The following is a 288358-nucleotide window of genomic DNA, read 5'->3' as shown; positions in this document are numbered from 1 at the left end:
GCACTTGTGGCTTGGTTGGCAGCTTGGTCAGCTGAGTGGTGCTTCTTCTAAATTCAGTTTTCCGTGGTCCTTTACCTTCAGTATGGCCACTTCTTCAGCAGGAGTAGGGCAGCCACCAACTTCTTAATAGCCGTGCTATGCTTAACTGGCGTGCCAGTCGCTGTGTGAAATCTTCTTGTCTTCCTTCAGACATTTTGCATGCCACTGAGAAGGCTGTCAATTCGGCGTCTTGAGCAGATGTGGGTGAGGAAAGTGGAGATGCTTGACGTACCTGATCTTCTGTAACAACAGCAAATCCAGTATGGTACCTTTCCTCTTTATCCGCAAACAGAGTGGAGTCAGGATCTGGCAAAGCTACTGCATGCCCTGTTGAGAGGTGTCTTGTTTCTTCTTTCATCTGTTCAAAGCAACCATGAGGAGCAGTAGAAGAGGTATCCTCACCTATTTCTGTGTGAGATTGGGGGTATTTGTCTTTCTATTTACAGTTCTCTTGCTGACCCCCCTCTGTAGAGAGCTGATATCGATTTTTAGTGTTTCATGTTTTTTTGTTCTAATGAGTCAGGTTCCTTTCATGAGATTTCTGGGGACTTAGTGAAGAATACATGAGGGACAGCCACCTCCCAGTGATGATACAGGTGTCTTACTTCCATGGGTATCTGGGTCAGGACCACACTATTTCCTTGAGAGTGCCCAAAACAGGTCTTTCATGATGAAGTGTACCTCCACCAGTCTGAATAATTTTTCGTAGTGTGGTATTCCCCCCTGGGAAGTGGCGGAAGAGTGGCCGGAGCAACTTTTCTTCAAAATATAATGTTGTCAGGTAGAGGCAGAGTTGTCTGTGGGTGGAAATTTCTTAGAGAAGTAAGGTGCTTTGGCTGGATACAGTAGAGAACAGAATTAATATCATGTGGAGCAGGAATTATTAGGACCGGCACTAGAGGTGCCACACCACTGGGGGCTGCCATATTGGATGTGGGTACAACTTGAGCAAGTTGAGGCAGGGTAGGCATGATCTGGGTAGGGGGTGTGGCAAAGGAAGGTACATGGGAAGTGGCAAGTGGCTGAATAGGGCGGAGTTGCATGGTAAGGGTAGGAAAATGGCCAGGCCATTTGGGCAGATGCCAGGGCGGGGCACGGGTAGGGCGGAGGAGATGGGTAGGGATTAAGAAGAGAGGAAGCATATAAAGGATATAGATATGGTGGTGGGGAGATGGAGGAATGAGTAGCGGATGGAGCGAGAGGGGGAGAAGGTGGAGTAGGAAGGACAGAAGAAGTAGGAAGAGAAGGTGGAGTAGGAAGGACGGGAGGAGTAGGAGGAGGAGAAGGTGGAGTAGGGAGGAGAAGGAGGAGGAGAAGGTGGAGTAGAGGGTGGAGTAGGAGGAGGAGAAGGTGGAGTAGAGGGAGGAGTAGGAGGAGGAGAAGAGGACAAAGTGGAATAGGGAGGAGTAGGAGAAGGAGAAGGTGGAGTAGAGGGAGGAGAAGGTGGAGTAGGAGGAGGAGAAGAGGAGAAGGTGGAGGAGAAGGTGGAGTAGAGGGAGGAGGAGGAGAAGAGGAGAAGGTGGAGTAGGAGGAGGAGAAGAGGAGAAGGTGGAGCAGAAGGAGGAGAAGGTGGAGTAGGGGGGAGTGTAGATGAAGGGGAGGGATCGGTGGAAGGAGTAAGCGGGGGTGGGCAGGTAAGGGAGCAGACAGGTGATGTAGCAGTGGAGGTGGGCAGGGTTGTGGATGGGTTTGAAGGGAGGAAGAGCAGACGGGAGAAATGGGTTGGAGGGGGAGGGTGGTAAAGGAGAGGATGAGGGTGACGAGATCTATAGGATGGATGGGGGGGGGAAGAATAAGGATACATCAGAATTCAAGAATAGGTAGAAATGAGGAGGCAGGTAGGATTCTCTTCCGCTATGGAGGCTGCAAATAGCCCATGTACAACAACTATTAACTGACCCTATGCTTTCCCTAGAGAAAAATAATAAAAGGCTAACATGCTCCTCTGTCTGAACAGGCCTCGAACGCTTCACTCCGTGGGTGTCCCGCAGTGGCTAACCCACTACTTCTCCCACACCAGACTTGTGCCCGTGGAGACAGACGCTATCCCTGACTCTCCGTTCTTTATTTTATTTATTTATTTCTAATATCTCAAAATATAATTCTTACATACATCACAAATATACATTATCACAATTTTATGTCTCGCAAAAGGGATAAAACTTATTCTACTCTTCACTGATAATGTATTAAAACATACAAAATAGACAAATAACATTGTCTTCTGCGAAATAAATGAAAAAGATAATGGAGATTTTGTTAAGCTTTATAAACAGCTATACATTAATTCACCTTTCTTGTTTTCCAGTTTCTGGCTGTTAATGACAATGTACAATGTAATAGAGCAGCAGTAAATGCTAGCAGAATGCTTGGTTGTATAGGGAGAGGTATTAGCAGTAGAAAGAGGGAAGTGCTCATGCCATTGTACAGAACACTGGTGGGACCTCACTTGGAGTACTGTACACAGTACTGGAGACCATATCCTCAGAAGGATATGGATACCTTAGAGAGAGTTCAAAGAAGGGCTACTAAACTGGTTCATGGATTGTAGGATAAAACTTACCAGGAAAGGTTAAAGGATCTTAACATGTATAGCTTGGTGGAAAGACGAGACAGGGGAAATATGATAAAAGCATTTAAATACACAAAGGGAATCAACACAGTAAAAGCGGAGACTATATTTAAAAGAAGCAAAAAAAACTACCACAACAAGAGGACATAGTCTTAAATTAGAGGGACAAAGGTTTAAAAATAATATCAGGAAGTATTACTTTACTGAGAGGGTAGTGGATGCATGGAATAGCCTTCCAGCTGAAGTGGTAGAGGTTAACACAGTAAAGGAGTTTAAGCATGCGTGGGATAGGCATAAGGCTATCCTAACTATAAGATAATGCCAGGGACTAATGAAAGTATTTAGAATACTGGGCAGACTAGATGGGCCGAATGGTTCTTATCTGCTGTCACATTCTATGTTTCCATGTAATGCACTTGCTGCTAGTAACAGATCTGGAATCAATACATTATAATGCCCAAAGTCTCGACTTATATGCATATGCAATAATAAAATATCTGGGCTTACGTCAAAAATTATGTTAGTCAGTCTTTAATCTTGGAGGCAAACATTATCCAATAAAGACAGATTGGAACACATTCCCACCTTATCCATTTGTTAATAGTTAGGCTTATAATGTTTTCTGGTTCCTTTTCAATTAGATCAAAAATTTTGAGACCAATCTTTAATTGTATTACCATTTGTTCAAGAAATTTTTGTTTATTAGAAATATTAGTAAATATTCTTTAAGAACCCTTTTTCAAGCATATTATCAATTTTTGTACACAAAGTTAAAACACATTTGTTACTTACACGTGAATCGATATATATCTACATATATATCTACATATTAACCATCACTTGTCACAGACACTTTTCTGATAAAGGGAAACAAATAGCAGGATTATTTTAGTAATTGTAACTTTCCTGTTCATAATATGTGGGATTCAAGGAAAACAACATGTCTTCAGATAGGATGAGCATGATAGGAGTAGGTCTTATGATCCAGGCAGCCATGACAGAGGCAGGGCAGGAAGTGACATGATATAAAGGCGGAAATGACTTCACTGATATGGTAAGGGCAGAAGTGACATCAGTGGTATGGTAATAAGGTGGAGGTCACGGACTGGCTGTGCCAACCTCTTTTTGTACTAGGCTGACGTATTTTCTTTTAGGGCGTTTCAACATTACACTATATTATAGCTTAATAAAATAAATCAGAGAAGCAACATTCTGTTCAGCAAAATGAAATACCAAACTATGGACAGACTTGACGGATTAAATAAGACAGTTGTGAATATTATACATCTAACAGCCCGTAAAGCTGTCTCTATACTTTGAAATAACATGATGCAAAATAAACTCACGGAATGCAACCGATCTTCCCCATCATTAATTCCATTTCTAATTCTTATCGGTAGCTATGAATAACTTTCACTGAAGAGACAAATCTGAATCGCAAGCATGTCTCCCCTCCCTCCTCCCCCCTCGCGTCTCACAGAAGGCAAGGAGGGAGGGGCGGGGGAAGAGGGGGAGAGGAACAAGAGAGAGAGACTGCAAGCATGAATCTCTTTAACCATGTCAGCGCTGGAAGGACAGTTACGTTACAGTTATTGCAAAAGCAGAGAGACACAAAAAAACACAACATTTACCTATACTATAGCAGAAAGTAATATGCCATGTACACATTAGAGTAATCATATAAACAGTAAGAAACAGCCAATCGCTCCTGATCCAGTCAGGTCAATCACAATATAATAATAATCTCAGTGAAACTCAATACAAAACCCCAACCCTCTACTAGGGTGGTCCTCTACCATCTAGAGGCTAACACAAAATACAAAAACCCCACAGCATTTAAGATTGGGGTAGGGTGGGGACCAGGGATGGTGACCGTGGTCAGCTACATTTCGGTCATTACTGACGGGATGATGGGAGTGGTCACCTCCTGGACGCCATGACAGGGCTCTGGCTGGGAGAGCCTTCCAGTAACACAATTATTATGATATACATACATTCTTAACCCTTTGTGATCAATTTCTTCCTCAACCCAACCTTCCTGCTGAATAGCTCTTGCTACTCTGTACCAGGCTTCTGCTGTACGAAGCAAATCGTTATCTGTAAGCTTGCCTTTCTTCTCTGTCAGTAATCTGTGCCAGCTCTCTGGCTGTAATCTACCACATGAAGGTACAGCAATTCTACACACTTTAGCAATCTTTTCAACTCCCTTAACCATCTCTTCACCCTCTCTGTCTTCAACTAGATCACACACTAACCAGCCCTTACTGGGCTTATCTAATCCCTGTCCCATTCCCCCTATAAAAGGCGTCCCAGATATAGAGGAAGGAAAATGAAACAGAGGGTCTACAATGCTCGACTGCCACGTGAGGGTGGGTCCCCACGTGCGTCTTCCCAAAACGTAGACTAGTCACTTATTCCGCCTACCCGAGGTAGCCATGGATTGGAGCGAGGTGAGAAGTGTGTGACCAATCACTTCTCTCACAAGAGAAATAAGAGGGGAAAGTGTAAATAACACAGGAAGTAGAGTAAAAGTAAAAAGTGAAAGTAGAGACAGACACAGGAGTTTGAATGACTCCCAATTAAGACAACAATTCAATTGAAATACAGTGCATGCATCACAGTTCAAATAAATTAAACAGTAATCTTTTTCCTTTACTCATGTGGCCAAAGCCACCTCCCTCAACCTCGTAGTGTCCCTGCTCGGAGAATGACTTTCGTAAGTCTCACTACCAGCGGCCACGGAAAACGGCTAACACCGGCCCGAGATCCGTATGCCTCCCCCGTTACAGCGGTCCGATAAACGTGACCACCACTTCCCTCACTCCCGTAGCGCCCCTACGGACCCACCCGTAAGTCTCACTACCACGTGGTGATGGAGACAGCAATGCCTGCCCGAATCCACGCACCACAAATAAAATTGGAATGCCACCAGCCTCAGCGCTCGAGGCTGGAGGATACCACCTCTCTGCAAGCAGAGCAATGTGCACAATGAGGCTAGCTAGGCTATCAAAGTGACACCATGGGGAATCCCCAGGAAACAGTGAGTCTACACCCTTCCACAGACTCCCCCACCTCTTTTTCCTTACTGCTGCAGCTACCCAGCACCTAAAAGAGGTAAACAGGCAAAAGAAGACCCCCAGGAAAACTTCCACAGGTCCACCCCCCTTTTTCCCTACAGCCACAGCCACGTGGCTCCTAAAAGGGGTAAACAGGCAACAAAGGACCCCCAGGAAAACTTCCACAGGTCCACCCCCCTTTATCCCAAAAGGGGTAAACAGGCAAACACTCAACCCGGGCACTTAAGCTAAAGACAGACCAATACAAACACACCCAGGCAACAGAGTCAAAATGCAGGTAAAGTACTAACAAATAAGGTATAGGTTCTCTGGGCAAGATATTACCTGTCTTTGATGTCCTCTTGGCAGCCAATCACAGACACTGGGACAGATAAATCACAGGGAAAAGGAATATACCGGGGCTAGGTCAAGTGCTGCAGCAGACTCTACCGTGTATTCAGAGGTGATCAATCTCCTTCCTTCCCCCAGGATTCATCCACCCAGGTCTTCTTGGACGACTGCCAGATAGGTCATAACCCAGAGCCCCACGTTGGGCGCCAAATTGATATAGATTATTTTAAGCAAACAAATATGTTTGAATGACTATCTGTTCCTGTCCAAATCTGAGATGATTAAATTGCGTATACGCAGAAGTAAATTCACACTGACACATGGAGTTCAGGTTAAAAGAACTTCGAGAAAATTTAATGGCATCTGGTTAAAAAGCGGGTATGCAGACCCTTTTAAAGGCAATATTACATCATCATAGAATATCAAGATAACAACAAATAAACATTATTAATTGGTCTATGTGTTAAGTGGTAAGTTAAATGCCCTCCCATCTATATTATTAATTGGTCTTTGTGTTAAGTGGTCAGTTAGGCATCCTCCCATCATGGGATGTCGTCATCTTTGACAGGGATTGGACATAAGATTCAAGCGCTATTGTTGTTTAGCACGAGGCTCGCTCGATGGGAGAGGGGATCTGGCAGCCAGCCATTTTGAGTAGTTAGTGCTGTTAGATTCGAGGTCAGGTTCAAGGCTTTTTTAGTGAATGGACATTTCATTAGTACAGTTTCTCGTGATCTAACTAGGGCATACAATGTTTCATATTACAGGAACTTGATAACTCCGGTGTTACTCATATTCTTCTAGAAAATACATTCTCTTTCTAATATTCTAAATGTTGTTAGGAAAATCTGTCATATAATGAAGTTAGATGGAGTTAATGGAGAAATTTAATACAGGTTTTAATAATTCTACAACAGCTGTGTGAAACAAATATCATATACAAACACAAAGATAAAGCACCGCGCTTACAGCAGCAGTAGCTTAGTATCCAACAGCTTAAAATACATAGTAAAAACAAAGAGAACGTTACCTGCGCTCTGGCCTAAATCCCCATGTGCATTTAAACAAAATGGAGGCTCTTTAGTATTATTCCAATGGCCATTTGAATATATCAGCATATCTAATGGCTAGTGTAGGAATCACCTATTGAGGCTTGCCTTGACGTGGCAGGTGAGCTTATATCTTCAAATGGCCATTGGAATAAAACTAAAGAGCCTCCATTTTGTTTAAATGTACATGGGGATTTAGGCCAGAGCGCAGGTAACGTTCTCTTTGTTTTACTATGTATTTTAAGCTGTTGGATACTAAGCTACTGCTGCTATAAGCGCGCTGTTTATCTTTTTGTTTACTCTATGGATATATCCTTTGGCTTGCCAAGACAAGCTTTACTTCTTAAGATCTGGTGCTGCTTCTGAGATCTGTAACTGCTCTGACTAATGCCAAAAGTACTACTTTGATGTGCACCAGAAGAGATGTAAATAAATGCTAAAGTTCAAGACCATGTTTATCCCCCTAAGGACACATGACATGTGTGACATGTCATGATTCCCTTTTATTCCAGAAGTTTGGTCCTTAAGGGGTTAAGAGAACACTGTATTCACTATAACAACTTCATCTAGATGAATTTGATATAGTGCCTACAGTTGTCCCCCCTCCCTAGTGCCCCCAAATCTAAATGTTTTAGTAATTAGAATGATTCACGCACTGCTTCCAAGCCCTCTTCGTATGAGAGCCAGGACTGTGCTTCATGGTTCTCATTCACTAACATACTGTGAAATAACCTGTGTATGTGCAGTGCCATCGCAGTCTTCCATAGAAAATCATTGCAAGCTCACTGCAATGTGCCTACTGTCCCCAGTGCTCCTCTATGAGGCTTCCAGGACGACATCATGCTCGGAGGAGGCTGTGGCAAGGAAGCTGCGGCAGCAGTGTGAGAAACTCAAAGCTGTAAAGAAGTTGAATAAATATATATATATATTTTTTGCTTAAAATCGTTTGTTTGTTTTTTGCAAGTTGGGGATGCACTAAAACTAAATGAACATGATTGCTGTAGTGTTATAAATACAGATATGTATTCCCAATGCTACAGTGTTTCTTTAAAACATATAACATAACAACCAAAGCACAGCGTGATCTAGTTGAATATGAGGGTGATACAGTTGAAGTTTATAGTTAAATAAGTGGTGTATAGGAGGCTAACATATTTACTACATGTGATTTAATCTCTTAGTGACCCTTTACCCTGCTTAATGAAAATCTCACCTTGGCAGTGCGAGTGTTAAATATGTGACAGCTGGCTAGTGATTGCATGCCAGCTTCAAGATTAAATAGACAAAAAAACAAAAAAGCCTATGGGGTCAATATGATCCCAGTATTATACAGAATTCTTTTTTTTTTTTTTTTTTTACATTCTTTTTTTTTGTAGTGCTTGATAGTCAACTACATGGTATGTCTCGATTGTTGCACTTTTGAAAATAGTAAACTAGACAGATTTGAAAAGCGATTATCATGCTATGCAAACACGTTTGGGTTTGAGAAACAAGACAGGCAAATCATGAATCAGACTAGAATGTCATGTGAAAAAACAAAAAGGAAAACCTCTGGGACTTAGCTCCTCGTCACAGTTAATCATAGACTTAAATTAAAATAAACATAAATAGTATTGCAAGAACGGTGCTAGCAACAGCAAGGGCATATAGAGCAGAAAATGCAAGGTGGTGAAATAAGCACTTTAATAGAATAGACTTTTTGCCAGGGCAGGAAGGTCCATGTCAGCCAATGCCCTGGATTGGAACTGCAGGATATTCACTGCTTAGTGAGGCAAGATGGGAGCACTAAGGGCATCCCCACAGCCCAGGACCTGAAGGAAGACCAGCATTCTCGTACCACGGACTTGGGTGTATATATAGTCCAAGTCTTTCCCTATTGGGAGCTCCTAATGGTCTGCAGATGCTGACAGAGGCAAGTTTTCCATTGGTGTGGTCGAACTTCCCAGGTAGGCCGACTTTGGAAGGTAGTCATGCCTCTGAAGATACGTCACACAGGGATGGCACATGCACCTCACTCCCCTCCTGTCGCTTCCCCTCCTGATTGTGGAGCCAGCATGCATTCTTCTAATTGTGCCCAAAAGCACTCAAACAGCATATCCAGTTGCTTCAAGATTTGGTTGACTGTGCCATGTTGGGTCTTCTCAGGCTGGTGTGGCTCATTTCCACATGGAGAGAGCACATCCGCCATCTTCAGGGGTTCAGTCACTAACACAACTCGTTCAGTGTCAAGAGTCTGATGGCTGCGCGAGTTTCTGGTGCAAGCCAGAGAGGGCCGGGATATTCAGATTCTGCACAGCCCGCAAAAGCACTAGGAGAGCACCTGCCTCTCCTCTGCTCTTTCAAGAATAGGCCACAGAGCCTCGATTCAGACAATCCGGTGGTAGGGGAGCTCACAAGTGGTATCCCCAATGTCCCCTGAACAAGAGAATCACTTTACTGCGGTCAGATTAATTTCAGATAAGGTGAGTTCATGTCTGTTAAAAAGACTAATGAATGGGCAGCTATTTCTATATATATACCCTTCTTTGCCTCCACCCATGGGAATCAGATGGGGGCTTTAATTTAAAGAACATGAGATGGACTGCCCCTGTTTGCCTACCTGTGGGAGTTATAACTAAAATGAAGAGGACATGTCCATCTGGTATTCACTCGTGATCAGTGGGTGGTGGCTCTAAATAATACAATGGAAATACCTTATCCCCCACCCCCAGTTTTCACCTGTTTGTAGTGGGTAAGGGATCTAATATTGATATTAGAGAGGGCATAGTGCTCCTCCAGGCCCCCACCCAGGGGCCATAGGTGTGGGATCAAAGTAAATATAGAAGTGTAGTGGACATGCAGTTGTCTATCCCCCACCAAAAAATGATGTCAATCCCTCCCCCTGGGTGACTAGTGCTGTCAAACTCCTAGTGAACCCTCACTCCAATTAAAAAACCTGCCTAGCCCCTCACTCTAATAATAGTGATGGGTGACCAATAAAACGTATTTTAAAAATATCATACATACCATAAGATGTCTTCTTTTTTTTTCTTCAGACCGGAAAAAAGGTTTTTTTAAAAAATAAGTCATGCAAGCTCACGAGTGCCTCGGGTAAGCATGAGTTCACAAGGCTGGGAAGGCACATAGAAGGGATTCCCACACGATGTAAGTTCAGTCAGAGAGCTCTGATTGTGTGTCTTACGAGCCAACCAATTGAATAAGCTGAGTTCTCTAAATGAGCTTGCGTAGCTTGGAAAATCAAGTTCATTGTGAGCAAAGCATTAATGGGGCTCATCAGGTTTTTCTAATTGCATCATGTTTTTATGCGATCCAGTGTTTATTTTTAATTTGTAAAGGTACTATGGGAAAATGTGTATTTTAATTTGGCCTTCTAGGGACTGAAGAAAAGAAGATGGAAAAGAAAGAAGACATCTAATGATAATGTTGATTTTTTTATACAGTTGTTTTTTGTTTTTTGCCATACCAATCACTATTAATAGGGTGAGGGCATAAGTAGTTTTTATCTTTAACTGAGATGTTGTGAATAGGGGCTGTGTGGGAGGGAGTAGACACAATTTTTGGGGGGTTGAACAATGGCATGTACAAATCCTTCTTTATTTAGAGCCACCACACTCTGCCCAGATGTGAGGGCTCGGGGTCTCTAGTTCCCCGCATGTTATCAATATTAAATCCCACTTCTCATGGATAAGGGCTAGTTGGGATTTATTACAGCCCCATCCATTGGCCACGTCCCCCCACATTATTGTTTAATTGGAGCCCCACTGTAGGGGTACGAGTGGGATGAAAAATGATCTGCCCACTCCATATTCTTTAAACGGAAGACCCCACTCGATGTCAGTGGGTGGTGGCACTGGGGGGGCTGTATGTTATATGCAATAACTGCCCAGATACTAGTCTGCAATTACAGTGAACAGCCACTATTTAGCAGACATGTACCACTCATGGCATAGAGTAAGTATAAAACCTCCTGTACTAATGTACATAATGACTACCACAGGCAGTTTTTAACTATTTGCTTCCTGGCTGCTAGGGACACTAGTGGGTAAACAGTTAACCACAGAATCCCAAAGAAATCAGCCATGGTGCTTTTCAGCTGCTTCAGGATTGATCCATGTGGCATTTATTTGTCAGAATCGCTGACCTGCCCAAATTCATGGAAAACTATTCTCCAAGTCCAGTGTCAATGTATTTCTGCTAATGTGAATCAGTGAGTTTCAGTGTATGTATATTAATGTATCTGCATTGATGATCACATAATAATGTGTCTATAACAGCAAGCAAGTTTGTGCCTGTGTAATGATGTGCATCTTTGTATGAATGTTAATTTGTGTCTATGGATGCTTACTGGTATTTGCTTTACAATTATACAAAGAGAATATTTAAAGGTAAAGAAAGCCCTGCTGAAAGAAGGTTGCAATCTATGTGGATAATTTTATGTCTATTTGTGAAAGACTATGAGGGTGGATGCGGCGCCTTGCAATTTTTTTCTTGCCCACTGCCTGCAAATATTAAGGTGTGTATCACCTTCATTACATCATTTACCCTGATTCAGTCATTCTTGATCTTTTACTAATTCATTAACAGCTTCCTTGCCCTTAATCTGACATCATGATTGCAGTGTGTCTGCAGTTCACAGCACTAAGTCATAGTCACTTGGCAGAACTACCACCAGTGCAGCCGGTAAGGGATTATGAGTCAGCAGGGTCCCGCTCAGGTGCTGTGGCCCTTTAACAACCATTCCCCTTTAATATGGGAAGCCTGAGAGAAAATTAGTGAACATATCATTCCTCCCAGCTAACAGAAACATGGAGCCATGAAGTAGAGAGGAGGAGAAGGCAGTGAGGAGGGAAGTGGACCAGGAGAGCCAGCCCCTAACTCCCAACAGCCTCATCCTCCAAACTGGAACCCAGGGAGGCCACCCTCCTGCACCCAAAAGGTAGGAAACTTGAGGATGATTATAAAATGTACATTTTGAGCAGTATGTGTGTCTTTGCTTGTCAGTGTGTGTTTGTGTGTCAGTGTGTGTGTCTGTATGTGTATCTGTATGTGTATTTATCAATGTTTTGTTAATATGCGTATCTGTGTGTCTGTGTATATGTATGTGTGCCACATGTGTCAGTGTGCATCTGTATGTGTGTCAGTGTATAAATGTGTGTGTGTGTGTGTGTGTATCATTGTGTATCTGTGTGTATGTGTATCTGTGTATCTGTATGCATGTCTATGTATGTGTGTGGATCTGTATGTTTGTCAGTGTGTGGATCTGCATGTGTATCTGTATGTGTATTTATCTATGTGTTTTCAATATGCGTATCTGTGTATCTGTGTGTCTGTTTATCTGTATGTGTGCCACATGTGTCAGTGTATATATATGTGTGTCAGTGTGTAAATGTGTGTGTGTGTATCTGTGTGTATGTGTATATCTGTATGTTGTCAGTATGTGTATCTGTGTATCTGCATGTGTGTCAGTGTGTGTATCTGTGTACAAATATGAAGAAACAAGTCCTGCGATCAAACTCCCATTATTCCTGGGCGGCAGCAACGACCATCAGTCAAAATACATATAGCAACGACATCAGTAAAAATACATATAGTAAAAACAAAAGAAAAAAGTTACCTGCGCTCTTTCCACATCCCTATGTATTTTTAAACAAATTGAGGTTTTTAGTTACCTCCAATGGCCATGAGAGGGTATGCCCACCTGCAATGTCAAGGCAGACCTCTTAGGTGGGTCCTAACTCTAACCATTCATTTGGCTTCATTGAGCTTCTGGCAAATATATCTCTAATGAGACAGTAAGGGATATTTTTATATACATCCAAACATGCTTATTAACCCTTAATAGGGAACACATGGGATGGGCAGAAGCATTATAACCTAGCTGTGTGATACAAAAGTGAATACAAATACAAAGAAACAAGTCCTGCGCTCAAACCCCCATTACTCCTGGGTGGCAGCAACGACCATAGTACACATCAGCCAAAATACATATAGTAAAAACCGAAGAAAAAAGTTACCTGCGCTCTTTCCACATCCCTATGTATTTTTAAACAAATGGAGGTTTTTAGTTACCTCCAATGACAATGAGAGGGTATGCCCACCTGCCACGTCAAGACAGACCTCTGGTCCTAACTCTAACCATTAGGTGGGTCCTAACTCTAACCATTAGGTGGGTCCTAACTCTAACCATTCAACTTTTAGGTGATTCACTATGTGTATCTGTGTGCCTGTGTATCTGCATGGTGTCAGTATATGTATCTGCATGTGTTTAAGTGTGTCTCTGTATCTGCGTGTGTCTTTCTATTTGTATTTGTGTCAGGGTGTGTATCTTGTGTCTATCTATCTGTATGTGTGGTAGTGTGCATCTGGGTGTCTGTATTACACTGCACTACATACAAACACCCCTACATTCACACAAACATACTTCATACACAAACACGATTACATTTACACATACAAACACTGCTTAATGTTAAATACAAGCCTGCAAGAATGAGAAAATGGTCATAATACAAACAAATTGCAAAATTAATGGAATCTATAAATAGTATTTAATGCAGATCTTTGCACAGTCCAATGTTTTGAATTTGCAAATGAAGAACCTTGATTACTCCATATTTCACTACCAGACAAATAACCGTGCTGCCTTTTTCTCCTTATTAATTTTCCTTATTGTACAAGATTTTTTTATCTCAATGTCTGAACTGTTGCTTGATGTAGAAACACCTTATTTAAACAAGCTGTTATTTCCTTGTTACCATGGTAATGTCACACTTTACGTCTTCCTTGTCAGTATGGTTATTTTGGAATTTGTCCTCATTTTGTATCTTGTCTTCAGGTACATTATTAGTTTACGCTTCCTGCTGCGACAGGCTTGTGCTAAATATGCAAGTAACATAATCAAATGACATATGCTTGTATTAATAGCAGGACATCAGTAAGCCAATTCTGAAACTATTAAAAATGCATAACATTATAATGCATGATTGGAATTGAGTAAGTATTAGTTGAAGTTAATAAATTGATATTCTTAATCAGTTAATGGCCTTCAATTCCACATGCACTGTGTTTGTTTCAAAACATGAGAAACGTGCTGGGGAGAGGGACAATTCTTATGTCAGTAAAAGGAGGGGACAGAACTAATGACATCAATCTCCTACAAGCAGGACCCCAAACTACAGCTAGAATAAAGTTGTAGTAAGTGTGTGTGTTTCTATGTCTATGGGTGTGTGTCAGTTTGTATGTTTGAGTGTCTATAAGTGCATGTGTGTGTTTCATATTCATCATGGGCTAGAATGCATTAGTTAATAAATATATGCACATGCATATGCATTCCATATATGCATTCCTCAGCTGAGCTATATAGTATGTAATATGTAATTTTGAACTGTGAGTTAGTGGAAAGTTATGTCACCTAGGGTTTAAGGATGTCTCCAGAACACTTGAAAGTTTTTTATCATCTTTATCTATGCACTTACATAAAGTATTACAACATATTTATCAGTGAAGGTTATAAAAGATAACAAATGTATGCAGACTTAGAATGTACTCAGATATCAATATTGCTGGCCCAAGTGATAAATATTATTATATTTATATAGCTCCAGGGGCGGACTGAGCACTTGGGAAAATCAGTCATGGACCGAAGGCCCGAGGCTCTTGGGGCCTGCCTTCCTGCCTGCCGTATTGCCATAGCTCAGCTGAGGAGCTCAACAAGCTCCCTAGCCAGTCTGCACTCAGTGAGGGGCCCACACGATCTTCTGCGGGCACCTGTTACTAAATAAGTTCACCCCTTGTTCGGCCGTGTTGTAACAGCCAGCAGAGAGCTTTGTAGCACACTGAGAGACATCCAAGGGGCCTTATCAAAGACCCACCAGGCTGCCTCTCACTGCCTGTCTTGTGTGGCTCTTTGTGGTGAAAAAAAAAATGGCAGAGGCTCTTGGAGCAGAACCTCTGCCGTGAGATGAGCACTGCACTCAGGCTGCCTGTAACTGATCCGGATAGCACAGTGCGGAGCCACTCTATCAGTGTTAAAGGCAGTCTGCCTGCTATCCCATGGCCGACCAGGGAAGGAGCTCTTTAAGACTCCTGTGCATACCCCATGTGTCACGTAATCCTTAAAATTCCCCACGTACAACTTATTATCCGTAACATTATCTGTTCCTATACGCTGATACCACTTGTCACCACTATGACTATTCAACGGCCACACTCCAAGAGAGAAGGGGTGTGTTTGGGTTTGTGTGTGTGTGTATGTGTATATATATGTGTGTATGTGTGTATATATATATATATATGTATCCTTGACATGTTCATGTATTTTTGTGGAAAAAAAATAGAAAAAAAAATAGAAAAATGTCAGAGTGCTAATAATTGTTCTAAATTTGGTGTAATAGGTGTTCTTTTCAAAAAAATTTAGTTTAATAATGATTAACTATAATTTAGTTGTGTCAATAGACTCTGTTGTGGGAACCAGAGCATAGCATTTATAATTTTAGCTGCAAGTCAAAAAATGTTAAGTCAGTGTGCTCATTATTGTACTAATAATTCTTTGTAAACTAGCACTTTACAATAAATGTTGCACTGTATTTTCTGAGAAATATATATGCATACGAGCTTATCATTTTTTTGTGGGGGGTGGTGGATCTTGGGTGAGTTTCCACACTTTTTTCCCCAGGACTTGACCCTTGAACACAAGTACTTCTTTGCAATGCGTTTGACTTTTGGGGATAAAAGAAGTCCAAAATGATTTGATATATTTGCCGACACGTTATGTTGACTACTCCTCAACATTGCCGAATGTCCATCAGTCTTACATTATCTGGACGACTTTCTCACCATAGAATTACCTCAGTCCACTCCCATCAGTATTTATAAAACCATAGCTCTATTCTCAGCTATAGGGGTTCCACTGTCTCGGGAAACGGGAGATGACTAATCTAACTTTCCTGGGAATTCACCCAGACACAATCTCGTTACAAGCCAGTTTAGCTATGGAGAAGGTACAGCAAATAAGAAAATCGGTGGAAGTTTTTCTGGCTAAGGGCACGTGTACCGAACAATCCTTACTGGGCACGCTGAACTTCGCCGTGAGAATTATTCCACAGGGCTGTGCTTTTATTTCCAGATTACTGTGCCTTCTTCAACTTCTCAATACTGACAAGATTATGGTGACCCTAGACACCCGCCAAGGCAGACCTACACATGCAGCTTAATTTCCTATCACAAAGCGATGTTTCTTCCACCCTTCTCTGAATCTTCCCCATTCATATGGACCAATGCTGCAGCTCACGCAGGGTCCACAGCAATCTTTGGTGACTCCTGGTTAAGATATTCTTGGCCGGTCAAGACCCATGGTCTACCCACATTCCACACTACATCTGCTCTGTTTTAAATGTACCCTATAGTGGCAGCTGCCAAAGCATGGGGGCACCTATGGCAAGGGAAAGCAGTAAAATGCTTCTCTGATAATAAAGCAGCATGTTACATTATAAATAAGGGCAGATCCTCATCACTTACCATCATGAGACTAATTAGACGACTGACATGGTTAGCGGCTACGCTACAATTTCACATTACTTGTCTACATATCCCAGGACACTACAATACAGCTGCTAACGCGTTGTCTCGTTCTAATTTGCAGGTTTTCTTCAGGGCCCATCCAACAGTAAACATCAATCTGGTCAGCACTAGAGTTGAGCGGACACCATGATGTCCGGGTTCGGCGGGTTGGGTCGAACTTTGAAAAAAAGTCCAGGTTCAGGCTCGAACATGACCCCGAACCCGAACTGCATTGAAGTCAATGGGGACCCAAACTTTTGGGCACAAAAATGGCTCTAAAAACTCATGGAAAGGACTAGAGGGCTGCAAAAGGAAGTAAAATGGGGGTAAGAGTAGGACAAGTGCCCTGCAAATAAATGTGGATAGGGAAATCACTTAAAAATAACATAAAATACATAAAATAAGCAGCCGCTTAGTAGATTCCCACGGTATTAGGGAGCAATCTACCAAAAGGCTAACTATACCGCGAGTAGGGGTGTGTAAATGGGGACCCAAACTTTTGGGCACAAAAATGGCTCTAAAAACTCATGGAGAGGACTAGAGGGCTGCAAAAGGAAGTAAAATGGGGGTAAGAGTAGGACAAGTGCCCTGCAAATAAATGTGGATAGGGAAATCACTTAAAAATAACATAAAATGCATAAAATAAGCAGCCGCTTAGTAGATTCCCCCAATGCTGCAGCTCATGCAGGGTCCACAGCAATCTTTGGTGACTCCTGGTTAAGATATTCTTGGCCGGTCAAGACCCATGGTCTACCCACATTCCACACTACATCTGCTCTGTTTTAAATGTACCCTATAGTGGCAGCTGCCAAAGCATGGGGGCACCTATGGCAAGGGAAAACTCGCGGTATAGTTAGCCTTTTGGTAGATTGCTCCCTAATACCGTGGGAATCTACTAAGCGGCTGCTTATTTTATGCATTTTATGTTATTTTTAAGTGATTTCCCTTTTGGTTAGCCTTTTGGTAGATTGCTCCCTAATACCGTGGGAATCTACTAAGTGGCTGCTCACTGTAAAAAACAAACAAAAAAAACCCTATTACCTACTGTCCTCCCCCCCCCCGGCCCCTACCCCTGAGTGGTGGGTGGGGGCCATTAACTAAGAATGTGGGGGGGTACTGTCCTCCCCCCTGGACCCCACCCCTGAGGGCCATAAATAAAAATTGGGGGGGTGACCTAATGTCCTCCTCCCCTACCCCCACCCTTGAGCGGTGGGTGGGGGCCATACAGGAAAATCCCCCCCAGGTGAGCAGGGGTCCCCAAACCCCTAGTCACCCTCCTCCCCCAAAGAAATGACCCCTACCTACTATCCTCATCCTAAAAAAATGAGGGGGGACCCTTGTCTAAATACCTTTTAAAAAAATAGACTTACCATTTGATGTCTTCTTTCTTCTAAAATTTTAATTTTTCAGCCCTAAAAAGGCCAAATAAAAATCCATAATAACCGACGCACTTTAAAAAAAAAAAAAAGGAGCGCAACAAATAATAATCCTTCTTCACCCGTGGAGGGCTCCGCGCAGACTGAGCTCTGCAGGGCGGGGAAAGGCTTATAAAGCCTCTACATTTACCTGTCACAGCACTCTGATTGGTTGGCTTGAAATCCACGAATCAGAGTGCTCTGTGTCATTTTACAGAGTGGGAAAGTTCTTTGGAATTTTCCCACGCTGTGTAATTTGACTCATAACACTCTGATTAGTTACTTAATCCACCAATCAGAGTGCTCTGTGTCATTTTACACAGCGTGAGAAAATTCCAAATAACTTTCCCACGCTGTGTAAAATGACACAGAGTACTCTGATTGGCTGGATTTCAAGCTAACCAATCAGAGTGCTCTGTGTCATTTTACACAGCATGGGAAAATTCCAAAGAATTGATTTATGGGACATATCTAACTAGGAGATGCATATAAAGTGTCCTCAAATGTTGTATTTATGGTTCTCATATACCGATATTGGGAAAAGTTTAGGGGAAGTATTTTAGGGGGTCATGTTGGATCTATGTTATGGCCTCTACATGTTTTAATAAAGATTTGTTAAATCTCCAGCACCATTTATTTTAGCATATTAGTGGAGAACGAAATTGGATGGCCACAGATGAATGATCGGACCAAGAGGTGCTATTGTTTTCCTTCTTGCAAAGGACAGTCAGCTCATCCTGTCTGGTGAAAATTTAGTCTAAATGTGTGTATGTCTTGTGGACTGAAGAATAAAAAGTATATTCCCACTGACTCTAATGAAGCGAACGCCCAAACCAGATTCAATGGAGAGAGAGAGATTGCTTAATACTATTAATACTTAATAGTTTAGTCGCAGAGACAGTGCCCAATTTGGGTTAAGGGTCCAGAATGAGGCCTAAGGGTATGTTGAAATCCCCCAAGCAAAATGGTGCCTGTGATGTATTTCTCTAGCAGTCTAAGAGTCTTTTTAAAAAAAAAAAAAAAGCATGTTGCAGTTTGTTGGTAGCATACAATAATGCAAAACTGTGGAAGTGGTCTGAGATTTTACTCATAATGAATGAAAATAACGCAGCCTAAAGGGTCTCTCTTAATCTCTTTCAATAAGAAGTGTACATCCCAGTTGACTTCTGGGTGATTATCAAAAAAAAGGAGAGCGCTCAGTGCATAATTGTACATTGTAAAGTGTGCAGAATCAAGGGGGACGAGGGTAAGTCACACCCTCTCAGAAGTGTGCTTCTTGAAATATAGCTACTGAAATTCGACGTCTATGCTAAAATCTTTGCAATTGGGTTAATTGGGTTTTGTTAAGCCTTGTGTATTATACAGCATGGGGTGATGGTTAATCAGTGCTTGTAAGCCATCCACCAAATTAAAATGTGAAAAAAAGCCTGTGGCATGACCCTCATATTACTACCAGGAAACCACTTTTATTTTAAATGGGGGGTTGCAAGGGGTTTGGGGATCCCTAGCCACCTGGTGTGGGACACTTATGGACAGTTTTGGGGGTGGTCAAGAGCATGCCCATCCCCCTAATTGTATATTTAATTATGGCCTCCACCACAGCCGATGGGTTTGGGCTGCAAGGCAGTAAGTCCACCCTTAATTGTATAAATATAGCCTCCCACACACAATCTATGGATCAATTTATATTCTCTGTACTCACATGTGGATGACAGATCCAATTTAACCGTGAACCCTGTGAAGAAATTACCCTTTTATTCGGTATTTCTTCATGTTTCCCTTCTATTTCTTCATGTTTCCATTCGGTAGATGAAACTACCGAACAAAGACCACCCCCCTGGCTCATTTAACTTCAAAACCGGCATCAATTAAACCCTCTATGTGAGCGGCCAGCGTTCGTACTACCGAACGCCACGTGGCTGAGAAATCCGCGGCCATCTTTTTTCATACGAACAAAGGCAGCGGGACTTGGTCGTCGTGTGTCTGGAACTAAAATCGGACACTCGACTTCCCGAACACCGGTCTCAAACACACGAACGCTGCAACTATATCTACCGATTAGCTAGAAGAGCGCTATTCGGTACGGTTGTGCATACGAATGAGGGGAACAAGGGCTGCTAGGAGCCAGGGGAATCCATTCGGTACTTTTGTTCATTTTTCTCCTTTTTCTAAAGTGACCGGCAAAACCACCCAAACTTGTTGAACTATTTTGGGCAGCCCACCCACGGTGAACCGGTCACTATGGACTTCCATGGTTTTTGAGAACCCCTGAACCGATCTGGGTGAAATTTGAATATGTTGGTCACCCAGATCGGCGCTATCAGGGGACATATTATTTGTGGGGATACTCCATGTATAAAGGGGTGTTCCAGATATTGGGGAAAACAGTGATTTTTCTGCCTGGAGATAATCAAGTTATTACTTTATCAGACTTGATTATCTCCAGGGCTAGGGGAGGGAATTATATGTTTGTGCTGGGTGTGCTTTATGTTTTTACTATACGGGATTGGTTACATGTTGTCCCTCCCTGTGGGATGTCCCCTTGCATGGGGACTTGCACAAAAGCCTGTGTGTGTTAATTAAAGGGAGTTCATCTTGTACCCTGCTTCTTGACTTCGGCTGTTATTTGGAATTCGTATGCTTTACTAAGGGAATTATCTTGTGAAGCTATTGCTATTTCATATGGATTTCGTCTATTGCAACTACCGAACGGAGAGCTATATATACTAGGCTCTGGCGGTTCGGGAGGAAACTACCGAAGGAGGTTTAAATACACTTGGTTTCCTTACAAACCCCTTGTAGAGGAGATGCGTCAAATGACACTTAAACTTTATCTCTCAGGTCTGAGTATGATTTTTGTACTATATTTAAAAAACTTGGCACAGTCTTGTGACAGTAGAAATTTAGACAAACTGACACCAAAGTAAGCATATTCATTAAAAGCTCACACACTTAATTTTATTATTATTTTGATTAGATATCGAAATTGGAAGGATTGTGTGGCTTGCTTAAGTCATGAACATATATATATCAACAGAATAGAATAATATTTGATAGATAATGTGAGATGTTATCGTGAAACAATTCAAATTAATTGATTGTATTGCCTGCCAGATATCTTTCAATTAGCATCCTTCCTGATTCTTTCACATTAGTTGACTCAGAGGTCACTGTTTTCAGGTGGTCATAACCCCCATACGTTTACAAAAGGAGAAAACGTACAGAAAATTGAATTGTCTTTTATGTTTCCTGCAAAATGTAATTGGTATCTTGCTCAGCTTTATTTTGAATTCCTATTATTCTGGTCTGATGACATTTGGTTTAATTATCATACAGCTAAAACCTCCTTGTTTACCACCTTTGAGAAACAGGCATGTAAGGAACATGCTTGATATATTTTTGGAAGTTATATTTTTGAATGTCTACATGAACTTGGCTTGACTCTTATACTCATATGATGTATGAACTATCTGCCCTTATTTATTGATTTATCTGATGTTTTTTTCTTTTACACTATTTTAAACTCTTGTAGCTCCAGACAATGGTGGATTTGGAGGGTGGTGGGGGGCAGGGAAATCACTTCTCCTTCACTTATGTCTGGACGGCAGCAGGGAAGGGGAATGTCCACACCACCAAGTGTCTACAGCAATCTTTTATGTACAATGATCAGCCACAACATTAAAACCACTGACAGGTAAAGTGCATAACATAATATATCTTTAAAATGGCACCTGTCAAGGGGTGGGATATTTTAGGCAGCAAGTGAACAGTCAGTTCTTGAATTCCATGTGTTGGAAGCAGGAATAAATGGGCAAGCAAAAAGATGTGAGTGACAAGGGCCAAATAGTGATTGCTATGTGATTGGGTCACTATCTCCAAAATGTCAAGTTTAGTGCTATGCTCCAAGTATGTACCTACCTAATATGGTGCAAGGAATGACAACTGTGAATTGGTATCAGGGTTATTGTCTGCCAAGGCTCATTAATGCATGTGGGAAGCAAAGGTTAGTCCGTCTGGTCCAATCACACAGAAGAGCTATGGTAGCTCAGATTGCTGATACACGTAATGCTGGCTATAATAGAAAGGTGTCAGAACACACAGTGTATGGCAGTTTGCTGCATATGTGGCTGGGCAGCTGCAGACCTGTCAGAGGTATTCATGTGGATGCTACTTTGACACAAATCCCTTACCTAGAGATTGTTGCAAACCACATACACCTTTATGGCAATGGTGTTCCCTAATGTCAGTGTCATTTTTTCAGCAGGGTAATACACCAAGCCACACTGCAACAATTGTTTTAGAATGGTTTGAAGAACATGACAAAGAGTTCAAAGTGTTGCTGTAGCGGTACTTACCCTTTCCAGGGGCCGGCCGGGGTCCTCTGTTCGAGCCGCGCGCGGTCCTGCTGCTGCAAGAGCCGCGCACGGCTCGTCCGACGGCTGGGACAGGAGGGCGAGCAGTGACCGCGAGAAGCGGTCACGTGTCCCGCCTGACTCTAAGAGCGTGCCGCGGGTCTCGGGCGCGCTCTTAAAGGGACAGTGGGAGCCTAAATTGGAAAAGGCCTCCCATTGGTCCCTGTCATACCACACTCCCCATACATTTACCTTTTGGGGGCGTGGATATGACAGGGGCCAATCAAAATAGGTGTTTAGTTATTTATACTCACCTTTTTCCCTTAGTTCCTTGCCCTATCGTGGTTTCTGTTTCAGTTCCCTTTACATAGTTACATAGTTACATAGTTGAAAAGAGACTTGCGTCCATCAAGTTCAGCCTTCCTCACATATGTTTTTTGCTATTGATCCAAAAGAAGGCAAAAAAAACAGTTTGAAGCACTTCCAATTTTGCAACAAGCTAGGAAAAAAAATCCTTCTTGACCCCAGAATGGCAGTCAGATTTATCCTTGGATCAAGCAGTTATTACCCTACATTGAAAGATTATATCCTTGAATATTCTGTTTTTGCAAGTATGCATCTAGTAGCTGTTTGAACATCTGTATGGACTCTGATAAAACCACTTCTTCAGGCAGAGAATTCCACATCCTGATTGTTCTTACAGTAAAAAAACCTTTCCCTTGCCTTAGACGAAATCTTCTTTCTTCTAGTCTAAACGCATGACCTCGTGTCCTATGTAAAGTCCGGTTTGTGAATAGATTTTCACACAATGGTTTGTATTGGCCTCGAATATATTTGTATAATGTTATCATATCCCCTCTCAGGCAACGTTTTTCTAAACTAAATAGGTTTAAATTTGTTAACCTTTCTTCATAGCTGATATGTTCCATTCCTTTTATTCATTTTGTAGCCTGCCTCTGCACTTTTTCTAGTGCCATAATATCCTTCTTTAGAACAGGTTCCCAAAATTTCACAGCATATTCAATGTGTGGTCTTACCATTGATTTATAAAGAGGCAAAATGATATTCTCGTCCCGAGAATGAATGCCCTTTTTCATGCATGACAATACCCTACTGGCCTTGGCCACTGCTGATTGACATTGCACATTGTTGCATAGTTTGTTGTCTATAACAATTCCCAAGTCCTTTTCGTGTGTTGTTATCCCTAATTCGCTTCCATTAAGGGTATACGTTGCTTGTGTATTCTTTACGCCGAAGTGCATAACTTTGCATTTTTCAACATTAAATTTCATCTGCCATTTGAGTGCCCAGTCCTCCAGTCAGGGCCGGCGCGTCCATAAGGCGGCACAGGCGGCCGCCTTAGGGCGCCAGAGATGGGGGGGTGCAAAAATCTGAATCTCCTGCCTCTGGCTGGAGACTCGGATTTGTAATCTCACCTCTCTCCCTACAGCCAGCACACAGGAGCAGGGCAGTGAAGTCAGCCGTCCTCCTCTGATGATGTCAGAAGGGGGCGGGACTTCTCCTGCTCCCAGACTCCCCAGCGGTCCTGACTGCAGCTCCAGCCTCCAGTACAGCCCGTCCCAGCCAACCAGCAGTTGTAAGGTTCTCCCTCCCTGGCCCAAGGTAAGCTTCTGGGAGGGGAATGGGTTGGGGAAGAACTTTAAGCATTTTAATTTTAATTTTTTTAAATCAAAACTTTTTTTTTCAGCCCCTTTCTACAGCCCCTGCCCCCACCATACTCCCCCTGCCCCCACCATACTCCCACTGCCCCCACCGTAAGGCCCCTGCCCACAGCATATGGCCCCTGCCCCCACCATACGGCCCCTGCCCCCGCCATACTCCCCCTGCCCCGCCATACTCCCCCTGCCCCACCATACTATCCCTGCCCCACCATACTATCCCTGCCCCCTTTACAGCCCCTCTATAGCCCCTGCCACCCACCATAGTGCCCCTGCCCCCTCTACTGCCTCATTTGCCCCACTACAGCACTTCTATTTCCCTCTATAGCTCCTGCCCCCACCATACTGCCCCCTTTACAGCCCCTGCCCCACTATACTACCCCTGCCCCCACTATAGCCCTCCAGCCCCCACTACAGTCCCCCTGCCCCACCATACTCCCCCTGCCCCCACCATACTGCCCCTGCCCCCACCATACTTCCCCTGCCCCACCATACTTCCCCTGCCCCCACCATACTTCCCCTGCCCCCACCATACTTCCCCTGCCCCCACCATACTTCCCCTGCCCCACCATACTGCCCCTGCCCCCACCATACTTCCCCTGCCCCCACCATACTTCCCCTGCCCCCACCATACTTCCCCTGCCCCCACCATACTGCCCCTGCCCCACCATACTCCCCCTGCCCCACCATACTCCCCCTGCCCCACCATACTCCCCCTGCCCCCACCATACTCCCCCTGCCCCCACCATACTCCCCCTGCCCCACCATACTCCCCTGCCACCTCTATAGCCCCTGCCCCAACATACTGCCCCTGCCCCCTCTACAGCCCCTGCCCCTCCAAACTTCCCCACCATACTACCCCTGCCCCCTTTACAGACCCTCAATAGCCCCTGCCCCACCATAGTACCCCTGCCCCCTCTACTGCCCCATGTGCCCCTCTACGGCACTTCTATTTCCCTCTTTAGCCCCTGCCCCACCATACTGCCCCCTTTACAGCCCCTCTATAGCCCCCACCCCTCTATGTCCCTCTATAGCCCCTGCCCCACCATACTGCCCCTGCCCCTGCCCCCTCTACAGCCCCTCTATGCCCCTGCCCCACTATACTGCCCCTGCCCCCTCTATAGCCCCTGCCCCCTCTACAGCCCCTCTACAGCCTCTGCCCCACCATACTACCCCTGCCCCTTAACAGCCCCTCTATAGCCCCTGCCCCACCATACTACCCCTGCCCCTTAACAGCCCCTCTATAGCCTCTGTCCCCACTCTACTGCCCCATGTGCCCCTCTCCAGCACTTCTATTTCCCTCTATAGACCCTGCCCCACCATACTGCCCATGTCCCCTCTACATCCCTCTATAGCCCCTGCCCCACCATACTGACCCTGTCCTCCTCTACTGCCCCCTGTGCCACTCTACAGCACCTCTATTTCCCTCTATTTCCCTCCATAACCCCTGCCCCACCATACTGCCCCTCTACAGCTTCTCTATTTCCCTCTACAGACCCTCTTTCCCTCTAAAGCCTCTGCCCCACCATACTGCCCATGCGCCCCCTATACAGCCCATGCCCCCCTCTACAGCCCCTGTCCCCACTATACTGCCCATGCCCCCCTCTATTGCTTTTGTGCCCCCCTCTTTATCCTGTGTGCCTCCTCTATTTCCCTCTACTGCCTCTGCCCCCCTTTCACACGCCTCTACTGCCCCTGTCTCCCCCCTCTACTTCCTCTACCCACCTCAACAGTCCCTGTCCCCCCCCTCTACTTTCCATTTACCCCCTACCATACTGTCCCTGTGAAACCACTTTATTGCCTCAGTGTCCCTCGTTACAGCCTGTGCCCCCACCATACTGCCCCTGTGTCCCCCTCTACTGCCCCTGTTTCCCACCATACTGCCCGTTTCCAACCACATTGCCCCTTTGCTCCTTTGCTCCCACCACAGCCCCTATACTCCCTTCTACAGCCTCTAACTCCCTTACTTCACATCCCTTCCACTCCCTTTTACACCCCATAACTTCAGTACAGCCCCTCTCCCCCAATTGCTGCCCATATCCCCCACACTACAGCCCCTGTTCCCACTTGCAGCCATCAACCTACTTCAGTCCCTAACCCCCTACTACAGCCCCAATTCCCCACTACATTTCCTAAGCCGCCAATTACAGCCCCTAACTCTCAACTACAGCCCCTGTCCCCCTACTACAGCCCCTAACTCCTCAATTAGAGCCCCTATTACCCCACTAAAACTCACTACCACCCCCCCCCCCAAGATTAGGTTCTGGATCTGCCCTGCTCTGTATACCTGTCTGCATGTCTCTGTATGACTGTCTGTCTGTGTATGAAAGTGTATGTATGTCTGTGTCTGTATGTCTCTATATGACTGTGTCCGTGTGTTTCTGAATGTCACTGTATGCCTGTGTCTGTATGTCTCTGTATGACCGTATCCATATGTCTCTGTATGCCTTGTTCTGTATATCTTTGTGTGACTGTCTGTGTATATATGTCCCTGCATGCCTGTGTAAGTATGTCTCTGCATGCCTGTATGTATCTGTATGCCTTGTTCTGTATGTCTCTGTATGCCTGCATCTTGATGTCTCTGTATGTCTGTGTTTGTATAAATGTGTCTTTATTTATCTATATGCCAGTGTCTGCATGTCTCTGCGTGTGTGTCTGTATGACTGTATGTCTGTGTACCTGTATGTGTTGATTGTATGACTGTGTGCCTGTATGGCTGTGTTTGTTTGATTGTGTGCCTGCATATTTCTGTGACTCTGTGCCTGTATGTGTGTGTAGCTATATGTCTATATGGCTTGGGAGGGAAAAGTTACACAAAGGAGCCTGAGGGGAAGAGGGACACACAAAAAACAGGCTGAGGGGAGAGACCGGCAGAAAAGGGCTGTGGGAAAGAAAGACACACAAAGGGGCTGGGGGGGAAAGGAGATACACATGGGGGTTGTAAGAGACATACAAGGGGGTGTAAGACACACTAAAGGGGGGTACAATACACTACATGGGGATTTCAAAAGGCTGGATATGAGACACCGCTAAAGATACATCTTATTCGTGTGTGTGTGTGTGTGGGGGGGGGGGGGGGGGGGCAAAATTCATCTTCACCTGTGTAGCCAAAAATCCTTGCACCGGCCCTGCCTCCAGTCTATCTAAATCCCTCTGCAGCAAAGTAATATCTTGCTCACATTGAATTATTTTACAAAGCTTTGTGTCATCTGCAAACACTGAAACATGACTTTCAATGCTGTCTTCAAGATCATTTATAAACATGTTAAATAGATGGGGTCCCAGAACAGACCCCTGAGGTACACCACTTGCCACCTCTGTCCAGCTTGAAAATTTACCATTAACGACAACTCTTTGTACTGTTTTTAAGCCAATGTTCTACCCAAGAACAAGCATTTTCATCTAGGCCGATTTACTTGAGTTTGAACACTAATCTTCTGTGTGGAACTGTATCAAATGCCTTGGCAAAATCCAAATAGATCACATCCACTGCAACACCCTGATCTATACTTCTACTTACTTCTTCGTAGAATGCAATCAAGTTAGTTTGACAAGACCTGTGCTTCATAAAAGCGCTTGTTGTGTTCAGTTGTGTTCCTTCGTACTTGACCTTGGCTTTGTTTTCTGATTACGTTATCTCTTTATCCTTATCTGTTCTGTTTGCCGGCTTGCTGTTTTCTGTGTACCAGACCCCGGCTAGTCCTAGTTTACGCTGTCTCTTTGTGCCCTTGACCTCGGATCGTTCCTGACTCTGTACTTCTCCTATATACGTCGAGTCCGGCCCTCTAAGGTCCGGTAGACGTATCTCCCCTCTGTGTTGTCTTCTGTTTAGCTGAATCCTGCGTGTTGGGGTATATTTTCGTTACATTACGATAGGGCCATGGACCCCACAGATTTAGCTCAGCAGATGGCATCCCATGAGGCTAGATTTGTAGAGCAGGATCACCGTATGGATCAGATAGCCCAGGCTCTCCAGATGCTCTTATCTAGAACTATTCCAGCAACCACACCTAACCCTCCTACACCTCTTCTTCCTACGGTATCTGCTTTGCCTAATACTTCGGCCCATTTAACACCTCCTCCTAGGTATGGAGGGGACTCTAAGGCATGCAGAGGTTTCATTAATCAAATAGAATTCCACTTTGAGATGTATCCACGTTCCTTTCCCACAGAAAGGTCTAAGGTGGGGTTCCTTATGCACCAACTTACCGATAAAGCACTTGAGTGGGCAAATCCTATTTGGGAGGCTAATTTACCTATGGTGCATGATTTCAACAGTTTTCTTACGCTTTTCGTAGAACTTTTGACACAACGAAAAGGTCAAAAAATGCCGCAAGAGCATTAATGAGAATTAAACAGGGTTCTAGGTCTGTGGCTGACTATGCTATTCAGTTTCGTACCCTTGCTTCACAGGTAGATTGGACCAACAATCTGTTAACTACTGCATTCATGGAAGGTTTATCTGACACTATATTGGATGAGGTAGCAGCTAAGGAGCTTCCTATTGCATTAGAGGACCTTATTGACTACCTCATTGATATAGATAATAGGATTTGTGACAGGCTATATACTAAGAACAGGAATAGACGTTTGGTTACACCTATTAACCCCAGAGTTGATAAACCTGAGGGTGTTAATGTATCTGAGGAGGAACCCATGCAATTAGGGGTTGCCAAACTCTCTGATACTGAAAAATTACATTGGAGAAGGGACGGACTCTGCCTATACTGTGGTAGGAGAGACCATATGGTAAAGGAATGTCCTTTGCTTCCAGAAAACTCTCGCACCTAAGACCTTATAGTGGACTGGCCTTGGGTGTGATATCTAAGTCTCCTAAATTGCCTCCTAACCGTTTGCTTCTCCCTGTTTCTTTACATATGGGAGAGAGTTGTATAGCTGAGCACATATACACACTGGTTGACTCCGGGGCAGCTGAAAATTTCATAGACTCTGGTTTTGTTAAGAAAAACAACATTCCCATCAGAGAGAAGGAGATAGGCCATAGATGGTAGACCATTAAGTTCTCCAGTTGTTACTCATGAAACTGTACCGTTACACATGTATACAGGGGTTTAACACTTTGAAACCATTCGGTTCCAGGTCATCACCTCTCCTTCTTCACACCTCGTGTTAGGGTACCCATGGTTTCGTGCTCACAATCCCATTTTCGACTGGGAGTCAGGGCAAATAAAATCATGGAGCGAAGCCTGCCACTAGTCTTGTACTATTGAAGTCACCCCTTTGAATTCTATTAATGTTCCTACTACTCCTCCTTTGTCTATGGTTATACCCCCTCAGTACTTATTTCTCAAGACTGTCTTCGATAAAAGGGAGGCTGACAAATTACCGCCTCACAGACCCTACGATTGTGCTATCGATTTATTGCCTGGCACTATACCTCCAAAGGGCAGGGTGTACCCTTTATCTGTTCAAGAAAACCGTGTCATGGAAGAGTATATTAAGGAATCACTAGAAAAGTGGTTTATTAGGAGATCCTCTTCTCCGGCTGGAGCGGGGTTCTTCTTTGTATCGAAGAAAGAAGGTGATTTAAGATCGTGTATCGATTATAGAGGTCTAAATAAAATCACTATAAAAATGCATACCCTATTCCTTTAATCACGGAATTATTCGACAGGCTCAAACATGCTACTGTATTCACTAAATTGGATCTTAGAGGTGCATACAATTTAATACGTATTAAGAAAGACCACGAATGGAAGACGGCATTCAACACTAGATCTGGCCATTACGAGTATACTGTTATGCCATTCGGTCTATGTAATGCCCCAGCAGTATTTCAAGAATTTATTAATGACGTCTTAAGAGACTTTATTCACACATTTGTAATTGTGTACTTGGATGACATATTAATATATTCTACAGTTTTACACACTCATCACAGACATGTTACAACAGTTCTGAAGACCCTTCTTGCTAATGGTCTTTATTGTAAACTGGAAAAATGTCTATTTGACCAATCCGAAGTCCAGTTTTTGGGGTATTTGATTTCCGCTAAAGGTTTTCGTATGGATCCCCAGAAGCTTTCTGCATGTCATAGAATGGCCTCTACCACAAGGTTTGAAAGCCATTCAGCGTTTTCTTGGTTTCTCTAACTATTATAGACTCTTTATTAAAGGTATTTCTTCTATTGTAGCGCCTATCGCCCGTATGACAAAAAAAGATCGCAATACTCGTGTCTGGTCTCCCGAGGCACTTCAGGCTTTTGAATTTCTTAAGACTACGTCCACCTCTGCACCTATTTTACAGCATCCTGTCCCCTCACTGCCCTATATTCTTGAAGTGGATGCTTCTGATATCGGGGTAGGTGCTGTCTTATCCCAAAGAGAGTCGCCTGATAAGCCATTGCATCCTTGTGGCTTCTTTTCCAAATAAATGTCCAAAGCAGAAAATAATTATGATGTGGGTAATCGCGAACTCCTTGCTATTATTTTAGCACTTAAAGAATGGAGACATTTGTTAGAAGGAACTAAGGATCCTATCCTCATATTTACGGATCACAAGAACCTATCCTACCTTAGTGAGGCTAAAAGACTGTCTTCTAGGCAGGCTAGGTGGTCACTGTTTTTTCTCATTTCAATTATATTATCACCTATAGGCCAGGTGATCGCAACACTAAAGCAGATGCTCTATCCAGACAGTTCGAAACTGCTGACAAACAGGAGATTGATGTTACTCCCGTCATTCCCCCAGACAGGATAATAGCTACTACTATTTTGTCTATTTCCTCGTCCCTCTTGCAGGCCATACAAGTGAAACAAAGCATGGCCCCTAGCGAGAGGCCTACTGATAAACTATTCATTGATGTTCCCAAAAGACGGGAGATTCTGTCGTTGTATCATGACACTAAGACTGCCTGACATCCTGGTATTTCCAAAACGGTGTCAGCTGTTTCTCTGTATTTCTGGTGGGATTCCTTATGCAAGGATGTCACCGACTATATAGGTGCTTGTACTACTTGTGCCTGTATGAAATCTTCTAGTAGAGTTCCCTGTGGGCTGTTGCATCCGTTACCCGTTCCCGAGAGACCTTGGTCTAACCTGTCCATGGATTTTATTGTTGAATTACCCCCTTCGAATGGTAACACAGTTATCCTAATGATAGTAGATCGGTTTTACAAGATGGCCCACTTTGTGTCTCTTCGCAAGCTGCCCACGTCTAGGGAACTGGCACTTATCTTCGCTAGAGAGGTGTTTCGGTTGCATGGCATTCCCGTATCTATTGTGTCCGATAGGGGTAGCCAATTTATTTCCAGGTTCTGGAAAGCCTTTTGTTCGGAAATGGGTATTACTCTCTCATTTTCTTCCACATACCACCCCCAGTCTAATGGAGCTGCTGAATGTGCCAATCAATCTCTGGAGCAGTACCTTCGTTGTTTCGTATCCCACCATCAGAACAATTGGTCTGGCCTTCTTCATTGGGCTGAGTTTGCTCGGAATAACGCTACTCATGATTCTTCCGGCAAAAGTCCTTTTTACGTTGTCTATGGCCAGCATTCCGTTGTTCTTCCGGCTGCTTTCTCCTCACAGGGCATGCAAGTTCTGGATGAGCATTTGGCTGGTGTGCGTAATACTTAGGAGCAGGTTCAGCGTTCTTTGGTGGATTCCGCTGCTCGCCAGAAGGTGCAGGCTGACAAGCATCACAGGGCGGCTCCTTCTTATGTCGTGGGGGACAGGGTTTTGCTTTTCACGCAAAATATTTGCCTCCGGGTGCCTTCTATGAAATTGGCTCCCCGCTTTATTGGTCCTTATCGTGTTTTGCATAAGGTTAATCCTGTTTCATATGCCTTGGGTCTTCCTAAGAATCTGCGTATTCCCAATGACTTTGACACTTCGTTGTTGAAGCCTTACGTACGCAACCGCTATACCCGGCATACCCCTCCTCCCCCTCCTGTCTCTGTGGAGGGTCATGAGGAGTTTGAAGTTTCTGCCATTCTTGACTCTCGTTTCCTTAGAGGTTGACTTCAATACCTGGTGCATTGGAAGGGCTATGGGCCTGAGGAGCACAGTTGGATTTCCACTGATGCTGTTCACGCTCTTCGCCTTGTGCGTTCCTTCCATTCTCGTTTTCTTGCCAGGCCTGGCCCTCCCCGCCCGGAGGGCGTGTCCTCAGGGGGGGTACTGTAGCGGTACTTACCCTTTCCAGGGGCCGGCTGGGGTCCTCTGTTCGAGCCGCGCGCGGTCCTGCTGCTGCACGAGCCACGCGCGGCTCATCCGACGGCTGGAACAGGAGAGTGGGCAGTGACCGCGAGAAGCGGTCATGTGTCCCGCCTGACTCTAAGAGCGCCGCGGGTCTCGGGCGCGCTCTTAAAGGGACAGTGGGAGCCTAAATTGGAAAAGGCCGCCCATTGGTCCCTGTCATACAACACTCCCCATACACTTACCTTTTGGGGGCGTGGATATGACAGGGGCCAATCAAAATAGGTGTTTAGTTATTTATACTCACCTTTTTCCCTTAGTTCCTTGCCCTATCGTAGTTTCTGTTTCAGTTCCCTTTAGCGCTTGTTGTGTTCAGTTGTGTTCCTTTGTACTTGACCTTGGCTTTGTTTTCTGACTCTGATAAAATACTTCCATCGACAGTGCACACTGCACGCTCGCAACAGACATATTGAGATTTTTCCTTCCCTTGTCCCCTTTCCCCTTCCAATTTGAGTTTTGCCTTCCTCTCTAGCACTTCTGTAGTGCTCTTTTTTAATGCTCATCCCACCCTGTGTCCCAATTTCCTTCCTACTCTCAACCTTCCGCCCCTCGCTGGCTCAGATTGCATGCATGCTCTCTGAGCTAGTGAAATGAACCAATCTCTATGAGAACCCTGGTATTGGACTGTGCAAGGCACATTGATGATGTCAGGTGGAGGAGTGAAAGGCAGCACTGTGAGCTTTACCTGGAGCTGGATTCCAAGTATGGAAAAAAACCTTTTGCCAGGTTTTTAGCACAATGTAGGTGGTAAGTAACCCTTTAAGGAAGAGTCTTTCTTATTTTAGCATTATAGTGTCACTATTAGTGATGTCCCGAACGGTTCACTGGCGAATAGTTCCTGGCAAACATAGCGTGTTCGCGTTCGCCACGGACGGCGAACATATGCGATGTTCGGTCCGCCCCCTATTTTTTTTTTGTGGTCTTTCAGCCAAATTTACTAATACTAAGTAAAAATTACTTAGTATTAGTAAATTGTGCCCCTACTCGCAATACCGCGAGTAGGGGCATGTCTATTAAACAGTGAGCAGCCTGTGGCTGCTCACTGTTAAAAAAAAAAAAAAAAGGGTCCCCCTCCCTGAGCGGGTAGGGGCCCTAAAGTAAAAAAAAGGGGGAGAACTTATTGTCCTCCCCCTGGCCCCCACCCCTGAATGGTGGGTGGGGGCCCTAAATACCAATAGGGGAGGACCTATTGTCCTCCCCCCGGCCTCCACCCCTGAGCGGTGGGTGGGGGCCCTAAATTACCAATGGGGGACCTATTGTCCCCCCCCTTGCAACCACCCCTGAGCGGCGGGTGGGGGCCCTAAATACCAATGGGGGGACCTATTGTCCTCCACCCCGGCCCCCACCCCTGAGCGCCCCCCTCATTATTTTTAGGGTGAGGGGATGGGTAGGGGGACCATTTTTTTGGTGGGGGTGGGGGTGACTAGGGGTTTGGGGACCCCTAGTCACCTGGGGGTGGGACATTTTTTTTAGGGCCCCCACCTGCCGCTCAGGGGTGGGGGCTGGGGGGAGGACATTAGGTCCCCCCCCTATTGGTATTCAGGGCCCCCACCCACCGCTCATGGGTGGGGGCCGGGGGGAGGACATTAGGTGTTCCCCCATTGGTATTTAGGGCACCCACCCGCCGCTCAGGGGTGGGGGCTGGGGGGAGGACATTAGGTTCCCCCCTATTGGTATTTAGGGCCCCCACCCGCCACTCAGGGTGGGGGCCGGGGGGAAGGGCAATAGGTCTGCCCCCCTATTGGTATTTAGGGCCCCCACCCGACGCTCAGGGGTGGGGGCCAGGGGGGAGGACAATAGGTTCCCCCTATTGGTATTTAGGGCCCCCACCCGACGCTCAGGGGTGGGGGCTGGGGGAAGGACAATAGGTCCCCCCTATTGGTATTTAGGGCCCCCACCTGCCGCTCATGGGTGGGGGCCGGGGGGGAGGACATTAGGTCCCCCCCTATTGGTATTTAGGGCCCCCACCCGCCGCTCAGGGGTTGGGGCCGGGGAGGAGGACAATAGTTCCCCTCCCCCTTATTCTTGTTTAGGGCCCCCACCGCTCAGGTGGGTGGGGGCCCATCACTATTGTGGCCAGAAAGAGTCCCTGTGGGTTTTAAAATTCGCCTGCCTATTGAAGTCTATGGTGGTTCGCCGGTTTCGCCCGTTCGCGAACATTTGCGGAAGTTCGCGTTCGCCGTTCGTGAACGGCAAATTTCATGTTCGCGACGTCACTATGCATTTCAAGGTACTTTTTGATGAAGTCCTTTGTTGTTAGAGGAGTTGGACACTCTGTGATATTGTAGTTTATAGCCTAATTTCTTCTAGGATCAAGGCATTCCATGGCATTGCAAGAGTGGTGGGTATAATTTGTCAGAAAAATTAGTTTAGGCCAAACTTTTCAGGACAGCCAATTTTTAGCCATTTAGTCATCTGAAATTCATTAACAAAAAAGATTCAGGAAAACAAATCACACAAATTAAAATGGCGTGAAAATGTGCCTATCAAATACGGACATAATATAAATAAAATGTATATGTTAATTAGTGTAGTATTAAATATTTACATATACATATAACATATACAAATATTGTGTATATGTGTACATATTTAGCAATACACTGATTGGGTGTATTTCCCACCACTTGGTTCACAGATCAACAGATCAAATAGGAGCAGCAGGATCTATATTTATAAATTAATATTATTTATATGTAACATGCAAATACATACTGTAAATATAGATTCAAAATTCTGTACTGTTTCTTAATTGTTTTACTTCTATTGGTTACTTCTCACTTGATTTTGAATAAATTCAACATTTAGTGACTGTCCCCTAGTCATTAATCATGTTTTTTTCTCGTCTGTCTTTTTTGGAAATAGCCCACAGTAGGCTGTAGTGGTTATGGTACTTGGAGTCTTCTTTTTTACACTTCATCCAGCATCTCTATGAGCAAATTGAAGATAGATTAGTTACCTTATTAAATGTCCCATTAGAGTAGAATTTTAGAGTAGAATTTTGTTTGACTTAGGAACATAAAATTGGTTAACAGTAGCCATGATAAGACTTGAAATAAAAATAGTTTAATATCTTGGGAAAATGAATATATTGTAAAGAACACACAGTACATCCAGTGCCTTCTAATAAGCAAAGTAGGTTGGTTAATATGTTGTAAAATTAGCTGTTGCAGTCTCCCGAGAAAAGTCTAAAGGTGAATGAATACATGGGATGAAAATATTCTGTGAATCATAATCTTGATATGATTTATTAAAAAATATATATTATTTCTTCTTAAGTGGAAATCAAAGAACATGCATATTCAAGAGTGAAAAAACCCAGTTTATTTATTCTTTTAGTTTGTTGGTTGGATATTTGTTAGAACCTTAACAGCATGAGCCCCTACTATAAGCACAAATAAATTATATGTTTTATTGTGAAGAATTGGTTGGATAAATAATAATAACAATATTAATAATAATAGAAAAGTTAACAACAAAATAAACTGTAATTATGCAGTAGGAAAAAGATAATGGAATCATGTCCAGACTATGGATATTATTTCTGTAATTTGAAAAAAGAAATAACATAGACAATTAATCTTGTAAATTGATAGAGAAAAGCGCTCGCTACAGAAAGAGAAGATTGGTGGGCAGCAGTAAATCTGTGAGAATTCCCCAAATCTCACTAACAGTACAAATAGTGGCAAACAGGGTGATGAACCGCGCCCCAAGAAAATGCAATGGTACAGAAATTGGCGTTTATATAAAAGGAGATATATTAACAGCAATATTTATTTGGTCTATATACGCAGGAATAAGATTCTGTAACACTTGGTTGAGCTACTAAGAGCTCTGCTGTCATTCATCTGGACGGTACAATCCCCATCTATTGATATAAGTAGTTATATTATGTTGTTCTTGCCGTCCAATATACAGTTGCAAGAAAAAGTATGTGAACCCTTTGGAATGATATGGATTTCTGCACAAATTGGTCATAAAATGTGATCTGATCATCATCTAAGTCACAACAATAGACAACCACAGTCTGCTTAAACTAATAACACACAAAGAATGAAATCTTGCCATGTTTTTATTGAACACACAATGTAAACATTCACAGTGCAGGTGGAAAAAGTGTGAACTCCTAGACTAAAGACATCTCCAAGAGCTAATTGGAGTGAGATGTCAGCCAACTGGAGTCCAATCAATGAGATGAGATTGGAGTTGTTGGTTACAGCTGCCCTGCCCTATAGAAAACACACACCAGTTCTGGGTTTGCTTTTCACAAGAAGCATTGCCTGATGTGAATGATACCTCGCACAAAAGAGCTCTCAGAAGACCTACAATTAAGAATTGTTGACTTGCATAAAGCTGGAAAGGGTTATAAAAGTATCGCCAAAAGCCTTGCTTTTCATCAGTCCACAGTAAGACAAATTGTCTATAAATGGAGAAAGTTCAGCACTGCTGCTACTCTCCCTAGGAGTGGCCGTCCTGTAAAGATGACTGCAAGAGAACAGCGCAGACTGCTCAATGAGGTGAAGAAGAATCCTAGAGTGTCAGCTAAAGGCTTACAAAAGTCACTGGCAAATGCTAACATCCCTGTTAGCGAATCTACAATACGTAAAACACTAAACAAGAATGGATTTCATGGGAGGATACCACAGAGGAAGCCACTGCTGTCCAAACAAAACATTGCTGCACGTGGATGTTCCACAGCAGTACTGGCAAAATATTCTGTGGACAGATGAAACCAAAGTTGAGTTGTTTGGAAGAAACACTATGTGTGGCAAAAAAGAGGCACAGCACACCAACATCAAAACCTCATCCCAACTGTGAAGTATGGTGGTGGGGGCATCATGGTTTGGGGCTGCTTTGCTGCGTCAGGGCCTGGATGGATTGCTATCATCAGAGGAAAAACGAATTCCCAAGTTTATCAAGACATTATGCAGGAGAACTTAAGGCCATCTGTCTACCTGCCGAAGCTCAACAGAAGATGGGTGTTGCAACAGGACAATGACCCAAAGCATAGAAGTAAATCAACAACAGAATGGCTTAAACAGAAGAAAATACGCCTTCTGAAGTGGCCCAGTCAGAGTCCTGAGCTCAACCCGATTGCCCGATGCTGTGGCATGACCTCAAGAAAGCGATTCACACCAGACATCCCAAGAATATTGCTGAACTGAAATAGTTCTGTAAAGAGGAATGGTCAAGAATTACTCCTGACCGTTGTGCACGTCTGATCTGCAACTACAGAAATGTTTGGTTGAAGTTATTGCTGCCAAAGGAGGTTCAACCAGTTATTAAATCCAAGGGTTCACATACTTTTTCCACCTGCACTGTGAATGTTTACATGGTGTGTTTAATAAAAACATGGCAAGATTTAATTCTTTGTGTGTTATTAGTTTAATCAGACTGTGATTGTCTATTGTTGTGACTTAGATGATGATCAGATCACATTTTATGACCAATTTGTTCAGAAATCCATATAATTCCAAAGGGTTCACATACTTTTTCTTGCAACTGTATATGGGAAAACACAATGGAGAGAGATCTTATGGTGTAGTACATACGTACACAAAGTGAAAAGTAAAAATGTGGTATCCTACTTGCAATCTCCAGAGCAATGTCCTGCTCTGGTGTGAAGAGCGCTGGTGGTATAATCCCCACCTAGGATATGCAGGATACACCAGGAGAAATTATGACAGGAATATAATGGATAAAATAAATAAATGGAAATATACCTTTAAAATCATAAATACTTTATTTTAAATAGAAGATATATATATATATATATATATATATATATATATATATATATATATATATATATATATATATATATATATATATATATATATATGTGTAAAAAGCAAAAAGGAATACATTCTTCCAGTATCAACACTTAATGCATTTCACCCGGCTGGGCTTCCTCAGAAGTGACACTTATATCCATAGACAGGGATTGCACCGTCCAGACGAATAACAGCAGAGCTTTTATTTACTAAAGTGAGAATTGAAAATGAAAATCGAATTTAAGGCCAGAGTAGCTGACATGGGAGTAGAACCGATTTAGAGAATGTTTTCCAGCTTGCCTTTCATGAATTTGAAATTCTCTTTGAATTTTCACTAGCAAATAACCCTGTATAACCCTGAAACATAATTTTATGGCAAGACAGGAGGCTTCATATTTGCTTATCTTTCTTTACTGAAACTCCCAGCAGCAAAGAAACAGTCAATAGCAGTGTAAAAAGTTTAACCAATCAGAGAGCATCACAGCAATATAAACTGTCATCAGGCTCCTCCCAATTCCTCTTGCTTTGCTGCTTAGCCTCCCAGGTGAGTCTATTCTAATTATACTCCTATCTATGCTCTATTTTAGACGATTATATATATGTGTATATTGCTTTAATATTATATATATTGATTTATTTACTCATTCAAGTATTTTCCTACAACTGTTTCTGTGCTTTTAACTCTCTCTACTTAGGTGACATGGGCTGACACCCCAGTCAACCTACAAACTCAGTTACCTCTCATATTTTTCTACTATACTTTTCCCTTGCGCTGTCTGTTTTATTGACACAGCTTTTCCCCGCAGCGCCCGGCATTTTGCCGGTCCGCTCTCCGCTCTGTTTGCCTCACACACTTCGTGTGTTGCATTGCGTCTCCATAGAGACGCGTCCCGCCTTTTTTCTTGCCGCGGCCATTTCTATTAGTTTTTCCCGGGCTTCCTCTCAGCGCCATCTTGTGGAAAACCTATGCGCGGCGGTTCACTCGCATTTCGGCTCCCACTGCAGAACGCGACCCAGCTGTTCGGTAAGTACTTTTATCTCTTAAAGCCCCAGACCTTTTATTTTAAACATTAAAGATACATACTCAAAATTTTTCCATTTTTCTTGACAGTTTTTTTTTTTCAACTTAAAAAATCCTTGCTTGATACTGAGGGTGACCCCCTCAAGCCTTTATTCAGAGGGTGACCCCCTCTAGCCTTTCCTTCAAGGGTGACCCCTTTGCTGCCTCTATACAGGGTAATCCCTATATGATAACACAGGCACATACCTGTTATTAGATTTTGGACACTTCATTGTCCTTCTCTCTCTGGGTGAACCCCACTGATAAATTGTGGATGAACCCCACTGTTACAAGGAATTACTCTCTAAGTCCACCGCCTCATTCTAATTAGTTTGTCTGCACACCAAAAATAATAATAAAAAAAAAACGGCGACCATTACCCAACTCTCAGACTCCGAAGATTCTCATGCTTCAGAGCATGAAGGGGCCCCTCGCAAACGCCCTTGGAAGGGCGATAGCGCCACCGCCGCTAAAGGCAAAGCGCCTGCTAAACACCCTAAAGTGCCCTATTCAAAACCCAAACATGATTTTGACGCATTTGAGGGTTCTACCTCTAACTATAACCTCCAAGTATTAGACGAATACTACGCAGAACACTCTGATACTGAGGCTCCGCCTCATAAGACATTCCGAGACCTTTACCCATCCGATTCTGCAACTAATGACCCCCTCATACCTCTAGAGGAACTCCAATCGGAGTCTGATCCCACGGATACCTTATTTGACACCTCTGGACGCCCTTTATTTGACCCCAGGTGCTTTAGGCACCCTAGATCGGCCGAATGGACGCCCCCAGACCACATTGCCAAATATTGTAGAATGTGGCTCCGTCGGCCTTTAGAAAAAGAGGTGAGAGCCAAATTAAGGGCAGAATGCCCACGCCCCACTATCCCAGACAAGGTGGCCAATACACCAGAATTCGACCCCTTCCTTGTGACCTTTCTAACCAAGTCAGGGAAAGACCCCCGTAAGGGTCTAGAACAGGGTCTTAAAACTACTCAAGACAAGTTGATGGATGTGGCGGGCCCGCTCATACAAATCTTCATTATTGCAGACGAGGCTTTATCAGGTGGCACATTTGACGCACATATGGTGCGAGAGTGGGCACAAAGGGCCTTATGCCTTTTAGGCAATGCCAATGTGGCAATATCAACTGAGCGGCGGAAAGACGTCCTTTATAAAATTGATGCCAAACTTGCCGAATTAGGCACTAAAGAACTTGGTCCAGAGGCTCAAGGCATGTTATTTGGAGACAAGTTCATAAAAGAACTAAGTAAGCACGTGCCTGACAAAGGCACAATCCTCCATTCGCAAGGTATTTCGCTCTCAGCGTTTTTCCGGAAGAGCTGGTCGCTATAGAGGCCGAGCGACTGGCAGAGACGCCTTCACAGGCTACAGGCCTCGACCTTCAGACACCTGGAACTCGGGCAATACCCGATTCCAACACAGGCAATTTTTTCCCTCTCGCGGAGCAATCCGAGGACGTGGATCCGCTTCCCTGCGCGGTCGCTCTGCTACAGGTAATGGACCTTCCTTATTCTCTTATTCCTATTGCAGGCCGGTTAACCCTTTTTTCCCAACAGTGGTCTCAACTCACTCAGGATCCTTGGATCCTTCAAACGGTGTCCGGGTTCCACCTGGACTTTTCAGTCGAACCAATACAAAATTCTCTTCCTACCCCAATCAAAATGTCTTTGTTAGACGAGTCGACTCTACAGAGCGAACTCAATGATCTATTCACCAAAGGTGCGATCGAACGAGTTGTTGGCCCACAGGTCTTCGTAAGCAACATGTTTCTTGTAAAGAAAAAATCAGGAGGTCTACGACCGGTCATCAACCTGAGAGATCTGAACAATTTCCTCATATACCGTCACTTCAAAATGGAGGGGATCCATTTATTGAGAGACCTACTCTCCGAGGGAGATTGGTTCTCTCGCTTCGATCTAAAGGATGCATATCTCACGGTGCCGGTAACACCAGCACACCGCTGCCTTCTTCAGTTTCGTTGGGAACAAGCACTATGGCAGTTCACCTGCCTCCCCTTCGGCCTATCTTCCGCACCCTGGTGCTTTACCAAACTAATGAAACCAGTGATGGCCTTACTGCGCTCCCAAGGAATTCGCTCCATAATCTATCTGGACGATATCCTTCTCATGGCACAGGACCAAGAGACCCTCCACCTTCATACAAACATGACCTTAGCCCGCACCATCGGCTTGCTCTCCGCCTCAATACAGGCTATATTCCCTGCCCCACTGCACTACCGGGCACTGCAACGACTAAAGACCCAATACTTACACCAGTTGACGTCCTACGACCAACAGATCACACTCACAGACGAGGTCCGGCTCGAACTCCATTGGTAGCTACAACATATGGACGCCTGGAATGGAAGAGCCATTTTCGGATCCCAATCAGACTTCATCCTGGAATCAGATGCAAGTTTGCTCGGATGGGGCGCAACCTGCTCGGAAACCTCTACAGGAGGACTCTGGTCCCACTCAGAACGTGCACTTCACATCAACTGCCTCGAACTGATTGCAGGCTCATTTGCAATCCGCAGTTTCGCCAAAGATGTCTACAACTGTTCCGTTGTGCTGAAGATGGACAACGTGTCCGCAGTCCGTTACGTGAATCATCTAGGAGGTTCCAAATCAAAGATGCTCTCAGATCTGAGATCAAGGAATTATATCCGTTCTGCCTAGACAGGAATATCTCCCTGCGAGCGGAATATCTTCCAGGATCAGACAACCTCGTCGCAGACTGGTTCTCCCGCCACTGGAGGGACTCCAGCGATTGGCAACTGAATCCACAAATATTTCACCATCTCCAGATTTGCCGGGGATCATTCAACCTGGACCTCTTTGCATCTCGCCTCAACAGGCAGACGGACGCTTTTTACAGCTGGTTGCCAGACCCAGCGTGCCTTGCAGTCGATGCCTTCCTACAGAAGTGGCCGATGTCAGGGGCATATGCGTTCCCTCCATTCTCCATGATTCCACGCACGCTACAACATCTCAAAACTCAGGGTGTCAAGATAACACTAGTGACCCCACTATGGCGGGCCCAACCATGGTACCCTTACCTCCTGGAAATGTCAGTGGACTTTCCCCTGCTGCTACCCTGCACCTACGACCTCCTCAGAGACCCGACAGGCAACTTTCACCCATTGGCGATCCAGGATCATCTCCAACTAGTGGCTTGGACCGTTTCAGGGGATCGTGGAATGTCTCAGGCCTTTCGACAACTGCTCAGGGACTCCTTTGGGATTCATGGGCCCCGGGAACCAGACGCTCTTACATCTCTGCATGGCGCCTATGGAGTTGCTGGTGCTTGGAAAGGAACCTTGATCCCTTTTCAACACCTATAATTAATATTATCAACTTCCTGTCGTCTCTATTCGACCAGGGTAAATCCTACCGGACCATTAACGTGTTTCGGTCTGCTATTTCTGCAGCGCACGTTCCTATAGAAGGCTCTACAGTGGGCAAACACCCGTCTGTCTGTAGACTCTTGCGGGGCATCCGCATCGCTAGACCCCCGATTCCCAAATATAATCAATTCTGGGACGTGGCCATCATGCTCACGTTCTTGGAAGCTTGGCCGGACAACGAAGCGCTCTCCCTACGCCAATTGTCAGCCAAATTAGCTCTTCTCCTTTGCTTGGTCTCCTTCCGAAGAGTTTCCGACATCAGGGCTTTCGACTTTCACGCCCTCGATTTCACACCAGAGGGGGTACACTTTCATATCACTAGACGCACCAAGACCAACTCATCTACTTCAAGCTATCCTTACTTCTCGGAGAAACCCCTCCTATGCGTAGCCCGGTGCATAAGACACTATATCGCTCGCACTACCCCTCTCAGAGCACCTACCGGGCCCCTCCTGGTATCCTATGTACGACCTCACAAACCAGTCTCGTGCCCTACCATTGCACGCTGGATTAAATGGCTCCTAGCCCTGGCTGGCATCGATGCATCTTTCGGAGCTCACTCGGTTAGAGGCGCAGCCGCCTCCTCAGCACTCATAGCTGGAGGTTCCTTAGCGGAAATTCTATCCTCCGCTGATTGGTCTAGAGAATCCACCTTCCGTACTTTTTATTTTAGACATTCTCCACACGTTTCTCTGTCCTTGCTATCTGTGCGTTAAAATAGCAAATATGAAGCCTCCTGTCTTGCCATAAAATTCGGGATTATTCTAGCTCCGAGTGACCGAATAATCTAAATTTTATTAAAGACAGGAGGCGAATATTTTCCCACCCTGGATTCTTTTTCCCACCCTTCTAGGTAAGTATCCTGTACTATCTCCTATTTCTAACTATGTCTTACATCCTCTCTTTCGCTAGTCTATGCTCATTAGGTCGTTATTATTATAACCCGTTTTCTATTATAATTTAGTTCATTAAATTCTAGATGGTCACTTACTGTTCATACCACTCAGTTATTATCATAGTTAGAGCTTGCACTAAATTGGAAGTCAGTTCACTGCATTTATTTGGTTTTCTTTTGCCAAAGAGACCATACTTTCACAATGTTTCTTCTTCCTCCTAGTGTGAAGATCACTTGCCTTCTGCCTCGATTCTACCTGCGGGTTGATCACTACCTTCATCCTAAAGGATACCTTCACCGTTACCTGTTCATCGTTTTTTAATGACTCTACTTTTACATGGTTGACTCTACGACTGTTCGGCTACATCAAGAAAGAGGAATTGGGAGGAGCCTGATGACAGTTTATATTGCTGTGATGCTCTCTGATTGGTTAAACTTTTTACACTGCTGTTAACTGTTTCTTTGCTGCTGGGAGTTTCAGTAAAGAAAGATAAGCAAATATTCGCCTCCTGTCTTTAATAAAATTTAGATTATTCGGTCACTAGGAGCTAGAATAATCCCGAATTTTCGGTAGATTAGACTTTAGTTAACTAGCCCCATGTGAGAATACATATAGTTACTACAGTGATTTCAACACAATTTTATTCCAAACAATATAACAAAAGGGTAGATCATTCTATTGTTCATAATTGCCTAATATAGCTATCAACAGGTCCATGGTAAAAATACAAAGATATTTAAATAAGAACACTCAATGTAATCTATTAACAAAAAATTCCCCATCCAGTCTGCTTATTACTGATAATTTGCTTACAAGACGTACTTGGAAATGAGAGCAAGTTGAATGTACCTCCCCTGGTTAAATACTTTGTTATTATTATTATTATTGTGCATTTTCTATAAACCTTTAAATCTTTTACGTTCCTGCTCAACAACACACCGTAAACAATGATTATTTTGCCTAAAATTTTTCGGAAAACTGAAATATCCAAGGATATCTATTTATACAGCTGCAGCTTGCTATTCTTGGTTTTCCAGAAAGACATGGACTCTGCCCACATATTTAATTTGTCATTGATCTATAGTATAGCAGGAATAACACAGCTGGATTCTCCACATGTTATGCTTGAAATTTGTAGAAGTATCAACATATATTGGCATTGCTCGCTTCTCATTAATTCTTTTTTTAATTGTTCCATGTGGTTTTCTCTGTGTGTTATTCTTGTGGAATTTGTTATTGTTCCAGATCAAGGCATCAACTACAGGGAAACCCAGGTGGGAGCATGGTCACATTTATAATGTTATTACTATATTTCGTGCTTGTTACTCATATACAATATATTGTTTTCTGTGGCATTGTTCCTATATCCAATTTAGAGAGCACTGTGTCTGTAATCCCTACATGAAGTATGTGGCCACGTTTTTAAAGGGACACTATAGTCACCAGAACATCTACAGCTTAACATAGTTGTTCTGTTGTCTATAGTATGTCCCTGCAAACATTTTAATGTAAACACTACTTTTCTGAGGACAATCACTCAGACCGCCTTTAGAAGTGCTTCCTGGGTCAGTGCTGCACAGTGTGTAGCACTTGCATTCAGCATTCCCACACTCTGAATGGAGGCGCTAGATGTTCCTCATAGAGATACTTTGATTCAATGCATCTAAATGAGGAGATATGGATTGGTGCAGCGCAACGTTTTGCCGTCCATGAGCAATAGCCTCCCAATGCTTTACTACAGGAAAACCGATGATCTCAGGAGTGGGAGTGTGGGCGGCACCAGCTGCTATGGGACATGCGTGGCATTGGAAATAAGGTAAGTACAATTCCTTTTTCATGGGGAGGCAAGGGACCTAACTGATTTAGAGTCAGGAATAAGTTTGTATCCCTGACACTATAGTGTTCCTTTAAATTGAGCCCCACTTATTTAGTGACTCACAGCACAGAGGTTATTGTTACACTCAATCCTGAATTTCTTTTATCTGCTGATTAATTTACCTCTCTTCTGTGTACTCCCATGTAATGTAAATATTTAGAACTGTCCTTTCTACTGGACAGTGTGTGAATCCGTTCATAGCTTACAATGTATTTTCATTGTGTCATCCGCATGACCATCACAGAACGGCTGCCTAGTGATCCATTGCACGTTTACTTTACAAACTTATCTCTAACTTTTATCTTGATATTTTCACTCACCTTCTTTTTAGATGCACTGTGATTGGGGGTGGGAGGGGTTATTTTGTTATTTATTAAATAAAATATGGTATTGTAAGATGGCACATACCAATTCTAATTACATTAAATCGATAGGATTTAGATATTATTTAAAATGTATTTAGATTTAAAATATGGTATTTTATGGCATGTAATTAATTTTTAGATCACAACCTTTGCGTACTGAACAATGTAAGAACTCTGTGAAATAATCATTTAATTTGGAATGTATCCATTTCATTATTTTGTAGAACAACTATAACACAGTGTACAAGTGACTTTTACACATGATTTAAGTTAATATTTTATTAACTTGTTTATTGTTCCACACTGCTGAGTAATTATCAGATATCACATAGTGTGTGCTTTGTGGCAGTAGATTCCCCAGTTTTAACTTTTTAACCCTATTTCTTCATGCAGTTTATTTCATTTTGCAACATTTTGAACTGTGGGTACACTTCCAGGAAGTAAAGACCCTAAGGAACCAGGCATGGCCTATGCAGCAACAAGGACATGTGAGTGGGAGAGGAGTGTATACAAAGGAATGTGGTAAAGTGGTTTGGGATGTGGGTGGAGTAGTTTGGGTAGATGGATGGGCTAGTATAAATAGGTTGCCATCTTACAGTACAGCAGTCATCTTAATTATCAGTTGGGAATAGCTTGGTAATTGCTGGTTGTTGCGCTCACCCTGGGGGACTACAATTGGGCCTGTCACCAGCGGTTGCAGAAGTCCATTGGTTCGGTACCCAGGGGATGCCGTGGGAGCAGCTGTTGTCCGAAGTGGTCCATTTATCCGGCCTGCTCGGTGTTCCTGATGTCATTTTAATACATGCTGGGGGAAAGGATCTTGGAACAGTTCTAGTGTGGGAGCTGGGGGAGAAGATCCAGAAGGATATGGGGAGCTCTGGCTCCATTTTCCGAGGGTGTTTTTAATATGGTTCGAGGTGCTCTCTCAGAATTTCTGGTGGAAGGGCTAGGGATCCCAGGGCTTTGGAATGGGGCAGAACTAAGCTCAATAAGAGGGTCTCACATTTTGTGAAGGGAATGGGGGAGCTAACGGTGCATCATCACATCTTTGAGCATAATGCTTCTATTTATTTTCGTAATGATGGTGTCCACCTGACGGATGTTGGGCTGGATTTATTTAATTTAGCTTTGCAGGAGGCTTTGGAGGAGGCCATGGTTGTGGTGTTGGGGAGGCCCCGCTGATTTAAGGGGTAAACCAGCGGGTCTTGTGGTGGTATATGGCCCTTGTCAACAGGGAGTTGGACCATCTATTTATGTAATTATGTATATAGTGTTTTATGTTATAACGTTGACATTTAAATATTTATATATTTAGATTTTAATAAAGCTGTGGACTAGTTAAATCCCAAGCAAGTCTGGTGTGTTTTCATTGGAGCAAAGGCTGGGGGTTTGTCAAGGGGTCAGGTTTATACCCATACACAGTTACCCTCTACTTACGCACATGGAAATAGTATATATATGAAATGTCAGTTTTTAAAAAGGCATCTAAATAAGCTGTAGACATATTGCCCAAATGCAGACTAAGGTGTTAGTTAAACGGTGGAGCTCGCAAAATGAAAACATTATCAGCTTAAGGAAACATTACCCCATGCTGTTTACAAGCTCTGCTCGCTGTGACTTCTGTGTGAAACTCACCATTTGGAATCTATAGCTGTGTACAACACAATGTATTTATTTTGCTTTTTTATATGTGTTATAAAACAGGACTTTCTCATGTTTTTCATGACTGAGTCAATTTAATATTAATTAAGACACTGGAAGATAAACATACGGTAGCAATAAATTGGACAATAGTATTTTAACTCAATCTTCAGAGATAAAGCTGATGGTCAACAAACTCCCCGTTTCTCCACATTGCAATATGTCTCAGAGCAATCTGATTGGTTGTTTAATAAGCCAACTAATCACACTGTTCTGTCAGCCAAGTCTCAAGTGAAGTGTCTGCTTTAGCAGACATGCCCACACCTGCCGTTGAACTTCTGATTTGTAGCAGCACCTAAAGACTTTATAGACAATGGGTGTCCATTTAACAGGACTACATTTATACTCATCAATGGCAAGCTGGCAAGCAGAATTTTTGTTCTCTGATAATAAAACAGGACCAATAATTACATGATAATTGTACTAGGGGATGCTTTGGTCTAAACATCTCAATAAGAAGGTTCCCAATTTTACCTGCCCTATTAACAAAAATGACCAAAACACTCACCACCGTGTATAACACCAGTGAGAAATAAATATTGGGGTGTCAGGGAATCATCATTTTTTGAATGAGACACTCTAAGCATGCCAATGATTATTAGACTTGTGCACAGCAGGAAAATTCAGCTCAGCTTAATAATTTTTTTGAAAATTAAAAAAACTTTTTGGGCAAGCCAATGTTCAGCAATGTTCTGGTTTGGTTCTCCAGAACTTTGGTTGCATTATGGCGCTTAAAACAAAATTTAGGTAAGCCAATTTATTTTTTAACCTATCAGTGATTGCTATTGAGAGAGCGGTTAAAATGGAAGCAGCAGGGATGAACTGATATTTCTTATTGACTAAACATGTCTGCTAAACAGCGATCAGCCAGTACACTCGCACATCCTCCATGCTCCCACCCGTGAACATTGGGAGGGGACTTCAATTTAAAGAACTGGGATGAACAGATCACCGGTGAGGATATAATTTGAAAAATATGTGGAGACATAGAGCCTTTGTCCCCCATGGTGGCTCTCTAGTTAAAATATTGTTGTCAAAAATATTGTGATAAATGCTTTGTCACTTCAATTTATTATTTTAAATTATGATAAACTTTGAAAATACATAATTGTCATCTGTTCAAGTACAAGATATATATTGTCACCCAATCACGATTATTAATGTGATGGGCAGTTATCAGATTTTATTTTATTGGGGGGTTGCTAGGGTTTGGGGACCTCTAACCACCAGTGGTAGTGGACATATTTTTTGGCGGGATGGACAATGTCATGTCCACAGTATATATAATTAGAGGAGAGGGGGTGGGGGTTTTGGGCTCATTAGATCCCTAATTTATCAATATTAAAGCTGGAGAGACCCTAATTTCCCCCAGTTGCCACATTAGAGTCTCCACCAGCCACCCATGGGTGGACCTGGCATGACATTAGTTTATTCCCAGTTTACTAATTAGAGTCCCACACGCTGACCATTGGTAGGTTCCAGAGGGGACACTAAGTTCCCCATTCATTTTAATTACAATCCCCATCTGATTGTCACAGGTGGGGGCACTAGGGGAACACTATGTCTTCCCCACATTATTCTTTAAATAGAGGTCCACTATGGGCACTATATCTAATCTGCTTTATATGTTTTGTTGACAGCCCCATCATGGATGCACATGGGGAGGACACGGGTACTGTGTGGGATGGAAAAACAATGGACATACATTACTAATGAATGATTATCTCATAATGATTTGTTATCAATATGATTTGTTTTACTATCAACTAAAGTTACTTTGTTAAATTTTGTTCAACAATACAGACACTGTTATGTGCAGCTGTGGTCATCAATTCAGCCCCTACCTGATGATTATATGCTGGAGAAAAATATATTAATATATTATATATATATATACATAGAACTTAATACAGTACATATTACATAGTACAAGATAGTAACAGTTATATTATTATGCTAGCAGGTATTGTGAACAAAACAAATGAAATGTCTGTGTATTTACAGACAAAGTATTGGCAGCGACTTCAAGGACACCAGCAACCTTTGATAAACACAGTGTCCCTTGCACTAGAAAAATAGTTTTGTATTTTACTCTCAGTAATACTTTTCAAATCACAGTACTACTACGGAGTGTCGAAAACATTACATCAGAAAATATGCAGTTATCTCATTCAGTTCGGATTTAACTTCAAGGTTACTCTACTAGTGAAACACTTGTTAATAGAAAATTGCTACAAAATTGTAACTAGGGTTATTCTATTGCTGTATATGATTTCACAAGAAAGTTCAGCTTATTCAGCAATTCTCTTGAGGTTTTGAAAATAAGTCAGTTTCTTCTTCTTAATATCCCATGGTACACCTCTGACAGAAGGCGGACCTTATTCACAATCATTGCCACAGTACGGAGATTGCAATTTTCACTTGAGAACACAGACCACAGATGCTGGCATGATGTATTTTATTTTCATCTGCATGTTAGTTTGTTTGAAACCGAGTTTTGGATGCCATCCTATCTGTCAGTGCCTGGACAGGATTTTCATCTGCCAGGAAAATGAAGTGGTCCAAATCCCAAAAGACATGCCAAACAACTCTACTGAATTGTAAGTCTTCCGAAATAGATTGTGCTTTTATTTACACAGATAACGTTGCATAAAGTATGATGTCCTGGACTGCATTACACTTTTCTTCATAAATGGGACATTGATCCTAACAGCATTCTGATAAGAAGTTTATGTTATGCTACATTAGAAACATCTATCTGTTTGTCTGTCCGTCCGTCCGTCCGTCGGTGTGTTATCTTTATTATTTGAAAAAGATGCATTTGAAATGTTCTAAATAATGACAAAAATATTGTGAGAAATATTTATTCACTTCAATTAATTATTTCAAATTATAATAAACTTTGAAAGGTATTTGGTATCTGTTCAAGCACAAGACTTCTCAAACAGAATAAAAATAACTGTACGTTGCATAAACAACATTTACGATAATCACAACAAAGTCACAAGTATTTTGTTTAGTTTATTGTATTGCGAACGTTAGGAGGAAGTTGCAGTTAACCGATTCAAAAGTTTTAATCTTTTTTGCATTTTAACTGTGTGAAGACAGTTCTGCGATGAAGATTATTATTATTTTTAACAGAGAAAGGGGTCATAGAAGTTCTGTGTTTCTTTTTTTCTTCTTTTTTTTTTTTGTTTACCATGGGAAGATATAACATTGTTGATAATGCAGCCTAGCTTTTCTAATTGATTGGTGGGAATAAAAAGGATACATTTGTTACCTTTCAAGATCCTCAGACTAATCGCTTGCCATTTGGGAATTTACATCTGGGTTCTGAGTTCTGAAAAAAAGAATCTCAAAACAGAAATAAATAGTTTGGCTAAAATTTCTAATAAATAATTGAGGACACAGGAAAATAATATATACACGTGGCTATGTAAAATCACAACACAATCACTAACATATCTTTTTTTTTTTTTTTTTTTACGTATTAATTCTTCTATTTGCTTATCCAGTGCTAACTGTTTTAACATACATCTTTTATTTGAATTAGAAACTCACTGGGGAAGTTGTCAATCATTACTTTTAGAGTGTTAACCTTCTTTTGTGGTAACTATCTATATATTGAATGCACTATAAAATAAATATTATGTAAATACATATATATATATATAAATATAAATTAAGTGATTAAATCACCATCACTTCGCACCATGTAATGAAAAGATATGAAAGGAATAAGGGGGTTAAGACGCCAAAAAAGGTGGGATAAGAACTTACAAGCATGAATAGAATGACAAACGGGATACAATATGCAAAAAGATAAAATAAGAACAAAAAGGCAGAAAGATACACAAAAGGAGCCAAAGAATGGGCAAGATTGGCAAAAGGGTCTTCTTTATAGACACACAGGTGTAGACAAAAATCCTTGCACCTGTTCATATTTTGTAGCAAATGAAATGGCCTAGCCATTTTCATTTGGTAACATTGACACATTAATTTGTGGTTTGAACCAAGCCCACCAATGGTTTTAATACAAAAACAATTTTATTTCTTAAGATATATACTTATTAAGAAAGTGCAATTGTGCAAAATAGAAGTACAAAAAAATACCACCAAATGTACAGAACTCCATGCATGACAATAAAGTGCTTAAGACCTAAAATGCTTATTCCAAAACAAGGTTTACTGACCTAGAGTTTGGAGACCAAAACAACCGCAATGTTTCGGTCCTTGACCTTTTTCAAGGGGGGACCTGTTTTCTCTGCATAACCCTGCAACGTGCATCTTCCATAAATGAAAGTGAGGCCTATATTAGAAATTGGAAAAGGGCGTTTGTATTCTTGCGAATGACTAAATTACCAAAAATTTGTATTTTTAGTAATTTCGTCCAAAAAGAATACAAAGCTGCCATTGAGAAAATGGCAGAATGGCTCACAGAGTGAATTTATTTGGTCATTATAGCAGGCAGTGATTGGGGACATTCGGTTGCTAAACATTCGGTCATTAAAGCAAGCAGCCACTGTCTGCTCACTGTTTAGCATACATGACCCCACTTACAATATGAAGTGTGTGCAGCGTTACTTACCTTGTCCAGGGGCCGGCCGAGGTCCTCTGTTCCCGGCGCGCTCAGAGCACCGATGACGGTGGGCACTGACCGCGGAATGCGGTCACGTGTCCCGCCTAGCTCTGAGAGCCCGCCGCGCGTCATGAGCACACTCTTAAAGGGGAAGTGGGAGCTGAAAATCTAAACGGTCTCCCATTGGCCCCTGTCACCCCACACTCCCCATACTCTCACATTTTGGGGGCGTGGATATGACAGGAGCCAATCAAGAATAAGTTGAAGGTATTTAAACTTACCTCTCCCTTTACTCCCTGCCCTATCGTGGTTTCTATTGCAGTTTCCTTTAGCGCTTGTTGTGTTCAGTTGTGTTCCTTCGTATTGACCTTGGCTTTGTTTCTGACTACGTTATCTCTTTATCCTTATCTGTTTGCCGGCTTGCTGTTTACTGTGTACCAGACCCCGGCTAGTCCTAGTTTACGCTGTCTCTCTGTGCCCTTGACCTCGGATCGTTCCTGACTCTGTCTCCTCTCATATACGTCGAGTCCAGCCATTCTAAGGTCCGGTAGACGTATCTCTCCTCTGTGTTGTCTTTTGTTGAGTTGAATCCTGTGAGTTGGGGTATATTTTCGTTACAGTGTGAGGGCGTGGAATTATTAAATTATTTATACCTCTCCCATGCCCTCAATCACCATGCTGTGAGTGCGGGGATGTCTGCTAAACAGTGAGCAGCCAGTGGCAGTAATAAAGGAAAATAAAAACAAGCAACTGGGCAGTAATATGCACTCCTTCTGGGTCCTTACTTTAAAAAGCAGTGATCTGTTGACCATGATTAATATATTAAAAAATAACAAAACATAAAATCGGTCGGACATAAATGAAAGTGAGGCCTATATTAGAAATTGGAAAAGGGCGTTTGTATTCTTGCGAATGACTAAATTACCAAAAATTTGTATTTTTAGTAATTTCGTCCAAAAAGAATACAAAGCTGCCATTGAGAAAATGGCAGAATGGCTCACAGAGTGAATTTATTTGGTCATTATAGCAGGCAGTGATTGTGTCCATTGTGTCCATTGTGTGCCCCCAGAGTTGGACTCTATATACATAATGAGCATGGGGTGGGGACTTTAAAATAATTAAATTGGGGTGGACAGAATGTTGTCTATTAAAGGGACACTATAGGCACCCAGACTACTTCAGCTCATTGAAGTGATCTGGGTGCAGCAACCTTGTACCTTACAACCCTGCAATGGTAATTATTGTAGTTTCTGAGAAATTGCAATAATTATCCTGCAGGGTTAAGACTTCCTCTAGTGGCTGTCAATCAGACAGCCACTAGAGGCACTTCCTGGTGGTTAGGCGACTTTTGGTCGCCTAACTCTAAATGTCCTCACGCTCTTCATGTGGACATCCAGCGTCAGTCAATTTCCCACAGGAAAGAGTTGCAGCAATGACTCCTATAAGAAGACCTAATACGGCATTCACAGCGCATGTGTTTTAGCACCCATTGTCAGGTGACATCGGAGGGGGAGAAGCGCCGACGCAGTGTTGAGTGACAACATTGCTGGAATTGGGTAAGTACAGTAAGGGTTTATTAACCCTAAACTGTGGGGGAGGGTGGGTGGCACTTTTTCTCATTATTAAAGGGATACCATAGTGCTTGGAATGCAAAGTTGTATTCCTTGCACTAGTAGGTGGTCAGTGGTTGGAGGTGACTTATTATTAAACTAGAGTGGACTTAGTCCCCCCCCCCAGTGGGTGGTCAGTGGGTAAAATTGCCATAAAAAAGGCTGTGCAACTTGTGTGTTTTATATTGTGTTTAAATATAACATATGACAGAACAGTTTAAAACATAAAAGTATTATTATTTTACATGTAATAAAACATATATTGGAATTTTTTATAACATGTGGTTAGCTTTTTCATTTCCACGCTCTAAATGTTTTTAAAACATACCATTGTAAATAAATTGTTTTCCCTGTATTGAAAAAATTATTTTAAAATGTGTATTAAAGAAAATTAGCCTTTTACAGTAAGAATTTAATTACTAGGTATCTTTACAGATTAATACCTAATTGTTGTCCTGCCGTGCAGAATGAATGTCACGCACTGTTATTGGTTTGCTTCATTTCAATTGTTTGTCCATTCTAGTTCAATACAGACACGCAAGCGGATCAGATAATAGGAACAAGATTGCCTTATCTTCTTCTGACAGTTCTGCATCTTACAATGCATTGTATTTCACTGTTTTAAAAATAGCTCTCTTTTGGTCTATTAAATGGGTCTCTTCATTTCACTACCTGAATGTACAGATTAGCAGATATTTTGAAATAAAATAAATACTCAATGCTTGGTTCCAGTATCTGGCATTAAACTAGCCACATGGATGTTTTGCGATCTGTCCCAAGAGCAACAAATTCCAAGACTAATTCTAAAGATATAATTCTCCTGTGGATATCTCTGTGACTGGCTTTGCAGCTGGGAAACATTTTTTTATTTCAATATATGTCTTGCTCTTTCAGATATAATCGTAGTAGAGCTGATGGGCTTTTATGTTAATATCAGTGCCGGTGCAAGGATTTTTATCTACACATACAAAGACGCATTTCGCTGGCCGCAAAATTTGTCTCCATCTATGTGTCTATAAACCACCTTTTCCCCATCTTAACAATCATTTTGCCCCTTTTGTGTACCTTTCTGCCTTTTTGTTTTTATTTTCTCTTTTTGCATATTATATCCCGTTTGTCATTCTATTCATGCTTTTGAGTCTTTATCCCACCTTATATGGCCTCTTAACCCCCTTATTTCTTGTATCCCCCTTTTGAATGTTTTTTGCCCCTTTAATGTATCTTTCCCTTTTACCTCCTTTTATACCCCCTTCTGATTTTCTTGTTCCTCTCTATATATATATATATATACATGACACGCTATAGAGAGATTAGTATATATATATATATATATATATATACTAATTTTTTTTTTAGATGGAAAACCAATATACTCTCAATGACAAAGTTTTACTAATCATCACACACACATGCACTCACTGTCTCATACATAGGCATTTACCAACACACTGGGTCATAGACACACACACTGGCTCACTTTCTCATACATAGGCATTTACCAACACACTGGGTCATAGACACACACACTGGCTCACTTTCTCATACATAGGCATTTACCAACACACTGGCTCTTATACACACAACCTCACTCACTGGCACTTACACACATAATGGCTCTTACACAAACACACAAACACTCACTGGCTCTTACACACACTTACTGTTTCTTATCATGTGTCCCACCAGGTGATTCAGTGAAAAATAGGATCTGTATATCTATTCAATCTATGGACTTCAGCTTTTTTACTTCACTATTTTTCCCCTTTTTTTCAGCCAATTGAAACTGCCCTTCTCTCTAGAGCACTTGGCCACAAAGATATGATATCATGTATCCCAGCGGTAATTAGCTCATAACACGAGTGGACGAGGCTGCACCTCGCTGCTCCCATCTGAGGCTGGATGTTTTTTTCACACTGACCAGCACCAGAATACAACGGCCCAGTATGTACTCGTTACTAAAAGTGACTGCCGAGAGAAGGATTCTCTGTGCTTCTACCTCCTCGCTGATCAACTGGACATCATTGCGCCACTGGGCAGGTGCCTACTAAGGCAGCCGCCTGTGCTACCTTATGTTAGCACTGTCCATGGTTGAAACTTATAGCTCTCCCAACATTTTTCCCCACTTCCTCTCTTTCTTTCTTTTACTTCCTTTTCTGACTTAGTTCTTTCTTAACAGTTTGTTTTCTTGGGGCAGCAAAATGTGTCTACTCATGTGTAAACAAAAACCCTTGCACCGCCTCAGCATTTAGCCCTGCAATTTTTCCTTAGAAGTTGACATTGCCAAAGAAATTGTGATATTGTTATGACATACTTTACAGAAAGGTTTTGATTGAGTACCATACATTATACAAGCTATGGTTTTTGCCGCACTTAAAGATTTGAAAAAATTGCACAGTCTCATCTCAGGTTGCTAAAGGGACAACATATATAGTCAATGCCATAGTCTGATTGACTCTAGAACCAGTCTCTCAGGAAATATCCCATTAGGCATTGACATTTTAGGCAATCAGTCAAAAGCACAAACCCATACAGTATTGGGCTAGTAAATGCCTTTGCACCACTCCTTTGCATCTTATATCAATTTTTAGTAGATTTTGTTCCTGTGGTTCTTTAGTCCATCTTGTGACCTCTTTAACCTTTTGTAACATTCCTTTCTCTACATCGTATAACCATTGTATCTCTTTTTCCCTTGTCTCTCTATTATTTAACTTGCCTTATCCTTTATGTTTTTCTTTGCCTTCTCTTTCAATATGGTGTTCTTCTTTCTCCTAGACAACTTTTCTTTTTGACCCATCTGTTCTTTCCATGTCCACATTCCCTGTGTTTACATTTCCCTTGTTCTTACATTTTCTATCTAGTCTCAGATTCTCTGAAAGCTATTTATTTGCACCATGTGTCCATCTAGTGGCCCCTTTATACCACGTACCATTTATTCTCACTATCTGGATTATTCACTAACGTAATAATTCTCAGGAATTCAAAGTGAAATTCAAAATGTAGGCAAAATTAGGTGAATTAGAAGAATTACCCAATTCTATTCTGGTTTCAGTTTGGCTATTTTGGACTTAAACTTAAAATGCAATCTATATTCACTTTGAATTCTCAGCTATTCTCATTTTAGTGAATAACCCAGTATGTATCCAACTCTATATGTATGTGATTTCTTGCATCTTACTTCTTCCATTTGTATTTTTTTTTTTTCTATTTTATACTTTTTGGGACTTAACTTGCCACTGCTGTTGATTTCATGGTTTCTTTCCACTTTGTTGGCATTCTCTTCACATTGCTCCATGTGTGTTTTTTGGGATACTATCCTGTGATGGTAGTCACCATCCCTGGGACCATAGGAACTTTGTACCTTCCTCTGGCAGCTATCTTAGCCTCCATTATCCCCAGAGTTACTCCACATTTGCCTTTGATTATGTGTGATTGGGTTTGCTGTTTGGAGTTATGGAAGTTTGGGCTTTTGTAAATCTGGCACCTCTTGTGGTTCCCACGTTGTCTCTTATATCTAATTCTCACTGTGCTCATGATAGATGCAGGGTGTGTTTTATTGTAATGTTATTTGTTAAATGTCTTATATGCTCTCATGTCTTGCTCATGCTCTCTACCAATTAGGTGGATTTTGGCTGTGGAGCCTATGCAGCGCCACCTATTGGTAGTTATGTGCAAGAGTCAATCATTAGCATATTCAGGTAGATTTGCATAATATGCTTTATGCAAGCAGGAAGATTTTAGAAGCATTGACATTTTTCTAATTTGTTTGAGAAAGTGCCACTTGTTGGACCTTCAGTAATCCTGCATGTCATGTTTTGCTTTGTATTTTCTATACTTGATATTTCAAGCCTTACGTCTGCCAGGTCTGCTTATGCTTTTAAGAATGTCTTGACAGATAGATATAACATTACTAGAATACTATCCATTCTAATAAAAGTCAAAACGCTGCATAGAAGAGTAATGCTGATGTTGAAGACAAGTACATTTTTCAAATCTGATATAGGCATTGGATTTCTTTAATACATATTTTAAAGTTTTTTGTATTTTTTTACTTCAGAGAATTACTTACTTGAGAATAATACTGCATGAATTGAAAATATAAACAGAAGCTTAATAGTCTGAAAGATTTCACTTTTAGAATTAAAAAAAAGAACAAAAGTCATTAAAGAAGTGGATATCCAAAATGGGTAATAGGGTTTCTTTACGGGTGAGTCCTTCACACTTTTAAAACATGGGCTCTAGTATTTTTATATCCTTAATAAAAGTTACTTTAATTCAGATTTTGTATATCCTACCCTTTAAAGGAGCACTCCAAGCACCATAACCACTACAGGAAGCTGTAGTGGTTATGGTGGTTGTGTGTCCTGGTGCCCCTCCTATTGTAAGTAGTCAAACCTTTGAGAACGGTTCAACTTCTTACCTGTGGTTTGTTGGATGATGCTTTGTGCCAGCACTATTTCGATAATCTGAAGCTCTCTGTTTGAGCTGAGCCAGGCAATGCAGGGCTTAGCTCATTGGTTGAGAGTAATACACCCAAAGAAAATGCCTTGCACTACAGGACTTAGATCAGAAGAGCTCATTGGATGTTCTGCTTAGGAGCTTCCAACTTTCCGGCAGAAGTAGTGCCGGCAGGTAGTGGTGCAGACCGTTCTGTAGTGATTATGGTGTTTGGAGTGTTTATTCAATGTATGTTTGTTTTTTTTCTAGTTATATTTGTATATTCACCTAACATTTTCTATTAATACATTTTATCATAGCCAATATATTGCACATGTGGTTTTAAATTCATCATAAATCATTTTAGAAGGGGTTAAACATGCATATACCCACAAACAAATCTCAAATTCTTAAATTATCTCTAAAAAACAAACCCTAGATTTAGCCCTGGAATGTATTTAACATTGAGACTTCTTGATGGCATATCTCGATTTGTTTTAGGAAATGATGATACTAATCTGTTCCTTATATCTGTCATGGAAAATGTAAGACAGAAATTATGTATTACTAGACCTTATAATGGCCAGGTTTAACGTAAAAGAAGAGAGAAAGTGTAAACGGAAGGCTAACAAATACAGAAATACGAAATATCTAGTCAGGTCAGGTTTATAGAGGCAAGAAGATTCATTAAGCCAGCCAAAATTGAAAAAACAGAAAATCAGGGAACATATAATGCACTGTATGATGAACCAAGAGGAAACCATGACAGGGCAATGACAATGAGGCTAAAACTTTATTCAACCCCTTAGTGACCTCGGATGTATCAGTTATGTCTGACAAAAAACAGTCCATAAGGACCGTGGACGTACCTGATACGTCCAAAGCTAATTAGAGAGCTGGAGTCGATCATGATCGCTTCTAGCCAATCTAACGGTATTGCAGCGATGCCTCGATGTCTGACATCGTGCAATACCTCCCCTCACATCCGGGCCGCCGGGTGATCTAAATGAGCGGTCACATGGCCGCAATAGGTGTCCATAGTGAAAAAAAAGTTTTAAAACGTTTTTAAATAAAAATATTAATGTTAATAATATATATAAATATATATATATATGTATATATATATATAAATATTTAGATATGATATATATACTTATATAATATCTATATATAATATGTATATATATATATATATATATATATATATATATATATATATATATATATATATATATATCTTATATATAATGTCATACTAAGTGTATTTTTTAATATATACATATATTAATATAAAAATAGCCTTAGAGTAAAATTACACACGTGTATATATATATATTATATATATATATATATATATATATATTATAACAAATAAATAATAACCAATCAAAAATAAATGTCAAAAATTTCAAAATAATAAAAAAGTTCTTAATTGTAACAAATTATAAGAAATAAATAATAACCAATCAAAAATAAATGTCAAAAATTTCAAAATAATAAAAAAGTTCTTAATTGTATATATATATATATATATATACATATATATATATATATATATATATATATATATATATATAGAGAGAGAGAGATGTCATTTTATTCTAAATGTATTTTGATCTTAATATATATATATATATATATATATAAATATAGAAAGATCACTCTTGCACTCCAACTTTGAAGTTTGGTACCAGGTGCACAGTTCCAAATAAATACAAGTATCAAAAAGAATATTACCGGCACTCGTGGGTTTTCTTTTCCAATTTATTTAGAGTAGGTACTGTTTCAGTCAACGTTTCAGCTCCCGGTCGGAGCTTTCATCAGGACACCAAAGACCTTTGGTGTCCTGATGAAAGCTCCGACCGGGAGCTGAAACGTTGACTGAAACAGTACCTACTCTAAATAAATTGGAAAAGAAAACCCACGAGTGCCGGTAATATTCTTTTTGATACTTGTATATATATATATATATATATATATATATATATATATATATATATATATAAAAATAATACGAAATATACATATGTCCATATACATAATTACATAAATAATTTCATAAATAAACATGTAAACTTCAAATATATGAATAGGTATATATATTTAAATTCTACATAATTAAGTCATTTTATTGATTGCAATTGGGGGGACCTGCCTGACAACCCAGGCTGAAAGTCCAGATAATTTAATTTGCCAGCACTATATTTAACCCTGTAACTTTCCAAGACACCCTAAAACCCTATACATGGGGGATACTGTTTTACTCGGTAGACTTCGCTGAACACAAATATTAGTGTTGCAAAACCGTAAAACATATCACAGCAATGATATTGTCAGTGAAAGTGACGTTTCTTGCATTTTTCACACACAAATGGCACTTTCACTGATGATATTATTGTTGTGATATGTTTTACTATTCAGTGAAGTCTCCCAAGTATAACAGTACCCCCCTATGTACAGGTTTTATAGTGGTTTTGAAAGTTATAGGGTCAAATATAAGGCTGTTTTTTCACATTGAAATTTGCCAGGTTGGTTATGTTGCCTTTGATAGCGTAGGAATGAGAATTACCCCCATGATGGCAGACCATTTGCAAAAGAACCCAAGGTATTGCAAATGGGGTATGTTCAGTCTTTTTTTAGTAGCCACTTAGTCACAAACACTGGCCAAGTTAGCATTCATAATAGTTTTTTTGCATTTTTAACACATAAACAAATATAAATTCCAACTTTGTCTAGTTTGTGACTGTCATGGCCGTTACCTGTAATTCCTGTCTCTTCCGGGTTGACGGACTGTAGCCACACCCCCTCTCTGACGCGGTCTCATTGCGCTACATAATGCGACCGCGCCAGGCAACAGACGCTGGATTAATGAACAGCGTACCGCGGAATTAAACCGGCTACAACTCGTCTCTACAACTTACCTGTGTACCGAACCGGACTCGTAATCGACTAACCTCCTTCTCCTTCCTCGACCATGGCTAGCACTTGACTCCTCTCGACCTCTCTCCACGGAACCTCCTCGGAGGGCACTCTGGGACCAACTTCAATCCTCTGGAAGCTAAGTTACCTCACTGTGTTATACGAACTTTTCCCCTGACTACTGAGCTCTCAAGCTTCAGCCTGCTCGCACATTCTCGTATCGTTATAGGAGTAATTCCTATTCATTAACCTTTCTGCCTCCATATGAGATGTTTTCTATCAATTAAGCTAAATCAAATCTCTGCAAGTTAATCTGCATTACCTTCCTTCATTTTATTGCTGCAATTCAATTGTATAAGATAGTCTAAGAATCCACTCAGCAATCCTGAAATATTTAAAGATACAGTACCTATGTTTCTTCAATCAAATATATTAAAGACACAGTATCAGTAACTCCCTGGTGAACTGTCATCTCTTTATTTCCTCAACTTCTCACATTCACATCTAATTAATCAGAAATCTGCAGTTGAGCTCCATCAAACTCTATGTGAACGTGACAGATTAATCCAGCCTTTGTAATGGATCCAGCAGATTTCGATTCAAAATTGACTATGCTGAATCAAAGAGTCGATACACTTGCTCAAGGCATGCAAGATCTCCAGGTTACAAATGAACGGATTCTTACTTATGTCAGAGACTTACAAACCCACACTCCTCATACCGTTATGCACTCAGCCAGTGACCCTGCCGTCTGTAATCCGGAGAAGTTTTCTGGAGATAGATCAAAATACAGGGAGTTCCTTAATTCCTGCAAACTATTGATTGCTCTAAAACCTCGATCTTATCCCACTGAAAGATCTAAGGTTTGTTCAGTTATCTCCTTCCTAAGAGGTGAACCTATGGCCTGGGCCCACTCCTTCTTGGAAAATGATGATCCCATCTTAGACTCATTGGACGAGTTCTTTGAAGCTATGTCTCTCCTTTACGAAGATCCTAATAAACAGTCTACAGCTGATCTAACCATCCGAACCCTCCAGCAAAAACATAGACCTGTCGAGGATTACATAGCTGAGTTTAAGAGATGGGCAATAGAAACTCAATGGAACGATATAACCCTGCGCAACCAATTTCGAATTGGGTTATCCGAAGGAGTAAAGGATGAACTTTCTCGAACTGAACTTCCTGCTACATTAAACGCTCTTATTCAACTATCTATCAGGATTGACAGACGGCTTAGGGAAAGAAAGGCCGAAAGAGCTCTCTCAGGTTCATCATTTAGGAAACCAGCTGCTCCTCCAAAACCAGCTGAAAAACCTTCATCGCCTAACGAACCTATGGAAATTGGCACTATAAGAAGTCCTCTCACACTAGAAGAAAAAACTAGAAGACGACTACTTAACCTTTGTATGTACTGTGCCTCACAAGACCACTTAATCCCGGACTGCCCTCTATTGAAAAGACCACGGAGTGGTAAGCATGCTCATACCACTTCTATACTGAGTGCACTCTCTTCTAAATCAACCACTCAATTTTTCTCCATTTCTCTCATATTACAGTGGGACAAAGAAAGAATAACGACTGAAGCCATCATTGACTCTGGGGCTAATGGAGTGTTCATCGATTCATCCTTTGTAATCAAAAATAAAATTCCTTGTGTCGGTAAAAGCACTTCTGTCTCTGTCAGAGTAATTGATGGCTCCCTCATAGCATCGGGTCCTATCACAAAATAAACTATTCCTATATGAACAACCTCACTTAACACTCATATCAAATACCTCATATTCGATGTTATCTCTTCTCCCCTTTTTACTAAATACATCAGAGAACTCTGAATAGCAGGAAGGTATAGATGGTTCTTCAATAGTTTGGAGGAGTGGAATATGTTGTAAGCATGTTTCCTTACAGTACGCTTTTAACTCAGTGTACTGTAAGGAAACATGCTTACAACATATTCCACTCCTCCAAACTATTGAAGAACCATCTATACCTTCCTGCTATTCAGAGTTCTCTGATGTATTTAGTAAAAAGGAAGCTGAGACACTTCCACCTCATCGTCCCTACGACTGCCCTATCGACCTCATACCTGGTGCCCCCATACCTTTTGGGCACATATACCCTCTCTCTGAATCTGAATTAAAAATCCTCAAGGAATACTTGGAGGAAAACCTCCGTAAGGGGTTCATTAGACCTTCCAGCTCACCTGCTGCCTCCAGTATGTTTTTTGTGAGGAATAAGGACCAGACCATCCGTCCCATCATAGATTACAGAGCTTTAAATAAGATAACAGTGAAAAATCGCTATCCTCTTCCCCTGATAAACGAGCTGATTGAAAGGTTAAAAACAGCCACTATCTATACTAAGCTTGACCTCCGTGGGGCATACAATCTCGTTAGAATCAAAGCTAACGATGAATGGAAAACTGCCTTCAGAACTAGATATGGTCTCTACGAGTATCTTGTGATGCCTTTTGGCCTCTGCAATGCCCCTGCCACCTTTCAACATTTCATAAATGACATCTTCAGGGATCTTCTGGACGTCTGTGTTATCATTTACTTAGATGACATTCTTATATATTCTAATACACCTGAGGAACACAAAAAACACGTGAGATGGGTGTTATCCAGACTTAGAACTCATAAATTATACGCTAAACCAGAAAAATGTCTCTTTAACGTCAATGAAATAACCTTCTTAGGTTACGTTATCACTCCTCATTTGATTGGAATGGATAGCTCAAAAATCAGTTGTATCCTCAACTGGCCCATTCCTTCTAACGTAAAAGAATTACAATGGTTCTTGGGCTTTGCTAACTTCTACAGGAAATTTATTAAAAATTACTCTGATGGGGGGGGCGGAGCTAGCAGCCATACTGGGAAGACGCACATGTCTCGAGCTCCGGGACACAATTGCATAATAACGGCAAAAAAGGTGGAAAAAAACTACTTTTCAAGGCTACCAGGGCTGCTACCTGCTCCTGGATGGTCATGGGACGGCGAAACAAAAAAACAAAGCCGGACAGACCTCCATCTACCGCGGACATTGGAGAACTCCTGCGGAGGCCTCCAAACTACCAAAGGCCCGAGATGGCGCCGCAGCTGGAAGGCCTATACCACTCATTCAGTGAGGCCACAGAGTCGGAAGACGACGACTACGGTACTGGGGCAATGAGCAGAGCGACTCTCCCACCCAAGAACCCTAGCCTGACAGAAGAAAAACTCAAAGACATGCTAGGTGAATTACGCCGCAATATAGCGACCGATATAGGAGTTTTCCGGGATGAGATAAGCGGAGTGGTAGCCCGCCTGCAGAACGCGGAGCTCAACACCGCCGCACAAGAATCCCGACTGCAGGTAGTGGAGCAACAAATCTCTGCCTTGCAACAGACACAACGACAGCATCAAGACAATTTGGCAGCGCTGGAGGACAGGAGGCGCTGGAAAAATCTAAAAATCCGAGGCATACCTAATGCAGTAGAGAACGCAGAACTGCCGCACCTCATTCGCAGATTGTTCACCACGCTCTTCACGGCCAAACAGGCCAAAGGGATGCCACTGGACAGTTGCTTTCGCATCCCAAGACCTCAAACTGGCACACCAGAAAGAGGGAATGATGTAATTGTAAGATTTCAACACGGGCGAGACCGCCAGACATTCATGTCAGCCGTACGCAACAAGTCACCCTTCCAATTTGAGGGTCATGATTTAACCTTTTACCCAGACCTGTCGAAGGCCACTATGGACAGGAGACGGTCTCTGCGACCCCTGACTGCAGAACTCTTGGCACATAACATACCCTACCGCTGGAGCACACCCAAAGCTCTAATTATACCCAGAGGCACTGGTCATCTGAAACTACATGAAGCTACCGAAATACCTGAAATCCTGCAGCAGCTCGCACTGAAAGGGCGGACACCAGCCACAACGGAACCCAACAAGCCGAAGGCGACTACTACCTGGAATCCTGCCACGGCGCAACCCTTTGTACCGGCAGCCCAGAGGGGAGAAAAGGCGTCTACATCAGTGCCATGAACTCTCCGACTTTGTCCACGTTATGGACTTAAACCTCTCTCAGTTATACCATACTTATATGTTTTTGTTCTTTTCTTTTCTCACTGTTATGTTTAAAGGCTACCCGCTACCTTAAGCAAACCTGCTTACCCCCTCCATTGATGTGTGCGTGCACCGCACCAATCTTTTACTTGTTCTCCCCCCCCCCTTGGCCCCCTGTACAATCCCTAGAGATGCCGTCCGGTATTCCTGACACAGAAGTATATGCAGGGGGATGTAAGCCACTCTATAAAACTCCCGGTTCACTCATTTCGACATACCTAGCGACCTGAGCGGCAATTGTTGCACCCTGCCCGTAGGTACTCAGAGTACACTCACCCCACATTGCATAAGCAGGTGATGCACGTAAGATAACCCACTGTTTTCACTTTTATTGTTAGAGCTATCGTTCATTATTAATAACACTGTTTACTATATATTAAAATGTGCTGCCTTACTGATGCTCACAACTGCATACCCGTGCTTGGCAGAAAATACTTGTTCTAGCTGTTGTGGCTCAACTGAGATTGTATGTACCATCAATGCACAAACAAAATAAAGAATTAAAAAAAAAATTACTCTGATGTAACTCATTCCCTTAATTCACTTAACAGCAAAAAACATGCTTTCAATTGGAATGAAAAGTCCCAAAAGGCTTTCGATGAATTGAAAAGAAGGTTTACAACTGCTCCTATCCTTCAACTCCCTGATCCCACATGTCTATATGTCCTTGAAACAGATGCTTCAGAAACTGCTATCGGAGCTGTCCTCTCCCAACACAAAACTCCTCAAGATCCTCTTCATCCTGTTGCTTTTTTTTCCCGTTCCATGTCTCCGGCTGAAAAGAATTACCCTATAGGAGAAAAAGAATTATTAAGCATAAAATCAGCTTTAGAAAACTGGCGACATCTTCTAGAAGGAACACAAACTCCTATAATAGTTTATACTGACCATAAAAACCTTGAATATCTTCACTCCAACAAAACTCTATCTGCGAGGCAAGTAAGATGGAACCTCTTCTTCTCCCGGTTTAATTTTCAAATCGTTTTTAGACCTGGGGCAAGGAACAAAAAGGCGGATGCCCTCTCCAGAATTCATCAAGAACCTGAATTAGAAACCCCACATACAGTCATCGGAATTGTCACATCCCTTATAGATGACATAAAAGGCCTTCATCCAGATGCTCTTGACCTTCCTAAATCAACTAAATTATCACTGAAGGACGGTCTCTATTATTTTCATGATAGAATTTACATTCCTCCCCCATTTAGGAATAAAATACTTGAATTCATTCATGACTCTCCTCTGGCAGGTCATCCAGGTATAAAAAAGACCCTCGAATTATCCAAAAGATATTATTGGTGGCCGCGCCAGGAAAGTACCATCGAATCCTACGTGAAAAACTGTTCAACCTGTCAAAGATCCAAATCTGACCATCATCAACCCTTTGGTCAGTTGATGAATCTACCGGTTGCAGAGAGACCTTGGCAATCCATTTCTATGGACTTCCTGGTGGAACTTCCCCCTTCTCAACACCATTCTACCATTTTAGTAGTAGTAGACCGATTCACAAAGATGTCCCATTTCATTCCTTTGAAGAAATTACCTTCATCATCAGAACTTTCAAAAACATTTCTCGATAACATTGTAAAACTTCATGGACTCCCAGATGAAATCATATCGGACCGCGGAACCCAGTTTACCTCCAAATTCTGGAATGCATTATGTACTTCTCTTCGTATCCAACGTAAACTATCTTCCGCTTATCATCCTCAAACCAACGGACAAACTGAAAGAGTTAACCAATGCCTGGAACAATATTTACGTTGCTATTGTTCCCACCTACAGGATGATTGGATGACGTGGTTACCTATGGCCGAATTTGCTTATAACAACTCAGTTCATACAAGTAGCAAAATGACTCCCTTCTTCTCCAATTATGGATTTCATCCCTCCTCATTTCCTTCTCAAATAATTCCTTCATCTAACCCCACTGTCTCGGATCAAATCTCTCATATGTCCTCCTTATTTCGACAGTTACATGAAAATGAAGTTTTTTGATGCTAAGAGACAACCTTCCCCCACTTATAAAGTTGGCGATTTTGTCTGGCTCTCCTCAAAAAAACATCTCCACCAACCGTCCCTCGAAGAAGTTGAGTTCCCTGTTTCTTGGTCCTTTTCAAATATTGTCTATCATAAACTCTAACGTTGTGAAATTGAAGCTTCCACCTACTTTTAAGCTTCACCCCGTCTTTCATGTGTCCTTGCTCAAGCCCTATCATCCTGATCCTTTTCAAAGAAATGTAATCACTTCTCCTGATCCTATCTTGGTACATGGTACTGAGGAATATGAGGTCCAAAAAAATTCTTGATTCAAGGATCCATCGTGGCTCTCTACAGTACCTCATTAGATGGAAGGGTTATGGAGTTAATGAAGATTCATGGGAGGATTCCTCTGTGATTCATGCTGATAGGCTGCGTACAGCATTCCACAAACGTTATCCATCCAAACCACGTGGATAGCACCCGGTGGGTGCTCGTTACAGGGGGGATACTGTCATGGCCGTTACCTGTAATTACTGTCTCTTCCGGGTTGACGGACTGTAGCCACACCCCCTCTCTGACGCGGTCTCATTGCGCTACATAATGCGACCGCGCCAGGCAACAGACGCTGGATTAATGAACAGCGTACCGCGGAATTAAACCGGCTGCAACTCGTCTCTACAACTTACCTGTGTACCGAACCGGACTCGTAATCGACTAACCTCCTTCTCCTTCCTCGACCACAGCTAGCACTTGACTCCTCTCGACCTCTCTCCACGGAACCTCCCTGGAGGGCACTCTGGGACCAACTTCAATCCTCTGGAAGCTAAGTTACCTCACTGTGTTATACGAACTTTTCCCCTGACTACTGAGCTCTCAAGCTTCAGCCTGCTCGCACATTCTCCTATCGTTATAGGAGTAATTCCTATTCATTAACCGTTCTGCCTCCATATGAGATGTTTTCTATCAATTAAGCTAAATCAAATCTCTGCAAGTTAATCTGCATTACCTTCCTTCATTTTATTGCTGCAATTCAATTGTATAAGATAGTCTAAGAATCCACTCAGCAATCCTGAAATATTTAAAGATACAGTACCTATGTTTCTTCAATCAAATATATTAAAGACACAGTATCAGTAACTCCCTGGTGAACTGTCATCTCTTTATTTCCTCAACTTCTCACATTCACATCTAATTAATCAGAAATCTGCAGTTAAGCTCCATCAAACTCTATGTGAACGTGACAGTGACTATGTGGCTACAAAAAAAGAGTGCACACACCCCATTTTGAATACCATGGGTTGTCTACTTTAACAAAATATATGGTTTGATGGGGGTAAATTACATTGGCCAGCTTCTAAAATGTCCCAAATAGGACATGGGTGCAAAAGGGTTTGGAAATAGCAAAGTGCTACTTGTACTTAGAGCCCTACAACTTTAAAAAAAAAAGCTAAGCACATGTTAACATTGGGTATTTCTAAACTCAGGGAAAAATTTAGAAACTACTACTATGGGTGTTGTTTGGCGTTTTTAGATGTATAACAGGTTTTGGGGGTCAAAGTTAGAAAAGGTGTGTTTTTAAAAAACATTTCATCATATTTTATAATTTTTGTTATAGTAAATTATATGATATGATGAAAATAATGGTATCTTTAGAAAGACAATTTAATGGCAAAAAAAACAAACCAGTATATATTATGTGTGGGTACAGTAAATGAATAAGAGGAAAATGACAGCTAAACACAAACACAGCAGAAATGTAAAAACAGCCCTGGTTCCAAACGTAAGAAAATTGAAAAGCGGTCTGATCACTAAGGGGTTAAACACTGAGGTGGACACTGATTGCCCCACTTCACCCCTAGGTCACAGTGATGATGTGGCACAGCCAAAGGAGGAAATTATGCTAGATGTTATATCAGTATAAGTAGAGGCATGCAGCACCCATCTCCCTATCAGTTAGCCCCTAGAGCATTGTCGCATTTGGCACATATGGGAAGTACGAATGCAGGCGCCGATCAGGAAGGCTGAAGAGAACCAGTAGCAGTACTTCCCAAATGACAAATGCAGGTCACTCGGGAAGGCCAGAGCAGCATGTTAATTGGGTAAGTTATGCGACAATATCCCAAAAGCGTTTATTTAAATCATGCTCTTGACTCAATATATATAACTTTTGTCTTAAAGTGAAGAAAAAACATTACAATTTATGGCTAAAACACCAACAGGGTAATTCACTATAGTGAGAATTTTCATGAATTCAAAGTGAATTTAAAATGTATGCCCTATGTAGCTGAATTAAAAGCAATCCTGAATTGGCAAAGTTTAGCTCTTTATTTTGGCTTTAAAGTTCTCACATTTGTGAATTTCTCTTCAAAGATCCTCACACAGTATCTAACATTAAAAGAAGACAGTCTCTGAAAGCTGAAATCATTTGGATCTGTATAAGTTCAGCCCAAATAATGGCCTCATCCCTTCAATGCCTGTACAGAGATATCTTCTCTGTTACAACATACGCGATCCATGACCATATTAGCTAATTGTAGCAACCGTTGCACAATGTTATTGAAAATTCTGCTACAAAATAAACTGTTCTCAGTTACATGTTCTTATATGTTTTGTAATAATTAAAGAAGCAATATAGAGAACAGTTTGCAACAGAAAGGAAGTGGTAATAACTGTTCATTTACATGTGTACAAGTAACAACAAAATTCCAGATTCAATTATTTTGCTTCCAATAATTTTTTTGACCTAATATTAATTATCCATTTCAGCTTCCAAGTGCTAACTGCTTGTTATTCCCTTGCCTTTTCATTACTATAGAGTCCATCCAGCTATGCTCTGTCATGCTGCCCGCCGGGTCCACTCCTGCCAGAGAGCGGTATGGCTCCCGGCTGGCACGTATCGCTGCGGCGGCACTCCCACATCGCAAGGCAAATTCCCCTGAATACTGACCTTATGTCAAGGCACCCGCCGGGTACACTCCTGCCCAAGAGTGGACTGGAAACCGATGGGCGCATCCGGTTGCGGTGACATTCCCACGTGGCAATGGGATTGCCGCCGATTATGCACCTCCTCCTACGACGCCCTCCGGCCTCACTGACAGACACTCCTCCCCTTACATAGTGGCCGGGTCTGTAAACATTAGAGATGCCAGCTGCTGCACGTTAGAACCTTTTTTAGGTCCATAATTAACCCTTCTTGTGCCTAACCATTTGGAACATGTGTGTGACATCACACACACACACGTTCACTGTCACATGCTTTCCTTCAGCCAATCAAGGAGCACCTTAGGCTTTTTAAACCTTTTTTCATCCATTTCTCTGTGCCCTGTCGTGGTTTCCATTATGGTTATCCAAGATTGCGTTTCTGGTATTGTTTCTTGTGTATTTTGAGCTTGGATTTCTTACTGACTATTCTGATCTCTGTATCCCTTGACCTTTGGCTTGTCTCCTGACTTTGGCTTACATGCCGTTTACGCTCAGCCTGTCTTGTGTTTTTCCTTTTATACGTTAAATCCGGACGTTCTAAGGCCTGGTAATACGTCTTAGGGTTTTCTTTATTTGTTACTTAAGTTCTGTGTGTTGGGCATTTTAGTGTATCCTGACATGCTCTTTGTAAGACTGCCATACCTCCAATATGTACTATTTTGTGCTTTCTATGTGAATAAAGTCCAACTACCAAATAATTTCAAAGGGACACCTTGAGCACTTTAACATCTTCATCTTATTCAAGTAATTATAGTATCTGGAGTCCTCTGGTGCTCTTCCTACATTCAATGAAGAAAAGTCTTTCACATAGTAAATGAGACATGTCAGCTGCCCATTTCCTCTGTTCTACATGTGCTAATGAAGAGTTGTTAGCCTGAGCAGCAGTGAGTGACTGGGATTGGTTAAGAGTACCAGTTGACCACTTTTAGCCTATCAAAGCACCCATATCTGCTATTATTTGGTATGACTATAGGGAAGTGTGTAATCTCTGCTTTAGCCATACCTCCAGTAGAGGCCAGGCTGTGGGTGACCAGATGCCCTTATTTAACACTGGGACAGTGTCAGTAGACTCCAGGCACTATATATTCAGTTTAATTACATGAAACAAATTTATTGACTATAGTGTCATTTTCAAGTGCAATGTTATGTAAAATAAAAAAAATATATTTGCAGGTTGATTTACCACTGCCTAGTGCATCTAGGATCTTCAAACCACATTAGAACCAAAAAAATAGTGTGTTTGATTTTATTATGAAAAACGAGAGGGAGGCTCAGATACAATAGTGCTTCCCCCCTAAAATGCAAAAAGTAACTGTGCTGTGGGAGTATAGTAATATATATTATGTCGTCAATATTTGTTCTAAGTCTCTAGAGCCACATATGAAATGACAAGAGCATGTCCAATCACCTGTTACCTAGATAAACTAAGGTCACTGGGGCCTAACTCCAACTCTACTCCAACTCCATACTCAAATAGACTCTTGTGGGATGCCCAAAAGTCTAACTACAAGATTTCAAACCACCCATGACCCTCTATGTTTTAGTTTGGGCAGGGGTCCTTTACCATGGCCATCTAATCCATTAACAAAACCATATGTCTTCTAAAAAAATACACCTGCTTAGCTTTTAATTATTTGTAGAAAGGGGGGTTTTAAAAAATATATTTTTTAAAAATGACAACGATTTTAATATGAATTCATACTTACATTGTGCAGCACTGTCACCAAAACCAATGCTTACGTTTTGATATCTTCTTCATCTTTTTCACTAACATTAATTTCACTAAAGCTGTAACACAAGTGTGACATTTAAAAATTACTGATGGTTCCAAAAATAAAGAGCTCTCTGTCTTCCCCCGCATTGCAAATATTTGGGGTTATAGTCAAATGATCACAGTCTGTGAGTAAGCCTTGTTTGTTAGGTTTGAGCAGCAGTTACCTGCTGAACAACCCCTAAAAAGATAGTTAATCACAATATGAGAAAACAAAGATAAAAACTGGCAGAAACGTATGAATGCTTTATCCTTCGAAACAACAACCACCAGATGCAGATTCGTGTTTGTTATTTCCCTTGTGTCCTTCTCACCATTTTTTTTATGTACTGTGCATTTTATTTTATTAACAGTAGCAGAGTCCATTATATACAAATGTTACAGTTCTTTTTTGCAGATGTATTTGTTTGAATACAGTGTTTGTATTCTTTAAATTACCATCCATCTAGCTCACTTGTGCTCTTTCAACACAACAGTAAAGTACGGAGGTTCCTGTGCGATACACAATGGCTTTGATTGCTAAAGGTCAAACAGCTGGCAGGCAAACCAGGCTATTCATTTTGACTTAATTCACCATGATAGATAGAACTGGCTGCTAGTCTCCACACGCAGTAGTAGCTTATTTCTTATAATACTACTGCCAACCTGTGGTCCTTTAAAGATTAAAATTAATGAAACACAGGAAGCATCAGTAGCTTATTAGTGCGTAATACGCTCAGCGCATTGTCTACCATGCAATGGGTTACTGTAGATGTCAAAATACTTTATTTTCAAGCATAGCTTTGTACACAACTTATGCTATGTTTATCTACTATCTTTTGAAAAGGAATGATGGAATGACTGGAATTTTAAATGACTGTAAGTAAATCTGATAATTCCTAACAATGGAATTGTAATATGAATGTTGACATGGCTAGAGAATAGATTTAATGATTGTAACGGATCACCTGGCACCCCGACCGGATACCTTCCGTTGATGGATGCTCCTAGTGCTTCCCGAGGACTCCAAGCACTCCGCCAGACACTATAACCACTGCAGACCCCACAAACCACCGCAGCTTGGTTGGGGTCTTGCCGTCTCCACCCACTCTGGACCCAAGACCAGGGTCCAGCTCCAGTAGGTCAACCTCTCCAATTCCAGAGAGCAGGAACAAGAACCAGCTCATAGCAGAGCTTAGTGTATAGTGATTATAGCAATCCCCAGAGTGTAGTTCTCCAATCCCCCAAACATGAGCCGAAACTTCATGAAGGTCCAAGATGATCTGACTTTAATTAACACACACAGACTTTTATGCAAGTCCCCAACCTACATATTCGGAATCAGCATACTTTAAATACAGACATAACCAAAAATCAGACAAATCCCCCAGTACATAAAAAGTTAAGTGGAAGTCCTTTATGACCGACCGCAAGCACATTTCCCTGCCCAAAACAGTTCCATAGATTTGGGCTGTGCGGTCGGTCAATTTCCTACAGAAAAACGTCGAAGTCCCCGAATAGCACATTGCAACCGGCTGTTCGAATTGTCGAACGTACTTCAACTTTTACCGAAGTGTCGAAGTGGAGGTGACGGTAAGGGTCAGCGGTGTTCGTATATTTACGCAGCCGATTTTAGTTCCATAGATTCTTTAGCTTACACCGCTGACCGCATTTGACTAAATTAAAATGGCTGCCGCCACGTGTTCCTTTGTCGAATGGCGGCCACTTCGACGACTTCGGCAAACTTTGGCACTTCGGCGGCATCCGAAGTGCCATATAAAAAGTACCAATCCTTCCCCATAGTTCTTAAAGGGCCAGCAGCAACATAATAAAAATCCATTAGCCCAAATAAGGTTTGCAAAGGGCCATACAATCCAGGGCCATAGTCATGAGGCAGGAGGCTGGCACTCAGGCTCCTCCAACAGCCATGGAAAAAGGGCCGCTTGTCACCTAACCATCCAGGGACAAAAGGCGTTTTGTCACAATGATTTACGTTGGGCTTGTTTCCAGATATTAGCATCCACAAAATGTTGACAAGTTTCCAACCTTATCACAGTTTGTTAGTGGCCGACCACTAGTTACTTCTGCCACAGCTGATAGCAAGTACACAACCTTGTCACCATTTGTTAGTGGCCTGGCTGTAGCTGCTATTGCATATTGCAACTGATAGCGCATAGCAATTACCATTGTCAAAACTATAAATTAGTACAATAACTACAACCCATGGAAAAAAGTTAACACTTCCAGTTCTGCAGTAGAGAGCAGGGCAAAACACAACTGTCTGCTCTGGTACTGAAAAGAACAGGAAAAAAAAAACTAGGTCCCTTGGACCTCAATAATACCAGATAGGGACTTGAAAAATGCAATTTACTCCATCCTCCACCACAGGAGGAAGATGATGTAGTGAAGTGTAATAACTAGAATGTCACTATCTCCTGGGTTCTTATAATGCCTAAATAAGATATATCAAATCTCATATAACTATAACTCCCACCCCACGTCGGTGTCTAGGAGGCACCAAGCCTCTGTAAATATGTCCCAACTTATTAATGATGGTAAGGAACCAAATAAATCTAAAATCATTTAACCCTGTAAAATTATTTGCATACTTTCCATTTGAAGTCTTCTTTGTTTAACCCCTTCAGGACGGAGTCAATAGTGCACGTTCTGATCAAAACAAAACGTAAACCAAAACTGGAATTTGCGCTATATGTCTGTTCACCCGTAGTTCCCCTCTTTCAAATTATATGCACCCACACTTATTATATATCATTTTGTTCAGGAGAAACAGGACTTTAATCTATCATTAACTATTCATATATGGAACATAATTTATTATGAATAAAATTAAAAAAAAATGTGAGAAAATAAGATTTTTTTTTAAAAGTGCATTTCTGTCTGACATTTTAACTGTGAATGTCATAACACTGTTAGGTTTTACTGCAAAGAAATGCACATATTTGTAATCAGCGATGTCTCACGAGTACAACAGTACCCCCCATTAACAGGTTTTATGTTGTTTTGGAAAGTTACAGGGTCAAATATAGAACATTCCATTTTCAAATTGAAATTAGTAATGTTACCTTTGAGACGGTGTGGTAGCCCAGGAATGAGCATTACCCCCATAATGGCATAGCATTTGAAAAAGTAGACAAGCCAAGGTATTGAAAGTGGGGTATGTTTAGTCTTTTTTAGTAGCCACTTAGTCACAAACACTGGCCAAAGTTAGCGTTCATATTTGTTTTTGTGTGAAAAAAGCAAAAAACGAATATTTGGCCAGTGTTTGTGACTAAGTGGCTACTAAGAAAGACTGTACATACCCCACTTGCAATACCTCGGGTTGTCTACTTTTGCAAATGGTATGCCATCATGGGGGTAATTCTCATTCCTGGGCTACCATACGCTCTCAAAGGCAACATAACCAATCTGGCAAATTTCAATGTGAAAAAAATGATATGCCTTATATGTGACTCTCTAACTTTCCAAAACACCATAAAACCTGTACATGGGGGGTACTGTTATTCTCGGGAGACTTCACTAAACACAAATATTAGTGTTTTAAAACAGTAAAAAATATTACAACAATAATATAGACCATACAAGTGCCGTTCGCTTGTAAAACATGTGAAAAACTTCACTTTTACTTAAAATATCATTGTTGTAATACAATTTACCAGTTTGAAACACTAATATTTGAGTTCAGCAAAGTCTCCAGAGTAAAACAGTACCCCCTATGTACAGGTTTTATGGTGTCTTGGAGAGTTACAGGGTCAAATATAGTGCTTGCGAATTAAATTCTCTGCACTTTCTCCCTGTGTTGTCAGGCATGTCAATCAAATTTTAATTAATCAAATCACATAATTACGTGAAAAGATTATTTAAATATACACGTCGAATTTTAATATATATGCATTTATAGGTATTTAAATTCTACGTGTATACTAATGTAATCTTTTATGTAATTATATGTATTTATCTATATATATATATATATATATATATATATATATATATATATATATATTTGCGGTTATTTGTATTTTATATATAGATAGATATATATAGAATGTCATTCTAAGTGTATTTTGTTACCGATATATATATATATTAATAACAAAATACAGTTAGAATGAAATTACATATATCATTTATATTAAATTTTGTTTCAATATTTTATTTATTTATTTTATTATTTTATTTATTTATTATTTATTATTTTAATTATACGTATTTATATATAATATATATATGTACATCTATTATATAATATATATACATATTATATATGTAACGTCATTCTAAGTGTATTTTAATATTAATATATGTACTTATATTAATATTAAAATACACTTTGTATGACGTATATTTAATTTATTTTTAAACATGTTTATTTTATTTTTTTTACACCTCCTACCAGCAGGGGGACTGTCTGATATTTCAAACAGTCCCCCTGCTGGCAGATCCATAGCCAGCTATAGGGGGCCATGTGATCGCTCTTTGAGAGCGATCACATGGCCCCCGGGGGCCTCATTTGCCGGAAGAGGGCTGCCTGGGCTCTCAGGCAGCCCCCCAGAAGAGGATCGCGGCGGAGGTAAGTACACCTCTCTTCCTGGGGGCTTAAGCCGTTACGGCGTACCATGCCGCCGCAACGGCTTTAAAGCCCATTTAATGCGTGACAGCATGGCACGTCATAACGGCATTAAGGGGTTAAACTTTTTTCTTTATCCTCCCCCAAGAAGGCAAAATGAAAAAAAAACAAGAAGAGACACCAATTTAGTTTAGTTATTTTGTCGTAGGAGATTGGGCTTCACTGCTATAAGCCATCGCAGGGGCCCAAGAGACTGCATGTCCTGGGCCCTTAGCCAGGGTGCCAATATGGTAAAGGATGCAGTAGGAGCCACTAGTTGGATGTTGGATCTATATCAGGTATTATTAGGGTCCAGAGGGATACCATGATTATTTATTTGTTTGTTTGTTTGGAAAAATATACATGTAAAAAATATAAAACTGTGGCATATTAAAAGCAAAAAATAGGGTGCAAAAGAATACTCATCATCAGTGAGGCAAAGCTGATATCTCTCTAGGCACCGTGAGCAAGGGGTCCACGTCTGGATTACCCTTTAAACTTGTGGAGAGCAAAAAACAGGGTGCAAGAGAATACTGAGAAGGGGCAGCAGCTGAAATAGCCTGCCCTTCGGTGGGTCCCCGCTCAGATCTCAAGCTGGTTTTAGCTCATCTTGTGCCATTACAATACTCTTGCAACCTGTTTTTTGCCCTCCATGTGGCATATTAATCCTATTAATCTCCAAACTCTACTCCTTGTTTGGTATTTCCAGGGACTTTTGGACATGATATATGGCCTTACCCATAAACTATACTTTCTTCTCTTTCCGCCATGGTGGTGTGTAAAGTATTGGCACCTCTTTCCAAAGCTTGAGTTGTCTTGTATTTTGCACAATGAAAGAGGAGAAGATAAATTGTCAACCTGATTGTCTTCAGTCCATTAGCCCATAATGTGCTCAATCACTTACTACTAGATACAGTGCCAAGGAAAACCTAATGTAATAATTCTAAATAAAAATAGAATACAATAATGTGTAATATCCAGGGCATAGTTAACATGAAGACATTTATTAAATCAATACATTAGCCTCCTCGACTGGATTTTGTATTTTTTTTAACTTAACAACAAATGACAGAGACAAAACTTGGGGGAAAAAATTGAGTAAAAATTACAATTTATCTCAAATCAATTTTAGTTAATAACTCTACCGTATTTTTTTCTCTAACTTTCTAAATAATAAACATGGGAATTACTCTCTACGAGATAAGCACGACTTCTGTATTAAACTTTTTATGAAAGGTTAAATGGGTTTTAAGATGAAAAGAACTTGTTATAGTAGCAACATCATTCATTGTATATCTAATGAACATGTTTGGCAGACTAAACAGTACATGGAGCTATAGCAAGATAAAAAAAAGTACATTTAGTGCAGTATACATAAAAGTAGCACAAGTTGTCCTTATTTTCATTTTCTCTTTATGATTCTCTGATTCGGCTGTGTTTTGCTTTGTATTGATCTATTGTTTGTCTTGTAAGCCATGCATTCATTTGAATCCAGAGAAAGTTCTTTTAGCAAGCATAAATAACAAGACTAGAGACAACCTTCAGAATGTATAACCAGATAGCCTCTTTAGGACAATACATCTAGACCAAAGCTACTCCTTTGCCAGTATCAGAGTTTAATAGAAAGATTGTTTTTAGGGCTGGGAAATGTATTTCCCCATGGAACTTTTGAAAATAATGTCTAAAAATTGGGATGAGAGAAAAGGTAGATTTTATTTTATCATTTCTTTCTTTTTATAGTTACATTTCTACATACAAAATTAATATTAAATCAATCCCACAAGCAGAAATTTTAATTGAGCCAACCATTCAATATTGGTTATTATTATTTTTAATGCTTATATAATGTGGCTTTTTTGTTTTTCCTTGTTTTATCAAATGTATTAATTATTTAGTCTACCCATTGCACTTAAAAATATTTTGTAAATCTGTGTACGGTAAGGCAAAATCTACGGTTTGATATCTGGCAAACTGTTCTCCCTCAATGCAAATACTTAAAAAAAATAAAAATAAAAACGACTAGTTTGAAACAAGTCTCTTTTTTATCAAACAACAACAAAAACCATAGTGACTGCAAAGGTCCCAGTGACATTTGAAGTTATTCTTAGAATTCTGCAAAGGAACACATCTAGGAATGGACAAACATCCCTCTAGGGGATCTTTTATTTTTACCTAAAATAATCTTTTGCAAACCTTGTGCCATACAGGTCTAGAAGGAAGCCTGTCATCAGTCAACTTTACATTACTGATGTTGTTACCAATAATATTTCACTTTTTAATTCAAAATAAAGTATGAGCAAATTTAGAAGTGTTTTTTTTTTATAAATGTTTGTATTGGTACCAGTTTCATTAAACCCAGTTATACAACATGTATGTTACATAGTGATGTCCCGAACGGTTCGCTGGCGAATAGTTCCTGGCGAACATAGCACGTTCGCGTTCGCCACCGCAGGCGAACACATGCGATGTTCGGTCCGCCCCCTATTCTTTATCATTGAGTAAACTTTGACCATGTACCTCACAGTCAGCAGACACATTCCAGCCAATCAGCAGCACAGCCTCCCTAGCAGACCCTCCCACCTACTGGACAGCATCCATTTTAGATTCATTCTGAAGCTGCAACCATTTTATTTTATTTTTTCTATTTATTATTATTATTATTTTTTTCAGTGCATATAAATGTTGCAAGCAGATACTCCCCCAGACACTCTGTATTACTGCAGATACTCCCTCCAGACACTCTGTGTTACTACAGATACTCCCTCCAGACACTCTGTGTTACTGCAGATACTCCCTCCAGACACCCTGTGTTACTGCAGATACTCCCTCCAGACACTCTGTGTTACTGCAGATACTCCCTCCAGACACCCTGTGTTACTGCAGATACTCCCTCCAGACACTATGTGTTACTGCAGATACTCTCTCCAGAAACCCTGTGTTACTGCAGATACTCCCTCCAGACACCCTGTGTTACTGCAGATACTCCCTCCAGACACCCTGTGTTACTGCTGATACTCCCTCCAGACACTCTGCATTACTGCAGATACTCCCCCCAGAAACTGACACAGAGCAGAATAGGGACTGCTCCCCTACATAGGGTCACTTGTCAGATATGGATTGACACCTACCCTAAGGATCCCTGATACACACTGACACAGAGCAGAATAGGGACTGTTCCCCCTACATAGGGTCACTTGGCAGATATGGATTGACACCTATCCTACGGATCCCTGATACACACTGACACAGAGCAGAATATGAACTGTTCCCCCTACATAGGGTCACTTGGCAGATATGGATTGACACCTATCCTAAGGATCCCTGATACACACTGACACAGAGCAGAATAGAGACTGTTCCCCCTACATAGGGTCACTTGGCAGATATGGATTGACACCTATCCTAAGGATCCCTGACACACACTGACACAGAGCAGAATAGGGACTGTTCCACCTACATAGGGTCACTTGGCAGATATGGATTGACACCTATCCTAAGGATCCCTGATACACACTGACACAGAGCAGAATAGGGACTGTTCCCCCTACATAGGGTCACTTGGCAGATATGGATTGACACCTATCCTAAGGATCCCTCATACACACTGACACAGAGCAGAATAGGGACTGTTCCCCCTACATAGGGTCACTTGGCAGATATGGATTGACACCTATCCTAAGGATCCCTTATACACACTGACACAGAGCAGAATAGGGACTGTTCCCCCTACATAGGGTCACTTGGCAGATATGGATTGACACCTATCCTAAGGATCCCTGATACACACTGACACAGAGCAGAATAGGGACTGTTCCTCCTACATAGGGTCACTTGGCAGATATGGATTGACACCTATCCTAAGGATCCCTGATACACACTGACACAGAGCAGAATAGGGACTGTTCCCCCTACATAGGGTCACTTGGCAGATATGGATTGACACCTATCCAAAGGATCCCTGATACACACTGACACAGAGCAGAATAGGGACTGTCCCTCCTACATAGGGTCACTTGGCAGATATGCATTGACACCTATCCTAAGGATCCCTGATACACACTGACACAGAGCAGAATAGGGACTGTTCCCCCTACATAGGGTCACTTGGCAGATATGGATTGACACCTATACTAAGGATCCCTGATACACACTGACACAGAGCAGAATAGGGACTGTTCCCCCTACATAGGGTCACTTGGCAGATATGGATTGACACTTATCCAAAGGATCCCTGATACACACTGACACAGAGCAGAATAGGGACTGTTCCCCCTACATAGGGTCACTTGACAGATATGTATTGACACCTATCCTAAGGATCCCTGATATACACTGACACAGAGCAGAATAGGGACTGTTCCTCCTACATAGGGTCACTTGGCAGATATGGATTGACACCTATCCTAAGGATCCCTGATACACACTGACACAGAGCAGAATAGGGACTGTTCCCCCTACATAGGGTCACTTGGCAGATATGGATTGACACCTATACTAAGGATCCCTGATACACACTGTCACAGAGCAGAATAGGGACTGTTCCCCCTACATAGGGTCACTTGGCAGATATGGATTGACACCTATCCTAAGGATCCCTGATACACACTGACACAGAGCAGAATAGGGACTGTTCCCCCTTCATAGGGTCACTTGGCAGATATGGATTGACACCTATCCTAAGGATCCCTGATACACACTGACACAGAGCAGAATAGGGACTGTTCCCCCCTACATAGGGTCACTTGGCAGATATGGATTGACACCTATCCTAAGGATCCCTGATACACACTGACAAAGAGCAGAATAGGGGCTGTTCCCCCTACATAGGGTCACTTGGCAGTTATGGATTGACACCAGTCTTCAGGGACCCTGATACACACTGGGAAGGACCTACTGTCCTCCCTCTGCCCCCACCCCTGCGTGGTGGGTGGGGGCCATAAAAATAATGAGGTGGGGGACCTACTGTCCTCCCCCCGGTCCCCACCCCTGCGCTGTGGGTGGGGGCCGTAAAAATAATGAGGGGGGGACCTATTGTCCTCCCCCGGCCCCCACCCCTGCGTGGTGGGTGGGGGCCATAAAAATAATGAGGGGGGTCCTACTGTCCTCCCCCCTGGCCCCCACCCCTGCGCGGTGGGTGGGGACCATAAAAATAATGAGGGGGGACCTACTGTCCTCCCCCCTGGCCCCCATCCCTGAGCAGTGGGTGGGGGCCCTAAAAAAAAACAATAAGGGGGGACCTACTGTCCCCCCAGCCCCCACCCCTTAGTGGTGGGTGGGGGCCCTAAATAAAAATCCCCCCCAATCAAAGGTGACTAGGGGTCCCCAAGCCCCTAGTCACCCACCCCCCCACCCCCAAAAAGTTACCCCCTACCTACCCCCCTCACCCTAAAAAATAGTGAAGGGGGAATAAAATAACTAACCTGTAAAGAAAAATTCAACTTACCATTTGACGTCTTCTTTTTTCTAAAATCTTCTTTTTTCACCCCCAAAAAAGGCCAAATAAAAAGCCATAAAAACCGACGCAATTAAAAAAAAATTAAATAAATAAAAAAATAATCCATCTTCACTCATGGAGGGCTCAGCGCAGACTGAGCTCTGCAGGGCGGGGGAAGGCTTATAAAGCCTTGCCACGCCCTGCAATTAGGCTAAGAACACTCTGATTGGCTGGTTTAAGCCAATCAGAGTGCTCTTTGTCATTTTACACAGCGTGGGAAAATTCCAAAGAACTTTCCCACGCTGTGTAAAATGACACAGAGCACTCTGATTGGTTAGATTCCAAGCCCACATCGAGGCTGTGAATTATTACAACCCCTCCAAACTTAGTTACGTTTTTGATTTGTGAGTGAGAGATTCTGTTTACATTCCCTTATGATCTAGATTGGGTATTAGGGGGACTTGGGGAAGTGGTAATATTTGAATTATTGTCAACAATTATAGTTATTATATAGACTTCATTCAGGCATAGGCTGTACCATTCTTTCCAATAAAAACACATTATTACACACAATTCACTGTGTTTGAATTGTAGGGGAGGACAATGTCAATCTGAGTATGTAACATTTACTAGTGTACGATAATAGATTTTGCTGCAATAAAGCCTGGTTATATTGTCAATTATCATGTCTTATAATCCATTTAGAAGGCTTTGACACCTGTCAGAAACACAGTTTTATTTCATGTCTTAACTACTTGTGTTTGTATGTTTTATTTATTTCTAAAATATTACTGGGAAGGATTGAGGGAGAATTCCCCAATATTAAAGATACTCTTTTCGAAAGAGAGAAATCTGTCCAAAAGCAAAAATAAGAGATGACATGCACTTTTCACCTCCCACTAAGACTTTAATAAAATAAAAATGCCTAAAATGTGTTTTTCTGAAATATCTAAAATTTACAAATGGACCTCCAATTTCCAAAATTCTGGAACAGTATCTGAATAATTGCAACTCAGCCACCATTTACTGAGACAATTTGACACTTTACTCAAATCGTTATTAACTAAAGCACTGAATAGTTGAGAATTTCAGTCAAAAAATGTAGGCCATAATAACTGATTTGGAAACATGACTTTCTTGGAGATACTTTCCATTAGTTATTGTTGCCCTAAACATTTACATTTACCTTAAATTTGCACTGTAATGGTTGACTCTGCTAGAAGCTGGCCACTAGTAATTTTAAATAATTGGATGTGTAATTAAAAGGATTTTGAAAATATCTGAATTCTGTAGATACTATAGGACATCTATCAAACACCAGTTGCCCATATGTGCTCTTTCTGCAAATTGCCAGAAGATTATACATTTTAGAGATCATAGAGTAGCTCTTGTATCCCTTAACTTGCTTTAATTCAAACAAGTTACTACCCATGAGTTTAGAACAGCGGTTCCCAACCCAGTCCTCAAATAACCCCTACCAGTTCAGGATTTAGGGTTTACCCTGTTGTGTCTAAAGTGTTTTTTTTTTTTTCTTCTTCTAAAAACACCTTAGACCCAACTGGGTAATTCCTAAATCCTTGACTGGTAGGGGATACTTTAGGTATGGGTTGGGAACCACTGGTTTAGAAGATCAGTTAGCAGTTTTAAAAATGTTCAGAAAAGGGGGGTATGCCTAATCAAATATTGTCAACAAAACTTCTCATTATTAGAATTCTTCAACCTTTAAGATGAGCATCCAATAAAATAACAAAACCTTAAAAACACAATGCAATTTAAAAAAAAAAAAAAATTGATTGTAGAAAAAAAAAGTACAGAAGAACATAAGGCTGGCTAAAAATGACAGAATTTATATTCCAAGCTGATGTAACCGAGCAGTAAGAAGATGAAGACAAGGGGCTAGTTTCCATGCTTGTCACAATCATTTAGCTACTGGTCAGCAATTGCTAAAATGTCAGTCATTATTGTTAGTGATTTTTGTCAGTTTCAGTGGCATAAAACATAACATTTAGTGACTGGTAATTAGTGGCTGCCGATAATTGTAACATGTCCAGTGGGTGGTAATAGGAATTGCTACATGCTATCTAATATCTAGTTTCAATGCTAAAAAGTAAAAAACACCACCTTCACCTAACTGACTTAAAAGTATGCCGGCCTCATCGAAGTGTAAAGAGGAAACGATAAGATGGCTGAAACCTGTCAAAGCATTCCGAAATGTAAAAATACATTTATTCTATATTAAAGTAATTTTAAGTGCCATAGCCTATCTGTAAACACGGAGTATATAGTTATCAATAAAAATCTGTGAAATTTGGCAAATTCAAACCAGACTGCATGGCGAGAAAATCTAGTCCAGCCAAACCATTTTTTCCTAAAATAAAAAAAAATACATTTTGGGGACGGCTTGGCACATTTTCACTAACAAAAAATTGATTTGTGAAATACATCAGGCAAACCAAAAGGAGCAAATATGGGCCAGTCAGTGTACTGCAAATATATAAACAGTGTGTATATATTTTACAGTACACTGATAGGAGCATTTTCTTGCCATCAGTTTCACAGTTTAAGTCAAATTCTTTTTACCAATTGTGGGAAAAACAGGAGGAGCAGTAAAATATATATATATTTACATATTATAATAATTAAATATATAAGAAGGGGATCAATAAATACATTATTTTTGAATACTGCTCCTTCTTTTTCCCCTCTACTGCTCACTGGATCTGTAAATAAAATCAACATATAGTGACTGTTACTCAGCCATCAATCATCTTTCTTCCTACCCATCATTTCTTTTTTTTTTCTTTTTTTTGGGTGCCTCAATTGGAATTCAGAATCACAAATCATAACAAAACATGCTCATCCATTGATTTGGCTACATTTCAGCTCAGGAGTTACACTGATCACCCAATGGGCCCAAATTCGGATGAATTGCAATTAAGAATGAAATTAATCTCACAGGCTAATTTAAACAATGGTAACTTATCACACAATAAAAGTGAATAACAGTGATTTCTATTTCTCTTCTATTTGGGTAGTGGATTGTCCCTTTAATAGATTTTTTTAGCACTCCTGGGCTAAGCTCTTCAGTTCAGGGCTAGTTCACTAGTTGAGGACCCTTCTGATCTCTCTTATCCAATGAGTTGAGCCCAGCACTGCCAGGTTAAGCCCTCACAAAGAGGGGGCTGTAGTGGAAGCAGTAAGTTGATCATAGTGGACCCCCAGTTAAAAGTTAAAATAATTTGATAATTACTGTCTTTCCCCGAAAATAAGACACCCGAAAATAAGCCTTACCTTATGTAACGGATCCCCTATACTTTGACTGAGTATATCTGTTATAAGTCTCCCAAATCCCAAGCGAAGCAGTGATTAAAGCCGAGACTTGATGAAGGGTACAACAGGATCTGTTTATTGAAGGCCAAATACACAGTATTTATGCACAGAACCCCACAGGGTCTCCATCCGCAGTAACGTAAAACAGAAGTCTGCCGCGGCATTGTCATGTCTGGGAGATAATGGTATCTCCCAGACACAGGAAGCCGACACAAAACCCCCACAAAATACACACAATGATGTATCCCCACATGCCATACATCCCCGAGTAGATCCCTGCAAATTTCAGGGCCATCGGATGTACAGAACCTGAGAAATTGTTGTGTAAAGTTCAGGGCTTGGGCTCTGTACATTCCCCCAAACAGTTCCATCAAATCACTTGGTTTAGACCGGTCGATTCAATCATCGCGCCTAAACCAGGCTGCGACCAATCCGGAAAAAGGTCGCGAACGCGCAGCGACCAATCAGCACACAGGGAAGTTAGGGGTTACTAGGCAAGCACTTTAACTCGGGCCGACTAATCAGGAGAAAGGGCGCGAACCAGATTTGCACGCTGTACCCAATCAGTGCTCAGGGAGGGGAGGGGTTACAAGCTAAGCCCTCTAACTCGCACCGACCAATCGTGAGAAAGGGCGTGAACCGGTTTGAATGGTAGCTCCCTCTCCCATTGGTTGCGTGGACTTCCAGGTGGCCAACGGGACTCTGGGGCTGTGAAGCCGCCTCATGGCTCCAGAGAGTCGACTAGGGCTCTTGGCTCTCTCGGGTGGATATCTCCACTTAGGTAGCATCGGAGAGAGTGCTCTCTGGGTGGCTACACTAGTAGCTCCGGGGTCGGGGCAGATAGGGCAGGCAAGCAAAGAGGCTGGAACACGGAGTGGAACAGGGATAAATGCAGTCTTTTGGGGGACACAGTTTGTGACAATAGCCTTTCGAATAAAGACCAGCTTTCATGCACATGCTTGCTACCGTTTTTCACTGAAATAAAATGTTCCCCCCAAAATAAGCCCTAGTGTGTTTTTTTTCGGGGCAAGAATTAATATGGATGGTTAATATAAAATGGTTCTTACATTGGTGGCACACCAAGGCACTCCTAGCACCATAACCACTACAGCACACTACATTGGTTATGGTGCTTGGAGCATTCTTTTAAACATGTTGCCAAATGGAAACTTGTCAATATTTTGAGCCATAATCACCTGCTAGCTGTCAGTAAGTGTTTTGCTTAACAGCTTCAATTCAGTGAAAACCAAGAAATTGAGCCGTCAGTTTTTTTTCTCATTTTTTCTAAAATTACACATTCACATGATCATTGAACAATGTTTTGTACTAGCACTGGCATTGAAAGCTATTCAAAGGTTTTATCAAGGTGTAATATGGAGGACAATAAATTGCAATTGCTTGCTTTTTGTATTTTAAATTATCTTGAGAGCAAAATTGTTCCTTTGAATTCAAAATAACCTAAGAAATGCTCATTCATTGCTTTTCATGGATGCAGAGGTTAAACGTAATTGATGACTTAATTGTAGCATTATCGCACCTCAATGTTCTTCTTGGGTAACAGAGATTAGATTGCCTGAAAGGCAGGCCGTTTGTTACAAATGGCAAATGTCTGAAATATGTAACATTTGTTTGTTTAATTCTTTATATTTGTTGTGCATGAGATTTACAGAGGTTCCTGCAATGCCCCAACAGCAAGTACAGGATCAGTATTATACAGGACAATTCAGTTGCAAGGCATGTGAAATAACTGCACAGTTTTGAGAACAAAGGAGAGATTATTTGATGAACACAGTCTAGATAAGTCGTTAGAGCAATAAGTAAACAGACTATGTGCTTAAGAGTGATCTTAATAAGGTGGTTAGTAATAAAATGATTAACAACAATGAGTATCTTCTCAGATTTAGCCCCCTTGGAGGCACCCAAATTAGTGGGATAAAAAGAGATGCAAGATAGAAGCAGAAAGAGCTAGCGTGGGAAAGGCACTTTGAGTTAGATTATAGGACAGTTAAGTACCTTACTGAGTTTTTATAAGAGGAAAAAGGTGAGCAGCCATAAGCCTTTCAGTACCCAGCTAATGAGCAGAGTCTATTCTATGCCCTCCATGGGCAGAGCACAGTCCTACAGCAGGGAGGAACATGGCAGGTCCCCAAGCCATGATACTAGCAGGCCGGTTCATGCCAAGAAGCGGGTCAGGAACTCCTGCAGCCCCTCTAGGTCTCCATTGGGTTCAGCTTTGGACCACAACAGTCATTCCTTTGACACTTGATGAGTCCCAGCGTTGGCTCGGGATGGCTCCCCTCTTTATGTCACATTGTGTTGGAGCATCGGGTGCTTCACACTCCACCGCCATCTTGGGGCCCTTGTTTTTGCCAATGCCACAGGCTTCTGCTGCTGTGGGAGAGTCAGCTGTTGAGGTGAGTGGTTACTTGGCTGCTCTGGGGCAGCTTGATTCATCCTCTGCTCGTGCTTTCTCCAGAAAACATCAAAAATCCTGTCCAGCCTGGACACAATATCATTATTTTCCTCAACAGTGTCGATGGGGGCCTCATGGCATCACCGACCCCTGTGTTGTACAGCAGCTAGAGCTAGATTCAGGTAAGTAGCTGGGTATGATTTAAACATAAAAGATCAGGCTGAATCCGCTATCATTGCCGGTAAAGGAGAGGAGCTTGAGCAAAGTACGTCTCTCCACCATGACAGTCAGGCCCTGCTCCCCTGAAATATGTAAATTTTAACTGTTATTTTGTGTTATTACATGCTACTTGGAGAGATTTAAATACCCCACTCAGCTGTGTAATTGAAAAAGAAATATTTTTGTTATTATTATTGATCAGTCTGCTGTGACTTAAATACTGTATATTTATATCTAGACATCTTCAAGCATACATCCACTGATGTCCAAGATAGGTCATTTATTTATTGTCAATCATCATACACTTTACATAGTTACATAGTTACATAGCTGAAAAGAGACTTGCGTCCACAAGTTCAGCCTTCCTCACATATGCTTTTGCCGTTGATCCAAAAGAAGGCAAAAAACCCAGTCTGAAGCGCTTCCAATTTTGCAACAAACTAGGAAACAATTCCTTCTTGACCCCAAAATAGCAGTCAGATGTCTCCTTGGATCAAGCAGCTATTAGCCCACTAATTAGAAATTGTATCCCTGTATGTTATGTTTTTGCAAGTATTTAGTAATTCCTTTTCACTGGGGAGATATTAGTTTATTGACTCATAAATATAAAAAGTTAAAAAAGGTGTAAATATGACTAACTTTTTTCAAAACCTACTCATCGTAAATAGGGTAGCATAACTCATGTGGCTTTTCACTAAAATGAGAATTTAGGGAATTGTAAGGCCAGAAAAGGCAAACTAGAAGCCTTTTTGATTGTAAGTGATTTCTGGGCTGCATACATTGTCAGACCACACCACTTTAGGTTCTTAGAAAGTTTGTTTAATGATGGACATACTGTGATCAACGTTGAAGAATAGTCAAATCTTGGGAGATGCATTTGCTCACCCAATACATATATTGGTTAAAATATTATAATTAGGGCAACCAATAATATCTAAATAATGAGGCACACATGATTTATTATAGTCTAGCATAAGCAAAACATCTTCCAAAGCAGTTGGCCTAGTAAGGATGTTATGTACACGATGCAACCTTATTTAGCTTTCCTCGAGACTCACACAAGTTTTTAAACGGTTATAAAAACAAGTGACAAAATAAGGTTAAGCAAAAATTCACGAGTTCTGTATGTCCATTGCCCAAATTATGTTTTGTATTTTTTATTACCGTTTAGTAGATATACTCTCAATGGAAACATTGCATTTAATTATGCATTATACCTAGAAACAACATGCAAAAGCTGCAGATATTTTGTCTGCAGCATTTGCAAAGCCTCCCCTTCTAACTCAGTCTATCAGCACTTGCTCCATCTCTGTCTCCTCCAAAGCGCACACATTAGGCCATAAAGATGTTGGATGTCGTAATGCACAGCATGAGGATGTCCAGCATTGTTTCACTGAGTGCCTAATTCATGCCTACTCAGCATCACGTAAGTGGAGATCTTGAGACTCTATACCCTTATACCTCTGGCAATTAGCAAGTAGTAGACTAACACTTTTTACCACTATTAGGATTATTCACTATAGCAAGAAATAATGGACATTGTGCGTAATTTCAAAGTTTTAAATTTGTCTTGAATTTCTATCAATTCTTACTTTACTAAATAACCCAGTGTGCTTTGCTTCCCGATGGAATTTTTTATATAACACATTTCTACAATATACATCCATCTTCTGCAAAGTAGCATTTTTTTAAAATCCTGTAACCAGGGATGGATAGCATATTTGTTGTAAGGTTTTCAAAATTGGGTGCTGGATATATATTTATATAAAACTATTGTGTTTTCTTAAGTACAATTATTTGAACATTTACAGAAATAATACCCGATCTTTGCTTAATGTTAATTATGTGGCCAGGGCTCTAGTGGTTTACTAGGAGAGAACCTGTGATTTATACCTCTGAGGCATTGCTCTCTCTGATGCAAGCACCTTCAAAGCCAACATGCTAAACAGAAAGTACAGCATCTGGCATACAATAGAAAGAAGCCATTTGATCTTAAATATTGTGTTTTCATTACCTTTCGCTTAAATATTGCACTACAGTTGCTAGGTACATGATGGTGTAGTATTCAGTTCCAGACGGGAGAATTCTTCACTCAGGGTAGGAGATAAAAATGTTTGATACCTGACATACAGAATAAAATACTAAATCATAGCAATATCTTCCCGAGATTAATACATATTAGATAGATGGATTCAATAGTTACATATAGGAAGTACATTATTAGATGAATTTAGACCCATGTATACAATAATCATATCCATCGAATTTCTGTAGTATTTATCGTGAACTAAGGCAAAGGTTTACTTCAGCACTTTTGTCACTCAAATACCTCTGATGTGAAAATCACTGGAGGCCTATAGAATAATTAAAGGAACACTGTAGGGTCAGGAACACAAAAAGGGCACACGAGGCTGCACCGAATCGTGCGCCAGGGTTCTCTGCCTTTTGATTTATTTTGGTATGGGCACGTTAGTTCACAGTTTGTTTTTCACAAGTTTAAGCATGATTATTTCAATTATTCTCTTATCTTTTACCTCTTTAAACTATCTAGCTAAATCACAGGTAGAGAGGCTTTTTCTCTATATGCCTATCCTATTCCTCCTATCACTTTATAATGCATGTTGGAACACATTATGTACGATGGAACTGTCTGCATAACCTATGTCTGTGATTCCATAACCCCATCATAAGGGCAAATTGATACTTTTAATCTAAATCAGGAATAAGGATAGGAACATCGTAACACTTAATCTTTAGAGATTTGTTTAGCCCTCTCAATGTTGAGCGAATACTAGACTTTTTCAGCAATGGGAGTATATCAACAGCATTGATTTGTCAACAATATTGCTAAAAATAGGCTTAGTTAATAAAGTCCTTTTTGCAATTTTAAGCAAAGAGCTGATCCTCTAATATACTTCCTAAATGGTTAAATTAATGGTTAGGTTTAGGAGTAGCCATACAAGTCTAGTCTCACAGTAAGTAATATTATTTTGGGATTTAATTTATTCTGATGGAGATCCTCTCCAGTCCCATTTATATATGAGTCTTTGCTATGTCCCATACAGCCTATGATACTTTTGGGTCCTATAGAAACATAGAAACATAGAATGTGACGGCAGATAAGAACCATTCGGCCCATCTAGTCTGCCCAGTTTTCTAAATACTTTCATTAGTCCCTGGGCTTATCTTATAGTTAGGATAGCCTTATGCCTATCCCACGCATGCTTAAACTCCTTTACTGTGTTAACCTCTACCACTTCAGCAGGAAGGCTATTCCATGCATCCACTACTCTCTCAGTAAAGTAATACTTCCTGATATTATTTTTAAACCTTTGTCCCTCTAATTTAAGACTATGTCCTCTTGTTGTGGTAGTTTTTCTTCTTTTAAATATAGTCTCCTCCTTTACTGTGTTGATTCCCTTTATGTATTTAAATGTTTCTATCATATCCCCCCTGTCTCGTCTTTCCTCCAAGCTATACATGTTAAGATCCTTTAACCTTTCCTGGTAAGTTTTATCCTGCAATCCATGAACCAGTTTAGTAGCCCTTCTTTGAACTCTCTCTAAGGTATCAATATCCTTTTGAAGATAGGGTCTCCAGTACTGTGTACAGTACTCCAAGTGAGGTCTCACCAGTGTTCTGTACAATGGCATGAGCACTTCCCTCTTTCTTCTGCTAATATCTCTCCCTATACAACCAAGCATTCTGCTAGCATTTCCTGCTGCTCTATTACATTGTCTGCCTACCTTTAAGTCATCAGAAATAATCACCCCTAAATCCCTTTCCCCAAATCTACCAGGTATGTCCGAGGTCATTAGCAACCGTTTTTTTTGTCTGACGTACCTGGTACGTCCGCGATCGGGAAGGGGTTAAATATGGCAATCCCACATAAGGATAGCAAATAAAGTGGCCAATATGAATTATATGCAAATTTGTTGACTGACGCCAATATGCACTACATTTAGGCATCAGGCAGCCATTGGCAGCACATTACCCTATCCCCTAGTGAAAAGTTTTAGTGCCCCCCCAATTTTGATTGGTGTTTCTTATGTGCCCCCCCACCCCCCATATATTGTTCCTAGAGATGCCACTGTGTCTGCATGTGTATCTGTGCATCAGTGTGTGACTGTGGGTCTATGTATCTGCATGTGTGTCAGTGTCTATGTATGTGTGTGTGTGTGTGTGTGTATGTGTATATGTGCAGAATCACACCAACACTACACACAAATACACCCTGCATTTACTCGTCAATACTACATACAAACCCCACCATTATATATAACCACACCACTGCAATCAAAAACCCCACTACATAAAAATGCATGCCTGCATTCAAATGCCAATACCAATTCACTTACACATATTTCATAAAAAAAAATGCTTACATTCAAAATCATAAACACTGCTTAGTGCTAAATACATTTAAAAAAAATGTGGTTGTTTTTTTACATTTTAAAGTTGGGGGGAGCCACAAATAGGACTCGCCCCGGGTGCCAAATGCTCTAGGTACGCCCCTGTATGTAACTATTAACTATGTAATGCAAACCACTGTTCTCAGCATGAATGTGCAGTTGACAATTTGATACAACTGATACTTTGCTAAACCCATGACATGAAGACTTCAGGCCGATCTGGGGACAAGAAGGTGAATGGTTGATCTATAATTAGAACATCTATCTAATAAACAAATACATCATATGCTACTTCATATTAATACTTCATACTACTTTATAAAAGTAATAATATATCATCATTAATTAAATATATAGATTTTATAAATATATATGTATATTTATATTGATGTGTACTAATATATACAAGTTAGTTTTAGGAAGAAGCATTAGATTTAGGTTTAGTAAGATGAACACTTTTACTGCCTACATTTTGATCTGCAGGTTTTAAGTACCTGATGAAGAACTGGGGCTTTTGATCACAACTTCATCCTATTCTATGTTTATTCTGTCTTTTACATGTAAGTATGTTCCTTGCCATTAAGGAAATCAGTATAAGACTTGCGCAAGGAAGAGAAATTTGTTTTGGCCAAACCACTTCATCCAAAAACAAAAACAAAATTTCAGGAAGGCCGAATTTCGTGCATGGGGTGATTCGACTTTTTAAAATTTCGTCCTCTGAAAAAGATTTGTAAAAAATTAATCAAATGAACCAAAAATACCTGAACAAAATATAAATATTATGTATTTATTTTGCAGTAGACTTGGACATTAGTTTTGCTCTGAACTGCAATTTGACAGAATTTGGGCCAATTGGGTGATCGGTTGAGTTCCCGAAAGCTATATCAAAATGGATCTAATAGCAAACCAAATGAAATGCACAATGACCGAGCATGTTCCGCCTGTGGTGGAACTCTGAATCAGGAATCAAATGAACATGGTTGTCCATTGGTCAAGCTGTTTTTCATCTATATAGCAGTTCAGGAATAGGGAATATGGTAGATCACATGATAAACTGCAGGTAGTAACAAAACAAATCTTCAAGTCTAATCTATACCCAGAACCAAGTTAATTTAACAATTGACATTTAGAATTGCATTGCAAGCTTCACAACTTAGACAAAGATGACCTGATATCTTTCTTTTACCAAAACTGTTCAAAATCCAGTCTAGGATAACTCTGTGATTTAAGTTACAAATACAATTTCAGTTACAAAATAGTTTTAAAAAGCAGAGAGAAGTATTCACCCGTTAAATCCTTGTAGCATTAATATATAAACAGTACATTGAAGCAATAATAGATTGTTAAGGTTTCTACGGTTGCTATATGAACTCTTATCTTGAATTTGCATTAAGAAGAGGAAGTTATAAAAAGGAAAATGTTACCAGTAATTGGCAGCACATCAAGGGTTTCTTTATAATACATTTGTTTCCTGAGAATTTCACTTTCACACAAACACATAAACATCTGCTATCATTAAAAGTTACTGACATCTGTTGAAATACATTGTGTAACTTGACAATGTAATATGCCATTAAAGGAACACTTACAAAGATGTATTCCTAACACTAAAGTGTCCATCTGCCCACACGTCCCTCCACCCCTCCCCTTCTCTTCCCCCCGGGTTCCCTCCAGTCCATGTAAGCATTAAAAAACACTTTCAGTCACTTACCTGGTTCCAGCACTGATGTTCCTCGGCGCTGGGTTGTGTTCCTTCTACCCCAATGTCAGTTGATGGGTAGAATATAATGCACATTTGCCGTGAGCACCACAAGCGCGTTAGGCCTTCCCCATAGGAAAGCATTAAATCAATGCTTTCCTATAAGGTTTTGCTTGAAGCTGGATGTCCTCATGCAAATTGTAAGGACATTCAGTGTCATTTTACGGAGTCAAACTCTGTGAAACTGCAGAGAGAACCTATAGGGCTGTCTGTAAATGATGCAATTTCTCTAAAACAGGAATGCTTTATATTGCAGGACTAAGGGGGGCAGGGACCCTGAGCGGAAGTGATGTGTGATCCTATAGTGTAATTTTAATGCATGCTATAGGAGAGTAGTGTGGTTTAGCAAAAACATTAATGATCTTCATTAGAATCTATCTGTGAATTTACATACCCTCTAATATACACAACCCGCTCAATTTTCTTTTCTTAACATATATAGGAAGAAATAATAGATTTTATATATATATATATATATATATATATATAAATATCGAGAACTCCGCACTCAATGTACCGGTCTTGTGCTCGCCTCGGTGCTGCCTCAGCCGTCAGTATATACAATGAAGAACGAGTGCACTCAAGAGGACTTAGTAGAAAGTAATGTGTTTATTCACAAACGTGCCAGTGATAGGTTCAACGTTTCAGTCCTCGCAGGACTTTTATCAAGACAATCAAAAGGCGGGTAAACAGTGTTTAAATATGGTACAAACAAGTTTCAATTGGAGAGTGAAAACGAGGTTGTGATGTCACCAGTGACGATTTAAAGTCAAAGTTCAACAAGCATACCTAGAAAGGTTTAACCCATTCCGGTGAAATAACCAGAAATATAGACAAGAGCTATAAAGCAATCTAACAACATTATAGTTTTAAGTGTTAAGAAGTGATTAGACCGTACATTCGGTCCAAATCTAGAGTGTCTGTGCTCATATATGCATGTGAACAGAATAAAGAAATACAAAATTTAAAAACAAGGAAAATAAACCCGAAGGGCCTCGCAGAGTGGTTAGTCTACTAAAGATCTATTTTATGGAAAATCCAGTAGCAAAGAACCGTGTGGTACGTCATCAAAGAGCATATTGAAAAGCATATTAAAGATAAGCTTAGCCAGTCCATGAAATGGATAACCACAGTATCATACAGATTATAACCTTTTTAGTATACAGATACAAATGTTACTGTCTGGGATAACCTCTGCGCCAATGTAGCAAATTTTAATACTAACTTACTAAAAATGAAGATAACAATAACAATAACTGCATCATTCTATCTTTTAGGGATGAAACAGTTCAGAGGGTTAATCTCATTTAGCCCCCCTGGGGACAGTGTTCCCAATGTAAAAATCCAGTAGGCTTCTCTCTGGAGAAGTAAATTATCCCAATCACCTCCTCGTCTTGGAGCCGGGACTTGTTCAATACCCATAAATTTGAGGGTTGGTAATGTATGTCCCGCTGTGAGAAAATGTCTAGCTATAGGCGTAGTTGCTGTGCCACTGGACAATGCAATCCTAATGGTTGATCTGTGACCCCTCATGCGTTCTCGAAGGTCATTTGAGGTCTTGCCGATGTACATAAGACCGCACGGGCATGTGATGCGGTATATAACATGTGTAGTAGTACACAAAATACGTTGACGTATTTTATATTCTTTACCCGAGTGGGGATGAAAAAATAAGTGTTTCTTATTCTCAATAAGTGTTCGTTGGATCTGATGTTAGTCGTCATCGAGGAGGTAGGCCGTGAATTAAAAATCATTAAATTTAAAATTTCTGATTACGAAGTATTACATTCTACTACCATAGCAGCACCTAATTGTGATGCGTTAATTCAGAAACTCACTGAAGATTTGCAACTATACAAGAACGATCTCATTAGATTTAAAAGAGAGAAATTGGTTAAAGTCCAAGCGGATTATTCAGAGCACAGAGTCTATCGGTGGTTGTCAGGAGACAACACTAAAACTACATACAGGCCATATAGAGCCCGCATTAGAAAACCGTTTGCTCCTACAGTTGACTTCACATCAGGAGAATCGGCGTCTGACTCTGAACCAAAAAGTGCTCAGAGGGAGAGATTGCAAATTGATTCTTCCTCATCTTCACCTTTTTTAGAACCAGGCCTTGGACTCACACGAGAACCAACTACCAGGAGTCAATCCAGAACAGAGCACCCCCCAAACATCACTATTACACCAGGAGGGGGCAGAAAGGGAAGAGGCACTGGTCACAGAGGACGACCACCACGGAGACATTAGACAATCCCATCATCAACTTATCTGACAGAGTTCTTACTGACACGGAGATTATGTTACTACAGAGGGGCTTATCATTTGTCCCCACGTCTAGGGTTGATAAATTTCAGTGGGAAATCGATCAATTTAAATTTAACAGGAAACTCCGCTTGGTAGATTTCTTTAAACAACAACAAGGGGATGACCAGCTGAACAAGATAAATCCTGAACGGTTCAGACTACGCAGTGTGTTTGACCCCCCAGCCGTTAATGCAACATTGAAAACATTTTCTCATTGTCTAAAAACAGAAACGATGCAGATGACAACTAGTGATAACATTGCCAGATCCAACATTACCAAAATGGAGAGAGAAGCTCTACATAGTCTAGCTAATGATAAGTCAATCGTTATACGATCGGCGGATAAGGGTGGGGCTATCGTCCTTCAAAAGTTTGAAAATTATAGGGATGAAATCCTTAAACAACTGTCCGACACTACGGTTTACAAATATTCCAACACCGACCCCTCTAAGGAATTTGGTAGAAGCATACAACAGACTCTACAGAGGGGGCTGGAAGATGGTTTCTTGACTACATCAGAATATGAATATCTGTTTGAAACCCATCCAAGATGTCCTATCATTTACACACTCCCGAAAGTTCACAAAAACTTGGAATTACCACCGGGTCGCCCAATTGTTTCGGCCATTGGGGGTCTCCTTGAACCCATTGGAAGATGGCTTGACTCTAAATTTAAAACACCAGTTATGACATTACCTACATATGTCAAAGACACTGCCCAAGTTATCACTGCTTTGAGGTCCATTGAACTTCCTTCACAAGGGGTCTTGCTGGCAGCCATAGATGTGTGCAGTTTGTACACCATCATCCCTCACTACGAGGGAATACAATCCATGCGACAGGTACTTTTGCAATGTCAAGAGAAGATTGAACCCCCAATTGAATACATCTTGGAATTGCTGGAATTATGTTTAACGTTGAATTATTTTAGATTCGAAAATTCTTTCTACATTCAAGTCTCGGGGACATCCATGGGTGCCCCTATGGCACCTATGTATGCGAATGCATACATGCATGTATATGAACAGAAGTATATTTTACAAAAATACAGCAACCATATCCTGAAATATCTCAGATACATCGACGATGTGTTTATTATTTGGGTTGGAGAGGAATCATTATTTCTGGACATGCTAAATTCACTCAACACTTTGGACTCTCCGGTTAGGCTCACACACCAGATCAGTGACAACCATATGGATTTCCTGGATTTACGCATTTTCATTGAAGACAACAAATTGGGGTATACACTGTTTGCTAAAACATCTGACCGTAATACATTATTACACGCAACTAGTCATCATCCACCCAATCTGATCAAATCACTCCCAGTATCACAGTTCATTAGGGTGATGAGGAACAACTCGGATCCCAATAGAACTGCTGTTCAAATTCAAGAAATGTTCGAGAAATTTATCCAAAGGGGTTATTCCAAGTATACCCTGGATCGAGCATATTTGAAAGCACTGCAGCGCTACACGGATGGACCATCGTCAAGCATTAAATCACCCAGACTAACCTTTCCACAAACTTTCCATTCACAATCCTTGAGTTTCTCAAAAATGATTCGGAAAAATTGTGAGATACTTCAAAAAGATAACACACTGCCGGCTATATTTAAGCAAGCCCCGATCATGAGCTATAGGAGGAATAAAAATCTGAAGGACTACCTTGTACATACTGATACACATGAGCTGAAACAAGTTGAAAACTACAATGTTGGTTGCTACCGATGTTTAAAATGTACAGCTTGCAACAACATGACTCCAGGGAAATCTTTTTTTCATCCCCACTCGGGTAAAGAATATAAAATACGTCAACGTATTTTGTGTACTACTACACATGTTATATACCGCATCACATGCCCGTGCGGTCTTATGTACATCGGCAAGACCTCAAATGACCTTCGAGAACGCATGAGGGGTCACAGATCAACCATTAGGATTGCATTGTCCAGTGGCACAGCAACTACGCCTATAGCTAGACATTTTCTCACAGCGGGACATACATTACCAACCCTCAAATTTATGGGTATTGAACAAGTCCCGGCTCCAAGACGAGGAGGTGATTGGGATAATTTACTTCTCCAGAGAGAAGCCTACTGGATTTTTACATTGGGAACACTGTCCCCAGGGGGGCTAAATGAGATTAACCCTCTGAACTGTTTCATCCCTAAAAGATAGAATGATGCAGTTATTGTTATTGTTATCTTCATTTTTAGTAAGTTAGTATTAAAATTTGCTACATTGGCGCAGAGGTTATCCCAGACAGTAACATTTATACTAAAAAGGTTATAATCTGTATGATACTGTGGTTATCCATTTCATGGACTGGCTAAGCTTATCTTTAATATGCTTTTCAATATGCTCTTTGATGACGTACCACACGGTTCTTTGCTACTGGATTTTCCATAAAATAGATCTTTAGTAGACTAACCACTCTGCGAGGCCCTTCGGGTTTATTTTCCTTGTTTTTAAATTTTGTATTTCTTTATTCTGTTCACATGCATATATGAGCACAGACACTCTAGATTTGGACCGAATGTACGGTCTAATCACTTCTTAACACTTAAAACTATAATGTTGTTAGATTGCTTTATAGCTCTTGTCTATATTTCTGGTTATTTCACCGGAATGGGTTAAACCTTTCTAGGTATGCTTGTTGAACTTTGACTTTAAATCGTCACTGGTGACATCACAACCTCGTTTTCACTCTCCAATTGAAACTTGTTTGTACCATATTTAAACACTGTTTACCCGCCTTTTGATTGTCTTGATAAAAGTCCTGCGAGGACTGAAACGTTGAACCTATCACTGGCACGTTTGTGAATAAACACATTACTTTCTACTAAGTCCTCTTGAGTGCACTCGTTCTTCATTGTATATATATATATATATATATATATATATATATATATATATATATATATATTAAAACAAAGAGAGGAATGGCAGCACTCACAGTCTTCAATTAAAAAAAAAACATCTTTATTGTAGCAAGATTAAAAAGTGGGATCAACATTTTAGTCCTTATCCAGGACTTTCATCAGGATGGATTGATCCTGATGAAAGTCCTGGATAAGGTCTGAAACATTGATCCCACTTTTTAATCTTGCTACAATAAAGAAGTTTTTTATTGAAGACCATGAGTGATGTCATTCCTCTCGTTGTTTGGATAACCAAAGTCCCAGGCTGAGCACTCAGCAAGTATAGGACATTATACCCTGAGTGCAAGGATTTCCTGTTATATATATATATATATTTAAAAAACAGATCAAATTTGTATCTTGTAATACCTTTATATATATATTATATATATATATATATATATATATATATATATACATATATATATATATATATATATATATATATATATATATATATATATATATATTGGGGGTAGAGAGTGTTGTTTGTCCTAATGTTGCAATTGGTTATTGCATACAACCAATATGTTCTAAATCGGTAGAAGAGTGCACTTAGAGACATCTGTTAGATTGGACACAAAACACAATTACAAAGTCTCTCTGTTTCGGATAGGTGTGTGAGATACTGCAAGGGAATTTTATGAAAGTGTAAAATTGAAAATGTTGAGCAAAGATAAATTATTTTAGTAATAATTAGAGTTGAGCGAACTCGAACTACCAAACATTACGTTTTTTGGACCCCGGACCCGAACAAGGACATATCACTGTATGTTCGGGTTGGAGTTTGGAGTTCGGCGATTTAATGACGCGTTCTGAAAGGCCACAGGGCAGCCAATCAACTAGCGTTTGACTCGTGTGCCCTTAGAAGCCATCACAGCCATGCCTACTAATGGCATGGCTGTGATTGGCCAGTGCAGCATGTGACCCAGCCTTTATAGAAGCTAGAAGCTGGTCACTTAGTATTAGTAAATCATGCCCCTATTCACTATATCGCAAGAAGGGGCGTGTCAATTAAAAAGTGGCTGCTCACTGTTAAAAAAAAAAAATTCCCCCCTCCTGAGCCCCCACCCGCGACGTGCGAGTGTGCGCTTTTAAAGTAAAGTGGGGACCTATTGCCCCTCTCCCCCCAAAAAAATTACCCTTACCTACCCCCCTCATCCTAAAAATAATGAGGGGGGGCCCTTGTCTAAATACCTGTAAAAAAAAAAAAATAGACTTACCATTTGATGTCTTCTTTCTTCTAAAATCTTCTTTTTTCAGCCCCAAAAAAGGGCAAATAAAAATCCAGAATAACCGACACACTTAAAAAAAAAAAAACAATCGCAAAAAATAAATAAATCCTTCTTCACCCATGGAGGGCTCCGTGCAGACTGAGCTCTGCAGGGCGGGGGAAGGCTTATAAAGCCTTGTCCCGTCCTGCAATTAGGCTCAGAGCACTCTGATTGGTGGGTGTATGCCATCCAATCAAAGTGCTCTGACAGGTAAATAAAGAGACTGACAGCTAAGCCTCTACATTTACCTGTCACAGTACTCTGATTGGTTGGCTTGAAATCCACCAATCAGAGTGCTCTGTTTCATTTTACACTGCGTGGGAAGTTCTTTGGAATTTTTCCACGCTGTGTAATTTGACTCATAGCACTCTGATTGGTTAGCATGAAATCCAGCCAATCAGAGTGCTCTGTGACATTTTACACAGCGCGGGAAAGTTATTTGGAATTTCCCCATGCTGTGTAAAATGACTCATAACACTCTGATTGGTTACTTTATCCACCAATTAGAGTGCTCTGTGTCATTTTACACAGCGTGGGAAAATTCCAAAGGGTGACTAGGAGTTTGGGGACCTGCGCAGTGGGTGGGGGCCGGGGGAGAGGACGTTAGGTCCCTCCCTCCCCCAATTTTTATTTATGGCCCCCACCCACCGCTCAGGTGTGAATTAGGGAATTATCTACTAAGCAGCTGCTTATTTTATGTTATTTCCCAATCCACATTTGTTTGCAGGGCACTTGTCCTACTCTTACCCCCATTTTACTTCCTTTTCCAGCCCTCTAGCCCTTTCCAGGAGTTTTTAGAGCCATTTTTGTGGTCAAAAGTTTGGTCCCCAATGACTTCAATGGGGTTCGGGGTCAAGTTCGAGCCCGAACCCGGACTTTTTTTCAAAATGTGGCCGAACCCGCCGGACCCGAACATCCAGATGTCCGGTTAACTCTAGTAATAATGAATGGAATGCACGTGATGATTTCATTGGTTTCCATGGGAAATAACTAATTTGTAAGAACTTTGTACCTATCTGATATATCTCTCCCTCTGTGGCATTTTAGAGTTGCTTGTAGTGCAGATAATATATAAATATTAGAGAATCTCACTATATCAGCAGCAAGCTTTGTGTACCATAATGCTGATAGGCATTTTGTTGCGTCAAGTTGAGATCAGGTGATGTATATCTCAAAGGTAAGATACAGGCTTTTTAATTGAGAGAGAACTTTATTTATGGACATATAACATTCTTTGTGCAGGTTTTTACTTTTTTCGAAGGAGTTTTTCACTTGGTATTGCAGAGAAGAAGATCTAGCTGACCTTTCTGTGTAACTCTCAGTATTTTAATGAACACCTGTTCCCCAAACAAGGATGTCAGAAGTCTGTTTGACATAATTAAATGTTGCAAGATTGCTTTGAACACCTGTTATTCTTGCACAGTCTGCCAGCTGTGTTATATTTTCAATCTTATTTTAAGGCTTTGTTAGCAAACCTTTTTTAGGGGATCTGGAGGTGGAATGCCCATAGCATTACAACTGCCATTACAAAGCGATTTCAGTGCCACATTTAGGCAAAGAAGAATCTATGCAAAAAAAATTGGGAGATCTGTATTAAGAAAGCTATTACCAGACCATTAGAGAGACAACTAGAGTGTATTTGAGTTTACAGTGTGGTCTCGTAGTTTGCAGTAGCCTGGCTTCTAAAAGCGTAGATTCAAACATTTGCTTTCTACTATATTAACACTAAAAAAAAGTTGCAAAAAGAATTAGAAGTGCGAATATTCTTCAAAAATAAACCATTTTCTTTAAAATTGTTCCCAGGACAACAAACGTATGGCTAAGGAAGTAAACAAGATATATGAACATGTGCTATTATGTTAAGAAATGATTTGACTGTTCTTTGTATTAGAATTTCTTCACTGAAAATGAATGATGTATTATCATAAAATACAATTTGAAATTTTTTTATTTGTAACAATTTGCGATTAACAGAAGACTCCAAGCTATAGTGAGACCACCGGGGTAGTCAAAAGATTTATTTTTTTAATCGAGTAACATCTGTTCTCTTTGAGAATATTTTTTTTTTATTTTTTTTGTTGAAGCAGATGTTCTAAGTTCAATAAGAGGATTTGTTACATATGTTAGAATTCTTTTACACTGTTTTTCTATGATGTATTGTTCCAGAAGATTTGAGATTATGAAGCCAGAAGAAATGTCTAAAGTGACTAAGATAAAAGTGAAAGTCCTGTAATAAAAGCTGTTTCAATAACTATAATTATTGCCAGCATTTTCTCATGTGTTCTCATGCAGGGAAAAATGTGCAAACAATAGGTGTAATGTAATTACAACTTTGGAGCTGTGGTGTTCAAAGAGATAGTGTTCCAAGCAAGAGAGCTATTAATAAAAAAAAGGAGAAAAGGATTTTAAAACATGTAAATTGTTGAATTCAAAATGAAAAAGAAAAATGAAACAGCAATCTGAACTGATAAACTATGTGTTTAAAGGTATAGTCAATTCAATTTCTTCCATACATTCTCTGGGGTCAACTGGTGACATAGACAAGAGCTTAAAGGGAGCATCAATGAATAAACAGAAGAAAGATGGTCTATAAAAAAAACAACAGAAAAGCAACTTCAATAAAAAAAAATGCAAAAAGCAAGGTGTAATAGAGATTACAAGTGACCGAGATAAGATAGAATTTGGAAAGAAATAGACATACCCTGCGTTCCTTAGCCCTTTTACAGATTGCTTTAACTAGGGACATTGGCAGTGACTGTCACAGCATCAGTGTGAAAATTACAGTGCATCTAGATCCTGTGCGTCAATTTGTTGCACAACTTATATCCGCACTTCATTTTTCAACATAAACTGCGTCGACTTCTTTGTGCCCACATCTTTTCATTTTATGGCTCAGGACTCTCCTGCATCATGATTGATGCAAACGCATATATATCATCTGTGCAACGTCGCACCCATGCCGTTTAGCGGAGCAAGAAGGATGCTCACCTATCACAGGCTCTTTGGAAATATATAAACTGTATAAATGGTACTGTGCCCTGTCGTGGTTTTCCCTTGTGGTGATCCGAGACAGCTTTACCCATTGGAAAATAGCATTTACAAGCGACTCGGTGAACATCATTGAAACCATTGCCCAAGGAATTGAGAGAGTAGATACACAGATGGATAGGTAGATATCAAACAAACAAACAGATAGACAGGCAGACAGATAGATAGACAGACAGACAGACAGACAGACGGATAGATGGATAGATAGACAGATAGATAGATAGACAGACAGACAGATGTGTTTCTATATATTTACTTTGTCACCTATAGTCTGAACTATATTACTTTTTCCTTGATAATTTATCCAGTTCCTTAGCTTTATTAGTATCTAGAAATGGTTTTGATTAGAATTTGACAGATACAGACATTGATGACTGTTATTAGCTGTGGCATTGGTCAACTTTCCAACGTTGTTATACTTTGTTGGCTTGCTCATTTCTGACTGCTTTATCTAACATTTTTCTTGATTTATTAAGCTGATATCTATGCAGAAATTTGCATATTGTAATATTTGCATTGCAAATGTTTGTTTCCATCTGTCACACAAGACTATTTCAGTGGCAACTATTGAACTAACTGATTATTCAGAGCAATGTTTGACAGAGAATTCTACTATTTATATGCATTTCCATATTATTAGGTTTCACCTGGTACTCTCTATTGCAGAATGTTAGTGGAACAGTTATTAAAAGGCTACAAATTAACATCCGTACTTATTTAAAGAACCACTAAATTCACAGAGACTGGGTGCAGTGGCCTTTTAGTTTTAACCCTACAATGCAATTATTTTTTGTAGAAACTATAGTTTTTTCAAAGTAAAGTTAAGCAGAGTGACTGTCCTCCAGAGAACCACTAGAGGCACTTCACGGTGAGCACAAGTTCAGACTTGGATCTCAATCAAGTGCTGCTCCTAGATAGAATTTGATTGGCATAGTGCAGCAATTTACCTCTCATGCTCAATAGCCTCCCTATGCAGTGGGTTAGCCAAAATCTTCATTCGAGGAAGTGAGGCGGCAAGGGAAGATCAGCACGCAAGGGAAGAATGTTGTACTTTTTTATAGTCTCTGTCAAATGAAACAATTGATATTAAGTCATTAATCATAGACTGAGAAATGTATCAGATATAGAAAAAAATAAAACAAATAAGCAACATTTGTGTGGCTAGCAAGAATTATTCTTGCGAATAGTACTAAATGGAGGTCAAGAAAGTTTTTTGTGTTACTGGAATCTGCAAACGGGAAAGGAGATGCTATTATCATGGTATTTAAAGGATCACTATAGTGTTAGGAAAACAAACCTGTCAGCAGCTTACCATAATCCAGCACCGGGCTCCCTCAGCACTGTTGACCTCTCCTTCCCCCGCGGACGTCAGCTCCCGAGTGGAGTGGAATGTGCATGTGCGGCAAGAGCCACACACGCATTCTAATAGTCCATAGGAAAGCATTTCTCAATGCTTTCCTATGGATGTTCTGCACGCTGGATGCAAATTTCACATCTAGCGTCTCAGAAGCGCCTCTAGCGGCTGTCAGGAAGACAGCCACTAGAGGCTGGACTAACCCTGCAATGTAAACATAGCATGAAGGGTTAAAACCTGGGGGACCTGGCACCCAGACCACTTCATTGAGCTGAAGTGGTCTGGGTGACTATAGTGTCCCTTTAACAATGCATTTAGCTTGTATCTATTTTTCAAGCATGCCATGTAAAGTATATTTTGGATCATGATACTGTTATCATTACCCAACTTTATGGTGCTCATGTTATTGACCTTGGAAAGATGAAAGCTTGAATCGTCCTTGCCAGGCACTGAACCTGTGGTTCTGAGAATCTGCAGCTGGAGCTGATATTGTCATTGAAGTTCTGCATAAATGTCCTTGTGATGCTTTTCCTGAATACTGGATTCCTTAGACAAATATGCATGGCCTTTAGAATGCTATTTGTAACAAACTTTAATCAGACTATGAATGAAGTGAATAAATATATATGTGTGTATAATCATAAATTCATAGCTGATAAAAAACTGTTGTTCTTCTCAACGAGGCTGTCTTACTCTATTTCAGAAATAACTCTCTTATCTACATTTATTAGTTTCTAGAAAGCTCAATTTATATAAAAATGAGTTCTTAGCAGAAGTCAGAAAAAAGATATGTACAATTTATTAGCGTTGCTGTTTGGCGTAAATGACAACTTACAGCTGCCAACAGTAAAACATCTTCAATGTTTGCAACCATGACACCACCATCACTCTAAAAAAAAAAAAAAAACTAAGAAAAACCCATATCTGATGTCTGTTAAACTTCAGAACGTTCAAGAAAATCGTTCAGCTCTCTCTCCTGCTTTTTAAAAATATATATTAAAGGGGCGTGGCCTGATCGTTCTAGGAAATGGACGTGTGAACGATCAGCTCCGTGAGAGACCCCGCAATACAGCGATAAAATCAGCGTCTATCGAGAGATTCGACCCAACAAACGTTATTGCCTCTAACCTAGACACTATGGCGCAACGCCTGACAAAAAAAACTAAAATTAAAGAAGCACCAACTTTGCAAATTTCTGCAATGAACTCCCCGCCACGCAGCGCGCAAGATGGCGCCGACAGGCCTTCCTCTCCGGCCTCAAGTTCAGGTCGGAGCGATGTCACCTCTGTTTCCCATCGGGAGGTACCGGCCACAGAATCAGCGATACAACGCATGCTGGATAGCCTCCAATCATCACTGAGAGCGGACTTTGCCATGATAGCAAAAGAAATTAAAGAGGAGGTTAAAGCTCTAGGGGAAAGAATGGACTACATTGAAAATAAAACAGAAGAAATTATAACTGCGCATAACAACGTAGTGTCCGCACACGACAGTATGGAGGCCAGAATAGCATCTATCTTCACTAAACTTGCCGACCACGAAGACAGAGACAGGCGGAACAATGTACGCATCCGCGGCATACCGGATAGTGTGGGCCCTAGCGACCTGGGCGACTATGTACGCCGACTCTTTCACGTCTTGGCACCAGAGTTGCCAGTCACGGCGTTACTGCTGGACAGGACGCACAGACTACCCCGGCCTAAGCACCTTCCACAGTCCGCTCCAAGGGATACTATCACCCGGATACATTACTACACTTCTAAAGAAACTATAATGGCGGCTGCTAGGAAGAACCCGACCCTCCCTGCAGAGTACCACAAGATCCAAATATACACGGATCTGTCCGCTCATACACTGAGTGCCCGAAGAAATTTTGCTCAAATAACCAGCGCATTGAGAGCAGCGAACGTGCCCTATAAATGGGGCTTCCCGGCACGCCTTATCATCAGACGAAATGGCGTTGAAAAACACATCACCAATATGGAGGAAGGGAAGCGCGCCTTGGCGGAGTGGAACATCCCGCTAACTGAAAATATGGAGCCCAATCCTGCAGCATCCCTCACACCACCCCCGTCCACCACAGTAACATCGCCGATGAAAGTCACACATGATTGGGACACGCGTATGAAGATTAAGTGACTCTATCTACGTTTGTCCGATGGAACTTTGGGAAAAAATTTTGCCAGTATACAGCCGCAACACGAAGAAGTCAGTATTAAGTACTTAACCGCACGTTACGTGGTCTTTATTTTCTTATTATTACTATTATGTTCTTGTTTTTTTTCTCTATATGTTTACTCTAAGTTGATCTCTCTCAGTTTGGGAAAGGGAGTAGTGAAAGCTTATATATGTGGTTAGTACAAAGGTCTACCGGCTCTATTTCGACCAAATTCCGGTCACACTAGGCCGTTACACCGTCCTCTAACTATGTTCCAGGGTTAATTGGTGTTATAACCGCTTGTCTCTTTTGGAGTGCTGGAAATAAGTTAGAATCGCATATACCGAATATGTAACATTAGGGTCGGTAAGGCGATGATTGAGTTAATTACACTCACCCTTACATCCCTTCAAATATAATGACCAAGAATAAGAGGCTGGTAATTGGTATAACATAGCCCCACTTGATTTCAGATAATCGCTATGGGTACATTAAAGAGCGAACAAAATTCTCACCGACATTCTGAATACCTTGGTGAGTCTCCCGTAGCACACATTAACCGAATCAAGGTCAAACAATGCGATAAAATACCCACCATCTCAGTTTACTATGGACATTTAGGTGAGGGGCACTGAGTGGCCCATACTTCCGATGGGAAATCAGGGTAATAGCGAATGTATCTAACATGTTGCCCCATTTCCTCTGCTGGCTGTTTCCTTTTTTTTTTCTCTTCTTCCCATTATACTTTCAGATGTTAGGTACCTGCATCTCTAAGTCACAGGTTTCGAAATGTCTTATGTGACTTTAACATTGTATGTCATATTCTGTTTCGCACCAAATGTATAGAGTTTGCACTAGCGGTCCTCTAAATATACCTACGATACGTGCACGAATATAACACTTTCTAACCACAGCCGCCCACTGATGATAAGGCTTAGCTGACAAATTCTTACAACGAACACATCTCCACCAATTTGCGAGTTATATATCCCCTACTGAGATATTAGATGAATCATACCCTCTCAATACACATGGGTTGTCTCCTCGAGTCTCGACTAACGGGTCCTCTCAACCCCCCTGTAAGGGCTTCAGTGCCCAAGACAGACAGGAAAATTAGGTCCTACACTAAGGACCTTTGTTATGTAAATAGTTGGTTAAACCCCTGTTCACTACCTTTCTTCTCCTACCCCCCATCCTACTCCAAGGCGATCACAAATTACCGCAATACACTGATCTCCGATCCAGGCCTGTACCTGGTACTGACATGGGTCTGCCGCGCACAATGCTACCAGGGTAAGCTTTGGCTGACTTACACAACCATCAGCAAACCTAACGCTACAACTACCACTAACCTTCAGTACTCAGATAAATTGACAATATACAGCTGGCTCATCTATCATACCAATATTGATCTCAGATGACTCTTAACCTATTATCCATAAACGCTAAAGGGCTCAACTCGCCTCACAAACGCCGTATGGCACTATTGGAGGCAAAACAGCAGCACACTCATATAGCATTTTACCAAGAAACGCACTTTCAAACCCCTAATCCACCTAAATTCTTCTCCAAGCACTTTCCGTTAGGATTCCACTGCACCTATAAAAAAAAAGAGGGGGGGCGGAGCCAACCGCGAGCCGAGCTGGACGTGCTGTAGCAGAGCTCCGACTGGGACCGCGGGTAATCCACTAACATCGGGCGAACAACGCAATATGGGACACCCCAGAAAAGGTACCAACCCAGCTCAAACCTCCCAGAGGCAGTCCGCAGCAAAAACGGGCGCTCTCACTAAATTCTTTAAAGATAATCCGGCGAAAAACGCCGATGAAGTAGGCCCCAAAATGGCGGCGGAAGTTTTAAACGAGCAATCTCCATCCTCACCCCCATTAAGCCCAGCCAGCTCAGACACGGCTTCCACACATATTGATGCAGATCTGAGAGCTATACTGAACAACCTACCTACAAAACAAGATATTCATGCTTTAATCCAGAAAATGGAATCCTCATTCCAAAATAAACTAGACAATATGGCGGCAGAGGTTAAAGGGGTAGAGGAAAGATTAGAATCACTGGAAGATAACCAAGACCACGCACTCACCCAGGTTCAGCAGGTTCACCAGGCCCTAGAAGCACAAAATACACAGATGGCCATGATGTACAGGGCTATTGATGATATTGATAATAGGGGAAGGCGCAACAACCTGCGACTAAAAGGCATACCAGAAGCTGAAGGGGAAAACCTTCCTAAATTACTACAGGAGCTATTCAATTACTTACTCCACAAAGATCCAGCGGAGCACATTCTGTTTGATCGAGCTCATAGAGCACTGAGACCGCGAGGCCCGGCCTCTGATGCCCCGAGAGACATAATTTGCCGTTTACATTACTTTGGGACTAAAGAAGAAATACTGCGAGAACTAAGAAAAACATCCCAACCGTTACTATTCCTTGGGGCCCAAATACAAATTTACCCTGACCTTTCCTGGATGACACTACAAGCACGACGGGTTCTTAGACCCCTGACAGACTTACTACGTGCCAGAAACATCAAGTACAGATGGGGTTTTCCCCTCTCGTTGACGGCCACGCACAACGGAACCACCGCTACCGTGACCACTGCAGAAGATATCGCCACATTTACGTCTACTTTAAACCTACCCGACGTGCAGATTCCCGATTGGTACGGCCCGATTCAAGCGCCTCATAACTACCCCCGCCCTCAGAGATCGAGATGGCAAACACCGCCAAAGAGACGTCGCAACGATCACCAACTTCCCCTGCGAAACTCACAAGGGCAACGAGCTGAACCGCACCGAAACTGACACCCGAGACAAGATTACATCAGAGGAGACCGAAAAATCATATAAACGACCAGTAAGACATTACCTATATTTTGTTTACAGACCACCATTCTGTTTATGACCGTTCAGGAAAATCAGCAAAACAGGACTCAGACATTGGTTTCACATTGTATGAGGCCCCTCCTGCCTCTTCCCAGAAGCAACAAGGACCCCAACACAAAGGTTTCTCTAGTGACTCACAAAAGGACTTTACCACTGGGTCAACACCGTAAGACAAGTCTGTGCAACCCCAAAAGGACCTACCGACCCAAACCAGTGACTTTCACCGCCAGAATGGGATAGGTAACACACAACTTGTATTTGGGAGTACCTCCTCCTCCTCGGCACATGCCAGAGCGGAGAGCTGGGGTTCTCTATCTACCTAGAGATTTTCCGATTGTGTTGGATTACTCTAACTTGTTATTGATCAGTTCTGCCTCTGTATTCACTCTCCTACCTTCCCTCCCCTTGGCTAACCTACCATCCCCCCTCTGAACCGCTTCCCCCCATTGCTTTGACCCTCAGGGGTGACCGAGGGCTGGAGGGACCCAAAGGGGCGACCCAGGGCCCCCTCCCTCACAGCGTGCTCTTTCTCCATCCCCACCTTTCTATCATTGTATTACAACATGTCTTAGAGGGGTATTGAAGGGGAGCGGGTGTATGGGGGCGGGGTGGGGGTCAAGGGGTGCTACGACCAAGAGAGAGCGAGAGAGAGTGCTAATCTAGTTTGAAACCTTACACATCCCTGTATAAGTAAGCTGCTCTAAATTACCCTACGGGCCCAGAGGCCCACTTGCAGCGCATAGAATGGTCCCAATTCCTAACTGAAATACTAAGCCCAAAACACACTACCATTCATAACTAGTCAGGTGGATTACCCGCCACCATCCCTACTTCGCGCACACCAACCTAGACTTCCCCCGCCACCACAGATAGACTGTGGAACCCTCTGTAGCAGCAATACAAGCCCAAGCGGTGCCTTACCTGCCTCCCTGCGCTCACCTAGCACGCAAGGGGAGAAGCCACCGGCTAAAGGGGCTTACCCATTCATAATACTAAAGCACTCTCATTCGCTAGCTCCAGAGTCTATCCTAAGTCTTTGTATATAGTTGGATTTAATCCGGTTTATTTTTTCTTTGTTTTTCTTATTGTTACGTTGATAATTGCACCTAACCTACTTTTCTTGGAATCACCTCTCCTCACACACTAATATCTGGGCAACCGCTACCCTAACAACCCTACTACTCCACACTCTTTGAAATAGGGAACTCTCCCCTCTCTCTGACTGTCCCACCATGGCAACTATTCGTATAACGACACTGAATGTGAGAGGACTTAACTCCCCTCTCAAAAGATCTCTGGCTCTCAGGGAACTTCACGACCTTAGAACAGATATAGCGTTTCTACAAGAAACACATTTCAGAGCAGACTCAGCCCCAACCCTACGCAATAAACATTACCCACTAGGCTACTTTAGCAATTATGAAGGTTCCAAATCAAAAGGGGTGGCCATTCTAATAAATGCACACATACCCTTCACGTACTTGTCACACCAATCAATCGCAGATGGCAGGCTCCTGATAGTCAAAGGAAAGATAGGGAACTCAGTAGTGACCCTCGCCAACTTATACCTCCCCAACATAAAACAATGCACATACACCCGCAAATACCTGGCTGCAGTAGACAAAGTCACGGAAGGGTTACTTATTTTAGGGGGAGACTTCAACATTTCAATAGACTCTGATCTGGACACAACCTCCAAATACACCAAGTACAATGCAACCTCTAGGTCCAGAATTGTCCAGCTCCTAGACGAGCACCATCTCTTCGACTGTTGGCGTGTGACACACCCCACCTCCCGAGACTACTCCTTTTTCTCAGCGGTTAAACACACATACTCAAGATTAGACATGCTTTTTCTCCAACATAGACACCTTCACCTCATACAGTCCTGCGAATATGGCCCTATTACCTGGTCTGACCATGGCCCCCTCTCCATGACAATTCAGATACCAAACCTGATCCCATCAAGATCACAGTGGAAGCTTAATGACACACTACTTAATGACCCGGTCAATGTAGCCTCATTAAACGAGACACTTACTAAATATTTTGAGGAAAACTGTACCCCGGCAGTTTCGCCCACAGTTGTGTGGGAAGCTCACAAAGCTGTAATAAGAGGACACATAATTGCCATAGCTTCCAGACAAAAGAAAGCGAGGGAGGCTCAGATTACATCCCTCACGACAGATATCAGACACCTAGAACGCACCCACAAACATCACTTGCACCTAGATACCTACAAGGAACTAACGGACAAACGTTCCTCTCTCCAAACACTACTGAATGCAAAAATCCAGAAATCTCTCTTTTACTCCAAACATAAATACTACACCCAGAGCGGAAAGTGTGGCCGCATGTTGGCCAGGGCGATACAAAAAGAGAGGCAACAAACGTACATAACCCATATTAAAAAACCCGCTGGGACTATGACTCACCTATTACCTGACATAATGGAAGAATTCCACTCCTACTATACGAATTTATACAATCTCAGGTCCCAACCACCAGACCCAGAGGACATCCAAAACTTTCTCACCCAGAGATTAACACAAACGATACCACCCAATGCCAGACAGGCACTGGACTCTCCACTCACACCAGAGGAATTCTCACTAATCACACGACAGTTGCCATTAGGGAAAAGTCCAGGGCCTGATGGATTCTCGGCCAAATACTTTAAAACATTTTCCGCGACCCTGAACAAGCCGTTCCTACAGGTTTTTAACTCCTTAAACCAAGGTCACACCCTACCGCGAGAAACACTTGAAGCCCATATCACACTCATTCCCAAACCAGGCAAGGATCTGACGGAATGTGGCAGCTACAGGCCCATCTCACTAATAAACGTAGACTTAAAAATCTTTACCAAGATACTGGCAGTCCGTCTCAAGCCCTACCTACAGGGACTTATCCACCCAGACCAATCAGGGTTCGTGCCAGGCCGAGAAGCCAAGAATAATACCACCAAAGTATTAAATCTCATATACCATGCAAAGATGGAAAGGGACCCGAGCCTTATCCTCACGATCGACGCCGAAAAGGCGTTCGATAGGGTGGACTGGGCCCTGTTAAAAGCTACATTGCAGGCCATGGGCTTCGGGCCCAACTGGTTAGCTTGGCTCTCAGCCATTTATTCCAGACCGGGGGCTAAAATAAGAATAAATGGCCAACTCACAGACACAGTCCACATCTCCAATGGGACGAGACAAGGGTGTCCCCTTTCCCCCCTCTTGTTCATCCTAACACTAGAACCCTTCCTCCAGGGAATCAGAGACAACCCGAATATTCAAGGTATACAAATAGCGGACAAGGAGTATAAAGTATCTGCTTTTGCGGACGACCTTCTATACACAATACGAAACCCTGAAACCTCGCTCCCTCACCTGCTACAGGAAATTGACCAATATAACTTGGTGTCCAACTATAAGATGAATAGCAGCAAAAGTGAGATCTTGCCTTTAACCATCCCAGAAGAGCTAGGGGCCCGACTTAGGCAGACATACCCCTTCCACTGGCCACAGAACTCAGTCAGGTATCTAGGAATACAACTCACAAATACACTTAACAAAACATACAAACTCAACTTCCCCCCACTACTGGCTAACGTTGATAGAGACTTAAAAAATTGGAACAAACCCCAATTCAGCTGGCTATGCAGAGTACACATACTAAAAATGGCCATCTTGCCGAAATTTCTATATGCACTACAAACACTGCCTATAAAAATACCAGCTGCTTTCTTTAAGACGGTAAAACACATCCTCTCCACTTTCCTTTGGGCTGGTAAACGCCCGAGAACCCAATATGCACAACTGACGAGACATAGGTTCCACGGAGGCCTAGGAGTACCGGACATAGAGACATACCACAAGGCAGTGGTCCTGTCCAGAATCTATGATTGGACTAATGCCTATAACCAGAAACAATGGGTACAAATAGAAGCGACGAGCCTAAAAGTTCACATCAACACAATACCCTGGCATGAAACGGGCCTGCCATGGATTAGACAGGACCACTCAGACCACCCGACAGTAATCCCTACTCTGAAATATTGGAACACTATCAAAACACTTGAAAACATTGCCCCCTACCCCTCCCCACTATACCCAATAACTAAAAACCCATATTTCAAACCGGGCCTCTCACAACACGCCTACAGTAACTTTGGGAACCAACAAGAACAACTACACCTGAAAGATGTAACCAATAGGCAGGGAATAGTCCCACTGGCGGATCTAATTCAAACGCCCACACACACACCTATGCAACACTACAATTACGCACAACTCTCACACTTCCTACAAGCGCACCAGTCACTCTCACAAGGTCACAGACCAATGTCCACATTCGAACACAGGGCCCTCCTGGGGACAATGAAAAAGAAACACATCACCGTGTTCTATAAAATCCTTCAGATGACCGTACATGCCCAACTCCCAGAATTCACAAAGTCATGGGAAAAAGAACTAAAGATTACACTGACAACTGACGAATGGGAAAAGATATTTAAAAACACCTTTAAGTCCACTACTAACACTATTGCCCAAGAGAGTAATTATAAGCGCATCTCTAGATGGCACTTTACCCCAACCAGGTTACGCAATCTCTTCCCGAACGCATCCAACCTCTGTTGGAGATGCAAAACCGACATAGGGACTCCGGGCCATATCTGGTGGTTCTGCCCCGTAATTCAAACATACTGGAGCAAACTAACCACCATAATGCAACTTATAACAAAATATGTGGTTCCGCAGTCTCCCGAGGTCCTCCTTTTCATGTTGTATCCCACCGTTCTACCGAAATCAACACGCCTTCTGCTTAACCACCTGCTTACAGCAGCTAATGCCCTAATTCCTCTCAAATGGAAGCAAACCAGACCCCCATCTATTAGGGAATGGATCACCAAGGTAGACTCCATCAGGCAGATGGTGGAACTCTCGCATTCCATAGCAGGCACATATGATGTATTCACGTACACGTGGGCACCCTGGGATACCTATATCAAGGACTCAGCACTATCCCCTCTCCACATTACTTAACCCAAAGTGATAACCATGGGCGAGTTCGACGTAGGCCCTCCCGGGCAGAAGTCATTCCTTAGAGTAACGCTATTGATACCTCACTGTATGTATACCTATCGTTACAAATACTGTACTAGTGGTGTTTAAAAGGTTAGACATTTCTTAAATATACAGCTGTACACAACTGTCATTTTACCCCAGAATACTGTTTGATATAATATGTTCTGAACTGTATTGACTCATATGTTCACGTATTGTAAAGTGCAAAAATGAATAATAAAAATTTATAAAAAAAAAAAAAAGAGGTGTTTCTATCCTGTTCAGCAGAGAAATCTCTTTTCAGCTGATCAAAAAAGTAAGCGACAGAAAGGGTCGATACCTTCTGATACAATGCATCATTAATAACGTCCAATATACGTTAGTCAATGTCTACGGCCCACAAGATAACCAACACATATTTTTGGACCGCGTCTTAACGTTAGCGAATGCCCATAAATTTGGAATGGTCATAATTGGGGGGGATACAAACTTTATCTTAGATCAAAATTTAGATACGACCTCTGCCCCCTTGATCTCACTTAAAACGATGAAGCAAAGGATCCGCACTATTTCACGTCTTGAAAACACCTTACAAACACATGGATATATAGATATTTGGAGAATGTTGCATCCCTTAAGCAGAGATTACACATACCAATCCCTAGTTCATGGCACATATTCCAGGATTGACCGCTTCCTCATCCCATCTTCACTCACAATGCAAATAGCCAAAACTGACATAGGCACCATTACGTGGACCGATCACGCCCCTGTCACACTGGAAATTACAACACAACATCCCACGAGTGGAAATCGTACCTGGAGAATGAATGACACCCTCCTGACTGACCACAATCTGGTGGCACAAATCAATAAGGACTTAAGCACATACTTTCTCTTAAACGACACAGGAGAGGTAGGAATAGAGACCCTATGGCAAGCTCATAAGGCGGTCATACGAGGCCAATTTATTAAACCTGCCAGCCACAACAAAAGACTTCGGATGAAGGCCTACATTGACACACACAAAGAACTAGCTACACTCACCCAAGCAAACAAACATGCACCCTCCCAAACCATAACAAAACAGATTCATGAGCTTCAATCAACACTGAAAGATCTGGAACTAGCAAAAACGACTTACCTATTGTCAAGATCGAAACATAAATTTTTTAAAGACGGGAATAGAGCAGGGAAGACACTAGCAGCACAACTCAAAGCTAAATCGCTGTCGTCTAAAATCGCATTTCTCTCCTCAGGCCAAAACAACAAAATTACTGATCCACAAGCAATTGTGGAAGAATTTAGCAGCTATTATAGCAAGCTGTACAATTTGGCGAAGATGCCCGATTGCCATACCCCTACACAAGCCGAAATAGACCTATACTTGAATGACATCCATCTACCGTCTCACACCCCGGTAGAAAGTAAAGTCCTACTCCAACCCTTTACGGCTCAAGAAATAACACACATACTTAGGCATCTGCCGAAACATAAATCTCCTGGCCCTGACGGATTTACGAACATGTACTACTACACCTTCCAAGACCTCCTAGTACCCCACCTGACAAAACTGTTTAATCGATGCTTTCAGACAGGGACCATGCCCAACGCTATGTTGCAAGCCCACATTTCAACTCTACCCAAACCTGGGAAACCTCCAACCCAATGCCCCAATTTTCGGCCAATCTCGTTACTAAACTGTGACACAAAAATTTATGCCAAATTGTTAGCAAATAGGATCAACCCCATTTTGACACGCATCATACACAATGACCAAGCAGGCTTCGTCAAGGGCAGGCAAGGCACCGATAACACGAGAAAAATCCTTAATATACTGTCCCACATCAATGAAGCGAAAACAGAAAGCCTATTGTTAGCGCTGGATGCGGAAAAAGCTTTTGACAGGCTTAACTGGAAGTACATGATATCAGTACTCAAGGTATTATGGCGCTATACAACGGGCCGACAGCACAAGTGTCCATCTCCAGATTTACATCAATACCGTTCAGCCTGTCAAATGGTACCAGGCAAGGTTGCCCATTGTCCCCTGTCCTTTTTATCTTAGCGTTAGAACCTCTAGCACTAAAAATTAGAAACGATCCACTTATCTCAGGGATACAAATTGGGAACACACATTTCAAACTATCGATGTTTGCTGACGATGTTTTGCTTACCATCAGTAACCCAATAACCTCTATTCCACGCCTCATGTATCACCTACGGGAATACGGCGAGATATCCTATTACAAACTAAACCAAAATAAAACACAAGCTTTGCCACTACACATGCCTGCACCAACAATTGACAAGTTGCGCCAGACCTACCAGTTCGACTGGAGACAGAAATATATCACTTACCTCGGAGTGAAACTAGCATTACACTCCCACACCACCATATCTCTAAATTATGGTCCTTTATCACAAATATGCACCTCCTTTTTCCAATCATGGAAGCATGTTCACTTATCCTGGTTAGGCCGTATCAATGTAATTAAAATGATCCTGCTGCCAAAAATTCTTTATATATTTCGCATGTTACCACTTCAAATAATGCCACACACGCTTAAAGCCCTTCAGTCCACAATAGCTCGCTACATCTGGGATAGGAAAAAACGCGCCTACCCATGTCCTTACTCCAGCAAAGCCCAGCTGAAGGAGGACTGGGAGCGCCTAAAATATCCGCTTATTATGAAGCTGCAATCTTAGAATCTGCTATTCGTCTCCATGCCAATAGGCACACACTCCAATGGGCAGACATGGAATCTGCAAAACCCAAACCACACTCGCTGCTACATATCATGTGGTCCCCTAAAATACATCGCCCTCCAAAACTCTCGTTATACCCGACTTCAGTGTTAATGTTGAAATATTGGGACAAATTGCTATCCGCTGCGTCGGAAAAGGGTAAATACTGCATTGAGGCCCCTATCGGTGTCGCTGAAACCATGGGCCACATATGGAATTAGACATATCAAAGATCTGTGCACATTACAATCCATCAAAACGTTCCCCGACCTGCAGAAACAATTTCACCTGCCAAACTCCCTTATATTCCAATACATCCAACTGAAAAGCATAATATCCAACCAGGTCTCGAGGCAGCATTCGATATTACCCCAGCGGGCAAGTAGTACACTAGCTATTGTTTTTAGATGTCAAAATGCTCCACTAAAGCCCAAGTCCCTTTCACTATGTTATAAATCCATTATGGACTATCACACCCCACATTCATTTAGCTTCACGCAACAATGGGAAAAAGAGGGAATTCCCACCTTATCAAACGAAGCATGGCTCTTAGCTATCAATGCACTAAAAGGTCTTACGTCATGCTTCTCCCACGTAGAAGCACATAAAAAAGTAATATATAGGTGGTACCTTACCCCACAGAGGTTACACCAAATATACCCTAATACGAGTCCTACATGCTGGAGATGTTCGAACGCCATAGGCACCATGCTACATATTTGGTGGGAGTGTGCGGAAATTAAGCCATTATGGACAAGAGTCCAGCAAATACTGAACCAAGTACTACGACACGCAACACCCATCAAACCTGAACTAGCACTTTTGCTCCTCTTTCCAACACATTGGGGAAAGGCAGACCCAAAAATAGCTTCCATAGTGCTTTTAGCGGCACGTCAGTTATTGGCCCACAATTGGAAGAGTAACGCCTGGCCCTCCAGACAGGAATTAACAGAGAAGGTAAATTTATATTACAAATATGAGTTGCTCACGGCGGACTCATACACGAAGAAATGCCAGACAGAGCAAATTTGGAGACCCTGGGTTGACTATGGGAAAACTTCATGATTAGACGACACAACGCCCAAAATGTAACCCCAAGCGTTGATTCATGATGAGGGATTTGTGCCATTTACGATGTATGACCTGGTACACCCATACACATACACATACACACCCAAAGACTACACACGCAACATGTCAGATCAACAGATGCAGTATCAGATAATTCAGACATAGTAACTGTTTCAGATTGTGATATCTCCCTATTACGGTCAATTAAGTTAGGTTGCATAAAAGTAGTCAGTGTTTACAAATCGTGCTGTATGAAATGTATGGCAACATAAAATGTATACAATAATTGTAACTTTGATCTGATTTTATGCCTTGGATGTATTCCCCCCAACCCCGCACCCACCCCTTTTCTTTGTTCTGTATCCTCAACCCCTTATGATCTTAAGAAAAATAAAAATCTCAAATTTAAAAAAAAAATATATATATTAAAAACTAAATGCATGATTATCATTTAACATTATTTGTATATTCTTAGGTAAGCTTGGTGGAAGTGAGAATAATCTATGGACGCACTGCCACTGTATACCAAAGTTGTTATTCCTGAGTTATGTGACACACTCCTGCGTGTGGTGACCTCTATAATGCTATTTACACCCCTGTGTATAAGTCACTTAATCCCTTCTCCTGATGTTGACTTGGCACAAGTTATTGCTTCTAGGTTGAATTCTCTCACTGAAGATGATTTTTTCCAAAGATTCTTTACTATTTTAGGACCCTGACAATACTGTTGGATCTACAAGAGCTTTAAATATTTGTTACCTCAATGTTAAAGAGGTCTGAAAAGAGGGCAAGACTATCTGAGAATTAGTTTCCCCTATCTAGTCAAGGAGGAGGCCTAGGGGTTCCTGATATCTTGCTCTGTTATAGACCCAAAGCTCCCACCTCACAGCTTCCAGATGTACTCAGATCAGGAATTATTATTATTATTATTTTATTATTTATATAGCGCCAGAAAATTCTGCAGCGCTGAGTAATTGTGTTCTGCTCACAAAACCCTTTGAATGCCTCTTTAAATACAATGCAATAAATAGAGGTGCTATGTCTTCTATCTACTCAATGTTGCAATGTATTAAACCTGAGAAGAAGACAAGATGCCATTTGTTTTCAGGAACAGGACCTGGTTCCTCAGTATTTCATTTAAAGATCGGGCAAAATGTTGTGATTCTCAGATAAAGTGTCCATCTGAAGTGCTGCATGAGGTAACATCTTGATGCTGTCAAATTTATCTTGATTGCTCACCACTCTATTTCAGAGTGGAAAGGTTAAACCTCTTTGTTTAAAACTTCTGGTCACATACCTTTAAAAAATAAATTTTGGTTAGTGGTGTATATGGATCATCTCAACTACACGCTAAATACAATTCCTGTTAACGTTACTAATAACAGCATGTTTAAATGGCCCCTATAACTCAATTCTTTGAATGTAAGTAAAATAAGAATGTAATTCCTCTCTCACGTAATTGGCATTTTGGAATATTGTATCAAATCCAGTTTCTGAGAGTCAGGTAAGACACTAATTATTACATAAATAAGTTTATACATATTTTTTTATGTAGCAAACACCTTTTAGAACTGCAAAATTTGATTTTTTTATTTTTAACCTGACTTTGATAAAAGGAACAGATTTAATTTGGTGATTTGTAAAATTAGTACTGTGAAAATAGTTACAAAGTCCATTTTTAATTAAAAAATAATAATAATAATAATAATTCCTGCTTGCTTTTATCACCTAATATCACCTTTGACATGCACAATTTTAACATCTTTTATATCAGTTTGCTTGTTTGATTTTTAGGACTCCTCAGCTCATTTGAGCTATTTTAGAGAAATCTGTGTGTGACTCAGGTCAGAACCCAGTAAACATTAAAGAAAACACGAAATCAGAAAATCTGTTTTATATACATCACCTTTGCTCCTGTTATGTTGGTAATGATTTAGATTTTTCTGTTGTTTCTACATGTGCTAACTTTTTAATTTACTTGCTGATCAGTCAGCGAGCAGATCAATGTAAGAAATGACTTGGTTTGAGAGATATTAGCTTGTTTACATACTGTCAGCGAGCAGATGACACTGCAGCCTCCGTACATTGATTCCGGTATGTCAACGGATAGTGTGATTTGCTGCTTTTACTGAGTGGCTGGTTTAACTGCCGATCGGGCCCTGACCTTTCCGACACCTTCTTTCATCATTTTACAAAGCCTAGGGCATTGCAGTATTTTATACAGAGATGTCATTTGCCTTGGACATGCTAATATTGTTTTTAATCAATAGACAGCTGTAATGTTGGACTGTAAATTTAAAGAAGCGGTCAGAGCACAATAACCATGCTGATGTAGTAGTTATAGTGCTAGGAGCCTGTATCAAATAGTTTTTGAGTATAAGACAAAAAAAACCCAAAAAACAAAAAACTAATGATAAAGCAGAATATTTTAAGCAGCGAGTAGCGATCTTGGATTATAGCCTCTATCAGACACGGTATGGAAAACCAAAGATAGTATTGAAGAGGAATATAGGAACAACAGTGCACCGGGTACCTTAACAATTTACTAGTACATTCCTTATTTAAATATAACAATTATTTGGATTTAGCCATCTTGGCAGCTCGATCATTCTCTGAGGAGATAGGATGAAAAAGTATAAAATCGCAACAACAAGGCCCTGTAGTCTTTTGTGCAACAATTTATTTATTGAATCGTGTGTGTCTTCTTTATTGATACACATTTATTTATATCCACAATAATTGTAAAAATGGGATTGCAATATGCGTTTAATCTGTTTCAGTTTCAGAAGCCGGATGTCACTGGGATACTTTGAGATCCAGCCCTGGAAGGCGGACTTCGAGAACGGTTTAACCCCTTAAGATAAGAAAGTGCCTATTGGCCTCCTGGCACCATAACAACTTCATTTAGATGACGTTGTTATAGTGACTGGAGTGTTCCTTTAATTAGAGAAAAAAAAATCTGCTATTTTACAACGAGAAACTCTCTCTCCTCTCTTAGAAATAAATAAATTAATAAAACGGGGTCACTAGGTACTACAGTAATACCAAGAGTGACCCAAACAGTCTTCTCTTTTTGCAACCCATGGATTGTGGGGTGACTAATAATTATAAGAAGGGAAAGGTTATTAATTTTTCTGGTTCCTAAAATGCTGCATGACGACATAGAACTATGTGAGAAGAATTAATTTGGTGGATCACTGTGATTGCCAGAAATGCAACTTAGGTCCCCAATGCTTCTCTTAATGAAGAACTGGATTGGATCAGAAATTATTACTAATGATCATCACTAATACAGCTCAGCGTTAGTATTAAGCTGCTCCAGCATCAGAATAAAGATGAATGTAATAGTTTAGATAGATAGATAGATAGATAGATAGAGAGAGAGATAGAGAGAGAGAGAGAGAGAGAGAGATAGATAGATAGATAGAGAGATAGATATATATTTTTAAATAATGCAAGGAGGGAGGGGGCCAATAAACTAAAAATAAAATAATTATTCTAATTTAAGAAAATATTTTTTTAGAGTGTTCCTTTAACCCCTTAAGGACACATGACATGTGTGACATGTCATGATTCCCTTTTATTCCAGAAGTTTGGTCCTTAAGGGGTTACAGTTTAATTTTTTTCACTGTTTATGCCTATTTTATTAATTCTAAGTCTTTCAGAGCTCTGTAAAGTCCCTTTCATTATATTTATATTGGACAATCAGTATTCTGCTTGTGACCACTGGAAAAATGATATCTGCACTCTATAAAGTCTCCACTGGATATTCTGTATTTTACTTTGTTATTTTATAATACTGATTCCAGCAATATATTTTTATAGTGTCGGATATTTTCCCCTTGCTCTGGGACTTCCTTATCCTTACTGATTTATTGTTCCCATCCTAAACACAAATCATTTTTATTGCAAAATTAAATAAACTAGAAGATGATACAAACATAAATCAGGCAATAGATTTGAACATTGGTATCTACATGGAGACCTACTGCTAGAGGCAGATGATAATTGATTCAGCTTGAAGGTTAGATGTATAACACACCAAGGCAGCACAATTTATATTTTATGTTGGATATAAGTGTTAAATCTATCTATCTAAATCTATCTATAATGCTTTGTTTTTTAACCGGATCATTCATACTGCATCGATTTACATTGCGTCAACCATTCTTGTGTTTCGAATCTAAATGGAATAGATAATAACTAGATATTATTACATAAAAGAACATCTTAGGGTGTTAAATAAATGAACTATTTTAAAAGTAAAGCCACGTTTACAAAATTAAAGGCACAACTAAAAACGAAATATAATCAAGTAAGATAATATTCAAAATTCACTGTTAAATTTATGAAACCATGGGTACTGATAGAACCCCCTAAAATAATTTTTATTGTAATTTTTTTTTTCAGAGTTTCAATATTTTTCATAGTAACACCAACTTTAACAAACATTTAAAATATATATATATATATATATATAATGCAAAAAACGAGTGCACTCGAAAGGACTTGATAGAAAATTGTTCAAATTTATTCACATACGTGCCAGTGATGGGTTCAACGTTTCAGTCCTCGCAGGACTTTTATAAAAGTCCTGCGAGGACTGAAACGTTGAACCCATCACTGGCACGTATGTGAATAAATTTGAACAATTTTCTATCAAGTCCTTTCGAGTGCACTCGTTTTTTGCATTATACATTCTGACGGCCGAGGCAGCACCAAGGCAAGAACAAGACAGGTACATTGAGTGCGGAGTCCTCGATATTTTTATATATATATATATATATATATATATATATATATGTTTTTAAATAATGCATATATAATAGTGAAGAAAGATATCATTTGTAATATTTACCCGTTCTGAAAGGGTTAAAATAAAATCCTGTACTCCAAGCAAATTTTCACCTAGATATGAGCAAAAGCAACTCTGTTATTGCCGCACATGCTGAGACATGATGTTATTAGTCACTTCTCAGTTTTGTTAATAATGTATTCAATAAATGTGATTCAATGACGACATTTCATACACGATGTCAGTCTTAGTTTGACTGTGTTTGTTACATTGTAAGATAATGACCAATACAGTTGTGAGGTTGTATATTGACTATGGTCATGAAAATGATCAAATTAAATGTTTTTACATTTAAAAAAATTACTCAAAGCTTCTTCTATTTATTTATACAAATGAACTGTATTAATACAAAATAATGTGTCATTTTATAGTGTGTCTACCAATATAATATAATTGTTTATGGATGGATGTATTTATTAATTATAATATGTTGTTTTAATGATTAACACACCTGCTAATTTTGTGCCATAAGAAGTTGAAAAGACCCTAAATGGTATTTCTGGTTGGCTCATGAAACCCACATTTAATTACTGAAAGTTTTCTAAACCATGGCTCGAAAGTGTTGTATAGAGAGGGAAAATTAACAGCAAAGTTTTGTAATTTGTTTATGGGATAACAAAGTATAAACAATGTATTGCAGTCTAATAAAACTTGCTTTCGTTAGTTCAGTTATAATACTTAAGGGACATACCTTAAATTATTAACATAATGATAATATTAACATAAAATTAAAAATAAATAAATAAAACATTAAATGTATAAAAGAAAACTAGAAAAATGGTCAGAGTTGTGGCAACTGGCATTTAATGTGGATAAGTGCAAGATAATGCATCTTGGACGTAAAAACCCAAGGGCAGAGTACAGAATATTTAATAGAGTCCTAACCTCAACATCTGAGGAAAGGGATTTAGGGGTGATTATTTCTGATGACTTAAAGGTAGGCAGACAATGTAATAGAGCAGCAGGAAATGCTAGCAGAATGCTTGGTTGTATAGGGAGAGGTATTAGCAGTAGAAAGAGGGAAGTGCTCATGCCATTGTACAGAACACTGGTGAGACCTCACTTGGAGTATTGTATGCAGTACTGGAGAAGGATATTAATGCCTTAGAGAGACTTCAGAGAAGGGCTACTAAACTGGTTCATGGATTGCAGGATAAAACTTACCAGGAAAGGTTAAAGGATCTTAACATGTATAGCTTGGAGGAAAGACGAGAGAGGGGGGATATGATAGAAACATTTCTATACATAAAGGGAATCAACACAGTAAAGGAGGAGACTATATTTAAAAGAAGAAAAACTACCACAACAAGAGGACATAGTCTTAAATTAGAGGGACACAGGTTTAAAAATAATATCCGGAAGTATTACTTTACTGAGAGGGTAGTGGATGCATGGAATAGCCTTCCAGCTGAAGTGGTAGAGGTTAACACAGTGAAGGAGGTTAAGCATGCGTGGGATAGACTTAAGGCTATCCTAACTACAAGATAAGGCCAGGGACTAATGAAAGTATTTAGAAAATTGGGCAGACTAGATGGGCCAAATGGTTCTTATCTGCCGTCACATTCTATGTTTCTATGTTTCTATGTTTCTAAGAACATAAAATGTAGCTCACATTTGCATACACTTTGTTATTGAGGTGAGACTCATACTAGTTAACCTCCTTTAGGATGCAGGCAATTGTCCTCGTTCTGAACCAAAACCCCATTCTTGAATTTGAGCTCTAGGTTTATCCACTATAATATAAATGGTTTCTCCTCAAAACATATTATATATGGTATTTAAAGGACACAAAGGGTATTAATTTAATGTCCTATACGGATATCTAACACAATATTACTTGAATAAAATGTTAAAAATGGGAAAGAATTTGGAAAAAAATTAATTTTTCACATTGTCGCGTATAATAATGTTTACACATTATTATAATTAATGTGTAATTAACATTAACTCATAATATATTCATATATTAGTCCGGATTGTTAAATACCTAATATGACTAGGATCTAAATTAAGTTTTAAAAGTTAACACTAACACTAAAGCTATACCAACCATTTCCCTTATCTAACCCTTACACTAACCCTAACCATATGACTACCTTAATCTTCTAAACCCTAACCTTAACACTAAACTATCTTTAATCTTAAAACAGCATTACCTCATTCCCCGCATTAACCTTTCTCTTTCCCTAACCCTACACTAACCCTAATCCTACAGTAAATTACAACCATAACCCTACCACTAACTCTATCCCTACCCTACTCTTACACCTAAATCTACCCTAACCCTAATCCTAACCCAGGCTTAACCTTAAGGTTAATATCAATTATAATATTACACATAGGTTTTACTATTTCACACAGTAGACAGTGGTCTGTGACTGCCATCTACTGGTCATTTTCATAATTACACTGGTTCCCAGATGGTAATACTAAGACGCATGCTGGGCAGCTGACAAAGCCCAGCACCAGTCACAATCGGCTGGTCTGGGGAACAAAGGGAAAGCTTGCAAAGGCTTCAGACAAGAGATCTGCAGCTTTTTGCATGCTGTTTTTAGATATACTCTCAATGAAGCAATGCACAATTAAGTGCATACATTCTTTTATCAGGGGTAAATCTACTAAATAGTAATGTTGTTATTAAGATATTTGGATAGTGGAGCATCTATTAAATTACTCTGCTCCAGTGCCGTCAGTAATTCTTCAGTTAAAGTGTAGGGGAAGAGGGTCAATGTTTTTTCATGGAATAATTATAGATATTGCATTCAGTGATGTCGCGAACATAAAATTTTCGGTTCGCGAACGGCGAACGCGAACTTCCTCAAACGTTCGCGAACCGGCGAATCGGGCGAACCACCATTGACTTCAATGGGCAGGCGAATTTTAAAACACACATGGACTCTTTCTGGCCACAATAGTGATGGAAATGTTGTTTCAAGGGGACTAACACCTGGACTGTGGCATGCCGGAGGGGGATCCATGGCAAAACTCCCATGAAAAATTACACCGTTGAGTCTGGTTTTAATCCATAAAGGGCATAAATCACCTAATATTCCTAAATCACAATGGATATGGATTGACACCTGACATATGACACATTGACACCTGTCCTCAGAGACCCTGATACACACTGACACAGAGCAGAATAGGGACTGTTCCCCCTACATAGGGTCACTTGGCAGATATGGATTGACACCTGTCCTCAGGGACCCTCATACACACTGACACAGAGCAGAATAGTGTCTGTTCCCCCTACATAGGGTCACCTGGCAGATATGGATTGACACCTGTCCTCAGAGACCCTGATACACACTGAGACAGAGCAGAATAGGGACTGTTCCCCCTACATAGGGTCACTTGGCAGATATGGATTGACACCTGTCCTCAGGGACCCTGATACACACTGACACAGAGCAGAATAGGGACTGTTCCCCCTACAAAGGGTCAATTGGCAGATATGGATTGACACCTGTCCTCAGGGACTCTGATACACACTGACACAGAGCAGAATAGGGACTGTTCCTCCTACATAGGGTCACTTGGAAGATATGGATTGACACCTGTCCTCAGAGACCCTAATACACACTGACACAGAGCAGAATAGGGACTGTTCCCCCTACATAGGGTCACTTGGCATATATGGATTGACACCTGTCCTCAGGGAACCTGATAAACACAGACACAGAGCAGAATAGGGACTGTTCCTCCTACATAGGGTCACCATTTTTAGCTGAAGGCAGCTCATCTCATCAGGCCTTTTTTAGTGGAATGTATCACCCACTGTCAGTCCCTTCGGGATCCATCCCTCATTCATCTTAATAAAGGTGAGGTAAACTAGACTTTTTTGACCTAGGCGACTTCTCTTCTCAGTGACAATACCTCCTGCTGCACTGAAGGTCCTGTCTGACAGGAAACTTTAAGCGGGGCAGGCCAGAAGTTCTATCGCAAATTGGGATAGCTCAGGCCACAGGTCAAGCCTGCACACCCAGTAGTCAAGGGGTTCATCGCCCCTCAGAGTGTCGATATCTGCAGTTAAGGCGAGGTAGTCTGCTACCTGTCGGTCGAGTCGTTCTCTGAGGGTGGATCCCGAAGGGCTGTGGCGATGCGTAGGACTTAAAAAGCTCTGCATGTCCTCCATCAACAACACGTCTTTAAAGCGTCCTGTCCTTGCTGGCATGGTCGTGGGAGGAGGAGGATTACTTTCACCTCTTCCCCTGTTAGATTCCCATTGTGCTGTGACATCACCCTTATACGCTGTGTAAAGCATACTTTTTAATTTATTTTGCAAATGCTGCATCCTTTCCGACATGTTGTAAGTTGGTAACATTTCAGCCACTTTCTGCTTATACTGGGGGTCTAGTAGCGTGGACACGCAGTACAGGTCGTTCTCCTTCAGCCTTTTTATACGAGGGTCCCTCAACAGGCACGACAGCATGAAAGACCCTATTTGCACAAGGTTGGATGCCGAGCTACTCATTTCCTGTTCCTCCTCCTCAGTGATCGTAATGAAGGTATGTTCTTCCCCCCATGTTGCAAATGGCATCGCTGTTGTCAGAGGCAGACACACAAAAAAAATGCCACACTGCTGAGCTCTGCAATGACGGCATTCTGGTGGTGGACACAGCATGCGTTGATTGGCGTGCTGTCGGGCTGACCCCGGGTGCCGATGCATGCTGTCTGACTGTTCCACTAGCTCCTTGCGACGACCTCCCCCTGCTTCTAACTCGTCTTCTCCTACTCCTCTCTGTCTCCCCATCTGAACTTTCGCCCTGTTCTTCTTCTTGCTGAGTGGACACCCACGTGACATCCATGGACGCATAGTCATCATCAACCGCTTCACTTGTATCTGACAACTCAGCAAAGGAAGCAGCAGCGGGTACAACATCATCATCATCACACTGTACGTCCATGTGTGTAATGCTGCCTGCCTGAGACATATCCCTGTTATCTACATCCTCTGGCAATAATGGTTGCGCATCACTCATTTCTTCAAACGGATGTGTAAATAACTCCTCTGACATACCAAGTGAAGCGGCTGTGGTGCTAGTGTTGGTGGTGGCGGCAGGCGGGTGAGTGGTATCTTGAGAGGTGCCCGAAGCTAAGCTGGAGGAGGATGGTGCGTCAAGGTTCCGAGCGGAAGCTGTAGAAGATTGGGTGTCCTGTGTTAGCCAGTCAACTATGTCCTCAGAACTTTTCAAGTTCAGGGTACGTGGCCTCTGAAAACTGGGCATTATTCTAGGGCAAAAGGGAATCACAGCACCACGAACACGATGGCCCCTGCGGGGTGGCCTGCCTCTGCCTGTCATTTTTTTTTGGATTAGAGGTACTATGCGTGCATGCTACTGTGAGACCAGATATGAGTGGCACTATGCAATGGCAGAGGTTGGCAGAGAACACGCTGTAGGCCTGACACACCCAATTGAAGACAACTAACTGCTATTCAATCTATAACAGTGAAAAAAGTTTTTTGTTTTTAAATGCACGCTATTGTGACACCAGATATGAGTGGCAATGTGCACTGGCAGAGGTTGGCAGAGTACACGCTGTAGGCCTGACACACCCGCTTCAAGACAAGTAACTGCTATTCAATCTATAACAGTGAAAAAAGTTTTTTGTTTTTAAATGCACGCTATTGTGACACCAGATATGAGTGGCAATGTGCACTGGCAGAGGTTGGCAGAGATCACGCTGTTGGCCTGACACACAGTCGCCTGCAGACAACTAACTGCTATTCAATCTATAACAGTGAAAAAAGTTTGTGGGTTTTTAAATGCATGCTATTGTGACACCAGATATGAGTGGCAATGTGCACGTGCAGAGGTTGGCAGAGATCACGCTGTTGGCCTGACACACAGTCGCCTGCAGACAACTAACTGCTATTCAATCTATAACAGTGAAAAAAGTTTGTGGGTTTTTAAATGCACGCTATTGTGACACCAGATATGAGTGGCAATGTGCACTGGCAGAGGTTGGCAGAAATCACACTGTTGGCCTGATACACAGATGCTTGCAGGCAATTAACTGCTATTCAATCTATAACAGTGAAAAAAGTTTTTTGTTTTTAAATGCACGCTATTGTGATACCAGATATGAGTGGCAATGTGCACTGGCAGAGGTTGGCAGAGTACACGCTGTTGGCCTGACACACCCGCTTGAAGACAAGTAACTGCTATTCAATCCATAACAGTGAAAAAATTTTTTTGTTTTTAAATGCACGCTATTGTGACACCAGATATGAGTGGCAATGTGCAATGGCAGAGGTTGGCAGAGATCATGCTGTTGGCCTGATACACAGACGCTTGCAGGCAATTAACTGCTATTCAATCTATAACAGTGAAAAAAGTTTTTTGTTTTTAAATGCGCGCTATTGTGCCACCAGATATGAGTGGCACTGTGCACTAGCAGAGTACACGCTGTTGGCCTGACACACAGACGCTTGCAGACAACTAACTGCTATTCAATCTATAACAGTGAAAAAAGTTTTTTGTTTTTAAATGCATGCTATTGTGACACCAGATATGAGTGGTGGCACTGGGCAAGTGGGCACAGTATCCACTGTGAGCCTGACACACAGACGCTTGCAGACAACTAACTGCTATTCAATCTATTACAGTGAAAAAAAGTTTGTGAGTTTTTAAATGCACGCTATTGTGCCACCAGATATGAGTGGCACTGTGCACACTGGCAGAGTACATGCTGTTGGCCTGACACACAGACGCTTGAAAACAACTAACTGCTCATTAATCTATTACAGTAAAAAAACTATTTTGTTTTTAAATGCAAGCTATTGTGACACCAGATATGAGTGGTAGCACTGGGCAAGTGGGCACCGTATCCACTGAGAGCCTGACACACAGACGCTTGCAGACAACTAACTGCTATTCAATCTATTACAGTGAAAAAAAGTTTGTGGGTTTTTAAATGCACGCTATTGTGCCACCAGATATGAGTGGCACTGTGCACACTGGCAGAGTACACGCTGTTGGCCTGACACACAGACGCTTGCAGACAACTAACTGCTAATTAAACTACTACAGTGAAAAAAAAAATTGTTTTTTAAATGCACGCTATTGTGCCACCAGATATGAGTGGCACTGTGCACACTGGCAGAGTACACGCTGTTGGCCTGACACACAGACGCTTGCAAACAACTAACTGCTAATTAATCTACTACAGTGATAAAAAAATGTTTTTTAAATGCACGCTATTGTGCCACCAGATATGAGTGGCACTGTGCACTGGCAGAGTACACGCTGTTGGCCTGACACACAGACGCTTGCAGACAACTAACTGCTATTCAATCTATAACAGTGAAAAAAGTTTTTTGTTTTTAAATGCACGCTATTGTGACACCAGATATTAGTGGTGGCACTGGGCAAGTAGGCACAGTATCCACTGTGAGCCTGACACACAGACGCTTGCAGACAACTAACTGCTATTCAATCTATTACAGTGAAAAAAAAGTTTGTGGGTTTTTAAATGCACGCTATTGTGCCACCAGATATGAGTGGCACTGTGCACACTGGCAGAGTACACGCTGTTGGCCTGACACACAGACACTTACAGACAACTAACTGCTAATTAATCTATTACAGTGAAAAAAAATTGTTTTTAAATGCAAGCTATTGTGACACCAGATATGAGTGGTGGCACTGGGCAAGTGGGCACAGTATCCACTGTGAGCCTGACACAGAAGCTGGCAGGCAGGCAGGCAGGCAACTGCAATTAGATTACAAAAAAAAAAGCAGACTGATGTTCTAGCCCTAAAAAGGGCTTTTTGGGGTGCTGTCCTTACAGCAGAGATCAGATGAGTCCTTCAGGACTGTAGTAGACACTGAATACACTAGCCTAGCTATACATTTCCCTATCAAATGAGCAGCAGCTACACTTTCCCTCCTCTATCTAAGAATACAGCTTCAGAATGAATCTAAAATGGATGCTGTACAGGAGGTGGGAGGGTCTGGAAGGGAGGGTGTGCTGCTGATTGGCTGGAATGTGTCTGCTGACTGTGAGGCACAGGGTCAAAGTTTAGTCAATGATGACGAATAGGAGGCGGATCGAACCGCGCATGTGTTCGCCCGCCGTGGCGAACGCGAACACGCTATGTTCGCCGGGAACTATTCACCAGCGAACAATTTGGTGCATCACTAATTGCATTTATTTACAGAATTTATATATTACACTTTTTGCTTTAACTATTTTCTGATTGTATTTGCATATAAAATAATATCCTGGGATTATCATATCCTTAACTCGGTGTTTATATTTTTTATTTTTTCGATTGCGTCTTAATCACATTTGGCAATATTTTGCTTTAAAAAATAGTATTGTTTTCTGAAATGAAACCTTGATTTAAAACAGAAGTGTATGTATTTGTAAGATGTGACCAATAAGCCACTATATAAATTCAGCTACAGAAAAATAAACAGTTTCCTCTCTTCAGTTTGTTATGCTACCAACATTTTCCACCTCCTAAAATGAAAGTTAAATGTCATACCTTGGAATAAAGGAGAACATATAACTGTTTTAAATGCATTCTTATAATATATTTTAGATGGATAACCATAAAGTAAATTGTCCCTGTAGGGTTTTGTTGAATGTTGAACATCTGAAGTCCACTCAATGAAAATATTCATCCCAGTTATATACAGAAGAGATACATTAGTTTCTATTTGTGCTGAAACTGTCATCTCATAAACAAAGTGAGAACACAAAATACATTCAAGAAAAGGAAATTACATTTCTTTCATAAGCTATTCTGTTGGAAAAATGTGCTATTTACTGCTGTAAGGACGGAGCCAGATAGCATCAAGCACTCATTTTGTACTTCACATAAAATGCTTATATTGTACTTTAAATAACAAGTCCGTGATTTTGATTAAAAACAAAAAAAAATCTGAAAAGGTGAAAGATTTATTTTGATTAGCATGAGTGTGCAAATGCATTCAGAGGGAACTATAGGAATATGCTCTTTCTGTTGGACCATAAGGCATGGGCTTCTGCGCTATGGCAACTGGATCTGTAGGTGATGATTTAATTAAAACATGACAGGAAAAGTGACCAGTGGGCTTGTTTAGTAGATAAACATTTTGCATCAGCTATGCATGGCAAGTTCTTACAATCTGTTATAACCAATAAAGGTAATATAGTATCCTTCAAGAGGTGTATCCATTCTTTAAAAGCAAAGAAAATATCTAGAAGTTCTCAGTTGCTTATGTTGCAATTATTTGGGGCTCAATTTTTTTTTAGAATATAAACAGCATGATTGGTCATGAGTTGTTCTTTGTGACAATATTGCTTCAATGGTTTGATAGTATCAGGATGGTCAACACCGATGCAGTCTGACTTTAGTTTTTCTATCATGGCTAAAGCTTCAGGAGTCCACACAAGAGGATTAATTTTGTTTTTAATCATGTTTGTGAGGGGTGATATAATGGAAGATAAATGTAGTATGTAATTCCTGCAGTTGGCAAATCTAATGAAATGGATAATGACCTTCACTCATTGAGGTAGAGGCCATGTTAGAACAGCTTCCAACCTGAAAGAATCCATAGTGATTCAGAAATGATATAACCCGGAAACGTCATACTATAGTGGTGAATTATTTTTTTTTCCAATTTCTAGAATTAACATGTTCGTGTCTCTAGAGCTCGTGAATGTATAAGAATGTCATCTAGATAGACGACAATACATAGAGGTAACAGACCACATAAGACATTATTGATAATATCTTGGAAGATGGCTGGAGCTTTACATAGCCCGAAGAGCATAACCAAGTACTCGTAATGTCAGATGTGAGTGTTAAGAGTTAATTTAATGAAAACCTATGACACCATGAAACAAACAAACAACTTGGTGATAAGGGGAATTAGGTTTACATTCTGCACCGTGATATGATTAAGTCCCCTATAACCAATACATGGTATCAAATCACCTTCTTTTTTAGAAATGAAGAAGAACCCTGCACCAGCAGACAATGAGATCTCCTAATGCGTTAGCTAACTACTCTTGGACATATTCCTCCATGACCCTATTTTTTCTTTCTGGATGAACCTTTCCTTTAATTTATATAGTACCAGGAAGAGGACCAATACAACAATTATAGGGGTGAGGAGTTTTTCCACTTCCTTTTTATCAAATACCTCACTATCGTCATGGTATTGTGGTGGAACAGTAGTAGAAAGAGGAATAGCTGTTAATACGCAACCATGGGTCTTTCAATTGAAAGGCACTGCTGGTGACACCTTTCCCCCACACTGATATTGCACCTGATTCCCAATTCGAAGGCTATCCTTTTAGTATGTAAAACACCCACAGACATTGAAATAGGTTTAGTTTCATGTATAACACGAGGAGTAAATAATGATCTACCATGTATGACTTCAATGGCCAAGAGCCTTTTGAATTAGTGGCACAGCAGAATTACAAACAAAGATGGTATCTATGATGTTTTCTGCTGCTCCAAAAATGGTTAAGGCTTAGACTGTTATGGTACAATCTCTGATTGTGATATTTACAGAAATAGTCAACCTAGATGATTCATGAATGATTGACCTTAGATGTGAGAGTTTTCTGGATAACTAGGTCACTCCTTCCAAAGGTGGCCTTTTTGTCTGCAGTAAATACATAAACCCTCTCCTTATGACAGCATTCTCTGTTTCAGATAGTTTAGTCAAACCTAATTGCATAGGTTAAGGAGGAGGTAAAGCAAGCACTTCAGACAAAGTTTTAAGGCAGTACTTTAGACCTTTGTTCTCTGTTTGTATGTCTTTCTCTGATATGATTATCTATATGAATAAAGTAGTCAATGAAGTCATTCAAATCCATTGGTAGTTCCTTAGCAGCTATCTCATCTTGTGCACTGTCTGCTAATCCCTCTACGTTAGATGCTACAGTTCTGAATTCAATATCATAGTCATCCACAGTACAAGAACCAGGGCTAATTCTCATTAGGGATTTCTCAGCATATTGGTTTTGTTCTTTTAAAAGTTCTTTTAAAAGTGGCTAGAAATTCAGAGAAGTCTTGTACAATAGGTAAATTAGATTCCCAAAAATAAACTTGCTTAAGAGAGGTAAGTTTTCTTCACAGCCAATTTAGGGAATGGTGAGTCACTGATTGGCTGAGATCATCAGCTGACCGCTGCCAGCATACCTGTCCGGCAGCACCACATGCTTCCTGTAAGTGAAAATTCTGAAGCTGGATGCCACCAGGGAGGGAGCTGACAATGGCACTGGAAACAATTTAGGGGTTAAATTGTTTGAGAACTGTTTACTTCTTGAGGTAAGAGTGCTTCCAGGAGTCTCCAGGCAGAATAACAACTTATTTTAGGTGAAGTTGTTTTGATGCCTGGAGTGTCCCTTTAATTATGTAATACCAAACACATTATAAAGGATTGTACAGTTTTAAGCTGCAGTGGCTATACACCGATCAGCCAGAAAATTAAAACCACCTGACTAATATGGTGTAGTTCCTTCTCATGCTGCCAAAACAGCTCTGATTCTTCGAGGCATGGACTCAACAAGACCTCTGAAATTGCCCTATGGTATCTGGCACCAAGACATTAGCAGCAGATCCTTTAAACCCTACAAGTTGCAAGAGAATTTGGAGGTCAAGGCAACACCTTGAGCTCTTTTCCATGTCCTTCAAGCTAATCCTGACTAACTACTAAATACTGCATAATGCATAATGGGAACACCCCAACAAGACTTGCTATTCTGTAGATGCCCATGGCCCTGGTACCGGCTCACAGGTTGTCCTTCCTTGCACCACTGCTAACTGCTGTATAATGGGAACACCCCAACAAGACTTGATGTTCTGGGGATGTTCGATCCTAAAATCACTGAAATCTATTCGCTTGCCCATTTGTCTTGCTTCCAACACATGAAATTCAAGAGCTGGCTGTTCATTTGCTGCCTGATATATCCCACCTCTTGGCAGGCCCATTGTAACAATATAATCAATGTTATTCACTTTAACATTCAGTATTTACCCAAATGTTGTTGTTTTTTTATTGCATGTTACTACACTAACAATACAGTAGTTGTTATCTTATAAATCACATACACCAATGATACAACTTAAGAGCAGAACATGTTTGCTATAAATATAACCTAGCAGTAAAGATGGGAAACAAAAAGATACAATCTTAAACAACGTATAAAATGTAAGAACAATTATAGCTGGTGTCCTGGATAGTGGTGGAGACACTGAGATAAATGGATTAAAATAAGTATTAGTAAGCAGATTCTTGCTTTAATGATAAAAGTGATGGATTGGCTGTTTATCGTATATGTTTGCTATTGAAAAGATACGTTAGTTTGTTGTAATTCAAGATTCAACTAACCGTCTTCCAAATGTGCACATTAACAAATATTGCATATAAATAAACAAAGCTTTTCATCCAGATAAATTTTAATTAATATATATATATTTTATGTATTTGCACTCACACAATATATTACAATTTAATTTAATTTTAAAGTTTGTAAAATTGAGATTTGAGTTGTTATATAGAAAACAGATCTAAATAGGTGTTTTTTTTCTTCAATTCAAAAATATGTTTCCTAAAACATCCACTTTTTTTTTATCATGCACTGAATATGAAACACCTGACTGCAAAAACCAGATCAATTATTAAAAAAAAAAAAAAAACGTTGTAACTAGAAAACGAAAACCTGAAAAGTTTGTTTAGTGAGTGAGTGCACTGGATCTTGTTGTATTAATGTTGTATTAATTGGCTCCAGCAGCATCCGTATGCATGTTCAGGCGAGAGCAGCCCTCTGTCAGGGTTTCTCTGCTGTTTTAAACAGCAACCCTTCCTCTCTCTGTGTCTGAGCTATTCAGCAGCTTTTTAACAATCAGCTCCTTCATTACCGTTTCCACGATTACTCACCTGGCTTTTAGCAGTGCAGCCTATTTAAGCAGCAAGTTCCAGTACCTCCTTGCCCTTGCGTGGTTTTGTGTTTCCTCTGTTTCCATGTTTATTGTGTATTCCTGGTTCCTGAGTCTGCTGCTCTCCGTTCTCCTGATTACGGCTCGTCTGACTACCCGCTTTGGTGCCTGACCCCTGCTTGCCTCCTAGACTTTGCTTTTGCTTTATTTCATTTGTTACGCTTTATTAATAAATAATGGGTTCCTGGTCCCATATCACCTTCTTGGTTCCATATATATTAGAAAAATGGACTGAGTACGATATCAACCCTCTTGCAAGGCTCGCTGTACAGGGTACAATAAATAATAGTCAGGCATAGTAGATAGGAGAGACTGTGGGCTTATATCGTTTAAAGCACCAATTAAAGCCCCATAACCACTACAGTATGCAATAATTATCATGGTTCCATAAGTGCCATGCACTCATTGCCCCCCCCCCAAGTGTTAGTAGTCAAATAGTTTGACTTCTACCCATGATTCACAAGGCTCCCTACTCTTCCCTTCAGCACTCCCAATAGGTTGCCTATCCCATGTGCTAGGAGCTTCCTTTAGCTTAGACCTGCACCAGCAGAGAGAAAGGAAGCTGTGCCTGCTGGACAGTGGGACACCAGGTAAGAAGTCAAACTTTTAGCAAGTGGCTATGGTGCGTGCAGTGTTACTTTAAGAAAATATTTCCAGCTTACACAGCCCAATTTACACTTTACATCACAAGCTTTAGGTAAGAAAATGCAATTACTCTATTCGCTATTACACCTGGTTATAAACAGAATGTGTGCATTCCGAAGGCATTTTAAGAATCTACACATCACACAATATAACTAGCTTCTTAACATAATCCATTGAGCATGAGTTGTTGCCATTCGTATTTATCTCATAATAACACACACACACAAAGAACATATAATAAAACATACTTTCCAGGGACGGGGCCTGGCACCTAAGATGGCAGGATGTGTCTCTCTGAAGTTCCGGACACTTTGGGACAAAATCTAGTAAAAACTACGTCAATTTTGCCTGGTGAAATCCTGCACTACCAGCAACTCAACTGCTACAACCTACACCATAATCTGTCCGAATCATGTTGCCCTGCTAGGTACTCACTGCATCCAGACCTATGACCTACTGTGGCTGGCTGCCCAGAGTCTGGGAGAGGCGGCTGGTCTCCCGGCTTGGGCTATAAGTCTCGCAGAAATCCACACTAAGCCACGTCACCCCCCCCCCCCCCCCTGGACCGGTGGGGGATATCCCAGTCCCTGCTGGAAAAGCCTGTACCTCTGCCACACGGGAGAATAAATAATAATCTTGCTGATTCTGTGACAGCGTGTGACAACTAAAATGGCTGCTGCATCAGAGCTCTTACCCTATCCAGCAGATCCAGAGGGCCTGAAGTGGAGAGAGCTCTTCTGTGCCAGATTTGATGCACTCTGCAATGCCTTCTGGCAATACATAAGCTGCCGAACTCACCTCCCCACAGTCTCTGCAAAACCGGCTACACCAATGGCGCTTCGGCTCACTTTACTTTTTTCGTGCTGGGAGCCCAATCGGAGCCGCAGCCTACCCACCGTCCACGTACCCGAAGAATTCTCCGAGTCATGAAGCTCCCGCAGACCCATGATCCCAATAAAGCAGAAGCACCTTTGTGCCCACTCTCGGCTTTCACGTGCCCTCATGCACTGTATCTGGGGTAAAGCTATCTGCTCGCTCATAGGCATCGTCTGCCAGGTCTATGATCCTCGCAAGAGGTCCAATGGAGTCAAGGAGTTTATACTGAGCCCCCTTGAAACCGCGCTTCACCCCTTTGCGTGGGTCCCGACCCCCACAGGACATGAAAGTCAGCATGAGCTGATCAAAGTCGGGTGTATGAGCCACCTTGTCTGGTAGAATTGGACAAGGGCACTCCGATGTCATGCGCTTCTGCACCTCTTTGTCCAGGGATTTTCTGAGCCAAAAGTGTATAAACTTCACAAGGTGTTCGGGGGGGGGGTCCATTCCTCAGAGTGGGGGTGACGTATTTTCCTGGGGTCAAACATCTGGAGGCCAGAGATGTCCAGGAATACCTCTGATTTGTCTTGTGGAGCATCCATGGTCGTGGCCATGGAACCCTGGGGCTCACCCAGGTATGTATCCTTTGTAAGGAACAGATGGGTGAGCATCTGCCATTCATCCTGCACTGAAAGTGCTTGGGCTGGCCCTGCGTCCTCCTCCTATGAGGACATCTGTGCAGGTCTGTGGGCCGTATGGGTCGCAGACTTTTTGTGTTTGGCAGGGGCCTTGCCTTTGGATTTCCTAGGCTTAGTGTTTTCACCTTCCAGTGGTGTTTGGTAGGTTGTGACCTTTCCCTGGTGGAGTCTGAGTCCTCCGAATCTGCCATGTAATGGGCCTGTTTGGGAATGGGCTTGGCAGTGTCTTGTTCTGCCTGGAATGTCTTGGAAAAGGCCTTCGCCATAGAGGCAGCAACCACTGCTGTGATCATGTCCTGCAAGTCTGGTGGGGTCTGTGTCTCTTCAATGGTGCCGTGCTACAATCACTCAGGGCTCACCCGGTGGTATTAGCGTGAGGGCAGTAGTATAGTGGCATGGGGACCTGGGGGGTGGTATGGAAACAGGTACTGGATGACCTGTACTTATTGTGGCCAGTAAATCGGTCCAAGCAGGTGGAGAAAGTAGGTAATCACTGGGGCTCACCCAGGAGTTCAGAATCCTGCATGAACAGGTCCATTCAGCAGCACATACATGGAGGCTCACCTCGACCAGAGTAAGGCATAAACCCAACTTTCTTGAACCAATCCCTAGTGCTGAGCACTAACCTGGACCTGGTCCAGCCAATATCCATGAGAGGGAGTGCAGAGTAGGCTCTGAGCAGTAATGCTTGACAGGGCACAGCTGAATGAAGCTCCGTAGTCACTTCAAGAGACTGTCCGAATCAAGATGGGCACCGGACTGCACGTCCATGAAAAACACGGGAAAACAAGCACCTCCCCGAAATGCAAGAGGGGAGGGAGTTTGTGCATCAAACGCATGCACGTGGATGCGAACAAAACAGCAAACCGTGAACGCCTAGAACCCGGCATTCACGGCTAACTTGTCAAACGCCTGGAACATTCATCTAATGAACCCGCCTTTCACTTTCGAACGCCTGGACGCAGGCTATTGTAAGCGAGTGGCCGTTCGGTTCCTGAAGTAATTAGTTCAGCGGGAAAAAACGCTGAACAGAGTAAAAGACCCACACAAAGCAGAGGAAAGGGGGGACCTGCAGTGCAAGGGCACAAAACCGGGACCTAGAATAGGCAGGGTCCCTGAAAGAAAATGGGCAGTCAAAGGGGTCAGCAGGAGAGCATTAAGGACCCCAAGAACAGAAAGGGAGATACCTGAGGTGAAACAGGTTGGAATAGAAAAGACCTCAGAAGGGAGATGATAGTAGCCACCCAAGAATGGTCAGAAAAAGTGTAATAAAGGTAGTAAACGGCAATATTATAAAGACAAATAAGAAAAGGAGAAAACAAAGGTTGAGTAAAGGACAGAGAGAGGATAACAAAAACTCTGTACTTATCTTGTGATGGAGCAGAAAAAGAAAGAGGAATTGCTGCAGTGAGACTTATAATTTATGCTTGCTTGGGATTGGTCCTCAGTTTTCTCATTACTTTTCTTTCCTGCTATGGAGTTAGTAAAGAAGATTATGCAAAATATGAAGCCTCCTGTCATGTGGTAAAAATACCTCCTCATTTAATTTATATGTTACCAGTGTTTACAAATATCCTTTAATTCTCTCTGGCCATTACCTTCAAATTTCACCGGCTACCTTTTGTCTAAACTTCCCATTTAAACCTCTAGATTGTAAGCTCATAGGCTATCTTGCTGTGCTTTGTATAGAAGTGGCTACTGACAGCAATAATTTATTATATATAATATATACACATATAAATATAGAGTTTGTTTTACTTCTCATTTTTTTCTTATATTGGTTACCTCTCACTTGATATGGGAATAAAATCAACATTTACCAACGGTCCATCTATCCCTTATCCATCAATCATTGTTTTTCTCATAAATGATCTATTTTTAGTATCACAGGCACAATTCAGAATCACAAATCAAACAACATGTTTGCCCTTTATGCGTTCTGACTGGTTCTCGATTCAGCTACATTTTGGCTCAGAGTTCGGGTATCTCCCAATGGCCCCAAAATTCAATGAAGTTGTTAAAGCAATCCATATGTTAAAATTAGATGGTGGATTATGAGTGGGTCTACTTTTTTCATTATTACTTAAAACAACAAGTTTCAGGACAGATTATCACAATTTATTTTCAAGACTTTATGATCAATGGGCCTTTGGAAAAACACAAAAATTCCAAGAAGTATCTAAAATGAAGATTTACTTGATTAAAATCTTTCCACTAACAATCCACTCAGTTGGTTTATTGCACATTTGGCATGTCTGTGTAAATCAGTTTTATTGCCAAACACTTTAGATGTCTCATAAATGTGTTTATGAACTCTACTCTTAGTACTATAGCTTTCTATTCAATATACCTTATTTATCTATATATATACAATCACTATTGATTTTCACTTCTCACAAAGGAAGTCTAAAGTTCAGGGACAAATTGTCAAAGGTTTATTGTTGTGAGTAATGTAGCAAATAATCTTCTTGTATCCAGTTCTTTTCTGGAAATTAATTTGTTCACTGCTTGAGGTCTACAGTATGCATTAGCCTAAACATATTCTTACCTATCTCACCTCCATATTACATTTACACTTCTGAATATTTCATTCTGTGCTCCGTTTCGTATATTTACCTCTGACATTGTTCTAGTCATTATCAAACAGCCAATAAGTCAATATTACTACCATTTTGCAATGACATATCTCTTGACAATATATTCATTATTCTCTGCCCTCATTTGACATGTCCATTGACTAGTTTAGTATAAAATAACTGGACAACAATGAACATATTGATGTTGTATATATATATATGTTAAAAGGCCTGAACTTGTGGAGGCCTGAATTTGTGGGAGGAGTAAGTCCCCTACTTAAACTCCCAGCCCCTACTCACCTCTGCCTTTCAGCTGATTGTTTTGTCCCCATAGCAACCAGCACTTCCTGTCCAGCTTCCCTCCAGAATTTTTTCCTGTTTCCAGCAGTCAGACGTCCTGACCAGTCCTCTGTCCGTTTGAGGCCTTCCACTCGGTTCCCGGTCAAGGTACCCGGTTTCCGGTCACGAGACCGGCACGTTCACGTAAGTTAGGCGTAGGAAATAGCGCCCCGCTATTTCCCGCCGTTCGGGCCTAAAAACGTAGGGGTAGGCTCCCTCTATCATATTCGTACAAATACACGCTTTTTTAACCGATTTCAGTGTTCACGCCAAAACAGACGAACGCTCGGCACTTTATCACTGCTTTTACATATTCGTACGGAAACTACCTAATCTATTATTATTTATATACACAGTAATATTATTACGGGCATTCTCTTATTTCCGTTTGGTCACCCAGGACCAATCTATTTCGTACGATTAAAACACAAACACCTTGCTCTAAATCCATATTCGGCTAGTTCTTATTCAAATAGGCTACAGTATGCACTAAGTTCTATTTCACGAATTCTACTTTTCTTTACGTATATTCCCTGTTCGGTCATATTGCTACTGATACCTTTTTATGTCAGTTTGGGGATATAATTAGCTTGTTTAAAAATCTGCCTTGTGATTTTCTTTCTATGTTAACCAGTTAATTTGTTTTACTACTTTTTAAAATATCCACGTCTATCATAAACGTACGGTTTCTATACACTGTGGCAGGATGGCCAGGCTCTTCACAAACTTCAAATGCAACAGTCAGGATAAAATAGTACTGCAGTTTATTGTCACTTTCCACAATATATACAAGGTTGTGCTCTCCCACAAAATAAAACAAAAAGAAAATAAATCCTACTCCAACTTGGAGACTTACTAAACAACAGTATTACTAACTATCCAACTGGCCAGCTAATCTAGTTCCCAGTTTTAAACAAAATGAAATACAGCACTTTAAGCAGGTTTCACACAGTACCTTTGTCTCAAGCTTAACTGCCTCCTCTCTCCCAGCTGTTAGACTCTCTGATGTCTTCAGAGGCTAACCTTTTAAAACCCTAGTGCTGGTTAATTACATTCACCTGGTATATAACATTCAAGGGGTGACTCCCACCAATTAACCCCATCATGCTGGGAATAGAGAGCACTCCAATCTATTACTAACATAGAAAGCCTCTCTGACCTTGCCACAACACATATTTACCTATTAAACACTTCATTTTGTCACATATACTAATAAATACTGTTTATAAACACAATATCCGGCACATAAACGTCTGTACTATTCATTTTCCATATAATCACGCTGTCACATATTTTTGGCTTTACAGACTGCATCGGTTTCTCGCTTTTTCTGCGCTAAAGTTGTTTATTTCAAGGTCTTTTATTACAGGAACAGGTATTGTATTTTATCACTTTGCATTATAAAGCCATAGGCCTGAAATGTTTACATATTGGGTTTTATTACTTACCTCCACACCTGTCGTTAACTATGGAATTTTTCTTCGGTTAACCCTTAGCTCCAGTATTATTCTAGGCTTCCCCCGGTTCTACACAGTTAAACCGTTTCGCATAATGTAATTTCTTTATGTCAAACCAAGGTATAGTTCACAACTCGTTTGTTACTACACCTCATATAAAACCTATCACGGTCTCAAGTTCATTACTACTTTTCCACAGGCTTACGCCCACGGTACGTTAAATCTTTACTATTATTTCTACTCAGACATACGGTCATACAGCCATCAGGCTCCGGTAAACACCAAAACCTGACCCGGTACTCAGCCATACCTTCAGGTACTTACGTCTATACCCAAATACGTCCAATCGTCACCCCAAGGCCTCATCCAGCCTTCTCACAAATATCTATTTCAGCCCAGTCACACACTTAAACCTTCCAGATCCCTCAATGCAGGATCTCACGTTGCACCCCTAACAAACAACCTACTCCCAATTCAAATCATACGCCACCACGATACGCATAAATACGTCAACATCTGTCTTAAAGCCTCAGGACTCTTCCTCAAGGACAGCATAAGACGAGACTTACCACACTTATTACCACCAGAAGGTTCCAGATACCATTCGCAAGAAGTCAAGGTTAGTATCTACACAACATTGCAGTCCTCTCACCTTATCCTTAAATATACAATCGAACTGGCTACAGGGTCTAGGCTAATGCCTTAGCGCACCCTATCAGAAAACCCGTCCCAGCGAGGCCTTCCATCCCCCCCCACCTCAACACGGAGGTACGGCCCCACGCCCAAATCATAGTTACAAGCCTCGCATGCCCTACTACAGGGCGCTAGTCAGGGCCTCACCTGTCACGGCCACACGTTTTGATTTCTCTCTACTGTCACCGAGAGGCCAACATCCCGCCACCACGTCTGTGGCAACTACGTCATAAGCCAAATCATAGGTAGAGCCTCTCACCGCCACTTGGCATTAGCAGGGCCTCACCTATCCAAACATTCAACAGTTAAGTTTTTCGCTTTGGCATCTAGCATTACAGTCCAGTTCTTCCATATACACCACCCCACATACCCCGCCTACTTACCTTATGCCCCTTCTAATATATCTTTCACATAAACATTCCTTTTAGAATGTCCCAAGAACCTATTCCAACCAAAGAATTGACAGAAGAAACTCCATTCACGCCTACCAGACCCGGGTCTCCAGGCGAATCACTCACTCTTTCAACCCCCACGTCCTTGAGAGCATGGACTATTCCCATAATTACGGCTGAGCTTAGGCTCAGGGGAATCCCCTTTCCGGCCACAGCTAGGAAGGCTGAACTTTATAGGCTACTTACTCACCAAGCCCCCGAGCCCAGGCCAGGGACTAGCTCTCAAGGACAACCACCAAGCAACAGCACGGCCACCCAGGATACCCTGGCAGAGATCTTGGCCAATCTACAGACCCTCAATAGCAGGCTATCTAAGGTGGAAAGCGCCATCTCCTCCCCAGGTACTACCACGGTAGTCCCAGTCGCTTTCAAGGCTGTACCTACTATACCAACATGCCCTCCTATACACCCCCCTCCAGCACCGGGCACAGCCATTACACCATTTGAGTCACCAGCACACTCCGTCCCTGACTCTATCAGGAAAGATATCCTAGACGGGAAGGATGTGTGTCTGGTGTCCTTGCTCATAGCCTCACAGGATGTACTCGAGAACAAGGCATTCAATTACGGTGATATCTCTGTGGTGCTCAAGACAAGGGATCCCAGGCTTAATCATCTGGTGGATTATCTCACCACAGGGTTCACTAAAGGGTTTCTCACGGGTATTGTAGCCATTCCCCCAGGTACACTAGAATGCCCTAATCTCCAGTCAGCACGTTTAGACCCAGTCTCCATAGACACTCTCATTGCCTCTGAAATCACCAACGGTTTCATGATCGGCCCCTTCACCTCTTCACCATTCTCCTCCTGGCGCACTAACCCCATTGGTATTGGTATTGCTATTCACAAATATTCCAAAAAACAAACAAAAAAACAAACAAAAAAAAAAGTCTAATTATTGATTTATCGGCACCGCACTCCTCTTTTGTTCCAAGCATAAACGCACTCATTCCAGCAGACGAATTCTCACTTCAGTACGTAACCATCGACGACGCCATACAGTCCATCATATCATCTGGTAATCGACCCTGGCTTAGCAAAACGGACATCACAAACGCGTTTAAATTACTACCCATGCACCCCTCACTCTGGCACTTACATGGTGTTAAATGGCGAGGGAAATATTACTTCTCTACACGACTCACTTTCGGTTCTCGAAGCAGCCCCAAACTGTTCGACATTTTCGCAGAGTCACTATGCTGGCTGCTTCTGAACGTCACCAGGTGTCACTCCGTTATCCACTACCTCGACGACTTTTTACTAATAGAGCCAGGGTCACCTTCACCCACAGCAATCAGAAGCACTACTGCACTATTTTCCACACTTGGAGTCCCTTTGTCCACAGCCAAAACTATAGGCCCCACAACTAAATTGACCTTTCTGGGGATAGAACTGGACTCGGTTAACCTCAGAGCTAGCCTCCCCCACGACAAACTGTCACGTTTGAGAGGGGAGATGACTTGTTCCTGCGGAATGATGTTTGCACTAGAAAATAACTTCAGTCCCTTCTCGGATCCCTGAACTTTGCGATGCGCATCATTCCGCAGGGAAGGTCTTTCATATCCAGACTCCTTTGCCTGCTGCACGGAGTTCCGGACTCTGGCACAGTTTCTTTGGACCCCCACGCCAAGGCTGACTTAGCTATGTGGGGGAAGTTTTTGAAGGACTGGAATGGAATCTCCATGTTTATTCCCCCTCTCTTCACCCATCATCCACACAGACGCAGCAGCCAATACCGGTTTTGCAGCCATTTTTGGGAACCACTGGTTCAGGGGCCATTGGCCCACTGATTCGGATGCCTTGCCAGGATTCAGAGAGACCTCAGCACTATTTGAAATTTATCCCATTGTGGCGGCCGCACACACCTGGGGTCATCTCTGGTCTGGCAAGGCAGTCAAATGCTACTCTGATAACTCGGCAGCTTGCGAAATCGTGAACAAAGGGCGATCATCTTCCCTGACCATCATGCGGCTGATTCGCAAGCTGACCTGGTTGGCAGCATCCGGCCAGTTTCACTTAGTTTGTTTTCACATCCCGGGTATTCACAACACGGCCACTGACGCTCTTTCTCGTTCTCAATTTCAGGCATTTTTTCAGGCACTCCCAACGGCTCACCTACAACCATCCAGGACACCACGGTTCCACGATCTAATCCTGGATTAAGCACACTCTTGAACCACGCTAGAGCACTCACTCACCAAGCATTATCACCAAACACGGCTATCACTTACAATAGGGCTCTTAATATATTTAATAAATTCACAGCAGAGTTCGGTTTACAAGGTGACTTCTCTATTCAAACCATGGTGGCTTTTGCCTCTTTTTTCCACCTACACCTTAAACTATCTCGCAACACCATTAAACTATATCTCACGGGGGTCCAGCACCACAGCCTCACCTTTTTTTCCTAACAACACACCTTTCCTGTCTTCATACCCCGTCAAAAAGGTTTTGAAAGGAATATCAAAGGTTTCACCTCCACTCTCTACCATTAGATTACCTATAGATGGGCCTATCTTCAGGTCACTTAGCAATCTCCTTGACACAGCCCCATTCGACATCGGCACAAATACGGTGATCAAATCTGCTTTATATCTCGCTTTCTACGGTTTTCTCAGACCTAGAGAGTTCACCGTAATTTGTCAAGGAGATACGAAGCTAAGACTTAAAATATCACACCTCACTAAAATAGAGGATCACTACCAACTTTCGATCCCTACAACTAAAACCAACCGGTCACTACACCCTACTATAATTCCTCTCTTCCCTACTGATAATGCCTGGTGTCCGGTAAAAGTACTAGACCACCTACGGTCAACTCTGCACGGTCACCTACTGGACTCTCCGCTCTTAACACTACAAGGGCACCCGTTAACCACAGCAAAATTGATGGTTCATATCAGAATTCTGTTATCTAAGCTCGGACACAACCCGATTGCATTCTCTAGGCACTCCTTCCATATAGGAGCAGCCTCTAGCACTAACACACCGGTCCATATCATCAAGAGACTGGGGCGGTGGAAATCCTCCATATATACTGCATATATTCCACAGCCGGAGAAAGAGCTTCGCCAAGCTTTCAGCAACTTGGTTTTGTAAAAAATGCAATAAAGTGTGTATTTCTCGAATTTATCTTTTTGCCCTCTTTTATTTACAGGCCCACTCGTACGTTGGTTTCGGCACACCACAACCAACTTTGCTCACAGTTACTATCCATTACGTATTTAAATTCCGAGCACAAGTTAAAAGGCCTGAACTTGTGGAGGCCTGAATTTGTGGGAGGAGTAAGTCCCCTACTTAAACTCCCAGCCCCTACTCACCTCTGCCTTTCAGCTGATTGTTCCCACCCACCTACACCCTGTTATAATTACATTCTCCTTGGTGGGCCCTCTTTTATTTACAGGCCCACTCGTACGTTGGTTTCGGCACACCACAACCAACTTTGCTCACAGTTACTATCCATTACGTATTTAAATTCCGAGCACAAATATATATATATATATATATATATATATATATATATATATATATATATAAACCCTGTACTGTTATACATTACTATGGCAATAAAAGGTTTTTATAAAAATGTTTTCAATTCATAGCCTGGTATTCATGTAATGGAATATTCGCACAACTGGCTAGCTTCCTGGGGGCATGGCCTGTGGCTTTAGTGTAATATAGGGGTTATCTTCTTTGGAGTCTTTTTAACAGCTAGTGTTAGTCTATGCCCATCGCACTGGGGAAATCAATGTGTTCACAGTATCTTCTTATATCAATTAATTTTATTTTTATCTCGCAGTGCGAGATCTTGTAGTATTATATAAAAATTGCTTGCGATTGAACACACTATTAATGTCCATTTGCATCCATATAATAAAGAATGGAGTTACAGCGCACATAAAGCGTGCTTTAAATATGATGTAAAATAAAATTCTAGATGAAAATGGGTATTTTATCATATTAGCTAATAATATTATTCTTCGGTTTGGCTAGCTGAAACAAGTAGAGGAAAACAGACTCACAACTGAGATGATGTTGGTAATAAAGTTTACATTTTACAATATGCGGCTGATTTTCAACCAACAATAGTGCTTTTTTTAAACAAAACTCGATTTTACCCGTTCATCCGAATTCCATCACAGAAATTGCATATGAATGAATCTTGAAACAAATTAAATGAACAACCACTAAATGTTGTTTTTATTCACATATCAAGTGAAAGATGAAAAAAAAAACAGTAAACAAATCTTTATTTATATATTATATATTATATATATATATATATATATATATATATATACTTTGTACTGCTTCTCCATCTCTTTGTTACCTCTTATCACTTAAATATAAGACAATGCACCAGTGTAGATGAGTGTACTGTAAAATATATACATAGTATTTAGATTTTGCAGTACACTAATTGCCCCATTTTGCCATTGAGCTACCTTAAGTGGTGAGCATTTGTCTTAAATAAAAATATCAGCTTCTGATTAATTGAATTGTAATTATATATTGGTATCGAAATTGGTCTCAGAGGGTGGATAAAATAAAACAACATATGGAACCATCTATAGTTTTACAGCCTAAAACTAACTTATTCCATCAGAGGCTGTTTTATTGCTGTATGTCATTGTTGCATGCTGCTGTTACACATATTGATTTTTGGTTCCTGAGGAAGTCCAATTGTACTTGGATGAAACGTGTAGAACCAATTCTGTTTTTACTTTATTGGTGTATTTTCACATTTTATAAATAAAGCCATATATTTTTTTACCAACATCCTCTGGATTTCAGTTCTCAAAGGAACACACACGGACCAAGGCATGGGTTTACAGCCCCCCAACACCATTGGGGGAGGCACCCTTTGAATGTGTTTATATCTTCAATCTTGTGAGTGCAAAAGATTACCAGCGCACATATATCATTTATAACAGTAATACACTATGTTTTGTTTTTGTGTTCTAGATACAGCCATTTCCCATGTTTTGTTGTTTTTATTCCATCTAAACCTATAATAATAATAATTGTTATTATTATTATTATTATTATTATTATTATGTATAAAGCGCCAACAAATTCCGTAGCTCTGTACAATGTGTGGACTAACAGACACGTAATATTAACCAGACAAGTTGAACGCATAGGAACAGAGTGTTAAGGGCCCTGCTCAATGAGCTTACATGCTAGGGGGAGTGGGGTATAGTGACACAAAAGGTAAGGGTATGGGTAGAAAAGAAGGTTGCTAGAAAAGTTTAGTGGGTGTTATTTTTATTTATTTTTTGAGAGTTGCAAGAGAGGAATCAGGTTGTTGTGGGGAGGGAAAGCTGTTAACAGTTTATTTGATATGAGATTCTACTACTCTACAATCTGTGAGTGAGTACTTTTATACTATATATGAGCACTGGGATGACAATGAGATAACTTTAAATGTATTTACTGCTTTTTTACATACCTGTATGTGTGACTGATTTTATCACGTTATTACTTTTTTTTAATCACTCTACATTTAGTTTGTTCTATCTTTTATATAGCCCAACGTTTGTCTTTTTTTAAGTGGGTCATTCCAGTTTGGAACATGAGCTTTAACTGTTAAAATGGCATAGACCTTCATTGGTCCTTAAAATTTTACATTGTATAGCAATATGAACACACAAAGAGTAGGATCTCCTGCACCAATTACTAAAGAAAGAATAATCTTTGTAAGGGCTATCCAATAAGTGCCCATATTCCCACCATAACCAGAACATTCTAATCTAAAACTCACTTTTTCATCTGAATTTTTTTTTAGATTTTCTTAAATCAGTGAAAGTGCAGTTTGTGTGTAAAAAATGCAAAAACAGATATGAAGACTAATTTTGGCCAGGATTTGTGACTAAGTAGCTACTTAAAATGACTAGATATACCCCATTTTAAATACCCTAAGTTGTCTACTTTCAGTCTCAAAGGTAACATACAAACTGAAATGGGCAAGTCCTATATTTACCTTGCAACTTTCCAAAGCATCATGAAACCTGTACATGGGAGGCATTGGTGTACCTGTAGGGCACGACATAACATAAAAATCTGTGTATTTTATAGGAGTAAAAGATAACGGCATTATGAAATTCACAGTTAAAATGCCACATAGAAATGTGTTAAACTTTTTTTTAGAATTTATTCATATTAAATTGTTTGATATATCAATACTTGATGTGAAATGAAAGCTCTATTTCTCCTGAATAAAGTTATATATAATAAGTGTAGTTGCGCTTAATATGAAAGAGGTAAATTATGGTTCAACACACATATAGATCAAATTGTAGGGTTATTTTTGGTTCAGAAGTTGTACAATGACTTCCGTCCTTAGGGGTTAAATTGGTTAGTTAAAATAGTTCATCAAATCTGTTGAAGGGACACTATAGTCACCAGAACAACTACAACTTATTGAATTTGTTCTGGTGAGTACAATCATTCCCTTCAGGCTTTTTGCTGTAAACACTGTCTTTTCAGAGAAAATGCAGTGTTTACATTACAGCCTAGTGATAACTTCACTGGCCACTCCTAAGATGTCTGTTAGCGATTCTTTCTGGGTCATGGCTGCCTAAAATGCATCCAAACATTCAGTGTCTCCTCCCTCTGCATGCAGACACTGAACTTTCCTCATAGAGATTCATTGATTTAATTCATCTCTATGAGAAGATGCTGATTGGCCAGGGCTATGTTTGAATTGTGCTGGCTCTGCCCCTGATCTGAATCTTTGTCAGTCTCAGCCAATCTATGGGGAAGCATTGTGATTGGATCAGGCTACAACTTCTGATGATGTTGGCAGGCAGTGGGTAGGTCTAAAGGAAACAGGGACAACGTAAGCAGCTGCAGACTTGTATACAAGTGAGATTTTACTATAGTTAAGGAGGCATGAGGGGACCAGGGTGGCTAGATAGTGGAATACATGTTTGTGTTTCTGACCCTATAGTGCTCCTTTAAATTAATAGAGCAAAGTCAGTAAGCAAAGATATTTCTCCAAAGTTGTTTTCTTGCTTTCCATCACATGTATTGTTCCAAGAAAGAGAAGAAACAAAATGTAAAACAGGAATAATATATGTAGCATTAGTAACCATTAAATATATTTTGTTGTCATGCAGAAGAGAATTGTTCTTTGACTTTCTTCTGAAGTTTCATTTTGCCAATTTCAAGAAACTAATTTGACTTTGGAATGCTTTCCATAGAAGTTTCACTCTGAACGTTTATGTCAGTTGCATAATACAACTTATTTTAGCAGATTTTAGCATGCCAGGTTTGTTTTTAAGATTTCAATGAGATGTGTCAGTATAGGAAATAGAGCCTGTTTACAAATGAACAAGGTAATTGTGAGTAAAATCTTGGTTAGTTGAGATTCATCTGCCTATAAATATTCTTATTATACCACAAAAGTCAATGCAGACTTGGGCTAGCGATTAATATTATTGGATCTGTTTCCAACTGGAACAGTTGGAATACTCAGTTACTCCCAGGCCGGTCTGTAGGGCCCACCACTTGTCCAGGGTTTGAGCATTTCTAATTATTTTCCTAAGAATTGCTGAGAAATAACTAGTATTTACATAGCGCCTTTCTCCCATTGAGACTCAAAGCACTTTTCAGCGCACGCTCTCGGAATGAACCGAATAATGCTAGATGTTATTATTACCAAAATTATGGTACACATTTTTTGACCTTGGAAGGATGAAGAACTCAGTTGATCCTGCGGCTTTGTGTTTTGACTACAGGCTCTGTAGTCAGGGAATTTACCAACTGAGCTACCTCACCTAATGCAACTATGGCTTTCATGGGGGAGAGAACTGACAAACACATGACTCTCTTTACAACAATTAATTGTTTAGTAGACTTGTGCGTGGTGAAAAAATCTGATTTGTGAAAAAATTGGTTTAGAGAGAATCGGGTTTCATCCATGTGGAATTTCCATTCTAACCAATTCCGTTCATGTGATTGCTTTAAGAACAACAATTCAAATTAACCAAAATGGCACGATAAAGCACCTGTTAGACTACTACAAAATGTATATATGATATAACTATCGATAGGTACACCGATAGGTGCATTTTTGCGCCATTAGGATCACAGATCAAGTTAGAAGAAGTAGTCAATACAAGAAAAAAGGAGCAATAAAAAAAGCTATCTACATATCGATTATTATATATTTATTACATATATGACATATAAATATATATATATATTTATATTTTTTACTGCTCCTCTTTTTCCCCTCTATGGTTCACTTCTCACTTGGGCCATGATTTGATATTTTTGAATAGGCTTTTCAAACGATCATAATCTAAATGAATCTAAATGATTGGATTTATCTACAAACATTTCCATAGACTTTAATAATAACTTCTGTAGATAAATCATTTGAAATGTTTTTTTTTAACAGATTGTAATTATTTGAAAAGCTTATTCAAAAATATTACATTGAGGCCTTGATCTGTAAATAAATTCAACATTTAGTAGATGTCCTCTAACCATCAGTCATCTTTTTATCCCACCAACCAACTTATTTTGACTCTAAATCACAAAACAAACATTCATTGCTTATTTTTGTTGGTTTTGTGATACGTTCATTTAGCGTTTCGGAGTTGCAAAATTTGCATGTAACTCCGACCCCCCCAAAATTCGAATTAACCAAGATTAATTTGAACTCAAACGTACAAGTCTACTGTTTAGTTTGACATAGTGTCTCTTGTACCCCATACGACTCTGTAGACGGGGCTATTTTCACTAAACGGTAAGCTGCTGTTAGTTCTTGACTACTTTGTAGAAAACAGTTTTTTCAAGAATTAGTAAAATATTTTTTTCCAATAAGTTACTGCTTAGTGGAGACTATAATATAATATTTTTTCAAATAATGCGCTAGAATGACTGAATTTATTTGCTGGGAATTGCGGAATAACATAGATGCCTAGTTTTCTTGATAAAAGACCAAATGCCTTCCTTTTTGTAAATGTTTGTTATTTTCTTCTATTTTTTTATTTTCAGGAGATTTATACTCACAAAAATCACAGTTATAACGAAAGGAGCCTTCTCGGGATTTCAAGACCTTGAGAAAATGTATGTATGAGAAATGCACTCATTTGTTCATTACTTAGCATTTGTATTACTTATTCATTTTTGAACATTTCTAAGATTTTGTGGTAAAATCTTTTAATACATAATATCATACAGTATAGAAGCTATCAAACCATATGCATTTCTCCAGTTTAACATGTTCCCCCGTGACTAATGATTGTCACTTAGTAAATTCAGTTCTTGAAAAAATGGGTTCAACTGGAGAACCTCATTGAGTTGGGATTACTTCTACGTAAAGTCTCATACAGTTCACCTACAGATAGATATCTGATGTTTCGCAATATTTCACTATATATTATTTATAGTTTTTTCTCCCTTATGCACTTTAAAACATTTATATATGAATATTTTATACCAATTCTTTTTCTAGCTCTGTTCACAATAGAAAAAGCTTGGCTAAAAAACACTTAAAGTCCACATTTCTCTCCCTCTGAAAAAACTGTCCAATTTTTAGAATATGTTTCAAATATGTTACCTAGACAGTTCTAATTCCATTCATTCATAAAAGAATGAAGCATGTTCTCTATGATTCTATTTTACACTTTAAAGTGGCACTGTCACCCTCTGGTGACTGTGCATAATTCACCACTGGGGGCAAGTAAAGGTAAGATTTACTTACCTGAAAAATGTTTCTGGTGAGTGCAGCCATCTTTTTTCCGGTGGGTCCTCTTCAGCTCCTGGCACTTCAGGGATAAGAGCCAACATCACTGCTGTACTCTCTGCATGAGTACAGCATTGAAGTTTAGGAGACTGCAGGATTCTCCAGAGACAGAGCCAATTCCATGCAGCCGTTACTGTCGTGATTGACATCATAGCCCCACCTCTAGTGCAACAGTGGTCAAAAGGTAGATCCCTATCTATAATACAACTATAAAGATGCTATACCAGCTGGAGATCTACCATTTGCCCATTCCTGCAATGTTGTATTTGTGAGCAGTGCTTGTGCTCTTGAGTGTAAACATGTTTTTGTAAAGAGTATATGTATGCATATAGGGGTATATTAGTATGTACTGTTGCCATTAAAATGCAAGAGTTTAATAGCATGTAGTGCTTGTATTTGAATGCAGGGGTGTGTTTGTATGTAGTGTTGGCATTTTTAAAAGTAGGTGTGCTTTTGTGTGTAGTGTTGGTATTTGATTGAAGGGGTGCTTGCATATAATTTTAGTGTTTTAATACAGGGGCGTGTTTGTACATAAGGTTCGTGTTTGATTGAGGTGTGTGCTTGTGAGAAATGTTGGCTCTTGAATGCGGATGTACATTTCTGTTTAGCATTGGTGTTTGACTGAAGAAGTGTGTTTTGTAGTTTAAATGCAGGGGTTTATTTGTATGTAATGTTTGTGTTAGATTACAGGAGTGTGTTTGCATGTTGTGTTGGTGTTTGAATGCTTGGATATATGCACATACACACATACACTGCCACATACATACACAATTACACAGATATACATACACATTAACACACAGATACATATACACAAGCACACTGAAGCACACACAAATTCATATACACAGTGACACATGCAGACACCTTGATACATGCACACAATCTGATACACAGTGACATAAACACACACCAAGATGCACATCCTAACAAACAGATACAAGCATACTGACACACACATGCACCCTGACACACAAATGCATACACTGATATGTATACACACACAGTTGCACACTCTGACACACAGATACATGCACACTGACACACACACACGAACCCTAAGACACTGATGCATAACATGGCACACAAATGCGCACACACACACACACACACACACACACACGCACACCCTGACACACACACACTGACCTACATACTTGCACAGATATACATACACATTAACACACAGATTCACATATATACACACTGACACATACAAACACAGGCACACAGATACATACACTGTCATATACACACCTTGAGACACACACCTTGAGACACACAAACACTGTGACACAGACACACACACACACAGTCTGACACAAACACATAAATGTCAATGTTAATATTTGCTTCCTCCCCTGTTATCACACCTTTCTTTTTATGGAGGGTGGCATGCTTTCTGCTGCTGGCTGAGGAGAGTATAGTGGTCTGGTGCTCCTGTCTCTCTCCCTTCATGCTACCAGTGTGTACGTCCGATGCCGCCTCCTCCCTCCCATGTGGCGAGCTCTCTATGTAGCTGGGAGGAAGTGATCAGCTGTCACTTCCTCCTAGTCTGCATATATTGCAGGAGCTTTGTCGGGCTCTTAGAGTGCTGCGGTCCGGGCCCCTGTTCAGCGATAAAACAACAATACCTATCACGTGGCCCTAAGTCCCTGGGTTACCTGGTGGGCCTCCCATAGCTTGTGGGCCCTGGTGCAGCCACACCAGCGGTAGTTCCGCAACTGGCTCCACCCAGTGTTTAAGAAAGTCAGGTGAAGGAAATAAAGAGAGGCAAACTAGTCCCTATTTTGTCTCTGTAAATCTCTTGACATGCTTATGCCAAAAGCTTCCCTCCAAAAAATACAGAGATAAAAATACTAATGGAAGATGCCATGACATTATTAAATTAAAGGGAGCTGCAAAGAAAAGAAACTATTTAGCATCCACTCAGCCCTAAGCAATGATATAGAACATTTCTGAAATGCCTACACAAACAAAGCTACTCAGAGAAGTGCACAATCTAGTTTACCTAAATTGGTATTCCAAGCATCTTAACCACTACAGCCCACTGGAATGGTTATAATACCAGGAGTACCCTGGAACCTGCAGAGTTGCAGAAGCCAAAAGCCATGGTTGTTGCCATTCACTAGCTGAGAGCATCAGATGACTCAGACAATGACTGGCATTCTGTGCAATAAAAGTTGAAGAACATCCCTATGATACTGAATTGACATTTGACATTGGCTGATGACACCAGTTACACCTCTAGCACCTAAGAGGTTAATCTCTGTATGTGCAGAAATTCTAAATTAAATTGAATTGCAGAGTCCAAAAATAATGGCCTCTTCAATTCCACTAATGTCCTAAAGTCCAATAGTGTGATATGAAATGATAAGAAGACAATAAATGAAATCTAGTGCAGTATTTTAAATTCTGGTGATATTAGATGAAAATAAAGAAATACACTTACAATTTTCTGGAGCTTAAAATCAGCTCCAGATGTATTTGCTTGGACAGTATGATCCCCATCTACGGATATGCTGGTATAGGTCCTGGTCCTCTGTTAGGAGATATCCTGGTGGACAGCAATTACAAGTCGCTGGGAATGTTTTATTTCAGTTTGTTGTATTTCAGCAGCACAGGTACACCATCAGAGAAATATAAAAACAGAAAATAGTGCTCTCTATACGGATAAATAGGAAATAAGGATAAAAGGAGGTATACTCACAAAAAGAGAGCAAAGTGAAGTTTTGCTCAATCCTATAAAGCTTAGGTGGCAACGTCCCCATCTAGGAAATGGAAGTATGGAATCCACCAGGTAAAATCTTCTGAGATAAAATTAAGGTCCAAATAAAGTAAAAACTAGTTTTATTAATAAACTAAATAATACAATCAATAATATAATATAATACATCAATAAAAACTCGAATGGGTTTCCCCAACTACTAGACTTTCTCAAAGTGTTACAGAGATAAGGACCTGTCCTGTTTAAGTAGCCAAAAAAATTCAAATAAAACGGTCAAATGATGTCATCAGTCATGTGACTAGAAATATTAATTAACTTTAAATGAAATAAAATAGAGAGATGAACATAGAATGAACCTGTGTTGATAATGTAGGTAATGTGACTGAAAGAAAACATTCCCAGCGACTTGTAATTGCTGCCCACCGCTGACAGGCCTAAGGGTATCTCCTAACAGAGGACCAGGACCTATACCAGCATATCCATAGACAGGGATCATACCGTCCAAGTGAATACATCTGGAGCTGACTATAAGCTCAAGAAAATTGTAAGTGTATTTCTTTATTTTCATCTAATATCACCAGCATTCAAAATACTGCACTAGATTTTGCTTCATTGTCTTCTTATCATTTCATATCACCCTATACTCAATTGGATTTGAGGACATTACCCGAGGCGCTGCTTCCCTACATCATCTTTTCACATTTATCTACAGCCAGAAGGAAGACCTTGGGAAGTCCGAGCAGCCATTGCACAAGCTCTAAAATCCAATTTCTTCTATCCACTTCAAATCCACTGCTTGGACCCCTTTAACCCCTTTAACCCATTTAAACATACCGATTAGCCATGGTGAAGGCACACCAGTAAGTTTAAACCTCAAGCTAGTAGCTACATTAACATAATAGATAGACAAGCTGAAAGTCAGCCAGCCAGATATATTTTTATTCCCCTTTTCAGAAATTGGTTACCTGAGCTACAGCAGGTAAATTCAATTTCTTTTCTGTTTCCTTCATTTTTGATATTCGAGTGTTCTGGATAACATATCCAATGTTAAGCTTGCTACAAGTTACCAACGGTCTCAGACATTTAACATGTGTTATTAATAGACATTTGTGTTAAATTTTAGTAGTGGGAGTTTTGTGATCCAGGTTGTGGAATCTAATAAAGTTCATGAAGGCTTGAGGCAGACACAATGCTCTTCTGTCAGTAATAAACAAGAATGAAGCCTCAATATTTAGAGTACATGTCCAGAGTAGGTGGGCCATTTGGTTTATATCTAAATATAATGTAGAGCAGAAGTTAATTATTTTAGGGAACGAGTTGTATTCTAGTGCAAAGCAAGCCTTGGGCCTACCATATACGTAGTTGTTTGTTGATTAGAATGCTGTACATGGAAAGCTAAAATTGAAATACAAGAAATGTAACGGAACACATAGCTGCCAGGGTTCAGTACCTTTTAGTGTAGGAAGCAGATAACGGATGAGTACACTTCAGGGCTCAATAGTGTGAAGCTTTCAGAGACCAATAACAGATTGAACTTTGTGATTGAGAGGTATTTAAAGACTCAACTACTATGTCAATAGCAGGATAATCAGTCACCCATCCCATACATATTTTTATTGTCATTTTATATGATGAGCTATTTCATATTAGAAAATGGAAATAAATGTATCACTCGTGATCTGCTGATGTTTGTAAATCTTGCTACAGAACACTTATTTATTCTTTTTCCAATACATCGTCTTTGTTTCCCTTAAAAAAAATACTCCATGCCTTAATTCTTTTATTTACGGCTTGTCTAGGTTCTCATCGGCTTTATTTCATATAACCTCTCTTGCATTATAAATGTGCTAATATTCTTTGTGTAACGGAGTTGCCAACTTGACTGAAAGTTTAGCTTATTAAACAATGACTACCAGCTGCCTGAAAATCGTTAGACAAAAGGGAATGTACAATACAACTACCACATATTTTACTGCAGAATTAAAATTACATATATTTTTAACAGCATGAAGCAATTTCTATATAAGCATGGGTTCTCTATGAGACCCAATACACACTATCTTTGTCATATAACGCCGTGCCAAAAGCTTTAAAAAATACATCAGTTATTTAAACATAATTACTGCTATCATACTTTCATGGATAAAATTAAGAGAAATTAAAATGCATGCCAAAAACATTATATCATAAAATAATATTTAAAATAATATTTAAAGACCAGAAAATATACAAGAACATAGTATTTGTATAGTATCATAATATCTGGGGATTTTCTTGGATCTGTGGATAGTTGGGTGGATTTTTCCTCCAGTAAAGAATGAAGATAAGATGAGGCATAACAAGGGCTAGATCTCTTGTGGAAAGTGTAGAGTCCTCTGGCCAGGGTGCCAAAAGTTGACAGAACTTGGCTGTAGTTAAGCTTAGAAAATAATACCCACCAATCCATTCTAGAGAAGTTTGATCAGATGTTAAGCAATCATCTATCCGACATGGATCAGGCAGTTCACTGATACCACTAATTCCCAAGTATATGTTTTAAATAACTGGGCAGCTAAATCAGTGGAAGATCCAGAGGCAGTATTGGGCAAATGTTCCCACTGAGCAGCCACTAAGCTCTGTAGTCACCAGCTTGGGAGCTCTCTGATACTCATATATTACACATTACTGTATGACAGAGAATCACAGCAATGAAACTCACATTGATGTGCATAACAACTGTATTGAACATATTTAATTTCTATCCACTAAAGTGCCACAACATTTGGCAGTGTCTCTACTGAGTTATTGGGACACTATAGGCTCCCAGACCACTTCAGCTCATTAAAGTGGTCTGGGTGCAATGCCCCAGTTCCCCTTGTAAATCATTGCGGTTTTAGAGAAACTGAAATCATTACTTTGCAGGACTAAGACTACCTCTAGTGGCTGTCAATCAGTCAGTAAAATCCCCATAGGAAAGCTTTGAAGCAACGATTTCCTTTGGGGAGGGCCTAATGCGCTTGCAGTACTCGCCGCACATGCACATTTTCCCCCCTGTTGGGTGATGTCGGAGGAAGCAGAGCGCCGACCCAGCACCAAGAGAGATTGGCCCTGGAATCGGGTGAGTACACAGAGGGATTTTTTTTAACCATTTCCATGTGAAGGGTGGAGAGGGGGTGGGGGCAGAGGGATCTATAGTGTGAGGAATCCTTTTAATGATTTGAATACATCCTTAAGCTAGATACGATCCAAGACACATTATGTATTAACACCGTTTAAATAACATGTGAAACATTGATTATGGCTTAGCTATAGTTTTTATCTTCTGCTCTGTTGAAACTTTAATCAGACACAAGGCTCCTGCAGGGTCTAGCAGGCTATTAACCAGAGCATGATATAAAATATTCTAAATAAACAGACAGTGCAGTAAAGGAAGCTTTAAAAAAAAATAATATAATAAACATACATTCTGAAAATAATGAGATGTGAAAAACTCATCCCTACCATTAGTATGTAAGAGAATCCTTAAAGGACCACTATAGTGCCAGGAAAACAAACTTGTTTTCTTGGCACTATAGGGTCTTTAGGTCCCCCCCACCCTCATGGTCCCCCTTCTGCCAGGCTGAAGGGGGATGAAGGGGTTAAACTCTTACCTTTTTCCAGCGCCAGGCTCCCTCGGTGCCGGGGAACTCTCCTCCCTCTTTTGACGTCAGCGCTGAATGCGTATGCGCGGCAAGAGCCGCACGCGCATTAAATCAGTCCATAGGAAAGCATTTCTAAATGGACGTCAGCGTCTTCTCACTGTGATTTTCACAGTGAGAAGCGCAGAAGTGCCTCTAGCGGCTGTCAGTGAGATTTGAAAACATCCAGGCCAACTCCCTGGGTTTGCACACCTCCCTGTCACAGGTGTCTCATTCCAGAATATATTTAGCCTTGACCTGCAAAGAGTCCCAGGCGGAAGTAGTTCCCAAGTGGATTGATCTCATAAGAGCAGGCATTAAGCTGTTAGAGTAGGACCTGCCACGAATGAGGTGCACTGACATTGTGGCAGGCTTATGCAATATATGATCATATAATGTGACTAAATCCCCATTATTTTTTGCGTAGGTGAGGTGTTTTTAAATAAAACTATTACGATATCTAAGATTTGAAATCATTGTTTATTGAATGAGAGAGTGAGCTGGATTGTGTGTGTATATATATATATATATATATATATATTAAAAAATATATATATATTTTTTTTATTATTATTTATTTATTCATTTTTTTGTATTTTCAAGGATTGTCCCATTTAACACTGACCTTCATACATTTTAGAAACAAAATGCAAAAGAGAACTTTGATCAGTAAAAAACAGAAAGCATATTTGCTGAAATTTTAATTGGTGCTTCGTTCACATTGCAATTTCTTCATAATATAATTTCATGGTGCAGTAAACAAATGCTTGAATTGTAAATTTCATACGGATAAATCTTAAACGATCCAGTACAAGCTGGCATTAATCTTCTAACTCTAATGAAGCTTTATAAATATAAGCAAAAATTGGACCAATTGAGTTTCTTTTGTGGTTTTTTAAAGGGCTAAACATATTTTGTTGGGTTATATTTCCTTATTCTAACCCTTTCATGGACACTGAGATTTCAAGAGAGTCCTGATTAGGAATATTGTCTATGCCTTATTTAAAGGGGTTAAACATCAATTACACTTAGTAATAAGTGTTACAGTCCACAGTTTCTTGAGTACAGCTTCAAAACCAGTATCAATAAAACCAGAAACATAAGACTCTCAAATATAATGCAAGGATCACACTGTTGAACTGCTATTACATTTACATGGCATTAAAATGCAACAACATTTTTACAAAAAACAAATATAAACTGAATTGTAATTTCACTACAAATACATCATATCAGACTGTAAACATCACTTTGTGGCAGGCTGTAGTATAAGGTCTACATTCAAATGGATTCCTCCAACTCAACCACATCTTGTCATTTCCAGTGGCGGCTAGGGAAATTTTAAGATAGTGGGGTACCAGACTCCTCCCCCAGAACTTTAATCCACCCTATACAGTACAGAGATACTCCTACAATACAGAGAGCTGAGAATAATACATGATGACCATACCAGAAACACGAGTTGAGAAAAAAACGAGATACAATACACAGAGCTGTGTATACTATAGAGACCATATAACAGGCTGAGATGAGTAAAATACAGATAAATAATACACAGAGCTAGCACAATTAGGAGATATTCATACTATCCAACATAGCTAGGATCACTGGGATGGATTACACAGAACTGCAATACAGAGATCCCCACACAGTAAATGTCTATGTATAATGCTTTAGCGTGTTCTCTCTTTCTCTCTCTGTCTCTCTGTGTGTGTGTGTCTCTCTCTCTTTCTCTGTCTCTGTTTCACTCTCTCTATATATATATATTCCAAGACTTATTTTAGGTCTCCCTTACATGATCTAATTTTCATTAGTGCTCCTGCTATGATAGCTTTAGCTTTATTTTTTTAAATATTTCTGCTGTTATGAAATATGTCAGCTACTCCATTAGCACGTGCACATGGTTAAAGCAACAAGGTACTGATAGACTCCAAACATGTCAGCTAAAACTGACTCACTATTGGCTCTCAGCATACAGGGTGCATTGGGCTAAAGCGGTAGGATACTGATAAGTGCCTTGTAACCTTTGCAGCTGGCAATATTATTAATCTGCAGTGGTAATATGAAGCCAAAAAGTAGCTGACATGGTTAACAGATTAAAACACGTTGAAATCAGAATCAAATCAGTCCTCAGAGTCTCAGTCCCAGTCCCAATCACACAGTTTGAAGCTTCACAACTTTTTAAATAGCCAGAGCATGAGTGTCTTATATGTAGAATAAATAAGCACTAAAAAGAAGATGGTGGGTACATACTTATATTATACACTTGCAGTCATGGACAATTCTATTCTACATATCAGAACATAATAGAAAACACCTGTTCCTTAGCAGGTTTTAAAATTAGGTAAGTACAACCTCGGATGGACAGCAACACAAGACATATTACACCTTGTCACTAACAAAAAAAAATGCCAAAATGGAGAAGCCACCATATTTTTTATTTTTTTTGCAAATATGCATTTTATGTAGAGATGAGAATGTAGTGTGTCACAGAATACATTCTCAAGTTTAAAAAAAATGTTTTGTATAATATGAAAGCTGAATCCAGTCCCTATTCAGTTTAAAACATGTGCTTTGTACATCTTCCATATCCTATACTTTGTGGTCCATTGTTCAGTGAATACCCCTGTGAATGTTTAAATATTTATAACTTATACATCTTCTGCAATATATAAAAGAAAAAAGAAAATGAATTCCTTAAATACAGAGAATTTAAATATTTATGTATTGGTGAATAGTATTCTATATATATAAAGTATGTTTTTTTTTGTCTTGAAATTATATACCTACTCTTTATTGTACGTAATACAAATATAGCGCTTATCTTAAAAAGTTCAGAATTAAGAGGTTTAATGTAACAAATTTTGTCAGGGGCTTAGCAGACAAACCTCAGTGCAAACACTTGGAAAAACAAGTTCTATTATATTTATAAAATCGTATATTATTTGCATGCCTTGACTATAATTTTACATTTTCTACAACGTATGCCTGGTTTTCTGATTGTAGAGCATCTAGTTAGTTCTGTCTCTGCAGTAATTTCACAGCATGTTGGTTTGATAACATTCACATTTCTTTTTCTTGTTCAGTTCTGGATTTCTATTTCTCTGTGTGTTATGTCGGATAGACTGCAGTTACTTTACTTTGTAAAAATGTGAAAGATATTGTACTAGAATGTGAATAGATATGTTGCACGGACTCATGCAGGACAAAAAGTGTGCTTTATCTGTTCGGTGTTAATTGTATTCCAATATAGCAAAACACCTGGCTTTTGCTTCTCCTCAAATGGTCTGTGGGAGAACGTTTGAAGAATGCTTTTCTGTTAGATACATGCAGATGTACAAATAATAGAAAATAGAAAGTAGTATATAACTGCCCATAGTGTGTGTATACAATGCCATTATGTTGATAACTATAGAGGGTTGAAAAATACCATCATATGACGACGGGCCTGGTACATCATTTATCATTAACTGGTTAAGATTTACTAGGTTTATATAAATATATCAGTGGCAGACAACCTTCGGCATTCCAGATGTTGTAGACTTCATCTCCCGTAATTTTCGTAAATCCATAATACTGGCAAAGCATCAGGGGAGATGTAGTCCACAACATCTGAAGTGCCAAAGGTTGCCTAACCCTGATATAGATAGATATAGATAGATAGATAGATAGATAGATAGATAGATAGATAGATGGTTGACCATTAAAATAACTTCAAATCAATAAAAAAAAACAGTAACAGTTACATACAGTAGCTACATACAGTAGTTGTCTAGGTTGAAATAAGATTAAAGTCCATCAAGTTCAACCATAAAGCCCATTCTTTTACATGTTGATCCAAAATAATGAAAAAAAAAATCAATTGTAGCCATTTCAAATTATACCACAAAATTGGAAAAACAAATCCTTTTTTACTCCATAATGGCAATTAGATTTTTCCTTTGATCAACAACCTGTTTACATTCATATCAATTATATCCTTGTATATTCTGTTTATGCTAAAAAGCATCCAAGCCTTTTTTTAAATGTAACTATAGAATCTGATAACACAACCTCTTTCTGCAGAGAATTCCACATCTTTATTGTGCTTAATTTACAGAAACCTTTTCTTCGCTGCAAGTTAAAATCTTTTTCTTGCAATCTCAATGAGAAACCTCTTGTCTGTTGACATGAAATTATTGTTTATCGGGTTCAAAAACTTGTTTCCATTAACTGTACTACTAATCAGTCTAGCCCAATCGATGTCTAATTAATTCAAATCTCCCCTGATTAACAAATCACCCAGTTGTACAGCCTTATAAATTTGAGGTAGCACTTTACCTTTTCCATCAGTATTAATGTTTGAGGGCTTGCAACATATTTCTACTCTTAATGGATATTACCTGCTTCCTCCTATCCATATTTCTACCCATAAGGCCCCCACATCCTCACCTGTATCACCACATACAATTTCAAATCTGCCTTCAAATCAGGTTTAATATAAATACCTACTCCACCCCTTTTCTACTTTTTTCTATCCTTTATAAATAATGTATATCCATTTAAATTAACAGTCCAATCAAGTGTTTCATCTCACCAGCTCTCAGTAATTCCAGTTATGTCATATTGTTCCTTGCATGCCAATATTTGAAGCTCCCCCCATTTTCCTACACAGCATTCGCAAGCAGACATTCAAAGTTACCATTTGTTTCTTGAAATGTATTTTAACTGTGATTTTAAATGTGATTAATACTTTCTTGGTCTGTCTGTTCATTGACCTCAGCTGCATTTCCTCTCTTTTCCATACTATCTACCATATTTACCCTTCTTTGTCCCTCTCGCCTACATATAGTTCAAATCCTCCTCAAATTTTCTAGCCATCCTCTCCCCCAGCACAAAAGACCCTATTCCATTCACGTGCAACCCATCTAGGCTATGAATATTGTACCCAAGTGCAAAATCTGCCAATTGCTTTAGAATCCCCAAACCATCGTTCCTACATCAAGACTTTAGCAACGCGTTGACCTATCTAATCTTCGCTGCAGCACATGTAAAATTTCAGAAAATTAGACTTTGGTACTCCTTTTCTTAAGTTTGCTACCTTATTCCATGAACTCTTTCGTTATGATCCTCAATCTTCCTATAACTTTGTCATTGGTATCAATATTCATCATAATAGCCAGGTCATTCCAAGCTGCTCAGGCATATTACCCTGTCTACTCTTGTATTTGTCTGTGTATATTGTACGTTCTCCACTAATTGTACAGCGCTGCCGAATCTGTTGCCACTTTATAAATGCCAGTAAAACTAAATAAATAAATAAATACCTGCTAAAAAAATATATTATTTTTTTCAACCCCATTATAAGATTTGCAAAAGGCTTGTAACTCTGACTGAAACTACATGGTGTGGGTAAAACTTTTACCCTTGTTATGCAATTTCAGTCAGAGTGCTCTGATTGGTCAATTGCATAGCCTGAGAAAGACAGAATTTTGTTGAAACCAAGCAATTTTGACAGAAAGCCAGAGGTACCAAAAGAAAAAAAAACAGCTTGGTTTTGTGTAATTGTGTATCTATTCTTACATGTTTGATTTTGGGCAGAAAATATCTACTTATTTGAAGTAAGGAATCTTGTAAAAAATCTTCCACAAAACTGCTGCAAAGGCTGGAGATTACTTTTTTATTGTCTTCGTGGTACTTTGTGGCACTTTTAATTTTTCTCAAATCATGGAAAATGTGAAAAGAAATTACCGTTTATGAATGTGACCAAGTAATTCATCAAGAAGTAGATTTTGGATGGTAATATTAGGTAATTGGAAACTACTATAAATTATTATGGTAATTGCACTTGCTTCAATTACCCGATTTTCACAATTGCCTTGTGGTGCATCATGCCATCATTCCTGCTCAAGGGCTGCAACATATGACCTTCTGAGTATACTGTCTCCATTAGGTTATCTGGGCATGACTTTGTTCACACATTTTGGCACCAGAAGAACAAAGCTAGGCTATGGGCTACTCACAATTTAAACTCTGTCTATGATCTCTGTGGCTCTCTCTCATGGTTTCTGTTGTTCAAGAGTGTGTTACTAGTGTTTAGTCTTCCTTCCGTATATAGATTGTTTTTTCCTGACTTTTCTACCATCTGTAATCTTGACTTTGACCTTGGTTTATGGAATTATCACTTCTGCAGTATCCCTGACTTAAATTTGTTATTGAAAAATCTCCACCTGCTTGTAGGTGTGTTCTATCTACCCCAGGTATCTGTGTTCTTCCATATCACTGTCTCAAGCTCTACGTGTTTAAGAAAGAAGCTAAAGTAACCATTATTTGCATAATTAGCTTTTTAGCTGAATATATCTAGTAAAATCGTTAAGTACCCTGCAGTCCAATGTTACCATAATATATAGATAGAGTTCTAAGGGAGTTCTGGGGTACAATCGTTGAGTTAGGTGTTACTGGTCCAGCATTTTAGGTGGTCTCTCTTGCTTACATTAACCTAATGTAGAGCATATTTCTTCTTCCATTAAACAAATATTTTATATATTATTATTCTAGTATATTTATTTAAAGTAATTTACATGATTTATTCCATTCCAATTAAGTTTAAAACAGTTTTAAGCTGCACTGCCTCTATTGCTAACGCAATTCTTTTAAGGATGCATATTTTCCGTAAATGTTCCCTATTAACACAAAATGCTTGCTCCATTATCACTGTTAATAATTTTGGCTTAAAGTCTAGTCTTAATTATCCAGATACTAGTTTAATTCTTAAATACTGTACTTTGTACACATTGTTCCAAATTTCCAAACCTATCTTTTGTTTGTCTCTAATTGAATCTGGAAAATAGAAAATTAAACCTTTTTTTTTCTCCGGATGTTAAAGCTATGCATGAGAGCAAGCGTACCTGTCTCTTTTGTCACTAAAAGGGAAATTATAACCGAAAGATAGGCATAATTACCTTTATAAAATACATTTACACCTGAAAAAAAGGTTGTTGTTGCAGTGTAACACCTAAGATTAAAAAATATTACTCATGCAGGATAATTTTTTCAAAAGATTTTTGTTAATGAAACCAGCTTCCCCACTAACGGATTTTATATGAATCTCTTTAAATTGAGGGCAATCATCCAAAATGACTTTCTTTTTGAAAGAATCTTCTATTAGGTCACTATGTATTCATCATATTTTATTTTCTTACTGAATTAATTTAAAACACTTCCTTACAGATGTCACCATTTCATGCAACCCATTTTCAGATAGGTCAGCATCTGCACCTAAATTTCTAGATTTCCCTGTATGGAACCAAAATCTAAATACTGTACTAGAAAATCAAAGTTAGGGACCTAACTCTATGCAGAAGCTGGCACTACAGAGGACTCTCTCTCTATTCTGTGTTATCAGAGTTGCTTCCCTTGGAGTCTATTTTGCAGTCAGCTGGTGGACTAGATTTTTTATATATACGATGGGGGCCCTCCATTTTCGGGTTACCTGCATTGCACAACTTATTCACACCTGTTTATATATTTTCAGGGAGCGTGTGTGTCTGCCAGTAATTGTGTGTATGTCTGTCTGTCAGCAAGTGTGTGTCTGTCAGGGAGCGTGTGTGTCTGTCAGTGTGTACGTGCCCATGGTGGCTTTGTGGCTGAAATAATGAGTCTGGATGATCTCAGGTAAACCAATGCTTTCCCACAGAACAGCATTGGGAGGTTATTGAACATTCATGGAAAAATGAAATGCTGTGCCAACCAGCATCTCCTCATAGAGATGCATTGAATCAATGCATATCTATGGGAAATGTTCATCACCTCCATAACTACAAAGCACCTCTAGTGGCCGTCTGAGTGACTGTCTCTAGAGGTCTTACTAGGCAGCAATGTAAACACTGCTTTTTTCACACTGTTTTTGTAAACAAAGCTTTAACCCTTTCAGGACCGCTGACGGTTCAGGACCGTCAGCGGTAAAACGTGCGTTTGGACCGCTGACGGTCCTGAACCGTCATAACGGTCTGGGGCTACTTACCTGATCGCCGTCGGTCCCACGGCGGCGATCAGTGCTCCACCCGGTCCAGGGGGGTTGCCTGTCTGCCCGGGCAGTCCCCCCTCGGCAGATCAGGACCCCACGGCCATGTGATCACTCGATCACATGACCGCAATAGGTGTCTGTGTATCTGCCTGCAGGGGGACTGTCTGTGCTGACAGGCAGTCTCCCTGCAAGTGAAAATCAAAAAAATAAAGTTAAAAAAAAACAGTGTAAAATCAGTGTAAAAAAAAATAATAATATGAGTATATATATATATGATATATATACATGTATTATATCTACATATAATATATGTATATGTATCATATATATAATGTCATATTAAGTGTATTTTTATATTTATATATACGTATATTAATATAAAAATACACTTATATTTAAATTACACACGAATATATACAATATATATAATTGCTATATATATGGTATATATATATTATTATAAAATACAAATAATATGTTAATAAAAATAAATAACAAAAAATAAAAATAATTTTTAATAATTATAAAAAAATATTTATTTATGCAATTTTATTCTAACAGTATTTTGATATATATATATATATATATATATATATATATATATATATTTATATCAAAATATACTTAGAATGTAATGATATATATATCTATGTATAAATAAGTAAATAAAAACAATACGAAATATACATATGTCCATATACATAATTACATAAATAATTTCATAAATATACACGTAGACGTCAAATATATAAATATGTATATATATTAAAATTCTACATGTGTATTTATGTAATATTTTTACCTAATTAAGTAATTTTAATGATTGCAATTTGAGGGACCTGCCTGCCAACCCAGACCGAAAGTCCAGATAATTTAATTTGCTAGCACTGTGTTTAACCCTGTAACTTTCTATGACACCCTAAAACCTGTACATGGGGGTACTGTTTTACTCGGGAGACTTCGCTGAACACAAATATTAGTGTTTCAAAACAGTAAAACATATCACAGCGATGATATTGTCAGTGAAAGTGAAGTTTTTTGCATTTTTCACACAAAAACAGCACTTTCACTGAGGATATTATTGCTGTGATACATTTTACTGTTCTGATACACTAATATTTGTGTTCAGCGAAGTCTCCTGAGTATAACAGTACCCCACATGTAGAGGTTTTATAGTGTTTGTGAAAGTTACAGGGTCAAATATAAAGCTTGATTTTACTTTTTTTTTTATTGAAATTTGTCGGATTGGTTAGGTTGCCTTTGAGAGCGTATGGTAGCCAAGGAATGAGAATTAGCCCCATGATGGCATACCATTTGCAAAAGAAGACAACCCAAGGTATTGCAAATGGGGTATGTTCAGCCTTTTTTAGTAGCCACTTAGTCACAAACACCGGCCAAAGTTAGCGTTTCTTGCATTTTTAACACACAAACAAATATAAATGCTAACTTTGGCCAGTGTTTGTGACTAAGTGGCTACTAAAAAAAACTGGACATACCCAATTTTGAATACCCTGGGTTGTCTACTTTAAAAAAATATGTACATGTTAGGTGTGTTTCGGGGATTTATGACAGATAACGGTGTTACAAGGTCACTATTGATACATTTAAAATATATATATATTGAAACAGCAATTTCCTACTTGTATTTATAGGCCTATAACTTGCAAAAAAAAGCAATAAAGCATGTAAACACTGGGTGTTTTTAAACTCGGGACAAAATTTTGAATCTATTTAGCAGTTTTTTTCATTAGCTTTTGTAGATAAGCAAAAGATTTTTCAAGTAAAAGTCCAAAAACATGTTTTTTTTTTAATTTTTCACCATATTTTATTATTTTTTTTAAATACAATATTGGACATAATACAAATAATGGTATGTAAAGAAAGCCCCTTTTGTCCTGAAAAAAACAATATATAACTTGTATGGGAACCGTAAATGAGAGAGCGGAAAATTACAGCTAAACACAAACACCACAAAAGTGTTAAAACTGCTCTGGTCCTTAACGTACAAACATCGCAAAAACAGGCCGGTCCTGAAGGGGTTAATTATTTAAATTTGTTTAAAAACATGGCTCCTCATTTTTTTTTAGCTGGCTACTAGACTGTTGCAGTGTAACACCTAAGATTAAAAAATATTACTCATGCAGGATAATTTTTTCATAAGATTTTTGTTAATGAAACCAGCTTCCCCACTAACGGATTTTATATGAATCTCTTTAAATTGAGGGCAATCATCCAAAATGACTTTCTTTTTGAAAGAATCTCCTATTAGGTCACTATGTATTCATCGTATTTTATTTTCTTACTGAATTAATTTAACACGGTCTTACAGATGTCACCATTTCATGCAACCCATTTTCAGATCTGCATCTAAATTTCTAGATTTCCCTGTACGGAACCAAAATCGAAATACTTTACTAGAAAATCAAAGTTAGGGACCTAACTCTATGCAGAAGCTGGCACTACAGAGGACTCTATCTCTATTCTGTGTTATCAGAGTTTCTTCCCTTGGAGTCTATTTTGCAGTCAGCTGGTGGACTAGATTTTTTATATATACGATGGGGGCCCTCCATTTTCGGGTTACCTGCGTTGCACAACTTATTCACACCTGTTTATATATTTTAATAGGAATAATTCCATCATTTATAAGAGATTTATCAGAGTCCTATGATCCTTACCATCGAACCGTTTGATGGACTGTTTTATATTCACGGCGCTATAGATACCGTTTGCCCTCTTTAGGCAATCAGGTATTGGTATTCAGATTTTCTGTACAAACTGATTGTTGCAGTACTATTAGGTTTAGGATCCTGTGATTCATTTGCCTATATAGTACGTCATTGTTTCCACAGGCAGCGCCTTTATATGGTTACATTATGTCTAATCTATTCAGCTCTCTGCATGTTTTGTATTCCGCTGATATAAGGCTTTCATTATCTATTATCTGTTTTTATTTGATGTATTATATACAGTAAGATAATTGCCCTAATTACGTACTTTGTGATAGGACTGGTGTTGGAATAAAGACTACGCTCCTTATAATTTTCTATTTTTTACTCTTTGTTTGTTTTGGCGCCCCCCAACATACTCAAGTAATGAGAGAAACCGCAGTGAAACTCAATCATTATTTCTAACTACCAGAGATTAATGATGTGTGACCCCTGGCACATAGGTGGGCTATGAATATTTGTAATCATGTAGATTAAAAAAAAATGTTATGTTTCCATTGTGGTAATGATTATAACATTCAGTGCTGTGTGATTATCTTGTGTCAGTAATTGTCCCCAAATATCACTGAGACTCCGTGAGACACGGAATTCAGCCAACTTTTGATTCATTCTCAGCACATATCCACTTCATTAGCTGATAACTCAGTAACTACTCAAAAATGGCTTCCTATTGTCACACAGAGATCAGGGGGCATCCCCTTCTGTTCTTAAAGCTGCAGTCATCTCAACAAAAAACTTTTAAAGAAAACCTATGCTATTTTGTATTTAATTAAATGAAATGGAGTAGACCAAATAGTTACACTATCCAATAAGATGCACGGAGTATACATTTCTGACTTAAAGTTGAAGAGCTATTTTTCCACTCTAATATTATTGAGTGAACTTATTTTATTATTGGAATCTGTTTGATTAGGTAATGGTATGTATAGACTTTTAGTCTTCCATGTCATTACTGGAATAGTTCAACAACTCTATTCTTCACATAAAGTTGTGTCAATGTATTTTATTTAAGTGTACATAAGATCTCTACATGTGTCACAACTCACTTAGGTTTGCTAGGTGAAGTTTACTATTATTAATGGAAATGTCTATTTGTTATCCCTTTCTGAATAAAACACTTTAGATGCTCGATCTTTCAAGACTGATTATGATGTTGATTTTACCAGGAAAATGCAATAAATGCTCCCTTTTGAAGAAAATTGAAAACTTCCTCTCATTATGTGTGTTGTGTTACTAATTTTTCTGGTATTTATCCTTGGTTTTTGCAGTAATTTAGAAAACTGATCACGTGCAGCACCTGATAGCCATTATAGATTAGCGAACCACACTGAAATTATATTATATTTTAGACTTATGCACAGTGAAAAAAATATGCTTTGGTCGAACCACTCTGTCCAAAAATTATAAGGGACGGAAGAATTTCAGCCACATGGTGGTTCAGATCGTTCGCGTTTCAGTAACAAAAAAAGATTCATGAAAACGAATCAGATCAGCCAAAAGTGCGCAAAAATTAGGCAATTTGTGAACCAATAAAAATATTATGTATATACTTTGAAGCAAACTGATAGGGGCATTTTCATGCCATTTGGTTTACAAAAAAAAAATACAACGAAGGAAAAAAAGGAAGATTAAAGTATATATTATTATTATTATATTATTTAAATCCTGCAAGTTACGAGGATGAGATTGGATGAGATTTGTTTTTCTTGCACATCCCACAAATGCTCAATCAGATTGATGCTACACTTTGAACTCTTGTCATGTTCCTCAAACCATTCCTGAACAATTTTTGCTGTGTGGCAAGATGCATCATCCTGCTGAAAGATGACACTGCCTGTGAGGAAATAGAGGCGGATGGCGAGGGAGCTCTAATCTTCCTGCTCCTCTAGCTCTTCTTCCATGTGCGCCCTGCAGTGATGCTGGCAGCCAGAATATGAATCTACTCCAGCCCCAGCATCCCTAAACAGCACATGAAGGAGCAGAGCAAAAAGAGCAGGAAGATTTCAGCAGCCACACTGGACCCCAGGGAAAGGATCCATTAGAGTTCTACCAAAGTTAGAGAGGCTGGGTGTATTTAAATAAAAATAAGTTAATAATTTGGGGGGGGGGTGAGAAAATGTATGTCTGTCAGTGTGTGTGTGTGTGTGTGTGTGTCTCTGTCAGTGAATGTGGGTGTGTCTTTCTGTCTGTCATGATTGTGTGTATATCTGTCTGTCAGCAAGTGTGTGTCTGTCAGTGTGTGCGTGTGTCTCTGCCAGTGAATGTGTGTGTCTGCCTGTCTGTCAGTAATTGTGTGTATGTCTGTCTGTCAGCAAGTGTGTGTCTGTCAGGGAGCGTGTGTGTCTGTCAGTGTGTACGTGCCCATGGTGGCTTTGTGGCTGAAATAATGAGTCTGGATGATCTCAGGTAAACCAATGCTTTCCCACAGAACAGCATTGGGAGGTTATTGCACATTCATGAAAAAATGAAATGCTGTGCCAACCAGCATCTCCTCATAGAGATGCATTGAATCAATGCATCTCTATGGGAAATGTTCATCACCTCCATAACTACGAAGCACCTCTAGTGGTCGTCTGAGTGACTGTCTCTAGAGGTCTTACTAGGCAGCAATGTAAACACTGCTTTTTCACACTGTTTTTGTAAACAAAGCTTTAATTATTTAAATTTGTTTAAAAACATGGCTCAAATTTTGTTTTAGCTGGCTACTAGACTCCAAGCAAATGTGTTAAGCTCTGTGCTAACAGCCCACTTGAGAGCCCATCATTTTTCCATAGCTGCATCTTATATCAGAACACCACTCAGGGAAAAAGCTGTTCATAACATTCCCAGAAAACTATCAAAACATAGTTCTGGTGGAAAAATATACAAATCCTCAAATACTATCCCAGCTAGCAAATTTCCAATCCTATAACAGTTTAATATGTTGTAAAAAAAATAATTCCATAGTATTTACCAGCTAATGCGCACCACAAAAGGTGCAGTTATAGTGACATGTCATGATATGTGTATACCTAATACTGTTGTTACAATCTTTCAAGAAATGTCTCAATTGTTAGTTTTGCAATGCACTACAAAAATAAAAAATGTAAATTTTTTTACAGCTTATACATATACAAATAATTATTAATTCTGCACAATCTAAAAAATACGAGTGTAATGTTGTATATTTTAACAGTTTAATTTTCTACCTTAGCCGCTTTATCAATTATTGAACCTGCATGAATGCATCCAAACTATTTTCTGGACATAATGCACTTTAACCTTCCAAGTCCCTTGGGGAGGTTGAACAAATCAATGTGTTTCACACTTTTCTGCTACTCTGAGGATTAATGTTGAAACACTAGAGAATAGTTTTGCTTGGGAAATAATTACAGAGTATGTTGCTATGGCAATGCTTGTTAGTGCATTGAAAATATTCACACATTTTATATTCATACAAAAAAAGGTGACGCAAATGGCATATTTCTCTAACATTAAAGGGACATTCCAAGTTCCAAAACAACTTTAGCTTAATTAAGCAATTTTGGTGTATCGATCATGTTCCATTGCAGTTTCATTGCTCAATTCTCTGCCATTTAGGAGTTAAATCACTTAAGTTTATTGTTATGCAGCCCCATCCACACCTCCCCTGGCTGTGACTCATAAAGCCTACATGAAAAAAAATGTTTCATTTTCAATTAGCACAGTGTGTTTACTTTAGACGTTCTTGTCTTCTGCTCTCTTAATTGAGCATTAATTACACACAGGAGGCTGGTGCAGACTCTTGCAGGTTAATAACAAAACACGAGATACATTCTAAATGGAACATACCTGTGCAAGAAAGGAAGCTAAACAAATATTCAGGGTTATTCAGTAAAAACCATCCTGCTGCATATAGTGCCATTCAGACTGCAAAAATGGACATTGTTGATGGAAGTCCATATTTAATAAATTAGGCCCGAATGGGCATGAAATTGGTTCTGATTTCAACTAAACTAAATACCGCCAGATGGCTGATATCCGGTTTGAACTAAATAAATTAAAACTCCCAACCTGAACGATTTTTACATTTTGCAGTTCTAGCAGCCAGCGAGCAAACAATTCTTCAAATTATTAAAGCCCTTGCAAAAAGCAAGTAAATGATCATTTGCAAACTTTTATCCTCCCGAACACATTCGTTTTATCATCGGCCACCATGCAAATGAAGTTGCTAAATCTCTGATTCCGGTGCCGCAAATTAATTTGGATATGAATATTAGTGATTTTATGACCAGATCCTGACTGCATTTGGCTTGCCAATGGTGGAAATATAACCATTTTCACCAAATTCTGGGAGGGAGATTGGGAAGGTGTGATGGTTGGTTTAGTTTTAGTAAACTAAAAATGCCAATATAACTGACAAAGTGAGGTGTGAGGGAGAACACACTAAGAGGGAGGGAGAGGGGATAACTAGCTTCTTCTTGCAGGTGCTCTGCTTTTAAGGGGAGAATATTATGTCTGTCGCTAGCGTACTATGCTCACTGGCGACAAAGCTGAAATAAGTACAGATTCCTACCAACATGACCACTTCAAATTAGTAAAAAGGTCATGGTGGTTGGAGTAACCCTTAAACTCCTAAATGACCCAACAATTGAGCAATGAGACGGAGCATGATATACATCAAAACGACTTTATTGAACATTTAGAGCTTACAGTTTCCTTAAATGTAAAGAACAAATTAGATAATTTTTTATTCAACAATTTGATTACAAAAATTGATCAACATAATAGGTTGCCTCTGAATTTAATAATGCCATCATAAATAATTTCTTCAGTTTCTGATTTCACTATATGTAATGTTAATACCTAAGACCTCTCCATATTGTAAAATGTGATTTGAATAAATTCAGACACCATAATTGTTCAAGAGAATGTGGGGTAGTAAATGGAAATGTGTACTATTTTAGAGTACAATAAGAGTATTATTTAGACTTGTCCACAGCAAGAAAATATGGTTCGGCAAAAACCTTTTTTCCCCAAAACAGAAAACTTTCACGATGCCTGAACTTCAGCCATATGTTGATCTTGCTCAGCAGAATTTTGGTACCGATTAAGAAATAATTTAGAGGAACAAAAAGGTCGCAAAAATGTGACAATTAATGTACTGCAAAATATATACATAAGATAATATTATGTACACGCAGGACTCTAATAGGAGCATTTTCCCACCAGTTGGTTTACACTTTACAGGGTAAAAGTGAAGGGGATTTATGGGTTCTAATTACTGTAGATTATGTGATGGTAATTAAATAGAATTTGATTGAAATTGTAAAAGCTATTTAAAATCTATCAAACTAACTTAATTTCCAAATCATTTATTTTTGTCCTTTTTTGTTGCCTTAATTTTACTTCAAAGTAACTTATCCCGATAGTCATATTATTACTACCGCCAGCGAAATAAAAGATCCAGCCTGATACTTTATCACATTTATTAAGCTCATGTGTACCCTTCTATCCTGCCCATATAGAGGAACAAAGGAATTCAAGGTTTAAGAATCACAGTCCATTGCTCTATCCTCTGTTGTAGTCATTAAATGTAATGTCCTTGACTTTCAAGTCCATTTTGCCTAGGCAGGTTTGTGAAGACCTTGGTAGTGAGACTGATTCAATCCATTCTTAAACCATCAACAGGTGTTGTAGTTTGTATTATAATTTACACAAGAACATCTGTTTCTGTTTTTTTTTTTTTTTTTTTTACTCCATAAAAATATCCATTAATCTATTTAAACAAATATTTGTAGCTTTAGGGCTGACAGAATTTATCTGGATCTAGTTTCCATAGTGATAGTGTTTTAGTAATTTATCAGACCTGGCTGAGAGTTATACAATTACCAACCCTGCATAAAGTACTGCTGTCTGTGGCGAAACCGACCTCGCCACGTGTCCTTGGAGGGGGCTGATTGTCCGCCTCTTGCCTTTGGACTATGGACCAGACTTTATGGGAATATGATACCCCAGATAGCCATACCATGGAGCCTATTCATATAATGAAAGACTATGGGAAAGACTTTAGCAGTACCGAGATCTATTGGACTGGGAGAAGACCTCCGCCGTTTCGCTGCCATGGAACGAGAGCTGGAGATGGACTATGTAGAACTATTAAATTCCTGCCAGCCGCAGAGCAGGGACGCAGACCGGGAAAACTGGGTGGCAGACCCAGACCTGCTAGCCTATAGCTGGGAAAACGCGGCAGAGGTACCCCCTGCTTCACTACCAGTTGCAGAAGTAGGGGACCTCATAGACTGGTCCTGGAGAGACCCACAGATGGCAGGTGGAGATGGGATCGAGGTCTCTCTACCGGCCCTACAGGGATGCTGGGCAGTCGGCCTAGATCCCCAGCGGCAGGTTACAGTTCAGAGAGAGGAGCTTGTTACACCCTCTCTCCAGCGGCAGCCTAACCCACCAAGGGGAGACCGTAAGCCCCACACCAGCGCAGATGGGACCATGGTCTCTGCGCCCAAGTTACAGGGAGCTGAAGGAGCCGTCCTCCCTCCCCAGCGGCAGTGTGATTTGTTGGGAATTGGGAGCCCGGTCTCCATTCCCCAGCGGCAGAGTATCCAGCAGGGAATGGAGAGCCCAGACCCCTTTCCCCCACAGCAGGACTCTGTGCTGGGAGGAGAGACAGTCGGTCTCCCTCCGCAGAGACGGGAAGTATGCATGGGAGAGGAGATTGTTACCACCTCTCCCCAGCGGTGGATCATTAATGTACAGGGAATAGAGAGCCCAGTCTCCATTCCCCAGCGGCAGAGTGTTCTAATGGGAGAGGAGCTGGTTACCACCTCTCCCCAGCGGCAGCTTAATGTACCAGGGGGACACTGTAAGCCCCACACCTGTGCAGATGGGACCGTGGTCTCTGCACTTCCAGCACAGGGGGTAGGGACGGTCGGTCCTGCCCCCCCACAACAGGGCTGTTTAGCCAAAGGGGAGACAGTCTGTCTCCAGCGGCAGAGCTGTGTAACTAAAGGGGAGACAGTCGGTCTCCAGCAGCAGAGTTGTGTAACTCAAGGGGAGACAGTCGGTCTCCAGCAGCAGAGCGGTGTAACTCAAGGGGAGACAGTCGGTATCCAGCAGCAGAGCGGTGTATTTAAAGGGGAGACAGTCTGTCTCCAGCAGCAGAGCTGTGTAACTAAAGGGGAGACAGTCGGTCTCCAGCAGCAGAGCTGTGTAACTCAAGGGGAGACAGTCGGTCTCCAGCAGCAGAGCGGTGTAACTCAAGGGGAGACAGTCGGTCTCCAGCAGCAGAGAGGTGTATTTAAAGGGGAGACAGTCGGTCTCCAGCAACCAGGCTCCAACCAGACTACTCCCGTGGTAGTGCTGGCAACAGGACAGAGTACCGCTGGTCTCTGCCCCCTCAGCAACCTACCAAGGCAGCCTACCAGTCCCCCACACAGCCGTGGTGAGGCACCTGAACCTGGACAAGATTCTCCCTCACCCAGGTGTAGTAACTTTTTATTGTGGGTGGGCTGATCTGCTGTTTCTGTCTTGTGGGTGGGCTGCTGGACTAACAAGGGCACTGACCGGCAGGAGGTCAAGTACCCTGTTAGTCTGGGGGGTAAAGGGGAGAAGTGTGGCGAAACCGACCTCGCCACGTGTCCTTGGAGGGGGCTGATTGCCCGCCTCTTGCCTTTGGACTATGGACCAGACTTTATGGGAATGTGATACCCCAGATAGCCATACCATGGAGCCTATTCATATAATGAAAGACTATGGGAAAGACTTTAGCTCCATGGCAATTGTACTGTGTGAGTAGGATCTGCGCGCTATTCGGTAGTTTTGTGCGTGCAGATCCCAGCTATCTGGGGATAGGTGAAATGTCTGTGTGTTATGTGTAAATGTGACTTTATGTATTTTAAAGTGTTTTATGTCGTTTTGCAACCATGTGGTTAATGGAGTCTGCCTTTAGTCCTGGGTAATTGGATTACTTCTCCAATTAACTCCAGGGCAGAAGGGAGGAAACCAGGGTGCATTGTGGGGATGTTTTTCTGCCAGCCAGAAAGGAACAAAAGATACTTTTAGTAACTTTTGAACCCCTGGTCGGATTCATGCCATTTTTTTAATATGTTGTTCCCCTGAATGGATTGATTGTGGATATGTATTTTTATGTGAATGTGATGTATGGTTTTAAAGTTATGAAAGTTGTGTAAAAGTATATTTTACACTGTATGCATAATGGGATTATGTGTCACACTAAGGGGAGGGGATGTGTGTGAGGTAACATCTATGTCATTGGTTCTTTTATGCCTCCCCCTGGGTGTGGCCTGTATGTGTGAGTTGGAAATAAAAGCCAGGCTGGATGAGCCAGTCCAGAGTTCCTGTTTTACCCTCAAAGTGATGTGTCGTCTCATTATTGGGGGAAGGATTTAATGTATGCTGTTCCAGTTGACTGCTAGGAGTACAAGCCTATTCGTATGGTTCCTATTCAATGGTCTACAGCATTCATACGCTTGGGAGAATTTAAAGGTTTCTCGGATTCGGTGATTATGGTGTCTGCCAGAGTGCTTGGAGTCCTCAGGAAGCGCTAGGAGCATCCATTAACGGAGGTACCAAGTCGGGGTGCCAGGTGATCCGTTACACTGTCTTACTGGTAGTCTGACCGACAGTCATTTTCTTTTTTCACATATTTATTTTAAGTTTATTGGTAACAAACCAAGGGGGTAGACACTGGAAATAAGCTCTCTCTAGCTGGTGGTAATCATAGTCCTCCATTTTATTTTATTTTACTCTCAGTGGTAAGAATGACCAGTGGCCGGTGTTGGTATCCTGCACAATCTATCTGTATAGTGCAATCAGTAGGTCAATCAGAAGAGAGCAGATAGCAATGAATTAATGTATTTGTTTCACACAAAGTAATATAAGTAATATAAAGAATAATAATATAAAGAAAATTATAACTGAACAAATTGTACTAATTTGCTTAGGTTGCTCCCTCCAGCATACTTGTCCAATTAAATCCGGCCCTCATCACCAAAAGGTATGTACAGAGATGGCTTAGAGCAGGGGTCGGCAACCTTTCAGAGGTACTGTGCAAAATAAGGCTTTGAAGTCCCTTGGTATGTTGCTCCTATTTTTTTTTTATTTAAAGTGTGTGTATGTTGCTGTATTCTGCTTGTGTTGTGTATGGATGCAGCAGCTGCTTTGTAGGGTTGTATTTATGTGTATTTGGGCTATGTAATAATATTATGTGTGCATGAGGAGTTTGTGGTATTGTGTGTGTTACTTATGTATGTGGGCTGTGAATCATGTTATGTGTGTAAATTAGTGTAGGGTCTGCTTGTGGGATAGTGTGTGGGGATAGTATGTGTGTGTGGTGTGTGTATGTGTGGGGGCTGCTTGGAATATTGGTAGTAGGAGTCTTTTATTGGGGCTGTGCGCGTGCATTTGGGCAGAGGATTAAGATCCCTGAGGGCCTTAGACAGGTTACCAGTTTGAGTAATTTCATTCTTCAAAAGAGATGATTAATTGGGCTAAGCAAGTTCATGGTTCTGGGGCCCCTGTTTAAACCATGCATCTTAGGCAGCGGTCAACATCATCTTGAAGATAATTCTGCTCTGTATGTGGTTTGAGAGTGGTGTTGTGTATATGGGGTCTTTGTGTCTGTTTGTGTGTACTTGTAGTGCTTGTCTGTAGAGGAGTCTTCTTCTACAGTTGTGTGTATATGTTTGGCTGTATTTGGCTCTCTGGGGTCCAGTAGGGATTATGCTGGTAAGGCACATGTCAAGGGAGGGGAGTGAGGTGGCTGCTACGGACTGCCTTCCTCCACTGTAGATTACCCTTCACAAGCACTGGGAGAAAATAATTTAGCAGATCACTGACTGTCCTTTAGACTTGGGCACTTCAGAAATTTTCGTTTCATACGAATGTAATTGTACGAAAAAAAATTGTTTAGTCAGAACCGAAATTCATCCATTCTTCCATTCGTTTTCGTATGATATTCGTTAGTTTTTTTCCGTTTCGGATAAACCCATTTGTTCATTTGGCGCGATTTAATTGAACCAAATTAATTGAATACATAAAAATCAGTTCCCTAATCCCTAAATACCGAATAGCCTCAAGTGAACGAAGTAAAACCATTTGTTTCAAATTTCGTACATTGATCTCACAATATGGCATTGAACAATGCTCTATTTCCTTGAATGTATGCCTAAAACTCCTGAAATACCTCCCGAACGGTCAAATACACAAACGCTATCAATCGCATGAAAATGTATTGGCACTATTGATAAACTCCCGAACACTCACTATAGGCATTCGTATGTTGAATAGCATCGCAAATACAATGCATTGCTTTTTGCTTGGTCTCTTGGACTCATGACTCATCATGCTTCCCTGACAGGTGAAAATGGCAGCACAGTATCATTTTAGAAAGGAATGGGACAGTGGTAGCCAATAAAATAAGCCTTTACATACTGCCAGACAAAACTGTAAAAAAAAAAAAATGTATCAGTGTCCTTTACCACCTGCTGCAATCACCGCTAGTGCCAAATGTTCAGTTGGCACAGCAGATATCTGCAGAAGTCCCACTGTGAACCCTGCTAAGACAGCTCCTGGTACAATCATCACATCTCTCCAGCCTTTTGGGTCTAACAGCCTTGCGTGACAGAGGTTGCTGATTCCTAGTCAAGTCTATTCTAAACTAAGCCCTTCGGCTTTGTTATTTTACTATTTGTTTCTCATCTTGTGTACACAATATTTCTCTTTTTCTCTATCCCTGTTTCTATATCTTGGTACTATTGGTACATCTGCTTTGCATCTGCATTTCCATCCATATATATTCATTTCTTTTAAGTCATATCTTATCTTACTCCCATGTATCCACTACAATCATAATCCTTTTTAAAAATGCAAATAAATACTTTTCTTTGCCTTGAACCCTTTGCTTGTTATTGAGATGTTGCCTTGTTCTTAAGATAAATACTTTATGCTTTGATCAACTCCTATCTGTAGTCCTTGTCCACAATCTATAGCATTTTTCAATATATATTTATTTTCTATGTCTATCTACTATTGTACTTTTGTTTATGTATTTGTCTATTATTAGTCTTGCTATCTGCGCTGATATTTGCCTTGTATATTTATTTTCTTGTTTTTTTCTCTTAGTCACACGTTCCTGTAAGATGCTAAATATTTGATGCTATTTATAGACACCTAATTTTCCCACAGCAAATTACAATTTGGCTGTCTGATCCCAGCACTCACTTATTTTATTTTAATTGACCTGTGTCTTGTAATGTAGGTTTGCCAACAATGAACCCATACCCATTGACGGGTTTCTCTTTTTTAAGTTCACCCTGTTCTTTGCTCTAAATAGTGTTTACTTGACTTCTCTTTCGTCATTATCCTGAAAACTATATGCATCCTGCTATCATCATCACACCTGATGACCTTGCTTTGTTGATCCTATGTTAGGCCTAGTACTGACTTCATGCTGTGGACATAGTTTTTATTTTTTATTTTGCTTTGGGTTGGCTTGTGGTAGCTTCCATGATGGCTAATGGGATCAGCACAGAAATATCCAAACCTAGGTACTTAACCTGCTCTTCTAGGCACTATCTGCAGGAGAAGAATTTGTGTCTGGAGATGCAACATAGTTATTTTTAGCATTAAATCATTACTTCTTATCGAGTAAAATGTAATTAAATCATCTCTCTGATCTCTGTTAAAAAAATAATGATAATAAATAATAATAACTATCAAAATATATCCTGTTCTTCAACTGTCTACTATTTCATTCCTTTATGCAATCTTCTGCCTTAACTCCTTAGTGACCAGACCGTTTTTAAATGTTCTTACCGTTAAGGACCAGGGCTGTTTTTACATTTCTGCAATGTTTGTGTTTAGCTGTAATTTTCCTCTTACTCATTTACTGTACCCACACATATTATGTACCGTTTTTCTCACTTTTAAATGGTCTTTCGGAAGATACCATTATTTTCATCTTATCATATAATTTACTTTAAAAGTTTTAATAAAATATGATAAAAAATAAAACACACTTTTTCTAACATTGGCCCCTAAAATCTGTTACACATCTACAGCCGCCAAAAAAACAACTGTGTTAAATAGTTTCTAAATTTTGTCCTGAGTTTAGAAATACCCAATGTTAACATGTTCTTATATTTTATTTGCAAGTTATAGGGCAATAAGTACAAGTAGGACATTGCTGTTTCAAAATATATATATTTTAATATGTATCAATAGTGACATTGTAACACTGTTACCAGTCTTTTTAGTAGCCACTTAGTCACAAACACTGGACAAACTTAGCATTTATATTTGTTTGTGTGTTAAAAATGCAAAAAACTATTATGAATGCTAACTTTGGCCACTGTTTGTGACAAAGTGGCTACTAAAAAAAGTCTGAACATAGCTTGGGTTGTCTTCTTTTGCAAATGGTATGTCATCATGGGGGTAATTCTCATTCCTGGCCTACCATACGGTCTCAAAGGCAACATAACCAATCTGGCAAATATAAATGTGAAAAAATGGAAAATCAAGCCTTACATTTGACTGTGTAACTTTTAAAAACACTATAAAACCTGTACATGGGGTGTACTTGTATACTCGGGAGACTTCGCTTAACACAAATATTAGTGTTTCAAAATAGTAAAACGTATCACAACAATGATATCATCAGTGAAAGTGCTGTTTGTGTGTGAAAAATGCAAATAACTTCACTTTCAGTGACAATATCATCGCTGTGATATATTTTACTGTTTTGAAACACTAATATTTGTGTTCAGCAATGTCTCTCGAGTAAAACAGTACCCCCCATGTACAGGTTTTAGGGTGTCATGGAAAGTTACAGGGTTAAATACAGTGCTAGAAAATTTAATTCTCTGGACTTTCTGCCTGGGTTGTCAGACAGGTCCCTCAATTTGCTATCAATAAATTACTTAATTATGTAAAAATATTACATAAATATGCACATAGAATTTTAATATATATATATATATATATATATATATATATATATATATATATATATATATATATACATATTTATATATTTGAAGTCTACGTGTACATTTATGAAATTATTTATGTTATTATGTATATGGATATACATAATGCTGTTCCAAGACTTCAAGACTTCTCCAGGGCTGCACCTATTATGTGGAACTCCCTTCCCTCCTCAATCAGACTTTCACCCAGCCTCCACTCCTTCAAAAAATCTTTGAAAACTCACTTCTTCATTAAAGCGTATCAATTAAACTGTCAGCAGGCTTCTCATCCCCCACCCCATGACTCCTTTCCTGCAACTGTCAAAAATGACCTACCAAGCACTCAATAAACCCTTCTCTAACAAACTATTTAATTCCTCTACTTTAACCCTTTGTGTCACTATACCCCACTCCCTCTAGCATGTAAGCTCATTGAGCAGGGCCCTCAACCTCCTCTGTTCCTGTACGTCCAGTGGTCTGATCTCAATTATGTGTCTGTTAGTCCACCCATTGTACAGCGCTACGGAATTTGTTGGCGCTATATAAATAATAAAATAATAATAATATATATATGGTCTTGATAAAAGTCAGTTTTGGACTCATTAATGTGATGAATTGTTGCTGAAATAAATAGCAGTAATTTGAACAAATATTGAGTCCTATAAGTGCTCTACTTCAAGGTGTGTAATATATATATAATTTTTCAATTTTTTATTATTTTTATATATTTTTATTTACTTAATATTTATATTTAAAAAAAACATATATATATATATATATATTGTGTGTGTAATTTAATTCTAAGTGTATTTTTATACTAATATATGTATATATTAATATAAAAATAGAATTAGTATGGCATTATATATTTATTATATGTATACATATTATATATAGATATAATATATGTATATATATCTCATATATATACGTTTATTTTTTTTAAAAAAATTAACAGATGCATGGAGCCTGCCTGTCAGTTTAGGCAGTCCCCCTACAGGTAGCACTACGGATGCCTATTGTGGCCATGTTATCGCTCTTTCAGAGCGATCACATGGCCCGCAGGGTCCTAATTTGCCGAGGGGGGACTGTTAGGAGAGGTATTGCAGGATGCCTCGACATCAAGGCATTGCTGCAATACCTTTAGAGCGTCTGGAAGTGATCACGATCGCTTTCAGCTCTCATATTTGGGGCAGACGTACTACATACACCCGCGCTCCTTAAGGACCTTTTTTTGTCGAACATACCTGGTACGTCTGCGGTCCTTAAGGGGTTAACCTCTTCTTCCCTCTTCATATGATATTCCTTCTCTTTAAGGAGACCCAATGTCAAACGTTCCTCTCACCTTACTAAACATCTAATTCTTCTGGTCTGGCACTTGAAGGTCTTGTCTGAAGGCTGGTCTTCTTCTATTGAACTACAACAGCATACTCTTTGATTAATACATGCAAATAACCTCAATTTTTTTTTTTACAAAGTCTATAATTTAATATTGTTATGTGTGCTTATCTCTTAGTTTAAAATGTGAAGAGAAATAATCAACTTAATATTATGTTATTTTTTCTGTCACTAAATGAATTAAGTTCACACACAAAACATCACAATTCTTGAAATTTTCATTTTTTAATTACTTTTAAAGTATACACAGGGTTTTTAATTGGCTCTGGCAAATGGCACCAGCAGTTCTTGGGCCCTATCACACAATTGTATTGTACATGTAACCAGAAGGTTCCCACAAACTGTACAATTCCAAACTGTGCAAATCAAATGATCAAGCATGGCATTGTTCAAATTAACCTTTTCAGAACCACAACAGACCAGATTTCTTTGTGATTCTGTGACAGACAAAAACTCATAAAGAATTAAAACAAATATATGAGATCCATATGTATATACCTGTGTGACTTTCACACCCCCACTCAATGCTTGTTTGATGTTGGACTTTAAAAACTGATGTGAGAGTTCTTCAGACCTCCAAATTTACATTGGGGACAGAAAATTGTACTTTTCTCTATCATCACCACGTGCAAGCTTATGGATGGAATAAATGCAATTATCCACCATGTAGGGCTTAATCAATGGCCCTCATTCATCTTATGTGCATTAGAGTGGATAACAGTGGTGGCTGGTCCAAAGGAGCAGATGAGGCACCACCCCCCAGTTTTTGTTGTAAAAGAAAGAAAAAAAATATAGAGCTGCTTGCATGGTAAGGGCTAATGATACGTATGTGTCATTATTGCATCTGCAGTTTTCATTGCCCCTTTATTGATAACAGAAGCTGTTGAGATGCTAAGACAAGTTAAACATTTTAAAAAAATAATTACGATTATAAGGATATTGCAGCAAAGGGTGATTTGGTCTTTGTGACTACCCATCTTCAGAATTTTTGCGTTTCCCTTCGAGGTAGGGCAATTTGATTTTTTGGGACATTTTAGTTGATTGCTATCTAGGGGGAGACCTATCTACTTAGGATTGGTATTCATAATCTTGGGCATGACTTAGACTTCCTAATCTCATAATTATATAACTCACCACCTATGGAGGCTGGCAAGATTTAAGGATGGTGAGATATTGCCCTCTTCCTCCTCCCAATGTATTGGGCTTTACTCACTTAATTCTATGTACTCTCAACCCCTGATCCATCGAGATGCCATTCCTTGGCATACCCTATTAAAAACTTAAACTTATATATGCATATTTGTAGGAAACATCATCCATTTTCAAGAGGTCCAACTCAACCTACTGTTTCTGTAACTCTAGACAGTCTTAAAAGGCAGACCAATGTGCTAGCCTGTCTTTTAGGGCATTCAGGGTATAGAAAACCAATGGCTGATGTCAGAAATACTGGGAACACTGACTGACATTCTGGCTAACATTCTGAGCCTGTGTTCTCATAACCTTATTCTCCTTGTAGGATATATGAGCAAGATGCGATGGCCAATATCATGGTGGGAATTTTGTTACCATGACATTTTCTTATATTTAGCTCATGGTAATTTTATGATGCTTACCATGCGTTACATGGCTAGCATACAAAGAAGTAGAAGTATTTAAATTCCCTTCCAATATGTAGGTTTCACGGAAAAATACTAACAAAAGCTTGTTTTATTACAGGAACATTATTTTATCCAGTTACAGTTCAAAATGTTAGCTGAACCAAAATCCTAGATCCTGTTTCATAAAAGTCAAAATGAACTTCAAGGTTCTGCTTCTAGATAAATACAATTTCTGACTTTATTTTTTAACATATGCTAAAAATAAAAACTGAAAATAAAAATCTAATACACAAAGTGAATCTCTTAATAGGCCAGTAACTTCCTTTTGTAAATATCAATTTTAAGTATACATTTTTTCCAAATATTGCAGTTCACAGGCACATTCAGAGCTTACTCAATTATCCCCATTTATTTGGTTCATCTGCATGTATGATGCATTTATCTATGCTATTTCTTTGGAATTAAGTTGACAGGAGTTATTTATATATGTGCAAAATCCATAATTCAATTTAATTTGTATTTATTTTATGTGTTCTACAGAGAAATTTCTCAAAACGACATGTTGAAATCAATTGAAGCTAATGTGTTCTCAAACATTCCTCAACTGCAGGAAATGTAAGTAAATTAAAGTTTAAAAATCACTAACGTTACAATGCCTGTTAGTCATATTATCTTGGGTTCACAGCAAGAGTGTATTAATTCTATTATTTGTCAAACTGATATGCAGCACAAATGGAAGCCTTTAAAACTATCCCTATGCTGATATTACAAAGGTGTTTCTATAGTATATCTAACTGATTTTTGTTGTTGTTTATTTCAGATTATACTTATATGTATAATTAGTTAAGTAGAAACTAATGTTAGAGAGGTGAATACATTTAACCATTTGCTTTTCAAAACTGTGTATACAAAAGCATGGACTTCCGTTTGCAGTGCAAACTCTTTTTTTAATTCCACTTACCTTAAAGCTTCTATAGCTGTTACCAAATAAGAGTGGCCACTGGTTGAAAGAGCAGGGTTCAGATAAAAATTAGGATGATGTCTGGCGGAAATAGAAATATCAGTTCTATATATCAACTGTGTCTAAATAAGGGGGAGTGGATGAAATAGCATAGATCGCAAAAGTGGGGAGCTTCAAAAGTCGAAATAGTATTTGCATAAGCTGTCTTCCTGCACTTGTATGTTATGTCTATGTATGTGTAAATAAATCTGACAGCTATTCAGGGGTAAAGAAGGAATTTTGCAAAATTGCTTCAAACTGGGTTTTTTGCCTTCTTTCGGATCAACAGCAAAAACAGATGTGAGGAAGGCTAAACTTGATGGACACATGTCTCTTTTCAGCCTATGTAACTATGCCTTTACACAACTACCGAATTTATTGTATATGCATTCCTACTTACTCACTTTCTGGTGACTTTTAGAATTTACATTCCCAAATAAACCATTTAATTTTTCACATTTATGCATAATTGGCTCATGAACGTTTTTATGGATAATACAATATTAATTTGATTTCATACTAATAATTATACATCAAGGTAGGCTCCCCAGCAAGCGAAACTAGCTAGAAGATAAATAAGTTATTTAGTAAATAACGTGTAGTGACCTCTCTTGGTGTACAACAAAAGAGTTAAACCTAAATACAGCACCACAATACAAATAAGAGTGCTGGTTCTATTGTATTATTTGTGTAATTATATATAATTAGGCAATTATAATTTTTTCATAAACATGGAAAAGGCCATCTGTTATATTGGCCCCAATTCCAGCTTTGTTGATAATTAAATAAATAATCTATTGCAGCTTCTTTATTATAGCATCTTGCATTATCCTGATATTTCAGGTTTTTCCAGGTGTGGTAGCACATTTTTAAAGGATTGTAGCTAAAAAAAAAAAACTGGGAACTCCCTTGGTGGAATTAAACCCTGTAGGAGAATGGTCTCTGTTTACTTTCGTTGCACTGAATTTTGATACATCGGGGATAATCGGAGGATTTCATTTATGGTTCGTGATTTAAGAGCTGGGGTCGGAGTCAGTAAGACAGATGGTCTTTTTTGTTGTTGATAATAATGTTGCACACTTTTGTATGAGTGTTTGTGGTTGACTTTACAGATAATTGTACACATTGGGAGGTCACTTCACTTTGACTTAAATTTGGAAGCAATCCATCTAAATTTTCAATAATTGACACTATACTTTATCATGCATAGTCAACCTGTTTTTCTTTTTTTGTTTGTTTGTTTTTTTAGTGTGACAGACTCCCTTGCAGAACCTTGCCTAGGTTACTTGGCACCTGGGGCAGAAATATAAAATTATAGTTGTTTTTTTTCTCCTCTCTGTACACCTCATCCCCCACTAAGGAAATTACACACACAAACTCATATTCATACACATTTATAGTCACATAAATATATGTTCATATACACACACACATTTATACACATACACAGCTCCTTCATACACTCACAGTCACACATGGAGGAGGAGGAGGAGGAGGAGGAGAAGGAGGAGGAGGAGAAGAAAGCCTCAAACCTGAAATATATATTTTACTAGACTTATTTCCCTCTTACACATCCTATATTTCTTGAAGTGAGACTCTACGATCTGAATTTACAGCTCACTATACAGCTTATAGTGCATTAGAAAAAGAAGGAACCTGATTCCACAAAGGTCCATTTGAGTGCTAACTAAACTGTTTCCAAATAAATCAAATGAGATAATTAACCACAGGTGGGAGAATCGGGGAGAACCTGTGCCAGATTTCCCCTCTATGTTAAAAATGACTTGGCAGCAATAGCTGACAGTGAGCTTCTGGCTGCTCACTATGTAGTAGACAAAAAGGCCATCTTTACTAAATATGGTGGCCATATTGACCCCATTTGCTATTTTTGAGTTTAAGAAGGGCTGTAAATATGCTTCAAATACACATGTTTTTTGCATTCGGCTGCTTGAATTTAGGCTGGCATTACATTTAATATTTATGAACAGTTTTTTGCTGATATGACTAAATCAAGGCTTATCATGGTTGGCAATGATCATACATTGTAAGATAAATGGCTACTGTAGGGCCAGCACATGTTCAGTGTATCAGTTTAGTTTGGTGTAGGTTTGTTAAATTTAGGGTTCTTAAAAGGAACACTATAGTGTCAGGAATACAAACATGTATTCCTGACACTACAGGTCTAAACTAGCCCTTTGTGTCCCCGGCCATCCTTACTCCTCTTAAAACTGTTATTTACTCACCTTTTTTCCAGCTCTGTGTGGGACTCCTTATGGCTGGCCCCACCTCTGCTCTTCTTCCTTGGCTGAGAGCAACAAACTTGATAACCTCAGCGAATCCTTTGGTTTCCTACAGGAAAGCACTGTGAGGCTATTGTGTATGCACAGTAAAATGCCACTATGCATCAGTCTGCATATCCTTGTCAATGCATCTCTATAGGGAACTTTCAGCATCTCCGTGCAGAGTGTGGAAACCCTGAATGTAGGTGCTACACACTGTGCAGCACTGACCCAGGAAGCACCTCTAGTAGCCATCTGAGTGACTTCCACTAGATGTGTTCCTTGGCAGTAATATAAACACTGTCTTTCCTCTGAAAAGGTAGTGTTTACATTAGAAAAAGCATGCAGGGACATGCTATAGACACCAGGACAACTACATTGAGCTGTAGTTGCTCTGGTGACTATAGTGTCCCTTTAAGTAATAAAAGACTGTAAACTGGATTAAAACTGATTTTAAGTATTGTAGAGGAAGTATTTAAAACCACATTTTGGTACAGAGTGAAATTCCACCATATGTGAATTTAAGATCGATGAGATAAAATTATTTTATATTTGCATTATAATTTTGCCTGTAACCTTAAATTATTAATTATCATCACACTTTTTTTTTATTTTAGATATGTCAGTTTCAAGCAGCACACTTTTAATAAATATTTGTATTTTAATACGATTTTCAAGGCGTTTATGATTTATTATTTATTATAATTATTGTGAGCATTTATATAGCAACAATATATTCTGGAGGACATTACAAATATACACGATTGATATAAAACAAGTATTGGCATACAAACGTAGAGTTGACAGAGACAAGAGACAAATCTAAATTACTAATTGGACACAACCTTTGGTATCTTGTACAGTAATTAAAACAAAATAATACTATTTACTCAGTTTCATGAGCTTGTATATTATGCCAAGATTTCCAAGATTAGTGGGTAAGTTTCTAGTTAAGCACAAAAATTATACAGTTTGTTCCAATTATGAAAGGTGACAGATAGTTAATGACTGTGACTTATAACGAGTGGATAGCACTCTTAGATTACCCAGAGCGAATAAGGTTCTGTGGTCTAAGGGTCAAACTCTGACAATCTTCACACTAATTGAAACCCATGAGATCTATTAGCTATTTTCCTACTCCTATAAATCTTTCGGGGATTGAGAGAGAATAGATAGAACATCAAATTCAGTGCATCCTTGGTCAATGGTATCAAAATCTAAAATGACTCTATCAATGCATAAGTAGTCGTGATATATTACCCCCCGAGATAGCTTCAATTAAGTTGTAAGTCGTTTTTCTGCTGGTTTTCTGGCCAGAAACAAAACGATTATTTTTCTGGTTTTCTGCCAATGTGGTGTCCACTAGAAAACTGTTAATAAGAATCAAGCAAAATGCTTAATGGCTAATGAAGCAAAATATATTTTTGCAAGTCAGTCTTCGGGCTGAAATAGCTGTGCATTTATTTTTTTTAATTTTTCAATATTACACTTTAACTCGTTCAACTTGAACGAAAAAACGAATGAAGCAGCAACGTGCGCATGTGAAATACTTTTCAAAATATATATTCAAAGGAAACGTACAATAATATAATGTATAACACGTGCTATAGAAATGTTTTTACTAAATTGCAAGTTGTGATAACTTTAATATCAATTAGAGAAATTTGTAAAGATATTAAAATGTCTGCATAATACTACATTAAATCCATCAAGTAATTGTTTTTCTCTTTTATTAGTAGTATAATATTCTTCTGTTTTGTGAATTTAAAATTTTAGATCAAAATAAAAGTTTTTAACAGATAAATGTGATGGTATAATTTGATCCTACAGTTGACGTAGGAAAGAGAGTTTTGAATAATACCCCGAATTACATTGGACTTTCTATCTGTTTCTTGACAGGTTGTTACATAGTCAGAAAGAAAGGCAGCAAGTCAGATATATATATATTGCTAGACAAGTACATGATGGACAGATAGAATAATGATTATAGGCAGAAAATCAGATTGTAGATTCAACTGAGCAAATTCAGACAGACATGTATTTATCTACCTTTTAAGCATTTAGCAATATTATCAAAGGTGGTAAACAGCAGGCTACAAAAATGTATTATTCTTTAATCCACAGCAATGTATTGTGACTATAGCTAATTTTTGTCATTTAATCAAAAGATTTAGCTACGTTCAAATAATGTAATAATATGCTTATTTTTCTTATTTTATTTCTAGAAGAATTGAAAAAGCAAACAATCTTGTAAACATCGACCGAGATGCTTTTCAAAACCTCCCAAAACTCAAGTATTTGTAAGAGTTCTGAAATATTTTATATATTATAGAGTTATATATATATATATATTTTTTTTGCTTTTGTTATTGGGACTCTTCGTATTTTCTGTAATAGCACACAACTGATTCTTCAGCGATTTCACATCCCCCCCCCACGCACTTGTTTACTCGGCGCGGTCTGGGGCCGCAACACATGGCGGCGGGCACCTGGTCGCAGGGGTCACAGGGGTCGCAGGGCTGCGACCCCTGCGACCGCAGTATATACGCCAGTGCATGCAGATACACATACACTTAAAGGACCACTACAGACAACCAGATCACATCAGCTCAATGAAGTGGTCTGGGTGCCAGGTCCCTCTAGTTTTAACCCTGCAGCTGAAAACATAGCAGTTTCAGAAAATCACAGTGAGAAGACGCTGAACGTCCATAGGAAAGCATTGAGTAATGCTTTCCTATGGGCGGTTTGAATGCGCCCGCGGCTCTTGCCACACATGCGCATTCGGAGCTGAGAGGCAGATCGGGGCAGAGAGATCCCCAGCACCAAGGCAGTCCGGCGCTGGAGAAAGGTAGGCGCTTAAGACACAAACACACTCTCACGAACAGACGCATACACACAAGCTAACAGACACACACACACAAACTCTCACGAACAGAAGCATACATACTAGCTAACACACACACATTTACTGACATACATACACACTCACTGACAGACACATACACACTCACTTACAAAACACACACTCACTAACAGACGCACACAAACTAACACACTCAGGAACAGACACACACACACACTCTAACACACACACACACACTTTAACACACACACTCTAACACACACACTCTAACACTAACACAAACTCTAACACTAACACACACTCTAACACTAACACACACACTCTAACACTAACACACACACACTAACACACACATTTTTTTTAATGTAATCCCCCAGCCTCCTTACCTGTGGGAGTGCTGAGGGGATTCCCTGGGGTCCAGTGGTGTCACCGGGCGGGCAGGCAGGCTGGCGGGCGCGCGAGGGAGCACTCTCCCCTGAGTGCTTCCTCTTCAGCTCCCTTGCGCACCGCGTACTGATGCCGGAGCCGTAAGATGACGTCACCCTTATCTGAATGAAGCATTTCAGCAAGTTAAAGTGCTTTAGGGGTCTGGAGTGTCCTTTTAATAACTTTTTTGGGGTTACAAGTAAATAGAGTGTTGGTAAAGGGTTGTCAGGGATCTGGTCGGGAAGGGGTGCTGACCAGTACAGCAATCTCTATGCAACTTCTATAGGGTGGAACCCAGAATGCAAAGAAACCAGTATACACAAAAATCAAGGCAAAAAATAAGTGTATTGATATTTAAAAGAAAAATAGTTAAAATACAAACACAAAGAATATAGGAGAAGGGCCTCTGGATACAGGAAACTCAGGAAAGGCCTCTGGATACAGGAAACTCAGGGAAGGCCTCTGGATACAGGGTACTCAGGGAAGGCCTCTGGATACAGGGAACGCAGGATAGGCCTCTGGATACAGCAAACTCAAGGAAGGCCTCTGGATACAGGGCACTCAGAGAAGGCCTCTGAATACAGGGAACGCAGGATAGGCCTCTGGATACAGGGAAGGCAGAATAGGCCTCTAGATACAGGGAACACAGAAAAGGTCTCTGGATACAGGAAACTCAGGGAAGGCCTTTTGGATACAGGGAATGCAGGATAGGCCTCTGGATACATGGAATGCAGAATAGGTCTCAGGAAACAGGGAACACAGGATAGGCCTCTGGATAAAGGGGACACAGAATAGGCCTCTGGGTACAGGGAAGGTAGAAAAGGCCTCAGGATACAGGGAGGGCAGGATAGGCCTCTGTATACAGGGGAAGGCAGGATAGGCATCTGGTTACAGGGAACACAGAAAAGGCCTCTGGATACAGCACACTCAAGGAAGGCCTCTGGATACAGGGAATGCAGGATAGGCCTTAGGATAAAGGGAACATAGGATAGGCCTCTGGATACAGGTAAGGCAGAATAGGCCTCTGGATACAAGGAACACAGAAAAAGGCCTCTGGATTCACGAAACTCCAGGAAGGCCTCTGGATACAGGGAATGCAGGATAGGCCTCTGGATACAGGGAAGGCAGAAAAGGCTTTAGGATACAAGGAAGGCACAATAGGCCTCTGGATACGAAGAAGGCAGCTCAGAAACACAGGGAGACAGCTAGCACAGGAACACGGGATAGACAGGACCATACCAACAACATCAACATTAATGAACTGGCCAACAAGAAATGGTGAAACTTAACTAAATAGGGAGATGTTAATCACAAAGTAAGGGAGTGAGAGAGTTCTCAGTCTGGGTGCAGCAGCCTGGAATAGCATCATAGGCAGGTAGTGGCACTGTGAGGTAACTGGACCAGACTGAGAATAAACCAAATTGTGACATAAATATAGTTTTGGTCACTAATTTAAAGGAAAATTATCATAACTATTTACTATCATAAATGTGAAATCAAAATGAATTTAAATTTAAGGTTGGAGTAGCATAACTGAAAGTATAACTGACTTAGAGAATTTTCCAGTTCAGTTATGTTATTCTTCACTTAGAATTTCGTAAATAAGCCTGTATGAAACTAACTTTCTTTGTGAAATCACATTTCAAAATTTTATAGCCACTAACTTTAATTTATTAGAGAGAATAGCCAACTTATTAACAATAGTTATTCAATGTGTTTCACCTGCAAAATAAGCTATGGAAGATTTACAGTAAGTTTGAAAAATATATAAATGATTTAGATGGAATTAAAAGGAGGGCTAATAAAATGTTGCATGGAATGTTTTAAAAATCCATTATAAACTTCAAAATTCATTATATATCTTAAAAATGTTAACAAAGTGGGGAGGCAAACTAGAAATCCTAAAATTTTCAAATGTATAAAGGGATTAAATAAAGTTCGACACAGTTCCTAAATTCATGCCAAAATGTAATTACCTTCAAAGTAGCTTTCGTAAAGAAGATGATAAACAGATCTTTTATGTTGCTTTATGGGAGTTCACTGCCACTTTACCTGCCAGGTGGACAATCTTTCAAAATCAGTAGAATGTATTCTGTAAATTTGCAGCAATTGCAATAATGTATTCGAGGCATATCTGCTCTAAGGTACATGGTTCCGAGGAAATACATCTTTATGTTTGATTTGTAAAGTTTGAACATCTTGACAATTTTTTGATCCATAGTCTGTTTGCAGCCAATTTCTCCAGTCAACGTGCCAAACATAAATGTTCCTTGTTCTTCTGTATACATGTTTACTATGGTAGCATGTTTAAACTCCCACTGTGTCTGTATATATATCAGCCATATTTATTATTTCATATGGCCATCTGGCAAGCATTTAATGTAGCCCCTCGTTGCAGGTTAATTTAAATTTTTTATAACATCTCCTTATGCTTTGAATATGCCATGTATTATAGTGATATATTTAATTGCTTTGTGAGAACTACTCACCATATTTCCAGCATGACAGTACAGCCACCACGGTAGCTTTATCAATTTAAAGAAATTTAACACACTCTCTGCTCCCTCCTTCTTTCTGGAAATCTTCTAATATTTGTATTCGAGGCCCAATGCCATAGTGAGTTGTATAGTGGTATATGCGTGTTACCTTTTATCTAATAAGTCGGTTGTGGTGTGCCGGAAGCGACGAAGCGGTAGGCCTGTAATAAAGAGGGCGAGACACAAAAGCAGTAGTGCAAGCCTGTGCCAAAGTATATTAGGATAGTATAAGTGTGGACTAGAGATTTTAAAAAGCATATAGATAAAACATATATATAAAGTGCAATCAAGAAGTTAGTAATTGGGATGTTGCTATTACATATAAATAGTCCAAACGGTTCACAGTTGCACTATGGCAATAAATGTCTTTTAAGGTGCTTTTGGTGATGGGGTGTCCTCACTGTTTATAGTAGTCCGATTGTTCTCGTAATATGGAAGACACAAAATAAAGAAGACAGATCGTATAGAATGTATGGATCAATATGTGTGAGGAGAAAGATATATATATTTGACTCACATTTAAAAGAGCTATAGCCAGCTCGGGTGTGACAGGCATACAGTGGTATGATCCCCACTTATAGGATATATGGTGGTTGTCTTCTGGAGGGAATGATGTCCAACTCCCAGGAAAGGGATATATAAAACAACTGATAGTGCTCTCAGTGTATACAGGGTATAAAATTAACATAAAAATGAAAATGTACTTACAAGTATAGTGCAGGCCAACTGCAAAATGATAACAGCATTTGTGGTATGATCCCCACCTCGGATAAACTTGTAAACACACAATAGAATCGGTAAAAAGCCAGGTAAAAAATAGAGAATGTGTATAAAAAGATAGTTTGCACAAAATAGTAACCAAAAAAACTTTTAATTAGATAAAATACACAAATAAAACAATTTACGTGTTTTGCCACTAGGGCTTTTTCAAAATGGGAGAAGATCAACAACCTGGCTATTAGGAGCTTTGCCGCTTGGGAAATACAGTTCACAGCCGTTTTTAGAGGCTTAGGGCTGCCGTTTTTTATGGCAACCGCCTCATTGATATAATTTACTTTAATAAAGAGGGCCCACCCTAGGAGTAGTATAAAGATGATGAGTGGTGGGAGTGGTCTGCAAATTACCAGACCAGTAATGGTATGGTAGACAGGATGGGAGTCCCTTAAAAGGGAACTGAAATCCCTCCCACAACTACAAGCCCAGTTGGAAAACTTGCAAAAAAGGGGCCAGGTGAAGCATTGGCATCAAAATAGAATGTAATTTATAACTATTGCTATTCTCCTTGATCAAGCACAAATTGAGTTATTTGTATGTTCCTCCAACTGTTTACCTGCGAGTCTGTCTACCATATTTCATTTCTAAGAAGATATAAAATATACCACAGGGTAAATTATTGAAAGAATAGATAATAATTATTATGGTTTATGTTTTGTTGTTTATATTTTCTCAGAATTCTAGGTTTAAATGGTTTAGTCAACTATATTTTAAATTTAAATAGTATCCAACTGATATCATAATGAAAACACCCTAGACATTTAATAAAGGAGATAAGGGCATTTCTTGCTTTTATTTTTTAATACAGTCATTGCATGAACAGTGGCTATAATATTATTGTTAAACCTCTAACTGTCAACAATCGTTTAAACTCTTTCTAATACCAACTATCAGAATTATTTATTTTCACGTAGTATGTAGCAAGTGCATCTTAATCCATACTCTTATTTACTTTAATAAATAATTCAATGTATTGAGGAGACAATAATTTGAAGCTTTCTATTTTATTTTTCTCCTAGGTTAATATCCAACACAGGGATTCATTTTATTCCTACTGTGTCCAAGATACAATCTCTACAAATTGTGTTACTGTAAGTCTTCCATATTACATATTTAATAATTTCAGCAATGCAAAATAATGAAGTGTGTGTTGGAGAGCATGAATTTGTACAAACCTTATTGCCATTGCTAGATGAAAATATAGATCAACAAAGAGATACAAAAATAATAATACATTTTTTTCATTTAATTATATTTATCATGCCTTATGTGAAAATCAGATCATCGGATTACTAAGTTCATCAGCTTTCTTTTTGGCAATTATTAATTATCCATAACTGAATGAACCAAACCATGGTTACCATTTTTTTCAGGATATGAATGATGTTATCTCTGGTTATATTGGAATGATGTGAGACTGAAATTACATATAAAAAAAAGCAAATAAATAAACAAAAATTGAAATAAGCTATATATCTTTACTATCCAAGTCCTCATATTAACCCCTTCAGGACGGAGTCAATAGTACACGTTCTGATCAAAACAAAACGTAAACAAAAACTGGAATTTGCGCTATATGTCTGTTCAACCGTAATTCACCTCTTTCATATTAAATGCACCCACACTTATTATATATCATTTTGTTCAGGAGAAACAGGGCTTTCATTTCATATAAAATATTTGTATATGAAACAATTTAGTATGAATAAAATAAAAAAAAACTGTGAGAAATTTGAATTTTTTTTTTACATTTGTAGTTCCGCCTCACATTTTAGCTGTAAATGTCATAATACTGTTAGGTTTTACTGCAACAAAATGCACATATTTGTAATCAGCGATGTCTCACGAGTACAACAGCACCCCCCATTAACAGGTTTTATGGTGTTTTGGAAAGTTACAGGGTCAAATATAGAAAGTTCCATTTTCAAATTGAAATTTGCCAGATTAGTAATGTTACCTTTGAGACGGTGTGGTAGCCCAGGAATGAGAATTACCCCCATAATGGCATACCATTTGAAAAAGTAGACATCCCAAGGTATTGAACGTGGGGTATGTTTAGTTTTTTTTAGTAGCCACTTAGTCACAAACACTGGCCAAAGTTAGCGTTCATATTTGTTTTTGTGTGAAAAAAGCAAAAAACTAATATTTGGCCAGTGTTTGTGACTAAGTGGCTACTAAAAATGACTGGACATACCCCGTTTGCAATACCTTTGGTTGTCTACTTTTGCAAATGATATGCCATCATGGGGGTAATTCTTATTCCTGGGCTACCATACGGTCTCAAAGGCAACATAACTAATCTGGCAAATTTCAATGTCAAAAAAATGAAATGCAAGCCTTATATGTGACTTTCTAACTTTCCAAAACACCATAAAACCTGTACATGGGGGGTACTGTTATTCTCGGGAGATTTCACTAAACACAAATATTAGTGTTTTAAAACAGTAAAACATATTACAACAATAATATAGTCCATAAAAGTGCCGTTTGTTTGTAAAAAATGCAAAAAACTTCACTTTTACTTAAAATATCATCATTGTAATACAATTTACCAGTTTTAAACACTAATATTTGAGTTCAGCGAAGTCTCCTGAGTAAAACAGTACCCCCTATATACAGGTTTTATGGTGTCTTGGAGAGTTACAGGGTCAAATATAGTGCTTGCAAATTAAATTCTCTGCACTTTCTCCCTGTGTTGTCAGGCATGTCAATCAAATTTTAATTAATCAAATGACATAATTATGTTAAAAAATTACTTAAATATACACGTAGAATTTTAATATATATGCATTTATAGGTATATAAATTCTACGTGTATACTAATGTAATCTTTTATGTAATTATATGTATTTATCTCTATATATATATTTGCGGTTATTTGTATTTTATATATAGATAGATATATATAGAATGTCATTCTAAGTGTATTCTGTTTCCAATATATATATATATTAATAACATAATACAGTTAGAATGAAATTACATATGAATATATAATTTATTTTATATTTTGTTTCAATATTTTATTTATTTAATTATTTTATTTATTTATTATTGTAATTATACGTATATATATATATAATATATATATGTAGATCTATTATATATAATATATATACATATTATATATATGTAACGTCATTCTAAGTGTATTTTAATACTAATATATATACTAATATTAATATTAAAATACATTACGTATGACGTTACATATATATAATATGTATATATATTATATATATAATATGTACACATATTATATATATATATATATAAAAAGGCATTTAATTTATTTTATAACATTTTAATATTTTTTTTTTTTACACTACCTACCAGCAGGGGGACTGTCTAATATTTTAGACAGTCCCCCTGCTGGCAGATCCATAGCCAGCTATAGTGGGCCATGTGATCGCTCTTTGAGAGCGATCACATGGCCCCCGGGGGCCTCATTTGCCGGAGGGGGGCTGCCTGGGCTCTCAGACAGCCCCCCAGAAGAGGATCGCGGCGGAGGTGAGTACCTCCTAGCTCCTGGGGCTGCAAGCCGTTACGGCGTTCTATGCCGCCGCAACGGCTTTAAAGCCCTTTAAAGCCGCAACGGCATAGAACGCCGTAACGGCGTTAAGGGGTTAAAGCTATTGTGTAAGCTATATCCAAGTCATGAGGTCTATAACAACAATACTTCCAAATCAATAGCCTAGATATAGATCTTGTTACCTGGAAACTTGCCCAAGGAGATAATTTGAAACAAATTAAAGTTGCCACTAAAGGGCATTCAACATATTTGTTTTACTGTTCTTATCTTTGACATTAGCTTTGCATTAAGGAAAATGTGATAAATGGGATTCATGCATATTAACATTGTGTGTATATATAAAGTTAAGAACAACTTTGCAATGAGGATAACACATTCAAGAATTAGTTAATTTGAATTATATTTCTCATGATTTATTGTTCCTTTAGTGACATATAGGTCAGTTTCCTACTAAGAAGTAAAGACACAAGGAAAGAAAAATCCAAAAAGACGTATTACCAAACCTTAGGGTGGTGTATTATTGAAATCTCAGGGGGCATATGATTAGCCAAAGGTCAGGTCTATGGAGGTATTCAAATATAAGGTAACTAGCTGGGTCAGTATTCTGTCAGACTGCTCGGATTTGGCTCAAGGCCAAGGTCAAACAATGGAATTGTGAAGTTACAGATTGCTAATGTGCATAGAGGTGTAAGAACAATGAAAGAGCACTGTAAGATGGATCAAAGAGATTTAAATAAAATAATGGCAATCAGTGCTTTTCCAGTGATGCCAAAAGATGCTCATGTATAAGTATAGACATAGACAAGGTTTAAGTGTCAATAAAAGATGCAAGTCTGCAGAGAATGGAGTCATTACTGAATTCTGTAGACACTGTTTAATTTGGAATTAGAAGGTAAGAAAAGTATTTTACAAATGTTTTTAATAAATGTAATACTCCACACAAAATTTGCATAGGAGAGCACGTAGCTACCTAAAGTGCAAGTTATGGGTGCAGACCTAAACATATCTCACATGTACCAAATCACAATATACTTCAAATTTACAAGGATGTACATCTATGCGACTGATTATAATAATATCACCTTTATTGACTCAAGCTAAAACACATATATAGCAATATCACTCAGGGAACCATAAATGAGCAGGCTAGATACAATACTAACAGCAGATATAACTCAAACTGATAGCCTCTCAGAGTGACACACGTGTCACAGAAAACCCCTGTTGTTTCGGCACACTCAGGTGCCTATCAGCGACAGAGCTAAAACAGGGAGGACATGACACTCAGACCTTTCATTGTGATAAAGTGGTCTCGGAGTCTATAGTGTTCCTTAAATGCTCTATGTGTATGAAGATTTCCCTTTTACAACTCTCCATCTCCTTTTCATGAAGCCCAGGTTAGTTAGCCATCGCAAATGTATTTATTATAGAATGTTACCCTATCTATTAAAAATTCCTTTGACAATAATTTTTTTGTACATAGGATATAGTTAACCATGTGTATTTAGCTTCTGGCTCTATCAAACAATTAAAAAATATGTCGCTAATAACATTTGAACAAGGCAAGATGAACTTAAGTCTTCTTAAAAAAACATTTTCAAATCCTGAATCCATGAAACTGGTGACGGACAACACTTGTCTTCACGATTGCCATTGTATGCAGCCAGACCTCGCAATGGTGTATTCACGATTTGCATAATTGCAAATGACATTAATCAATTGCAAATTAATTTCATTTGAAAATTATAACAAAGGCTTACAGCGCAGCGGCCTAGGGAGTTGCGATGTTGCAAGCCTTTGAATGCTGAATACAGAGAAATATATGACAGGAGCAATATATATATATATATATATATATATATATATATATATATATATATATATATATAAAACATGGGTACAATGGGAATAGTGAACACAGGAAATAAATTGCACCAAATTATTGGAATATTTGTGGAAAAGTTAAAATTTTACATATTCAGAAAATTTATTTAGTTACAATGTTGTTTTCTTCTCTGTAACTTCATTATTTGGTTAAAAAAAATTTTGACCAAGCAAACTGCTTGGTATTGAAAGGAGTTAACTGACCCTGACATAAGTGCTGAAATGTATCTGATACTGTTGTTTCAGAGGAGGACTCTTGAGTGAAGGGTGATGGAGTTCGACAAACATGAGAAAAAAAATTGTAAAAACATATAGTGATACGGTGCAGAAGTAAACAAAGTGAATTAAGAAACTCAGTGGGGAGGGAGTGTAAATCAAGCTTTCAAGGCCACAAGACATTTCTAAGACCTATAGCAAGCATGTCAAACATGCGGCCCATGTGCCGCGAGTGGCCCACAGTGAATATATTTGCCATCCGCCTGCCCTGGGGCCGCTTTCATCTGTGGCTGCGACCAGCCGCAAAACAGGAAAAATATTTCCTGATTCTTGCTCTCCCGGCCGAGTGGCTGTGTGTCTGACGGACAGCAAATCGTAAGGTAGGAGAAGAGGGGCTTGGGGGTGGGGGTGGGGGTGGGGGGGTGGGGCAGTGTATTAATTTGAGGGAGGGGGCACTCTATTATTTTGAGGGAGGGGGCACTGTATTAATTTGAGGGAGGGGGCACTGTATTAATCTGAGGGAGAGAGGGGGCACTGTATTAATTTGAGAGAGGGGGCACTGTTTTAATTTGAGGGAGGGAGATGACCAGTGTATTAATTTGGGGGATGGGGCAATGTATTAATTTGAGGGTGGGAGGGGGCAATGTATTAATTTGAGGGAGGGAGGGAGGGGGCACTGTATTCATTTGAGGGAAGGGGCACTGTATTAATTTAGGGGAGGGGGCACTATATTAATTTGTGGGAGGGAGAGGAACAGTGTAATAATTTGAGTCAGGGAGGGCAGTGTAATAATTTGAAGGAGGGGGCACTGTATTAATTTGAGGGTGGCAGGGAGCATTATTTATTTGGGGGAGGGAGGGATGGGGTCAGTGTATTAATTTGAGGGTGGGGGCAGTGTATTAATTTGGGGGAGAGGGGGAGCAATGTATTTTTTTGGGGGGGGCACTGTATTCATTTTGGGGATGGAAGGGGCACTGTATTAATTTGAGGGAAGGAGGGGGCACTATATTAATTTAGGTGAGGGAGAGGGACAGTGTAATAATTTGAGGGAGGGCAGTGTATTAATTTGAAGGAGGGAGCACTGTATTAATTTGAGGGTAGGAGGGAGCACTATTAATTTGGGGGAGGGAGGTGGCCAGTGTATTAATTTGAGGGAGGGAGGGGGCACTATATTAATTTGGGGAGGGAGGGGCACTTTATTAATTTGGGGGAGGGAGGGGTATTGTATTAATTTGAGGGATGAAGGGGGCACTGTATTAATTTAGGGGAGGGAAGAGGCCAGTGTATTAATTTGAGGGAGGGCAGTGTATTAATTTGAAGGAGGGGGCACTGTATTAATTTGGGGGAGGGAGGGGGCCAGTGTATTAATTTGAGGGTGGGAGGGGACAGTGTACTAATTTTGGGGAGAGATGGGGGCAGTGTATTCATTTAAGGGAGGGGGGCACTGTATTAATTTGGGGGAGGGAGGGCACACTGTATTAATTTGAGGGAAGGAGGGGGCACTATATTAATTTAGGGGAGGGAGAGGGACAGTGTAATATTTGAGGGAGGGAGGGCAGTGTATTAATTTGAAGGAGGGAGCACTGTATTAATTTGAGGGTAGGAGGGAGCACTATTAATTTGGGGGAGGGAGGTGACAGTGTATTAATTTGAGGGAGGGAGGGGGCACTATATTCATTTGAGGGAGGAAGGGGGCACTGTTTTAATTTAGGGGAGGGAAGGGGCCAGTGTATTAATTTGAGGGAGGGTAGTGTATTAATTTGAAGGAGGGGGCACTATATTAATTTGAGGGTGGGAAGGGGCACTATTAATTTGGGGGAAGGAAGAGGTCAGTGTGTTAAATTGGGGGGAGGGCAGTTCAGAGTGGTAGTGGTGTGGGGTGCAGTGTATTAATTTAAAAGAGGGAATGGGCAGTATATTAACCTGGGGGAGGGAGGGGCCAGGGTTTTACATTTGGGAGTATTGGCAGTGTATTAATGGGAGAGAGGGTGCAGTGTATTCATTTGGGGAAGTAAAGGGGCCATTGTATTAAATTGGTGAAGGGTGGGCAGTGTATTTATTAGAGGGAGGGAGGGGACCAGTGTATCAGAGTGGTGGGGGGCAGTGTGTTAAATTGGGGGGATGGAGGGCAGTGTATTAAAATAGAGTGGTGGGAGTGGGGCCAGTCTATTCAATTAGAGTGGAGTGAGAAGGGCAGTGTATTAGATTAAGGGGCAATGTATTAGATCGGATGAAGGGGGCAGTGTATGGGGGAGTGGATGAGTAGAGGGAGGAGGGGTATTTATATGAAAATGCATTTCTTAAAATATACTTGCTCTTTTGTTTATTTTGAAGCCCTACGAGTGTGAGGACGTCCATTTTTTATACTGTAGCTTTCTAAATAAACCTATGTTTCTATGGAAACTGAAGTATGTTTGTTTTTGCGACCCACATAAACGTAAACCTTGTTTATTTGGCCCATCTTATCCTTTGAGTTTGACATGCTTGACCTATAGTGAGTTACAATGGTTTTGCATGGTTGGCGCTTACTGTCAAGGCTATGCTTGAAGTATAAATAAATTAATTCACTCATTATTCTGCGTAAAAGTTAAATCCCATTCAATCCAGATAGATTATTCTGAACATACCAAAACAGAAAACAAAATGTATACATATGGTCTTGTTACTTTAACAAGTTAGTCAGCATTTATGTAATACTAAATACATTTTGAAGATATTTCAAACATATTCCAAAAAAAATGTGATTTTAAATCTACAAAGATGTCCCAAAACTACCCTAACAAGGTTTTTGTATAGAGTTGTCATTTTTTATATTGTTATTACGTAAGGTGACATTGCCAACAATTGCAAGCATTTAAATATTTTTATATTATTTATTGTAATAATATAATATTTTAATATAAACACATTGTTTATGTTTTAGGGAAATTCAAGACAATATTAATATCAAGAAAATCGAAAAAAACTCATTTGTCGGACTCAGCACAGAACATATTGCAATGTAAGTATATATTTATTTATCAACTAAGCAATCGAACAAGCAGATTGCGGCAGCTGTTGATAAAGCGCAGTGCCAGGAGTAAAAAATGCATTCCGGGCCTTTCGGACCTTCCTTGGGTCACTTCTATGTTGTTCTTCCCCCTTCTTACAGGTGCCGTTCTTCTATCATTTATTCCAAGCTTCTGTTTTACTTTTGACATATTTTTTTTTGCGGTGGGATTTACTGCATATTATGACAGGCTAGGATCACAGAGCATGTTGTTGTCAACCTTCACATACTATATAATATTGGACTGGCACATATAAGGACTGTTCTAGGCAATTTTTTGCTTGTATTTCCGTTTTTTTGTTTTTTTTTTAATAAATGTACCTTTTCTGAGAAGATTGGTGTGCAGTAGAAGGTCTGAGTGTGCAGATATTAGGGACCATTTGGAGATAAGTTTATATATTTATTTATGACTCATAATGATATAATTTATGGCTCACTATTCACATGGACCTCAAGAGGGCAGTAGTAATTCCAAATAAGCTACAGCTGTTTTTGTATTCTTTGTTTTCCCCGTTTTTTTTATTATAAAGGGGTGTTCACTCCTTTACTGTATTGTAGGTGTATTGCGAAACTGATAATGTGCCTAGTGGGTTATGCAATATGTATTGGTACTTCCGTTGTCTAATATTATTCTTCCATTGTCATCTCAACATTGTGTATGTTTGTATGACGTAGTTTACTTGTATTCGGCCCATCAATTTCAATATAAACTACATTGACTATAAAATTTATGGCCATTAAGCACTGTCTAATTTTCTAAATATGATAGTGGAGTTAATTAATGAACAATGTAGTAAAATAAAAAGATTGTTCTGTGGAAAAAGGAGCTTAAATGGAATAGATTGCAGTACAATACACAACAAAGTGGTAGTAGCTCACACACCAAAAGTAGGAACTCTCCAACCTACTAGCAATCAAATGTGTACAAAAAAACGCTATTGTGCAAATGCATGCCAAATAGTGCAAAATGTGGAGCGCTTTAACAATAAAGTAAACACTTACTCCTGGAATTCTCAGGAGATATAGGTAGATAATAGGTAGGTCATTATACATCCATGGTAGGTAGAAAACCTCAAGATGGAGACAAAAACAGAAAACAGGGAAGCAATGCTAACCCTGGTGCAGAAATCCTTGGTATAATAGATTGTCAGGTATGGATAACAATTAGCTTCTCACCTTGTCAGGAGCCAATAACTGGGCTCCAAGTATGCAGATGTAGTGTCAAATATAGAGTGACACAGCCCTTCTTTACAGCAGCATACATATAACACTAGTCCACTTGAATAGAAAATATAACATTTATTGTAAATATAGCTTTAAAACAATAAAATCAATATACTCAAGTGCTAGTGCTTGGTCCAAGACGCGTTTTGCCTGTGTGATTCGGCTTTATCAATTGGTATAGAAATGCTGCCAGTACAAGTTTTAAATATCCCCTAATGGGAGTTAATTGGAGGATGGCATCCGTGATACATCCAATCACGGCGCTCATGTTGGTGGGAGTGTAGAGACTCAGCTGCTGATAATATTCCTGACATCGTGAGGTCATCACGCATGACGGCTCGTGCGTGTGACATCACACGCGAAAGTAAACCCTTCGTATAAGTCCGTCCCACATCAGTGATGTTTCCGAAAAGTATTGCGCTTGTCTGAAATGTCCGGAATGTCCCCTCCGGCTTCCAGTCATGACGTGGGCGTTTTAATTCTCATGATAAAAATCCGCCATTTTTCTTGAGGGCAATGTGTTGGAAATCAATGTCCATACATAGTCCGATATTAGTCCAGTGTCAGAGGGTATTCCTAGATGTTATTAGTTCTCCAAAGAACATAGTCATAACAAAAAATGGAAAAAGAAATTATACATTATCCATAAATAGAAGATTGTTCAAAAAATGACATCTTGTATACATATAGCAAATTAATGAATAAATCCTATATGCTGATATCATTACATAATGGATAAAGAAAGTGCAGTATATGAGGCTTGAAATGATGACTTCGTACATATAAAGAATATATATATATATATATATATATATACATATATATATATATAAAAATATATATATATAAAATATATATATAAAAATATATAATATAAAATAATTAAAATAGTAGCTAAAATATATATAAATGGGGCTAAAACATATATATATATATATATATATATATATATATATATATATATATTAAAAAGTGATAGTAATAACACTATAAAAAATGGCAAATTTCGAAGTCATCATTCAGTCCATGAGGTTGCATTGTGTCCAAATTAAAAATCCATTTCATCTCTGTTTGTCCTATGTTCTTAATTAGATCGCCCCCCCTCCAATTTACAGAGACTCTCATGAATTCCATAAAGCGGGGGTCACAATTATATTTTTCTTTAAAATGCATAGAGACACTATGTTTTTTAAAACCATTGTTTATAGTTCTTATATGTTCTTGAATTTGTGTGTTCAATGTTCTAATAGTTCTTCCTATATACGTTAACTTACATGGGCAGGTGATTTTATATATGACTCTTGTGGAATGACAAGTAATTAGTTGTTTAATTTTAAACTTTTTTCTAATATCTCTGGGATGATCGAATTCCTTTATCACTCGTTTCGAGCTTTGGGTATTCTTACAAGCTCCACAAGAGCCACACCCATAAAATCCATTTGTCTCATTGAAAAAAGATGATTTTGCAGTGTTTTTTTGCGATGATAAATGGTTGTGTAATAAACTACTGCTCAAATTGTGTGCACCCCTATATGTTATCATAGGTGTGTCAGGAAGTAAAAAATGAAGGACAGGATCGTTTTTTAAAATTGGCCAATATTTTCTGATTATTTTCTTGAGTTGTTTACTGTTACAATTAAAATCACAAATAAAGTTAAAATTCTGGTGTTGTGTATTCGTTTTTTTTATCTTTATATATAAGTAGATTGTTTCTGTTTTTAATTTCTACCTCCTCATAAGCTTTCACTAACAATTCATTACTATATCCTTTTTCTCTAAAGTCATTGAGTATTTTAATAGATTGTTCTTGAAATTTTGTACTATCTGTGCAGTTACATTTAATTCTCAACAACTGTGCTTTGGGGGCGTTCAATAGTCAAGGGGAGAAATGACAACTCTTCTCCCCTATATAGCTATTGATGTCCGCCTTTTTAAAGAAGGTGCAAGATTTGAGAACATTCTCTTCCACATATATATTGAGATCTAAAAATTCAATCGAGGTTTTGCTAAAGTGACTAGTGAGCTTAATCCTCCAATCATTTGTGTTCAAATGGGTTAAAAAAAGTACTGAGAGACAATTCATCACCCTTCCAAATAAAAAATATATTGTCAATGTAACGATGATAGGTAACGAGGTTTGTGTCCCATCTATGGTTATTGTAAAATAACTCCTGTTCCCAATATGACATGAACAGGTTTGCATTGCTGGGCGCAAACCTCGTACCCATCGTCGTTCCACATGTTTGCAAGTAAAACAGGTCACCAAACCAAAAGTAATTATTCGTTAGGATCCACTCTATCCCTTCAACGATAAAATTGACCTGATTATTGGAAAATGTATTTGAATGTTCCAAAAAGTGTCTTGTTGCTCTACATCCCTTAGTGTGGGAAATGATTGTATATAGCGAACTGACATCTGATGTCACAAGATAATAATCTGTGTCCCAAGTGATCTGTTGGATAATCTGTAAAATATTGATAGTATCTCTCAAATAACTCGGGCAGGTGCTGACAATGGGTTGTAAACATTTGTCAATGTATTGTGACAACCTGCTCGAGATGGATCCTATCCCCGAGACAATGGGTCTACCGGGTGGTCTATCCTTATCCTTATGGATCTTGGGAAGGTAATAAAAGACCGGGATTTTGGGGTGTTGTACTTTTAAAAATGTATATTCCCTCGAATTCAAAGCCTCATCTGTTTTTCCTCTCTCAATTAATTCATAATAGGTATTTTTGATCTCATTCGTGTTAATTAATGAACACTCTAATATTGTAGTTATTGTATAACAAAAAGGCTAAAGAGAGTCTTTACTAATTCCCTTAGGAACATTAAATCATGCATGTGATCATGCAAAAGAACAGCAAAGCCACAGGTTCTATCGCTGGTAGGGTTAACTAAGCCATAAATATAGGAATGTATCATCGTGTTGGGTAATAATAAGATACTTGAAAATAAATCATTGGTACTTGAAAATAAAAGAAATATCAGTGCATGCTTTAAGGAATACCACTTAAAGTACTTGACATTTTGAGAAATATCAGTATATTTTTCTTGGAGACAAGAAGGCACTTGAAAATGAAAAAAGAACAATCAATGTATACTTTGTTGGGATTTCGAACATGCTTTAAAAGGAATCCTGTATCTAGTTGAAAAGTAAACTGGTAGTTGGGATTTTTTTTTTTAAATCGTCATGGATGATTATTTAAAAAATCCGCTTTTTTATATTAGTAACAAATGAGCAATGCAGTTTAGAAAATAGTTAAGCCAATCCAATTCCAAATTAGCGATATAGAAATATAGAGACAACAAGTATGATAACGAGCGTGAATACATTCAAAATATTTGTGTGATGATATCACATGTAGAACATTCAATTTCTCTGATGAGTAAATTGGAAGTTTAATAACAACTAACATAACAAATGACAATCAATGAGAACAAACGAAGCACAACTCTCCACCACTTGCAAATGGATACATTATTTTTTTTAAAGTTGGGAGAGGGGATAGGGACGGATCATAGGAACATGGTGGGGCCCCATGCAACCTGAATTTATCAGGTCGATTTTTTATTTTTATTTTTAAGTATGTTTAAAGTTTAAATGGTTAAAAAACATAGACAATTCTAAAGATGAATCATGGATGTAAATAGCAGTGTATAAAAAGAAAAAGGAGTGGCAGAATGTTTTGGGTGTAAATGGGAGGAGGAGGAGCATGCATGTTGACGGATGTGATAAGGAATATGGAGGGGAGATGTTACAAGATTAAAAGGTAATATATCAATATAAATAATAAATAAATGCAAATAAACATAAATCTCTGGAAGGACTAAATAAAAAGCTTCCAAAATATAAACGCCAGAATAAAAGTTAAATGAAGTACTTCTTTGCTGTTTTTTTAACAATTTTTTTTCCCTAATTTAGTCTATGAAAGTAAATGAATACAATCTAAGCTATTCTACTTTATATCTTAGATGGTATCCACTATACCGTTAGTACAACATTAACATGCCTTACATTACCTTAACATTACATTACCGTAAAGGGACACCAGAACAACTACAGTTTATTGAATTTGTTCTGTTGAATAGAATCATTACCTTCAGGTTTTTTGCTGTAAACACTGTCTTTTCAGATAAAATGCAGTGTTTACATGACAGCCAAGTGATAACTTCACTGGCCACTCCTCAGATGGCTGTTAGAGATCATTCCTGGGTCATGGCTGCCTAAAATGCATCCAAACATTCAGTATCTCCTCCCTCTGCATGCAGACGCTGAACTTTCCTCATAGAGATGCATTGATTCAATTAATCTCTATGAGGAGATGCTGATTGACCAGGGCTGTTTGAATTGTGCTGGCTCTGCCCCTGATCTGCATCTTTGTCAGTCTGAGCCAATCCTATGGGGAAGCACTGTGATTGGATCAGGCTACCACTTCTGATGATGTCAGCAGACAGCTTGTTTTTCTGAGGCAAACATCATGCAGAGTTACAGCTTAAAGCTTGAATACAGTAAGATTTTGATATATTTATGGAGGCATGATGGGCCCAGCGGGGCTAGATGGTGGTTTTAACACTATAGGGTCAGGAACACATGTTTGTGTTCCTGACCTTATAGTGTTCCTTTAACATAACATAATTAAATTGTTACATTAACTAATATTGGACTCTAAAATGATGGTCATTTTTAACTTTATCTGATGTTCAGTACTACTGTCATTAATTGTGCACTGTGTGCTCAGTTTAAATTTTTCAAAAACTTACCTGTATCCTCTTAGAGCTCAGGGTAAAAAAAAACAAAAAAAACAGTGTGCAAAAGAATACTGAGAACAGACAACAGCTCTAATAACTTGCCCTTTGGTGGGTCCCTGCTCAGATCTCAAGTTGGGTTTAGCTCATCTTTTACCATTACAGAGAGAACCTAAACTATTGCATATCTTACTGATCCCACCAAAAGGCAGCTGGCTCCATCTGCACGAGAGATACAGGCAACTCCTGACAATCACTTCAGCCTTTTTAGGCCTCGTCAGTGAGATATAGCCAATACCCCTCTAGGCACAGTGAGCAAGGGTTCTACATCTTAGGAAGAGCAGGGAGAATAAAAATCTGCTTGCTCTTTGGTGGAACACACTCGGAGCTCAGGTACTAAATTAAAGGGCCATTATGAAAGTACCCAAGCAATTCAACACATACTGTATTGTTTTGCCTTGACTTGGCAACATACTACTTTGGAATTCTACCATCTAATACTCAAAGGGGATTGTACCATCTATGCTGTCAAACTAAAGCAATTTATCTGCCCCGAAAAATGTAAGTATGTTTTTATCCCTCTTCCAATATACCCATATACAGCGAGCACAGTTTTTTTTTTCTTCCATATATGTGAAGGCTGTTGAAGAAGTTGTGAACCAATTAAATCCCAAGGTGGGGGTGGTGCCACCTCATGACTGCAGATTTGAGCTTTAATAATAGCTCTACACTTATGAGTGCATTTTCTTTTTTATTGTCACTTCATTCACTTTAAGCTTACAATATTACACTACTGGATGTTATTTTGTCTTTACATATTTCATTGTGATTCAAAGGAGAGAGCATATCTACGTCCATGTCCATTAGTGGGGATTACGCCACTACACATAGTCACTGCCAGAACTTGTATGATAGCTATATTACACGTGAGTGGGCACTTACGCACTTTGTTGTTTGTGACATACTACACTACATTATACTACATACTACACTATCAGTATACATTTTTTCTTCTTTTCACACGCACTTTACGAGAACAGACCCAACTTCATAAGAATTCAGGCCATTAGAATAACATTTGGACTATATCAATTTTATCTTTGATTTCCTACTGTCCAGGGGCGTACCTAGAGCATTTGGCACCCGGGGCGGGTCCTATTTTTGGCACCCCCCCTGCCCCCCCCCCCCCCCCCCAAATTTAAATATAAAAACAACCAATTTTTTTTTATGTATTTAGCACTAAGCAGTGTTTGTGTGTTTGAATGTATGCATGTTTTTGTATGGAGTATATGTGAGTGAATGTAGCGGTGTGTTTGTATGTAGTGTTGGCGTTTGAATGCAAGCATGCATTTGTGTGTTGTGTGGTATTTGAATGCAGTGGTATGGTTATATATAATGGTGGGGTGTGTATGTAGTGTTGACGTTGAAATTCATGAGTGTATTTGTGTGTAGTGTTGGCTTAGATTGTTAGATGTCTGCACATATACACATACACGGACATACACACATGCAGATACATATACACAAAACACAGTCACACACAGATACACATTGACACACATGCAGACATCGTGGCGACTCTAGGAACAATATATATGGGGGGGCACATAAGATACCACAGTCAAAACAGGAGGGGGAGGGGGAGCAGTAAAACTTCTCACTAGGGGATGGGGTAATATGCTGCCATTGGCTGTCTGATGCCAGCATGCTGTGTTCTGCATGCTGGCATCTGACTACACATTTGCATATTATTCACATTAGCCACCCAGATTTCTTGTTGTGGGCTGGCTGACACCTCTTAATTGCAATCTTTGTTTAGCAGATAACTCCTCTATTTGCTATCCTTTGTGGGATTGCCATATTTAAGGACACCAAATAAGGTGCTATCTGCTAAACAGCACCCTCATTTGGTATCTTTAAATATGGAAATCTCACATACGGGCACCAATTCAGGGAATGATCTACTAAACAGATAAAGGATAAAAAAATGCCCTTTTCTTATTTTCAGTTGTTTAGCAGATAAATCCCTTATTTTTTATCCTTATGTGGGATTGCAATATTTAAGGACAGGAAATAAGGGAGCTATCTACTAAACACATACGCAGAGATACACACAATCACACATAATCACAGATTTACACAAACACAATCACTGACCCACAATCACATACACACACACAAATATTACATACATACACACATTTAATCATTAAGAGGTCCACCCTGCCTCCCTACCTTGCTCTAGAAGGGCTGGAGTGGATCCTCAGTCCCTGGTGGTCAGTGGTTGCTGCTGGGATCTCTGTGCTCTTTCTGCACAGGTCCATCGCACGCCCTGTAATGATGCCGAGGCCGCGATGACATCATATCCTGGCTGCCGGCTCACTGCAGGGCGAAGACCGTCAGACACAGTCACTCACACACAGTTACAGGCACAGTCAAACACGCAGGCAATCACACAGGCAGACAGTCACACATACACACACAGATTCACAGACAGTCACACCCACAATCACAGGCAGACAGTCACACATACACACAACACAGTCACAGACAGTCACTCACACACACACGCACACACACAGTCACAGACAGTCACTCACACACACACGCACGCACGCGCACACACACACACACAATCACAGGCAGACAGTCACACACAGTCACACAGACAATCACAGTCAGACAGTCACACACACAGTGGCACACACACACACACAGTCACAGACAGTCACACACACAATCAGAGGCAGACAGTCACACATACACACAACATAATCACAGACAGTCACACACACACAATCAAAGACGGTCACTCACAATCACAGTTACACACTCACACACAGTCAAAGACAGTCACAATCACAATTACACACTCACACACAGTCAAAGACAGTCACAATCACAGTTACACACAGCACACACAGTCAAAGACAGTCACAATCACAGTTACACACAGCACACACAGTCAAAGACAGTCACAATCACAGTTACACACAGCACACACAGTCAAAGACAGTCACAATCACAGTTACACACAGCACACACAGTCAAAGACAGTCACAATCACAGTTACACACTCACACACAGTCAAAGACAGTCACAATCACAATTACACACTCACACACAGTCAAAGACAGTCACAATCACAGTTACACACAGCACACACAGTCAAAGACAGTCACAATCACAGTTACACACAGCACACACAGTCAAAGACAGTCACAATCACAGTTACACACTCACACACAGTCAGACAGTCACAATCACAGTTACACACAGCACACACTCTCTCACTTGCAGTAAGCTTGGGCTGGAGTAGGAGTGGATCCAGTCCCTCCTGTGCTGTAGTTGGGGAAGCAGGGACTCCTTCCTGCTTCCCCTCTCTCTGTGTGCAGCAGTATGAGGCTGCATTTAGCTCCGCCCCCGCATCCGGCTTGGCTCCGCCCCCACGGCCGGTTTTAGCTCCGCCCCCAAATCTCCGTGCAGGTTTCCTGCTTCCAGCCCCTGCTTGTGAGCTGTGTCGGCTGCCCGGCGCCCTGCTGCTACGGCACCCGGTGCAGCCACACAGCCCACAGAATAGCAAGCCTGGCCAGCCCTGGTGGCACCCCCCTACCTGATGGCACCCGGGGCGGACCGCCCCCCCCGCCCCCCCCTTAGTACGCCACTGCTACTGTCATTTATATTTTGCCTGATTTTACTGCTTTAATTTGGTGCAACCTATTTCTTGTATCTTTTTTAGTTTTATCCCATTTTGTTGGGATATAGAGGGGTTCTTACACCTAGTGTTTGCTGCCTTTAGTTAACCTGCTTTAGAACGTCTTAGCACTTGTCCATATTTTGATATTCTTTTACTGTATTAATTTAGCCAAGTATTTTTAACCTTTGTCTGCCTATCTTTATATCTGTCGTTCTGTCTGTTTGTCTGTCTGTGATATCTACCGATCCATCTGTGTATCTATTTTCTCAATCCTTTGGCTATGTAAATAATATTTTCTCATACATGGGAATGACAAGAGTGCTCTAATATCTGCTATATAAGACAAGGTTCTGTCCACGTTGCTTGCACAGACTCATGAGTGGGTTGAAAAAACATATTTCCTTGATTTGTAAAGCATTTTGCGTAAATATAATTTCAAGCAATGCACCCGTAACATGTAATATTAACAAGAAATTAAATGAACATAACGCACAGCCACAGTATGTGGTTTTCAGAAGCATCATTTAAAATGAGAAACTCTCAGTACAATTTCAGCACAATGAATTTTAATTGTGTTCTTCCGTTAGAATTATAATGCTCTCACTGTCAGTGTGATTAAATATAATCAAAGAAGAAGTCCCACTGCTTAAAATTTGTATCAGCCGCAGATTCATTTCATTTAAGGCTGCTGGCCAACGTACACTGAATTATGTTTTTTCTAAATATGAAGTATGAGCTCTTCCACTGGTGTGTCTCCCTTCCTGTTTTTCTAGATCTATAATTAGCAGTTCCTGTAATAGCCACAACTTCCATGTGGCATTGTTGCCACCAGACAGACCTCCATAGAATTTTCTAGCCTTACAGAGATAATTAATACCGAAATATATTTTTAGAATTGAAGTACTTTATGTACTCAATTTGTAGCACTTCAATGCAATACGTGGTATGTCCATTTATCAATGTATTAACAGTTCAAAGAGAAAACAACAGCATTTAATCCCTTTCTATTACAACATAGTAGCATGTTCTGCCAATGAAAGGGTATCCTTTGCTAATAGTATGTATTGAAAATAACACAAAGCTCATGTGTATCTAAATTGTATCTACCGTGAGTCATTCTTTTGTGTTATCAGCAAACATTCTAAGGACAAGACTTTTTAACTGTGGATTTCTACTGAAACATTGTTATCTGCTGTCTGACTGAGGCAGACAGGCACTGTTCTTGCCACACATAAGAAGTCATTCTAAGCTGAGTACGTGAGAAGAATTCATCCGCATTAAATAAAATGACAACACATGCATGCTATATATGTGTATGCAATTTAAATGTAGTTTGTGTGTGTATATGCCCCAGCACTTGGCTCACATTACATTGTAAGTAGGTTTGCCTAATTAACAATCTGGTTGTTGAGTATAAAGATCCAGTCTAAAATAATGTAACATTAGAGGAACACTATAGTCACCAAAGCCACTTCAGCTTTATGTAGAGAAAAGGTAGTGTTTACAATGCTGGCTAGTTACACCTCCAGTGGCAGTCACTCCGAAAGCCACTAGAGGTGCTACTTAGTCCAGTGCTGCAGAGTATGCAGCACTTGTTTTTAGTGTCTCCACTCTCTGGAATGGGGGCGGGGTTAAACATTCCCCATAGAGATGCATTGAATGAATGCATCTCTATGAGACAATGCCGATTGGGGCAGCGCAGTATTTTGCGACGCATACGTAATAACCTCCAAAAACTTTACTATGCGAAATCATTGAATTGACTGAGATCATCAAGTTGGAGGCGGAAAAAGCTGCAGTGAGACCGGTGCTGCGTGGGAAAAAAGATAAAACACCTTTCCCAGGTGATGCAAGTAAAGTTTCGGAAATACATGCTTGTGTTCCGAACACTATAGTGTTCCTTTCAATGGTTTTTAGACACAGATGTCTTATTATAGAGGCACGAAAAAAAATAAGAAAAAAAGTCTTTCACTTCAATTTGACCATACTGCACATTTATCATTACGCCAAAAGAATTCGCCAACAAACTCACATAAACCAAAACCAGAGAATATAATACAATATTAAAAATATAAGGATACATTAATTATTTAATTGTATATATCAATGAAAGTTAGACAATACACACTGCAGATATAAACAGAAGTGTACTTGGTCTGTTACAGGAGGATAGTAGGTCAAAGCCAAGCAAAGAAGGCATTCATACAAAAATCCAAGATATACATGCAATAATACATTAGATTACACAGATATAGGCGTCGATTGATTCTTGTTGTATAAGCTTTTCAGATGATTTAATATTTTTGTAAATTAATTTAAATTTGAAATAGTTTGATAGTTTTGACAATTATTGAGTGATTTTTGTTATACATGATAAAACGTTTGTATATTTTAATATTTAGAAATAATTTAAAAAGTTTATCTCAAAATATTAAATCACTTGGGATGCGTATGCAACAATATTAAATCGAAAACCTTAGTCCACCACCTGATGCCCATGGTATATTTAGCCAATTGAGAAGATCTGAAGATTCACCCTTTTTGCATCTTGTTGCATGATATCACAAAAATAAATAAAAACAAAGATTTATACTAGAACAAAAACAAAGGGGAGCCTGAATGTAGTAATCATGTTTTCTTATTAAATTGATGACAAATATATAAAAAATGGCACTCACAAGCATGGTGAGCAGGGGTCTGATACGTCATAGAAGGATGAATTGCAGTAAGAATTGAGTGACGTCTAGCCTCAACAAGGAGGGCTCAGTTATAATCAGATCAGTGCTCTCGATTCTGTTTTATGCCAGTATCCAAAATATAACTGAATATTTCTTAATCCCTTTGTGACAAAGAATTTGGCAAATTCTCTTATATCATGACAGTCTTGACAAGTCAACCATCATGAAAAGGTTAAAAACGTAAGTACTTAAAGCTTCATTTTTAGCAAGGATAATTTTCTATGATTTGCTGTGAAATCTTCTTGGAATAAATGGTAAATTGTTTTTAACCTCCTGTTGCTACATAAATAACATATATTAGCTCAAATGCATTTCTTTTTCCTACCTTTTTCTTTGTAGACGGCTTAACCAAAATGGGATTGAAGAAATACAAAACCATGCATTAAATGGCACCCATTTAACCGAACTGTAAGTGTATAAAGTCAGCTTTGCTAGTATGCTTTTCACTTTTATGTTGTAATTAAACTAATTGATTATGTTTAACAGAATACTCAGTGGGAACCAAGAATTGACAAGATTACCTGATCTAATTTTCCATGGAGCCAGTGGACCAGCTGTATTGTAAGTTTAATTAATAGTTAATATCAAACAAGCAGTTTGTGTTATATTATAAATGAAACATCTAGAGTTTTTCCTCCCATGTACTTCCAAGCAACATGTGGAATATGTATACAATAGACTACATCTGACATGGTCTATGCGTTTTTAATTACTAGAAATTTGTAAAGATTTTTTTTACAAGCCCTCTTCTTGTGAGAATTTTGAGAGAGAAACAGGATGGAATAGGTGAAAAGAAGGATCAAAGAAATTAGAGAATTGAAAAGGGACAGAACCAAGAGAGGCCAGCAGTGAATGGGGAGGAGTTAAAGGTGGAAACACAGTGGTGGTTGAGATGACGGAGAATGGGGGAGTACATAGAATATTTATTGCTACTATTGTCCCATCAATGAGTAGACCTTCTACATCTAAGTCCTGGGTAGGAGACTACTTTTCCTCAAAAGTTTAGAACTAAATTTCATTTTCAACAATAAAATAAAGAGAAAAGGGAATAATCCCATATTTGTGTAAAACCTAAAATATGTTGTGTTCTACCTATTTGGGAAAATGTTTTTTTGCTTTGAGGAACTGCATAACATGATTTTCTCATCATGTGTCTTAGAAAAAAAGGTCTAAGCCAGCACTAACCTTTGTTAATAGTGTTGAAGATCTAGTTGTTGGTCTGTTCCCAGTTAATATTTATACTCACTTAGTTGAATATTAAGAGATGGTTCTTGAATTTCGAAAATTTCACAGTCTTTGTCCTGGGAAATCCAGGTTCAAATCCCAGCTAGCTCACCGTGCCAGTAAATATCCTTAGGCAGGACCCTTGATATGTATCTCCCTACCTCAAATATTAGACTGTAAGCTTATTTGAGCATGACCTTCTTTACATTTAACATCTCCTTTCTATAACTATATAGCGTTGCGGAATAATTCGGCAATGTGTACATGCTAATAATAATGTAAGTGTTTCAGATTACTTGAAAACTGCACTATGAACAAAATAATTTACTCAGAAATGAGTACCAGAGATTTTTTTCTCAGAGTTTTTTGTTTAGAAATAGAGTACAATGAATCAGAGTTTAGCGATTTCCTGTACTAGTAAACACATCCAATTCATTCATTGAATGTTATAACAAGTCATGGGGTTTGTTAAGATTTAACCATTTGTAATTATATTAACATGGAAGAAACATTACAAAGTTACCACAATGTCCTTCCTATAAACTATCAGATGTGCACCTTGGACAAGTTTAAAATGTGGTAAATAAAATGGGGCAAAATCAGGATGAAAATTTGAGTATTTCTAACTGAACCTTTTTGGCAACTGTATTTTACAGTTTTAAGTCCCTCTCTCCACGGGAAAATACTTTCGCCCTTCTTTAATTAAGAGATAAAAGCACATACAGTTCTGCACTCACTCAACTAATTCACAAACAGTAAAGCACGTAGAACTCTAAACACAGCAAAGACATATTATCAGACCTTAGAGTGGACAAGCTTAATGTATATAGAAGGTATTGAATATACAGGCTTAAGTCAAGATTTAAAGACCAATGGCTATACTAGAGTAACAGAGTCAAGGGATACTACAATTCAAAATAAACGTGTCGACAAAGCCAATTCAAATACCAGAACTATCAAGGAATAAAGAATGCACTCTTGGGCTATTAAAACCCACGACATGACGATGTGAAAAGGTCACAAGGGCTTCATATAGTCCCATGTGGCCTCTGATTGGCCTGCGTCACATGTGACGCCAAAATAAATGAGACCCGCATTGTATGGGCAAGGAGTACTGGGAGGGTGCCCCACCTGATTAGAATACCGGGAGAGAGAGGTAGAGCAATCCATGTCCTTGGCAACATCGGAACAACATTGAACATCATCATGTCCGGCGTGGGATTTACCGGATCGGGAGAGAGCGCCCAGCACCGTCTGAGAACGTTTGACTCAAGACACAGGTGTGACAATTGGTATACATGATTTTAATAAAGATTTTAGATATTTACATTTCTCTAGTTTTTCATACACATTGTGCAATATTTTCTATTTTTTTTTTTTAATAGTTTTATATTTTCTCAAATTTAAAGCCAATTATTTTCTGTGCAAGATGACAGAAAGACATATTGCTCTAGTGAATGAGAAAATGTAAACAGTCCTTGAAAGCTGTAATAATCAAATATAATTGAAAAGTCTGGCATGTTTATTGAGGTGCTTATTTGTTAAAGTGTTGATTGTACACATTATTTTAATAATATAAGACTCAAGGTGTTACATTTATTTATTAAAAGTAGTTTATAAATGATGTAAAGTCAAGTTCAGAAATTGTACATTCCAATTGCAGATATATTATGTGCAGAATTAAATCAGATTTGCTGGCTTATATAACAACTCAAATAGGACATTACTAATCATCATATACAGCATCTAACAAAAGTGAGTACACCCCTCACAGTTTTGTAAATATTTTATTATATCTTTTCATGTGACAACACTGAGAAATGACACTCTGCTACTATGTAAAGTAGTAAGTGTACAGCCTGTATAACAGTGTAAATTTGCTTTCCCATCAAAATAACTCAACACACAGCCATTAATATTTAAACAGAAGACAATGGTTTAATATTTCAACCATTGGCAACAAAAGTGACTACACCTCTAAGTGGACATGTCCAAATTTGGCCCAATTAGCCAATTTCCCTCCCCGGTGTCATGTGACTCATTAGTGTTACAAGGTCTCAAGTGCAAATGGGGAGAAGGTGTGTTAAATTTGGTGTTATAGCTCTCACACTCTCTCATACTGGTCACTGGAAGTTCAACATGGCACCTCATCAGGAAGAACTCTCTGAGGATCTGAAAAAAAGAATTGTTGCTCTACATAAAGATGGCCTAGGCTGTAAGAAGATTGCCAAGAACTGAGCTGCAGCAAGGTGGGTAAGACCATACAGTGGTTTCATAGAACAGGTTCCACTCAGCACAGACCTCGCCATGGTCGACCAAAGAAGTTGAGTGCACATGCTCAACGTCATATCCAGAGGTTGTCTTTGGGAAATAGACGTATCCACCTGCACTGTGAATGTTTATATGGTGTGTTAAGCAAGCAAAGCAGGAAGCAGGAAGGTGAATTGGATGTACTTGTCCATTTAGGGACAACTGACTTGGCTTGCAATGAGGTTTCAGAGGTTAAGGAAGTTTTTAGTGTTTTTGCCAATGATATACGGCAGGTTGCTTCCACACTGTCATTCTCTGAAGTTCTGTCTGTGCATAACACTCAGAATGACAGGCGGATGCGTATTAGGGACTTTAACTTGTGGCTTGGTGAATGGTGTCGGGAGCAAGGATTTGGCTTTATTGCTCATGGTAGCTCTGTTTGGAATGGAAATAAACTGTACAAAAAAGATGGTTTGCATCTTTCTCAAAAGGGAACAAATGTTCTCAGTGAGCAGTTCAGAGGTTTTGCTAAGATGTATTTAAACTAGGAGGGGGGGGCAAAAGGGTGATAAAACATCAATCCAATTGTCCCCCAAAACAAGGACAGAAGGTGCCTGTAGCAAGTGTGTTAAAAAATGATAAGCTTAGAGTCATGTCTACAAATGCTCGCAGTTTAGGGAATAAGATCCATGAACTTGTGGCAATAATGGCAACTGATAGTGTAGATTTAGTCGCTGTTACTGAGACATGGTATAATGAAAAAAATTACTGGGACATAGCAATACCAGGGTACTCTTTATATAGAAAAGACAGGGAAGGCAAGAAAGGGGGAGGGGTGGCCCTGTATGTGAAGGATAGCATAAAATCTAGCCTAATAAAGGTTAGTGAGACGAACATAGAGTCCATTTGGGTTACGTTAGAATTTGGTAATCACACAGTAGTTCGTGTAGGTGTGATTTATAGGCCCCCAGGACAAATTGAAGAGTTAGATAATCTACTAGTTGAAGAAATAGCTAAAATGACAATGAAGGGGGAAGTTATCACCATGGGTGACTTTAATCTTCCTGATGTGAATTGGAAAACAAAAATATCTACTTGTGCCAGAAGCACACATATTCTAAACTCCCTACTGGGATTGTCTCTAAAACAAGTCGTTGAGGAGCCAACTCGTAAAGAGGTCATACTAGATTTAGTGTTAACAAATGGAGATTTGGTATCAGATATTACTGTAGGTGAAAGTTTAGGATCCAGTGATCATCAGTCAGTGTGGTTTAATATAAGAACAGTGACTGAGTCACACCACACAAAAACAAAAGTTTTAGACTTTAGAAAAACAGACTTTTCTAAAATTAGAATATGTGTAAAGGAGTCATTATCAGACTGGAGCAACTTAAATGGAGTCCAAAATAAATGGGATTATTTAAAAGCTGCACTACTGAAGGCAACAGAAAATTGCATTAGGCTTGTCAGTAAAAGCAAAAAATTCAAGAAACCACTGTGGTACTCCGCAGATGTGGCCAAAATAGTAAAAAACAAAAAGTTAGCATTTAGTAATTATAAAAAAACCCAGAGTGAGGAAGACAGAATGACCTATAAGATTAGGCAGAAAGAGGCTAAGCAAGTTATAAGAGCTTCCAAATCACACACAGAAGATAAAATAGCACAGTCAGTAAAAAAGGGGGACAAAACTTTTTTTAGATACATAAATGAGAAAAGAAAAGTAAAACAAGGATTAGTTAGATTAAAAACAAAAGAAGGAAGGTATGTAGATGAGGATAAAGGTCTAGCTGACTGCCTCAATGAATATTTTTGTTCGGTATTTACAGCTGAAAATGAAGGAAAGGGACCTCTGTTAAAAAAAAGGATAAATGAGTCATTTATTACACGTGAGTTTACAGAGGAAGAGGTTCTATTTCAACTGTCAAAAGTAAAGACAAATAAGTCAATGGGACCTGATGGAATACACCCAAAGCTATTAAAAGAGCTTAGTGGTGTACTAGCAAAACCATTAACAGATTTATTTAACCAATCATTGATAACAGGAGTAGTCCCAGAAGATTGGAAGTTAGCGAATGTTGTGCCCATTCACAAGAAAGGTAATAGGGAGGAGTCGGGCAACTATAGGCCAGTAAGCCTAACTTCAGTAGTGGGGAAAGTGATGGAAACCATGTTAAAGGATAGGATTGTTGAACATCTAAAAACACATGAATTTCAAGATCAGAGACAACATGGGTTTACTTCAGGGAGATCATGCCAAACTAATCTTATTGATTTTTTTGATTGGGTAACTAAAATTATAGATAAGGGTGGTGCAGTAGACATTGCTTACCTAGATTTCAGTAAGGCTTTTGACACTGTTGCACATAGAAGGCTTATCAATAAACTGCAATCTTTGAGTTTGGATTCCAATATTGTTGAATGGGTAAGGCAGTGGCTGAGTGACAGGCAACAGAGGGTTGTAGTCAATGGAGTATATTCGAAGCTTGGGCTTGTCACCAGTGGGGTACCTCAGGGATCTGTACTTGGACCCATTCTCTTTAATATTTTTATTAGTGATATTGCAGAAGGTCTTGATGGTAAGGTGTGTCTTTTTGCGGATGATACTAAGATATGTAACAGGGTTGATGTTCCAGGAGGGATAAGCCAAATGGCAAATGATTTAGGTAAACTAGAAAAATGGTCAGACTTGTGGCAACTGACATTTAATGTGGATAAGTGCAAGATAATGCATCTTGGACGTAAAAACCCAAGGGCAGAGTACAGAATATTTGATAGAGTCCTAACCTCAACATCTGAGGAAAGGGATTTAGGGGTGATTATTTCTGAGGACTTAAAGGTAGGCAGACAATGTAATAGAGCAGCAGGAAATGCTAGCAGAATGCTTGGTTGTATAGGGAGAGGTATTAGCAGTAGAAAGAGGGAAGTGCTCATGCCATTGTACAGAACACTGGTGAGACCTCACTTGGAGTACTGTACACAGTACTGGAGACCATATCTTCAGAAGGATATTGATACCTTAGAGAGAGTTCAAAGAAGGGCTACTAAACTTGTTCATGGATTACAGGATAAAACTTACCAGGAAAGGTTAAAGGATCTTAACATGTATAGCTTGGAGGAAAGACGAGACAGGGGGGATATGATAGAAACATTTAAATACATAAAGGGAATCAACACAGTAAAGGAGGAGACTATATTTAAAAGAAGAAAAACTACCACAACCAGAGGACATAGTCTAAAATTAGAAGGACAAAGGTTTAAAAATAATATCAGGAAGTATTACTTTACTGAGAGGGTAGTGGATGCATGGAATAGCCTTCCAGCTGAAGTGGTAGAGGTTAACACAGTAAAGGAGTTTAAGCATGCGTGGGATAGGCATAAGGCTATCCTAACTATAAGATAATGCCAGGGACTAATGAAAGTATTTAGAAAACTGGGCAGACTAGATGGGCCGAATGGTTCTTATCTGCCGTCACATTCTATGTTTCTATGTTTCTATGTGTTCAATAAAAACATGGCAACATTTCATTCTTTGTGTGTTATTAGTTTAAGCAGACTGTGATTGTCTATTGTTGTGACTTGATGATCAGATCATATTTTATGACCAATTTGTGCAGAAATCCATATCATTCCAAATGGTTCAGATACTTTTTCTTGCAACTGTGTATTGGGGGTCAGCCTGTCAATGCTCAGACCATACGCCGCACACTGCATCAAATTGTTCTTCATGGCTGTCGTCCCAGAAGGAAGCCTCTTCTAAAGATGATGCACAAGAAATCCGCAAACAGTTTGCTGAAGACAAGCAGACTAATGACATGGATTACTGGAACCATGTCCTGTGGTCCGATGAGACCAAGATAAACTTATTTGGTTCAGATGGTGTAAATCGTGTGTGGCAGCAACCAGGTGAGGAGTACAAAGACAAGTGTGTCTTGCCTACAGTCAAGCATGGTGGTGGGAGTGCCATGGTCTGGGCCTGCATGAATGCTGCTGGCACTGGGAAGCTACAGTTCATTGAGGGAACCATGAATGCTAACATGTACTGTGGCATACTGAAGCAGAACATGATCCCCTCCCTTCGGAGACTGGGCTGCAGGGCAGTATTCCAACATGATAAGGACCCCTAACACACCTCCAAGATGACCAGTGCCTTGCTAAAGAAGCTGAAGGTAAAGGTGATGGACTGACCAAGCATGTTTCCAGACCTGAACCCTATTGAGCATCTATGGGGCATCCACAAAAAGAAGGTGGGGGAGCACAAGGTCTCTAACGTCCTCTGTGATGTCATCATGGAGGAGTGGAAGAGGACTCCAGTGGCAACCTGTGAAGCTCTGGTGAACTCCATGCCCATGAGGGTTAAGGCAGTGCTGGAAAATAATGGTGGCCACATAAAATACTGACACTTTGGGGCAGTTTGGACATTTTCACTTAGGACATTTTGGACATTTCCACTTGCCAACTGTTTAGACATTAATGGCTGTGTGTTGAGTTATTTTGAGGGGACAGCAAATGTACACTGTTATACAGGTTGTACATTTACTACTTTACATTGTAACAGAGTGTTATTTCTTAAGTGTTGTCACATGAAAAGATATAATAAAATATTTACAAAAATGTGAGGGGTGTACTCACTTTTTTGAGATACTGTATTAAAACCTTAGAGACTGAGTATTTTGTAGGATTTCATGCATTTGTTAAGGCCGTCTTTAACGTGGGGCAAACGGGGCAGCTGCCCCGGGCCCAGTTTCTCTTGGGGGGCCCGAGGCACCTGCCCCTCATCAATTTATTTTTTCCCCGTACTCTGAGTCCCACCGGGTGGCCCATGCACTTAGGGCCACCCGGAGGGCTTGTATCAGCAGGGGCCTGGTCGGGCGCTGTTTCCCTTTAACACCGCGACCGGGCCCCTTGCTTTCCGGCAGCCGGCTGGGAGGAAGTGAGAGCCGCAAGTCACTTCCTCCCATAAAGAGAGGAGCTGCATGGAAGGGGGCAGGAGGAGTCGCGAGGGAGAGAGGACGAGGCTGCAGTGAGGATGGGGGATCCTCACTCCCATGATCCTCAGGCACCACACTGGACCCCAGGGAATCCACCCTCCAGCAAAAGGTAGGAAACTGGAGGGTGGGTTTAAAAATGTACATTTTACATGTGTGTCAGTATGTCTGTTTGTCTGTGTGTCAGTATGTCTGTGTGTGTGTCAGTATGTCTGTTTGTGTGTCAATATATCTGTCTGTGTGTCAGTATGTCTGTGTGTCAGTATGTCTGTTTGTCTGTGTGTCAATATATCTGTGTGTGTGTGTCTGTATATGTCTGTTTGTCTGTGTGTCAGTATGTCTGTTTGTCTTTGTGTCTGTGTGTCAATATATCTGTGTGTGTCAGTAGGTCTGTCTGTGTGTCAATATATCTGTGTGTGTGTCAGTATGCCTGTCTGTGTGTGTGTGTCAGTATGTCTATGTCTGTGTGCCAGTATGTCTGTCAGTGCATGTGCATGCATGTGTCAGTCTGTGTGTGTGTGTGTGTGTGTGTGTGTGTCTGTCAGTATATCAGTCTGTGTGTGTCAGTATATGTGCCTGTATGTGTGTCAGTATTTCTCAGTGTATGTGGGTGTCAGTGTGTCTGTCAGTGTGTGTGTGTGTGTGTGTCAGTATCTTGGTCAGTGTATGTGCCTGTGTGTGGGTGTCAGTATTTCTGTCAGTGTATGTGTGTCAGTATGTTGATCAGTGTGTGTGTCAGTATGTCTGTATATGTGCCTGTGTGTCAGTATGTCTGCATATGAGCCTGTGTGTGTCTGTCAGTACGTCTACCAGTGTATGTGTCTGTGTGTGTCAATATATGTACCTGTGTGTCAGTATGTCTGTCAGTGTATGTGCCTGCTTATCTGTATGTAGTCAGTGTATGTATCTGTGTATCTGCTTGTGTGTCAGAGTGTGTACCTGTGCATCTGAGCCGCAACTTTAAATACAAATACACCCCTCCATTCAAATCTTGCAATTGGGTGTCCCAATAAAATTCATTCTATTTTAGTGCCGCCACTGCATTGGGATGGATGCCATGATTGCATACCAGGAAGTGAGGGGTGACGGCAGCAGGGCCCAGGGGGCCCAAGCAAACGCTTGCCCAGGGTCCAGTCGTTATTGGCACTTTTGCTGTGTCTTTCTTCAAATATTGCAAGGAGTTAATTTAAATCTAAACTTATGCATCCTTTGGTCTGCTTAGAAAAGAACTTAAAACTACAAACTTAAAGGGACACTATAGTCACCAGAACAACTACAGCTTAAAGCTTCAAAGAAAAGGCAATGCTTACATTTCAAGCTAGTGACAGCTCTGGTGGCATTCATTCAGATGGCCACTAAAGTGCTTCATGTGTCAGTGTTGTACAGTGAACATCACTTGCATTCGGAGTTTTCACAGTCTGCATGGAGTCACTGAACATTCCCCATAGAGATGCATTGATTCAACGAGGAGATGCTATGAGGAAATGTTATGGGAAAGCATGGGATTGGCTGAAAAATAAATATTGATAATCTCAGGCATGGAGGTTGGTCCAGGTTGAGCCATCCATGGCAATACTGGTGCGGCATTGAAAAAGGATGAGTAAAATCATCTTTTCAGAGCAATCTAAGGTGGGGTTGGGGGCATAAACAGTCACACAGGCACACAGGCACAATAATGTCACAAATAAATGTTTGTATTCCTGACACTATAGTGTTCCTTAAAGGCCAAAGTAGCCAACGTGGAAGCACAGCTGACTTTTCATGGCTGATATTTTCCAGTTCAGCCATTTTGAACTTAAATGTAAAATTTCATTTTAACAATCTCTTTTGCAAATAAGAATATATAACTTTAATAGCAGCCACAGAATCCAACATTTCTAAACAAAAGTATACATTTATAGAACTTGGACCAACCAGAGTATTTAATGAAGAGCTTTCTGACACATTTTGTTCAAACATTTTATTATTAATTTCTACAAAATCTGCTGGTAATTTTGTGTGTGTTCTGCACATATACATTGTGTGTTCCACTCTGTAAAGACCCCTAATATCTATTTTGCTACTGCCCCCAAGAACAGCAATACTTCATATGGACCGTTGTTGGATTTTTTAGATATGGGGTAAAATTACAGACATATTAATTTCAGTTTTCAATTTTTCTAATTTTCACCAATTGAATAACTGGGGTCATGTTGCTTTTGGAACACAACTGTAGCACCAAGTTGCATTTTTGCCATCAAAGCATACAATTTTTAAAATAAGACAACCTAAGCTATTTAATCTGAGGCATTTTGATTATTTTTACTTAAGACATTTTATCCCCAATTTCTGCTAAATGTAGCAGTAATTTTAATACTAAATTTTTTTTTTCAAATACTTGCTAAAGTCTATTGGGGAATTTCTACTACCTCAAAGACTTTAGACTGCATTGTGCTATATGTTCCAATTATAATAATGCCCCACTGATATACCTTTACTAGTTTATTTGGGTGAACTTACAGGGGGAAATTTAAGACACAATTTTATTTTCATATGTCACTTTTCTTGTGTCCAGAGAAGATACTTGCCCAAGTGACATTATCTGTGTCACTGTGCTGACCAGCATCACACTTTTACATTATTTCTAACCTTGTGCTTATTTGTGACATTCTGAAATATCCTGGTACAAGGCATGCTTGACATGTACTGAATGTCCCCACTACCATCAATGGTATTTTAATGGTAGTTGGCATCCAATTGCTGTCATGGTGCCACAGTGATCAGATGCTAGCAGGAGCAGCCCGAGGGTTGCTTTTACTAGTCTGCAACAATTATGAGGTTTCCAACATTAGCCAGGTTACACAGCATTTTGTGAGACCTGTGGTGGTGAGGGGATTAAGAACTCACTGTACCCTGTACATGTATTAGTGTCTTAGTGACAGCAATATGCATGGTACAGTGTCTATCACAAAGGGATTAATTTCATAGGTTAAATGAGGATTACTTTTTTTGAAACTGGTTATTAATAATTTGTAATATTTCTGAAACAAAGTGTGAAAATCAGATGACATAAAACAAGGGAAGTTATCATTGAAAAATAAATTGGCAATTAGGCAGCAATAAAAATGGAACAGACAGATAAAAAAAAGAAAACAAAGATTTATAGAACTAAGGAGAGGAGGAGGTGAAATATCAATCAATGATAAAGGAAAATTTTGCTAATGAGCTGGTGAGTATGAATACTGCAGCACTATTTAATTTTTTTTTCTACAATATGAGATAACTACAGTACAGTGTCTACCAATCCCCTCTGGTAGCAATTTACCCATAACATCCTAATCTTGTGCTATTCAGTTCCTCACTAGACCAACAAGTGCAATTTTTAAATTGTATACTTATACATCCAGTGGAAATCTTTTAAAAAAAATTATATAAATGTGAAGAAAAAATATAATAACAATGAAGGGTGTGGCAGAGCCGCACAATGCTGCACCCAATACCAATAAAACCAAATAAGGCACACTGGCAGACCACAGTGAGTGGGTGCTGCAGCGTACAGATATTCTGCACCATAAATTGTTTGTTTGTTTTTTGTTCAGATATGCACAACCATTTAAGCATTTCCACTGCATGCATAAATCTAAAATTAAAAATGGCACTGGTGATCATCTAGCGAGAAATAGAGTAGCACAACACAGATACGTATTTAATGCACTTTCACTTATAGCACTTTATATTACTTCTGGGGCGCCTCAGCACTTTTTGGTATATTTGGGAAAACAAAATGTAGCCAATACATTGTTTGCCTTCCCCTGCAGAGAAACAAATGTATTCTTAAGTACAACTTTCTAAGATATAGAGAGACTATAAAAACTGTTACTTCTCCCAAGCTCAATAATAACTTTTGTCAAAATTTAAAGTAGTGGTTATGATATCACGAGTACTCAGGAGTATCATGGCACTGTTCTCTAGTAAAGGGTTCACTAGTAAAGGGCATTCCACGAGTCCTCTGTCAGAAGTCATACGTCAATCCCACCGTGCATTTATTGCCTGAGTACATCCAATGAATGATACTATGTGCAAAGAAATGGGCACAGAATTGACACTGACGAACTTGGAGCTCTCTGGAAATACACATCCGGCAGCTATCCTAAATATCTCTGTATGTGCAGCATTTCAAACTGAAGCATTGCACATGCCATATTATTAAATATATGTGGATAAACATTTTAGAGTGATTTTTTCAAAATATAAAAATTTCAAAAGATATATTATATTTTACAAAATAAAATATATTTTAAATTTTTTTTAAATATTAGAACATTTTAAAAGTTTACTCAACAAATGTTCAAATAATTTGAAAACGTTATCAAAAAATATTCAATTTAGGACCCAAATAGCAGTGCTAGACTGCATAAGGCCAATGTTGGGTTAAATTCATGGCAAAACACAAATGTTAGCCATGTTCATTCATCAGAACATCCACACAATTTTTTGTTGAAATACTAAAAATGTGGCAATCATTTTCATGTTTGACTGAAAATACAACAAATTGTTCTCCTATCTCTGGTTTTGAAAGTAGTGCTTTGACTTTCATAATTTGAAAACAATTGTGCCTTAAAAAGTTGCCTTAAAGGACATTCTTAGTCTTTAAATTAAGTGTTAGTATAGAATAAATTACAAATTCTACGCATACACAGCAAAGGCGATATTTTTTTAGAAATGTTATTTGTCAAATCCTTCAATACCACACTTTCTGTTTTAAGAAAAAAATATTAGCATAACATTTATTTGAAATATGAAATGCATAACTGCCATATACGCATAGGGTAAAACTGCAATTGTATGTATAGATTGCTGTTCCAAGGCAAGTGAAAATGTAAATTATGCAAATTTACATAATTTGACATTGAAGTGAAAACCTTTTTAGAACTGATGTGGTATCCATTTTATTACAATATTTCAGACAGAGTCTGTTAGACTTGAAGATTCGGTTAGCACGTAATTCACCTCTTTTATATTAAGTGCACCCACACTTATTATATATCATTTTATTCAGGGGAAACCGGGCTTTCATTAACATCACATATTTAACTATGAAACATAATTTAATATGAATAAAATGTAAAAAAAAAAAATGGGAGAAAATAAGAAATTTTATTTTTTTAGTTCTAAGTTTTAACTGTGAATGTCATAATACAGTTTGCTTTTACTGCAATAAAATACACATATTTGTATTCAGCGATGTCTCACATGTAAAACAGTACCCCCTATGTACAGGTTTTATGGTGGTTTGGGAAGTTACAGGGTCAAATATAGCATGGTACATTTTTCAGTTTATACACATTGAAATTCTCCAGATTGGTAATGTTACCAAATGGTAGCCCAGGAATGAAAATTACCCCCATGATGGCCTACCATGCAAAAGTAGACAAGGTATGACAAATGGGTAGAGTTGAGCGAACCCAAACTGAAAAGTTCGGGTTCGTACCGAACATGACGTTTTTTGGACCCCAGACCCAAACACGGACATATCACTGTATGTTCGGGTTGGAGTTCGGAGTTAGGCGATTTAATGGCGCGTTTTGAAAGGCTGCAGGGCAGCCAATAAACAAGCCTTTGACTCGTGTGCCCTAAGAAGCCATCACAGCCATGCCTACTAATGGCATGGCTGTGATTGGCCAGTGCAGCTATACCGCCTATGGCTGCTCACTGTTAAAAATAAAAAAATTCCCATCCCCTTGACGCGCGAGTTGGGGCTTTTAAACTAAAGGGGGGACCTATTGCCCCCCCGGCCCACACCCCTGAGCAGTGGGTGGGGGCCCTAAATAACAATAAGGGGGGGCACCTACTATCCTCCCCATGGCCCCCACCCCTGTGCGGCGGGTGGGGGCCCTAAATAACAGTAAGGGGGGGACCTATTGTCCTCCCCCCGGCCCCCTCCCCTGCGCGGTGGATGGGGGCCCTAAATAACAATAATGGGGGGACCTAATGTCCTCCCCCCTGCCCCCCACCCTTGAGTAGTGGGTGGGGGGCCATGAATAAAAATTGGGGGGAGGGGAAACCTAATGTCCTCCACCCCGGCCCCAACCCCTGCACGGCAGATGGGGGCCCTAAATAACAATGGGGGGGACCAACTGTCCTCCCCTCCTGGCCCCCACCCCTGAGCAGTGGGTGGGGGCCATAAATAAAAGTTGGGGGTGAACCTAATGTCCTCCCCCCGGCCCCCACTCCTGCACTGCGGGTGGAGGCTGGGGGGGGAGGACAGTAGGTCCACCCCCCTATTGTTATTTAGGGCACCAATCAGAGTGCTCTGTGTCATTTTACACAGTGTGAGAAAGTTCCAAAGAACTTTCCCACGCTGTGTAAAACGACACAGAGCACTCTGATTGGTGGATTTCAAGCCAACCAATCAGAGTGCTGTGACAGGCAAGTAAATGTAGAGACTTACCTGTCAGAGCACTCTGATTGGATGGCTTAAACCCACCAATCAGAGTACTCTGAGTCTAATTGCAGGGCAGGGAAAGGCTTTATAGGCCTTCTCCCGCCCTGCAGAGCTAAGTCTGCGCGGAGCCCTCCATGGGTGAAGAAGGCAATTTTTTTATTTTTTTTTAGTGCGTTGGTTATTCTGGATTTTATTTGCCCTTTTTTGCGGCTGAAAAAAGAAGATTTTAAAAGAAAGAAGAGATCAAATGGTAAGTCTATTTGTTTTTTTACAGGTATTTAGACAAGGGTCCCCCCTCATTATTTTTAGGATGAGGGGGGTAGGTAGGGGTAATTTTTTTGGGTGGAGGGGGGCGACTAGGGATTTGGGGACCCCTAGTCACCTGGGGGGGATTTTTATTTATAGCCCCCACCCACCGCTCAGGGGTGGGGGCCAGGAGGTGGACATTAGGTCCCCCCCTTATTGTTATTTAGGACCCCCACCTACCGCGCAGGGATGGGGGCTGGGGGGGGCATTAGGTCCCCCCTTATTGTTATTTAGGGCCCCCAACAGCCGCGCAGGGGTGGGGGCTGGGGGGAGGACATTTTTGGTCCCCCCTTATTGTTATTTAGGGCCCCCACCCACTGCACAGGGGTGGGGGCTGGGGGGAGGACATTAGGTCCCCCCTTATTGTTATTTAGGGCCCCCACCCGCTGCACAGGGGTGGGGGCCAGGGGGGAGGACATTAGGTCCCCCCCATTTTTTATTTATGGCCCGCATCCACCGCTCAGGGGTGGGGTCCAAGGGGGGAGGACAGTAGGTCTTTCCCTTATTGTTATTTAGGGCCCCCAACCGCCGCGCAGAGGTGGGGGCAGGGGGAGGACATTAGGTCCCCCCTTATTGTTATTTAGGGCCCCCACCCGCCACACAGGGGTGGGGGCCACGGGGGAGGACAGTAGGTCCCCCCCTCCATATTCTTATTTAGAGCCCCCACCCATCGCACAGGGGTGGGGGCAATAGTTTTTTTTTGTTTTCTTTTACAGTCAGCAGTCACTGGCTGCTCACTGTTTACTAGACATGCCCCTACTCATGGTATAGCGAGTAGGGGCTGAATTTACTAATACTAAGTAATATTTACTTAGTATTAGTAAATGTGGCTGAAAGACCCCCATTTTACTTCCTTTTGCAGCCCTCTAGCCCTTTCCAGAGTTTTTAGAGCCATTTTGTGGCCAAAGTTCGGGTTAGGGGTCAAGTTCGGGGTCAAGTTCGAGCCCGAACCCAGACTTTTTTTCAAAGTTCGGCCGGACCCGCCAGACCCGAACATCCAGGTGCCTGCTCAACTCTACAAATGGGGTATGTCCAGTTTTTTCTAGTAGCCACTTTGTTACAAACCCTGGCCAAATTTAGTGTTCATATTTGTTTGTGTGTGAAAAATTAAAAAAACTATAACGAATGCTAATTTTGGCCAGTGTTGTTGTGATATGTTTTACTGTTTTTAAATGGTATTATTTGTGTTCAGCGAAGTCTCCCGAGTAAAACAGTACCCCCAATGTACAGGTTTTATGGTGTCCTAGAAAGCTATAGGGTTTAATATGGGGCTTGCCAGCCAAATTCTCTGGACTTTCAGCTTGGGTTTTCAGGCAGGTCCCTCAAATTGTAATTAATAATTGAGCTCCCAGGCAGAACCCAGGATCGCGACCATGGCGTGGGGATGGTGGGGACCCGGTAAGTCCAAAGGATGGCGGGGACATTTTATGCCACCCGCCGGCGTTTAGGAGCACCATAAAAAGGACGGCATAGGTGCCCACCATCCTTAAGGGGTTAAATTGATTGATCCTGACTTCCGCACATGGCACTAAAAAATTAGATGATAGATAGATAACAAGGGGACTGTCACTAAATGTTGATTTTATTCGTAGAACAAGTTAGAAGTGGCCCAGAGAGAGAAAAGCATGAGGAACAGTCAGAAGTCTATTTTTGTATATTAGTTAGATAGTTAAAAGGACATTATAGTTGCCAGATCAACTAAAACTTACTGTAGTTCTGGTGAGCATAATCGGTCATTCAGGCTTTTTGCAGTAAACACTGTCTTTTCAGAGAAAATGCAGTGTTTACATTACAGCCTAGTGATACATCCAGAGGCCACTCCTACTAGAGGTGCTTCCTGGGGCAGTGCTGCATCCTGTGCATCACTGCCCTGCAGTGTCTCCACCCTCTGCATGGAGACATTGAACTTTTCTCATTGATTCAATGCATCTCTATGAGAAGATGCTGATTGTCCACAACTGTGTTTAGCTTGTGCTGGCTCTGCCCCTGTTATATTAACACATAAGCAGCAAAAATATTACTTATAGCATACAGTAGGTAAAACAAAAATAGATACATAGAAATAGTTAAATATATCTGGCTTATGCTCAGATAAGGAACATAATGTATCTGTAGAACTGTAGCTTTATACTATATGCTATATAATATAAAAAGTCGGAATGTTAGTATAATGTCTATATAAATAGCACAAAATTATTTTATTAATTCAAACTTGCTCACTGTACAAAAGTATGGAAGAGGATGCTTGCCATTTTCATTTATTTGCTAGTCATATAGAGCCGTGCTTCTCAACCCTCTCCTCATAGTTTACTTACCAGTGCAGGATTTAGGGTTTACCCAGGTGTGTCCAAGGTGTTAAAAAATACACCTTAGGCTCTAAGGCAGGCATAGGCTACCGTCAGCACTCCAGATGTTTTGGATTACATCACCCATGATGCTTTGACAGCATTATGGGTGTAAGAGCATTATGGGGGATGTAGTCCACAACATCTGGAGTGCCGAAGGTTGCCTACCCTTCCTGTAAGGTGTTTTTTTTTTCTTTTTGTAAAAACCTTGGACACACCCGGGTAATCCCTAAATCCTGGACTGTTAGGTGTGCCTTGAGGAGAGGGTTGAGGAGCACTGATATATAGTATACAAATGAAACTTTACTAGATAAATAAGTGAATACTATACTTTTTAAAAGTTATTTATTAATCAATAGCTCAAATTTTAACTTCATTTTTAAAGACCCATATACATTAATGCATCCATTTAACAATGCGATCGCCACTTTTAATTATTATAACACTGTCTTAAGAGCATTATTGCACAATTTAACTTAAAAGTGTAAAATAATTAATTCAGATTCTTTCTTTTATTTCAGAGATATTTCAAAAACAAAAATCAGCGCTCTTCCAAGTTATGGTTTGGAAAATATCAAGAGGCTTATAGCGATGTCAGCTTACAATTTGAAAAAGCTACCTCCGATGGAAAAATTCTCAGAACTGATTGAAGCAGATTTAACTTACCCAAGCCATTGTTGTGCTTTTTCAAATTCAAAGCGACAAAAGTAAGTTTTATATTTTGGATTTATATCAAATCTATTTATTGTAACACATACAAAATATATGCATCAACATTAAATATAATATTGTATAAATTGTTCTACATAACATTATATGCGTCAATTTTATTAGACAGCAGATGCTAACATGATCACTATTAACTCTTCATATTAAAACAATCATAAAATAGGATGTGCAAAGGCGTATTGAGCCTAGGTGTTTCATATAAGTTGTGTTTTTCATGTCACTGTTTCAATAATGTGACATCTATTATTCTTGTGTAATATTGATTGTGAATGTATGTTCCCAAGCAAAGGCAATTAAAATAAATTGTGTGTGAAATAGATTTGCAGTCACCTGAAGTCTTTAGAATATCATTGGAAATTTTGAACAATTTCTGTGTCTTTCAACTCAATACTAACAATATGATGTATCAAATATACCACTCATTATTCATTCCATATACGTTACGTAAATACAAATTTATAGTGTATATAAACTATATATATATATATATATATTTATAGTAGTATTATATATTTTTTCTTTTTTATTTATTTAAATTAAGGAAGTAGCATTACTGCTATAAAAGTTTCATGTAAGTAAGTAGCAAATGCATTACAACCATACAACTGTAAAGTTCTATTTATTTATACATATATCCTCTAGATCAGGGGTTCCCAACCTAGTCCTCGTCTACCCCCTAACAGTGCAGGATTTAGGTATTATTCTGTTGTATCTAAAGTGTTGGTTTTTTTTGTTTTTTTCTTCTTCTAAAAACACCTTTGACACAACTGAGTAATCCTTAAATCCTGGACTCTTAGGGGTACTTGAGGACTGGGTTGGGAACCACTGCTCTAGATGATAGGCTTGCTTGAGCAGGGTCATGTACAAACTATTGTTCCTGACAAAAAATTTAATAGTTTGTCTAAGTTGTTTTTACAGTTTAACCTTTATATCAGTGGTTCTCAAACAAGTCCTCATGGCCCACGAACAGGGTTTGTCAGCATCTCCATTGGAATAAAAAAGGACATACATAAATCCTGGACTGTTGATGGGCCATGAGGGGTGGTTTGGAAACCGCTGCTTTTTATTATTTTATGCTGCGGAATACGTTGGTGCTATATTAATGCCCATACCAATAATATTATGTTCAGGGTAATCACTGTATGCGGTAAAATTATGTGGTAATTCTATTTTTATCGAATTCTGCATATTGGAGAAATAATATGGAATAATGTCATTCAGTAGTATTAATTATTAAAGCCATGAAAATGCTCTGTTAGTAATTTTTAACTTTCATTGAGGTTAAAGGTTACAATAAGTGTAGTATAGTTTAAAGAAAAAGAGGATGGGGCGTGGCCGGGACACTGAAGGGAGCGGACGCATGTCGGACTAGCTCCCGCGGCAAATACAGCACAAGCTTGCTAAAAGGCATTTTTTCGCCCTCGCACCACCGCAGACCGAGCCCAATAACACACGGGATGGGCAAAAAAACGAAAAAGCTCAGAACCCTCGCGGGGGAGGGCACCAGAAGCATCAGCGGCGGACTCGACCTGTCCCTCCTCCGATGAAGGAATCCTCGATGCCCCCGATGACATCCCGAGATCAGTGGGACCAAAGGTATCCTTACTACAGGGGGACCCTCAAGCCCCAGCCACCAAGGGTGACATTCAAGCCCTGCTGAACAATATCAGAACTTCAATCTTTAATCTTTAATGTTTAATGCAGACCTGGACATCATCAGGGAAGACATCTCTATGGTCACGGCGAGAGTGAGAGGCGCAGAGGAGTCTATCTCCGCCATAGCCCAACGCCAAACAAGTGAAGCAGAGCAGCTTCTGCAGCTTCAGGCCGCACAACACTCCACCCAACTTCAACTAGAGGCGATGGAAGACGCGAGAAGGCGCACAAACCTCAAGATTAGGGGCATTGCAGAAACGGTAGACGACCTAGAGCTGCCGCATTTCATACGCCGCCTACTCACAGCATTACTGCAACAAAGAACTGCCAAAAACATACAACTTGATGGATGCTACAGACTAGCCACCTCAGCTAGAGCCCCTGCAGGGGTACCTCGAGATGTGATGGTACGTTTTCTTATGCTCAGAGACAAAATGGCGGTCCAACGAGAGACGAGAAACAAAGCGCCCTACCCCTTCGAAGAAATGCAGCTTCACTTCCTACAGGACCTATGCCGCTCCACTCTTACCTGGAGAAGATCCCTCCAACGGATCACGCAAGCACTGAGATCAGCAGGAATCACCTACAAGTGGGGACCCTCACGAACCCTGATCGCCACGAAGGAAAGCCGCAACTACACTATCTGTCAGGGCTCCGCGGGCAGCGGTGAGGGGAGGCTGCAATCCACTCGCAGCACTCACCCTCGGTCCATCACTGCCCGCGGTCCCCCCTCCTCTTACTGTTCGGTGAGCGGCGTCCTCTCCTCTTGACACGCCGCTCGCGTCCTCTCCTCCTCCTTCCCCCAGCGGCAGCATGTCTAACGCTGCACGCTGGGAGCCGGCACCCATATCAGTACGCCGGGGTCACTCACGTGACCCGGCGTTAAAGCGACAGTACAAAAATCACAGTGGGGGGTATAGATACCCCCCACGTGTGTTTGTTAATTCTGATTGGAAGCTATCCAATCAGAATTAAGGCTAGGATATTTATACTTACCTTTCCTGCCTCTCAGTGCCCTGTTGTGGTCTTTGCTTTATGTATTGATACTGAACGTGTGCTTTCTGGTTACGTACTCTCTGGCTTGTTATACTGACTTTGTGACTTTCTCCTACCCTTTGACCTCGGCTTGTTTATCGTTATTCTGTTTTCTGGTTCCCCTTACTTATTTCCTGACTATTCTGTGTGTGCTTAGCCCGGCCACTCTAAGGTCCGGTACTGCACACTTTCTGTGTGTGTGTCTGTGTGTGTTAGCGTGTTGGGTTCCCCGGAATCGTGACTATACAACAGGGCCATAATGGAACCTGCTGACATACCACAGCTCCTAGTTAATCAGGAGGCTAGAATGGATGGCTTGGACCACCGTATGGATCAGTTTGCTCAGGCTTTACAGACCATACTGGCTCGTACTGCACACTTGCAGCCTGCCGTTGCCACTCCAGTACCCATTGCCACTCCAGTACCCGTTCCTGCTCATGTAGTCCATATGACACCGCCACAGCGCTATAGTGGTGACCCAGCTTTGTGTCGTGGTTTCCTCAATCAAATTGACATCCATTTGGTAATGAATCCACGTTCCTATCCCACCGACAGATCCAAAATTGCCTTTTTGATAAACCACCTGTCCGGGAGAGCTTTAGCATGGGCAAACCCCATGTGGGAAAATATGTCTCCTATGTCCTTTGCTGATTTTTTGTCAGCATTCAAACGCACGTTTGATCAACCCGGTAGGGTTGCCTCTGCTGGCAAAGCTCTGCTTAGGGTTCGACAGGGTAACAGATCTGTAGCGGATTATACTATCGAATTCCGCACTCTAGCAGCTGAAGTGGTTTGGAATAACGACGCCCTCGTAACAGCCTTTCAGGAGGGTTTGGCCGCTTACATACTGGATGAAATAGCATCCAGGGAACTGCCTGTGCTTCTAGATGATGTTATAGACTATGTAATCCTTATTGATAACTGCATTAGAGAGAGACGTAGTCAAAGGCGGCTGGATACACGGGTGTTACCTGCTCTACCCAGTACTGCATTGCTAGCGTTACCCGCTCCTAGGCAGCCATCCCCAGAACCCATGCAATTGGGTGCTACAGGGTTAACTGAGGCTGAAAGAACGTATCGTATCGTATCGTTATGTCTTTATTGTGGAAAGAGGGGGCACCACTGTAATACCTGCCCTAAATTACAGGGAAACTGCAGCACCTAAGGCCTAGAGAGGGGTCGGCCTCGGGTGTTATGACTTTGTCCCCTCATGTGTCCATCTCCAGACCGTTTATTACGGTTTCTCTTTTGGTCAATAAAACCACCATAACAACTAAAACCTTGATCGATTCAGGTGCGGCAGACAACCTAATGGATGAGAACTTTGCCAAAACCACAGCCCTGACGACTTTGATCCGAAAGGCCACACCCTTGGCCGTTGAGGCCATAGATGGTAGACCACTTGAGAAGCCTCTGGTGACCCATGAAACCCAAGATATAGTGATGTCTGTGGGTGCTTTACACAAGGAAAGGTTAACCTTCCAAATAATTGACTCTCCTACTGCTTCCATCGTTCTGGGTTTTCCCTGGTTAGTTAAACACAACCCAGTACTGGATTGGGGTTGTTTAGACATACTCTCCTGGGGGGAATCCTGTCAACGAGACTGTATGGGCCAGGTACGTCCCGTTTGTTTACTCAACGTGCCCACGGCTAAACCACTTTCTGTTTCTATCCCTTCTGTGTATGCTGACCTTGCATTGGTTTTTGAGAAAAGGGAGGCAGATAAGCTACCCCCACACCGTGAGTATGACTGTGCCATAAACCTATTACCGGGTACTATGCCTCCTAGGGGTAAGGTCTACCCTCTTTCTGAGAAAGAGAACCAGGTCATGGAGGAGTACATACGAGAAGCCTTAACCCCTTAAGGACCAAACTTCTGGAATAAAATGGAATCATGACGTGTCAGACATGTCATGTGTCCTTAAGGGGTTAAATAAAGGTTTCATTCGAAGGTCCTCCTCTCCTGCTGGTGCTGGTTTCTTTTTTGTGGCAAAGAAGGAGGGCGATTTAAGACCGTGTATAGATTACAGAGCTCTAAATAATATTACGATTAAAAACGCCTATCCGATCCCTCTCATTACTGAGTTGTTTGATCGTGTCAAAGGTTCTAAATATTTTACTAAACTAGACCTCAGGGGGGCTTATAACCTTGTTCGTATCAAGGAGAACGATGAGTGGAAAACGGCGTTCAATACACGTATTGGGCATTACGAGTATCTAGTCATGCCTTTTGGATTGTGTAATGCTCCTGCCGTATTTCAGGATCTCATAAACGATGTCCTTAGAGATCTACTGCATGTCTGTGCTGTAGTCTACCTTGATGACATACTTGTATATTCTCCAGATTTGAAGACACATCATACTCATGTTAGGATGGTGCTTAAGAGGTTGTTGCAGAACGGTCTTTATTGTAAATTAGAAAAATGCTTATTCGACCAAACTTCTGTACAATTCCTGGGTTATGTTATTTCTGAACAAGGATTCAGCATGGATCCTTCTAAATTGGAAGCTATACTGTCCTGGCCCCTTCCCCAAGGACTTAAGGCAATACAGCGATTTATAGGGTTTGCCAATTATTATAGAAAGTTTGTTAAAAACTTCTCATCCATCATTTCCCCTATCACTAAACTGACAAAAAAGGGTTTACACCCCAGGGTTTGGAATCCTAACGCTATTGTGGCCTTCGAGACTCTAAAAAAGGCATTTGCCACTGCCCCTGTGTTACACCATCCTGATCCTTCCCTTCCCTTTGTACTGGAAGTAGACGCCTCTGAATCAGGTATAGGAGCAGTGTTGTCACAAAGACAATCGTATGACGAACCCCTCCTTCCCTGTGGTTACTTTTCTAAACGCTTGTCAGAGTCTGAAAAGAATTACGACGTCGGGAACAGGGAATTATTAGCTATAGTGATGGCATTTAAAGAATGGAGGTACTTGTTAGAAGGAGCTAGACACAAGATTCTGGTTATAACCGATCATAAAAATCTATCCTATATCGCAGATGCTAAGAGGTTATCCTCTCGTCAGGCTAGATGGTCTTTATTTCTCTCACGTTTTCAGTACATAATCACATACAGGCCTGGTTATCGAAATGTCAAGGCTGATGCTATCTCCCGCCAGTACGAACCTGTAGATTCTATCACCTCCACTCCTGAGCCCATTGTACCCACGACTAATATAATAGCTACTACCCGTTTGGTTATCTCATCTCTTTTTCTTGATGGTATCAAGTCATACCAATCCCAAGCACCCTCTGAGACTCCTATTGGTAAGCTATACATGAAAGTAAAAGACAGAAAGAAGTTGTTAACTTTATTTCACACAGCCAAAACGGCTGGTCATCCAGGGGTTACCAAGACTTACAAGGGTCTTTTCCAACAGTTTTGGTGGCCCTCTCTCAAAAAAGACGTGGTAGATTATGTGCAGGCTTGCCGTGTCTGTACACAGTGTAAGTCCCCTAATGTTAAACCTCTGGGACTCCTTATGCCCCTATCTGTACCCAAGAAACCGTGGACACACTTATCCATGGACTTCATTGTGGATCTTCCTTCATCTGATGGGCAGACAGTAATTTTGACTGTAACGGATAGGTTCTCCAAAATGGCGCACTTCATTCCACTTAGGAAGCTACCTTCTGCGGTTCAGTTGGCTCAGGTGTTTGCCAAAGAAGTGTTCCGCTTGCATGGTATACCACAAGATATCGTATCTGACAGGGGCCCTCAGTTTGTCTCTCGGTTTTGGAGAGGCTTTTGTGCTGAGATGGGGGTCTCCTTATCGTTTACTTCCTCCTATCATCCGCAATCTAATGGAGCTGCCGAACAAGCAAATCAGTCTGTGGAGTTGTATTTACGCTGTTTTACGAATGCACACCAGGACAACTGGTCCCATCTTCTTCCCTGGGCTGAGTTTGCCAGGAACACTGTGTCTCATTCTTCTACTGGCGTAAGTCCTTTTATGGTGGCTTATGAGTTCCAACCCGCTGTCCTTCCCGGTGTGTTCTCCGACAAGGGAATGCCCGCTTTGGACGAGCACCTCGCCTCCTTACGGAAGATGTGGGATCAGGTCCATGCTGCTCTTTGTCGTGCTGCTGCTACTCAAAAGAGATTTGCTGATCGTCGTAGGTGTGCGGCTCCTTCTTATGCTCCGGGTGATAGGGTTTGGTTGTCCTCTAGGAATCTCCGCCTTAGGGTTCCCTCGATGAAGTTCGCGCCCAAGTTCCTTGGTCCCTATAAGGTGTTGCGTAGGGTGAATCCTGTATCCTACTCCCTGGCCTTGCCCCCTTCCATGCGCATACCTAACACCTTTCATACCTCCCTTTTGAAACCCTTGCTCTGTAATCGGTTCTCTGGGTCTCTCAGGCGTTCCGATGCCCTCCGCGCGATCTCTAGTGACGTATATGAGGTGGCTGCTCTCCTTGATTCTCGTTTATCTCGAGGTCGGTTGCAGTATCTGGTTGATTGGAAGGCTTACGGCCCGGAGGAGCGGTCGTGGGTTTCTGTCTCTGACTTGGACGCGCCCTCTTTGATCCGCTCCTTTCATGCGCGGTTTCCTTTGAAGCCTTCGGCTTCCCGCCCTCCGGGCGGTCCTCGAGGGGGGGGTTATGTCAGGGCTCCGCGGGCAGCGGTGAGGGGAGGCTGCAATCCGCTCGCAGCACTCACCCTCGGTCCATCGCTGGCCGCGGTCCCCCCTCCTCTTACTGTTCGGCGAGCGGCGTCCTCTCCTCTTGACACGCCGCTCGCGTCCTCTCCTCCTCCTTCCCCCAGCGGCAGCATGTCTAACGCTGCACGCTGGGAGCCGGCACCCATATCAGTACGCCGGGGTCACTCACGTGACCCGGCGTTAAAGCGACAGTACAAAAATCACAGTGGGGAGTATAGATACCCCCCACGTGTGTTTGTTAATTCTGATTGGAAGCTATCCAATCAGAATTAAGGCTAGGATATTTATACTTACCTTTCCTGCCTCTCAGTGCCCTGTTGTGGTCTTTGCTTTATGTATTGATACTGAACGTGTGCTTTCTGGTTACGTACTCTCTGGCTTGTTATACTGACTTTGTGACTTTCTCCTACCCTTTGACCTCGGCTTGTTTATCGTTATTCTGTTTTCTGGTTCCCCTTACTCGGCTTATCTCCTGACTATTCTGTGTGTGCTTAGCCCGGCCACTCTAAGGTCCGGTACTGCACACTTTCTGTGTGTGTGTCTGTGTGTGTTAGCGTGTTGGGCTCCCCGGAATCGTGACACTATCTCCTTGGCGGACGAAGCTACAGTCTTCCTGCATAAGCTGGGCATAACACAGCCCGAGACAAGCATCGCGAAACACTCAGACACTTGGGACGTTTCCAAGATAGTCCCGTTTACCCCCCGGGCAGGGACTGACACAGGCTGAAACTGCTGGGGACGCTTGGTGGCGAGAGAACCGCAGACTGACAACCGCAGCGTAATGTTGCACAAATGTTTTGTTAATCTGGGCGTTGAACCCTTCAGTTCAAATGTTTAATTGTTTGCTCCTGACAGTAACAGGCCGATATCCGTAACACCTAACCCGGCCCCGCTCCCCCCCCATGCGCTCAGGGGTTATTGAGCGACACTTCACAATACACATAGTTAACATTTAATACTAATTATAGACAGCCCTTCAAGTTCCTAACTTATATGTTGGCACACGCATCCCTACAAGGTTTTCAACATCACACACTGGCTACACACGCACCCCTCACGTGCCTTGGCAGCCCTGCAGCACCAGCAAAGGTACTCCACATACATTGATAAAGTCGTACACTGCCGACAGACCTCACACGTAAATGATCACAAACCAGAAGATTCAGCCACCCTTGCTCATATGATGATCTACTGTCAACACGCGTTATTAATGCCCTTTCCACATGCTATTATAGACATACCACATCAGCACAGATAATCCTTAACTGCTCTTATAGCGGTACATTACCAACGATATAATCCCTACATGCTCCTAAGGCACGTATTATTAGAAACAGCCACTGTTTTCATTATTGCCTATGTTTGTAGGCTGTTTTCTACCCCCGTTTCTCCTTTTACTTCTTAACCCAAGTAACATCGACACCGTGCTACTTACATTTTTGTACACTCGACCACCCACAATATACTTCAGTCATATGCATTTTTATAAATTCTTATATTATCAGCGTATAACTGTCTCGGATGATATAACTTACGTATCACCTGAAACAGCAACTGTTTTCATTATTGTCTATGTTGGTAGGCTGTTTTATTTTTCTTTCCATGTCTCTCCTTTTATTTATTTATTTGCTATCAATCTTTAACTCAAGTTACATCAGCACCGTGCTACTTACACTTTGGTACAGTCGACCATCCTCAACATACACAGGCCTTATGTATACTTAACAAAATTCATAAGCTACCTGTGCATAACTGCCTCAAATAATATAATTCAGGAACTATCTGTAACAGCAACTGTTTTCATTATTGTCTATGTTGGTAGGCTGTTTTATTTTTATTTCCATGTCCCTCCTTTTATTTACTTATTTGCTATCTATCTTTAACTCAAGTACCATCAGCACCGTGCCACTTACATTTTGGTACAGCCGATCATCCTCAACATACATAGGCCTTAGGTATACTTAAAAACGTAACATCAGCACCGCACTACTTACATTACTGAATAGTCGACCATCCTCAACGTACATAGGCCTTTGTACTCTTTAAAATTCATATGTTCCAACGCATAAATGCCTCAAATGTTATAATTGTAATGTCAGCATACATCTCCTTTTCATTTGCCTTAACAAAAAACAAAAAAAAACGGTGCAGCCTTTTATAACACGGATTTTTCACTCTAAATGTTTTGATGAGATGTTTATAACGTGTCGTTGTAATAACCTGACTCTACTCGCACCACAAAAATAAAGAATGGAAAAAAAAAAAGAAAAAGAGGATGACAACGAAATCAGGAAAAACCTAATATGTGGTCATAAATATGGTCAGAGAGGTAATGTGGGCACGACCCAAGTTAATTAGAAAAATATACAAATACATTTTAACTTTAGGATCTTGTTTAAATAAAGTTCATTTTTTTTTTGCTTTGCTTTTACCTTTGGATGACTCTACTTAGGAGGTAATTTCAGTAAGGAGGGTTTCTACCTTTAGGGTGAGTGGTGCAAGTTCACCATTTTTTCTAATGTTGCAAATGTTGTTCTCTAGACATGTATCTCATCTGCGCCCTAGATAATGTAATACAAAAAAACATATATGTACACAGGTCAAAAGATAAAAAGACATAAACGGATAATAGTGTAACAAAGTAAGTATAATGGGTCTATGTCTGAGTGCTTCTAAATGGTCACACTCACATTTACCAGAGCTAACTCAGAGCTCAGCTGTTAATACGCATGGACGGAACAATCCCCTTCTAAGGATATGTGCAGCAGTCGGCGTCTTGGTGGTGTCAGGCACATATTAAATAAAGAGAAATAGAAAGATCCAATAGTGCACTATACGGTATAATGACAAAATAAGTAAAATGAGGTGTAAAATAACGTACTCACATTTGCTAGAGCACAACTTGCTCTAGTTGGTGTAGCATAGGTGGTATAATCCCCACCAGGGAATGTGATGGTAACCAGGAGGTAAAGGAGTAGAGGTCCAGAGTCCAGATAAAGGATAAAAATATACTTTTTAATGAAAACAAAAAATGATAAAATAGTAAAATACTATAAAAAATGGTTAAAAGACCCACTTGACGCGTTTCACCTATAGAAGACTTCCTCAGAAGTGTTGCCACCTATTGGACTTTTAACCATTTTATATAGTATTTTACTATTTTATCATTTTTTGTTTTCATTAATTATCCTTTACCCACTCTAGACCTCTACTCCTTTACTTCCTGGTTACCATCACATTCCCTGGTGGGGATTATACCACCTATGCTACACCAACTAGAGCAAGTTGTGCTCTAGCAAATGTGAGTACGTTATTTTACACCTCATTTTACTTATTTTGTCATTATACCGTATAGTGCACTATTGGATCTTTCTATTTCTCTTTATATAAAATCTGTCTGACACCACCAAGACGCCGACTGCTGCACATATCCTTAGTCGGGGATTGTTCCGTCCATGCGTATTAACAGCTGAGCTCTGAGTTAGCTCTGGTAAATGTGAGTGTGACCATTTAGAAGCACTCATACATAGACCCATTATACTTACTTTATTACACTATTATCCTTTTATGTATTTTTATCTTTTGAGGTCAACTGTATATTTATATCTTCACAATAAGACCTGTGTACGTATACTTTTTTTGTATTACATTATCTAGGGTACAGTTTCCTTCCCTTTTCTGTCTACACCATTTTATCACAAGGCTGGGAATCCTTGTATTGGTTACTGCTGCCCAATTTTACCTTCTAGCCTATTACTATAGTGAGCGCCTAATCCCCCCGTTTTCATACATGTATCTCATCTGCTTTGTGGGGATTTAAAGGTACACTCTATTGCTCAACTAAAATGTAAATTTAAATATATCACCATTTAGTATATATACCCCCAATAAAGCTTCATGCATTTAATTATGCATTTTCATTGGGAGTATGTGGAAAAACAGCTTGCAAAAGCTCTTGTCTGCATGCTTTGCAAGCCATCCCCTTCTAATTATGCCCAGACTTCCTGTGGCTGTCCAATTACAGTGCAACTCAATGAGAAGTCTTTGCGCTCTGGGTATTTGCTGCCTCGTGAGTTGAGCTCCACTGAGGTAAACAACCAGGAATTTGTCTGATTGACAGCCAACGAGGTGTAACAAGGTTAAGTTATAACAGTGCCAATTTACATTGAAATCTGCCATTTCTGTAAAATGAAAAAGAATACACACTCTTCACACATTAATCACCTCAGCAAGCTAAAGTTATTTAGGGCCCCCAGTATCCCTTTTCAGCTCTTATGGGAGTTCCCATGGTGCATTGCACTGTTATGCAAATGCATGCTGTGATATCTTCTTAAAAGTCACTTGACAACTTCGAGAAATGTAAACAAAATATATTTAAAGAACCCTGTATACACTGGATAACATGTGTTTAGTACAGTGAATAAATGTAAAAAAAAATGTAAAAAAAGTTTGTATTTTAAAATGGGTCAATGTCATTTTAGCATGACAAAATCCATTTGAATAATCAGTGAAGCAGCAAGTCCAAGTTATAAATTTGTATTCTCCAGATTCCAAATAACAGTGATGTTGTCAGATAGCAGCCTGGCAACATTAATCTACACACTTAATAAAATGAGACATGATCATAATTAGGGCTATAGTTTCACTTTCAAATCATATTGGAAAATAGAATTACATGAGACACACATTCACTTTCTTATTTTTTTTTATGAGACGATCCCTGTAGCTGTAGATAAAAGTCATCCTATGTCCTTTGGCTGCCCCTGAAGTCCTTTATCACAAAAACTGGACAGCGGCCATTTTCTTCTGGTGATCAGAATTTGTCTCAGAGGAGGTTTAGCAGTTCTTGTTGCTATGGCTCATCAACATGGCCTGCTGTCTCAGGTCAGCCAGTGTTCAGAAAAACCTTTCTTTTAAGTATTAGAAGAAGTTTAAAATAGTACCATGTCACAGTTCTAAGCTCTTATAACTATTTCATATAAAATTATCCTTACGTTGAATTGCCATAATTAAGAATACCAAATTTGTGAGCTATCAACCAAAAAAGCATAAAAGAACAACATTTAGAAAAGGGTTTTTCTTAATTTTGATCTTTCAGCTTTTTAGCAGATAATTCCCTAAATAAAATTGATACTCTCATGTGGGATTGCCATTTTTAACAATACTACATTAAATTAGGATTTAGCTGAAAGCTCCCTTATTTGGTATCCTTATTTATGGCAATCCCACGTAAGGATAGCAAATGAATGCATTATCTAATAAACAGCCGAAATATCAAAATTATGAAAGGGTCTTTCCCAAAGTTTGTTCTTTCAGCAGTTTAGCAAATACTTCCTCACATTTGTACTTTGTAACTTTGTGACTTTGTGAAAAATGGGAATACAAATTTTGAAAATGAACAAAATTTTCAGTTAAATTCAATTTTGTCCAAATTGATTATGTCTGTATTTCACACAAACAGGTGAGTCACTCAGAATTTTCTGCATTGGACAATATATTCACTATATATATATATATATATATATATATATATATATATATATATATATATATATATATATATATATATATATACATACATATATATGTATATATGTATATATATATTACATACTTGTATACAGTTTTATGTAAATGGATCTATATATCTATAAACTGTATAACTGTTAACAATACAGAAAAAAAAAATCCAGATTTCATCCCTAGGACGGAAGGATCAAAGGGAATGTGATATGTGCAGGTGACAAAGTATACATAATTAAAAGACAAAAAGTTTCCAAAAAAATCTCATTCCTTGTTTGATTTTCCTTATTTATATATCTATAAAGTATTTTGTCAGGTAAGCTACGAGAGTTAATTAATTTGAATGAATGAGGCACTGTAACCAGGATCGTAATTAGGAATCACAGGACCCCGGTGCAAGAATCATAGAAGGGCCCCCTTTACCATCTCCCATACACAGACATATACTCACTGACACACACTCACTCACAGACACACAGCCATTGGCACACAAACTATTTAACTCTTTCTTATCCCTATTTACTTCTGGGCTCCTCCTGTTATCAATATATGTATCTTCTCTTTTACTATTGAACCAAATACTCAGCCACCGCATTGATCCAAGGACCATCTGATACACTTGTTGGTTTGCTTACCTTTGGGCTCCTCCCCATTAGGCGGGACTCACCTTTGTACTCCTCCTTTCTTCCAGTTATTCATGTAAGTGAACGGGAGGGCTTAGGGCTTTATAAAGCCCACCATTTTTTCTGCAGGTCCGTGATTGGTTAGACCATGATCCAATCTCTACTGGAAGAAGCTTTCAGGCAAAATGTGTGTCTGCTCTGTGTTCTGACCAGCTCCCATGAGATATTGAATAGCTAGACTTTCTGCCATAGACAGACGATGCATCAGCTGGGGTCAACAGGGCAACCGGTCACAGCAGCTACCCCTGCAACTGTAGTAATTCCGTCACTGACTAAAACCATTGCACTATTACGGCTAGTGTAAAACCAGGGTGTGTGATATTAGCAAGTGAATCTGTTATATTGATTACCTAGCTGGTAGAAAAGGCATGGATTATGAAGATTTGTGGAGAATTTCATAGAAACTGTGTTACCTAGGTAAAGGAAGTGTAGATATTGTGCTAGATAAGACATCACTAAGGAAAACCAAAGGAAAAATGGCTCCATGAATTTAATTTACAAAACAAACAATATAAAAATAACAAATGAATCACTTAGAAAGTACTTTACAGCAGGTTGCCATATAATAAATAGTGATATTTGGGAAGTCATAGAGTAAATGATTATTAAATATATAGATAATGCCCAAAAAACATTGAGTTATTCAAATGAGAATATTAAAAATGTTGAAAACTAGATATGTACAATTTGTTGTTAATCAAATTGTGGCTGAATTTCAGACAATTTGGTAATTTGTTGGCGTCCAAATTAATAAACGACGGAAACCAAAATGAAAAAGAAACAGATCTATAAAGAATTAAATTGATTTGTTGTGGATCAATTCATTTTAATAAGTATACCAACCTAGAGAGCTTTCTACTAAACAATTAAACAAAGGGCTTTTTTGTAATTGTGATTTTCTACTGTTTAGTTAAAAACTCGTTAATGTGTCATCCTTACATTAAATTGCCAGGATTAAGAATACTAAATTTGGGAACAATCTACCAAAAAACCTGAAAGAGCAACATTTAGAAAAGGGCTTTTTCTTAATGTCGATCTTTCAGCTTTTTAGTAGTTAACTCCCCAAATAAAATTGGTACCCTTATGCGGGATTGCCATATTTAACAATACTAGATTAAATTAGGATTTAGCAGATAGTTCCCTGATTTAGTATCCTTAATTACAGCAATCTCACGTGAGGATAGCAGATTAGGGCATTATCTCATAAACATCTGAAATACCAAAATTAAGAAAAGGGCTTTTCCTAATTTTGGTCTTACAGCAGTTTAGCAGATACCTCCCTAAATTGGTACTTTGTAAATATGTGACTTTGTAAAAAATGGGCACACGAAATTTGAAAATGAACTAAATTTTCCGTTAAATTCAATTTGTCCGAATTGATATTTTCTGTATATCACACAAACCGAAGTTCGAAAATGAACAATTAGAAATGAAGCAATAGAAATGTTTTCCCCATGCACAGCTCTATTGAAAACGTTTGGAAATATTTTTCGTCTGTATTTTTAAACACTTTAGAAACCAGTGGGGACAAATGATCAAGAAGTGTATAGTAGCATGCAAAAGAAATGCCCAAGTTAAAGTATTTTGTGCTTTTAGCTGAAATAGTTTAACTTGGGCATTAGAGCTGTAACCAAAGAAATGGTCTTGATCGATGTGAACCAGAGTTATGGCCCATTAGAGCTAGAAGCTTTATATATAGGCACCATATAGAGACTAATGAAATATGATGAATAAGTGCTAAATAAATGGATTTGAACTGGAAAACCCTTGTATAACTCAGTGCAAGACACGAAAACCTTCTTAAAATAAATAGACAAAATATTATCATACAAATATAAATTGTAAGCAGGAGGACATAAACTGAAAGAGGTCAGGGAGAAGAAAAAAACAAGCATAAATGAAAAGAATAAAGGCAACAGAATTAAAGTGACATCACATAAAAAATAAGCAATGGGAATGTAGTGTTAGATGTGAGGAGTGAAAAAGTCTGAACATGATGCTGGTGTGTGTGGTAGCTTCGTGTAGAGTTACAAAGTGATGCTGCATGATATGAACATCCTGTTCAAGAGATGAAAAAGTAAAAAAATAATAATGTAGGTTAACAACACACTAAAATTACAATTACAAAAAAAAGTATGTAAGTATGTGATTATGTGTATAGGTCTGTGATTGTATGTGTGTGTGTGTGTGTGTGTGTGTGTATGTCGGTGATATGTGTGTGTGTATATATATCTGTGATTGTGTGTGTATGTGTATATCTGTGGTTATGTGTATATGTACAGAAATGTGTATGTGTTTAGTAGATAGTTTCCTTATTTGGTATCATTAAATATGGCAATCCTACATAAGGTTTTGAAATTGTTTGGATAAATTAATTACATTACATATTTTATGTGAAGCCCAAGACAATTCCTCTACACTCAATGGTCTAAGACTCTAAGCCATGCTCTAAGCAAATCCGTAGCTCCTTATTCATAAGAAAAAGGGATGTGCCTTTTGGGGAGCTACTGACTGGCTTAGAGCATTAGCTGACCATTCTAAGGAAATCATTCATGATTTGTTTAATCTCTAAGGATAAGGAAAAGTCATGGGACTCCTTGCCCCATAACAACTTCATTTTGACAAACTTGTTATGCTACACAGAGTGATCTTTTAATTAAAGCACATGTGATGTGAAAACGCTAAGCAGACAATTTTTGCATTTCTAGGCACTCCCTGGTTATACAAGATTCTTCTTTAATTCTAACTATCCCTCATCCTGTACATATACACTAGGATACAAGATAGGCAGAGTTTACCCTCACTCCTCATCCAGCATATAAGTAGGACATCATAATAGAGGTAGCAGGACATAATAATAGTGGCAGCAATGGCCAGACATAAACTTCAAAGAAATGTCATCTTTCCATGAGCCAGATCTGCAGCCCGAGAGAGTAACTCCAATTAATCTTTAATTAAGTAATGGTGAGAGATTGTTGAATATTGGATAATTATGCTCATCTAAGCTGAAAGTTTATTCCGTTTAATACAAGCTGAAATAAAACACATACATGTAATGTTCCATTGCTCTTGCAGTTGATATGGCTACATAAAGTACAATAGCCTTGGTTTCCATAGCAAAGCTGAAATAATGCATTGTGTCTTCATGACATGATATTTTTCCAAGCAATGCATAAGCTTTCATGTAACTGTTTATTTGTATATGTAAAATGCAATCAAATATTTTCATGCTGAACAGTTTCAATCTAGTTAGCAGATTCAATAGATGTTTGTTTGTTTTTTAAAAAATCTTGCTTTTTTTTCTAGCAGATGTGAAAAAATAATTTAAACAAAAGTGGTATTGAATAAAAATTAGTAAAAATTTTATTCCCAATTATTAGCGAAATAATTGCAAATAATATTAATAAAATGCATATAACAACCAACATTTTTCTGTATTCTGCAATGTTTATATATTAATATATTCTTAACTGACTTCTAAAAGTGAACTATTACCTTCTCTGGAAAAATATTTTCCTGGTTATCAATATAGACATCTGATCCCTGTTTTTACATTAAAACTGTCATTATGTCTTACTATATATTTAGTATATGAGAGCCGTTAGGCAAAGCCTCTAATTGTGGGCGGCATTACCCGGCCTATAAATACACAGACCTACCCTGACTGCTAAACAAAACCCCCTCCCGTTGCTCAATAACAGACACAAGACACATATAGAGGGGTAAGGGCAATGGCCACAGCTTTATGTAACTCAAAACACCAAATGCCAGCAAACATAACACCTTGTCAGCTGTTGGGATGCTTCCCCAACAGACAGCTCTACCATGAAATAATTCAAGAGTACGGAGCAGCCTGCCCCCACCATCAGCTCTCAGCAGACTGCGACTCTCCAAGCCGTCTCGGCATCTTCTCCAACTGTACTGCGCTGGCCAGGACTCCTGCAAGCTGTGACAAAATGAGAAGAAAACAAGACACTCAACACCACGAAACACCAAAGACTGACAAAATGGAGGGAAGGCGGGAAAGCTAGGATCCCTACACTTTTAGGTCCCAACCCCTTAACTTCAGGCATCAGTCAGGTTCTCCCTTCCTTGTCAGTCCAGGGAGGTGCATTCCTCTGGGCTGAGACTGTCCGGTTCAGTACAGAACTATATACTTCCGGGTCAGTACAGAACTATATACTTCCGGTTCAAAGGTCATCAACACAAATTGCCTAAACTCCAAGGCTGGTCTTGGTCTTACGCAAGTATTCATTTTACCTCACTTTAGTAAAAAACAACTGCCTCCTACGAAGCTCATTGGGCACTGCCACATCCGGCCCAGCCACGACTTTTCCTGTTGCTGTTTGCGTATTTATTAAAAAAAAATTACGTTTGTTTATTCAGTCCACGTTTGGCCTTGATGTCCCGGACATTCAACATGTATTTGAGGAACAAGAGAAAAATGCTATGTCCAGTGGCCAGTTATAGAGTTAAAAAATAACTTTTAATGTAATAGTAAAAAAGGCTAAGATAATAGCCAGTTTATAATGAGTGACAAATCAAACCAAAAAGAGGAAAGGGTAAAGGAGGAGAAATATATACAAAAGATGAGCTGATTATTACGTAAAGGTAATTACTTAGACAAGCAGATGAACAATTGCAATATATCTTTCCTCAGGCATGTGAGGGTCTGAATAAAGTATACATTGTAACAAAATCCCTAAAGACCCTTAAAGTGCCGCTTACCGGCAAAACGCGCGTTGAGGCTCCTATTTTCATTAAAAATGCACAACCTTTCATGCAAAAAAAATTAAAATAGTAAAGTCCCCATGAGAGATGCAGGACATTACACATATACATTTATATTAGGCCCTCACTAGGCCTTCCACAACATATGCTTTACATGGCCCTCAGTGGGAAACCTACTACGATCAGTGCCATGTTACTCAAGTGTCTCATCATTATCATCTCTAATTAACAGTCTTACCATTCGGGCCTCTTACAATTCAAGTTGGTTATATACGCGTTATGATTTGGAGCAGGTCTGCCATTTTGCATCACTGTGTCAATTCCAACCGCTCCACAGTTCAACAATCATTAACCAACCCACATCATATCACTTCAATATCCACTATTTCTCATACTGCACATGAATCGCTATGTGGGCTTACAGCTACAACCTAATTTCATCCTTCCTGACGCTCTGGGATTATAAATTGCCCTATTATACTGTGTTTATAAATAAAAAAATAAATAAATAAAACCAGATCGAATACCAGAGCATCACTTCTGTCCATACTCAATTCACAGTCCATTACTACAACTTTGGTACAATTAACATTACATGTACTACATTTATTCAAGCCATAATTATTACTTTACATACACCCTATTATACATCCAGCAGCTCGAGACTTACATTTGGTAATATTGGCCTTAAGATACCTTACACGCGGCCATCACTATGCATTCACTCCATATATTACATACGGCCCTCTGTGGGAAATCCACTACGATACTATTTCTGCCACACATTTGGGAAATTACATACAACATTTCCAGATTTACAAGGGTCAACTACAACCTTGTCATACTACAGTTGACTATTGCTCTCAGTCATATTATTGTATATTTGTAATTCAGTCATGCAAGGCCTACACCTATGCTCATATGGAGGTATTCACCCATCAGCCCAACTCATAGCTAGAGCCTTGCTCTTACCTCTCTAGGTTTTAGATAAGGCCTCACATGTCACGGCCACTTCTTTGAATCTCTTACTTGTCACCGTGAGGCCAACATTTCCGCCACATCGTTCGGTGGCCTCAGTCCCTCGGCCAATTCATAGCTAGAGCCACTAGGCATTTAGTAGGGCCTCACCTTTCCCTCATTTAGATAATTTTTCGCCATTCGGCACTATGCAAGCCACCAGTTGTTATACTATCACCTACATTTACTCTACATGTAGATGTTGCACACCTCAGAAGTAGTAAGATATTTCAATCCAGGCTCCCAATCCAAACCTTTCACCCTACCTAGTTCATGCTCTCCAGTCGTAACCCAGGATACCCCAGCCCCAGTTCCTGGTGATCTTGTACCATTCCAATTTTACCGCTGAGCTCCGAGATAAAGGTATTCCCTTCTTTGGCTCGGAAACCTGTGCTGTATAGACTCCGGTTTCTGTGACGTAAGAAAGATAGGGGCTGTGTTATGTGGAGAGTGTGTGGTTTTATTTAAATTTGTTTATGCTTATTCCCCCGCCTTGCCTCTTATCTGTGGTCAGGGAGGATGAACACTAGATTACATGGTGGTCTTGTGGCACAGTGCAGCTTGCTGTCAAAGAAGGGGCCAGGAGACTCGAGTCTCAATCTCTATTCTCTCTGCAAGGTTCTTTGTTAATTCTGCATTATCTTGTTTTGTGCTACTTCTACTCAGCAATGTATTCATTTAGTATCTCGTTATTCTTCTGAAAATATATCCATAAAGTGTATTAACCCAAAAACCATAACATATATGATATGTCAGTATTTGATGGGCAGATCATGCTTTCACAGTACTTCTGTATAGTAGATGATTTGCCAGGAATTTCATGCAATGGAAATGTTTGATTAACCCATGATTAAAAATGGTTTTAAAAATCAATAAAAGGGCTTCATCCTACTTGTAACTTTCAAATAGAATGCAATGTTTCCTGCAGGTGAAACCACACGAGTTATGTGATTCAGAGCAGCTTACATGCTTTCAAATAATTCAAACAGGGGCATTTTTTATTGCTTAAGGCAATTAAATTCAAGTTGCAGATTAGGCAATTAATTATGAAAAAATGAGAATTCAATTACAGTACATTTAATTCTATTGTTCTATATTTGAATTAATTAATCTACGGAAACTGGCAAAAAAATATGCATTTTTGGTAATGGAAAATGTGTAAAAAGAAATAATTTAGGGGATTACTTGCAGAGAAAGATTTAAGTATGATAGCTGCATAGTGTGAAATATTATTAAGTCTTTACATGTCAGAATCAAGGTTTTTAATTTAAGGTTAAAGGATATAGGTAGTCAATGTAATAGCTGACTCATTTGCAGAAGCAATAAAAAAATCTGTTCAAGCAGTTACAATAGATAACCTTGGAAGTACCATTCAGGATTTATAGAGGAAATAATTAGGACAACTGACATATCAATTAGCTGGATAGCCAAGAAGAGATTTGATGAGTAGGTGAAATTTGTTTGTGCTTTGATATAGAAAAAGGTGCGTCCGAGAGATTATATTTCTTTTTAGTGGTATAATTGAAAAAGCATTAAGTGCAGATGCATGACATGCAATCCTTGTGAGAGGGTTCTAAATGTTGGATAAGTGCAATGTACTGAGTCCGGAGCAATCGCCTTGGAAACCAATGGAATGTTTTAAAATTATTGGCCCAAATAAAAATGAAAGAAAAGAAAGAAAGATTTTGAACCAAACCAAAAAGCCATTCAGTTTCATTTAATGATTGTTGCTAAAAAAAAAGCATGTTTAAGCAATATTAATGGCAACAACAGCTATATATTCCTGGTTATAAAATACCATCAGATGTCAACACATCTCTGCCTACAGTGATCCAGAATCCCACTTGGATGTTTATTTACTAAACAGTGACTCAATGAGGTTTAATCTGTGAATGTGAGCAAAAAGTGCTTATTTGTGAGATTATACATCCGACTTGGCTATTTTTGCCTAAATGTTACAATTTGTTTTACAATTCACTGTTTAGTGAATACATTTTTTGCTTATACATAGACTTTATTTAATTGGTATTTATTTATAAATTATTTTACCAGGGAGGATACATTGAGATTTCTCTCATTTTCAAGTATGTCCTGGGTCCACAAACATTGCATTGTTACAATAGGATACAATAAAATAGTAAAAATACATAAACTATGTTAACAGACAACGCATATAAAAAATTTAACATGGAACAGGTAACAATTGTATAAACGATCATGATAGATGCATTCTGTTTTGAGATATGTAGAGAGAAGTCTCTTAAAGGGTTGGGGAAGATTTGAAAGTGTCCGTGAGGTTATTCCATAACTCTGGTGCTGTGTAGGAAAAGGAGGTGTAACGGCACCCTGGGTATAGAAGGGGTTAAAGCCATCAATGCCATTCCCTTTCCCAAAGGAGAAGTCCTCTACCGAACACTCCTAAGTGCTGAACAGGAAACACACAAATAATTCCCCCAAGTATGAGACGAGGCTCTGTATTGAAGGTCAAGCAGGATCTGTTTAATGTGGGCTACATGCCCATCTTTTATGCAGGTCTTCCAGTAAGGGACACTCCCATAGGGACCTTGTGGAAGACTGAGACAAGTTTGTATAGTAACCAATCACATGCATGTACAGTAACAAACACTCCTACATGAACATTCCAACTCCTCCTCTCTATCCTGGAGATAATTGGGTTAAGTGCTAGAAGTAACTCAATTACCTCCAAGGATAGAGAGATATTCTCCATTTTATATAAACAGCAAAACACACAAAAATATATATTTCCCAAACTACCGAACAGAATCCCCACGTATCCCCAGATAGCTTAGATCTGAGCGCACAATATAACCTAAGAGCGCTCAGATCTCATACACACAGTTCAATCGCCATGGAGCCAAAGTTCTGTACAGGGTGCCTTTGACGAAATGAATGGGCTCCATGGGATTGCTATCTGAGGCATTTCTGTTCGTATATAGTCAATGTACCGAACGGCACGGCGTTGGTATGAACCTGGAACATAACGAGGAAGGGTTGGCGACTTCAGTGGTGTTTGTGTGAAATAGTGTCCGATATTAGTTCCATGAGTTTGTCAACGAACACCGCTGGGCGTTCGACTGTCCAAGATGACGCCGCCACGTGTTCGTTCATACGAACGACTACCACCCAGCTGACCGTTCGGGAGTTGGAAGTGTCTGCAGTTAACCACAATGTTAATGAGGGCAGAAAGGTTAACAAGATATTGGTCTGGTATGTGAGCGCTCCAATAAAAATACACAAAAGTGATCATGCAACACAATAAAATATAAAAATGATATAATGACCACAATGGCTAGGATCACCACACTGACCACAAATAAAAATAAATATTAATATATTCAATATAATGAGGCAATAGGCATATACACTAGATCAATCTATCTAAATAAATGTACTATACACATATGCAAAGTGTATACAAAACTTCATTTATTGTATAAAAAACGAAACATCAAAATATGAAACAACACCTCAAATGTCCAGCTCAAATCTTGATATAGTGAATAGTATGGAGCCCCTTATTCATTGTTAATTCCACAAAAAGCTGATATAGGAAATAGGAGATGTGCACATAAAAATAAAACAAATGAATGATGAATAAATTCAACCGAAAAAATGATGTATATTCCGTAAAAAATAAATATAAGATAGAAAGATAGTGTCTTCTAAAAAATGAACCTCAGCTGGATCATCTGGGTTGAGTGATCTGGGGAGTTTGGGACGTGCTCCTAATTTCCCATGTTTGATCAGGGGACCTGACCTCTCCGTTAGACTTCGTTCTGTGGTCTCCGATATGGGGATAAAATTGGGGTTGTCCTGTCTCCTCCATCGGTCACGATGTGATGTATTAGGAGTATAGCGGGCACCTTTCTCTTTCTGGTAGTGATTGTTTCTGGTATGGTGGTTTTGATTGGAGGAATTGTACGGTTTAGATTTGACTGCTTCCACATACGTCTTCGGGCTCCACTGAGGAGTACCTTTGGATCCATATGAACGGTTTGCCTGGTTCAGACTCCTTCTTCCTTTAAATTGTTGGATACGATCGGAATTTCGACTCAACGACTCCTTCCCAGGGAAGGGAGTGGATAAATCCCTTTTCCCTCTTGCAGCCTTTCTTTGCCAATTTCTAATGCAGCCACTTTCATAGTCCTTTTGGTCTCTAATGTATTTAGTATTCTTTTTGGTGACCAAATCTTTTTCAAATTTAATGATCCTGTTGTTCATAGTATTATCCAACTCTGTCACTAAATCAGGCTTGTCAGTGGCATTAATCTTCGAGTGAATCATTTCAATCTCATTTTCCTGCCGGTCCTTCCTTTACGATCTGACGTTGATTTCCGGCGATTGACCTGGCGTGAATGGCATTATCGGCATCTCTCACCGTTTGGAGTTGATGTGCTCCCAGTACCTCACCCGAAGGTTGGACGAACAGGGTAAGTTGCCTTGGTTTATACCCCTATAGTGTTTCATATCTGGTGGATGTGACTTCATATTTGGGGTCATCCCAATCGCAACCCCCTTAGCCTTGACCCGGGTGTTTGGTTGGTTCCCGAGCTCCCTCCTCGTGAGACGGTGCATTCATTTAGACACTATCTTTCTATCTTATATTTATTTTTTACGGAATATACATCATTTTTTCGGTTGAATTTATTCATCATTCATTTGTTTTATTTTTATGTGCACATCTCCTATTTCCTATATCAGCTTTTTGTGGAATTAACAATGAATAAGGGGCCCCATACTATTCACTATATCAAGATTTGAGCTGGACATTTGAGGTGTTGTTTCATATTTTGATGTTTCGTTTTTTATATAATAAATGAAGTTTTGCATATGTGTACAGTACATTTATTTAGATAGATTGATCTAGTGTAGATGCCTATTGCCTCATTATATTGAATATATTAATATTTATTTTTATTTGTGGTCAGTGTGGTGATCCTAGCCATTGTGGTCATTATATCATTTTTATATTTTATTGTGTTGCATGATCACTTTTGTGTATTTTTATTGGAGCGCTCACATACCAGACCAATATCCTTTTAGTTCTACTAGACAAGTCGCTCGCTTGTATGTGATGCAGCCCTGCTGTTATTGATCCCATTTGGATCTTTTGATTTCCACCATACTCACTGTCAGTTCCTATATATTTATATTTGTTCAGAAAGGTTAACAAGCAGCACACTTCCCTGCTGGGTGGCCAGCCATTCGGTAGTTTATTTGTATTTAGACAAATAAAAGCAGGGCCATACGGACAAAGTGTAAATACCGAACAAACAGATAAATCACGGTGAAATGGTAATAATACAAAGACAGAGAGGTCTGTCATAGGAGGATCGGACTGCTTTCTTTTTGTATTGAGGTAGACTAAATAAAGTGCTGATACTGGATCGGAGGTTATCGAAGGTGGGAACAGCCAGGGAGAGCATTCTACTCAGGTAGGGTGGGAGCTTCTCAGAAAAGCTCTTAAACACAAGGCTGGAAAGATGAAGGGTGCGTCTGGATTCCAGCGACAGCCAGTTTAGCTGACATGTCACAATGGTGGGTTATGTAATTACATTGTAGCACAAAGCAGCAAAACAAGTTATACAATGTAGTAAGTTTATAAAGGTGGGTGTGCGGTGCAGGTGCATACACTACATCCCCATAATAAATCCCCATAATCAATTAATTTAGTGCTTAAATGTACTTAAATATTAAATACATGTATTCTTTTTTTAGGGTTTTTGAAAGTTTGCAGTCTTTGACTTGTCATTTCCTTCTTAACACTTAGGTGAGATGACAGGTAAATTATTTTATCATCTAACACAGAAACCGGTTGATACTTACCACTTAGTGTCTCTTATTAATCTCTATGGGAGAAATTAAAACTTACAGCAGCAGCTAATTAGTAGTTGTTAAATGTTAAAAATTTTGTACAATGGAATCAGTCCGTAATCATTAGCAGTAGCGACAGCCACTTTAATGATTACCAACTGGCTTTTAAATGATTAGGACAAGCATGGAACAAAGCACATTATCTGTTAACTACTTCACTGCCAAATACTTTTTTAAGTAAAAATATTGCAATAATATTTACCGTATATAAAACATGACATACCTATCTAGTTAATAAATGAGAGATGAAACGGCAATTTTGTGTATACAATGTTGTTCAAAGATACAGTAAAATTCGCATAATGTTAATGTAGACAATTTTAAATGTTTTATTTGTTTATCCTTTGCAAAAATGTTGGGATGGGGTTAATTTTTTTTTTCTTGCGCCATCTAATATATTAGGACAGAAGCAAACATTTAATTTTTGGTACATACAGTAGATGTGACAAAAACAATACATGGCTAATAATCACGTTTTGGGGTGTTTGAAAGGATCCTGGTGCATTTGCTGCAATGTAGCTTTTTTAGAAAATTCTGCTGATTTAATCTAGTGTGCCACCAGAGGTGGGATCTCAGGTAGGACCATGCTTGTGATGTGTAGCGGGCTCTAGGACCATGCAGATAGTGCTTCAGCAGTGCTCACTGCATGGTCCTCTATGTAGGGGGATGGCTGGGAGGCTGTATTTGAGCCTCCAATGGGCAGACCTGCAGCCCACTCATTTTGGGCATCAACAAAGGAGCAAGTCGCCTCTTAGAAAAACCACCTCAGTTCCAATTCAACAAGCTGCAAAGTTGTGTCGTATGTGTTAGTATAATGCACTAAAAGGGCACTATAAGCACTATGAATCATTTAGCTTAATGAAGTAGTTTAGCTGTATAGATCATGCCACTGTAGTCTCACTGCTCAATTCTCTTCCGTTTAGGAATTAAATCATTGTGTCTCTAGCATGTGGGCTATATAGTCTATATAGTCTTTCCTGTACAGAGTCATCTAATGTTTACACTTCCTTTACTGCACAGTCTGTTTGATTTAGAATTGAATTAAATATCATGCTAGAGCCTGCATGAGCCTCCTCTGTGTGATTAATGTTCAATGAACAGAGCAGAAAATAAACTCTTAAAGTGAACTTCACTGTGATTGGAAATGAAACAGTTTTCTCATGGAGACTGTGAGAGTCACAGGGGTTGTGTTTCTATGGCATAAACAGAAACTAAAGTGATTTAACAGAGAACTGGGCCTAGAATTGAGTAGTGAATCTGCAGGGGAATGATACACTGACAGGGTTTTTCACTAAAGTGAGATTTCAAAGTGAACTTGAAGTGCATTTCCAATTAAATGTAAAAATAGCCAAACTGGAAACTTTCCAATTTTATATTCACGTTAAATTAACTTTGAATTCTCACTTTAGTGATTAACCCCATAAAACTGCGTCACTAAGCTGAAGTTGTTTTGGTGCTTAGAGTATCCTTTTAACATTTTTACTTCTACTTCTACTGTGTGTGAGCTGCAATTTTCAGCCCAGCAGCAGAGATTCAATTGTGGAGGTTTATCAAAGTGTAGCGAAAGTGAGACAATGTAAAAGGGTAGGAGTCACCAATAGAATGTGCCTGTTGCTTTCACTAGTTTGCATGGTGATTGCACCATTTAGATTCTCTGCACCATTTTTCAGAACGCGTCTAGCAGAATTCATCTTCTGATGTTCCGGTATGGTGAGAATAGTTATGTTTTCACAACTGACCCAAGTCATATATTTTGGCAAGTTTCAGCATTTATAGCTATATATTATAACTAGTTTATTATAAAGTTTAAGGAGTCCTGAAATGAAACATACTTTTATTTTCTTGTTGCAGTTTAGATTTGCACCCGTTATGTAACAGCACCTCTAAATATCTGAATGAGAATTTGAAATCAATGGACAAAAGATCTGCACAAAACGATTATATTTTCAGTGATGGGACAGAACTAGAACAGATGGACAACGAAGAAGTCTTAGACTACTTCCAGTGCAATGACGTTCGAGAAGTCTCTTGCTTTCCACCACCAGATGCGTTTAATCCATGTGAAGATATCATGGGATACACAACACTCCGAGTGCTAATATGGTGTATCAATATTCTGGCTGTCACCGGAAATGCTGTTGTGCTCATAATATTAACAACAAGTCAATGTAAATTTACCGTACCCAGATTTTTAATGTGCAACCTTGCTTTTGCAGATCTGTGCATGGGCATTTATCTCCTGCTCATTGCTGCTGTGGATATTAAAACCAAAAGTCAGTATTATAATTATGCAATTGATTGGCAAACGGGGGCAGGCTGCAATGCTGCAGGTTTCTTCACAGTGTTTGCAAGTGAACTTTCGATTTACACACTTACAGTAATTACCTTGGAGAGATGGCACACCATCACGTATGCAATGAAACTAGACCGCAAAGTCAGATTTCGACATGCCTCAGTGATAATGCTGTCTGGCTGGATATTCTCATTCACCGTTGCTTTCCTTCCAATAATTGGAGTCAGTAGTTACATGAAGGTCAGCATTTGTTTACCAATGGACATAGAAACAATACTTGCTCAAGCTTACATCATGTTCTTGTTAGTTATCAATGTCTTGGCATTTGTGGTCATTTGCACCTGCTATATCGGTATATATATCACTGTGAGGAATCCCAATGTCATTTCTTCAAACAGCGATACCAAAATCGCCAAACGTATGGCAATTCTGATTTTTACAGATTTTGTTTGTATGGCTCCGATATCCTTTTTCGCCATCTCCGCATCACTAAAAGTCCCCCTGATAACAGTATCCAATTCCAAGATTCTTCTGGTTTTGTTTTATCCAATTAATTCTTGTGCCAATCCTTTTCTCTACGCCATTTTTACAAAGACATTCCGTAAAGATTTTTATGTGTTGATGAGTAAACTTGGTTGCTGTGAAAAACAGGCACAGATATTTAGGACCGAGACCTCCTCGTCTGCTCACACAGTTCATTCGAAGAATGGGCATTATGCTGCAGGGTCAAAAAGTAGTACTGGGTCTGTATATACATTGGTGCCTTTAGGTCACTGAAACTAAAGCAGTTATCAATATATAAATTGACCTCAGGGTAAAATATATATTTTAAGATGGGATGATTAAATTATTACAAGATCTATTCAACAGCTAATGATCTGGTGTGAATAAACAACCAAGTTGTAAAATGTAAGCCGAAACTGTGTTTTTTTCCCCCCAGACAGCTGTTTTACATGAACTTACCTCAACTCTTTATTTAGTGGATAAATCCATTGGTGTGCTGATTTAAAGATTTGAGCTCCACAAGGAGTATAAAGCGTCCACACTGATTTTTTACTTGAGCGGGTTATTACCTAAACCTGTAATAGTGGGGTATTGACAATGGAACTTACAATTGTATTGTTAACTCTGCACATTATCTGTTTTAGTGATTAAAAGCCAATCGTTACCACCATTCTCTGCAATGTATCTGAAACTTTTGTAAAACAAAACAAAAAACGACAGCTCCTCGGAAAAATGGGTTTCATTTGAGCAGTATTGTTGCATCATGAGGCCAATATTTCACATTTAGTGTTATTCTGAAGGTTATATAAAGCTGTCAATTAAATTGTAAGTTAATTATAAAAACAATAATGGATTATTATACATGATGTCATAGAATGCTATGAACCCACAGCAAGTATCATGTAGCAAAGATTTTTATTAGAACAAGCAGTGAAGCTATAGGCTAGATTTGATTATCCAATCAGAACCAATTCATTACCATCTGAAGATGAGCCCTAAATTTAACACAATGACATAGAATTATTGGTTGTATGTGCAGTGCTGTGTGAATAATAATAATATGTAAGTTTTGCATAGAATGTTAAAAAAAAAATGAAACATTTTTGAACAGTAAATGTGTATATTGTCTTTAATTTTTTAAAAAAATAAGCTTATAATGGAAAATGGAAAATAACTGCAAGCATTTTGAACAGTAAATATGGAGAGTGGAAATGCCTTCTATTAAAACAAATATAGTCTTCATATCAAAAAAATAAATATGGATAATACAAACATATGAATCTTAAGAGTGTCAGCCCACAGTGTTTCTCTTGGCAGTTTTAATGAGTGGTCAATCTCTTATAGACAAAATAAGGAATATTCAAAAAATGCATTTCATTGACTTGTTCTTGTTCCTATGCCAATGTGTTTTCAAGGAGGGACACTCTTAAATAACAAAACAATTTTAGCTGCATAAACAAAGTGATTTAACTCCCAGAGGCATAACTAGGTTGCATGGTACCTGGGGCAGAAATGTATTTTGCCACCACCACCACCCCCAAACCGGTAGTATTTTTTTTGTATTTTTTACATTCATATACGCACACACAGACACACACATAAACACACACATTGATATACATACACACAGACCCATACGTAAACACACAAATGGACATATATACACACAATCGCACATTTATATACACACACACACAGACTTCACACACACACAGACCCATACACAGACTCATATATACTCACATACAATCTTATATACATATTCATATGTAAACACACAGACTCACATACACACAAATTCATATATATATATACCCACTTAATTTGCAATTTATTTATTTATTTATCTAGTGGGTTGGGCTTCACATTGAGATCCTCCCAGCCACTTTTTTCTTACCTTGAAAGGTAGAGCTGGAGTGGAACCTCATTCCTCAGATCCAATGATTGGCTGCTAGGATCAGTCTCTGTACTGATTTCCCAGCTCCATTCTCAGCTGTACTGATGCTGGGGCGATGGGAAATAAGCCACTGACAAGAAAGTAGAAGAGCAGGCGCCTATCGTGCGACACCCACACCAGCAATGCACCTACAGGCAGGGTCCTGTTTAGGTCCTAGAAGGGTTCTCTGTACACCTTTTTGCTGCTTGCAACCTGGGGCAAACTGCCCTATGTTCCCCATGTTAGTATGCTACTAATAATGTCTAAATGCCAGGTATTTAAGCAGTGAGACTGCAGGGCCATGATCTATACACCAAATCCACTTCTTTACGCTAAAATTGCTATGGGGCTTGAGTATCCATTTTACTCTTTCAGGGCTTGGACATAAAAATTACTTAGAGGGAACTCTGCCATCTATCTGAGATATGTATTGCTGAGCAAATTTCTGGCCAACTGGGATTGTTGAATGAATGTTGTCTTTTGTTTGTTTGTTTGTTTTTTTTTACCAAGAAAATTCATTTTTTCTTTTCTTCTTACTGAGAAGCTATAACCATAAATAGTTTAAGGATTAAAAATGGTATAAAATCAACTTAAATAACTCTCTCTTGTTTTCTCGTCTTCAGACACAAACATGCAAACACACATTGTCAAATATACTGTTATGTATCACGTACATATCATCGCATCCTAAGGATAGAAAAATATAAATAACACAGCAACTCTGAAATATGTTCTCACACCTTTCCTAGAATGCTCTAGGAACAACGCAAATCAGTGCAGATAGCATTTCATTTTTCAGATCTCATTCCATAAAATTGTGTGTTTTCGTAACCAATCACAAAATGTTTCTAAGACAGCTTTGTGTGTCAATACATGGGATATGATATGAATAAACACAGTGTACACCAGTATCCCTAATGATAGAACCAATAATATACCCTCAATCAGAAAGGTATTAGCAAATGTACATAGCTTTGATAAAGTGCCTGCAGTCATAAAACTAATTAAACTCTTGGCTTTTCTACCCTGTGCTCCCTCCACTGCCTCCAGCCTTTTGATGTACGAAGAAAGTGTTCATTTGATAATACCTTTCCAAATACGCATACTTTATTGCCGCTCCCATCAGATATCCAAAATGTGTTATTTTTATATTCTTTAGAGATAGAGATCCGGGTGTAGTCTCTTGAATGAACGGTTGGAACCAGGTACAATGTTTTAATTTAATATTCAAAGTTGAGTCTATTTCAATTATAATCTAAATGTTCCAAAGACTAGCTGTAGACTGAACACTTTCATCGTACTGTACTGCATCTCCTAAGATGGATGTTAGATAAAATCTACCCAGAAACAATAGTTTTTAAACACATCAATGCATTGTGGATCGAGCGTGGTTTTGGGGGTAGTGGTTGAGGTTTTATAGTCAAATATAAAAAAAATAACTGATATTCCTTTACACAAAACTGCACCAATTCAATGTTCATAGAAAGACAACATTTTTATCAACCATAGCTTATTGGACGATGTGGCCACCTGTTGATTTGCCAGCCAAACCTGGCAGCATGTAAGTGTGCCAAACATATGTCTGCCTAGTGGGAAGGAAGAAGCACAGGATGGTATACAGATCCCTCAGTATTTAAAGGCTGCATATATTAATATAGGGCAATTCTTTCTTTGCAATTTTAAAATGCTGTTCAAGGCCGTACTGAGGGTTCAGTGAGACCGGCCCCTGGTGGGGACACAGGCCAAAAGGGGGTGCAAAAATCACTTGTCCAACTGACATGTGATTTTTGCGCCCCCTCAACTTGCTGTTCTGCTTCCCCAGGCAGTGTGTGGCTCCATAAGGGAACTGCATAACCTGTACATGGGAAGGGGGAATGCCTCCCTCTCCCACCCTGTGTGGGAGCATTGGGAGGAATCAGACACATGAAAGCTGGGAGAATGAGACACATGGTAGTGAGGAAATGAGACACATGAGGAAGATGAAATGAGACACGTGAAATGGAGGGACTGAGGGGAATGAGACACATGGGGGAACTGGGGGTAGACAAAGTGACATATAGGGCATGGGGAGAAAGAGACAAGGTGTCAGGGGAAGAGACACACACATATGAGCAGGGGTGATAAAGAGACGTAGAGGGGATGAAGAAGTGGAGAAAGAGACACAAAGGGGCTGGAGTATGGGATGAGACACACAGAGAGGCTGGGGTAGAAAGAGACACACAAAGGGGCTGAAGGGGAATACGAAACACACAAAGGAGCTGGAGGGAAATAAGAGACACACAATGGTGTGTAAGAGACACAAAATAGAAAATGGGTGATAAGATACACTTAAGAGGAGCATAAGATAAAACATGTTTAACCCCGTAAGGATGCAGCTTCAAAACCTGGACTTACCATTAACCCCTTAAGGACACATGACATGTGTGACATGTCATGATTTCCTTTTATTCCAGAAGTTTGGTCCTTAAGGGGTTAAGGACACAAGCAATTTTTGAATTTTTTTGCTCTTTGTGTTCAAACGCAATTTGCATCTCTGTCATTTATTGCACCAACACATATTATATACTGTTTTTTAGAAGGCAAAAAGGGCTTTAATTTGATGTGACATATGCATAGATAAATTATCATTAATTATAAAACAAATGCCGAACAAAATAGAAAAAGCAAACAATTTTTTTTTCACAGTTTTGGCAATAATAGCGTTTGCATAATATTTTCAGCTTAGAAAAAGTAATTCAAAATAAATTCATTTATGTGTCTTGATTTATAGAGTACATATTATGTATAGGATTTCAGCTTGTTTTGAAAGTTACAGGTCACAAAATAAAAGGACTAAAATACAATTTCAGTGTGAAGCAATTTTAGAAGTTGGTATGTTTGTCTTGTAGGTTTATTTGCCATCACATAAAAACAAAATTTCCACACAAAGTATATATTTATATAAAGTAGACACCACTATTTAACCGAGGTTATTTTGACACTTTGTATGCCAATCTCTGCTAAATATTTGAGTAAATTGTGTTTTTTTAAATCTATTTTGGCATAGACACATATAAAAAGGTTTTTGTAATGTGTATTTCGTAAAGTTGGTGTGTGCTATTCCTGTACAGAAACCCATAGTTCAGTTTTTTTAAGTGTGAATTTTCATGGAGGGTTTTGATGTGTCCCACTTTGGAGCACTTGAGCAGGCTACATATTCCAGCTACACCATAAAGCATACCATTTCTTAAAGACATCCCATGGTAATTTAAAAGGCTTATTTTGAACATTAGCATGGAATCATTTTTCCGCTAGTTGGTACCAAGTGTAGTTGTGATAAGCATTGTTTCTGCCTTTTTGACACACAAAGTAAGTTTACACAGTATATTTTGCAAACCTTTTGTGTGCTACGGCTTTATAATACTTTATATGTTGCTAAGCTATGTCGTCTGAGTACAACAATACCCCCTTATGTACCTTTGCCAGGTATATGTGGATATTGAAGGGGCACATTTGAGATGCAGCCATTCAGTTTTTTTCTAACTTTGAAGTTTTACGCTGTGTCCATGTTTCATTTCGGAGTAGTTTAGATGGTTGGTTATTCAAACATAACACAAACACATACTATTTATTAAAGAAAACACCCCGTAATAATTCAAAAGGCATATTTTGAACCTTAGTGGGGGATCATTGTTTCACTAGTTTGTTCCAGGTGTAGTGGTAATGAGCATTTTTTAATGTATTTTTTTACTTTTTAAAACTTGTTTTTAAACTTTTTTGTTTACGTATTATTTTTTTTTACTTTTCAAAACTTTCTTGAAACTTTCTTTACACTTTTTTTACCGCTATCCCCTAATTAACAGTAGGCAGCACTAACAGTAATTTCCCCAATTTCCCATAACACCCACCCACCCCAGCTAGCAAAATATATAATTTTAAAATATAATAATGAAATAAATTGAACCCCTGAGGGTTAAAAAAAACCAAAAGTTAAAAAGTTAAGCCTCAGGGGTTAAAAAAAAAAAATCAGATCACAGTATAATACTGTGATCTGTATTTTGATCACTGTAGGCAGTGATCAACTGGCAGCGAAGGTGTTAAGTTTTATTAGGACTTTTTTACACAATATTAAAACACTTTTTTTTACTTTTTACAAACTTTGTAATTAATTAACCCTTAGCTAGCCTAACACCAAATTCCGCAACTCCCCACTAACTTCCAAAAAAAATTAAAACTTTACCCTTACGGGTTAAAAAAAAAAAAATCAGATCATAGTAAAATGTAGACCCTGCCAATTGATCACTGTAGTCAGTGATCAATTGGCAGGGAAGGGGTTAATTTTATTAAAGCAGGGGAAAGGGTGGTGGGATTTAACTTTTACTTTATTTTTTTACACAGGGAGAAGATCAGCAGCACTGATCCGTCTCCCTGCACTTCACACTGACCGCGGAAGTGCAGGGAGACGGATCAGAAGTCCCTGCAGCACATGTGCTTGCTCTTACAGCTTGTCAGAGCGATCACAGCTGCAGGGACAGTGCGATCGGGTGCTCCCTGTTTGCTGGAGGAGCATTAACCCCACAATCGCCGTCCGGGTCCGTCATCTGGTGTTAAGTGCTTCCCCAGCATGACGGACCCGGTCATCCGGCGTTAAGGGGTTAAGATATACTAAAGGGGGTAAGACATCAAAAAAGAGGATAAGAAACACAAAAGTGTTTAAATTTTAAGAAAACTCTGCACTTTTATGAATTAATTCAGAAACACCCCCCAGACAACGAAGCTGACAGCCAGAAAGGCTTCCTAAATCACTCCACTAGAACGATTGTTCAAAAAAAAGTGAGATTGTCCAAAGGGAAGCATTAGTCAATGTTCCCCTTAAAAGAATCATTCTAATGAGTGATTATTGCTACTGCCACACGTGATCGGCTCATTCATCAATGGCGCTCACCACTGGATAAAATGGTAAATTGACTTTGTTTTGTTTTTATATTTAGGTGAGCACCTGTCATAGATTGGCGTTTTCCTTTATCTTTTTCAGCCAATGCTTGTTAGTGCCAGCAACTTTCTAAAATGTTCACTACATTAGAAATATCACTGTTCATATGTATTATTCATTCCTGTTCAATAATATTGTCTCACTTTTGATGGAAATGACTTAGTCCTGAGAGTGAGAAATGAGGTTCATTTTAAAAGTGATTGAACAGTAATGCAGTGTTTGCAATAAAAAGACACAGGGGGACAAATAATCCAAAATTATTATCTCAAAAACCTTAAGCTATTAGAGTAGAAATAAAAGCATAATGTACCAGCACTTTCTGAATGTAAGTTAAGTGAGACAAAATCTGAACGATGACAGTTCAACTTTAACACTATTGTAAAAGCACACAACAGTTCGGAAAAAGTATATACTATATAAGTAATTAAAAAGCAGGGCTTTGTGGTTCTGTACCTAGAGAGTGAATGATTGACAGGGAGTGATGAAAATGATGTGGATGAAAGTTGTCAGTTTTGACAATAGCCATGTATCTCTGTGATTACTGTGATATTGTATAAACTGCAGATGGACCCCGGAGAATTTCACACTGTCTTTTCGGGATTGCTTTGTGAATTACAAACACACACAATACAGTAAGTCCAAGTGCGCTGCAGTTGAGTCTGCATTATAATCCCAAGAAATTAAACGTAATCATTTAGATCTAAAATTGCAAGCAGTTCATGCGAGGTTTGAACTAGATAAAACGCACACTTTTTGAAAATACAATGTATTTCTCATTTCATATAAAATGTTGGGAGATTTGTGTCAAAGCAAAACAGGTGCTACTATGGGGAAGTTCAGAATCTTGAAAGACGTTTTAGTTTCCACTGTGATTGTCCCTTATTTTGCACTTTGTCTCAAAATAGCACCTGTTTTTGCTTGATAAATCTCCCCCATGGTGTTTTAAGAAATATTTAAGGTTGATTTGCACAACATCCCTACAGTTATAACAATTTTGCATGACTGCGATGGTTATAGTTCAGAGAAACCCACGTATTAGCTGGACTTGTGAATGCAGGGCCGGATTTGCAATAAAGCCACCAAGGCCATGGCCTCAGGGCAGCATGATCAACGATCTCCCTCACTGGCCAGCCCATTCTCCTACTGTGTGGCCAAGGAAGCTGACAGCTGACATGGGAGATCTTCAGCAAGGTCAGCGTTTAAGTAAAAGAGGCACTCAATTCTTATAGTATATCAGAGAATTGCTGCGAATTTCCTGGTACCCTCTGGGGGTACAGACAGCAAGACCGGACCACCAGGGACCAGGATTCCAAGGTAGGTGTCAGGGAGGGGGGATACACTTAAATTTTTTATATAATCAGAAAAGGTTTTCTAAAGCAGCCTTCAGCCCCTGCCCCCCACACTACAGTTAATGTCCTCCCTACTACATCTACTACCAGTCCCACAACAGCCCCTGTCCCCCTTTGCAGTCCCTGTTCCTCACAGCAGCCCCTATCTCTAACAACAGCCCCTGTTGTCCCACTACAGCCCTGATCCCTCCACTTAAGCCCTTATCCCTAACTGTAGCCCCTGCTTCCCCCACAATAGCCCCTCATTAGTCCCACATTACAAGCACAGTGTCCCCACTATAGCCCTGCTATATCAGTTTGTTAATTTAACAAATTAAGAAGATTCTGGCTACATCAGTTGAGCAGGTAAAGATCTGGAGTTGGTTCCAGGTGTGGTATTCACATTTGGAAGCTGTTGCTTTGAACCCAAAACATACAGTCAAAGGGGCTCTCAATGCAAGTGAAACAGAAAATTCTTAAGCGACAAAAAAAAAATCCTTCAGAGAGATAGCAGTAACACTATGTCAGGATCGGGACAGGGATCCAACACGCAGAGTACAAAGAGTGGAAAGGTACGTATACCGGGCCTTAGAATGGCCGGACTAACGTACCGAGAGTAATAGAGAATAGTCAGAGACAAGCCGAGGTCGAGGGAACGAGAAGACAGATAAGCGAGAGACAAGCCGGGTCAAGGGATAACAGAGATAAGCAGGGTAGTACAACAAGCCGAGTCAAAACCAATAGAGCAAACTAGAATACCAGAGCACTGAGTGACTAGACAAGCTAGAACCACGACAGGGCAATGAGCTGAAGTGAGAAGTAAGCTTAAATACCCTGGCTCCGGATGGTAGACACGCCTCTGACAAGTACCGATTGGATATCGGACACTTGAGTGGCAGGTCGCTCGTGATAGCGTCATGACGTCACGTATTGAGCGTCCTGCTAGAAAAGGACGTGGATTCCTCGCGGTCGGTGTTTAAGTGACTGGATGAACCGCGAGGAACGAAGGAAACAGCTCGTTTGGACGGATAAACTACTAAGTCTCTACCTCTTTTAGAGGTAGAGAACTCAGGTACCCTGACAGTACCCCCCCTCTCAGATACGCCCACCGGGCGGAAGGAACCGGGACGAGATGGGAAGCGGAGGTGAAATGCTCTGCGAAGGCGAGGAGCATGAACGTCCTCCTGAGGTACCCAACTTCTCTCCTCAGGACCATATCCCCTCCAGTTGACCAGATATTGCAATTTTCCCCTTGAAATTCTGGAATCAATGATGGAGCTGACCTCGTACTCCTCCCGACCCTCCACCTGAACAGGACGGGGTGAGGAAACCTTAGAGGAGAATTTGTTGCAAATAAGAGGTTTCAACAAGGAGACATGAAAAGAGTTAGGAATGCGTAAGGCAGGTGGCAGAGCAAGGCGATACGCAACCGGGTTGATACGAGTGAGAACCCTGTAAGGACCTATGTAGCGAGGAGCAAATTTCATAGATGGAACTTTTAGGCGAATATTCTTAGTACTCAACCATACCCTATCCCCAGGAACAAAAACAGGAGCCGCTCTTCTATGCTTGTCAGCGTGTTTCTTGAACAACGAGGAATTATGTAACAGAATTTGCCGAGTCTGATCCCATAATTTCTTCAGGTTGGCGACATGATCATCAACCGACGGTATCCCCTGAGAAGAGGAAACCGAAGGAAAAATTGAAGGATGAAAGCCATAGTTCATGAAGAAAGGGCTAGAGCGAGTTGAATCACAAACAAGGTTATTGTGTGCGAACTCCGCCCAAGGAATCAAACCGACCCAATCGTCCTGGTGTTCGGAAACAAAGCAACGTAGATACTGCTCGATCTTTTGATTGGTACGTTCAGCAGCTCCGTTAGACTGAGGGTGATAGGCAGAGGAGAAGTTCAATTTGATACCCATTTGAGAACAAAAGGATCTCCAGAAACGTGAGACAAATTGAGAACCTCTATCAGAAACAATCTCCGAAGGGATCCCATGTAGGCGAAAAACTTCTCTCGCAAAAATCTCTGCCAATTCAGGAGAAGTCGGAAGTTTAGGTAATGGCACGAAATGGGCCATCTTAGTAAATCTATCCACCACCGTGAGAATAACAGTCTGTCTCTTGGAAGCAGGCAAATCTACGATAAAGTCTATGGACAAACAGGACCAAGGTTTCTCAGGAATGTCCAAGGGGTGTAACAGGCCACAAGGAGATGTATGAGGTTGTTTAGTCTTGGCACAGGTCTCACAGGCTGCGACGAACTCCTCAATATCTCTTCGTAGTGAAGACCACCAGAAATCCTTGGATATCAGAGAGTATGTCTTGCGAATACCAGGATGACCAGCTACTTTACTTTCGTGAAAACATTGTAAGAGCTCCAGTTGGAGTTCAGGAGGGACAAAGTTTCTTCCCTCAGGAGTGTTACCGGGTGCCAGATGTTGCGACTTCAAGATCTGGTCAAGTAGCGGAGAGTGGATTTTGAGACTGGTATTAGCAATAATATTGCATTTGGGTACAATGGAGGACAAAAGTGGTTCAACTGAAGCAGAAGGCTCATATTGGCGAGATAGTGCATCGGCTTTAGAATTTTTTGACCCAGGTCTGTAAGTCAGAACGTAATTGAAATGGGTAAGAAATAACGACCAACGAGCCTGCCTGGAGGACAAACGCTTGGCCTCTCCGATATAAGACAAATTTTTGTGGTCCGTTAGAATGGTAACAGGATGTAATGTACCTTCTAATAAATGTCTCCACTCTTTCAACGCCTTGATAACCGCTAGTAATTCTCTGTCACCAATGTCATATCTGCTCTCTGTACCAGACAATTTTTTAGAGAAAAATCCACATGGATGTAATGGTTTATCAACACCCAACCTTTGAGATAGGACAGCACCTAAACCAGTCTCTGATGCGTCTACCTCAAGTAGAAAAGGCAGGGAAGTGTCGGGGTGAACTAAAATTGGAGCGGAAGCGAAAAGCTCCTTGAGAGTTTTGAACGCAAGAAGAGCTTCAGTAGTCCAATTCTTAGTATCAGCCCCCTGTTTGGTCATATTGGTGATAGGTGCGATAATTGAAGAATAACCCTTAATAAAGCGCCTATAATAATTAGAAAAACCAATAAATCTCTGTACGGCTTTAAGACCTTTGGGTAAAGGCCACTCTAGAATGGACTGGAGCTTATCCGGATCCATCTTAAATCCCTCCCCAGAGATCACATAGCCGAGAAAGGTTACCTGGGTTTGATCAAAGCTACATTTCTCCAACTTGCAGTACAAGCCATGCTGGAGAAGCTTGTGCAAAACCCTCCTGACTTGCTTGTGATGAGTCTCAATCTCACTAGAATGTATGAGTATATCATCTAGGTATACAATGACGCAATCTTGCTGAAATTCCCTAAGAACCTCATTTATCAGATCCTGGAATACAGCTGGTGCATTGCATAACCCAAAAGGCATAACTGTATATTCATAGTGGCCATATCGAGTATTGAATGCCGTCATCCACTCATGTCCCTGCTGGATTCTCACCAAGTTATAAGCCCCTCTGAGATCTAACTTGGTGAAAATTGTAGAGCCCTTCAAACGATCGAAGAGTTCGGTGATCAAGGGAATCGGGTAGGCATTTTTAATGGTTATCTTATTTAGGCCTCGATAATCAATACAAGGTCTTAAAGAACCATCCTTCTTTTTAACAAAAAAAAATCCAGCCCCGGCAGGAGAGGAGGACCTCCTAATGAATCCCTTGTCTAAATTTTCGTGAATATACTCCTCTAGAACTGAGTTCTCTTTCGTAGATAACGGGTATACATGACCTCTGGGCGGCATGGTACCAGGGAGTAGGTTAATTTTGCAATCAAAGGACCTGTGTGGGGGTAAGGTATCGGCTTTCTTTTTGTCAAATACTGCCTTTAAATCTAGATACTGAGACGGGATTTGTGTCTCTGTAGGATTGTCAGAGTTAGCCGAGGTGTTGGTTAAGCAGAGAGGTGAGACCTTCCGCAAGCATTTCTCTTGACAATTCTGTCCCCATGAAACTATCTCCCCTGACTCCCAATTAATAATAGGGTTATGTCTCCTCAACCAAGAGTACCCCAGGACTATGGGAATAGACGGAGAAGAAATGAGCAGTAAGGATATGTCCTCTCTATGTAGGATGCCAGCAGTTAAGTTAATCGGTATGGTCTCACGGAAAATAACAGGCTCAAGTAACGGTCTACCATCGATGGCCTCAACAGCCAGTGGTATCTCTTTTAACTGGGATGGAATAGCATGCTTGGCAGCAAAACCCTGATCTATAAAGCTCTCAGCAGCTCCAGAATCGATTAGTGCCATAGTCATAACTACTCCCTTTTCCCACTTTAAAGAAACGGGTAACAGAAGCCTGAACTCTTTGTAGTTGTGAATAGAGGACAAAGTAGAAACACCCAAGGCCTGTCCTCTAGAGAAACTTAGGTGCGAGCGTTTCCCGAACGATTAGGACAATTTAGGCGTAAATGACCTCTGACTCCACAATACATACATAAACCCTCCCTTCTTCTGTACTGTCTCTCTCTCTCTGTGAGATGAGTACTGCCTATCTGCATAGGTTCAGAAATACGTAAGTCCTCGAACTCAGAATTTTGAAAAGTAGGCGCTAGTTTAAAGGAGGGTCTACGGGTCCTATCTCGAGTGTTCTGCCTCTCTCTTAGGCGTTCATCAATACGAGATATAAAAGAAATTAAATCCTCCAAATTCTCAGGGAGTTCTCTAGTAGCGACCTCGTCAAGAATTACATCTGATAACCCATTCAGAAATACATCTATATAAGCCTGTTCGTTCCACTTAACTTCTGCCGCCAAGGACCTGAACTCTAGTGCATAATCCACAAGTGTTCGATCGTCCTGTCTAAGGCGCAACAGTAATCTAGCTGCATTGACCTTTCTACCAGGAGGGTCAAAAGTTCTTCTAAACGCAGCTACAAAGGCATTATAATTATAGACTAGTGGATTATCATTCTCCCACAAAGGATTGGCCCATCTCAGAGCTTTCTCAATGAGTAAGGTAATAACAAATCCAACCTTCGCTCTATCTGTAGGATAAGAGCGGGGTTGTAATTCGAAATGGATGCTAATCTGGTTCAGAAAGCCACGACACTTCTCCGGTGCCCCGCCATAACGTACTGGTGGGGTAATACGGGAAGAAGCACCTACAGTGGCTACCTCTAGACCTGAGACTGCAGGAGAAATAGAAGGAGTACGTGTCTCCTCAGGTGGGTTACTAGCACGAGACAAAAGTGCCTGTAGTGCTAGAGCCATCTGATCCATCCTATGCTCCATGGCGTCAAACCTGGGATCAGAAGAACCAAGCTGACTGCTTGTACCTGCAGGATCCATTGGCCCTGTCGTAATGTCAGGATCGGGACAGGGATCCAACACGCAGAGTACAAAGAGTGGAAAGGTACGTATACCGGGCCTTAGAATGGCCGGACTAACGTACCGAGAGTAATAGAGAATAGTCAGAGACAAGCCGAGGTCGAGGGAACGAGAAGACAGATAAGCGAGAGACAAGCCGGGTCAAGGGATAACAGAGATAAGCAGGGTAGTACAACAAGCCGAGTCAAAACCAATAGAGCAAACTAGAATACCAGAGCACTGAGTGACTAGACAAGCTAGAACCACGACAGGGCAATGAGCTGAAGTGAGAAGTAAGCTTAAATACCCTGGCTCCGGATGGTAGACACGCCTCTGACAAGTACCGATTGGATATCGGACACTTGAGTGGCAGGTCGCTCGTGATAGCGTCATGACGTCACGTATTGAGCGTCCTGCTAGAAAAGGACGTGGATTCCTCGCGGTCGGTGTTTAAGTGACTGGATGAACCGCGAGGAACGAAGGAAACAGCTCGTTTGGACGGATAAACTACTAAGTCTCTACCTCTTTTAGAGGTAGAGAACTCAGGTACCCTGACACACTAGGAGTGGTTAAATCAACATGCTGGTACATTCTGAGAAAACAAAAAAAAGAATGCTCTGGTTAGCTCTGCAACACAAAAGGCCTGGACATCCATGGAAGACAACAGTGGTGGCTGATTGTAGGATACTTTCCATGGAAAAGAAAAACCCCTTTATGACATCCAATAAAATAAACAATTGTTGGAAATAGTGAAAGTTTGATGCTGCTATCACCTATGTGCACCACTCAACACACATAAAAGTGAAACAAAGTGAAATATACAGAATGGTGAGAGCACTCAATAGTCATAAAATTTACCAATAACTCATAGGGTATATTCCTAAAAAATGAGATAAAAGACCATAGGGTGATATAGTAAAAACTAATATTAAAACACCATATTATTGGTCAAACTCACATGTAGCTGAGTCACTTTAAAAGCTGACTCAGACTATAAAGCGGAGAAAAGCAGCTGTAATGGTGGATATCTTCTGCAACCAGGATACTTCCTGTTGTGTCAAGAATAGTCTCTTCAAAAGACCCAGGATGCAGGATCACGTTAAAGGTACAATTTATTAAACATAAAATACAAATTGTAAAAGAAACAGAAAAAGTCCACCAAAATATCGCCACCTGACGCGTTTTGGCATTACAGCCTTCTTCAGAAGTGGTGATTCTGCTCTTCTCCGCTGGTTCTTCTTTTAAACCTGTATGTTAGCGTCATTCCTCCTGTCTTCCAGTTTCCATTTCCGTATTCGTCATAATTGCCCGTCTAGCACCCTCGGCGTGCCGAAACCCAGCGTTTGGTGATGTCCATGTGTTCCAGACTTCAAGCAGTCATTGCCTGCAAAGGATTCTCGACAAAGTATGACAAATTAACATTTTACATTATTACAAAAATTGCATTTGAGCACCTGAAATAAGGGGACCGTGTATAAAAATGGTTGCAATTCCTAAATGGTTCATACAATATTTTTGTTCAACCCCTTGAATTAAAGTTGGAAGTCTGCACTATAATTGCATCTCATTTCATTTCAAATCAAATCCAAATCAAATTATGAAAATTGTGTCAGTGTCCAACTACTTCTGGACCTAACTTTATGTCATACATCTTTTTTCTTCATATTTCGTAATCCGTGATATGTATATCTTTTTGACAATAGTTAATTTTATAGTAATATACTGTCTTTAATGCACAGAATATTCATTTCTGTTTTCTAAAAATGACAAGGCAACATAGTAATCAGCCACTCCAACACTTCATCATCAAGTTCTGAACTACATGCACAGTAAAACCCAACCTGGCAAGATATTTTTGGGATTTGCTCAGCTTCCTTTGAAAATGATGGGATGCCTGATCTCAGCAACAGCTTGTTATATGAACTCACTGCAGGATGATGCAATTCAAAGGATTTTAAGAAAATGGAGAAACTTCAAATGTATTTTTTCAGAATGTATTAGCTACATTGTGCATGCACAGATAGAAGGGAGCTCCAGTCTGGGATATCTCTTTAGTGAAGTCAAGAAAAACATGAAACCTAGCATCAAATTGCAACATTCTATGTTTTTTATTGTGATATGATCTCTACATATAGAACCTCACCTCAGTAATGTACATGCATGTTCTGCAAAGGTTCTAAAGATAGATGCAATATATGAAAAAATACAATTTAAAATTCTTAAGTGAATTTCTCAAAATGTATCTTCAAAACTAAGAATTAACACCTTTCTGATACGAGACTTCATCTTCTATTTTTTCCTAATATTAAATAATCCAGCTATATGGATATTGATTGTCCAGTAAACATAATTTGCAGAGAAAAGCTGTCAAAATGTACAGTACATTACATAGCACAGGTATTACCAGCCAGGAACATTATGGCTCAGGAGGACAAGCTTAATGTCCTACTAATCAAAATGATTGAGCCTTAGAACAGAAATTACACATCACCTTTAGAAACAGGCTACCATCCAAGTAAGTGGATGTGGACTGCTAGCTGGGGAATATTGACTCAGACTTGTAGAAAAAATATAAAAAATGTATTTTCTGGCAGCAGTGAAGATAGTATCAATATAACTTTAGAGGTCTGTCAATACCGTTCATTGAGTTTTTTTATTAAACTAGCTCATACTTGTCAATTAAAGTCACATTAGATTTGTGTCATAAAACAGATTATGTACATTTTATTAACAGAGATTTAAGTTTGATTGCTATATTAAAGATGTATCAAAAATATTTCTCAGTGGAATCTGTATTATTGCTTATTGTGGTTTATTATTGTATAGTTTAAGTGACAGCCATTAAAATCAGCAGTTTTAAAGGAGAATATTGCAAGATTGTCTAACTTGATGTTTGTCCACAAGAATAATTTTTTTCACTACACCGGAGTTTTGGGAAATCAACAAGGGAATTGATAATATATGTCCAGTTTGTTTCTCTGTCCTTAAATATACAATGTCCTTGTGGATTCTTAAACAATCAGTTTAGGCATTAAACTCCAAATTGTGAAAGGTGACGTACATTGCTTAGTAATGGGAAACAATGAGATAGAAATGTATATGTAAGTAAATGACATATAGATTTGCTTCAACAATATATAATCACCTTGTATATTTCCTGTCTGAATGGAAAATCTGTGTGTTATGTTAGGAATTGCTATAATTTCTGTCTCTTGAACAACATGAGATTAGAGGCACCAGAGGTGGCCTAACACCATGGGAAATGTAGTTTTTAAATATTTGCCATAGACAGGCCATCAGTCACTAAACAATAGATAACTCTGGTGAGAGTCAAGATTGCTTTATCATTTATATGACTTTGACATTGCATTGGATGTAAAAATATATCCCCTCTCGCACATATTATTTGTTTACCTTCAGCTGGACAACTCAACGCTCTCATCACTTATATAAATGAATATTAAAGGGCCACTCTAAGCATTATTACAAATTTTACATCAAGGTTATGATGTTCAGTGTACCTTCATATATACACTATATACACTATAAGGTAAAAAATATTGGGACACCTGGCCATTACATCAACAGGTGCTTTTATGACATTGCATTCTAAATACATAGAGAATTAATATGCTTGTACAGCAAGCATGTCAAACTCAAAGTTTAGAACGGGCCAAATAAACAAGGTTAAAGTTTATGTGTGCCGCAAAAAAAAATAAAAAAATAAAATTTCCATAGAAACGTAGGTTTATTTTGTACAGTATAAAAAAACCAGCATCCCTCTCTACTAAACAACAGCACCCCCCTCTACTAAATCCCAGTCCCCCCAATATACTAAATCCCAGTACTTCCCCTATACTACATCCCAGTCCCCCCTCTACTAAATCCTAGCACCCCCCTCTAGCCAACAAGCAGACTCCACTCACATACCCACTGCCAGTATGCGACTCTGGAGTCTGGCCTATGGTATACGCCAAATGGTGCCGTCCACACCCTGTGCCAAAGCGGATCCTCCCGCTACTTCTTGAAACCCTCTGAAGGGGAAGCATGTCAACGCCATGTCAGAATGTGACGTGGCGTTGCGTGTCTCCGTGCACCTCCAGGTACTCCACTGTCCAGCAGCGGCTAATCGCAACACTGACCGACACACAAACACTTACTGACACACACACAGACACACACACACACACTGATAGACAGACAGACACACACACTCACTGACAGACACACAGAAATACACACACACACTTACTGATGGACTCACAGACAGACACACTCGCTGACAGACACACACACTCACTCACTGACACACACAGACAGATACACACACTCACTGACACACATAGACAGACACACACACACACTCACTTACTGACAGACACACTCCCTGACAGGCACACACTCACTCACTGACAGACACACACACTCACTGATAGACACACACACAGACAGACACACATACACTCACTCACTGACAGACACACACACTCACTGACAGACACACACACAGACGCTGACAGACAGACACATTTACACGTTCTTGCACACACTCACATCATTTTATTTATTTCTCCCTACCTTTGGGAGCTGGTGTGGGGTCTCTCCCTGGGGTCCAGTGGGGATCTTCTATCTGGAGATCTCCTTCCTGCTCCTCACTGCTTTCTTGCCCGCAGTTTAGTGATGCCGGGTGCCGGAATATGACATCATACAGACGGCGCGCGCAAGGAAGCAGTGAGGAGCAGGAAGACTGAGCTCCTCCAGGGACCTCTCAGAGTCCATCCAAATTTTAGCACAGTAGGCACCTGCAATGGGGAGAAAGCAGGTGCCTACTCTGCTTTAACACTAAGAATGATTGTGGCTCGTCGGGCTGCAAAGATGTTATTTGCCGCAATTTTGACATGCTTGTTGTACAGGAAGGGAGGGGCAGTGTTTTACAGTATTTCTCCATAATATATGTAACAGTGATCAAAACATTTAGTAATATTTAGTGCAGTATTTTCAGTAAAATGGAAGGATAAGTAAGGAATGCACATACAGATTTGGTGAGTTCTTGAAAGCACCACATGTATTAGTGGGAGTGGTAAAATCCCCGCCTCTGGATTCTTGTGGGTTCTCTTGGTCTCCCTTGGAGTTTGTATAAAAAATATAAAACATACAGATAGACAAACCTATGTAACATAGTTTTAAATTTGTTATACAAGTTCATGGAATGCTGACTGAAACGAAGGGAACCCACAAGAATCCAGAATATCTAGTAGGTATGAAATTTCATGAACTGACTTATTGCTAAGGTATCACAGTAAGTATCACAGTACCACACTTGAATTCACTGAGCTCTTCAAAACGACTCACTTTTTTTTGTTTGTAAATGCAGAGTGCTTAGCTAGGTGCTTGATTTTAAACACCTGCGGCAATGGGTCTGATTGAAATACCTGAAGTCAATAACTAAGAGATGTGTCCCAATATTTTCCGTATAGTGTATCTCCCATTCCCCTTTCTTGTAGTGGCTTATAAGTACAATAAATAGCAAACATTGTTGCAATTAATAGGCTGCTCCTTGGAACAGTGATGTCATAGGATGAATTTTAACTCATCTTTGCAAATCAAGATCTATGCTTGAGGGCTTATATGGACATCTCTACCCTCTTCTCTCCAGCCTTGATGGAGGAAATATTGCTGCATACAGTCAGGTTTATAAAACTGTGAACTGGAATGAATGTAAACCAATAGCAGTTTAACGTATTGCGTATAATTGAAACCCTTCAAGGGTTTATAGGACAAAATCAGATGGCAAGGGCCAATTTGAGAGGATCCTGGTGCAGCAAATTCCTGGTCTAGGAAGAGTTCAGGGTCACCATCATGATTGTCATGGGCCTGGGATGCCTTGGCGGGCCAGGATGCCTTGGGCCTCTGATATTGTAATACATTGATATACTTTCTGCCTGTATAGTGAAGAGGAGACTCATCAAACACCATCTTTAGCTTCCAGAAACTCTTCTCTCCAACTCTCATGAGTCCCCAGCCATCAAAGAATTGCTGAGGGCTACCATGGCAATGCTCCACGCAGCATACAGGCCGGGCTCGCAAGAGTTGGAGAGAGGAACTTCGAGAAGCTGAAGATGGCGTTTGCTTGGTCCCCTCTTCACTATAAAAGCACCTGGAAGCCTGCACAATGCCACTGGACCACCAAGAAGTGTAATTTCCACCCTGCCTTTCCACAGGTAAAAGGCATGTAGGAGGGAATAAAATACAATATATTTAAATTAGTTTAATTAAAAAAAGCTTTTTTTCCCACTGCATGCAGCCCCTATCCTACCCACATATTTACACTCACTACATCCACTGCATAAACACACACTATATCCACTATGCAAACACACTCTGCATTAACTATACACACAGCATCCACTACACACCTTAGGCACTGCACAAAAACATCAACCACTACACAAACATAAACTTAATCCACTACACAAACAAACACTTTGCATTCACTATACACACTACATCCACTACACAAACACACTCTGCATCCATTACACACACACAGCATCCATCACACAAAAACACACTACATCCACTATGCACACTGAATCCACTACACAAACACACACTATGCATCCACTATACACACTGCATCCATTACCCACACTGCATCCACTATACAGGGCGATCCTGGGCAGCTGCACAGGGTGAACACAGCACAGGTGCTCACAGATAGAGGTGCATTGTGGCATTAGTCTCCGCACCCCTCACGTTAGGCTCCTCCCTTTTGTGCACGGCTCTACCTCTTATATTCTGCTCCGCCTTCACACTAAGCACCTGGGACCACCAGGGATAATAATTCCTCTCTGGCTCAAGGTAAGCTTCAGGGAGTGGGGGATAAACTCATATTTTTTTTCTTTAGCACCTACTCCCCCAAATGCAGCCCATAGCCTAGTACTACCTCCCAATTGCAGCATTTATGCCCCACTGCACCCCCTGACTCTATACTACAGCCTCTAATCCCCTTCTATAGCCCAATACCCCACTACAGCCCATAATCCCCCAATTACAGCCCCTAACCCTTTACTACAGCCTTTCTCCCTCACAATACAGCTCAGGGACAATATAAACATATCTTAATTAATTCATTTTGCATAAATACTGTGCGGTGAAAAATGATGCTGACTATGACATGTCTTGAAACCAATTAGAAATAATGCAAATAATTTGTGATAAAGAAAATTGTTTACTTGAACATACTATAACATACAGCAGTTGGGACAAAAGTGGTAAGTGGTGTCCTTCAGGGTTCTGTTTTGGGACCGCTTCTATTTAACATATTTATAAATGATCTTGAAATAGGCATTGAAAGTCATGTATCTGTTTGCAGATGACACAAAACTTTGTAAAGTAATAAAATGAGCAGGATGTTGCTTTGCTGCAGAGGGATTTGGATAGATTGGGTGACTGGGCACTAAAATGGCAGATACAATTTAACGTAGAGAAATGCAAAGCTATGCACTTTGGGGTTAAGAATGCACAAGCAATTTACACCCTAAATTGTAGTGAACTAGGGATAACTACACAAGAGAAGGATGTGGGAATTGTTATAGACAACAAATTAGGCAGCAATATGCAATGTCAATCTGCAGTTGCTAAGGCCAGTAAGATTTTGTCATGTATAAATAGGAGCATAAATTCTCAGGATGAAAATATAATTTTGCCTCTTTATAAATCGCTGGTAAGACCACACCTGGAATATGCTGTGCAATTTTGGGCACCTGTTCTAAAGAAAGATATCATGGCACTAGAAAAAGTGCAGAGACGAGTTACAAAATTGATAAAAGGAATGGAGCATTTTGGTTATGAAGAAAGGTTAAAAAAATTAAATCTGTTTAGTTTAGAAAAAAGGCATCTGAGAGGGGATATGATAACATTATACAAATATATTTGGGGCCAGTACAAACCTTTATCTGGAAATCTATTCATAAAAAGGGCTATACATAGGACACAAGGTCACACATTTAGGCTGGAAGAAAGGAGATTTAATCTAAGGCAAAGGAAAGGTTGTTTTACAGTAAGAGCAATACGGATATGGAATTCTCTGCCTGAAAAGGTGGTTTTGTCAGAGTCTATACAGATATTTAAACTGCAATTGGATAAATACTTGCAAAAACATAACATACAGGGATATAATTTCTAATTAGTGGGGTAATAGCTGCTTGATCTAAGGAGACATCTGACTGCTATTTTGGGGTCAAGAAGGAATTTTTTCCTAGTTTGTTGCAAAATTGGAAGCGCTTCAGACTAGGTTTTTTTGCCTTCTTTTGGATCAACAGCAAAAACATATTTGAGGAAGGCTGAACTTGATGGACGCAATTCTCTTTTCAGCTATGTGACTATGTAACTATGTAAAAGCTAATCACTGTGAGTTGAAACTGCTTTGTTTTGCAAAAGGCGGAGATCTTCTATGAAACATGTATGATGCTTTTTAAATTTAAAATGAATATAACCCCATTTCTATAAAAGGGTTAGTAGTCTGTAGCAGATTTTTTTACCCAACTGTGCATATATATACTTGGTCGGACATAAAGATGTTATTGATTACATTCCACATGAATGCGTGGTTTTATATTTTTGAATTGCAGAACATGCACAAGCAGCATGTTAGAACATATGCAACCACTGGTGTGCAAATATACACATCTTCCAATTATTGACCTGCTCATTAACAGGACTACACAAAACAAAGAGGTCATAAATTGAGAATTCAAAAAAAAATTAGATTTCACCTACATCAGGGAAATTGTTCTTTAAAGTAAGAACAATAAAAATAAGGATGTCACTTCCAGGAAGGTTATCTTAGTTAATGTGTAACTATGTATCTGTAAATATCAAAGGAAACACTAGCAGTTTAGAAAAACACTCATTCTATTTATTAGGGGGCACTATAGGCACCAAATCAACTTGAGCTTAATGAAGCAGGTTTGGGTGTATAGATCATGCCCCTGCAGTTCACTGCTCAATTCTCTGCAATTTATGAGTTAAATCACTGTTGTTTCTGTTTATGCAGTCCAGGCCATACCTTCCCTGGCTGTGGCTGAAACAGTTTCCTTTTCAATCAGTTGTTTACTTTCTTTATAAGTTTTTATCTCCTGCTTTGTAAATTGAACTTCAATCACAGCTAGATAAGAAATTCTAAATTAAACAGGAAGTGTTTAGGAAGGTTGTGTAAGTCATATGCAGGGAGGTATAGCTAGGGCTGCATAAACAAAGTGATTTAACATCTAAATAGCAGAGGATTTAACAATGAGACTGCAGGAGCATGATATATACACTAAAACCGCATCTTTAAGCTTAAGTATATTTGGTGCCTGTAATGTCACTTTAAGCATTGTAAAAATGCGGATTTTTAATAATGAATAATGCCAGATAGCCATCCATTATTTTCAGTTGTTTTTAATAAAAGAGCAAAGATGGCTAATGCTCACAACAAGTGGATGGTTTTGTAGAGAGATTGTTTGCCATTTTTGTGCACAGTTTTGTAGGTAATGTGAGCTGCGATATGATACCATGACCCATGCGAAACTTTGCAATGTACAGAATGTGAAAACACCATCAATAATTTCATTTATAAAATATACAGTCTAATTATGCATTTCACCAGCCAAGCAAGGCAGGACATAATTACAATTCTCGCCAAACCATCAAGGAAATTACTAACTGTAATAGGGAAAATAATTTAAAAGAAACACAAGAAAACAAAGTCAGTATAAAGACTTTGTTAACCCTTTCCTAATGGTAGTGCGTGCTATGCCGTCTTTCTACTCCCATCACCATAGAAACCACCACAAGTACTGTGATGTCCTATACAACGCATTCAGGTAACATATTGAATAGAAAACAAAGAAACAAATATGCATAACACTCATGAGACATCACTGAACACGTATATATGTTTTTAAAAACTGTAAAACATATCACGACGATGATATCATCAGTAAAAAAAGGCAGTTTTTGTGTGAAAAATGCAAAAAACACATATGAACACTAACTTTGGCCAAAGTTTAAGACTAAGTGGCTACTGAAAAAAACTGGACATACCTCATTTTAAATACCCATGGTACTTATAAAAATGGCATGCCATGATGGGGGTAATTATCATACCTGGCCTGTCCTACAGTCTCAAAGGCAGCATAGACCCAGTAAACCAATCTGGCAAATTCCTAAAATGGGCATAACCTATATTTGAACCTGTACCTATCTAAACCCCCCCCAAAAAACATACATGGTGGGTTCTGTTGACTATTTTGTGAATACTTCTAATATAATTATACAGAGTGCAGTTTTGTCATTGTTTAACCAAATGATCATAGGTGGTTTGCAGCTTTTTGGAAAG

The 288358-nt window shown here is 39.8% G+C and overlaps 1 protein-coding gene across 3 annotated transcripts; it reads left to right on the top strand.

Moving 5' to 3' along the window:
* The first annotated feature begins 49778 nt into the window (after positions 1–49778).
* On the top strand, positions 49779–265330 carry FSHR (follicle stimulating hormone receptor). 3 transcript variants are annotated; one of them, XM_063441479.1, is made up of 10 exons: positions 49779–49992; positions 153294–153365; positions 187655–187729; positions 192622–192693; positions 198013–198084; positions 205549–205626; positions 218423–218491; positions 218570–218644; positions 236139–236324; positions 263398–265330. In XM_063441479.1, the coding sequence occupies exons 1-10, from the start codon at positions 49841–49843 to the stop codon at positions 264614–264616; spliced, it is 2070 nt and encodes a 689-aa protein (XP_063297549.1). In that variant the 5' UTR covers positions 49779–49840; the 3' UTR covers positions 264617–265330. The 3 variants fall into 3 exon arrangements, with proteins under 3 accessions (XP_063297549.1, XP_063297548.1, XP_063297550.1); XM_063441478.1 differs by having other exon boundaries at positions 192619–192693; XM_063441480.1 differs by lacking the exon at positions 192622–192693.
* Positions 265331–288358: the final 23028 nt, after the last annotated feature.

Source organism: Pelobates fuscus, chromosome 2 (genome assembly GCF_036172605.1).
Source record: "Pelobates fuscus isolate aPelFus1 chromosome 2, aPelFus1.pri, whole genome shotgun sequence".
In the NCBI taxonomy this organism is placed as follows: Eukaryota; Metazoa; Chordata; class Amphibia; order Anura; family Pelobatidae; genus Pelobates; species Pelobates fuscus.
Note: the sequence above shows the minus strand (reverse complement) of the source record. Positions and strands in the feature narration are given on the sequence as shown.

What these genes read in the sequence shown, in the direction of transcription:
- FSHR (XM_063441478.1), top strand. Translation starts at nt 49,841, where the DNA reads ATGATGTATTTTATTTTCATCTGCATGTTAGTTTGTTTGAAACCGAGT. An exon ending in TTTCAAGACCTTGAGAAAAT is followed by an intron (nt 153,366 to 187,654) that starts GTATGTATGAGA and finishes TGTGTTCTACAG; the next exon opens with AGAAATTTCTCAAAACGACA. An exon ending in CTCCCAAAACTCAAGTATTT is followed by an intron (nt 192,694 to 198,012) that starts GTAAGAGTTCTG and finishes TTTTTCTCCTAG; the next exon opens with GTTAATATCCAACACAGGGA.